Here is a 281,126-nt window from a genome sequence, read left to right on the forward strand (position 1 = left end):
TGGATGGCCCCTCCCCCACTCCAGTACTGAGGGCTCCTGAGACTGTTCAAACTGGTAAATTTGGCCGCTGGGCTTGTTTCCTCTGAAAAGCTCAAAATTCAGGGTGTGGCATACAGGGCTCCTGAAGGTGGGGCGTCTGTATCATCTGGGGCGGGGTTTTTTTCTCTTTACCTGCCCTCTGGCTGCTGGGAGTGGCTAGCTCCTCTCAGGAAAAATGGCTGTTTTGGTTTGGGGGCCTATGGGCAAATGTTCTTGGCTACTGTTTTTCCAAATCTCCTCGCAATGCTTCCCAACCCAGCCTCTCCTTAGGCATCTTGGATCCGAATCTCCTCCCACCCCTAAGCCTTGGGTGAGTAGCTGCAAATGAAAACTCCTTTGCTGTGAGTTAAAAAAACAAAACAAAAAAAATGAACTGAAACTGCTGTTTCTCTCTGACAGGCTCCAGACTCCGCTGCAGCCAGCAGCCCTGTCCTGACTGGATGTTACCTGGGCTATGGGTCTCAGCTCCAGTCTGCTGCAGCCAGCAGCCCTGCAGCCTTTGACTGTTGGATGTTTCAAGGGCTGAGGATCTTGGCTCTGGGCTGGGGCGCCCAGCCTGGATTCCAGGCCTCTACCTTCTGAGGGAACAGACCTTCTCATAGCCCAGCATGCCTTCTTCTTTTGACATGCCAGCCTGCCGACCCTGGGAACTGGGTAAGCTCCTCTCTCAACCTCACCCTTCCTACTGGTCTCCAGGTATTTTCTGTACTTCCTTGATATGTCTCTCCCGCAGCTGGACCACAGTTGGTAATTCCAGGTGAATGGTCTCCAATTTAGTTGTATTTCAAGTTTGGCCCTGGGATGAAGTGCATGACAAATCTGCCAATTTGGCCACCATTTTTTTCCAAGGATCAGTATCATTGATTTCTGATCTTAAATTTGTTTCCTTCCCCTGTTTACTTTAGATTTCATTCTTTTTCTTGTTTCTTAAGCTTGAAGCTTGGATCATTGATTTGATACCTAGCTTTTTCTTCTTCTAATTTAATTTTTTCCATCACCTTTTTATCCCCTCTATCATCTCCACCCATCTCCCTCCACCTCAACAATCACCACACTGTTGTCCATGTCTTTGAGTTCTCTCTCTCTCTCTCTCTTTTTTTTTTTTTTTTTGCTCAATCCCTCCACCTCCTCATCCCTACCCCCATTCTCTGCCCCGATCTGTCTACCTGCTCTCTATTAATGACCCTATCTCTATTTTGCTTGGTAGTTCAGTTTGTTCATTAAATTTCACATATAAGTGAAATTATTTGGTACTTATCTTTCTCTGATTGGCTTATTTCACTTAGCATAATGTTCTTCAGGTTTATCCCTGCTTTCACAAAGGATAATTTTTTCCCTTTTTACAGCAGAATAGTATTCCATTGTGTAAATGTACCACAGTTTTTTTATCTACTCATCTACTGATGGAAACTCACCACTCTTCTTCAACGTAGTAATGGAAGTCCTAACCAAAGCAATCAGGAAAGAAAAAGAATTAAAAGGCATCCAAATTGGAAAGAATTAAACTGTCACTGTTTGCAGATTACATGATACTGTGTATAGAGAACTCTAATTATTCCACATAAAAAAACAACTAGAACTGATAAATGAAAAATAAATATTCAGAAATCAATTGTATTTTTATACACAAATAATGAGATATCAGAAAGGGAAACTAAAAAGAAAATCCCACTCATAATTGCTTCAAACAATATCAAATACCTAGCATGTAAAAATATCAAATGTTAACCAAGGATGTAAAAGACCTATACCCAGAAAATTATAAGACACTGAAGAAAGAACTTGAGCAATATACAAATAAATAGAAGCATATAATGTGTTTATAGGTAGCAAGAATTAACATCATTAAAATATCCATACCACCCAAAGCAATCTGCAGTTTCAATGCAATTCCTAGCAAGATACCAGTGGAGTATTTCACAGAACTAGAATAAATGTTTCAAAAAATTCATGGAACCACAAAAGACCCTGAATAGCAACAGCAATCTTGAGAAAGAAGAACAACGTTGGAGGAATCACCCTACCTGATATCAATCTATACTACAAGGCCATAGTAATAAAAATAACATGTTACTGGCATAAAAACAGACATAGATCAATGGAAAAGAATAGAGAGCCCAGAAATAAATCTAAGCCTTTATTGTCAATATTTGACAAATCAGGCAAAAACACACAATGAAGTAAAGATCGTCTATTCAATAAAGAGTTGGGAAAATTGGACAGATAAGTGCAAAAATAAAAAAAATGAAACTAGACCACTTACACCGCACACAAGAATAAACTCAAAATGGATTAAAATTCTAGAAAATGGCATAGGCAGCAAAATCTCAGACATTTCTCATAGCAATATTTTTTCTGATATATCTTCTTGAGCAAGAGAAACAAAAGAAAAAATAAACAAATGCCACTATACCATACTAGAGAGTTTTTGTACAACAAAGGAAACTATTAGCAAAATGAAAAGAGAACCAACTGAATGGGAGAACATTTTTGCCAATAACACATCTGATAAGGGGTTAATATCCAAAATTTATAAAGAACTTATAAACTCAACACCAAAAAGAAAAATAACAAATTAAATGTACAAAAGATCTGAATAGACACTTTTCCAAAAAGGACATATAGATGGCCAATAGACAATATAAAAAGACTAGATCCCTGGTGCATGAAATTCGTGCATGGGGGAGGGGTCCCCTCAGCCCATCCTGCACCCTCTCCAATACGGGACCCCTTAGGGGATGTCTGACTGCCAGTCGGACATCCCTCTCACAATCCAGGACCGCTGGCTCCTAACTACTCACCTGCCTGCCTACCTGATAACCCTTAACCACCTCTTCCTGCCAGCCTGATCACCCCTAACTGCCCGCCCCCTCAGCTGGCCTGGTCGCCCATCACTGCCCCCCTGCCGGCCTGATTGCCCACTCAGCCTGCTGTTCAGTCCTTTGGTCGTCCCTCACTAACCCCCCTGCCAGCCTGTCACCCCAGGCAGCCTGTTGGTCGTTACTGTTACTGTGACAGTGTCCTGGATAATTTGCATATGCCTCTATTATTAGTATAGATGTTCAACACCACTTATCATCAGAGAAATGCAAATTAAAATGACCATGAGACATCACCTCACACCTGTCAGAATGGCTGTCATCAATAAATCAACAAACAACAGTGTTTGTGAGGATGTGGAGAAAAGGGAACCCTCTTGCAGTGTTGGTGGGAATGCAGATTGGTGCAGCCACTGTGGAAAGGTATGGAGTTACCTCAAAAAATTAAAAACGAAACTGCCTTATGACTCTGTGATTCCTCTTCTGGGAATTATCCAAAGAAACCTGAAACATTAATTAGAAAGAATATATGTGCCCCTATGTTCATTGCAACATTACTTACAATACCCGCAGGAATGTTGAAATGTAGTTTTGGTAGGTATATTAAGGTGTTTTCTCTTGCTACTTTAAATATGTTTAATAAATAATCACACCTTACAAAACATTAGATGGTATGATAAACTATGTAATTCAACAGCACATGACAGCTTGCATGTAACCTTTGTTAAATGAATAGTCAAACAGAAGCTTGGATTTTTGCCCTCTCCACTTGAATAATGCCATTGTCCTGGAAGTACGCGAGCAGGGAGAAACTGAATTGGTTCTATCACTGAAAAGATAACTCTCCATATTGCTTATTCCAAGTGCTGGGAATTCCTTCTGTCCTCTTCTTACTGTGAACCTCATCTGAGGAATTCTTTGTTTTTGTTAAACCGTCAAGTAAACTTATATATAGTGTTAAGAACATGACTGGCACCTAGTGAGTGCTTTGTGTTAGTTATTATTACAAAGTCATATTCTTAAGTTTAACCCGCTTACTGAAATAGCCTTGGGAATCATGCACAGTTTTTTAAAAATTGATTCTTCAACAAATGGAAAAACTAAAAAATAATCTCATTCTCAGAAGTGCTCATTCTGTTCTTCATTTATTCAAGGGAAAAACCATGACTTGATTGACTCTTAACACTAACTTTAGTGAGCAACTGGAAGCACTAATGTTTGTCACTTACATGTCTTAGACTAAATGCTTCCTGTTATTGTGAATTGGTGTTGAATTTCCTGGCTATGTGCATATGACAGGATAAGATCTAGAGTTCTTTTAAAGGGACTAACCTGGATGAGGAAGAAAAGTTTTACTTTTGATGAGGAATGCCCCTGGTCTTAATAAGAAGTATTTCATAACACTGAACAAAAGAGAACTTCTGGTCACCTTCTAAAGGAAAATAAGCTTATAGCTTGGGGAACAGAGAATACAAGAAAGGGAGCTTCAGGATTAAAGGAAAATGAAATTCTTCTGATTAAGCAAAGAGTGATGAAGCTTCAGCCTTAAGATGTATGTGACGACCTCCTCACTTATTTTCCATACCATCTCCTCCTGCTCCTCTAGGCTTCTGTGCATGTTTATTCCAGTTTTACCTTTCTAAAATGTCATGTGAGGATGCTACTTCCTTGTTCAAAACCCCATACTCATTTTCTTTTGCCAACGCAGTGGGAGAGGGACTCCTTACTCTGCCATCTGTGATTTCTGAACTACATGGTCCCCATCTAATTTTGTATGTTCACTTCCTCCACTAGTTTTCACATGGCAGCCAAATGGTGCTCTTCCTAAATATGCCTCTGTCTGCTCCTGTCTGTCCCATTCATCATTGACTGTCAATGGCTCCTTGTCTTTTAAGATCCATCTTCAATGACACCGCCTCTTGAAGATATTCTAATTCTTAACTGGAAATGATCTTCAGTGCCATTGAATCTCATAGTTCTTTGCATTTCTAGAAAGGCCTTCATCTTATTCTATCATCTTTAATAGGTAATTTTTTATTTTTTTTTTCTGCTGACAATAGGCTCATTGAGAGCAGGGACTGAGTCTTATCCTCAGAGAGTTGATAGTGTCTTGCAGCTGGCAGAGCCTGTCAGATATTCAGAAGGGCCAAGGTCATTTGCATGATTGAGGTCCTTAGTATATTAAAAACTGAAGAAATGCCAGGGTTACAAAATTGTGGTATATTTCAAATGTCACATTAGATGTAAAAATGTTATGAATGGATGTGATTAAAACACATACATGCACACAATAATCCCCAAAGTAATTGTGCTGTTTGTAAGATAATCATAGGATTTCTAAAACATTTAACTCATAGTACACTTCAATTGTTGTGGTCTGGCAACTGGTCTGGTAATGCTGTATAGTGACTGTCTTCTTGTAGTCTTATCAGTGTATCTCTCGGCCTGTGCATCATCTGAGGTCTGAGCCATAGGACCTCTGACTTTCTGTGTGAAGGGCCCTGACACATGGTGGACACCTGATAAAATAGTCACTAAAGTCAAATTTAATTATATGCCCAAAAGTGCTATCCTATCTAATAAAAGGCTAATATGCAAATTGACCTAATGGCAGAAAGACCAAGCTATGACGCTGTGACATGCACTGACCACCAGGGGGCAAATGCTCAATACAGGAGCTGCCCTCTGGTGGTCAGTGGGCTCCCACAGGGGGAGCAGCTCAGTCAGAAGCCGGGCTCACAGCTGGCGAGTGCAGGAGCAGTGGCAGTGGCAGGAGCCTGCCTTTGCAGCAAAGCTAAGGATGTCCAACTGCCCACAGGGAGCCCCAGGCTGTGAGAGGGTGCAGGCCCGGATGAGGGATTCCAACCCCCCCCCCTCCAGTGCACAAGTTTTGTGCATTGGGCCTCTAGTATATAAATATAATGCATTAATTCCTTTTTTATTTTGTCAGAGTATTCTTCAGAAATAAGATTGAACGTTAATATTAACTTTGAATTTAATGCCTATAGTTTAACTTTTACTTATTTTACACTTGTCAGATCAAAGACCTAGACACTGGGGAGGAGAAAAAGTGCTCATTCTTACTGACTGACTAATGTCATGTGTACTCAGACATACATAAAGCAGAGAATTGTGCACAACTCTGTGACTCCTGATTTAGTAATGAGGATGAACATTGATGTCACTTAGCAAGATTTATTTCTTGAAACTAGGCTAGAAACAAAACATAATGAAGATTCCAAAATTATTTGGAATTCATTGCCATATGGGTTAAAGTTGATATCAATACTAAATCATTCTCTATTAGACATTATAACTTAAAATTTGCCCAGTTAGAGATATCACCACTCTGAGGGGCATAAATACATACGCTGTTTATCTATGTGATTCTCTTTTTAATATAGTGGCATAGAAACCAGGCACACTTAGAATCATAAACTTATGATTAGAATTACCATTGTTTATTTTTTGACATGTATGTATTGAGGTATTTCTTTTGAAAATTATTTAATATTAAAAAGAAAAAGAAAAAATGAAGAGGACTCTTATTACTAAACTAGAGGCCCAGTGCACTCGGGGGAAGGGGTCCCCCAGCCTGACTTTTGCCCTCTCACAATGCTGGAGCCCTGCGATTGATTGCCCCAAAGAGGTAGGCCCCGCCCACCCATCCAGGGCTCCTTAATGGATTGCTCCAAAGAGGTAGGCCAGAGCATGTCCTGCCTCCTTGGCGCATGCATGGGGCCACAGGAAGCCGCACAGAGCAGCCACTGGGGCTCCGCCCCTGCGGCACGCGTTTGGTGCTGTGGGAAGCCCTCCTCTGCTGTGCGAGCAGCCATCTTGTGACAGCGTGAGGCCATCATGGGTGAGGGCGTGATGACTACTTAGCCTTTTATTAGTAAGGATCATAATCTGTATAAACAAAAGCCTAAGTGACTGTTACAACCTGATGACTGGCCAGTAGCTGTGATGCGCACTGACCACCAGGGGGCAGACACTCAACACAGGAGCTGCCCTCTGGTGGTCAGTGCGCTCCCACAGCCAACCTCCCGCGGCCCCTTCCCCTGGCTGCCAGGCCCTGACCGGGACTGGGCAAGATGGCTCCAATCGGCCCTGATTGCTGGCCAGGCTGATGGACGTATTTGTTTAGTAATAAGAAATAAAATGTGGTTATATAAACATTAGCTATCAACCTTTTCTCCTAATCCCATACATCTGAGGGATTTGATATATTCTTATAAATATCAATAGTTCAAGTAGAAGTGGTGGAGATGGATTGGAAACACAGGAATGGTGAAGTTACAGTTAATTAAATTATACTAAATGCAGGTCATTCTGAAATGTCTTCCATAAGAATCATTTTTAAAAGACAGATAATTATATGAAAACTTAAAAGACAACACTGTCAAATATATTGATTGATTTTAAATATATTAATTTACACTTATTTTTTAAATTTTTATTGTTGAAAAAATTACATATATCTCTTTTTCTCTCATTGAACCCTTATAGTCCATCCCTGCCCCCCAATGTTTTATTATACATTAAAAGCATTTAAAAATCTATAATAGCAATAAAGGTTTTTAAGACTGGAAATAAGTTGTAATGTAATGTACCCATATGTCTTCCATAATCTCATTTTTTACTTATAAGTTTTGTAATATATCAAATGTTAAAAAAGTATTTTGTGAACATACAATTTATTTTTAAGTGTTGCACATGAAAACATTTAAATAAATCCTGATATAACTTATATTTAGGAAAACTAAGCATTAATATGCAAATGTTATCAATGTAAGATTTATGGAAAAGAGTGAAGATAGTTTTATAAAACCTAAGGACAGAGGGAAATATACTGGCAGATTAGGTGGAAGCTATACTGACCTTCTCCCAGGACCAAACTGGAATTACATCTAAAATATAGAAAAATCAACTTGAATAACAACTAAAGACCAGCTGGAGAGAAGCCTTATAACCAAGGACTTAATGATGAGGCCACATCGAGACTGGGGAGAAGTGTGGAGACTCAGGAGGGTTGGCTGGGCTCCCACAGGCAGCAGCCGAATGTCCAAAGGAATATGCCAGCTGCGGCGGGTTCCCCTGAGAAGTCTGGGGTCTAAACCACAAATCAAGCTCCCAGCCCAGAGCAGCAGAACTGGGGAAGGTACCCACATACCATCGGGCTGTGAAAAGCAGGGGGTTTCTGTCCTTTGGTACAACATGAAGTGTAACCACATCTGCATGATAGGGGTACCAGCGGGAGAATAGAGAGCAAGGGATCAAGAACCTATTTGAAGACATAATGTCTGAAAAATTTCCTAACCAGATGAAGGAAAAAAACAAGTCCAGGATGTACAGAGAGTCCCCAAACAAGATGGACCCAAGAGGCCCCCACCAAGATACATCATAATTAAAATGCCCAAAGTTAAAGAGACTCTTAAAAGTTTCAAGAGAAAGGCAGTTACCTACAAGGGAGCTCCCATGAGACAGCTGATTTCTCAACAAACATTTCAGGCCAGAAGGGATTGGGATGAAATATTCAAAGTGATGAAAGCAAGGACCTACAAATAAGGCTACTTTACCTAGCAAGGTTATCATTTAAAATTGAAGGATAAATAGCTTCCCAGAAAAGAAAATGCTAAAGGAATTTGTTACTACTAAACCAGCATTATAAGAGATGTTAAAGGGCTTGCTTTACGAAGTAGAAGAAGCCCCTAGACAGTTTGGCTCAGTACCAACTGAGCATCATCCTCTGGGCATCATTGTATGCACAGAGAGGTCACTAGTTCATTTTCCAGTCAGAGAACACACCTGGGTTGCAGGCTCAATCCCCAGTAGGGGACATGCAAGAGACAGACGATCCATGTTTCTCTCTCCCCCTCTCCCTTCATCTATCTACAATCAATAAAAATATATTTTAGAAAAGAAGCAGCAGAAGAAAAAGAACAGAAGAACAGTTTGAAAATAAAATGGCAATAAGTATATACCTAACAATAATCACTTTAAATGTGAATGGCTTAAATGCTCCAATCCAAACACCTTAAGTAGCTGAATGGATAAGAAAATAAGACCCATGTATATGCTGCCTTCAAGAGACCCATCTCAGAATGAAAGTTACACATGGAATAAAAATAAATAGATATTTCATGCAAATGAAAAGAAAAAAAAAAAGGCTGGGGTAGCAATACTTTAAAATAGACTTTAAAACCAAGGATATAGTAAGAGACAAAGAAGGACACTACATAATGATAAAGGCATCAGTTCAACAAGAGGATATAAACCTTGTAAGCATTTTTGCACCCAACAGGAGCACCTAAATATGTTAAGCAAATCTTGATGGACATAAAGGGAGAGATTGATAGTAATACAATTATAGTAGGGGATTTTGACACTGCATTCACATCAATGGATAGATCTTCTAGATAGAAAACCAATAAGGACATGGCAGTTTGCTGGGGTCCAACCCCAGCAGGTCCAGGGGTCCCCAAAGGTGTGGACGGAGTCGGCGAAGAAGGAATGACACGGAGACAGCTTTCAGTTGATCAGCAGCCTAGCCAGGATCTCTAGCCAAGTTCTGGTCAGGATCTCCAGCGAAGTTCTGGTTAGGATCTCCGGCCAGGTTCTGTCTGAGATCTCCAGCCAGGTTCGGTCACCAGGTTCTAGTCAGGCTCTCTTGCCAACCTCTGCAGTCAGGTTCAGTCCAGGATCCCTTGCCATGTTCTCTCCAGCGAAGCTCCTCCATCTCCAGGTTCCGCGTAGGTTCTGTCTTCTGAATTCTGTCTGTTGTTGTCTTGTTGCATCTGTATTTATACCAGTTGATTCCAATCCTATCAATCTCTATTCCAAAGGTTAGGGCGTTTCTTATCTCCATTCCAGGGAGTAAAGATTATGTAGCTTAAGCATGATTGTTCATAGTTAAAGTGATTAATTACCCGCCTGGCACTTAGTTGAGGGGTTTTATTCCCTCCCTAACTTCAGGGGAAAATCCCTACCTGGGGATTCAACCTTTCTCGGAGAGGTGACCTTGGTTAAAACACAGTGCCAAGAAGGTGAGCAAACATATTAAGAACCGTATGCCATATATGCCAGGTCCCTTGAAACAGCAAGGATGGATCGGCTCCCGGCAGCAGTTTTAAATGACACACTAGATCAAGTGGATTTAATTGATGTCTACAAAGCATTCCACCCCAAGGCAACAGAATATACATTCTTCTTAAAGCCACATGAAATGTTTTCTAGAATAGCCCACATGTTAGATCACAAAACAAATCTCAGTAAATTTAAGAAGATTGAAATCATATCAGGCATCTTCTCTGACCATATGATATGAAACTTGAAATCAACCACAGAAGAAAACTGAAAAATACACAAAGACATTGACAGTACAAAACCTAAGGACAAATGTAAAGAGGACACTCTACACATATAAAAATATATGAAAAGATAGTTCTCATAAAAACCTAATGACAGAAAAGTCTGGAAGATGGTGGCATAGGTAAGTGCTCCCACAACCACATCAAAATTACAACTAAAATACAGAATAACCATCATCCAGAACCACCTGAAAGATGATTGAATGGAAGTCCTAGAAAAGTAAAGAAGAAACACACTGACACCTGTAGGAGGAGCAGAGGCACAGAACGGGCTGGACCAGCACCTATGTGTGCCATTATTTTAATCAGGAGGGCCCCAGCACTACACCAGACCCTCAGCCCAGGATCCCATAGCTGGGGAGAGAAGTCCCCATAACTACAGTCTATAAAAACCAGTGGGGATTGGGGCTCAGTGACACAGAGGTGTTCCTCTTAAAGGGCTGGCACACAAACTTAACTTACAAGGTCCTACTTCCTCTGAACTCCAGAACCAGGGCAAGGCTCTGGGGGACCCAGACACATAGAGGAGGATCTGGACTGTCTGGCATTGGGGCAGGGACTTGGGGGCGGCTTTCTTCCAAATGGAAGTGCTCACAGGGGGTATTGTTCCTGAGCTGGGACCTCCCTAGTCACAGGGTTGACTGGCAGCCATTTCTGTTTGCTCCATCCTGGTGATTCCCTGAGACCCTGCCCCTTCCAGTTTATAGCCCTACCAAACCTGTGTGCACTGGCTTTTGCATACTAATGGCCTGTCCTTGCTCAGACTTCAGATTTTGCTAAAATATCTCAGACAAGCTTCAGCTGAGTCAGGGAGCCCCAAACCTATCAGTAAAAGGCCTCAAACCCAATGCTAGCATCAGCCTTGTTTCACAGCTTGGCCTTGCCTGGGCACTTCCAAACCCGATGCAAATAGGAGGAATCTGCAGATCTCTCTGTAGCTCCTGCCAGGTGGCCCCAGGCAATGGCTGATTTTGCACCTCCCTGGAGACACAAGAGCCAGTGCACCTGGTGGTCAGCATCAGACCATACTAGATTACAACTCTACACATCCTAAGTGACACACTCAAGGGGCAGACCCAGTGAGCACCAAAGTTCCACTGAAGCAAGTCATGCTCTGTAGTGTTTCCTACCCAGCAGGTCTCCCACTGTAGTCACAGATGGTCCTCACAGCCAATTGGCCTGAAGGTCAGTTCTTCCCAGTGACACCAATGGCAATCAAGTCTCAACTACAAGACTGTGCACACAGCCCACAAAGAGGCACACCCAGAGTGCTCAGCTCAGGTGACTGGGGAGGCTAAACCACTGGGCCCTATAGGACACCTACTATACAAGGCCACTCTACCATTCCAGGAGACATGGCAGCTCTACCTAATACATATAAACAAACAGAGGGAAGCAGCCAAAATGCAGAGATGAAGAAACATGTCACAAATGAAAGATATGGAAGAAAGCAAATGACTAGATACAGAGTTCAAAACCATGGTTGTAAGGTTACTCAAGAATGTTCATGAGACCTTCAAGGGACTTAGTGAGACTTTCAGGGATTTTAGTGAGAATACCAAAGACATGGAAAAGGACCAGTCAGAAATTAAGCATACACTGACTGAAATAAAGAATAATATATAGGGATTCAACAGTAGAGTCGATGATTCTGAGAATCAAATCAACAACTTGAAATGTGAGGAAGCAAAACACATCCAATCAGAAGAGCAAAAATAAAAAAGAATCCAAAAATATGAAGCTAGTGTAAGGAGCCTCTGGGACAACTTCAAGTATACCAACAGTCACATTATGGGGTGCCAGAAGGAAATGAGAGAGAGCAAGATATTGAAAACCTATCTGAAGAAATATTGACAGAAAACTTCCCCTAACTGGTAAAAGAAATAGACTCTTAGGAAGCACAGAGTTCCAACAAGAGGAACCCAAAGAGGACTACACCAAGACACATGATAATTAAAATGCCAAGGGCTAAAGACAAAGAGAGAATTTTAAAAGCAGCAAGAGAAAAGCAGTTAGTTACCTACAAGGGAGCATTCATATGACTGTCAGCTGATTTCTCAACAGAAATTATGCAGGCCAGAAGGGAGTGGCAAGAAATATTCAAAGTGATGAATAGCAAGGACCTACAAATAGCAAGATTACCCAGCAAAGCTATAATTTAGAATTGAGCATCAAATAAAGAGCATCACAAACAAGAAAAAACTCACGGAGTTCTTCATCACCACCAAACCAGTATTCCATGAAATGTTGAAGGGTATTTTTTAAGGACAGGAAGAAGAAGAAAATAAAAAGATAAAAAATAAAAAGGCAGTAAATACATATCTATATATATAAAAGCCTAAGCAACCGAGGAACCATTTGATTGTCTGACTGGTAGCCATGACGCGCACTGACCACTAGGGGGCAGATGCTCAACACAGGAGCTGCCGAGCTGCAGTGACTTGGCAACTGTGGTTCTCAGGTGACACACCCAGAACCAGAGAAGAGGGTGCCTGATTCTGGGGTGCATCACCTGAGAACCGCCCTCTCCCAATCCGGGACTCCTTGGGGGATGTTGGAGAGCCAGTTTCAGCCCGAGCTCCGCAGGCCAGGCCGAGGGACCCTACCTGTGCACAAATCTGTACATTGGGCCTCTAGTCTATAAATAATTGAATCTAAAAATTAAATGAATAAGAAATCTAATGAACAGAATAAACTGGTGAAAAAAATAGAATCAGAGGCATGGAAATGGAACAGACTCATGAATCTCAGAGGGAAGGGGGTCGGGGGCAGGAACAGAATAAATAAAGATCTTGTATGCATATATGCATTACCTGTGGACACAGACAATAGGGTGGTGAAGTCCTGGGGCAGGGTGGGAACTGGGTGGAGGTGGGCAATGGAGGGAAAAAAGAGAGACATCTGTAATACTCTCAACAATAAAGATTAAAAAAAGAGAGAGAAAATTCCAAGTAAGAGAAAAAAGACCTAATGACAAGCACTTTCCAGTTGAGTAGGCATATGTATAGCCAACAGGCATATGAACATACACATTTACTTGTGCACAAAAGTTTTAATTATGTAGTTGTGAAACATGCCATGTAGTCCCAAACATTTCAAAGGTCCTAAAAAGAATTTAAAATTTCTCTTAGTTTTTAAAAACTCCAAGTTTAAGTATTTCTGTATAATGTTACAAAACTGGGTATGTGCCCTTATTGACGGATAACCACAGGGAATTCCATTTTGGTGCAAGAAAATTTCTGTTACTCTTCAAACCCCAAATTGAACCTTTACGTTTTCTGCCCATGGACATGGGTTTGAACTCTGGCCTGAATTTTTGGATCAAAGGTGCCCCAACAACGGGGCTTCTTCTGCATATAGGAAGGGTAAGAAGAGGGTAGTTCTCTTTAATTTTCTCTTTTTTTACCCTTTGCTCTGTAGCATGGACCTCTTGGGACTCAAAGGAACAACTACACACAGTCTCCTTTGCTAAATGCCAAAAATCTGTGTGACTTTAAGAAGCTATTTGAATTTTCCAGTTCAAATTATTTCACTGGTATTAACAGTAAAAACATTTTTTCTCAGTTTAATGTTTCTTGTTAGAAATATAAAGAAAATTAATTCTACAATTTTCTATTCTCAATGATTTCAGTTTACTGAGTGATACTTTACCCCACACCAATGTAGTGAAAGAACAGTTTTGGAATCAGATCTAATCCAGTATCACCTGTATTAGATGTAAGGCTAAAGTAAGTATTTAAAGATTCTATTGAATCCTATTTTCTTAAAGAGTAAAATGGCGTAATAATAATTATCTCATAAGGATACTGAGATAATTAAATGGTGGAAAATACATAAAAGTCTTAGCATATTAGGAATTTAGTACTAATTAATTTCCTGCATTTTGTTTATCCTGGATACACAATGGGTGTGACTCAAATTGAAAAACAAAACAAGATCAAGTGAGGGGAAAAAATGCATGTTTTATGCTTCAATGTCTTAAAATATTAGTTGGTCCACAAAAAATATTTTCAAAACATGTTTAACTATACATTTTCCAATAAAGATGTAAAAACCTATGGCTGGGTAACTTCAATTATTTCCAAAATACATTTTTTTTTTTTAGTGAAATGTGAGAGCTATTTTTTAGTTCATAGCTATCTTACATAAAATTTAAAGCTGAAAATCAGTGTTGTTAAATATATAAGAATGAGAGAACAGAGTGAGTAGAGAAGTGGAAAAGGAATCACATAGATAGATTTTAATTATTTAAGTAAAATATATTTCTAGAGAAAATAAACACCACCTTAAAGTTAAATCTGTTTTAATCTAATATTTTTCTAGAATTCAAGTTTTTTACAAAATAAAATGGGAATAAAAATTTTTCACCACTCTGTGGTCAAATTCATTTTCATTTTTAAGTCATACAACTTTCATAGTGAGTACTTAATATTACCTTGAAACATTAGCATGGTTGATGAATTCCTTATGTTAGTAACAGTACAGATTATTGAAAAGCGTCAGCCCAGTTTAATGGTCCTGAGGTGGCAAAGGAACATGAAGATTTTATTTTTCTTGTGAGTTTTCTTGAGATCAAGATATTTAGCAATTTTACTTTGTTTTGATATATTTAAAGAAATATTCATTGACTATTGCTTCGTACATGACTTATTTCCCACAGGGGATAGAAAGTTTTTAAGGTCATAGAATCACCCAATTTGAAGCCAGTTTTCCAGACTTATGAAGTTCATGCCCTAAGCCCTAGATCCTATGGTCACCCTTGCAAGAGAAATCATTAATTGATAAAAATAACTACTAAGAGTAATAATTTTGAAAATGCTAGACAGAAGATAAAAGGATCTGATTGGGCATGAGATGTTACTATTAAATATTTCAGATCATTAAAGTTTTAAATTGTTAGTAATTTGTTGTTGCATGGAAAATGTGCCAAAGATCAGTAAGATAAAATTTTATTTTAAAATAATTTTAGATTTACAGGAAAATTCTGTAGACACTACTGAGACATCCTATATACCCCAAACTTAATTTCCCCTATTATTAATGTCCTACATTAGTATGGGACATTTGTCACAATTAATGAATCAATGTTGATACATTATTATTGACTGAAGTTCATACTTTATTCAAATTCCCCCCATTTCTACCTAATGATCTTTTTCAGTTCCAAGATTTTTACCTAAGAGAGCACATTATATTTAATCCTATCTGTTTAGGCTTCTCTTGGCTGTGATAAGCTTCTAAGATTTTACTTATTTTTGATGACCTCAACCATTTTGATGAGTACTGTTCAGGTCTTTTATAGAATTCCTGTTAACTGGGATTTACCTGATTGTTTTGAAGAGGAGGGTACACTAGGGTTATGGGTTTTAGGGAGAAAGATTACAGAGATAAAGTGCCATTTTCATCACACAATATCAAAGGTAAATACTAACAAATGAGCTATTACTTTTGATTTTTATCTTGATCATCTGGCTGAGATAGTGTTTTGTCAGTTTCCTCCTCTATGAAGGTACTCTTTTCTCCCCTCAGTACTGTACTCTTTAGAAGGAAGTCATTGTGCACAGCCCACACTTAAGAAGTGGGGAGTCGAGCTATACCTTTTTGAGAATGAAGTATTTACACAAATTATTTGGAATTCTTCTGTACAGGAAATTTGTCTCTCCTCCCATTAATTTATTCAGTCGTTTTTCTATGTCAGTATAGACTGATGGATATTTATTTGATGCTTGGGTTATAATTTAACTGGGTTATGTTTTATGCTGAAAATATTCCAACTTTGGCCATTGTAGGGCTCTTTCACTTTACTTTTGTGTTCCTTTGAAATACTCCATCATGGTGGTATGTATGTATCTATGTATATATTTTAGCACTTCCTTACTTTCTGGCACTACAAAATACTACATGATCATCTTATATATTTTTTGTATTTCCTGCCCCAGTCCTAAAAGGAACGCTGAGTCCTTTTATTGAAGAACTAGAGGCCTGGTGCATGAAATTCGTGCACTCAAGGCAGGGGGTTCCCCTTAGCCCAGCCTGTGCCCTCTCACAATCCGGGAGCCCTTGGGGAATGTCCAACTGACAGGCCCATGGGGAGCGGGCCTAAGCCAGCAGTCGGACATCCCTAGCGCTGCAGCGGAGGTGGGAGAGGCTCCTGCCACTGCCACTGCACTCACCGGCCATGAGCCCAGCTTCCAGCTGAGCAGCGCTCCCCCTGTGCTTCTGCATTGTGTCTGCCCCGTGGTGGTCAGTGTGCATCATTGCAACCAGTCGTTCCTCTGTTTGGTCGATTTGCATAGTAGCCTTTTATTACACAGGTTGGTGTTAGAAACCAAGATCTTAGTTCTAGGGTGTGTTGGTTGCTATTAAGATGTCATTGCTTTTAGGCCCTCTCAGCTGACAGAGCAAGAATATATATGTATGGATAATAACATATATACACATGTCTATAAATACCTCTATATGAAACTACCTATACCTTTGTTAAGCTAAACATGAGTTCATATGGTGTCTCTAATCTAAATCATGACCACATAGATCATTCTAACCTCTTCTCCGTGCTTATTTGTAACTTCCCAACCCAACAGTGAGAAATTTGTCTCCTGATTTCCACCATCCATAATTTTTAATTTTTCTAGTCATACATATATAGTGGTCACAGAATTATTAATCTGTACCCCTATGGGGTACAAATTTATCAATGAGAGGAGTGCTTATATCTTTAGTTTTACAGACTCTACTCATTCCCTAAGTTACTTGGTACAGAACCTTCCGCAACCCACACCCACACTCACTCCTTTCAGTGACATTGTTTCAGACATTATAATACTGTTAGATTCTCTTGTCACATTCTGCATTCCATCTTGGAGTCCCCTCCACCCTCCATGATCTTTCTTAAAAATTCACATATTTTAAGGTTCATTCTTTGTGCTGTAAAGTTCTAGGGGTTTTGACAGATGCATAGTGTCATGTATCATATTGAATAGTTTCACTAACCTAAAAATATTCCTTGTGCTTCACCTATTTCACCCTTCTCCTTATCCCAAACTCCTGGCAACTACTGATCTGTTTATCATCTCTGTATAGTTACATATAATTGAAATCATACAGTATATATATTTTTCATATTGGCATCTTTCACTAGCATTGGGAATTTAAGATTTATCAGCATCTTTTGTGACTTGATACTTCATTTCTTTTTATTGCTGAATGGTATTCCATCACATAGATGTACCACAGTTTGCTTATTCATTCACTTATTGAAGTATATCTTATTTACTTGCAAGTTTAGGCAATTATGAATAAAACAACATAAACATTTGCATGCGGATTTTTGTGTGGATATGTTTTCAAATCAGTTGGGTAAATACCTAGAAGTATGATTATTAGATTGTACAGTAAGACTATATTTAGCTTGTGAGAAACTGTTAGTGTATTCCAAAGTGACTGTACTATTTTGCCTGTCTAACCAGCAATCCTCAGTAGTGATCGGTATTATCAGAGTTTTAGATTTTAGTCATTCTAAAGAGTGAGCAGTGGTATTTCATTGTTGTTTTCATTTGTAATTCCCTAATGACTAGTCATGATGAGCATCTTTTCATATGCTTATTTGCCATCTGTATATCTTCTGTAGTGTATCTTCACTTTCTTAAAGCAAGCAAAATATAATATCAGAATCAAATAGGCTGTTTTTCCTATTCTGTTTTGAACCAGAAAAATAATTTTTAGGAGTCATTAGCTTTATTCATACGTTTGACTTTTTAAAGAAATTTGTTGTTTGTTCTCTTATTGTTGAGTTTTACTTTCCCTTACTTTTGAAGGAAGTGAACAAAAATAAAAGTGGTTGAGAAGATGTGCATTTAAAAAATAATAAAAGATTATTCCATACATATTTCATTCCTTATTGTAAAAAATATCTTGGAAGAACCAGTTCAGCATTCAGTGAACCACTAATATGAGGTTGTGAAATGTGAAGCATGCACAGCCACGCACCCACACCATTTATTGAACATTTATCCTACGTCAAATAATTTGGTAATTTTTTTACTTATATCAACTCATTTAATTCTCACAATAACCCTATGTAATAGAAAATTCTTACCTCCTTCATTTTACAAATGAGGAAACCTCAGTTCCCAGTAGGGGAACTCTAATTCCCTATGCCATGCTGTCTAATAGACAATAAATTTTAAAATGAGGTGATCTAAGTCTGTTTTCCTACACAGCCAAATATTTTTTCCTTGAATTATTCAGATTATTATAAGCCTCGAATGTGTAAGAACACATTCAGGTGATTGAATAGAGGTCTACATTTTTTCCCCTCAGATATTTAAATCTAAATTTATTTTGCACCATTAAAAAAAAATCTTCACTTCCTTAAAGCAAGCAAAATATAAGAACATATTCTGTTTGGGACCAGACAAATAATTTTCAGGAGTCACTAGCTTTATTATTTGATAGTTATTAACAAAAAGAATTCCTAAAGACAATTAGAATCATGACCATATTGAGACTTGAAAAACACAGCAGTACTATCACAGCTGGTGGCGGGCTCTGAACTTGGCGAATGAGCCTGAAGCATGGGACTGGGTGTTCCACTCTGCCTGGCTCTTCTCCAGGGAACTGTCTGTTGCTGGGTTCCCACCAGTGTCAAGCACTAAGCTCGTGCAAAAAGGCTCATGGTTTCTGTTGAGGGCATGCAGGTAATCTGTCAAGAAACAAGACCAGTACCCAGAGTACCCAGTTGGCCCTGAGGGGCGTGAGGAGTAGAGAGCTCCTGCTCTGTTTTGGGGAGGGCTTTGGCTGGGGTGGAGGGCTGTGACAATTTGCTCCTGGTCCTCACATGCCTAGGCCTGGCCTCTAAGGTTAGTGGGGAGTTGGTGAGGTCCCCTGGAGAAATAGAGGACTAGAAGACTGAGATACTTCCAGTTTGGAGGCTTCTAATTTTTTTTTAAGAAAAAAATTGCCAAAAAAGAATTTGAAAAATTGTGTTTTATTTTACATTTGAAAAATGAATGATTTTGCCCTAGCCGGTTTGGCTCAGTGGATAGAGCGTAGACCCACAGACTGAAGGGTTCCGGGTTCTATTCTGGTCAAGGGCATGTACCTTGGTTGCAGTTTCCCCGGCCCTGGTTGGGGTGCGTGCAGGAGGCAACCAATCGATGTGTCTCTCTCACATTGATGTGTTCTTACACAAACCTCTCTGTCTTTCCCTCTCCTTTCCACTCTATCTAAAAATCATTGGAAAAATATCCTCAAGTAAGGATTAACAACGACAACAAAAAGAATGAATGCTATCGCTTCTTGGCCTTTTGGCTAAGATCAAGTGTAGTAAAAAGAATGAATGCTTTTAATACACCAAAACAAAATGCAGTGTAATAACTGTGGCACTTATATGAGATACATAAAACACACAGGGTTTATAAGGGCATTAACTTCTAAAGAACTAGTGCTAGAGGACCTGGTGATAGGTCAGATGATTAAAGTTTCCTGCTGGAAGTATTTTTTTTTAAAATATATTTTATTGATTTTTTACAGAGAGGAAGGGAGAGAGAGAGTTAGAAACATCGATGAGAGAGAAACATCGATCAGCTGCCTCCTGCACTGAGGATGTGCCCGCAACCCAGGTACATGCCCTTGACCGGAATCGAACCTGGGACCTTTCAGTCCGCAAGCCGACGCTCTATCCACTGAGCCAAACCGGTTTCGGCTGCTGGAAGTATTTTTCTTCTACTTCCAGCAGGGCATTTTTGTGACTATTTATAATTATCTCCTGAGAAGGTTTTGTTTTCAGTCATGAAACTAGGAATGCAGGCTTGAGGTGGGGTGAAAAAAAAAAAAAAGGAGCTAAATAAGACTGAGGTAGTGACTGTGGATTTTGCAGGGCCACTGAGAATCCAGAATAAATGAGACATAGATGCTGGTAATTTCCTTTGGGCTGCGATTTGTCAGTTTTAGTAACAATCTAAGAAGCCCCTTTAAAGTTGTAGCAGAATTCTGTCTTGTTTACTTTTCCCCTTAGAACACTACAGGCCTTCCTAAAGCATTTGTGGAATACAGTCAAAGTCACTTTACTTCACAGGATGCATTTTTTGGTTTCTTTTGATTTGGGGGAAAAAAGATTATTTAACATGTTTAGAAATGAATAGCATGATTATGACATCTCCTTCTAGGTGTTTTTCAATGCTTATGTAAACCTACATATGTTTGCAACCTGTATTGTCTCCTTTCACTTACTTCTTGGGATACAAATAAGGTCACATCTCTTTTTAACTTTTAAGTGTTAAAGTTAGCAAGAAGTCCAGAAATTTTTTCTTAAGTTCTTCCTTCACCTCTGAACTATCCAAGAATCCCAGGGTTTTCATTGCCCAAAGGGGTCTTGGACACACCAGAGAGATGGAGAATATGGAGCGTTTGACCTGTCTGCTTGCCACATGTCCCAACCCATTTTCTGCCGCAGGAGTCTCTGTCACCACAACATGATGTCGCTGATGCATCCTGGCCCACCACTGCGATTATTGCCCTGTTGGGACCTAACTCTGCACCAGTCATAGGAGTTCCCAGGGGAAGATGAAGCTCATTCCCCGAGTCTTAGCCTCAGCCAGTAGAACATTACAGTTGGACTTCCAAAGCCTTTCCAGCAGTTTCCAAAGCCTGCCCAGCATCCATGATGGGTAGGTAAAAGCAAGCTTCCAGTTTTAGCTGCAAAGTGGCCCATCTCCCACCAAGCAGTAGGCATTGGTGTGACAGGATAGGAGAGGGGCTCATCTCGTCTCCCAGTTGCTTGTGGAAGTGGGGTTCTTTGGGTACCACTGGAATAAGAATTTCCAGAGCCACCACAGGAGAATGAGATGGCAGAAAACTTTATATCCAGGGAATTAAATCCCTGAGTTTCCAAAGTCCCATTTCCCTTAGTCCAGTCATAGAAGAAGCATAGCTGGGGCTTCAGTAGAACTAAAATCAGAGCCAGTGTCCAGAGTTTCGTTTCCATGTTGGAGCTAGGTCCAGTCTGGCATCAGGCCAGCTTAGCTTGTGTTTCCCCACTGCAGTCCATGTCCATTGTGTGTGAGATCCACATAGCCATGGGCCATAAGGCAAATGCAAGAGAGTGGTGAAGAGTCAGAAGAATGATGAGCCAAGTGCGCCAAGAGCAACAAGAAAGAGAATGCTTTTGCTTAGGGGATTATGTATTCCTAAATTTTTGTGCATGTGCAGTGGTCACCCCCATTTTGGCCACCATTTCTATCACCAGGTGTGATTAATAGGCAAGTACCTTCCCTATGTCACTCCAACTTTATTGGGCATGCATCTATCTTTTCTTTGTTGCATTCCTTCTCCAAGTGTTCTGTAGCAAATAGGCCGGTGCCCCCTAGGGAGTGTGAAATTACAGCTTCTTGGTGAAGCTGCCCAAATGACATGCCTATAATATCTGGCTTTCCCCCTTTGCTCATTTCCTATCTGTATATATAAAAGCCAAGCTTCCAGAACACTGGAATGACCAGAATGACCAGTTGCTTTGACATGCACTGAGGCCCTGATAGGCACCCCCACTCCAATCAGGGGCAGGCTGGTGGCCAACCTCCCATGGCCCCTCCCCCCAGCCGGCCCGGCCTCGATCGTCCCCAATCAGGGCGGGCTGGCCAGACCCCATCTGTGCATGAATTCATGCACCGGGCCTCTAGTTATTAATAACTAGCTAATTACAATGGTATTATTTGCATTAAAGCTTTCTTCGCATATTGTGTCACATTCTCCTTGGGAGCCATTTGTGTCCATATTTGAGAATTTTAATTAGGGCTTCCTAAGTTCATCAGATTCTAACTATCTTGAATCTAGAAAAAAAAAAAAAAGGAAGGGGGGGAGGAGGAGGAGAAGAAAAGGTCTAGTTCTTGGAGAAGGAGGAGGAGGAGAAAAGGTCTAGTTCTAGGAGGCGGAGGGGGAGGAGGAAGAGATGGAAGGGGAAGGGGAGGAGGAGAAAAGGTCTGGTTCTCTCCTTCCCTCCCCATCTATTTTACATTCCTGTAATGAAGAGTCCATTCAGTGAATTTTGAAGAAATGAGTAAAAAGAAGAGAAAAAATTTCTTTTGTGGTAAGTCCATTTTCACCTGAACAGAGAAGCAAGTGTACAAATTGTAAAAGATTAGTTTATAAACAATACAATTCTATATGGTTCAGTTACACAAAGAGTATTATGATTAAGTGTTCAGCTTTAGAGCCAAACCATTGGGTTCATTCAAATTCTGGCTCTATTTCTTTTTTCCCAAATATATGTTTTTATTGATTTTAGAGAAAGGGAGAGATTGAAACATCAATGATAAGAGACAATCAATGATCAACTGCCTCCTGCACACACCCTACTGGGGATTGAGCCTGCTTCAGTAAGAAAATAAAAAGATATAGATAGTAAAACGCATGAATAGCAGTTTTAGAAAATCCCAGATTTAGTCACTTTTATATTCATGATAAAGTTGTATTATGAATACTGTTTGTAATTATTCCAGTTTATTAGTAGCATTAATAAGCATCAATTTTGTATAGATGGAGAATCTTTAAGATTTCCTTTATGAAGACATACCTTTAAGTTACAGAAGACTCTTAGGGCACCAAATTCCACCTGGGTACAGATGTTAAGAATGTACCACTGGTGGTGATGAGCTAAAAATTAGGGAAACCAAAAAACAGACCTTTCAAATGCCATTTAAACGTCAAAGGAGTAAGGATGTTTTCACCATTTAAAAATCTAGTTCTGCCCCTAAATCAAAATTATGTTATAATTGGTACCTGAATTTCCCCTTTTTCATCTAGTCCAAATACAAACAAATAATTTCAGAGGAAATGAGAGCATTTAATGTTCCTGAGAATTCTGATAGCCTTCCATTTTGCTATATCACACTGATTTATGATTTATTACCAATAATACATAATAATAACTCCTAAAATTTATTGAGTACTCATTAGGTTCTAAGCCCTTATGTCTGTTCTATGCATTACACTTAATTAATTTTACCCACGATTCTCAACCAGGGGCAATTTTGCCACCAGAAGATGTTTGGAAATCTCTGGAAACCCAGTTTTGGTTGTCACTATCTGGGGTGGGGTGGGGTTAGTTCTACTGGCATCCAATATGTAGAAGCTAGAGATTCTGCTATCTATCTTACAATGCACAGGACAGATCCCCACATCAAAGAATTGTCGAGCCCCAATTGTCAATAGTACTGAGGTAGAACGAACCTGACAATGCATTCAACAACCTATGAGGTGAGTATTATTATTTTATTAAAATATATTTTACATGTAACACTGTAAATTTAAGGTGTACAACATGTTAATTAGATACATTCCTATATTGTAATCTGATTGCCATTACAGTAATAATTAGCATTTTTATTACTTTACATAATTATACTTTCTTTTTCGGAGTTGGAATAATTAGATGCTAGTCTCTTAGCAAGTTTGATGATTATAATACATACAATGTCTTTTCTTTATTTACTGTACTGTGCATGGAGTGGTTATCATTAACTGTATTTTTAGACAAGGGAACTGAGACACAGAAAAATTAACTTAGCCAAGACCACATAACTAAGTCAGTGGTGATGCCAGGATTGAAAACCCAACTCTTTGTTGCCTTAAAGCCCAAGCTTTTTCCACTATGATACCATCTTTAGAGAATTTTGATGGCCATTTGTAGATGCTGAGCTTTGAGGGTCAGAGGTCCTGCTTTATTCTGTATACCTGCCATAACACTGAGCTTGCTAAAAGATTAATGGTAATAACAATTCATCTCTTAAACATCTTCAGATTTCTCCTTTAGGGTGGCATTTTAACTATTAGGGCAGTGACCGCAGGAGATAACTGTTTGATTTATATACTATGTTACTAAAAAACAGAAAAGTGTAAGGAAAACAGAACACATCATTCCTGTTTCCAAGGAGGTTGAGGAAGAAGGGTTATGTATGTATATAAACAGAAGTATGTGTGCATGCGTGTTTATAAACAGAATTGTCAGCCCAAACATAATGCTGGAAGAAGTAAAAGTAAACAATAACCTGGCCTAATCATGTATCAGGACTCCTCCCTGTGGGTCTGAAACAACTCTGTAAGATTATAATGTATACGTGCATCTCTGGCCATCAGTGGCTGCTGTTACCCTTCTAGCTTAGGTAAATTTATAAGCAGAACCAGCCTATTGATGTGAAGCTGACAAAAGTTTGCACTTCTCTCTCTCTCTATTTTTTTGTTTGTTAATCCTCACTGGAGGATATTTGTTCCATTGATTTTTTAGAGAGATTGGAAGGGAGGGAAGGGGGGCGGGGAGAAAGAGAGGGAGAGAGAGAGAGGGAGAGAGAGACATCAATATGAGAGAGAGTCATCAATTGGTTGCCTCCTACACTTGGCCGGACTGAGGCTGGGGCCCAGGATCTGCCTACAACTCTTCTGTGTGTGGGCAGAAACTCTAACCACTCGCTTTCTTTTTTAAATCCTCACCCGAGGATATGTCCTTTTATTGATTTTTGAGAGAGAGAAACATCGGTTGGTTGCCTCTCATAGGACCCTGACTGTATCAAACCCACAATCTAGGTGCCCTGACTGGGAATTGAATTTGCAGCCTTTTGGTGCATGGGATGATGTTCCAAGCATCTGAGCCACCTGGCCAGGGCACACTTCTCTTTTTTGATGATTTGTTCTTTCCTATGGGGTTGACTTTTACCTAAAACCAATTTAAGATGGTAAAATTTATGTTATGTGTATTTTATCACAATTTAAAATGCCATACAAATGGGCACCTAATCCTATATAATAAAACCCTAATATGCAAATCAACCAAACAGCAGAATGACCGTTTGCTATGATGCGCACTGACCACCAAGGGGTAGATGCTCAATGCAGGAGCTGCCCCCTGGTGGTCAGTGCACTCCCACAGGGGAAGGCCACTCAGCCAAACTGGACTCACGGATGGCAAGGGCAGTGGCGGTAGCAGGAGTCTCTCCCACCTCTGAAGACAGCACTAAGGAGCAGTGAGCAGGTGGGCAGTAAGGAGTGAAGGGTCTCGGACTGTGAGAAGGATCCCGAACTGTGACAAGGATGTCCGCCTGCCAGGGATCGGGCCTAAGTCAGCAGGCGGACATCTCCTGAGGGGTCACAGACTGCAAGAGGGTGCAGGCTGGGCTGAGGGAACCCCCTCACAGTGCATGTATTTCGTGTACTGGGCCTCTAGTATTCTATATTTAAGGTCAGCTCTGCTTAAAACATTAGGAAATTCTGTAGTGAAGTATGTATAGTGGTTAAATGCTTGGGCTCAGGCAATTTGAGATTTGCTTAGGTCCAAGTCTCAGTTTTCTCTGTTAATTACTCTGCAACTTGTTAGGGAAAATTACTAAACTTTTTGTACCTTAGTTTCTTTACCTGCAATATATAGATAATGAAGAAGATACTTGACCCATGAAAGGTGTTATAAGGATTAAAAAGGCAAAGCATGCTGTGTTTTGGCATGGCACCAGGCATATATGGTAAGTGCTCAACAAAAATAAGCTATTATCTACACTAATAAAAGAGAAAAATGGTAATTGGCGTACGAGCTACCCTTATCATTGGCTAATCAGGGCTATATGCAAATTAACTGCCAACTAAGATTGGCAGGTAACTGCCAACAAGATGGCGGTTAATTTGCATATGTAGGCACAATGCAGGGAGGCAAAAGGGAAAGCAGGAAGAAGCCCCCTGCCACTGACAGTGATTGGAAACCCAGCGGGGAGCTAAGAGCTGGGGGGCAGGGCAAAGGTGGCCCTGGGGCCGCCTTTGCCCTGCCCCCCAGCCATGATCAGAGAATTAGGTGCCTTTTTCGCCTTGGCCAGTGATAGCAGGAAGTAGGGGTGGAGCCAGCGATGGGAGCTGGGCACCGTCGAAGCTGGCAGTCCCGGGAGCTAGGGGTCCCTTGCCTGGGCCTAAAGCGAAGCCCACGATCGTGGGGCCGCTGCAGCTGCGAGACCCCGCTGCCCTGGCCGGACACCTCAGCCAGAGGCATCCTGCAGGGGCAGGGGCAGAGCCCGCGCGATCGCGGCGCCCCCTGCTGCCACTGCGGGTCCCCGCTGCCCGGGCCCGGATGCCTAGGCCAGAGGCGTTAGGCCTGGGCACGGGCGGAGCCTGCAACCGAAGGGAGCTGGGGGTCCCCTGCCCAGGCCTGACACCTCTGCCGGAGGCCTCAGGCCTGGTCAAGGGGCCAATCCGGTGATTGGTGATCGGAGGGTGATGAGGGCCAACTCCTCTGGCCGAGGCATCAGGCCTGGGTGGGGGGCAGAGCCGGAGATTGGGGGGATATGATGGTCCCCTTGCCCAGGCCTGAAGCCTGGGTCAGAGGCGTCAGGCTTGGGCGGGGGGTGGAGCAAGCATCAGAGGGAGATGGGGGTCCCCTGCCCAGGCATGATTCCTGGGCCAGAGGCCTCAGGCCTGGGCGGGGGCCAGAGCCAGTGATCGGGGGGAGATGGGGGTCCCCTGTCCAAGCCTGACACCTCTGGCAGAGGCGTCAGGCCTGGGCAAGGGGCCGATCAGGCGATCGGAGGGTGATGGGGGTCTACGCCTCTGGCCGAGGCATCAGGCCTGGGCAAGGGGCAGAGCCAGCAATCGGAGGGTCTGGGGGTCCCCTGCCCAGGCCTGATGCCTGGGCCAGAGGCATCAGGCCTGGGCTGGGGGCAGAACCAGTGATGCAGGGAAATGAGGGTCCCCTGCCCAGGCCTGACACCTCTGTCAGAGGCGTCAGGCCTGGGCAAGGGGACGATCCTGCGATTGGAGGGTGATGGGGGTCAACACCTCAGGGCTCCCAGTATGTGAGAGGGGGCAGGCTGGGCTGAGGGACACTCCCCCCCGCCACCGCACCCAGTGCACGAATTTCGTGCACCGGGCCCCTAGTAATATTATAATAAAATATTATGAGCAGCTTGGAGAGAAGAGCCTCACTGTTTCTTACTACCACCTTCTACTCTCATCTGGCCCATTGATCTCTTTCATGTTCCTGACATCTCTAAGCTACATTTAGGATTTCAGCCATGCCCTTCAGCCATATTTGAACATTTTGCATAAGTCTAATTCTTGCATGTGGTATGTACCTAGATACAAATCTTGAATATCATGTCTCAGTTAATTTGTTTATGTCTACTCAAAATGTTAACATTCTGAATAATGGCTAAGTCTTATGATGCTAAGAACAAACTTGATATGTAATCTTTTATGATATAAATCTAAGGTTTCCTATGTGCATGTGTATACACGCATTGAAAATGGAATATTATAGTTAAATGTTATTTATTAAAAAAAATCCAGTAGCTACTTAGTTTATAAGTTTCTATTGTCTTGTCTCATTCTAGAACAGATCTATCAGATATGATTTCATTAAACTAATGTGAGGAGAAAGACTGAGTTAGCATGTAAATAATAGCCTATAAGTACACAAGGGATGGTTTGATTAGAAGCAATACTGCACATTGATAGAAGTGATGGTTTGGAATTAGACCTGAATTTGAATCTTAGCTCTACCATTATAAGCATTTAGTTAACTTTTCTTGTCTATTTCTTCAACTGGAAATTGGGGAGAATAATACCTCTTCACATAGTTATTGTAAGGCCTACATGAGATGATAATTAGCAAATAGTAGGACTCAAAAAAATACACACTATTTCTTTTATTCTTTCCAGAGGAAGGAGGTGATTGACAAATATTGGGGGATCTCTTGGAACCATTATCATTTGGTCAGCTTCTATGATCTTATATTTGGAATTAATGCTTAATCCCTTTATTGCTTTGTGGTAACAAAGAGGAACTGATTACCAATTTATTTCAAAATGAATTATATTTGATGGGTTACACTAGCAGTTATAAAGCAAACAATATACTGGGGTGGTAAAGTTCAATCACAAACCTGGGAAAAGTCAATAATGAAGACGGGGCGCCAATTTATATGTCAGACTGGAGAGGAAAACATGCAAGATTTTAAGGAAGGATCATGATCTAGATTCTAGAAATACTTAAGTTCTTTCCTGGTATCTGACTTTCTGCAGTTTGGTTCATCTCTTTGATCTTATTTTCTCTTCTATTAATATTTAGGATTACAAGACTTAAAAATTTATAAAAACCCATTTAAAATAAAAAAGGGTGACATTGAAATGCAAATTGGAGCTATAAAAACCTGCTGAATGCATTCCATTTATATACATGGGCTTGTCTTTCTATTATTATGAAATGCATAGTTATACTGTATTAGGGTGACCACAAATCAACAAAAAGGTAATTCACAAGCAAACACTCTTGCCTTAGATGTAGAGGCAATAAAGTAATCAGACCAAACTTTTTACTTTCATTTGAGTTTTTCAGTTTAAAATCAATGTGCTCTTTTACACAGTAGGATTCAGGAATTAAAGGCTTGGCTCTGAAAACCACAGAGGGGCACACAATCTAAGCAGCAAGACTGGGGAAGCGAGGCGCCCACATCTGGGAAAGAAAGCTTAGATGCCCTTGCAGAGTTGAAGACGGCCTTTCTGAGTCAGGTCAGAGTTAATAGGCTACCTTTGCTTCAAAGGCTGTTTGCATTCCTTTCAGCATATTAGTCAAGATGTTTTGCTGACGGAGACTAGGAAATCTATAGGAGGGCGGGTTAGTTTGCAGACTGTCCACATGTCATGTAGTGGTTAATACACACAAAAGCTTTTCATAAGAACACAAGTGGGGACCTTGATGGGTAACTCAGATGGTTAGAGCATCGACACATATGCCAAGATTGCGGGTTGATCCCCAGTCATGGCACATACAAGAAACAACCAATGAAGGCATAAATAAGTGGGAAACAAATCAACGTTTCTCTCTCTCTCCCTCTAGAATAAAAAAATAAACATTAAAAAAAAATGCAACCCGGTCTGGAAAACGTAGGACAATGAACAGATCCTGGGCGAGTAATGGACAAAGGGACAACTCCTCTTACCTCGTGTAGGATGTCTCCCTTCCTGTCCCTTAATAACCAGTCACCTAGGGGTCCAAGATACACATGGAACTCACGCACCTAAGCCTGAAACTGACAAAGCTTCCTCCTTCCTGACACTCAGAGGAAGCGCCAAGGGGAACACATCAGGCACTGCGGGGACCTTCCGGCTCTCTGGGGCTGCATTTTAATACGGCAGAGACACATTTCTGTTCCCCCTTCAAGATGAACCTTGCGAAGGTAACGAGCCGGGCTGGGATCTCAGAAAACGGGAGCAAAGGGAATGAATGCGCGGGGAAGTTGGCGGCCGCACGCCGAGGTCCCGCGGAAGCCAGAGCCGAGGAGGGTCCGGAGGGGTGGGAGGCGGGGGAGGGGGAGGGCTGGTTCTGCTCGGGCCGGGGCTCCTCCATCTCGGAGCGCGTGGGTGGCGGGACCTGGAGAGCGCCCCGACTGTCCTCACCTGCAGGCTGGGCGGGCGCTGCGCGGTAAGGACGCGGACTGGAAGGAGTGCGCGCAAGGGAGTCAGGTTGGGAGTTGGAATCCGGAGAGAGAGAGGCGCGGGGCAGAGAGCGAGGGAAGGAGGCGAGGAGGAAGGAGCGGTCGGGGTGCGGTCTGGGGGTGGGGGGTGCGGGGTGCGGAGGGGGAGGGAAAAGTCGCTCGAGCAAAAGTAGGGCCGGACCAGGCAGCGCCTGGCTTTTAACCTGGGCTGTAGAGGCGGGGAAAGGAGCGCGAGGAAAGAGGAGGCTTGTGGGGTGAGGGGTGGGGGGAGTTGGAAGCAAATGACATCACAGCAGGTCTGAGAAAAAGGGGCGAGAGGCAGGCAACCCGAAGCGTGGGGCGTTGTGCATTAGGAGCTGGAGCCCAGCTGCCCTGGCAAGGACCTCGGCGTCCCCAGAGACCATGCAGAGGTCGCCTCTGGAAAAGGCCAGCGCCATCTCCAAACTTTTTTTCAGGTGAGAGGGTGTCCAGCCGAGCTTTGGAAACACACGTGCCCACGACAGAGGAGGGCCAGTGTCTGGGCTGGTTTTGGGGAAAGAGGAATCGCTTTTTTTTTTTTTTTTAAAGATGCGCAATCATTTGTGGAATAAAATCGAATACATTCAGAAGTGATAAAAGAATAAACTGAAGCCAATTGTTTGGATGGACAGCCTTAGTTTAACATTGAAGTTTTAACTAGCAGCTGAAAGTCGTGCTCTCAAGACCCAAACGTGCTATTGTGCAATTGTTTTCTTGGGCTTTTCTAATACGTTTATGAATTATAAACTTGTTAGTGAAGGTGCTTAAGTTTAGTCCTTTGTGTTTTCTCCCCTTCCTGCCTTAGGAACTTAGATGCTTTATTGGCTCACATGCTACTAGAGCTATTCCCGCGTGCGGTAGGTACTCAGAAAACACTTGTTGACTGAATTTTGAACTTTTTTAGGGGAGATGGGTGACGTGGGTACTATGTTCTTAAATTAAGTTTTTATTTTTATAATACTGAGTAAGTCTAAACAATATTTCCCACAATTCTATTATTCTTTCTTTACAGAATGAAAACAAGTCCCTCCTCACCCCCCCCCTTTTTTTAAAAAAGCCAATTCCACAAGCTATACATTTTAAAAGGGTCAGAATTATCATGGAAATATGAAGCCATGGGAATAGATACTGCAGTTATATCCAAATGATATTTAATAAGTTGTACTTATACTACTTTGTATGCGATGATCCATAAAAATGTGCGTGCTTCATCTAATGAGATTTTTAAAAATATTGTCTAAATTCCAAGTCTTAGGCAAAGTGTAATTTAGATGTAGCATTTCATATTTGAAATGTCTTTGGACACTGTGTCTTCTTTTCCTGTTATACTTGTATGAATGAATGAGTAGGTACAACTCTCTCATGGGATATTACTTAAGTCATAATTATCCAATGAATCAGCATACTGAGGTATCAGAAAAGCCAAATGTAAATATACCCATATGTACCTGTGGGAGGAAGGGACTCAGCTTTCACATCTATGTTTTATTCTCTGCATGTGCAATAAGCCTGGAACTCAGTGCTAAGGAGAGAGCATTGGCCAAAGAAGCTCCTCCCTGTGAATGGGAGAGAAGGACTTGACTCATTGTGTGTTGATGTGCTTTCAGCACCTTTTGCTACACCGGCTATAAAAAACTGGATTATCTGTTGATCTATGTTCCTACTGCTTATAAAATCAGAATGCTCATTGGCATACATTGTAGACTTTTTTTGTAGAGCACTTTGAGGAACCTACATGCCAATCAGTCTAAAAATAAAGTTTTCAGAAGAACAAATACCTCATGGCTACTTCTAAGCACTTAAAGGATTTTAAATTAGCTCATTGTTGATTTAAATGAGATTATTGTTGATTTTCCAAAGTTTTTTCCCTCCAACACATCAGCTTATAAATGTTAGTATAGTTTAAAAGGGCTCTCAGGTTGGTTTGTTAAAAAAAAAAAAAAAAAAAAAAAAAAAAAGTATTATAATGACTACTAAGTTTGTTAAGAGCATACTCATTCCTGTTTCAAAACTATTTCATAATAAGTTGTTATAAGAATAGGTGTATTTTTAAAAAGTTAAGTTCCTGCTATTTATAGAAACTATCACCTAAGTGCCTGTGATTATAAATTTCTTTCTGGGTTATACTTCTGAAAGGGTCAAAAACTTCTGCATTGATTAGACAGTGTGTTTAGTGGTCAAGAGCATTAGGCTTTGATTCAGATTGTTTTGATTCAAATCTTGGATCTTCCACTGAGTAGCTGTGTGACCTGAGGCAAGTCACTTAACATCTCTGTGTTTGTGTGAATTGATCTTTAAAACTTGGAGACTAGTAGGTCCTACATAATAGGGGTTAGTCCATTGAAAAAGTGCATGTAAAGTGGTTAGCCCACAAATGTTAGCATTATTATATCATCATCAATTACCATATTTTTATATTCTCTACAATATTGTTTACCTTATTTATATAATATATTCAATTCATCTTTGTTGAATTTAATTTTGTGACTATCAGGCTGTATATGCAATGAATGGGCCTGGATGAGAGTTTAAATTAGGTAAAATCTCCTCTGACATGGCCTATCAGACATATAAGGAAAAAGTCATGTGTTTATATCGTATGTTGTTAAACGACTTAGAATTTAACTGTCTGAATATGGTCCCTTCAGTTTCAGTGTCATAAAAGTGTAAAGCTCTTATGGTCTGGGTTAGAGGTTATATTAAATATCTTTCATTGTTTACGGTTTGTTGTTGGAAAAGCTAATAAAGTTTGGGGAAAAATTAAGTACTTAATTTTGCATGGGTTTCATATCAAGTACAAATTTGAGGGACATCGCAAGTATCATAATGCTAATATATGTACATATATGTGTGTATATAAATATGCTTATAAACAATCTAAAAGAAAATTTCATGCAAAAATTAAAATAGCTTATGAATATCATGGAAAACAAGTATATTAACTTAAAGCTTTTATAAAGGATGAAGATGTTTTTAAACTAGAAATTATATGTTGGCATAGATTCGTATACCAATGGAATTGATTTGCAAATGTGTACCAACAGAGCAATTTTGAACAATTTTCCAAAACTACATTTTCTGATATCTTTTAAGATGTTTATTCTCTGTCTTTCCCCTCATGCCCTGAATTTCTCATATCCTGTTCAGTTGAGAGATTGTGTATCAGACCATGTGTCAGATGATACAGCTTGAATTTTGGTCATGGTGTCCATACCGGCTTATAAATGTTAGCAGTATACCTGAGGAATTGTTAGAGCCTCACAAAATCCAAGTATACAATGCAACCGATCTCTTACATGATTGGATATAAGGGATTCCAATAAACTCCACAGATAAGTCTCAAGTAAGACCAAAGAGTAAATGTTAGGATCTAAGATAGAATTCAGTAAAGAAATGCATATTGTCTCAGGTTAATATTAAGAAAACTTAAGATACTTTTGTAATTATTAGACACAAAGCAATGAGAGATTTTAAAACAAATATGCTAGAATTTATACACCAGAATGGGTGTGGTGGGTCAAAATAGCTACCGATAGAAACCAAACTTTTATTCTAAACATTCTGCCCTTGATCAAAGTGTTTTTAAATTTTTGTTATGGCATTACCTTTAAAAACAGTATGCAAATTTCTTTTCCTTAAAAGTCAGATTACCCAAGACTGGTCACTTGGACTTGCTTCTAAAATGACTTTTGACCCTATCTCAAAATTAAATGCACTCTGAAAGTATAAAGATTTTTCATCATAATTTGCTTTGTTAACAGCCAAGTGCTACTTAAGTTTAGGTGTTGTCATTCAAAAACCACATTACAAATTTTATTTTATTTTTAAATTTTATTTTTCAATTACAGTTGACATTTAATATTAATATTATTGCAGACTTTAAAGACATTTCCTAATGAAGAGAAACTTAAGTGCTTTGAGCAATAGAAGCATAATTACAATCTCTCTATATAAAAGCGTAAGCGACTGTTACCACCGAACCATCGAATGACTGGAACCACCAGTCGACCAGTTGCTATGATGCGCACTGACCTCCAGCTCAACACAGGAGCTGCCTTCTGGTGGTCAGTGCGCTCCCACAGCCAACCTCCCTTGGCCCCTCACCACGCTGGCCAGCTTCTCATGGTCCCTTCCCCCTGCTGGCCGCCCCCCCCTCAGTAAGCCCTGATCAGGGGGGCCAGCCAGCCAACCTCCTGGGGTCCCACCCCCCAGCCAGCCAGTCCCCAGTAGGCCTCAATTGCCGGCCAGGCTAAGGGACCCTACCCGTGCACGAATTTGTGCACTGGGCCTCTAGTAAGTATATAATGAAATACTCATAAAGATGACAAATTTGAAGAGGACCACACTAATTTGGTTATATAAATTATGGCATTTTGTAAAAAAAAAAAAATCACGATTTTATATTTACATTTTATTTACATGTTTGCAAGGCATGCAGAAATCTAAAATTATGGCACTCATAGATATTTTGAAGTTTGTTGGGGGTATTCATAGACATCTTGCCAAGGGAGACCAGTTGACCAATCAAAGATCTACTCGTATCCCAGTCAATGCAAAGGTTTGTCTTTCAGACAAAGTTTAGAGTATCCAAATTAAAAGAAATAGTTGCATAAAACAAAAGGCCAATATGAGATGCTCAATTCACAGTGAGATGTACAGCTGTCAAGGGTGCCTGAACATCATGAGTCCATTTAGTCAGTCAATGAGAAAATGCCATGAGACAGTCCTGGGTTTTCATGTACTTGCTTGGCTTTGTCTCCTGTAGGAATAGGAGACCACTTTGGGGTCAGGGGTCCCTCTATCCTGGACAGTGTTGCCTGAACACTGACAAATGTTGCTTCCTGTACCAGCCCCTTAATATTTCTTTGCATCCACCTGCCTTTTGCTGGTCTAGATTTGTTATGATACAGTTCAGATTTTTCAATTTCGGATATGTGTCAATTTTGATTTTAACTCAGAGTTCTAGAAGTACTTCCTTTGAATTATGTGACTAATGTTGTTATTGCACATTTTAAAATATTAAATATATGTATATATAATTAATATTCTTTTAGTTAATTTTGCTAGTTTAAAAAATTCCTCCTTGGTTTTGAAGTGTCTTCCAATAGCTTTTATCTGCTAGTTCAATTTATTACTTGACTCTCTAGGAGTATTTCTATATAGTTAAAACAAATAGCATATGGTACATAGCTTTAAAATTCATACTTTGCTAAAGAGAGACGTGGAATATCTTTTTCTTAACTGCTTCATCAATAATTTATGTTTGATGTGACAATCAAAGTATTCCTCAGGGACAACACTAGGGAAACGATGGTTTTTCATTTATGTTTTAAGGGAGGAAATAAGACTAGTGTGGTAATGTTCAATGCATAAATGTTGAAACTTGTTTAAAAAGTTCTTAAATGCACCACTCTAAAATTTATTATTATTGTTAGTGGCATTTCACCCGAACCTGTAATTTCCCTGTGATAGAGCTACACTGTAAGTATGGGATTGCAAAACCACCACGGAAGGGTGTTAACCATTTAGCATGCAGCTATCTGTTGTTTGTCAAAATTTAAAAACACCTCTGACTCAGCAGCAATTTTGGTAATTTTGATTCCACTGATTCCTGACGCATCTGTGTAGGTCACTTCCCTGGCACAAATCCCGGCAATGCCAGGAGATCAAAAGGGGAAAACAGATTATGAGAGAGATCTGGTTGTTTGGGGATCCTGCCTGAAGCTTGCCTTTAAATACATTAGGTGCATTATCACAGAGCAAAACATTCCTCTTTCAGATGCTTGTCATCAGCTCTTAAGAATTTACCTTAAAGTAGTAAGCATGAGATTAGCATACAAAGTGGCTTTACTGTGGAGCTTCCTGTCAGCAAAGAGCTTAGGCTTCTTTTAGCAAAAAATCTGTAAAAATTCAATTAGCTTGGTTGATGCAGAGTGAATGCATTCTTACAGAGCTCTGGAAGATCTGTATCCAGGTCTCAAGGCTTGGCAAGTTAGCTGTTCTCTGTGCTTATTACTGTCTTTTAGCATCAATGACTGTTTCAAATTATAAAGCCCCGGATGTCAGGGCCTTCTATGACTTGTTTACTAAAGCATTCAGACCATTTCGAGGCTCCTGCATAGAAAGTTTGATGCACATTTCTTTGTAATGATGACAACCCCAGAGGCTGATGGATATTGCAGATTGATGGCTTTCAAGGGTCTTGCAGCATCCTTCCGATACAGAGGTATCTAAGTGAGAGGAGCCTGGACAGATTTTATTCCATCAGATTTTCCTTGGGTTCCTTTATGGCTAGGCCTTAGCGTCAGTGGGAAAGCCTGCCTGCTAATTCCTTACTCATGGGCTAAAATTATGGTTTGACGATTTCTGCTAAGTCCTTATTGTTAGGATTCTCAGCCCTGAAACTGGGCTTTACTCTGCTACAAGAAGGGATTTCTCCCAGAGGTTGTTTCCAGGAGCTGAGTCAGAGCAGCACTTCCTTCTAGGCCATGATTTAGGGCAGCGTGGAGGATGCCCTAATTCATTTATTCACCGCCTTTTGTATTCCATGTGAGGCATTAAGAAGGTTGAGGTGCTCCAGAAAAAACTGGTGCTGCCTGCGTGAAAAACATTCTCTGAACCCCAGAGTCTCAAGGCTTATGGAAACACCCCAAGGGCCATCTCATCCAGGCTGAGGCTGGTTAAGTAAGGCTTGCTGGAGGAGTGACTCTTGTGTTGACACGGAAAGAAGACTATCCAGACAAAGGGTGGGGATGGTTAGGACAAATTTAAATACAGAAGCAGCAACCTGAGTATAGGACTGGCAGTAAGAGTGAACCTGGCACCTTTGAAGGTTTCAGGGAAGTTCCCCATGACTGGAGCATAAGATGCGTGAGCGAGATTTGGGGGTAATTTGGTCTGAAACTCGAGCAATGGCCAGATCATAGGGGTTTGTGAGCTCTGGGCTTTATCATATTGGAAGTGAAAAGGCATGGATTTCAAGCAGGGGAGTGACATGGCAAGTGCAGAGCTGTGGCAGCTTTGCAAAAGAAGTGAACTGAAAGAGCATCGGTGGGAGTAAAGAGAGAGAGAGAGAGGAGGTAAAATTAACAGATTTGGTTATTACTTAGGTAAGGCAGACAAAGGAGAGGGAAGAATCAAAGACAGTGTACAGATTTGCTGGCTTGGGTGTGTCTGGTAGTGAAGCTTGGTGAGTGAGGAGATTCAGTTAGAGAAGATTTTGGGAAGGGGTGGGGCCTATGCAGACCCTCTGCCCTAACTGATTTGGCTCAGTGGATAGAGCATCAGCCTGTGGAATGAAGGGTCCCAGGTTCGATTCCGGTCAAGGGCATGTACCTTGGTTTCGGGCACATCCCCAGTAGGGAGTGTGCAGGAGGCAGCTGATCGATGTTTCTCTCTCATCTATGTTTCTAACTCTCTATCCCTCTCCCTTCCTCTCTGTAAAAAAAAAAAAAAAAATCAATAAAATATATTTAAAATCTTTTTCTCTTTAAAATAAAAAAGGAAATGATGTCCATGGCTCAAAGGCAGGGAACATGACCATTTGAAAATATATTAAAGTGACCTAGAGCTTGGTCTTAGGTGAGGGGTGTCACAATGTCTGAGGCAACAGAAGGCTTCCCTCACACCATTCAGTCAAGTCCAGAGTGGCCTCCAGGGAAGAAGTTAAAGTGCCCACTTGCTTGCCTGAGCCGTGGTACAGAGTCCCCTGGGAGCGTGTTGTGGAACAAGCTACTGTATTTTATGGACAGAACCGGTTAGATTCTACTTAGAAATTCTACTCAGGACCCTCCAACTGACCAACTGATATGTGTAGCCCGTCCCCCCACCCCAATCCCCCCAACCACCACTATAACTTAAACATTTTAAACTGATTTCTATGATCATAGACATTCAAGTAGTAGGTTTGAAAACTTGCTGGAGCTTCAGGTTTTGTTTTTCTGCAGTGAGTTATTTTTGTGTTGAAAAAAGATTCTTATTACGCTTGAAAAGATTATGTATCCTTGTTTCATTTTAAAACGTTGAGTCTGTGCAGAGCTTTCTTTCTTAGCACTGCCTACAGAGGTGCACCCACCTTTTACCCAACTTCACACCTACCCCCAAGTGCCTAGTGAAGTTCTTACCTTCAAAAAGGGATCCAAGAATTTCATCTGGTACCAGGAGGATCAGTATTTGAAAATTAAGCTTGGTAGGCAGAATCTTAGAGGTGCCAACAGCTGGGTTTAGAGGTGATTCAAGGGCCAGTTATGTGAGCAACAAGAAAATGCAGCCTCTGCTGGCTGGGATGAGCTACCCCAGTTCTAGAGGCACCAACCGGAGAAACTATCTAGGAAGCTCTTTTTTGGCACATTTTGTTTATTTTAAACACCTCTATGAACCCTGGAAAATGAAGCAACACAACAAAGCTTCACTGTTTCAACCAAAATCCTTTCCTATACTTTAGATCAGGGATTGGCAAACTTTTATAAAGGGCTCGAAAGTGAATATTTCCAATATTACGGGCAACATGGTCTCCGACAGAGTGGGAAAGCAGCCATAAACAATGTGCAAACAAATGGGCATGGCTTTGTTCCAATAAAACTTTCTTTATTGGTACTGAAATAGGAATTTCATCTAATTTTCACATGTCACAAAGTATTCCTTTTGTATTGTATTGCAAAAAGCTTTAAACTTAGCAAAATTATTTAGTTTAAAATAAAAATTTAGAAAAACTTTTCAAGGCTCATATATAATTAATGTTATTGTACTCAGTAACTAATTCATAAAGGAAATGAAACACTGCTACATTCAATATAAATTTTTCAGAAGAGGAAAATACTGTAGTAGCTTAACAGCTATTAGATAACTTTTCCAATAGTTTTTGACTTATACGAAATCTATTGATCATTTATTCTTTTTTTTTTTTTTTTTTTTTTTTTTTGCTTAAAACAACAGACATTTATTCTCTCACAGTTCTGGAGACCAAAAGTCTGAAATGAAGGCAGGCCTGTGTGCCTTCTGAAGATCTAGGGAAGGACACTTCCTGACTCTTCCAGGTCCTGTTGACTCCGGCATCCCTGGGCTTGTGGCCACATCACTCCCATCTCTGCCTTTGTCTTTGTCTTCACATGGCCTTCTCTTCTATCACCATTTATCCTTTACTTATTTTTTGCATGTGAATATTTTAATGCATCTATCCTTCAAGGCACAGGCTCTATCTTATCCATCTTTTGGTATCTAGTGTCTGGTGCATAGTAGGCCCTTAAAATATACTTGTTGAATGAGATAAAACTTGACTAATTCAGCTTATATCTATGCTTCTAAAATTTGATATTTGAGGGAAATGAAAAAATTTACTTATAAATTTGGAATTTAAAAAGCTTTTAATTTGGAATCTGAAGATAAAATGCCTAATTTAGAATTAAAATGTTAGTTGGCTTATCATGTGTTCTAAAGTATAACATGAAATAGGAAAAGCTGCTCTTTCTATTTTCTTATATGGTTCACAGAACTTTCTAGGAAAATTCCAGCTTAAGATAGTTCAAAAGACCAATGACAGCTAAATTTACCATAGTAGGCTTTTGTCCCTGAAATATTTTTCTTTTCAAGTCTCATGTGAATATTCAGGTTGCCTGGTAAGTTTAATTTTAAGCCAGATTATTAAAATGATTGTTTCCAAATTTTTTTCCTAAATGTATGTCATAATTTAGTGTTTAAAATTTTTTAAATTTATTTTAGTCTTGGGCCCCTGAATACATTTTTTTTTTGTTTTATTGCTTAAAGTATTACAAAGGGTATTACATGTGTGTCCTTTTTTTCCCCCCGCCCTTGACATTTTAAAAAATAAAGTAATAAGTAGGCTGACCAAATTCTTATTACCAAAAGAACAACTACTTTCAACTCAAAGATAGGTTTGGCTTCCAAAAATTCACATTAACCTCTTTTATACTCACTTTTACCTAGAACTTCCTCACACTAATACTCTCTTTTATCCTTAAACATCAATGTGTAGCTTGTATATATGCCTTGTGAATGAACGCGCACAAAGCAAATAAATCCCTGATGGATTAATTTGATTATGGAGCGTACTTGGACCAGATCATTATTACAGTTAGACACTAGGTATTTACATAATTTAGTTAATTCAGAGACTACACTATCTAACTACAATGAAATCCAACATTTTATTCATTGTATTAAGAGTTTATGAAACTGGTGAAATCAAACCAAAGAGGTAGCTATCCCAGGAACAGTAGAGCTAAGTTTTTATGCAATAAAATTTCATTAGCTAGAAAGACAATCACTATAAAATAAGCTCATTATGTAAAAGTAATAACATTGAAACACAAATGTGATTGTTATTTATTTATTTATGCATGCATTTACTTACCATAAATATTGAGTTTCTGATATATTATAGTAGTTTGAAGACTTAGCACATATATCAAAACTTATTATAGCCCTGGCTGTGTGGCTGAGTTGGCTGGAGCGTCATCCTGTACACCTAAAGGTTGCTGGTTCGACTCACTCAGGGCGCATGAGCTGCAACCCATCAATTTTTCTTTCTTTCCCTTCCTCTCTCTAAGCATGTTTTTGGGTGAGGATTAAAAAAAGATTATTATGCATTCTAATTATTTTTCTTTATTGTAAATTTCACGTTAATATTTTTAATGATGCAATTTTTCTCAGAGTGCAAATGTGCTCTAAAATCTATATAATTTTTTTCCTCTTACTCTACTTAATAAAGGAGTCCACAATTTTTATTGATTTTGTGGGGGTAGAAACATAATTTTCCTTCCACTATTAGAAATTCTTCTGGTTGGACTAATCAAATTAACATGACAGATTAACAGGAGAAAATGACCAAATTTAATATTTATGTACATATGGGAGTTCTGTAGGAATGTCAGGCCCTAGGACACATCAGGCAATGGAAGCTTATAGGTATGTCATCATTAACAAAGGGAAAGGAGACAGTTGTGGTCTGGGACTTAAAAACTCAGGAAGGCAATTCACATGGAGATGGGAAAGCAAACGTTTTGGTAAACAAATGTTTGCTGGGTCATCTTTTTTTTTTTTTTTTTTTTTTTTTTGCTCGATCATCTTTAAAAGTGGGACACAGGGAACTTTGATCCAGTGGGCCTTGCTAGGAATCTCCCTATCATACACAGGTTTATATTAAACCATAGTTATCTATGATAGCAGCTTCCTTCCTGGATCAGGTCCTCTAGTTCCTTTAGGCAGTAAGGGGAAGGTCAGAGGGTTCTCCTGAGTCTTGTTTCTGTAAATTAACCAGCTTTAATTAATCAATGTCCCAAAGAGGCATATTTTGGGGTGACACACTTTGCTTCCCCTCAGTTTATAACACCGAGTGAATAAGTCACCTCACATAATAAAATAAACTTTTCTTTCTTTTTTTAAAGTATCTTATTTGTTTTTTACAGAGAGGAAGGGAGAGGGACAGAGAGCCAGAAACATCGATGGGAGAAACATCGATCAGCTGCCTCCTGCACACTCCCCACTGGGTATGTGCCCGCAACCAAGGTACATGCCCTTGACCGGAATCGAACCTGGGACCCTTGAGTCCCCAGACCGAAGCTCTATCCACTGAGCCAAACCGGTTAGGGCTAAAATAAGCTTTTCTAAACTCAAAAATACAATTCCTTGATAGCAAAAATTATTTAATGTATTTTTTTAAAAGGAAAATATGTCCTATGAAATGTAAATACAATAAGATCATTACATTTAGTACTAAAAATTGGATTCAGTTCTTGAACACAGTCCTTAGATTGTGGCAGCCTTTTTGAATTCATACAAGTTTTTGCTGATTCAGTGGTTTCTGCTGCTGCCAGAACAATTCTTGTGTTTCCTGGGTCACACTCTGTCACTCCAGTCACCGTTAATGCAGAGTAGAGTCAGATTTTGGCATGAGTAGACACAAATAACTTATTTTTAAAAATGATTCACCAAATCTGCTGTTAATGAAAATTTGATCAAAGCTTATTCTGTTGAAAGGGAAATCAGCTAGAAATAGGATACATTTTTTAGATAAATGTTTATGCTTTTAAAATTAGGAGCTCTTCATAGTTAGCAATATTCTAAGCTTTAGAGATGTGCACTTCAAATTGTAGTCTGCCAATCACCTGCTCTAAAAATATATTCAAGTATATGCATCTTAATTATTAAATTAATACCTTCATTTAGTAATAATTATATATCACATTAAATATGCAGATTCCTAGACCCGCTGTATGCCTACTAAATCAGAATCTCTGGAAGAGAGCAAACACATCTTATTATTTATTTTATTTTTGTTTTTTGCATTTCAGATAATTTATTTCACCTTATTAAAACCTGAGAACCACTAGGTCAGTCTTAAGAAAATGGTTTAAGTTGTCCAAATACTACTTCTCAATCTTAATTAAAGATTGGAAAACTACAGATTTGAAAAACTAAAACAGGATTCTACCAAATAATCACAAAATGTAGGATATGGAGGTGATTTCATCTTCTTCCATCTCTATTAAACTTTTTTCTCCTAACATTCTTCTTTAAATCTCTGGGTTCATGGAAGAGAATTTTGAAATTTCACTACTTTTCAGTAAATTAACAATAGAAACATAGATATAGTTCAGTTGCCACAAAATTCAAAATTTCTTCTTAAATAGTGCCTGAAGTCAGCAGTCTTGCCTCCCACTATCTTTTAACAGTTACCAAGCACTTTCCATGTGCCAGGGTTTATACATATTATCTCAGTGAATTTTTCAAACAATTCTAGATTTATTCCCCATATAAGGCACAGGAGATTTAGAAAGACTAAAGTGTTCATACAAGGTCATCCAGCTAATTACCCTGAAGTCAGGATGTGAACTTAGATTAATCTAAATCTAAAACACTATTCTTAACCAGTACTTCACAATATCAATAAAGCTAGAATGGACTTGGTGAATTATATAATTTTACTTCATTTTGTACATAGATTTTAATATGTTTTCTCTCCAAAATTTATTATATTTTGATACAAGCATTATAAATAATATCATTTAAGTAAGCATTAAACTCAGTCCTTAAAAGTGTCAGAAACATGCCCTCCCATTATTAATTTTCTTAAGTCCCTGTGGCAAACTACTTCTTGGCTCTGGGTGAGGTAGGGGGAAGCATTGTTATAGGTCAGGGGTGGGCAACCCCTGGCACGTGTGCCAAAAATGGCATACCAGTAACTTGCTGGCACGTGAAACCCTCTCTCTCTCTCTCTCTCTCTCTTTTTTATTGCTTAAAGTATTACAAAGGGTATTACATATGTCTCCTTTTTCCCCCACCCTTGACAATCCCCTGGCCTCCCCTACCCACCAGTGTCTTATGTCCATTGGTTATGCTTATACGCATGCATACAAGTCCTTCAGTTGATCTCTTACCCCCGCTTCTGCGCCCCTACCCTCCCCGGCCTTCCTGCTGCAGTTTGACAATCTGTTTGAGGCAGTTCTGCCTCTGTATCTATTTTTGTTCTTAAGTTTATAATGGTCTTTATTACCCATGAATGAGTGAGATCATGTGGTATTTTTCCTTCATTGACTGGCTTATTTCACTTAGCATAATGCTCTCCAGTTCCATCCATGCTGTTGCAAATGGTAAGAGTTCCTTCTTTTTTATAGCAGCATAGTATTCCATCGTGTAGATGTACCACAGTTTTCTAATCCATTCATCTACTGATGGGCACTTAGGCTGTTTCCAGATCTTAGCTATGGTGAATTATGCTGCTATGAACATAGGGGTGCATATATCCTTTCTGATTGGTGTTTCCGGTTTCCTGGGATATATTCCTAGAAGTGAGATCACAGGGTCAAATGGGAGTTCCATTTTTAGTTTTTTGAGGAAACTCCATACTGTCTCCAATAGTGCTGCACCAGTCTGCATTCCCACCAGCAGTGCACAAGTGTTCCTTTTTCTCCACATCCTCTCCAGCACTTGTCGTTTGTTGATTTGTTGATGATAGCCATTCTGACAGGTGTGAGATGGTACCTCATTGTTGTTTTGATTTGCATCTCTCGGATGATTAGTGACTTTGAGCATGTTTTCATATGTCTCTTGGCTTTCTGAATATCCTCTTTTGAAAGGTGTCTATTTAGGTCCTTTGTCCATTTTTTGATTGGATTGTTTATCTTCCTTTTGCTAAGTTGTATGAGTTCTCTATAAATTTCGGAGATTAGGCCCTTATCAGATATGACATTGGCAAATATGTTTTCCCACGCAGTGGGCTTTCTTTTTGTTTTGTTGATGGTTTCTTTTGCTGTGCAGAAGCTTTTTATTTTGATGTAGTCCCATTTGTTCATTTTCTGTTTAGTTTCATGTGCCCTAGGAGCTGTATCAATGAAGAAATTGCTTCAGCATATGTCTGAGATTTTGTTGCCTTTGGATTCTACTAGAATTTTTATGGTTTCTCGTCATACATTTAAGTCCTTTATCCATTTTGAGTTTATTTTTGTGTATGGTGTAAGTTGGTGTGAAACCCTCTCTTATAATCTTCCATTTACAATTTTTTCTTAATATCGACTTTTTTATTTTTCAGATAAATTCAGTGTAGGTGCATCTTAGATAAATAAATAATTTTACATAACATGTATACATTAAAAAATAAATGTATTTTTCATCATCATATACTGTGTTTTTGTCGCTCGAATGAATTTTATTATTTCTTCAAGGTTCTTCACATACGTACACCTTAAGAGATATCAAGTAGGCGTAACATGTTCTCAAAAAATTAGGGTTGGCACGCAGAAGAATTTTGAGTCAGAGATTTTTGCTGGTTTTGGCACGCACTCACAAAAAGGTTGTCCACCCCTGTTATAGGTTAATGAGGTCTTTAAAATTCTAAGTGTCTAGCTGAAGAGTAAAAGATGTGGTCAGCCAAAAGTATACCAGTAGCCAAACATTGTCAGTTGCACAAAATTTGACCCCCACTGTATTTCTTATCCTGATTTGTTCCATCAGGTAGTAGCCATCATCCTCATTGTTTCCTCCAACCTACTACAGACCCAGGCTTTCTGTTGTGTTTTTCCATCTACTCTTCTTACCTTACTAACTCATGCCTTCAGCTGCATTCCAGGTTCAGTCAGTTTAGAGTTCCTCTCACTATCAGCCACACCCTTCTTGATGTCCATCTGTGATCACCAATCCCTAGTTCATCATTCGGGTCATCTGTTTCTCTATGTTTAGTCTTATTCTCTTTCTTGGGGCTGAAGGAAGAGTGAGAACACCTGGCAGATGGTTCTTCAAGTTCATGTTTGACACTTTGTGTATATAATTCTTGGATTTTCCTAGTGCAGTGTTTGTCACATTTAAAAAACAAACAAACACTTTTATTAGTGAATCCTAATTTCCAAGTGAAATCTTCCATAGAATTGTGATATATATAAATAAAAGTAACAATAAAACAAGATCCCTGCCAAAATGGTTTGGCTCAGTGGATGGAGCGTCGGCCTGCGGACTGAGAGGTCTCAGGTTCAATTCCGGTCAGGGGCATGTGCCTTGGTTGCGGGCACATCCCCAGTAGGAGGTGTGTAGGAGGCAGCTGGTCGATGTTTCTCTTTCGTCGATGTTTCTGGCTCTCTGTCCCTCTCCCTTCCTCTCTGTAAAAAATAAGTAAAATATATTTTAAAAAAAAACACACCAGATCCCTTCCATAACTACAAAGCTATGGTAAGCCTCCTGACCCCACATAAGGGCTAAAGTGAATATACAACATATATGTATATTGTGTTCTTGTTCCTACATGCTTGCATTTTTCACAGTGTTATGGTTCTGAAATTGAGATGCCTCTTATAATTGACGTTAAAAGAAATTTGTCAGGGAGTAAGTTCTAGTTGCTAAATGGGATGTTGTCCTATTCAGGAATTGCTTAATTAAAGCCAATTGGAGCTTCAAAGAAAGAAACTTGTCAGCTTAGGCTCAGGAATAAATTGTAGTTTGGGATTTAGCAATGCATAGAAAGCATATAGTTCTGTGACCTCTACTGAATTATTTGCATTGGATGCACTTCACAATTTCATTCTTTTTTTCAAAAATATATTTTTATTGATTTCAGAGAGGAAGGGAGAGGGAGAGAGAGATTGAAACATCAATGATGAGAGATCATCATTGATCAGCTGCCTCCTGCACACCCCCTACTGGGGATCAAGCCTGCAACCTGGGCATGTGCCCTTGACCGGAATTGAACCCGGGACCCTTCAGTCCTCAGGCTGATGCTCTATCCACTGAGCCAAACCAGCTAGGGCTCCACAATTGCTTGAGAAAGATTACTCTGTGATCTAGTTTTGGAAGAAGTGGTTAATATTTACTCTGAAGTTTGTCTGGGATTCCAAGTGCTGTAATTCAAGTAGAAGTTGCCCAAGCTCAGCACTTCACTGTGCTTTGAAATTATACTGCCTATCCTACAGTTGAAGGTGTTAAGACTGAAGCTTGTCACTGTAACGCTACTTGTAGCTGTGATTAGTCAAGAGTGATTCAAAAGAATATTTTTACCTCAGTGTGAAGAAGGCTTAGAACAAAACTTTAATTATGATTCTGAAGTAGAAACTGGCAGATAATTGTATGAATAGGAATATAATACTGAAAATTTCATTAAAAAACTATGTATATTTAATGTAACATTTCTTTTTGGAAAGGCTATTATTAAATTGATGATCAGTCTTATAATCAATGTCACCTTATTGTTAAGCAAGCATGGTAAAGTACTATAAAACCATGATAATATCACAAATGGCTTGTTATTTTCTGGGGATTATACAACTCTCTGTTATACTGGGATGAAACCTTGTATGAGCAGGCATACCAGAGATATTAACTGAGCTTGGCCCACGTGTGCCTGTAGTGACACACGTATGTAGTGTGGAAATAATAATGACAGATTGCAATATGCTTAAATGTGTGCAGAGAGACGTCGGGAAGTTCTCTACATAGTGGACACTGAATGATTTAGCCTGGCAGTCCAGGCTAATGTTTGGATGAATCCATTGTGCTAAAATTTTCATATTTGAGAATGTATGATTTTTTTAACTCATGTTTTTTAAATTGTAAGACATACTTAAAAATATTAACATTTCAAATAAAAAGTTGGTGAACTTCTTGAGGTATTTTTGGGAAACACTATGTGCTGGAGCCCACAGTGTGAAAACCACTGAATTAGTTTCCCCATATTGATTGTTCTTGATCTTCCCTGGAGTTCCTCATGTCATCCATTTTATACCCTAAGAAAATAATCCCACATTCTACTGTATCTCTGTCCTCAGTGTCAACTCTTGGGTAGCAATACATAGTGGAAGAAATACGTACTTTGGGATCAGACAGACCTGGCTGGAATCCTCACTCTGTGTCTTATTAATAACAATGTGATCGCCATAACCGGTTTGGCTCGGTGGATGGAGCGTCGGCCTGTGGACTGAAGGGTCCCAGGTTCGATTCCGGTCAAGGGCATGTACCTTGGTTGCGGGCACATCCCCAGTGGGGGGTTTGCAGGAGGCAGCTGATCGATGTTTCTCTCTCATTAATATTTCTAACTCTCTGTCCCTCTAACTTCCTCTCTGTAAAAAATCAATAAAATATATTAAAAAAAATAACAATGTGATCTTAGACAATTTACTTAACCTTTTGATAATGTTGTATTTGTCACTATAATGAGTTATCCTCATCTTAACACAGCTCAGCATTATTATGGTATCTAACATTCATTGAGTATTTAATATGGTTATTTGTCAGGGTTCTCCACAGCAACAAAACCAACAGGAAAAGTCTATGTCTATGTCTATGTCTATGTCTATGTCTATGTCTATGTCTATGTCTATGTCTATGTCTATGTCTATGTCTATGTCTATCTATATCTAATCATCTATATCTATACCTATGTCTTTATCTCTATTTCTAGAATCTATATCTATATTTATCAATTTAGCTATCGATATTCCTATTTATCATAAGGAATTGGCTCACGTGATTGGGTAGGCTGGTAGGTCCACATTTTCAGGGTAGACTGGTATGATGGAGACTCAGGAGAGCTGATGTTCCAGTATGACTCTGAAGGCAGTCTACGAGAGAATTCTCTCTTGTTTGAGGAGGTCAGTCCTTTGTTCTATGAAGGCCATCAACTGATTGGATGAGGCCCACCCACATTATGGAGACCAGTCTGCTAAGTTGACATATAAAATTGACCATCATTCTCTGTAAGCACTTTCCATACACTAAGTGTTAGCTAATAATGCCAGACATAGGATGCTTTTTTAATAAATGGTAAACACTGTCATCAACATGATCATTATAATTAGTACTTTTTTATCTTTACCTCAGACTCCAAGAATGTAATTTTTTCCCTCTAAATTTAAGCCTCCTCTTCTGTGAGCTGGACCCAGTGCCTTCTCTGAATTATGCCCCCGCCCAATTCCCCATCTGAAACCTTTGTTTTGTTGGTGGTTTTCATCAAAAGAGCATCACCTCTGTTCATTTTGTTGCTCTATGTGCATTGTCCAAATACAGGATTTCCTACTTCTTAGGATCTTTGTGTCAGTTTTCCAGGGCTGCTGTAACAAAGTACGAACAACTGGGTGACTTAAACAATGGAAATGTATTGTTTCACAGTTCTGAAGGCTAGCAGTCTGAGGCCGAGACCAAGGTATCCACATATTTGGTTTCTTCGGAGTCTGTGAGGGAGAATTTGTTCCATGCCTCTTCCCAGCTTCTGGTGAGATGCTGGCACTCTGATGGTCCTTGATTTGAAAAGGCTTCATTTTGAACTCTGCCTTTATTTTCACATGGCATTCTCCCTCTGTGTCTGTCTCTGTGTCTAAATTTCCCCCCTTTTTTTTTTTTTTTTTTTAATAAGCACACCAGTCATATTGGGTTAGGACCCACTCTAATGTACTCATTTTAACGTAGTCACCTCTCTAATGATCCTGTTACCAAATAAAGTTACATGCTGAGGTACTGAGAGTTAGGATTCATATATATATTTTTCAGGGGGGCACAATTGAACCCATAATAGTAAGAGTCTTCAGTAGCAGAATAGGATACGGAAGCATTTGAAACAATGAAATATAATAGATGTAGGGGGTTACTCTAATTTATGACACCTTTTAATAGCTATGTGTACCTCATCTGTAATGGTACATACATGACATGGAGACAATGGGCAGTACAGCAAGTGACATGTCAAGGAGGGTCAAAATAAAGAGACTGTTTGCTCTTGAATAGACTGAAGAATGACTCTCCATTTATGAAATGTTGGTCATCCCCACTATGAATAAATAGAATGAAGGCCAGGCATTAGGAAGGATGTTCGCTAGTGAAGATTTTATTGAGAATGAAATAATCTTGACTGGAAGCTTTAGGATTATCAGCTTTAAGTTATGACTCAGAAAAGGGACATAAATGTTATTAAAGAATGGTCTCTGAGCAGTATACACACCCTCTCATTTGCCTTGCATTTAGCGTAGACTTGAAAAATGTTTTGACTTTTTTGTGTGTGTGGCTTTTAATACATTTGACCAGACGTAATGACTGAGCAGCACATTTACAATCATATCAGTGTCCTCACATGGGCTGTAAACATATATGCTTGAGTAATTAATTAGCAAATTAATTTATTCAGTTTTTATGCTGTTCCATGCACTGCACAGGACAATGGAGATACAAAGATCTGTGTTACACTTATATCATCCTCAAGAAATTAGTCTTATGAGGGGAATACACTAGCAAACAAAGTGTAATGTGGTAACATTAATTTAACAATTTAAGAAATAATGGGAGTGACAATTATGTGCTATGCTCTGTGGTAGGTGCTGGGGATAAAGCAGTTAAAAAAATCTGTAAGGCGTTTGCCCTGGGGGAACTTACAGTCTAGTGTGTTTGGAGACAGGAGGGATTGACAGACAAGTAAACTGACAAGTCATAGTCGCAGCTCAGGTGGATGAAGTACAGGAGAGAATGGAGCACCTGGGAGGAAAATTAAGCCAAGATTGTAGAGACTCACATACATAATTTATGTGAATCTATTTTAATGCATTTGAGGTTGCTTAGAAACAGAGTTCAGGTTTTATCTTGAAGAAGTTATTAATTTTTCTTCAATGTGACCTGGCACCTGGTTGGTATTGGTACAAAACCAAAAATTTTGCTGCCAGATCATGATAATAGGAGAATTCTTTGAAAAGTTAAGAGCCACCACATTATCACACATTTCATCCAGTGAGAGCTCCTGCAGAGTTCAAAAGGAAGAGAATCTGGCTCAATGTTTTCTTTGAAGTTTATTTCCCTAAAGTGCCCATGGAAGCAAGAGATCATGACATTCTGCGGTCACAATAATTCTTAAATGTCTATAAAAATGATTTTCACGAAATTATGATTTGTGTTATAATTTCTGTTTTTTCCCCAAACATATTTCTTTATTGATTTCAGAGAGGAAGGGAGAGGGAGAGAGAGATAGGAACATTAATGATGAGAGAGAATCATTGATCGGCTGCCTCCTGCACGCCCCCCACTGGGGATCGAGCCCACAACCCGGGCATGTGCTCCTGGCTGGAATCGAACCTGGGACCCTTCAGTCCGCAGGCTGATGCTCCATCCACTGAACCAAACCGGCTAGGGCTATAATTTCTGTTTAATGGACCTCCTTGCAAGGCTGACCATTTTGAACTTGTAAATTGCTTATTAGGATCAGTTAAGGATTCAATCATTAATGTGTGTTTTGTTGCATTGGATTGGTTGGGGCGGCGGGGGGTGAGGGTAGGGAGCACACACAATTGGGTATTTTGTGGACCTTTATTTACCTATATGTTGCTTATATGAAAAAAAGTAAAGATTGCCCCTAGCAGCTAGGGCAGTTGCCCTAGCAGTGGTAGGCAAACTCATTAGTCAACAGAGCCAAGTATCAACAGTACAATGATTGAAATTTCTTTTGAGAGCCAGATTTTTTAAACTTAATCTATATAGGTAGGTACATTCTTATTAACTTAATTAGGGTACTCCTAAGGCTTAGGAAGAGCCACACTCAAGGGGCCAAAGAGCCACATGTGGCTTGTGAGCCGCAGTTTGCCAGCCACGGCCCTAGCTGGTTTGGCTCAGTGGATAAAGCGTTGGCCTGTGAACTGAAGGGTCCCGGTTCGATTCTGGCCAAGGGCACATGACCGGGTTGCAGGCTCTATGCCCAGTGTGGGGCGTGCAGGGGGCAGCCAATCAATGATTCTCTCTCATCATTGATGTTTCTATTTCTCTCTCCCTCTCCCTTCCTCTCTGAAATCAATAAAGATATATATAAAGATTCTTGCAGTATTGTCTTATTTCCTTGGTAAACCTTGAGCCATTAGCAATCTCCATTCCCTCCCTGCCTGTGTCATGCTCCTTTTTTTTCTGGGATTCACAGTGGAGATGAGTGAGGGTTAAGGTACTGCTCTCCTCCTTGGTACTTTTTAGGGGTTTTACTGTTAGTGTCTCTCAGTAATATCAAGGCTCCAACAAAAGGAAAAAATAGCATTAAGGTTGCTCCACAACTTCAGGAACAGGATCAGAAACTTAAATCTTGAGTCATACAATGTGTCTACATACATGCGCTTCCCCTCACCAAAGGGGGAAGAAATAAAGATGTAAATTTAACTTTTAATGCTATAATTTGTGATTTGTTTTTCTAGAGAGTGAAATAATAACAGGAGAAGATAAAAATGATTAAAATGTAACCAATAACCAAATTCCATATAGAGGTAGAAGATGGGAAATTGGCTGGGCTGGGAGGTCTGAGCAGAGCCTCTGACTCCCCTGAGAAGTAACCCTGAGTAACACTACGTGGAGCAGTATAACAGAGCAGGGAGCACACACAAACCAGTGAGGAGAAGGCTGAGAGAGGTGAGAAAAGCTCTGGATTTGACTGTTAATCTGGTTAGGTGATGCCAAGAGGAAGCCAAGAAACTGACTTTATCATGACCGAGTTTACAGAATCATCAGCTTTGTCTTTCTGAGGCAGCATGTGCCAGTGTCACCCTGGAGCTATTTAATCATCTTCATCTGAAAACATCTCCAAGGCCACCTCCAGCCCCCATTATCATTCCACCTCTACAGCAAAATAAACACATACATAAACATCTTCAAGTAACCGATGCTGGGAGAAAGTATACCTCATACTTTTTTGACTTGGGGAAAAGTTGCCTCAAGGCCGTTACTGGAAAGCAGTTGTCAGGATTTAATAAGTAGTGAGACTTTTTGCACACGCAGTGAGGCAAGTATAAGTCATTTGGATGTTGAAGGTCATGAGAGTCTAGCATGTGCTTTGCCTATGGTGGCTCATACCAAACAGGTCCCTGACTCCAAGCCGAGAGCTTCTCAGAAAATTTCTGTCCCCATCAGAGCAGTGTCATCTTCACATTGCCAGAAACTCTCTCCACTGGGGAAAAAAAAAAAAATCAGGTAGCTTTGATTCCACATGTGGAATTAATTCCAGAATGAAAACCATGGCTCAGAAAGGATGTGGTTATTTTATTGCCAAAGAATAGAGAAGCCCATAAGAGAGTGTTTACTTTGGGTTCTAGTGGTGGTGGTAGAATAAACCAGGTGTACAAAGAGCTTCAATAAGGGATTCCAAGTTCTGGAAAAAGGAAGGGAATACCAAATAAGTGGGGTAATTATAAAACAAATACCAGCAAAGTTAAATCAATATATTATGTGGGAGATATCCTTGTATCACTCATGTGAAGTATGTTTTGTTCCTGTCTGAGAGAGAAGAGGCCCAACTTGTTTTCCTTCTCTCCCTCTCAGCTACCACTGGCCATGCTTCAAACTGCTCTGTTCTCTAGTGTGCGATTGTCTGCAGTAACAGTAATAGTGATGAGGGCTGACAATCACACAAGTTTCTCTCTGTGAGCTTTTACAAATGCCAGCCAGTAACCCAGTGGCATATCTACTGTAAAATCTTAAGGCCAGTCCATTTCCCCTCTTCCTTATTTTCTTGGTTTCAAATATATTTCCTATTGCCAATGGAAATAAAAATCAGAAATCTGAGAGCGACGGTATCGCTTGTCTTTCTGGTTTGTAGAGAGCCTCTAAAAATTAACTCATACGAGATTCAACAATTTTATAGGGAAGTTGATTCTATTTTTCTAGTCATTTGTTTCAGCTACAATTATTTTTGTTCCTTTTATTACTGGCGTCATGCCTAGATAGAATGAAAGTCAAACTGAAACCATGGAACAACACTGAGGCTCCTTTTCTATAGTACATGGGCATGGGCTATCTATCACCAGGCTTTGTTTCTTCTCTGGTATCTGTCAAGATGGGTAGGATATTTTGTAGCATTGCTTGTTGTCTCTAATTTGGTTGAGTTCCTGAAATCCAAGTCATGTGAATGAATTAGGTCTGCCTGTTAGAAGTGGCCATTCCATGCCAGTGCCAGTTTCTTTACAATGCTATCACCATTACCACTTTTTCTGTGTTCATAGTGGCTCCAGAAATTGTATTGCTTCTGGGAACAGGAAGTAAACAATTTACACAACTTTCTGTTGCATGTCATCAATCCATGGGCTATTCAATCTTAATCACTTCCAGTAGCCGCCCAGGCACCAACATATCTGAAAGGGCTTAGAGCAGTGGTTTTCAACCTTGGCTGCACATTAGAATCACCTGGGAATCTTTTTAAAATCCTGATTTCTGGGTCTCATCCTCCGGAAATTCTGTTTCTTTGTTATAGGGTGGGGCCACAACATTAGTAACAAACAGAATTTCCAGAGGATGAGGCCCAGAAATCAGGATTTTAAAAAGATTCTCAGGTGATTCTAATGTGCAGCCAAGGTTGAGAACCACTGGCTTAGAGTGTCAAAGCCAGCAGAATAAGAATTAACATTTTATCTGTTCTAAGAGTAAAAAAATCAACATTTGGGAAAATTTTCCAAACTGATGTTGACAGTTGTTTTCTGTGTGTTGGCTCCCTTCCTCCCTCCCTTCCTTCCTTCCTTCCTTCCTTCCTTCCTTCCTTCCTTCCTTCCTTCCTTCCTTCCTTCCTTCCTCCCTCCCTCCCTCCCTCCCTCCCTCCCTCCCTCCCTCCCTTTCTTTTTTTTTCTTTTAAAAATATATTTTTATTGATTTCAGAGAGGAAGGGAGAGGGAGAATCATTGATTGGCTGCCTCCTGAACCCCCCCCCCCCCCACACACACACACACCGGGGATGGAGCCCACAATCCAGGCATGTGCCCTAGACTGGAATCGAACCTGGGACCCTTCCCAGGCTGATGCACTATCCACTGAGCCAAACCAGCTACAGCTCTTGACTTTCCCCATAAAGACCAGAGAGGCTATTTATGGTGCATATAGTTTGTTTGCTAAATCCCAGGATATTAAATCCAGGGGATACTTTTGGAGCATCCAGTTTCATACTTTCTGATCTTAGGACCACTTTCCCATATTAAAACTTACTGAGAACTCCAAAGAGCTTTTGTTTTGTGTTATATCTGGTGATATTTACCATATTAGAAATTAAAACAGAAAATGTGAATATATTTATGAATTTATTTTAAAATAATATGAATCCATTGCATGTTAGTATTTTTTATGAAAAATTTCCAAAATAAAACCAAATGATTTCAGCAAGTTTTTAAAATGTCTGGCCTAATCTCTCTCTTTTTTTTTAAATTTAATCGTTATTGTTCAGATTATTACAGTTGTTCCTCTTTTTTCCCCCCATAGCTCCCCTCTCTCCCTTTCTTACTTCTATCCTTCCTTTCTTCCTTTTTTGAGAGGTAACAAATATTTATTTGGGATCAAAGAATTGAAATTTGGGAATACAGATTCAGGCAGAAACCCAAATAGTGTCCTAATTACAAGATGGAAGCAAGGGTTTTTATGGGAAAAGGAAAGGAATAATTACATGAAAAGATGAAAGAATTCATATTAGTGCTAACAAGCTGAGCTATTCTTGGGTCTGTATGGTGGGTTACTGGGTCTCTATTCTGATAGAGTCCATGATTAGTCCTTTGGTTAGGATGTCTGCTTTCCTGCCGAATTTATAAACAAGTAGTGATCCAGTGCATGGATTCATGCACATTGAAAGGAAATTAATTAGAAGGTGGCTGGTGGAGCAGGACTGGGTGAGACAGGCTGGGCATGCCCTGGAGCCAACCTCCCGCGGTTACTCCCCGGCATCTGCAGAGTGAGCGGGGTTCCTCCGGCAGGTGGGGTCCGGTGCACAAAAATTTGTGCACTCGGGGAGGAGGAGGGGGTCCCTCAGCCCGGCCTGTGCCCTCTTGCAGTCTGGGACCCCTCGGGAGATAACGACCTGCTGGCTTAGGCCTGCTCCCGGGTGGCAGAGGGCAGGCCCAATCCCTAGGTGCAGCCCCTGGTCGGACTCAGAGCAGGGCCAATTGGGGAGTTGGGGCGCCGGCCCCTGTCATGCACAGAGCAGGGCCAATCAGGAGGTTGCGATGCCACTCTCAGTCACACTCAGGGTAGGGCCGACTGGGGGGTTGGGGCACCGCCCCCTGTCACACTTAAGGCAGGGTCGATGGGGAGGTTGTGGAGCCACCCCCTGTCATGCACAGAGCAGGGCCAATCAGGGGTTTGGGGTGCTGCCCCCTGTCACACACAGAGCAGTGCCCATCAGGGGGTTGGGGAGCTTCCCCCTGTCACGCACAGAGCAGGGCCCATCAGGGGGTTGGGGAGCTCCCCCCTGTCACGCACAGAGCAGGGCCCATCAGGGTTTGGGGAGCTCCCCCCTGTCACACACAGAGCAGGGCCCATCAGGGGGTTGGGGAGCTCCGACCTGTCATGCACAGAGCAGGGCCCATCAGGGGGTTGAGGAGCTTCCCCCTGTCACTCACAGAGTAGGGCTGATAGGGGAGTTGGGGCACCGCCCCCTGTCACACACAGAGCAGGGCGGATCAGGGGGTTAGGGCGCTGCCCTCTATCACCCACAGAGCAGGACCGATCAGGGGGTTGGGGCGCCGCCACTGTCACACTCAGGGCAGGGCCGATGGGGAGGTTATGGCTCTACCCCGTCAGACACAGAGCAGGACCCGTGGTGGGGGAGGGGATGGGGCGCTGCACCCTGTCACACACAGAGCCGCAGGGCAATTGGGGGGTTGGGGAGCTCACCACTATCAGGCACAGAGCAGGGCTAATCAGGGGGTTGGGGTGCCTTCCCCTGTCATGAACAGAGCAGGGCCGATAGGGAGGTTGTGGCCCCGCCCCTGTCACACACAGAGCCGCAGGGCGATTAGGGGGTTTGGGCGCTGCCCCCTGTCACGCTGATCCCACTGCCGGGAGGCATATTACCCTTTTACTATATAGGATAGAGGCCTGGTGCATGGGTAGGGGACGGCTGGTTTGCCCTGAAGGGTGTCCTGGATCAGGGTGGGGGTCCCCACTGGGGTTCCCGGCCAGCCTGGATGAGGGGATGATGGCTGTTTGCTGCTGGTCACACCCCCTTCAGGGTGGGGTCCCCACTGGGTTGCCTGGCCAGTCTGGGTGAGAGGCTGAGGGCTGTTTTCAGGCTGGCGGGTGACTGAAGCTCCCAACCGCTCCTTTTTTTCTTTTTTTTTTATTCTGGGCCAGCTTTAGCACTGAGGCTCCAGCTCTTAGGCCTCCGCTGCTGAAAGCAGGTTTCTGGCCTTTGTTTACCTTCTGTATTTGAAACAATGTTGCGATCCTGCTGGCTGAAGCCCGGCGACTAAAGCAGGTTTCTGGGGTTTTGTTTAGCTTCTATATTTGTAACATAGTTGCTTAGAGTTGCAGCTCAGAGGCTGGCAGCGGCAGTCGGGAAACATTAGCTTCCTCCGTCACTGAAGCAAGCAAGCCTCATGTTCGCTTCCAGTTGCCTGACTGCCAGCCGCCATCTTGGCTGGCAGTTAATTTGCATATCGCCCTGATTAGCCAATGGGAAGGGTAGCGGTCGTGCGCTAATTACTATGTTTCTCTTTCATTATATAGGATACATTTTATATATATAGATTATTTGTAAAATAATGTTTTTTAGCCCAGTCCAAAGTCTTGCCCAGTCAAAAGACTCAAGAAACAAGACATATAAGATGTTTATGTCACTTGTCATAAATATGACTATGTTATTTCATGAAACATTGTCACAGTTCATTTTAACTCACAATTCCCACCTTCACATCTCCCATGTTTATACTTCCTCTGTTTGGTTTCATGTAATTTGAGTAGTGTCAGCTCTGGAATTGGCTAACTAGCTACCTCTTTCCTGTATAAACTCCAGTTTCTCTTTCTCTAAAATGGGCAACAATGTTCAAAAATAATAATGATGGAAAAGTTCTCTGACAAATTAAAGCACTATAGAAACATGGTGGGTTATTCTAGATATCCATACCTTTGCTGTTATTGAAAATGTAAGTAAAACTAGGAAAACTATTTTTAATGTATGATAACTATGTATTTATTGCCATTTTATTATTCATATATTTGATCTTTATTTATTCTACTTAAAGAAGAACCTTTAACATTTCATGTAACATGGGGTTAATGATGATGAACTCCTTTACCTTTTATTTGTCTGGTAAACTCTTTATCTCTCCTTAGATTCTAAATGAAAGCTTTGCCAGGTAGAGTAATCTTGGTTGTAGGTCCTTGCATTTAATTACTTTATTTCATGCAATCCCTTCTGGCCTGCGAAGTTTCTGTTGAGAAATCAGCTGACAGTGTTATGGGATCTCCTTATAGGTGTAAGTAATTGCTTTTCTCTTTGTCTTTAACCTTTGGCATTTTTATTATGATGGGTGTTGGTGTGGGTCTCTTTGGGTTCATCATGTTTGAGACTCTGTGCTTCCTGGACTTGACTTATATGTTTATTTCCCTCATCAGGTTGGGGAAGTTTTCAGTCATTATTTTTTCAAATAGGGTTTCAATGTTTTGTTCTCTCTCTTTTCTTCTTCCCACATCCCTGTGATGTGAATGTTGGTATGTTTGAAGTTGTCCCAAAGGCTCCTTATACTAGCATCACTTTTTTATATTATTTTTTCTTTTTGCTTTTCTGTTTGAATGTTTTCTGCTTCTTTATCTTCCACATTGCTGGTTTGACCCTCTGCTTCATGTACTTTATTGTTGATTTCCTGTAATGTACTCTTCATTTCAGTGACTGTATTCTTTCTTTCTGGTTGTTTTTTTTTAATGTTTTCTGTCTCCATTTTAATGTTTGCTATCTCTTTGTTGAAGTTCTCCTTAAGTTCATCTACTCTTCCCCTAAGTTCACTAAGCATCCTTATAACCATTGTTTTGAACTCTGCATCTGGTGGATTGCTTGTCTCCATTTTATTTAGTTCTTTATCTGGAGTTTCGTTCTTTCATTTGAGACATGTTTCTTTGCCTCCTCATATTGGCTGCCTTCCTGGGCATGTTTCTATATATTATGTAAAGTTGCTATGTCTCCTAGTCGTGGTAGAGTAGCCTTATGCAGTAAGTGTCCTGTAGGGCCCGGTGGTACAAGTGTCCAGAGTCACCCGAGCTGGGTGTTCCAGGTGCATCTCCTGGTGAATTGTGTGGACCCTCCGATTGTGGTTGAGCCTTGATTGCTATTGGCACCTCAATGGGAGAGATTTACCCTCAGGCCGATTAACTGCATGGACTGGCAACCACAGCAGAGAATCTGCTGTGCAGGGGCCAACCCCATGGAGCAAGACTTACTTCAGTGGAGCTTTGGTGCCTGCTGGGTCTGCCTCTTGAGTGTGTCAATTGTGGAGGTAGTTGGATAGTGCTTCAGCATGGTCTGAAAGCTGTCCACAGGGTGTGCTGGCTTGAGGGCCTCCCAGGAGGTTCAGGCCAAGGTCAACTACTTCCCGATACCTGCCCAGGGCTACTTGACATGAGCTACGACGAAGCAGTATGCTGATGACTGATGCTTGTGCTGGGCTTGGAGGTGCCCAGGAGAAGTCAAGCTGCAAACTAATGCTGGCTGCCACTATGCAAGAGATATGGAGCATGCTGAGGCCAGCTGCTGCTTGCTTGGGATTTGTGAACCTTTGAGAGATTTTAGGAAAGTGAGTAGCATGAGCCAGGACAGGTCATTTGTATGGAAGAGCCGCTGGAAATGGCTTGGGTAGACCTGAAAGTTGGTGGGGCAGGGTCACAGGGAATCAACAGGACAGGGCAAACAGTGTGAGCCAGGTTGATGGATACTCAGATGTGGTGCCTACCTGCCAGCTCTGTGGAGGGAGGGCTCAGCAAAGGAACAATGGCTTCTACCAGCACTTCCACCTGAGAGAAAGTTGCCCCTCTAGCCTGACAATGTAATTCTTTCAAGTTGCTGCCCCTGTGCCGGAGCCCAGAATGAGTAAGTCTGTGTGCTGGCCCTTTAAGAGGAATGCCTGAGAACCAGGAGCCGTCTGTCTCACTCAGCCACAATCCCTGCTGGTGTTTGCAGCCAGAAGTTATGGGGACTTCTCATCCCAGCACTAGAACCCTGGGCTGGGGGGTCTGGTGTGGGGCTGGGCACCTCTTGCTTCTCACGGGAGACGTCTGCAGTGGAGCTATCGCTCCTGATTTTTAAATGTCACACATGTGTGCGGAACCAGCTGTTCTGTGCCTAAGCCCCTCCCACAAGTGCTGATGTGGCTTCTTTATATCCTGTTGTTAGACTTCTGTTCAGCTAGATTTCAGGTGGTTCTGAATGATGGTGGTTCTGTAGTTTAGTGGTAATACTGATGTGGATGTGGGAGAATGCAATTACCACATTTCCCTACGCTACATCTTGACCACAAGCCTTTTTATTGTTTTTGCTGAGGTATAACTCACATACCAAAAAATTCACCCACTTAAAGTATACAATTAAATGGTTTTTAATATATTCATAGAGATGTGTAACTGTCTCTGCAATCAATTTTAGAACACTTTATCACCCCAAAAAGAAACTCCATGCTTATACCCAATCATTCCCCATTCCCTCTCCTTCCCCTGTCCTGGGAAAATACTAATCTACTTTCTGTCTCTATAGATTAGCCTATTCTGAATATTTCATATAAATGGAACAGCATAGTCTTTTGTGACTTGCTTCTTTCATGTTTTCAAGATTAATCTGTGTTATGGGATGAACTTGTACATCATTCCTTCTTATCACTGAACTAGAGGCCTGGTGCATGAAATTTGTACACTGGTGTGGTCCCTAGGCCTGGCTGGCAATCAGGGCCTATCAGGTTCCCTGCATTCCTGTCTTCCCCTCTCCTTCCCTTGCCGCCCACATCCAGTGCCACCCATCCCCAGTTCCCTGTCCCAGCCTGGGGCCTGGCCGGGGGGAGGAACTGGGAGTTTGTCCAGTAGGCCCCAATCGGGCTATTGGGGCCTGCCGGCCAGGGGAAAAGGTGTAGGGACCAGGGGGTTTCCCACTGGCACCAAGCAGGGAGCTGGCCCTTGGCCCTCCTAGGAAAGGGGCCACCTCTGCCTCCACCCACCCCCAGTTCCCCATCCTAGCCCGGAAGCCCAATCCCGGTCAGGTGATCAGCGCCTGCGGGCTGGGGGCAGCTCCTGTGTTGAGCGTCTGCCGCCGGGTAGTCAGTGTGCATCATAGCGACCAGTTGTTCCATTGTAACGTTGTAACGGTTGTAGAGGCATATATATATATATATATATATATATATATATATATATATACACACACATACATATATATATATATATATATATATGGTATATATATAATATTCTGTAGGAATATACATGTATCCATTCAGTAGTTGTAGATACTTGAGTTTTTTCTACTTTTTTTACTATTATAAAAAATGCTGCTATGAATATTTATATACAAGTTTTTGTGTGGGCATACATTTTCTTTTTTTTAATTTTTTTAATTTTTTATTTATGTATTTTTTTTATTGCTTAAAGTATTACAAAAAGTATTACATATGTCTCCTTTTTTTTTCCCCCGCCCTTGACAATCCCCTGGCCTACCCTACCCCCCAGTGTCTTATGTCCATTGGTTATGCTTATATGCATGCATACAAGTCCTTTGGTTGATCTCTTACCCACCCCCCTCCTGCCCTCCCACCCTCCCCAGCCTTCCTGCTGTAGTTTGACAGTCTGTTCGAGGCAGCTCTGCCTCTGTATCTATTTTGGTTCATAAGTTTATAATGGTCTTTATTATCCAGAAATGAGTGACATCATGTGGTATTTTTCCTTCATTGACTGGCTTATTTCACTTAGCATAATGCTCTCCAGTTCCATCCATGCTGTTGCAAATGGTAAGAGTTCCTTCTTTTTTATAGCAGCATAGTATTCCATCGTGTAGATGTACCACAGTTTTCTAATCCATTCATCTACAGATGGGCACTTAGGCTGTTTCCAGATCTTAGCTATGGTGAATTGTGCTGCTATGAACATAGGGGTGCATATATCCTTTCTGATTGGTGTTTCTGGTTTCCTGGGATATATTCTTAGAAGTGGGATCACAGGGTCAAATGGGAGTTCCATTTTTAGTTTTTTGAGGAAACTCCATACTGTCTTCCATAGTGGCTGCACCAGTCTGCATTCCCACCAGCAGTGCACAAGTGTTCCTTTTTCTCCACATCCTCTCCAGCACTTGTCGTTTGTTGATTTGTTGATGATAGCCAGTCTGACAGGTGTGAGATGGTACCTCATTGTTGTTTTGATTTGCATCTCTTGGATGATTAGTGACTTTGAGCATGTTTTCATATGTCTCTTGGCTTTCTGAATGTCCTCTTTTGAAAGGTGTCTATTTAGATCCTTTGCCCATTTGGGCATACATTTTTATTTTGAGCATATGCCGAGGAGTAGAATTACAGGGTCTTATGGTAACTTTATGTTTAAATTTTGAGGAACTTTCAGACTGTTTTCCAAAATGGCTGTACACTTTACATTTCTACCAGCAGGGATGAGGGTTCCAATGTTTCCATACATTATTATCTAACTTTTTTATTATAGCCACCCTAGTAGGTGTGAAGTGGTATTTAACTGTGGTTTTGATTTGCATTTTCCTGATGGCTAATGGTGTTTTAGCATCCTTCCATGTTCTTATTAGGTGTTTGTTTACCTTCTTCTTTGGAGAAGTGTATATTCAGACTCTACCTATTTTTAAATTGGGTTATTTGTCTTTTTGTTAATGGATTATGAGTCTCTTATACAAGGTGCAAACTTTGAATAATTATTAATTCCAATGGGTTAAACCTGAAAAGAAAGAAACATTGGGCTTAATAATTATTCAAAGTATGTATATATTTTTGTGGATACCCTATATATTCTAGATACAAGTTATCAGATGTATTATTTTCAAAAATTTCTCCCATTCTTTTAGTTATTTTTTCCACTTTCTTCGTGTCCTTTGAAGCTTAAAAGTTTTACATACTTAAGAATTTTTCAGGGCTGTGGTAATTAATACTCTAGTATTAGCTATTATTGTTGTTATAATCCCAATAATAGCAAACTCTAGTGCTCTGAAAGTTAAACTGAAACCAAGTAGTTTATGTGAAGATGTTTGCAATGATGTACAGTTGTAATGATTTATAGACAACATTGAATTTGGCCTCCATGAAAACCCAGGTACAGTAGTCATGATAGTTATTACCAGTAAGAGCTGCAGCTGAGAGGTCTTTTTTTCCATTTTAATGTATATTTTGTTATTATTGATAATATTACAGATATCACCCATTCCCCCCCCTTCCTCCCATCTTCCCAGCCCCTACCCACCCCCACCCCACCCCAGGTCTTCACTAATCTATTGCCTGTGTCCATGGACTATTCATGTAAGTATATAGATTATTTGGTTTATCTCTTCTCATCCCCCCAACCCTCTATTCAGGTCTTCTGTCCAGTTTTTAATTGGATTGTTTGTCTTTTGTTGAGTTGTATGAGTACTTTATATATTTTGGATATTAACATCTTATCAGATGTAGCATTGGTGAATATGTTCTTCCATTCAGTGGGTTCCCTTCTCAATTTCATGGTGGTTTTGCTGTGCAGAAGCTTTTTATTTTGATGTAGTCCCATTTGTTTATTTTCTTCTTAGTTTCCTTTGCCCTAGGAGATATATCCGTAAACATATTGCTACGTGAGATGTCTGAGATTTTACTGCCTGTGTTTTCTTCTAAGATTCTTATGGTTTTATGTCTTACATTTTAGTCTTTTATCCACCTTGAGTTTATTCTTGTGCATGGTGTAAGTTGGTGGTCTAATTTCATCTTTTTGCATGTGTCTGTCCAGTTTTCCCAGCACTATTTATTGAAGAGACTATCTTTATTCCATTGTATGTTCTTGCCTCCTTTGTCAAATATTAATTGACCATAATGGTGTGGGTCAATTTTGGGGGTCTCTGTTCTGATCCATTGGTCTATATGCCTGTTCTTGCGCCAGTACTAGGCTGTTTTGGTTATAATAGCTTTGTAGTATAGTTTGATATCTGGTATAGTGATCCCTCCTACTTCATTCTTCTTTCTCAAGATTGCTGCAGTTATTTGGGATCCTTTATGGTTCTATATAAGTTTTTGGAGTATTTGTTCTAGCTCTGTGAAGTATGCTATTGGTATTTTATTTGGGATTGCATTGAATCTGTAGATTGCTTTGGGTAGTATAGACATTTCAATTATATTAATTCTTCCAATCCATGAACATGGTATATGCTTCTATTTGTTTGTGTCTTCCTTTTTGTACTATCGTTTTTACAGGTCTTTTGCCTCCTTGGTTAAGCTTATTCCTAGGCATCTTATTTTTGGTGTTGTTGCAATGGTAAATGTTGTTAGTTTCTCTGAGAGATCTTAAGAAGAGTGTTTTTCAAGGTCACATGGCTGGGAAATGAAAGAGATAGGATTAAAAACTCAGGTTGTCTTTTTTTCTTAAAATCACTAGTTTTTCCACACTTGCCCGTGTTGTTCAGAGTTAGAGTGTAGGCCCATGCACTGAAAGGTCGTGGTTTCAATTCCCAGTCAAGGGCACTTACCTGGGTTGCAGATTTGATCCCTGGCGCTGGTTGGGGCATGTGTGGGAGGCAGCCAATCAATGTGTCTCTTCTCTCTCTCTTTCTCTTTCTCTCTTTCTCTCCCTCCCTACCTCCTTTTCACCTTCTCTAAAAATCAATGGAAAAAATATCCTCGGGTGAGGATTCACAACAACAGAAATTACTAGTTTTTTCAGTAACTGGTTTGTAGTAGGACTCACGTGACTGGGACTTTGTGGTCTTTAAGATGAAGTATTACCTCAGGCAATCATATTGAGAAAGAAAAAAAGGGATATTATGGGAAATTATTATTGGTACTGAGCATTAATGAGAAAAATGGAATTAGGACAAATTTGAACACAAGGTTTAGGTTCATGGATAGCTTTAGCAGGTAATGAATTATAATTAGATGTACCTTGTTCTTTAAGAACTTCCCCCTTGTTTCCAAAGTTATACATGCTCATTGTTAAAATATTAGAAAATATAGATAAGCATAAAAGAAAATATCTTTCCGGAAATTTGCTTAATATGTTTACATTCTTAATACATTTATAGTTAGAAGCATTTCATCAAGTAGGCAGATAGATTTTCTATTTAATGTTTGGATTCATTAAGCATGAAGTTAAATTGATTTACATTAGGATGCCTGTATGATTTAAGGTTTTTCAGAATTGCTTTGTGGTCTTTTGCTGAGGAGCAAATAATTATTTCCAGGTCTTCTGCAATTTATTGACTACATTTACTTTACTGTTTACTCATTCAGAGAGAAAAAAACAAGCTATGATTCTCTTGGTACATTAGAGTCTCATAAGTAATTAACTCTCAAACAAACAAATAAACAAACAAAAAAGGACCATCCTTAGCAAGCATGTACTCCTAAAGGTGATCGAGCACACTGAAGTGGCTATTGCTTATAAACTCACCATTTTATGGATAAACGGCAAACACTGTGTAAATACCTTGTGGAAACAGAGAACAGGAACTCACCAGCCTGACCCTGACTCCAATGATGTGACTTCCAGGTGCATTCTTGAAACCTACAAGGTTTTATTTTCACTAAAATTCATTGAGAAAAACACTGACTGTAAGGTAACATCGAATCTAAGTTGATAAAACAACTGTGACATTTGAAGTGTTGTTCGTGAGATTTTTAAAAGTCTTTATAGAAATGAGATGACTTCTGGTCAAGCTAATTTCCCCATCATAGCCACTTATCTACATAACTAAAGCAAATTGGGAGAGCTATGCTGCAGGGGTAGGATTTATTACCAGATTTTGTTCTAATGCTTCTCCTCCTTTCCTCTGCCTGAACTTCAACATTTGCTTTAGTTAAGATTATCCAGATTTTTTTTTTTTTTGGCTACTTAAATCTCATGGTAAATATCTCGGGTGACGAGAAAACCTCTGGCGTTTTCAATTTGTCTACCCAAATGAGTGTAGGGTAATTTCTGCTTAGTTCCTCAAGTATTTATTATTTCATGCAAAGAGGAAAAAGACTGTTATCTTTGAGTGTGTGAATTTGTTAGTATTTGTAAGTGTCATGCAATCAGTGGTTTGAATTTGCTATTTTATTTTATTTTTTGGCTAGTTAAATAACAAGGAATGTTAAATACTGTAGAAACCTGATTGTTTTATACAAACAAAATTATTTTGAACCAAACGTGTCTGATGCCTGACCTTCATCTTAAATTCTACAGATGAAAATGTCAGATGCCTCTGTTGGATTAATGAAAACTAAATGTCAAATGGAAAAATGATTATAAGCTTTACTTATGTAGTTTTAAGGGGATAGATTCTGTGAAAACAAAGGCTTTAATAATGGCTATAAATGGAAATTTCTTTTATTATAAAGAATTACCAATCACTCTATATAAAAATTGGAAGTTTTGTCCTAAGAAATGAAACTAATTAAATATAGTTGCCTCTCTCTCTCTCTCTCTCTCTCTCTCTCTCTCTCTCTCTCTCTCTCTTTTAAAAATGAAATGATAACATTTTTCTTCAACAAAACCTGAAGCTTCTCAGTTAAGTAAACAGAATAGTATGCCTGGGGCACTAGACTTTTTTTAAAAGTCAGTTTGAAACTGATAAATTATAAAACACTGTATATCTTAGGGATCTCTGATTACTACCTCATAATTAATGATTAGCTAGTTTCTGTTAGAAATAGAACTTTAGAAACTGGCCGTTTCTAAGTAGATCAGTATATAAGTTCATTATCAATATATAATCACTGCTTATGAATGAAGGAGGATGACAAGATCAATTTGAAGTGAGAGGAAGAGATGGTGGAACAAATTTGAGGAGGAGGAGGAGGAGGAGGAGGAATAATATTTATTGCTTTTGGTTATTCCAGGTGTACTTGCTTTGCTTCATGAAACACCTGGACTTAAAAAAATTTTTTTAATTTATTTTTATTTTTAAATTGACTTTTAGAGGGAGGAGATGGGGGAGAGAGAGAGGGAGGGAGGGGGAGAGAGAGAGAGAGAAAGAGAGAGAGAGAGAGAGAGAAACATCAATTTGCTGTTCCATTTATTTATGCATTTATTGGTTGTTTCATGTATGTGTCCTGACTGGGGATCGAACCCACAACCTTGGCATATCAAGATGACACTCTAACCAACTGAGCTACCCAACCAAGGCATGCATTCATTTCTAATGGAAGAAATACTGAGATAGAAATCCTGACTGGACATTCCTAAATTCTATCCAAGTATGTGTAACCTACTCAGGATTATTCAAGAGAAGTGGTAGCTGGAGTTTTATAGTAGCTAATCCTATCTAATAAAAGAGAAACATGGTAATTAGCATACGACCGCTACCCTTCCCATTGGCTAATCAGGGCCATATGCAAATTAACTGCCAGCCAGGATGGCGGCCGTCAGCCAGGCAGCTTAAAGTGAACATGAGGCTTGCTTACTTCAGTGATGGAGGACTCCAACGTTCCCCGCCTGCCGCTGCTGGCCTCTGAGCTGCAACTCTAAGCAACTATGTTACAAATATAGAAGCTAAACAAAACCCCAGAAACCTGCTTTAGTCTGCCGGGCTTCAGCCAGCAGGATCGCAACATTGTTTCAAATACAGAAGGTAAACAAAGGCCAGAAACCTGCTTTCAGCAGCGGAGGCCTAAGGGCTGGAGCCAAGCCTCAGAGCTAAAGCTGGCCCAGAATAAAAAAGTAAAAGAAAAAAAGGAGTGATTGGGAGCTTCAGTCACCCGCCAGCCTGAAAACAGCCCTCAGCCTCTCACCCAGACTGGCCAGGCAACCCAGTGGGGACCCCACCCTGAAGGGTGTGTGATCAGCTGCAAACAGCCATCAGCACCTCACCCAGGCTGGCCAGGCACCCCAGTGGGGACCCCCACCCTGATCCGGGACACCCTTCAGGGCAAACCAGCCGGCCCCCACCCGTGCACCAGGCCTCTATCCTATATATTAAAAGGGTAATATGCCTCCCAGCACTGGGATCAGCGGAGCCGTGAGGCCTCCTGGCACCGGGATCAGCGTGACAGGGGACAGCGCCCAAACCCCCTGATCGTCCTGCGGCTCTGTGTGTGACAGGGGCGGGGCCACAACCTCCCTATCGGCCCTGCTCTGTTCGTGACAGGGGAAGGCGCCCCAACCGCCTGATTAGCCCTGCTCTGTGCCTGATAAGGGGGAGCTCCCCAACCCCCTGATTGCTCTGCGGCTCTGTGTGTGACAGGCTGCGGCGGCCCAACCCCCTGATCGGCCCTGCTCTGTGTGTGACAGGGTGCGGCGCCCCAACCCCCTGATCGGCCCTGCACTGTGGGTGATAGAGGGCGGCACTCCAACCGCCCCCCATGGGCCCTGTTCTGTTTGTGACGGGGTAGAGCCATGACCTCCCAATCGGCCCTGCCCTGAGTGTGACAGTGGCACGCCCCAACCCCCTGATCCGCCCTGCTCTGTGTGTGACAGGGGGCGGTGCTCCAACTCCCCTATCGGCCCTACTCTGTAAGTGACAGGGGTGAGCTCCCCAACCCCCTGATCGACCCTGCTCTGTGCATGACAGGGGGAGCTCCCCAACCCCCTGATGGGCCCTGCTCTGTGCGTGACAGGGAGGAGCTCCCCAACCCCCTGATCGACCCTGCTCTGTGTGTGACGGGGTATGGAGCCCCAACCCCCCTGATGGGCCCTGCTCTGTGCGTGACAGGGGGCAGTGCCCCAACCCCCTGATTGGCCCTGCTCTGTGCATGACAGGGGGTGGTGCCGCAACCCCCCAATGGGCCCTACTCTGAGCGTGACTGAGGGTGGCATTGCAACCTCCTGTTCCGCCCTGCTCTGTGCATGACAGGGGCGGCGCCCCAACTCCCCAATCAGCCCTGCTCTGAGCCCAACCAGGGGCTGCACCTAGGGATTGGGCCTGCCCTCTGCCACCCAGGAGCAGGCCTAAGCCAGCAGGTCGTTATCTCCAGAGGGGTCCCAGACTGTGAGAGGGCACAGGTCGGGCTGAGGGAACTCCCCTTCCCCCCGAGTGCACAAATTTTTGTGCACCGGGCCTCTAGTATTTTATAAAATACCTAATTGTAGATATCTGGGAATTTTTGTTTTTGTTTTTATATTTCTAAGACTGGCTTGAGGTAGGCATGGGAAACTTCTTGATTTGGCAGAAATTTTATTCAATTGTACTGGCTTAACTGCACAGAATAAATTCTTTTGCTAAGGTAACTGGAAATTGCCAAAGTTATTTTATTTCTTGTAATTTCAGTTGACTGAAGTTTCTATTTCAGAATACAAATACAGGTTTACTATGGTGAACCTGTCATGAAATAAAATTATATTAATGATTATAAATGGCTAATTTGAGTTTCAATTACTATTGAATATGTTTGTTTTGATGATGCTGGGATATGGAACTCTTGTATAACAATATTAAAATGGGCACAGATAACACAGGAAGTTTTTTTTTATAAAAGTGGCCCACAGCCGAAACCGGTTTGGCTCAGTGGATAGAGCGTCAGCCTGCAGACTTTAAGGTCCCGGGTTCGATTCCAGTCAAGGGCATGTACCTGGGTTGTGGGCACATCCCCAGTGGGAGATGTGCAGGAGGCAGCCGATCGATGTTTCTCTCTCATCTATGTTTCTAACTCTCTATTTCTCTCCCTTCCTCTCTGTAAAAAATCAAAATATATTAAAAAAAAAGTGGCCCACATATTGTTCTACTCTAAAATGAGATGGAAACTCACTTATGGGAATTGTCATCAGGACCAAAGATATGGACCAAAGTTGTATGTTCATGTAGTTTTAAAGAGTTGAAAGTTTTATTTTTAAATTTCCTGAAAATGTATTTTTGTATTGTATTTGCAGATAGTGAAATTCTATTTGTAATTTTAATGTGAAATTTTAATAATTTCAAACAATGAAATGCAAGGTTTATAAGAGATGGGATATATTTTCCCTTTTACTAAATCTTCTATAGTACCTTTGCTTTCTGTCCTCAATGCCATCACCTTGCTCCAAGTCTTTCAACAATCTGGCAACAGTAATGTGCTATAGTGAGCTGTTTCTTATTGTTAAATTTTTAGGAAATTTGTAAGCTGGTTGTTAAGCACAACTGGTATTAAAAATTAAATAATCTAAACTTATCGTTAAATAAATTATATTGAAACAAAGGTAATAACTACTTGAAAGTTGTCATTACCTAATTATTTTACATCTTACTATTTCCTATGCTATTGAAGTTATTTATGGTCATTGTAGCTGAACGGTAAACATTCTATATTATGATATGCGATTGTGTATCTCTTCCTAACTATGTGTTCAATGACTTCACATTTGGTAGCTTGTAATTGGTCACATGGGAGTATTTATGTACACCAGAGAAACTGGCAAATGACATGCCATATTTTTCCCTTTGCTTTTGTTTTTCCTGGAGAAGGAATGGTTAAAGTTTTGCCATTGCCCACAGTCTGTCAGCTTTTGGTCTTCCTGCTTCTAGGCTCACCTTCCAGCTGTTTGTCTCATACAACTCACCATGCTTAATTTTCTTAAATAGGGAAAGCTGCACATGATAAAGGGAGAAATGAAGTCAGGAGAATGTGCTAAAAATCTATAGTTTTTGTCTTTACTAACAGACAAGTTTAGCATCTCTGAGCTTCCACTATTTTATCCTTAAACTAGGAGCATTATTTCCAACTTGTTCTATCTAAAAAGATTTTTTTAAATTGACTTCAGAGAGGAAGGGAGAGGGAGAGAAAGATAGAAACATCAATGCTGAGAGAGAATCATTGATCGGCTTCCTCTTGCACACCCTCTCCTGGGGATCGAGCCCGCAATCTGGGCATGTGCCCTGACCAGGAATCGAACTATGACCTCCTGGTTCATAGGTCAACACTCAACCACTGAGTAACACTGGCCAGGCTACATACCAAGATTTTAAAATTAAAATCAAAATGTGGTAATGTTTGTGAAAGTTCCTTGGAAAGTGCTATACACACACACACACACACACACACACACACACACACACACACTTGCTTCACTTTTTCAATTTTTGGTTTAAGTTTAGAAAGACTCATAATCAACATGATGGAGTTTATATCCTAAATTGCTGTCGCAAATTTTTCACAGCCTAACTGTCACCTATATTTCCAAGGTTATTTCCAGTGCAATGTTTGATACCAAGATGGCACCAGGTGGGTGTGACATCACTTTCTAGATCATGCCCACTGCAAATATTGCATTGTCATGGCGCTACTTTAATTGCAATATTCAGATGGTTCCCAATTATTTTTATTGTTGTTCTCCAGGAATAATTAGCAATATATCAGACTGGGCAATAAAGACAAAAAACTAATTATCATCCTTTTTGCTAAGGCTCTTGTTAAGAATGCAAATATTGCAAGTTAGTGGAAAAAAGTAACATAATAAACCATTGTCATTCATTGATATATTAGCAAGAAATGGTTGATGAAATTACTTAGCCTTCACACTGGGCCCTAATTCAGTTACCTTTAAAGGAAGGACAAGTTGTAAAAATATCAGGAACTTAGGCAGGGGCCAATTAAAGAAGCTGGAGACCAAGGAATTGTAAGCAAAAAACTGGACCTGTTTGATTTTGGGGGCTAACATGCATTTTGATACATTACCAAGTCTCAATGACACAAAGTTTTAGACATCTCTGAAGGGAAAAAAGATGCTAAAGGAAAGAGCATGTTTGGGGATCACTACTTGGAAGTTCATTTCCTTTCTTCAGTAAATGAAATTTCATTCAAGTAAAGTCTCAATGCTCAAATTTCATTTAGGAATTTCTCTTTGTACATGATTTCTTTGTTTTATATTTTTCTTCCTCCCTCTCCCTCCTTTTCCTTCTTCTTTTTATATTTTCTTATCTCTGTGAAGATTATTCTGCCTTATCCATAATAGTTAGAGACAATGTACTTGAAAATAACGGGGTATCCTGCCTAATTATTTACCATACCAGCTTCACTAGTTTCTGTCATAAATTGTTATTTATGATGCAGGGTAAGGAGATAAAATACAAGAAAGTTATGATCCCCACCCTTAGGTAATAATTCAGACATGATAATTAAACAATTTGATATAGACTACTCATTAACCCTCTAGCTATATATAGTCAATTCATTAAACAAATAGCTCATTGCTGAGTTTCATGTGCTGTGGTAACACATGTGTAAGGTTTAAAGGGTGTTGATTGAAAGTCTACTTTCTTATCATTCACAGATCATTTTATATTTGAAGTGGTAGAGACTGGACTTTAGCAATTTTAGCAATTATAAACTCCAAATATCTGGTTATTTGGGGGCTGTGTGTGTGTGTTTTAAGAATACTTCTAATACAAAATGTTTATTAGTGTTTTTTTTCCTCTAGGAAGGATTCTACCATCATTTTTGATCCTTTTCTTACATAGCAACAGTCACATTATTTCATAGGTACTGGGTATTTTATACAGATGTGTCCCATAAGATATGAAGCCCTGGTATTTATGTATATGTTGACTTATGTTATTCATATTTACAGTTTGTGTCCACCCTTCTCCACATGCTAGAAGATTTGAACTGATATCAGATTCCATGTCTGTATTAGAGACCAAATCAAGTAAATGTTTCTATCTGTCTTTCTTTTATTTTTAGTTGGAATGGACCAATTTTGTGGAAAGGGTACAAACAGCGCCTGGAGTTGTCAGACATATACCAAATCTCTTCAGCTGATTCTGCTGACAATCTCTCTGAAATATTAGAAAGGTATGTTCATGTACATTGCTTATTAATTGGAGAGAGTAATTAATATTGATTATTTACAGAGCTGACATATTAGAGGGCTAAATGTGTAAAATAGCATATTTAAAATAGGAGCATCTTATTTTCTTTCTGAAGTTTGGATCAATTAGGAATGAAACAGTGAAATGATGGAAGAAAACATTTTCATGAGAAATTATTTCTTTTTCTGAAAAATACATATTCCACATATTAGAAATATGAAAAGTTATCTGTCTTTAAAGAACACTAGATGGATATTTTTAAAGACTTAAATAACATCTATATAAAGGAAAGTATGTATATTTACCTCCAAAATCTTAAATTTTGAGTATAAATGAAATCTTAAGGTAATGGCTATTGGATAGCAAAGAAACATAAAAATTTCGTGATTTTGAGTATGTACTGGCCATCACCCATAGTATCTCTCTCAGCCACTGTGGGAGGAAAGCATTATCATCTCCATCTTACAGAAGAGCAAACTGAGGCTCAGAGTGTTGATGTAATTAATTTGCCAGTTAATGATTGACGGAGCCAGGATTGTAAAACCAATGTCTGCACTCCCAGCCCCCCCAGGAACAGTTTCTCCCGTTACAAGAAGTCCCTTTTCCTAAGAGCACTGGTTAGAACCCTTTGATTGCTAGTGAGAGGAAACCCAACTAACTAGCATAAGCAGATACAACGAAGGACTTTATTGGCTCCTGTGGTCTGTCTGACGGCCCAGGTGGAGAACTAACCTTAGGCACTGAGTGAAACAGGGACTGAAATACCAGCTGATGGTATAATGCCTTCTGTTGGTTTTATGTTCTCAGAGGAGCTTCCTCCATGCAGTGAGTCCTCAGAATTCTTATATCTTCTAATATCTTTATAAACCACAGGGAACAGAGCCCTTTCTCCTAGGCCAAATGTGAAAAATTTCAGAGACTCTTGAGTCGCATGCTCACTCCTTGGACCAACCACAACCCATGAATGAGCTAGATGGGGTCTTGTGCCAGCAGCACGGGGTCTGAGACCAAATGAAAGGGAGAGGGAGTTGGCAATAAAATAAAAGAAAAATCATAAAAATGAAAATTTGCTACTAACTACTGTACTAAAATAAAGTTGAGTAGACTTGCAATTTGATTATTGTCATTAAAGTCATTTCATTTATTTTTTACATTTTTAAGGCAAAGTAAGATATTCAACCTTATTTTTCTTTATTTTAATCAAAGAGTTAGGCCAATAGGAGTAGAAAATTCACATTTTTAAGATAAAGGACCAATTCCTAAATCTGCTAACTTCTCTTGGGCTACAAATTATTCAAGTCCTACCCATTCAGAAAAAGTTCCCAACCTTGCCCTCAGGTCACTGCCCCCATTCTTTTTCTTCTTCTTTCGTAGCTAATACTTCTCTGCTCTCCTGGTATTTTCACTTCTTCACCTTTTATTTACAACTCAGCTCCCTAAAATATGATTCCCATGTTTACCATGTTCCTAAAACCACACTGATCGGGGTTACCAGAGGCCTCTTAATTATCAAATATAATGACATTTTCTACATGACTTTAGTATTAAATATTTCTTCCCACCTTGAAACCATTTCTTTGGCTTTTTCATCTGACTCTTCCTTTGGAGGAAAGCTGTGTCTGCCTTCATATTCACCTTGTTGTGAGTCACTGAATGATATGGATAGGAGGCAAGCTCCATGTGTGTGAGGAAGAGGTAGAGAAATAGAGAGATAAAATATGGTAATTAGGCAGTATAGATAGTAGGCTTCTGGGGAAAGCCATCGTGCATGTACAGAAACTACCAAGCTTGCCTACAAATCTCAGTCGTGTGTTCTTTCTTTGGAGTAACTTAGAACCACTTGTAATAGTAGTAGATTGATAGTTACATGAATAGCTGTTGGTCAAATGCAAAGCTTTTATCTAGTTCATGCCTGTTGTTCATGAAACTTTTCATCTCTACAGTTTAAAAATGAAGGTGAAGGTAATATTTAGAGATACCATATTTTACCCTCTTAGGAAGAGAAAGAGGGGCTTTTACTAATAGAAAGTAGTGGCATAACTTAAAATAATTATAGTCAGCTGATGAACCTATAGCACTTAAAAGAAAACAAAAACATTTATGTATCAATAATTTTCAGACTATTTAACTTATCTTCCTACTAGAAAATATGGAATTTGATTCTGTCCTGATCTTACAAAGTCTTACTTTAGAATGACTTAGGTAGTTGACAATTAAGTTTGATGATACTTGTGTCATGTCCCTACATTTAAAAAACAGACTAACAAGTTTTTCTAATGTTAAACCACAGAAAAATACATTTGACTTTCTTATCTTGTTTTTATTTGATGGTTAAATTATATAAAATGTACTACAATTCTAAATGGGTAAAAATCAAGAGGTGAAGGAGAAAAAACCAAATACTTGTTTATCTTTTTCCTTGTTCCAATCATAGCAATGTCTATTCACAAGTCATACTTTATTATCTACATTTTGTGTTGCTTTTAAGAAGCCCAGAACCTTTCTTTAACAAATAAAATTGATACAGGGTAGAGCATTGAATTCTGCCAAATATCTGACTGAGCATTGTTGTTTGAAGTTCTCCAAAATTTTTATCTCTTTAATCACTTGGTTAATCTTCTTGGATGTCCTTGTGAGTAAAGCTATATTAAGGAAAATAAAACAACTCAAATATTTGTACAATCACCTTATTGGTCCCAATTTTATTCCTTTGCAGAGAATGGGACAGAGAGCTGGCATCAAAGAAAAATCCCAAACTCATTAATGCCCTCCGGCGATGCTTTTTCTGGAAATTTATGTTCTATGGAATCTTATTATATTTAGGGGTAAGGATGGCATTTCTACGCTTATTATGGATAAAATAATTGTTAGGTCTAATTCAGCCAGTGACATATATGACTGTTTGTAATTTTTTGACATCATATCTTCATGCTAAATTGTTTCAACAAAAAATAACAAAATGTAAAAATTTGGCAGTGAAGTATTCTTGTTTTCCTAGTCTCCTACACTGTTATCAATGTGAAGAGAGCACTGTGCCTAAAACTGCCAGGCTTTGAGCCATCTGGGACGTTCCTGAGCTGCTGTCATATGTGACTTTGATCACTAGAGCCTCATTTTTTATCCTCATCTGAGGATATATTCATTGGTTTTTTAGAGAGAGAGAGGGGAAGGGGGTGAGAGAGAGAGAGCGAGCTATTATTTGCCTCCTGTGGGTGCCCCAACTGAGGAGAGAGAGAGAGAGAGAGAGAGAGAGAGAGAGAGAGAGAGAGAGACTTATTAGTTGCCTCCTGTGGGTGCCCAGACTGGGGATCAAACATGCAACCTCGGTATGTGGAAAACCACAACCTTTTGTGTGTGTGTGTGTGTGTGTGTGTGTGTGTGTGTGTGTGTGTGTGATGCTCCAACCAATGAGCCACCCAGCCAGGGCATCTGAGCCTCATTTTGAATCCTCGATTATAACCCATACAAGGCAATGGCAAATTGAAAACTTATTTAGTCTTGAAGGGAAAGTTATGCACAAATTTGCTTTGGGATGTGAACTACCATCTGGGTGCACTTGTGTTCATATTGGCGTTATGCTTTGCAGAATTAGCAGTCTCCCAAAGAGATGCCATACCAATTGCATTGTTTTAAGAATCTGTAGTGCCATCACACCAGATTGAAAAATACATTGAAAAACTTATCTTGACAGAGATGACCAAATTAATGTTGAGAAGGTTTTGTGCTACTCTAAATAATCTGTTGGAAAAGTTTTTCTGCCTTTTGAAATTTATCTATCTGCCTATCTACCTACCTAACCACCTACCTATCTGTCTATCTACCTACCTAACGATCTATGTATTCCTATACAAACCATCCACAGTTTGGAGATGAAAATAATTTGTTCAGAAATGTGTATAAGATAACTGAAGAATTCATTATCTTTTAAGATATCTTTGAGGTAATTTTTCTCAATAAGAGCACTCATAGCTTTGGGAAACAATTTTATACATAGCGCCTGGTTCTATTGACTTAATTTTTAAAAATTATTTTGTTAAAACATTTATGTATTGATAATTTTCAGACTATTTAATTTATATTCCTACTAGAAAATGGAGAATTTGATTGCTTCAATGACTATATTCTATATATTTGAATTAGTTTATAAAAGTATAATTCACTCTGGTCTTAACATATAAGAATATAACTTTCTCAATAAATCATTATTGGATTGAAATAAAAAAAAATACTTCAAACAAGTGTTACATTATAACTAAGATTGTGGTGAAATTAAACATTTTTTCTAGTCATGTTCTCTATCACATGCTACTCCTAGTAATTAACCTAAGCATATATGAATAGAAACCGGGAGAAAGGCCTATTTATCAAGCTCCTTTTATTCTCTGGCTTGTGAAATAATTTATCCACCAGCCTAATGTTCCTTGTGAACAAAAGCACTTACCTAAGTATGAAAGAATAGATGCTACACAAACATCTTTATTGACATTATTGTTTGGCCTTGTGTACACAGACCCCAGAATGAACATGCTATGGTTTAATATTTATTGCACCTAATCTGTTCCAGGTTCAGCATGAAGCCCTTTATGCAGATTATTTCACTTGATTCTCTTAATAAATCTAATATACAGAAAAGGAAATTGAGAATCAGGGAAATTACATGACTTTCTTAAAGTCATGCATATGGTAAATTTGAATGATAACCCCAAAACGTGTGATACTTCTACTACCTAGATTACACTTGCTGCATAACTCTATCTGTAATGGTTGTATTTAGGTTCTCAATAGAACGGTGACTCTAGTAACTGGTCTTGAGTCTGCTGAGTTTCTTTGCACCTTCTCAGGAGACACAGGTTATCAGAAGCTTTAAGGTTGATGAATCTTCCTAGGCCACCTCAGGGGCAAATCTGAAGAGAGTTCACAGCAGAAAGCACGAGAACCAACTAGAATCTTCTCACTTACTTACACTTAGGGAAAGCACTATATGGAATCCACCCAAGAGCCAGGAGCGCCAAGGATCAAACTTACAAACAAAATTAAGGAGTAGTAGAATGGAGTGGGTGTGGAGGACTGACTTATTCTTAAACTTCTCAAGTTTAAAAATATCTCAGCAAAAGGAATCCTAAATCCTTTCCTGGGTGAGAGTGAGGGGAGAGGTGCTCCCAAGCTAACCTGAGCCCTGGCCTAGAGGTCTGCAACCGGCAGCACATTTGAAGGGCAAAGTTTATTTGCGAAAGCAACAGAGTATTGACGAGGAAAAGAATCAATGGCATAGCAGCTGAAATGTATATGATGAAAAGGCATGGAGAGGAAAATTAACATTGGCAGCGGCTCACCCTTGTCACAGAGAAAACGCCGCCTCACTGAAGCCATTCAGTTTTAAGTAAAGTGTTGAAAACTGTAAGTCTTAGAGAATTTACATAACTACTGAGGTGGTTAAAATGAGTGTAGCTTTTCAGGGCATCTGATCGCAGAACTCTATTTGGTGTTGCTGCTTACAGGGAGAAAAGAAGGGGTGAAAATGTAGACATTATAATAAGACCTCTATTCTTTTAAAAAAATTATCCCAATGCCTCACTACTTACAGTGTGGGTTTTTTTTCTGGGCATTCCTTATTTCCTTTGTGTGTGACATCTTAGTAATTTTTAAGTTTTATGAAATGAACAGGGATTCTTGAAGTTGCTATAACACTATTCTTGGTAAAGGGTAGACTTACTTTCAAAATGGCCTATATATCCCTCTAAATCAGGATAGCTGTGGTATAATGTTTGATTGGTTTCAGTACTGATTGAAACTGTACTGTACCATTTGCTGTTGACCATGAAAGCTTAAGCAAAAAGGAAATGTCATCATGAGGAGCTAGTCTCGCTGCAATGTTTTTTTTTTTTTAATATATTTTATTGATTTTTTACAGAGAGGAAGAGAGAGAGATAGAGAGTTAGAAACATCGATGAGAGAGAAACATCTATCAGCTGCCTCTTGCACATCCCCCACTGGGGAAGTGCCCGCAACCCAGGTACATTCCCTTGACCGGAATTGAACCCAGGACCTTTCAGTCCGCAGGCCCACGCTCTATCCACTGAGCCAAACCGGTTTCGGCTGCAATGTTGATGTAATTTTAAATCATATTAGCTACGGCCTCTCATCATTAACTGTGTACTTGTTTTTCTCCATTTGGCTTAGCAGCCAGATTCAACATTGTCTTTAATATCTAAGGCTCCCAGCATAGAAAACAAACTGGCTGTTGAAACTGGCTCTGTGAGACTCAATTAAGGGTAAACAGAGGAAGCCAATGTGACAGAATTGTGTAAGCAGATTACTGAGAGAATATGGTTATCACAACATATTTATTATGATAAGAAATTCACCGGCATTCACTCAAAAATATTCTCGATTCCTAGGCAGCTCTGGACATATTTCCATCATCAAATTGTGATACATGTCAGTGCAACTTGGGTGAAATTACTTTTATGCATTAAATCTAATTTCATTTGGTCAAGATGGTAAATGTGGTATTTGCATCCTCTGACAACCACATCAAAATTGCAACTAAACTACAGAACAACCATCATTCATAACCACCTGAAATCTTGCTGAACCAAAGTCCTATAACTAAGAATATACAGAAGCCATGTTGTGACTGGTAGGAGTGGAAGAGAAGCAAAATGGGCTGGTCCCACATTCATGGTTGGTGATTAAAAACCAGGAGGGATATCTTGGCTGTTGGTCCCAGCCCCAGGGTTTCAGTGCCAGGAAGAGACATCCCCATAACTTCTGATTGCATAAACCAGCAGGGATTGTGGCTAAGTGAGATGGAACACTTCTATAGTCTCGGGCATGCCTCTCAAATGACCCATGTACTCGGGCTCACTCTGAGCTTTAGCCATTGGGCAGCAGCCCAAAAGGCAGCAGGTATGTAGGAGGAGGAACTGAATTGTCTGGCTTCAGGTTGAAGGCTGGAAGGCCAGCTTTCTCCTACAGAAGTACTGTCAGAGACCATTGTTTCTTAGGTGAGCATTCCCTCCACAGAGCCTGCAGGCTGGCACCATATCTGAGTCTCCATTAGCCTAACACCATTTTCCCTGAGCAGGTGATTCCCTGATATCTTGCCCCACCCAACTTTAGGGCTCATTCAAGCTATTTCCAGTGGTTTTCTCATACAAACAGCCTGTCTTGGCTCATGCTGTAGACTTTCCTGAAATCTCTCAAAGGTCCATGAACCCCAAACAAGCAGCATTTGGTCTCCAGGTGCCCTGTGCTTCTAAGTAACCCCATGCCAGACACTAGTGGCAGCCAGCCTTAATTCACAGCTTGGCCTCTCCTGGCCACCTCCAAGCCAGCAAAAATAGGAGCCATCTGCAGATTGCTCTGTAGCTAAGCTGGGCAGGACACAGGTGGCAGCTAACTTTGGCCTGCAATATCTGGGTAGCCCTAGAGCTAGCACACCTGGTGGACTGCTTCAGGCTGAAGCGCACCACCCAAGCACCTTCATGAATGACACACTCAAGAGAGACTTATTTGGCACCAGATCCCTGCTAAAAAGCAAGTTCTGCTCCATTGAATCAGTCTCTGCACGGCAGCTCCTCTGTTGCAGTCTTAACGAGTTCGTGCAGCTGATCAGCCTCGGGGTATATCCCTCTTATTGAGGTGCCAACAGCAGTCAAGGTCAACTACAACAGGAGTGTGTACACAGCTTGCACAGGATGCGTACTTGAAGCACCCAACTCAGGTGACTGAGGAGGCTGTGCCACTGGGCCCTGTAGGACACCTACTATGTGAGGTCTCTCTACTAAGACTGGAAGACATAGCAGCTCTACCTAATACATAGAAATATATACAGCAAGGTAGCCAAAATGAGGAGACAGATACATGTCCCAAATGAAAACAGAACAAAATTCCAGAAAAAACAGCACAGCAACACCTAAATAAAATGGAGACAAGCAATCTGCTAGATGCAGAGTTGAAAACATTGGTTATAAAGATACTCTATGAACTTTCTGAAAACATTGACAAAGAGATAGGAAACATAAAAATAGAAGTAGAGCCCTAACTGGTTTGGCTCAGTGGATAGAGCATCAACCTGCCAATTGAAGAGTCCCAGGTTCAATTCTGGTCAAGGGCATGTACCTTGCTTACAGGCATATCCCCAGTAGGGGGTGTGCAGGAGGGAGCTGATCGATGTTTCTCTCTCATCAATGTTTCTAGCTCTCCATCCCTCTCCCTTCCTCTCTGTAAAAAAAAAAAATCAATAAAACATATTTAAAAAAATAAAAAACTTAAAAAAATAGAAGTAGAAAACATAAATGACCCATCAGAAATTAAGAATACATTACAAGAAATCAACAGTAGAGTAGATGAAGCAGAGGACCAAATCAGTGATTTGTAAGATAAGGAAGGGAAAAACACCCAATCAGAACAGCAAAAATAAATAGATAGATAAATAAATATTTAAAAATGAGGATAGTTTAAGGAGTCTCTGGGAAAATTACAGTCATATCAATGTTTGCACCATGAGGGTGCTGGAAGGAGAAGAGAAAGGACAAGGAATTAAAAACTTATTTTAGAGCCCTGGCTGGTTTGGCTCAGTGGATGGTGTCAGCCTACAGACTGAAAGGTCTGAGGTTCAATTCCTATCAAGGACATATGCCTGGGTTGTGGGCTTGGTCCCCAGTAGAGGGCGTTCAGGCAGTGACCGATGATTTTTCTTTCATCATTGATGTTTCTATCTCTCCCTCTCCCTTCCTCTCTGAAATCAATAAAAATATATTAAAAACAAAACAAAACAACTTGTTTTAGAAAGTTAAGGTGGGAAACTTCCCTAACCTGGTGAAGGAAATAGACATACAAGTCCAAGAGGCACAGAGAATCTTAAACAAGATGAAACCGAAGAGGCCCACACCAACACACGTCATAATTAAAATGCCAAAGATTAACAACAAAGAGAAAGTCCTAAAAGTAGTAAGAAAAAAAGCAATTACCTGTGAGGCGATCACATAAGACTGTCAGCTGATTTTTCAAGAGGAACTTTTCAGGCCATATTAAAAATGATGAAAACCAGGTACCTACCACCAAGATTACTCTACCCAGCAGCACTATTATTTAGAATCCAAGGAGACATGAAGAGCTTCCCAGACAAGATAATGCTAAAGGAGTTTATCACCACCAAACCAGTTCAACAAGAAATGTTAAAGAAGAAGAAAAAAAGATAAAAACATATGAATCATGAAATAATAAATACATATCTATTAACCAAATGCATTAAAATAAAATGCATTAATTTCTCCAATCAAAAGACATATGGTGCCAAAACGGACAACAAAACAAGAACCTTATGCTCTCTACAAGACTTATTTTAGATCAAAAGACACACAGAGACTGAAAGTAAACAGATGGAAAAAGATATTTCATGAAAATGTAAGCAACAACAAATAGACTTTAAAACAAGGTATATAACAAGAGACAAAGAAAGACACACCAATCCCACTTCTGAGTATTTATCTGAAGAAACCCAAAACACTAAATTAAAAAGACATATACATCCATAGGTCATTGCAACATTTTTTACAATAGCCACAATATGGAAGCAACCTAAGTGTCCATGTATAGGTAAATTGATAAAAAAGAAGTGGTGTGTATATACAATGAAACATGACTCAGCTATAAAAAAGAATAAAAATATTGCCTTTTGCAACAACATGAATGGACCTATAGGGTTTAGTGTTGAGTGAAAGAAGTCAGACAAAGACAAATACCATATGATTTCACTTATATGTGGAACCTAAAAAACAAATGAACAAGCAGAACAGAAACAGACTCATAGATACAGAGAACATTTTGATGGTTGCCAGATGGGAGGGGATTTGGGGGCATGAGGGAAAAAGGGTTAAGGGATTAAGAAGCACAGATTGGTAGTTACAGAATTGTCATGGTGATGTAAAGTACAGCATAGGCAATAGAGTCAGTAATGTAATAACTATGTATGCTGTCAGATGGGTACTAGATTTATAACTTCATAAATTACATAAATATCTAATCACTGAGTTGTACACCTGAAAGTAATATAATATTGTACATTAACTGGAATTTACAAATAATTATTTAAAATAAATCTAATCACTGAATTAAAATGCCATATTTTATTCCATATTAATTATTAAGTGTACTTGAACCAGTTTTGGGACTTTTCAAATGAATTAATCTATTTCTTTCTCATGCCATATGTTATTATAGTTGTATAATATGATTTGATATTTATAATGTTAGCCCTCTCACACATTATTCTTATTCCTCAAATGTTTATTAGTCTCTCATGAAAAAAAAGAAAATTAGAATAATTTTTTTTAACATTCTTTATTTTTATGTTTTTTAAATACATTTTATTGATTTTTTTTACAGAGAGGAAGGGAGAGGGATAGAGAGTTAGAAACATCGATGAGAGAGAAACATCAATCAGCTGCCTCCTGCGCACCTACTGGGGATGTGCCCACAACCAAGATACATGCCCTTGACCGGAATCGAACCTGGGACCTTTCAGTCCGCAGGCCAACAGTCTATCCACTGAGCCAAACTGGTTAGGGCATTAGAATCATTTTATCCATTTATTCTACAAATACACGCTCAGTGAATATTCTGTGCTAGGTACTATGCATGGTGTTGAGATTGGTAAGAACTAAGATAGAGCACCTATGCTCTTATGGTGTAAAAGTTCTCTTCCAAAAACTACTTGGAATTCTGATGAAGACTGCCTAATCTTATAAAATAACTTGAAGGAGTTTGTAATCTTTGCAACAGTTTTTCTTTTTAGAAAGCTTTAAAATTTTTATTTATTTGAGATTTAAAAAATATATCTTAGTAATGTATTATAAAATATATTTCTAGATATATATTTATTAATTATTGATATCTACAATGCATTTTTGTTATATTATTGCTATAAATGGGATACTTATTTAATTGATCATTATGCTTGACATGTAGGAATCTATTTTCTTAGTATAAATATTTTTTAAATCTCTACCTTTTAAACTCTTGATTCACTAAAATTTGTTCTATGGACAATCACATACTATGCTGATACTGATACTTTTACTACCCCTTTCCAATATTCATACCTCAGTTGTTTTTCTTTTTGAATTATATTAGCAAAAAGTTCCAGAAATAATGTTACTGTACTATTAGCCGGTATTGCTATTGTTTGCATTGATTTGACTCTAAAGCTAAGATTCAAAGTTTTATTAACAACAGTTGATTGTTGTTTTGAAGGAGAATTTCTTCTCAGTTTAATGAAATCTGTAATAATAAAAGTGTAATATGCTAATTAGGCCAGATGTCTGAATAGTGGAACGACCTTCTGGACGAAGCCAGGGCTGTGAGGGCTGAGCCCCTTGCACGAATTTCGTGCATAGGGCCTCTAGTCCTATATAATAAAAAGCTAATATGCAAATCAATTGAACGACCAGTTGCTATGATGTGCACTGACCACTAGGGGGCAGACGCTCAACGCAGGAGCTGCCACCTCATGGTCAGTGTGCTCCCACATGGGGAGCACCTCTCAACCAGAAGTTGGGCTCACGGCTCGCGAGCATAGCGGTGGTGGCGGGAGCCTCTCTCGCCTCTGCAGCAGTGCTAAGGATGTCTGACTGACAACTTAGTCCTAATCCCCAGAGGGTCCTGGACTGTGAGAGGGCACAGGACGGACTGAGGGACCCTCCCTCCAGTGCACGAATTTCATGCACTGGGCCTCTATTATCTTAATATTTGAGTTTATTCAGAACACTAGTGGCCCTGTGCACAGATTTGTGCACATTGAAAGGGAATTAATTAGAAGAAAGATTTGTGTGGTAATTACATTACTGCAAAAAATTACATGTGAAAATAGTACATATAATATAGTATCATAAAATTAAAACATGCATGTGATTGGAGCCAGCAAGAGTTTTATATGTATCGTGCATGAGTCAACGTTTATTTTTAAATTGCCAGTGCGCGTCATATGTACTGGCCAGTCGGACACTTAGCCTTGTATATACAATGAGTGGCCAGATTATTATGACCACCCCATCAGTACTTCGTTTGGCCACTTTTTGCCTTCAATACTGCGGTGATGCTTCTTGGCATTGATTCCACGAGATGTTGAAAGGTGACACGAGGAATCTGACACTATGCCTGATGAATAGCATTGTTCAGTTCTGTGAGATTTGATGGTTGTGGAACCAGCTGCCTGATTGCTTTTAACTTTGTCCCACAAATGCTCAATTGGATTGCGATCTGGTGATTGTGGGGGCCACCTAAGCAAGGTAAAGTCTCCCTCATGTTCTTGACACCACTCCTGCACAATACGAGCACCATGGCATGGTGCATTGTCTTGTCGGAAGAAGCCATCTCCATTGGGATACGCCATAAACATGATAGGATGAACTTGATCAGCAACGATACTTAGGTATGTTGTGCTATTCAGACGTTGTTCCACACGAATTAAAGGGCCCAAATCATGCCAGGAAAACATGCCCCAAACCAGCCCCCACCAGCTTGAAGGGTTGTACTCATGAGTGTGGGGTGCATGCTTTCATGCTGTTTCCACCAAATTCTCACTCTGCTAACTGCATGATTAACTGGAAACGTGATTCATCAGACCACATGACTTTTTCCCAATGCTCGACTGTCCAATCCTTGTGTTCCTGTGCTTGGATAACTGTTGTGGTAAACAACCTGCCTCCCTATTTATAATGGTCTGGCCCTCTAGCAACTTCAGCGTGAAATTATAGCTAATTTGCCTACGAACGTCAGGTGGTCATAACAATCTGGCCACTCAGTGTATATAGATTATCAGAAACAGATACTGAAATTTATCAGATTCCTTTATAGTTGTTATTGAGATAACCATAGTTTCTTCTGTAGACTTTTGGTATGCTATTAATTTATTTCTCAATATTAAAAAAATCTTAACTTCTCAATACTTCTCACATAATGTCCTAGTATTCCTGGGATTAATACATAAAGTATATTTAAAGTAAGTTGAGATGATGATGATTTTACTGACTACATACAATAGAAAATAATATAAATTTCTAAGTTTTTCAATTAATCATTCTATTTGTGTTAGAAACAGTGTGCTTTGCATTTGGAATTACAATTTTCAAGGTAAAGTTATCTTGGTGTTATTTCATTTAAGGTATTTGCAAGCCTGAATCAAGTTTTCTATTTTCATCAAACTTTCTTTCATGGTCTGAATATCCAGCAGACTTTCTATCTAGAAACATCTGGCCCTGTCCTGGGTATGCAGGCAGAACAGAATTGCTAAAGGATTTAGATTCACAGTGACTTTAAGCTTTGGTCTGGAGGATCCCATGAGAGACCAGATATATCTCCAAGGAGTTATTTTCAGGCTTCTTAATTTTTCTCCGGGAGACTCAGCTAAACTGAGACTGAAGAGAATTCCCACCAGGAATGCAATTACTTGTGCTGTTCTCTAGGCACTTGGTCTTCTGACCTCAACATTGTTCAGACTTGTATCCCCCTGAGTAGAAAACACCTCTATGGTGGCAGGATGTGGGCCAGGCCAATTGCCCAAGAAATCCTCAGCCTGTGCCATGAAACACCCCTGACTCAGGCCATAAAATCAGAGATGTTCGCACTGAAGGGACCTGCAAGACCAGCTTGCTCCACCACTCAGTTTATCGGTGAGGAAACCATCCGGAGAAGGGAAGTGACTAGGCTAAGTTGGCAAAGAGTGTAGGTAACATGCAGGGATAAGCATGTGAGTTTCGTGACTCTGAATTCAGTATTCATTTCACTGTCATGCTGTTTTAAACATTTGTATCTGTCTTCTTCTGTTATTCTAGTAAACCATTAAGCAAATTCCATTTTGATTTGTGTCTGATAAAAAGTAATGAAATATTTGATCAAATGTTCAGGTAAATTTATATTCCTTCTTATTACATTCAAGCCTCAGCCTGCTTGCACTATTCTATATGGTGCCTTATTGGGACATTTCTTGCGTCTCTGAAAGTAATCTGACCAATAGTGTACACACAGCCTTCACATGCCAAGAATGTAGGATGATGTTTCTCCCAGTCATTACAGGGATGATTTTTGTAAAGGACTGTACTTCAAAGACTCAGCTAGGTATCAGTTACCATTGTTTTCCCTTCCAAATAAAAAAATCAGGTGATATCTGTTAATGGTTCCATTGTAAATATTAGAGAACATGCTGCTCAAAACAGAGTAGGAAAAACTAAAGGGCGGGGGCTGGAATGCTGATTTTACCCTTGAATATTAGCAGTTCCATGTTGTGAGATTTGTGTTGGTTTGATGTTGGCAGATGGTCCTATTACAGGAATTTTCTCTACCGAAAATAAACTGCATTTTTTTCTATGACCATGCACCCTCCCAGAGTAATATTACCAGTGTTTTTGTGGAATAGCTATTGTTGTTCAAGGGATGAGTGTGCCTTCTTTTGGCCAGATGACAACTAACTAATTCACTAATGACAATATGTAGAATAGATGTCTAAATCAGAGTAACACACCTTTCATTTATTTTATTATAAATTGCAACTGAAGAACAATTCAGCAAATGGATCTATTGTGATAGAGGTGACAGGTTATGGAAAAATGTAATGGTGACACAATGACACGGAGTTTAAGTATAAAGATATTAAAAGCAATAGCAAGAATTTCACATATGTCCTAGCTGGTTTAGCTCAGTGGATAGAGCGCTATCCTGAAGACCAAACGGTCTTGGGTTCAATTCCAGTCAAGGGCACATGGGTTGTGCAGGCGGCAATCAATCGATACTTCTGTCTTTCGTTTTCTCTACCACATATGACATGGTTCTTTGTGTAGCAATTTTAAGTTCTCCTCTAAAGATAAAAACTTCCTGTGTTGAAATTGTGAGGATATTTTTTGAAAGGGGAATAAAATTTCATTTCTCTGTTTGTTCTCTTCTGCAGGAGGTCACCAAAGCAGTCCAGCCTCTCTTACTGGGAAGAATCATAGCTTCCTATGATCCAGATAATAAGACGGAACGCTCCATTGCGATTTACCTGGGCATAGGATTATGCCTTCTTTTTATCCTGAGGATGCTGCTCTTGCACCCAGCCATTTTTGGCCTTCATCACATTGGAATGCAAATGAGGATAGCTTTGTTTAGTTTGATTTATAAGAAGGTAATATTTCCTTGCATAGTCTCCAGGCTACATGGAGTAGCATCATGGTTTAAATGCCATGTGGGTACAAATTTAGGGATACATGCTGAAATCAATTTCATAAGTCTATGAAATAAGTGGCAGCAATAATTAATGTTTCAAATTCCCTTTGATAATTTAATTCACTTTAATAATTATTGAACACCTTCTATGAACTGCCTATAGTATAGTTTCATTCTTGTTTTTTTCACTAGTCATGTCATCATTTTTTAGAATCGATGGCTCCCCATTAAAATGATTCTTACCATCTGCATAAGTTACAGTGGGGCCTTGACTTACGAGCGTCCCGACTAACGAGTTTTTTGAGATACCAGCTGTCTCTTGGCCGATTTTTTGCATTAAGTTGATAGAGTAATTTGAGTTAACGAGCTCCTTAACGAGCTCGGTCTCGGAAGGAATTAAGCTCGTAAGTCAAGGCCCCATTGTTGACAAAATACTGTTTTATGCAAAATGCCATGCATGCTTGTGTTCAATAAGAATATATTGCCCGGCTGGTGTTTCCCAGTGGTTAAGCATCAACCTATCAGAAGGGTATGGTTAAATTCCAGGTCAGGGCACATGCTTGGATTGCAGGCTCCATCCCCAGTGGGGGAGAGGGGAGCATGCAAGAGGCAAGCAATCAATGATTCTCTTTCATCATTGATGTTTCTAGCTCTCTCTTCCTCTCCCTTCCTCTCTGAAATTAATAAAAATATATTTAAAACAACACAATAAGAATATAGTATGTAATTGTTAATGATAATCTAAGCACTGAAAGTTTTCATCTTAACTAGTTATGACACAGTGGTGTATTCACCTACCCACTGCCTTATTTTGAGTTAGATTTTTGTCATTCTGTGAGTTCTGCAAATCAAAATATTTTAGAACAGCACTTGGATGGCAATCATAAGAACCTTCTCTGGTTGTGTGTACTGTCCAGACAAGAATCCAAGTTGCTGAAGGATGGTTTAGGTAAGATCAGATTAAGATTTAGCTACCTTGCAAACCCAGTTTAAGATAATTTCAATAACATGTGTTTTCAACAACATGATTCAAGACCATAGTGACTGATCATATCTACCAAGTCATTAGGTTGAATCATTTGGATACTGCCTTACCCTTATTCTCTGTTTTATTCTCTCAATGTAAAACCTTTATTTAAGTGGCTTATAAGGGTCATGGATCTGAAATTACCTCTAGCAAATAACCCATAACACTTCTAGAATATACGTGCAAAGTCAGTTGTGTTGTAAAACCTTGATAGCCATACTTTATTGTTCAAGGAAGCCTTTTATGGAGGCACAAGAAAAAAAAATGGAGTCCACATTTTACTTAAACCACCTCAGCTGCAGTCTATCAGTTCACAAGTACCAGGAAAGCATGGGTGATAAATCAACAGCAATTTTATTAAATTTTATTTTGATCCAGAAATTTTACTTGTGGAGAAATTATTAGATACTAGAGGCCCGATGCACAAAATTTGTGCAAGAGTAGGCCTTCCTTCCCCCAGCTGCCGGCACCAGCTTCCCACTGCAGGACCCGGGCTTTGGTCACAGCCCCGGCTTTGTCCTGAATGTCATCCAGTGTAATTAGCATATTATGCTTTTATTATTATAGATTATTTAGAAAGTAGAATCTACACAGCAAGCATGTTAAAGAAAGTTGAATCCAGTTCTAAAAGTATTTATAAAAGTTCTTATTGTCATAATATGTAATAGCTAATGACGTGCATGACAAGCTTCTAAGTGATTTAGGTATACTATCTCATTTGAGCCTCTCCCAAACTTTCTATGGTAGGAGCTATTACCCCTCTTCTATGGATAAAGGATTTTAAGAAACTAAGACCTAAAAAGAAGAGAACATTGTGCAAAACCTGTTTAAATTTTCTAGAATGGATAAATCATAATCCTTGAAGTGAGCAGTTTTCCAAGTATTAAGGAAAATAGCACTGAAATCATGTAGCAAGAGAAACCATGTTATACGGGAAGAGAAAATCATGAAATGGTTTGGGCTAAAGGGGAGGAGAGATCAAAAAAGGAGCAGGTTAGTTTGTAAATAAGTCCCCACATATAACATTTAGCACAAATACAGTAATACATATATGTGCTTTCAGATCCAGAATGTGTTCATGAAAAGTTAGAAGCTGTCGTCTCCTCCTTTCTCATGGTTGAATATCTGTTCTTACCCAGTTTGCTTTACTTATCTAGCCACATTCATTAGCCTTTGATATAATCGCCAAAGAATGCAATTGCATCTCCAGGTGGCTGTGGTTTGGTCCCTAAGGTAAACCGGTACCTTTGGGTGACCATTTTCATCCATGTGGCAGGCCACCACCAATTCTTTCTGCAGTATTCCAAATTTTGTAATAGGGCAACATTTTGCTTTGTTTACAAATCTGCAACTGTGACATGTTCAAATTATATTTCAAATAATGAATCTAAGTACAAACTAAATTTAGCTTTGCCTGTGATTTTCAATAAAATAAAGAAAACTAAAGTGAAACATATTCACTGAGTGTTTGTTGTGCTTAACATGGAGCCCCGTGGAGAGAGCACTCAGTCACCTGAGGCTGGGTCTGTTACTAAGTTATGTGTGATCCAGCTCAGTGGGTTCCTCCCCTACCCTCATGTTGCTCTAATAGTGTTTTGGAATTAATTGCCTTGATTCCTTCTTCACCTGGGCTTATCTATATGCTATTCATTATTCAGCACCCATCTTAAATTCTACCCCTTTAATAAAATTTTCCCACACTTTGTAACCGGATGTGTGAACTTTCTCTTAACCACTCTATTATATTCTACTCCCTTTAACTCATTTATCTTTATCGTATTTAGATAAGTCTGTACTAGGTTGCCTTGAGGCAAGAATTATGTTTTTTTAAATCTTAATAATAATCTTTGAAGCCTTAAATATAGTGATTTGCATCTATTAAGTGCTCAACACATATATGAGAAATTTAGTTAAAACAAATATTAGATGGATACTTTCATATAAATGGAAAATCAATTCTTATTAAATTTTGCAGGCAAAGTATGATTGTAATTTTTTATAATCATAATCCATTTATCTACTAAACAATTCTTTTTTTAAACAATTTAATATATATATATATATATATATATATATATATATATATATATATATTCTATTGATTTTCCACAGAGAGGAAGGGAGAGAGACAGAGAGCCAGAAACATTGATGAGAGAGAAACATCGATCAGCCGCCTCCTGCACACCTCCCACTGGGGATGTTCCCGCAACCAATGCACATGCCCCCGTCCGGAATCGAACCTGGAACCCCTCAGTCCGCAGGCTGACGCTCCATCCACCGAGCCAAACCGGCCATGGCCTAAACAGTTCTTTTTTTGTGTATCTGGATGTATATTTCTTGATAAAATTTAAAGATTTTATATTAGTGGTATAATCTTTCACAAAATTATTAATGATTCAGTTATTCATGAGGTACTTTAATAGACTTGGACATTAATTTTATTCAGTAGAGTTACAATAGGACTGCAAGCAAAATTTAAGGCCAAGGTTTTTTTAAAAGATTTTTTAAATGGATGTTTAGAGGGAGAAGGGAGGGAGAGAGAAATGCTGATGTGAGAGGGAAACATTGATTGCCTGCTTTCTGCATGACTCCCATTGGGGATCAAACCCACAACCAGGCATGTGCCCTGAGTAGGAATTGAACAGGAAATCCTTCAGTGCAGAGGACAATGCCAAACCCATTGAGCCACACCGACCAAGGCAAGGCCAAAGTTTTAATTAAAAATTCCACTGCCTTTGGTTCCATGTTTGTAACAATAAAACAAACCCTTCACACTGTATAAATAAGTATTTAGGAGGAGCATTTCCATTTTGGAGGAGCAAAAAATACTTATTACTGCCTAGATGCTGGAAAATAAAATAACGAGGGGCATGCCAGTCTAATATTTGTTGTGAAGAGCAATGTTAATATATCTGAGAAGATAAAAAGCCAAGTGAACATAAAATAATTTTCATTATCTTTACTTAAAAATACACACATAGTAAACTAATACCTCAGCTGTGTTATAATGTTATTTATGGATATATTTGTCTTCGGTTATTCAACATCATCTAACTTCCTATTTTTCCTTTTAGACTTTAAAGCTGTCAAGCCGTGTTCTAGATAAAATCAGTATTGGACAACTTGTTAGCCTCCTTTCCAATAACCTGAACAAATTTGATGAAGTATGTACCTACTGATATAATCTTTTATGCATTATCGTTAAAAATCGTACAACCCTGAAGGTTTTCCTGGATCAGATAACAGTAATAAGTGGTTAAGTAGAACACATCTCTCTATCTTCCCTGTTTTTGGAAACTGAGAAAGGTAAGTTGTGCAGTAAGGTGCCTTCCTGGGGTCTTGTGGAACCACCCAACTCAGAGGCACCTCAGCTTCCTGGGTATTTGGTGAGGTTTTTCAAAATTCAATCCTTATCAGATATTGTTTTCTTTTAATACTTTAAATCACTTATTTACTTTGGTTGAATATGATATTCTGAGCAATTTTTGGTGAGTGCCATCTTGTGTCACAAATAAATGCTAGGTCCTCGAGAACAGATAATGTGTTCTATTGATCTTTGCCTTTTCAGTATTTAATTTTAACACAGTATTGAGCCCCAAACAGGCGCTAGGTGAATTACTGTTGCTTTGAGTGTGCATTTATTCTGAACATATTGTCAGCGTTGCGCCTTGGTGGAGACTGGGCTTCTGAACAGCCTTGTTCCCTCATGGCTCTTGCTTTTTCCAAATAGAAGCAAGTTATTTAAAAGAAATTCTTGACATGACACTTCAGAGATCCAATGTCAAGTCCCCTGAATTAAAGAAACAAAACCCATACATAAAAATGCAGTAACTTGAAATGTGTTCCTTGGGAAATCCTAGTCTGTGTGTAGAAGGTTTACACATATTGCTATGTGTTTTATGCTCTGTGTTTTATTTACATTAAATAAATTTTATGTAACGAGTACCTAGATTTTAGTGCGCTGAGAATCATAAAGTGTTTGATTGTATAAGATCATTCATCTGTGCTTGTCTATTTTTTGGGGGGTGGGGTGAGGGATAAAATATCACCGGTTTTCACTGTGATTTTATTTTCCAGGGACTGGCCCTGGCACATTTCGTGTGGATCGCGCCTTTACAAGTGACGCTGCTGATGGGGCTGCTTTGGGAACTCTTACAGGCCTCCGCCTTCTGTGGCCTTGCTTTCCTCATAGTCCTCTCCATTCTTCAAGCTGGCCTAGGGAGAATGATGATGAAGTACAGGTAGCCCTCTATTTCCATACCTTGAAAGGGTTTTAAATTAGATTTTCAATAAACCCAGGACTGCTCTGTGTATTACTTACTGGGTGTCCCTAAAAAGGAGTTATTTTATTTTATTTTTTTACCACATGATTTCACTTATATATGAAATCAAATAAACAAAATAAACAAACAAACAAAATGGAAACTAGATTCAGAGAACAGACTGACAGCTGTCAGGGGGCGGGGTTTGGGGGGCGGGATGAAAAGGTGAAGGGATTAAGGGAAAAAGCAACCTCATAGACAACTGTATAGTGATTACCAGAAGGAAAGGAGGGTGAGGGTAAGTAAAAGAGTGTAAAGGGGGGATAAATGGTGACTGAAGGAGACTTGACTTTGGGCGGTGAGCACACCATCAAGGAATTATTTTAATGGTGCAAATAATACTTCCTATATCAATGGGACATTTTTTACTTGTCAATTTGTAGAATTTCTTTATAAATATGTCACCAGCCAGTTCATTTTTTGTAGATCATGAGATTTGAGTATAATGGATAAAACATTAATTGAGTGGGAAGGAACACATAGATTTTGGGTAGTTTATAAGCTTTTACTACCTGGTTCATGGATTATCACATCAAAGCCTTAGTTACTTTATATTACAGAATGACTCAGTGATACCAGTCATTGCTTAGATAGAGGAGTTTGTCGGCTAGAACATGATAGAAAATGTACAAATTTTGGAGTCAGTTAGCTCTTGGCTGGAATCCCAGAGTGCACCTTTACTAGTTATGTGATCTAGGTAAGCCACTTCACTCCACTGAGTTTCTGGTTTTTCATCTTTAAAATAAAGATAGCCACCACTCCTAGACTGTCAGTAAGGATCAGGAATAGTGTTTGGAATGCATCTTCTACAACGTCTGATACATAGGGGTCATTTATTAAGTGGTAGCTATTATTTTTTCATCTATTTGATAATAAAATGCTGTTTAATCAAAGAAATATGACTTTTTAAAAGCTTGAGCTGTTCTTAGTGCATAATGTGACTTGTTTTTACTAATTATTAAATTGAATGATTGATTGCCTTACAGAGATCAGAGAGCTGGGAAAATCAATGAAAGACTTGTGATCACCTCAGAAATTATTGAAAATATCCAATCTGTTAAGGCATACTGCTGGGAGGAAGCAATGGAAAAAATGATTGAAAACCTAAGGCAGTAAGTCACTTAGATAGTTTCAATATCATTAGTCAGTGAATGTTTAATATTTCAAAAATGACTTTCAGTGGACTTCTAGCTCATATTTGAAGTTTCTGACAAACAATTGTACTAAGTTATCTCAAATATTAATGTGTTAGTGGCATAAAGTCATTTTCATGGGCTGTAGATTTACATAGTTTGTCAGGTGTGTTTTCACTAGAAAGGTATTTATACCTCACAAAAGAATCTCTTATATGTGTTTATAGGTGCTTAATACACTTATTTGACTAAAGTAACACTCCTGGTGCTGGAGTCTGATTGCAACCTTAAGTGGAACTGCTAGAGTAAGAAGTACACAATTCTGAACCAAATAAATGATTGGCTATTGTTATATTTTCCTTAATCTATGCGTTATGGCTTATGAAAAATGAAGAAACAACACCTGCTTCCTTCAGTTAAAATGTTTGTTCTTCCTTAACTTAAAAATAATAACACAGGGTAATATCATTGTGTTTCTATAAACCTTGGGAAGTCAGTTCAAGTCACGAAAACCACGTCTTGAGGTAGTCAGTACTCGACACCTATCTCTAGTCTTGTTTCACCTCAGATAACCTTTTTTTCACTGATTAGTAAAGATTATATCCAGCAAAAAAAGTATAGCACAGACTGAGATAAGATTACTGAAATGATTTTTGGCAAAATATAAACTAAGGTAGCCAGGAGACCATTTTTCTTTAGTCAAGTTCATATTCTACAAACTGCATTCAAATAAATGCTCTAGGAGATTCAGTGGGAATAGATATACTGTTAGAAGACAAATAATTTCAGGACGGATAATATGGGAGTTTCACAGGGAAAAATACACTAAAAAGAAGAGCAGTGCCCTTTTGGATGGTGTGCCTGTGGGTTGTCAGCAATTAAGGCTGCTGATTCCAGTAGACAGTGATGGCAACTGAGCTGCAGGTGTGTGATTGGAACAACAAAAGAAACGCTGAAATGTTAAGTCCTTTGCCATGTAAATAGAAAGAGTAAAAGGGTATTTATTTCCTAAACAGTATTGCTCACCTGTTTTTATTATGCCTTTCAAGATAAATCCAGGAAAGGAATTATATTTTCTTTCCAGAAACATCATCATTAAAGATCTTGGGAAATTGTTTTGTTGAAAGTATTTTTTCTCAATAGCAAGTGTTTTCCATCACACTTATCTCCTTGGTCATTCCTGTGCCTACAAACACAGGCATAGGAAGAGTGAAGAGGAGTTTTCTCCGGTGTCACGTTAAACTCTTGGTCAGGTCTTTCTGCTTGCTGACTTTCCTTGACTTTTCCCCCCGCTCTGTTCCTCAAATAATGATATCTATCCTTCCTGCTCTGTGTTTCTGTTTGACCAGTTCTAATAGGAAATGCTTGGTTGTAACTCGTATAATCCAGTTCCTTAATCTGGCATGAAATTATTACCCGAAAAGGCTGGGAAGTGCTGACGTAAAATGGGAAAGCAAGAATTGCTTCTATTCAGAAGAGCAAATATAATGTTCTGGAAGAGATTGGTAGGATGTACTTCAAAGGGGAAGTTACCTCAGCTTGGGCCACTGTTGAACTGGGCAAAAGGCTGTGCAAATGTTAGCATAAGTAAAACTTACCTGAGAAACTTTTTAAAATACAGATAATCTACTCCTTTATTGCTTTCTGGTAATAAAGTCACTTTCAATTTTTTATAAGAAACTGATAAAATACTTTTATGACTTATAAAGTGTGAATGATTGTATTATGGAGAGCACTGATTTCTTGGTGATTCCTATAAATTTTCCTGAATCCATTATTCTTTTCCTATAGTACACTGGTTCCATTTTCCTCAACTGTTTTGAATACATTTCAATAACAATTTTGACAGATTTATTAACATTTTTGTTAACAGTGTTTTCTAGCATTTTATTAATATCAGCACAACCAATATTAGTCTTTCCTGAATGAAGATTAAAGACAACATAGTAAGTTCCAAGTGCCAGGCCCTCAGATGTAAAGTCCTTTATCTTGACCACAACTCCACTGGGAAGCTGTATGTTTCCCTTCTATGGACGTGGATTCTGAAGGATCCGAGGGAAGAACAACTTGCTTAAGATTGCATCGCTTTTCCTGTCACAGCCAGGAGTCAAACCCCAGTGAGATGCCCAAATCATAATCTGTCTTTAATGCCAAATAATCGATACAAGTAAGCATTAGACTATAAATCACAGTCTAGGTTGGGCACATTGAACTCTATTTTCTTCATCAGAGTGCTCAAGATTACATTTTTTAAACTTAAAAAAAAAAGATTCCCTCTGAATTCTAACACTTAAGAATGTGTGAAAGTAGCACCCAAATGCCAGGCACACCTATTGCTCCCTCCCACCAGGACCCTCTACTGTCTGGGTCCCCACTGCTCTTTCCCTTATAAGAGCTGAACAGGAGAATCACATGACTCGATTTTATGGTCCTGTAAGAATGGGACGAAGTTGAAGGCAGTATTGTCCTCTGCCCTCACTGGCCTCTGCACTTCTGTCTTCTGGTTGGAGCACTTAAATCTTTTCTGTGTGTTTTTTAAAAAAAGGTTCAGATTGCGGTTTAGACTAGACGATCAGAAGAGGATACAGGATTTGCAGTCATAATTTTCAAGAACCACCTGCAACAGAATCACTTGGGTTCTCTTCTCTTCTCTTCTCTTCTCTTCTCTTCTCTTCTCTTCTCTTCTCTTCTCTTCTCTTGTCTTCTCTTCTCTTCTCTTCTCTTCTCTTCTCTCTTCCTTCCTTCCTTCCTTCCTTCCTTCCTTCCTTCCTTCCTTCCTTCCTTCCTTCCTTCCTTTCTTCTTTCCTTCCTTCCTTTCTTTTTTTTTTTGCCTTCTGCAGTCTCACTCACTTAGTGTCTCTGAAACCTAGGCCTGAGACTGTATTTTAAAAAGTTTCTCAGGAAATTTTTACTTATGCTAACACTTGAGAAACACTCTTTTTTTTTTTTTTTGCCTTCATAAGCTATTTTATTTTATTTTTTTTTAAATTAAATCTTTATTGTTCAGATTATTACATTTGTTCCTCTTTCCCCCCCCCCCCATAACTCCCCTCCACCCAGTTTCCACCCCACCCTCCACCCTCACTCCCCACCCACTGTCCTCATCCATAGGTGCACGATTTTTGTCCAGTCTCTTCCCGCATCCCCCACACCCCTTTCCCCCCAATAATAGTCAGTCCACTACCTTTCTATGCCCCTGATTCTATTATAATCACCAGTTCATTCTGTTCATCAGATTATTCACCTGAGTTTTAGATTCACTTGTTGATAGATGTGTATTTGTTGTTCATAATTTGTATCTTTACCTTTTTCTTCTTCTTCCTCTTCTTAAAGGATACCTTTCGGCATTTCATATAATGCTGGTTTGGTGGTGATGAACTCTTTTAGCTTTTTCTTATCTGTGAAGCTTGTTATCTGACCTTCAATTCTGAATGATAGCTTTGCTGGTAAAGTATTCTTGGTTGTAGGTTCTTGGCATTCATCACTTTGAACATTTCTTGCCACTCCCTTCTGGCCTGCAAAGTTTCTGTTGAGAAATCAGCTGACAGTCGTATGGGTAGTCCCTTGTAGGTAATTAACTTTCTTTCTCTTGCTGCTTTTAAGATTCTCTCTTTGTCTTTTGCTCTTGGCATTTTAATTATGATGTGTCTTGGTGTGATCCTCTTTGGATTCCTTTAGTTTGGGGTTCTCTGCGCTTCCTGGACTTGTAAGTCTATTTCTTTCACCAGGTAGGGGAAGTTTTCTGTCATTATTTCTTCAAATAGGTTTTCAATATCTTGCTCTCTCTCTTCTTCTGGCACCCCTATAATTCGGATGTTGGTATGCTGGAAGCTGTCCCAGAGGCTCCTTACACTATCTTCATAATTTTAGATTCTTTTTTTGTTTTGCTTTTCCGGTTGGGTGTTTTTTGCTTCTTCGTATTTCAAATTGTTGACTTGATTCTTGCGATCCTCTAGTCTGCTGTTGGGAGTCTGTATAATAACCTTCATTTCAGTCAGTGTATGCTTAATTTCCAGTTGGTCCTTTATCATAACATCCAGGGTCTGACTAGATTTCTTGAGGATCTCATTACATTTATCGGCGGTCTCACCTGTCTTTTCAAGGATCTTACTAAATTTATCAGCGGCTTCTGGGCAGTTCTTGAAAAAACCTTAAAAGTGTGGTTTTGAACTCTATATCCAATTGTTTGCTTTCCTCCATTTCTGTCATTTGTGTCCTATTTCTTTGTCTCTGCAATTTTTTGTGCTTCCTTGTGTTGATGGAGTGGCTTTCTGTGCTAGGTGTCTTATAGGGCCCAGTGGCTCAGCCTCCCCCATTACCTGAGGTGGACTCTCTTAGTGCACCCCCTTGTGGGCTGTGTGCACAGTCTTGTTGCAGTTAAACCTTGATTGTTGTAGGTATCACTGGGAGGAATTGACCAATTGGCTGTGAGAATCAGCTGTGTCTGTGGTGGGAGAACTTCTGTGCTGGAGACACCCATCCGGGGCAAGACTTGCTTCAGTGGGGCTTTGGTGCTCACTGAGTCACTCTGACCACCGGGTATACTGGTTCCTGGATCTTTCAGGAGGTGCTAATCTAGCCTTTGCCTGAGGCTACTCAGCTGGAGCTCAGCTGTGAAGGAGTGCAAGTTGCCCTGGGGCCTTGGGCCAGCTGCAAGTTTGTTAGGTAATTTTCAGATTGCAAAAGCCTCCGTGGTGCACAGCTTGGGCGGGGCAGGATCCCAGGGAATCAATAGGGTGGAGCAAACAGCTATGGCTGATCGTCAGTACTTCCCTAAGAGGCCCCAAGTCTCATTGTCCGGGTAATCGCTGCAAGCACCTCTGAGAGAAAGCCGCCCTCGAGATGCGAACGATGCCAGACAGTAGCCTCTCCCAGTATCAGTCAGGGTCCCCAGAGACTAGCCTGGAGCTGGAGTTCAGAGCAGTAGGGAGTTTGAGACTCCCTCCCAATTGAAAAAGCCAACCGTGTCCTCAGCCGCCAGCCCTTTCCACATCCACCTCCATACCTGTGCACTTAACTTCTGCACCGTAGCTCCTCTGAGTCTCGGCATGCTTTTCTCTTTCCTTCTAGTTGTAGTATTTCCACTCAGCCAGCCTTCCTGTGGTTCTGTATGATGCCCGTTCTGTCTTTTAATTATATTCTTGAAGTGGTTGTGCGAGGCAGCAATCTCTGGTGTTTACCTATGCCGCCATCTTGGTTTCTTCGAAACACTCTTATATATATGCTATTTTTAGTGTTCCCCAAAGCCAAGCTAGAATTTCTAAAGTGCTAAGAACCTATTAGGGAACCACAGAATTGTCTTTTTCTTTATAAATCTTATAACATTGTCCTCGTTATTATACCTAATCACTTAAAACACCAACCAAAAAACAAAAAGTTATCAAAGTCTCACTAATCTTACTAATTATAATGAAGTGATAAAGGTGTGAAAGTAATTTAATAATAATTGAGCTTAGTAGTTATAGTTTAGAAATATTTACAGGTATTATGGACAAAACACTGATGCATTTATTTCTATTCCTCTTTCAGATAAGGTAACTGAGGCTCAGATAAGTTAAATAACTTGCCGCGGGGCACAAAGCCTTGTGAGCCTGTGTTCAGATTGCAAGATGCAAAGTAAATAAGCATCCCAAATCTTACTATTTTGTTTTATAGAACAGAACTGAAACTGACCCGGAAGGCAGCCTACGTGAGATACTTCAATAGCTCAGCCTTCTTCTTCTCAGGGTTCTTTGTGGTGCTTTTGTCTGTGCTTCCCTATGCATTTATCAAAGGAGTCATCCTTCGAAAAATATTCACGACCATCTCATTCTGCATCGTTCTGCGCATGGCAGTCACTCGGCAATTTCCCTGGGCTGTACAGACATGGTATGACTCTCTTGGAGCAATAAACAAAATACAGGTAACGTACCAAGAGTGGGCATTTTATTGTATACAATGATTTGAAAGTAGCTTAGAACTTTAATAGTGGGCAGACTGTCTTGGGCCTGTTTGATGCTCAGAATTTTCTCTCTTGACGTCTATATGTGGTCTAACAAGCCCTAGTAATGGAAGTTTATTGAAATAAAATAAAAGCCTGTGAGATCCTCTCAAGTCAAAGCAATTGCAGAAAATATTGTTTCTGTATTCTGAGGAATTTATTCAAGTCATCAAGCAATAGGTTATTCTCATGCACTTGACAAATGTGCACAAAGATGGTGGCAGGTTTACCAGGAAGTTAAAGAACTTTCCAGCTAACTCTAGGAATATTCACTTCAAACTTTTCCAAGTATTTCCTTGGGCAATATGGTGGATGCGAACGGCATTTTATATCACATGAATTACCTTAAAATCCCAGCAATGCTGATGTAGCTGGGAGCCCTGAAGAAAAGTTCTCAAATCCTCAAGTGATGAGACTCAAGTTTATACAAAGCTAATTTAATCACTACTATGAACTTGCATGTGGTTATAATGTTTATAATTAATATGCAGGTGAAAATGTTTTATTATACTTTTAAAATACTATTTAAATATTTAACCCAGAAAAATAAATCACTGTGACATACATAAAGGTGGTGATGAAAGGTGAGCCACTTTTAAATGGTCCTGCCATTATTTAATCTAGGCCAGAGTTTGCAAATTGTGGCCCATGGACCTACTTTTGGCCCCTAGACCTGTTTTATTTGACCTTCACATTAAAAAGAAGAAAAAAATTAGAATTATTTGCCAGCATTTAAAAATGAGGAGATGTCACATATGCAACAAATTGTATCTTCAGCCTGCCTTTGAAGGGTTGGAATATATAGTAAAGGGGTCCTCTTCCTCCTAATTTTATCATGTTTCAAAAGTGTGTTTGAGATTTGCAATTTAGGCAAATTGATGAGTATAGCTCAAAACCATAGCAGGTCTTGGACTAATCTTATTTCTTCTCTTAAACCACCACAGGTGAGAGAGAGAGAGAGAGAGAGAGAGAGAGAGAGAGAGAGAGAGAGAGAACAGATATATAGACCAGAAATGAGAAAATGAGAGTGTCAGAGACAGAGAGGTCCCACTGAACAGGAACACAGATCTTGAAAAAAAAATTAGAGAAAAAGAGAGAAACCAAAATTGAAGTAGCAAGAGAGAGAAAAGTAGAGAAGAAAAGGGGAAAGCGAGGAGGCAAGGACCAGGCTGGTTTCATTACCTCTGGTGGTGAAGACTTCAGGATGCCTGGGCTTAATTCTTCCTTGTGCTCCCACCTGCCCACAGAACACTGTGAATGGGAGTCTCTAATAGGACCCTTTTAGAATCAAGATTTGATGCCTTAAAATCAGTTATATCAGGACTTCACATCTTTACTTAACCTAGAGAAGTGATGCTAATGATGCTTCTAAAAAAGGGGTGGGGTTGACATAAAGATAAAGATACTGGTTTTCTCTTTGTCCCAATTGAGGCGAATTCGCTAGTGCAGGGCGCTTTATAAGGTCTATAAAACATTAGAATATAACTTAACAATGTTTTTGCTCTGTCTTTATTAATAGGATTTCTTACAAAAGCAAGAGTACAAGACATTGGAATATAACTTAACAACTACAGAAGTAGTGATGGAGAATGTAACAGCTTTCTGGGAAGAGGTAAGAATTAAAAAAATTTACTTAAATACTTAAGCATTTTTTCGTGTGAATGTCATTTTCATATTAATGGACAATGAGAATGATGTTAGAACTGGAAGGCGAACCACTCTACTTATTTTATAGATTAAGAAATAGAGGCTCAGGAATGTTAAATAGAGTATTGAAACCTCTTTACATTTTTTTGAGTCTTATAACTTGTTTCACATAACATGTCAGGAAGTAATACAAAGTTCATTGATTTTGGATCTGGGTAGGGCTGAATTTGAATCCTGGTTCTGCTGTTTGTTCTCTGTGTAATCTAAATAGAGTTATAGAACTCTGTGAAGCCTTTGATTCTCCATCTGTAAAATGGGAATATTAATATTCACCTGGCAGACTTATGTAAAGTGTTCAGCTGAATACCATGTACATAATAATTCCTCAATAAATGCTACCTTATCTGATCTCAAGTTCCAGTCCAAGTGCTTTACAGACTCCAGTCAACATAAAGATGTATGAGATCTCTACCAATGTATGGTTTTCTATGATTTGTGCTCATTTTAATTTATTATTAAAAAATCCTTATATTTCGCAAAGTCAGAAAATATATTTATCAATGATTTTCAGCCTCTAATGAAGCAATATCTGATATCTGATTATTGAGAAGCCCTGTTGAGTTCCTATTTCTTATCACTGATATCTTTGTAAAGATAGGAGTTATGAAACTAATGTCTTATTTTTATATACTATACAATATCTTAAATTTGTTTTATAAGCAACATGATCACCAGAACTTCACTTTACTTCATGTTTTAAGGTATAGGTAAGAGATAATTCTTTTTTTTTTTTTCATTTTACCTAAAACTATCTTTTATTAGGATTCTGGTCAAGAGAATAATTCTTTATCTGACTAGCAAAGTTGTTTGTGGAAAAGTGTGTGGGTCAGATTGATATTACTTTTTTGCTTTTAGAAATTTCAAATGCCCTTCTAGGTATGAAGGAAAAATAAATTTGACATTTTCCACAACTATTTTCAAACAATTGCTTTCCTACTCTTGGACAAAAGTCCTCAGTTTCACTCTCCTAAAAGTAAGTATGTGTTGTCTCCTTTAATTATCAAAATAGTCCTATGAGCTAGTAATATTAACATTTTCATTTCAATGATAAGGAAATGGAGGCTTAGAAAGGTGAAGTTACCTGGCTTAGCTCACACAACTGTCAAGAGCTGAAGCCAGATTTTGGACCCAAATGTCACCACCTACAACCCTTTCACTGAACCATTGACTCGTGTCTGTCTGTATCCTCACTTTCCACATTACTGTGTCCTCAGACTGTGACTTCTAGTCATCCCTGCTTGCCATTTCAGTAGTGATGGGCCACTGAGTCTCCACCTAAGTCTCCTAGCATTTCATGCTCTCTGTGGGTGACCTCACCCAGGCTCACCCTTGAGGACAAGGAGTTAATGACTCTCAAATGCAAATCTCTGGCCCCACTCTCCTGAACTTCATGTATGTATTCCAAATTTTCTATATGCTCCTCAAGCCCTTCACATTTATCACTCCCCCAGTTTCTAGTGTATTCTTTTTCTCCTTTGATGATGTCACCATCAACCCAGTTATCCAGGAGTTAAGTCCCTGATGAGTTATATATGACTCTTTCCTCACTCCAAACCTATGAGTAAGTAGAATTTCTATTTATGTGTTGGAAGCTGAGACTTATAAAGTTTAAGTTACTAGAAGGAGGTTATACAACTAGATAGGGTGGAGCTAGAAGATTAGCTTAGGTTTCTCTGACTGCAGAGCCCTTTTCCACTCATCATTACTGCCTCTGATTTTTTTAAAGAGTGACTATTGCTTTACTGTATACAAAACAACTTTATATATATTACCTCAATAACTCAGGAGACTGAAGCTCAGAATGTTTTGACTTGTCAACCATGACTCAGCTAGTTGAAAAGATGAAACAAAAAGTGAGATTAATACAAATACTATCAAAACCATTCCACTCATAGCTATATAGGATTCATAAATATGGTGAATGTTCAGTCTTACTAGGGAGCAAATAAATAAGGCTAAGATCTGATAGTGAGATTCCATTTTCACCTAGAAAACTATAAAAGAGGACAAAACAAATAACAAAAGCAACAGTGTTGATAAGGGTCCTTGAAAAAGGACTATCATATATTGATGGAGGAAAATTTTGAACTACTCTCCAAAGGACTTGGAATTTTATAACCTGTTCTCTTTGGAAAGTTCACTTGCCAAAATTTATACTAAAAAAAAAAAAAAGAATGTACTCCACTTTTGTAGCAAAGTACATATATATAGTTTATATATACTCTTGGATACTATCCTGCAACCAAAATATATTTAGAAGAATGCTTAATGGTATATGAAAATTTTTATCATTTTTTTAAAGTCAGAAAAGCAGGTCACAAACTTTATATACAATTTTTATTAATGTAAAAATTATATATGGTTTTATATATTATATACATTCATATTATGTGTAAAAGTGGAGGGATATCAGTTGAAATGTTAAATAAGGTTTTTTTCTCAGTAGTAGTGCTATAGGTAATTTCTTCTTTCTGCTTTTCTACATTTTCCAAATTTCCTGAAATTAGTATTTTACTTCTATAATTAGAAATGAAAGTTACTATGAACAATAACCTGCCATTGGTCCGAGTCTGTCTTACTGGATAAAAGTCCTTCTAAGCATGCCACACAATCTCCTTAACAGCCTGTACTGCCCACTTACCAAGCACAGCCTTTGTCATCTTGTCATATGTATCTGACCCAGCCACTCATCATGCCTGACACATAGTTTGTTCTTTTAAGCCTAAATCATTGTGCATGCAGATCCATCTTCCTAGAATACGTATACTATTTCTTGGTCTTGTGAAATCCCACTTACATCCTTTATAGCCTAGTGTGTAGACCATTTACTTGGTTAAGCTCCAGGCTGAGTCGGCTGCTCCTTCTAATGTACTCCCATAGGACTTGGTATAATTTTCAGTTGTAGCACTAAGCACATTGCAATATTAATATTTATTCATGTTATTCTCCCATGTGGGATTCTTTGAAGTTATCTTTAATACAGAGGTGATACTCAATAAGTTTAATCTATTTGATAAATAAATGAATAAGGGAATAACAAATAGCTTTGTCTCATTTTTTAACACTTTTTTTTAAAAAGTTGATTTTTAGAGAAAGAGGAAGGAAGAGGGAGGGAGAGAGAGAAACATCGATGCGAGAGCAAAATATCAGTCGGCTGCTTCCTGCATGCCTCCTACCAGGGAACAAGCCTGCAACCCAGGCACATGCGCTGACCGAGAATCAAACTGGCAACCTTATGGTGCACAGGAGGATGCCCAACCAACTGAATCAAACCATCCAGGGCTCTCTCTCTCTCTCTCTCTCTCTCTCTCTCTCTCTCTCTCTCAAACATACATTATTGTTGAATTCAGAGAGGAAGGGAGAGGGAGAGAGAGAGAGAGAAATATCACTGATGAGAGAGAATCATTAATCAGCAGCCTCCTGCATGCCCCCTATTGGGGATTGAGCCCACAACCTGGGCTTGTGCCCTTGACCAAAATCGAACCCCAGACTTTCAGTCTGCAGGTGGACACTCTATACACTGAGCCAAACTGGCTAGGGCTAGGACTCATTTTTTAACACCTTAATTGATTATTTCTTAAAAGCTTTGCATTTAGTTGTCTGATGACTGAGGGACCATTAGCCATCTATAACATAAGGATTCAAAGCAGCAGTCTTCAAATGTAAAAGGATTTTGAAAAACTATGAACTCTGACACATGTTTAAGTTGACTTATAAACTTTTCAACATAAGTTTAAGTGGTGGCAAAAGATGTAATTCCTGTTTATTGTATGTAAAATGGATTTTTGTCAAAACTTGGGAGCTGCACTTTCAGTGTATTCAATTTATGGAAGATAAATAAATTTATGTAGTCAGTGATCATTGTCAAGCCAATCAGTTAACTTTATCTCAGAAAAAGTATAACTTTACTTAAAATGGGTGGGTGCAGGCTAGAAGGGGTCAATCGGGGAGAAGGGAGGACATATGTAATACTTTCAATGATAAAGATTTTATAAAATGAAGATAGTTAATGTATATTAATTTATTAAATTATTAAAAAATAAGCAATCAAATAAATAGTTAACTAAAATCCCTTATCCTCCAATTCATTTCTGAAATCTATTCTAAGCTAGGTAAGACACAATTGCCTTCTTGTGTAAATGGAATTCATTCAAATAATCTGGCAATATTGTCACGTTTATCATTTTTGTTGTTGTTTGCTTTTTGTTAATCATCACCTGAGGATATTTTATTTATTGATTTTTAGAGGGAGGGGAAGGAAGGCAGGGGGAGAGGACAGAGAAAGAGAGAGATTGAAAAATCGATGTGAGAGAGACACGTGGATTGGTTGCCTCCTGCACTTGCCCCCGCTGGGGCTGGGATCGAACCTACAACCCAGATATGTGCCCTAGACCAGGAATCGCACTTGCCACCCTTCCATGCACAAGCCAATGCTCTAACCATGAGGCAACACTTGCCAGGGCATGTTTATGTTTAATAATAACTACTTAAATAAATAATTTGAGCTTTTCAGAGGAATGTACCACTAACATGATAGAGTAGAAGTCAGATTTGGGCTGTAATTCCACTGTAGCCTACTAGTTATGTGACTTTTGCTATTTAACTTCTCTGAATCACAGTCTGCAGCTTTGAAAGAAAGGAATTGTCAAATCTTGCCACATATATTATTATTATGCTGAGGATTAAATGATAATATTTATGTACCCAACCTACAGGAGGTGTATATATAAACACTTATATAGATAAATAGGTATATTTAATTTAATTTGATGTTTAGCAATAATCTAAGACATTAAAATGGTTATTATTAAATGCCATAATTATCATTTCAACTGTTTTGGATCATGTGCTCTAGAAATCATGGGTTATATAATTATGTGCTATAATATATGGATCATGGACCATGTGCTTTTCAAATTCATCATACATAAATAGCTATTGAAAATATATGGGAAGCTGACTTTTTAAATTTTCTGTTTTTTTCTTAACAGGGATTTGGGGAATTATTTGAGAATGCAAAACAAAACAATAATACTAGAAACATCCGCAATGGCGATAACAGCATCATCTTCAGTAACATCGCACTTCTTGGTACTCCTGTCCTGAAAGATATCAATTTCAAGATAGAAAGGGGACAGTTGTTGGCAGTTGCTGGATCTACTGGAGCAGGCAAGGTAGTTTATGTTATTCTTTATCATTAAGTTTTTAACTTGGCATGCATTTCTTCTTTCTTTTTCTAGTTTGTAGTGTAAAAAGGTATTTTGAAGAAATGTTTACATTGGTATTAGGATAATGCTTAGATATAGTGTATCTTATAATATAAATTATTCCACTGATAACATCTTCTAGCCTTTATTTCTTCATATTATTACCAGTGGCTCTCTCTACACCTTTCAGTTTTGTAAAGCTCTCAGTGCAGTGTGTTGTACAAGGTGGGCATTCAGTAACTTTATTGAACAAATGAACCATCAATTTTTTAAAATTGTTTTATTGTTTAAAGTATTACAAAGAGTATTACGTATGTCTCCTTCTTTCTCCCTCTGACCCTCCCCTAGCCTCCCATGCCCCCCAGTGTCTTGTGTCCATTGGTTATGCTTATATGCATGCATACAAGTCCTTCGGTTGATCTCTTACCCACCCCCTCAACCCTCCCCGGCTTTCCCGCTGTAGTTTGACATTCTGTTCGATGTTGCTCAGCCTCGGTATCTATTTTTGTTCATCAGTTTATAATGGTCTTAAATATGCATAAATGACTGAGATCATGTGGAATTTTTCTTTCATTGACTTTTTTCACTTGGCATAATGCTCTCCAGTTCCATCCATGCTGTTGCAAATGCTAAGAATTCCTTCTTTTTTATAATAGCATAGTATTTGAACCATCAATTTTTACCAGTCTGTGGCACACACATTTTTTCAGAACTTGTCCAGGAAAATCATACAGGCATTTTTTGACATTATAATTTTGAAACAAATACAATAAAGTTGCAGGATACAAAATCAATGTGCAAAAATTCACTGTCTTCCTATATACCAGTGATGGCAAACCTTTTGTGCTCGGCGTGTCAGCATTTTGAAAAGCCCTAACTTAACTCTGGTGCCGTGTCACATATAGAAATTTTTTGATATTTGCAACCATAGTAAAACAAAGACATATTTTTGATATTTATTTTATATATTTAAATGCCATTTAACAAAGAAAAAACAACCAAAAAAATGAGTTCGCATGTCACCTCTGACACGGGTGTCATAGGTTCGCCATCACTGCTATATACTAACAATGAAACTTCAGAAAGGGAAATGAAAAAAGAAAACAAAAACCAATTCTTTTTGCAAGTGCAACCAAAAGAATAAAATACCTAGTAATAAACTTAACAAAGGGTATGAAGGACCTACATACTGAAAACTACAAAGCATAATGAAATGGAAAGATATTCTGTGACCATGGGTTAGAAGAATCAACATAGTTAATATAGCCTTATTACCCAAAGCAATATACAGATTTATTGCAACACCCATCAAAATCTCAATGGCATATTTTAAAGAAATCGGGGAAAAAAAATTCCAGATTTGTATGGGACCACAAAAGTCCCCGAATAGCCAAAGCAATCCTGAGAAAAAAGAACGAAGCCAGAAGTATCACACTACCTGACTTCAAATTATACTACAGAGCTACAATAATCAAAACAGCATGGTATTGGCAGAAAAACAGACACACAGACCAATGAAACACAATTGACAACCCAGAAATAAAACCACATGTATATGGGCAAATAATTTTTGACAGAGGATCCAAAAAACACAATGGAGAAAAGAAAGTTTTTTCAATAAATGGTTCTGGGAAAATTGGAAAGTCACATGCAAATGAATGAAACTAGATTGCAGTTTGTCTCCATGTAAAAAAATAATTAAAAATTGATCAAAGACCTAAATGTAAGATTTTAAACAATAAATTATATAGAAAAAAAATAGGTACTAAACTTATGGACCTTGGTCAGAGAGAGCATTTTATGAATTTGACCCCCAAGGCAAGGGACGTAAAAGCAAAAATAAATGACTGGGACTATATCAAACTAAAAAGCTTCTGCATAGCAAAAGAAATGATCAATAAAACAGAAGGCAATCAACTGAATGGGAGATGATATTTGCAAACAACAGCTCCAACAAGGGGTTAATATCCAAACTATATAAAGAATTCATACAACTCAACACCAAACAATCCAATTAATAAATGGGCAGAGGACCTGAACAGAAGCCTCTCTGAGAAGACATACAGATCATCAACAGAAATATTCAACTTCACTAGCTATTAGGGAAATGCAAATAAAAGCTACAATGAGATACCAGCTATCACCTGTTAGAATAGCTCAGGGGTCCTCAAACTACGGCCTGCAGGCCACATGCAAATATAAATATTGTATTTGTTCCCGTTTTGTTTTTTACTTCAAAATAAGATATGTGCAGTGTGCATAAGAATTTGTTCATAGTTTTTTTTAAAACTATAGTCCGGCCCTCCAACGGTCTGAGGGACAGTGAACTGGCCTGCTGTTTAAAAAGTTTGAGGACCCCTGGAATAGCTATTCTTAACAAGTAATAACAAGTGTTGGAGAGGCTATGGAAAAAAAGGAATCCTCATTCACTGCAGGTGGGAGTGTAAACTGGTACAACCACTATGGAAAGCAGTGTGGCAGTTCCTCAGAAAATTAAGAATAGAGTCACCATATGACCCAATAATCTCTTTTTTGGGAACCTACCAGAAAAACTCTAAAACATTTATTAGCAAAGATATATGCACTCCTATGTTCATTGCAACGTTATTCACAGTGGCCAAGACATGGAGACAACCAAAGTGTTCTTCAATAGAGGATTGGATAAAGAAGAAAAGATGAAATACTGCCATTTGGGACAACATGGGTGGACCTTGAGAATATTATGCTAAATAAAATAAGTCAGTCTGAAAAAGCTATGAACCGTATGATTTCACCCATATGTGGGATATAAATCTGAAACTCATAGACAACAGTATGGAGGTTACCAGAGGGAAGGAGGTGGGGCTATAATAAAGGGTAAAGGGAGGCAAATATATGGTGACAGAAGATGATTTGACTGGGTGGTAGGCACACAATTAGGTATACAAATCATGTATCATAGAAGTGTTCACTTGAAACCTATGTGACTTATAAATCAATGTCATCCCAATAAGTTTAATTAAAAAAGAATTTTGGAGAATGGACTCAGATTTACTTATGATTTACTATGAGGGAAAATTATTAAGTGGAATAGTTTTTTGAAGAAAATACATAAGAAGGTTAAGTTATTCAGTGCTGGTCAGCCTCCCGCCCTCCCCACCCCCGCAACTTGCTTTTGTTGTAGGTTAAAAAGCAAAAATAGGTAAATGTTCAAACCTCATTGTCAGGAGAAGAGAAGGCTTTATAGTGATCTTTAAGAATATGAGCTATCATTCAGATAATGATGAAACACTTGTTCTCTTTATGAAATTTAAAGGGCATGAAGTAATCAAATCAGAGATGTAAATCAGAACTACACATTTAATTAAACATCTTTGAGAAAATGGTATGTTTTTTTGTTCTAATCTACATCCTTGAATTATTTTAATTAAGTGTAACTGGTATAAGAATCTGCACCACTGGGTACCCTTGACTGAAGGCTGGCTTACCACATCTCCCACAGGGTGTGGGGATTTTCAGTTCTCTTATTGTCTCTACCACAATTGAAACAGCTTTGTGGCCTTGCTGATAACCCATGACACCACATAGTCTCCATCCTTTTTCCTGGCCATGCTCTGACACTAAGCTTTAGCTGGGTCATAAACACTGAGCATTAGATGTGTAGAATAAGCTATTAGCTCCAGCTTTTGCTTATGTTTTAAATAAAATACAGTATCTTCAAAGATTTATTAATATTTTTGTATTTTTATACATTTATATATATTTAATGATGTTTTCATTTTACTTCATATCTCTCAAAATACCAAAATATTACTATGTATAAATATATAAATTAAATTTTTACTTATATATGTACATCCTATATAATAAAAGCCTAGGCAGTTGGGTGTGACCAGGATGGCAGGGGAGGCCATTTGGGGGCTATCAGGCTGGCAGGGGAGGGCAAATGGGGGCAATCAGGCCAGCAGGAAAGAGCAGTTGGGGGTGATTGGGCAGGTAGGCAGGCGAATGGTTAGGAGCCAGCAGTCCCAGATTGTGAGAGGGATGTCCAATAGCCTTTCGGGCCTGATCCCACAGGGATCGTGTCTAAATAGGCTTTCAGATATCCCCAAGGGGTCCCAGATTAGAGAGGGTGCAGACCAGGCTGAGGAATACCTCCCCCCCCCACCCTCCATGCACGAATTTCATCCACCAGGCCTCTTGTCTAATCTAATAAAAGAGAAACATGCAAATTGACCGCACCCCCGCTATGCCCCAAGCCACGCCCACCAGCCAGTCGAGGCAACTATATGCTAATTAACCCAACCAAGATGGTGGCTGGCAGCCACGGAGCTGGAGCAAGTAGGAGGCTTGGTTGCCCCAGCGATGGAGGAAGCCAAGCTTCCTGCCTGCCCTGGCCAGCTGTGGCCTCCGCTCAAGGCAACAAAGTTTCAATTATAGAAGATAAATAAATCTTAGATACCTGCTTCCAGCCAGCCTCCACTGGGAGCTTGGGTGGCTGGGGGCTATGGCCAGCCTGCAAACAGCCATCACCCACTCACCCAGGCTTGCCAGGCACCCTAGTGGGACCCCACCCTGATCAGGGACACCCTTCAGGGCAAACCAGCCAGCCCCCTCCCATGCACCAGGGCTCTATCCTATATAATAAAAGGGTAATATGCAAATTGACCATAACAACAGAAAGACTGGGAATGACTGGTCACTATGACACACACTGACCACCAGGGGGCAGACGCTCAATGCAGGAGCTGCCCCCTGGTGGTCAGGGCGCTCCCACATGGGGGAGCTCTGCTCAGCCACAAGCCAGGCTGATGGCTGCCAGTACAGCGGTGGTTGTGGGAGCCTCTCCCGCCTCCTCAGCAGCGCTAAGGATGTACAACCGCAGCTTAAGCCTGCTCCCCGCTGTGGACATCCCCCAAGGGCTCCTGGGCTGCCAGAGGGATGTCTGACTGCCAGCTTAGGCCCGATCCCCCGGGGAGTGGGCCTAAGCCAGCAGGTGGACATCCCCAGAGGGGTCCTAGAATGAGAGAGAGCACAGGCTGGGCTGAGGGACCCACCCGGGTGCACAAATTTTTGTGCACTGGGCCTCTAGTAAATATATAAGCACATATGTCTATATATATTTGTATGTTTAACCTGGAAATGATATAATTTAATGATATTGATATTTTATTAAATTATAGTGGTCCAAGTTGAATTACTGGTACATAAATAAACAGATGAACCAGTGAAGTAAAATTTAAGCTACAAAAGTAGATCCAAATGCATAAGGGAATTAGTATTTGACAGTGAAGAAAGATGGGCTATTCAAAAAATGGTGTTGGACAACTGCACAGCCACCTGGAGAGCAAACAAAAAATTGTATCCATATCTCACATCATACACCTGATAAATTTGAAATAGATCAAAGAACAAGTACAAATATAAGACTATAAAATGCTTAAAGTAAACAGTGGAGGATGCATAAAGGAAAAGAAAAAAATACCATGGAGAAAGAAAGCCTTTCTATAACTCAAGGTCCAGAAGCCATAAAATAAAAGCTATTAGTCACTTAATAAACAACAACACACCAACAAAACGAATCACTTGTACATGGAAAACAGAAGTAAAAAATGTCACACTAAATTAAATATATGCAATTTATATCACACAAAGGAATAATCGCTCTCTAAATAAAGTGATCTTAAAATCAAAAGGTAACATACAGACATCCCATTAGGAAAAATGTGTCACATGATCTTACACATATGTGGAATATAATGAACAAAATAAACAGATGAACAAAATAGTTCTAAGGCATAGAAATATGGAATAATCTGTTGAATTTTAGAGGAAAGGCATGGGTTAGTGGGTGTGGGAGAGAAAGGGGCCAAAGGTGTGAGGCTAAGGGCATCCCAAGTTAGGTGTGTTTTTTTCTAGTGGTTATATTTATAACTAGAGGCCCAATGCATGAAATTCATGCAAGGGTAGGCCTTCGCAGCCCTGGCTGCTGGGGCCATGATGGCCCCAGCTGCCTCACGGCCCTACCCCCAGCCTGCATCTGCCTTAGCCTGGCGCTGCCCACGTCCACTGCCACACACCCCGGTTCCCCGGTTCCGTGGAGCCCCCCAGTCGGTTGCCCCACAGAGGGTGGCCTGGGCCTCTCTCTTTGGGACAATCACGGAGCCCCCCAATTGATCGCCCCAGTGGCCTGGGCGATCATGGGGTGATGGTGGGCCCCCCAACTAATCACATCGCACCCACCTTGGCTGGCCTGGTGCCAGTACGTGTCATAGCATGGTCGTCCAGATGGTTGTCTGGACAGTTGTCTGGATGGTTGTTCTGCTGTTCAGTCGTTTGGCTGATTTGCATATTAAGCTTTTATTATTATAGATAATAACTTTTTGTTTCATCTTTGGTCTTCTGTTTTTTTAGTTCACTTCCCCAATAGGAAGTGCTTAATAAATTTTGAATTGAATGAATAATTATAATCTTTTAAAATTGGAATCTTTTAAAATTAGAATAGATAGCTCTACTTAGAATGACAGTTTGTGGCAAGAGCATCTTGAGAGTGATTTGATCAAATGATTTAACTTAATAATGGTTTCATTTCTAGACCTCACTTCTGATGATGATTATGGGAGAACTGGAGCCTTCTGAGGGTAAAATTAAGCACAGTGGAAGAATTTCATTCTGCTCTCAGTTTTCATGGATCATGCCTGGCACCATTAAAGAAAACATTATCTTTGGTGTTTCTTACGATGAGTATAGATATAAGAGTGTCATCAAAGCATGCCAACTAGAAGAGGTAAGTAATTATGTGAAAAATTTCTGACCTTTAAACTACCTAAATGACATATTTAGCTCCCTATTTGATCAGTTGGTCTATATATGTTCATCAAGTTATCACTATAGGTAAAGAACTTTGAGTAAGTCAATTAAGAAAACATGTGAACCTTATTTTTTTAATATGTTTTTATTGATTTTTAGAGAGAGGGGAAGGGAGAGAGATAGAGAGATAGAAAGATCAATGAGAGAGAGAAACATCATCAATTGGCTGCCTTCTGCACTCCCTTTACTGGGGATCGAGCCCACAAACCCAGGCAAGCACCCTGACCAGAATTGAATCATGACCTCTTGGTTCATGGGTCAGCGCTCAACCACTGAGACACACAGGCTGGACTGAACCTTGTTTTAAGAAACTTAGAAAAACATAGAGAAGATATACTTTATTTTTAAAATGGTGGACTTGCTTAGTTAGACAAAAACTCTTTATGAAATGATGAGAATTTTGTTCACTTGTTAATGAGAAAATGTCTTCAATTGCATGCTTTTTAAAAAGATATTTCAAAATTATGTAAGAGGATTTTAATAATTTTAATTACATCATAGTCTAATGGAATGAGCATTGTCCTGCCTGTAGAGAATTAGAGATAAAATTGTGATTTTATCTTTTGTTTAGCCTTCAACATAATCTCTAGCTAAATGAAGATGATGCTATTGACTCATTTCATAACAATATTGGGGAATGGGCTAAATCTGCATTGAAAGCATTTCAAGTGAAATAAGTATGTGGATCTTGTGCTGTTTGGTACACAAATTGTATGATGGAAGCTTCAATAATTATTGATGTAAATGATTAGAGAGAATATATATATCATTATGAGGTTTTCAGAATGATAGATGGCATTCGACACTAGTTGATTACTTTGTAGCCATTAATGGAAAAAATTGCAGTGTGAATAAAATAAAACAAAATACAGTGCATGGAAAATAGAACATGGCTAATTGCAGAATAGCTAGAACTGCAATTTTTATAATAGAGGTCTACTTGTTTGTATAAATGGCTCTCTATGTATATAATGATTCACTCAACAGTTTTTAAAAGTCCCATCTCTTATTTTTCATACACTCTGAAAGCATAATGAAAATTAAAGCTCTCCTGAAAAAGTATTGGATTTACTTTGAAGAAGATATTCTTCATTCCTCAAAAGTCCTTCTTCCAGGAGTTGTATTTCACAACCTAGAGGTTGGAACACTCAGTAGATTTATTATAAAAAGTCTGCGTGTTTCTAGGTAACACACATATTTATCTAGGAGGGGACTGGGATGTAGGAGTGGTAGTGCCTTGCAATATAAATGATGGGACTTTTTTATTTATTAGTAGAAAGGTGTTGGAAGTTTCTGGCAGGCTTATATTTTGCACTGGGCCACTAATATCTCCATAAAATTGTTAAAATAATTAAAGAAAGAGGGTAAGAGGAAGATCATGTTATTGATTTTTTTTCTGATTCCATGGCCAGCCTTAAAATTATTTTTAAAGTGTATAATTCAGTTTTTTACTATATTCACATGGCTTTACAGCCATCACCACATTTTCTTTTATTTCTTCAGATGGTTGACAGTATTACAGATGTCCAATTCCTGCCCCCCCCCTTTACCCTCCTCTTCCCAGCCCCTGCCCCACCCTAGGCCTTCACCATACTGTTGTCTTTGACAATTTGTTATACATATGGGTATATAAGTCTTTGGTTAATCTCTTCCTGTCTCCCCGCTCACCCCCACACTCCCTGAGATATGTCAATCTATTCCATGCCTTGAGACCTATTTTGCTTGTCAGTTTATTATGTTCATTAGGTTCCACTTATAAATAGAATCATGGGATATTTGCCTGTCTCTGACTGGCTTATTTCATTCAGCATAATATTTTCCAGGTCCATCCCTGCTGTTGCAAAGGGTAAGAAACCCATGTTTACAGCTGCATACGTACCATTGTATAAACGTACCACAGCTTTTTCATCCACTCATCTACTGTTGGGCACTTGGGCTGTTTCCAGATATTAGCTATTATAAATAGTGCTGCTATGAACGTAGGGGTGCATATATTCTTTCTGATTGGTGTTTAGAGCTTCTTAGGATATATTCCTAGAAGTGGGATCACTGGGTCAAACAGTAGTCCCATTGTACATTTTTTTGAGTAAATTCCATATTGTTTTCCATAGTGGCTGCACCAACATCATCATATTTTTCAAACCCTTTAAAAGAAACCGTTTGCAATAAATTTTTATTTCTTCTTACCTCCTCCACCCAGCCTTAAGCAATATTCAGTCTCTAAAATTTTTCTATATTGGATACTTTACATAAATAGAATCATACACTATAAAGGTCTTTTGTGCTTGGATAAACTTTTAAACTTCAAGAAGATAATATCTTTATTTTGAAAGCATTTACTGAGTCTTGCTGTGTTTTATGAAACTGTAAATAAAACTAGATCCATATACTTCAGAGGTTAATGGGCTAGTAGAGAAAGAGACGTGTCAATAAAGAATGTAATCTAATAGAAAAAGAAAGAGGCATTTCTTTAGGTGCAAAGGAGGAAGTGTGGGAATCATGTCTGCCTAATGTAAAAAGTGACCTCCAGGGGAAGCTCAAGACTAACGCCTTCCAATGGAATGATTCATTCTGGAATCCCAGTGGTGACAAGGGTGAAAATTATGGCCTCGTAGTCATTGTTTTTATTAGAGATTCCGTTAGAGAGAAGGTTAAGTTGATGGGAAGAATTGGGAGAATGATGAGTAAAATGGTCACTGGATTATTGAGAAAAGAAAATGAAATACATATAAGGTGCCTAATAGAGTATCTAGTGCAAATTAGCCATTCAGTGACTAGTAGCTCATTTCTACCATCTTTTTTTCTCCGAGTATTTTTTATTTTAAAATTTTTATTTCTCAATTCTAGTTTACATTCAGTCTTATTTTATATTAGTTTCATGTGTACAACATAGTGATTAGACAATCATATACTTTACAGTGTTTCCCTGATATTTCCAGTACCTATCTGGGACTATGCTTGGTTATTACATTATTGACTATATTCCCTATGCTGTACTTTACATCTCTGTGACTATTTTGTAACTGCTACTTATACTTCTTAATCCCTTCACCTTTTTTACCCAGTCCCGTAACCCCCCTCTCCTCTGACAACCATCAGTCTGTTCTGTCTTTTGAGGTGGAGCATACTGCTAGAGAGCATTACATATGTTAATGTGTCTGAGAGTTAGTTCTTGTTATTGACTGACTACAGTGGAAACAAGGTAGAGGATGGTGTAATTAAGAAGGAGAACCATGAAGCCAAAAAGCCACGAAAAGTCGTCAGCCTGAGTTTTGAAGTTGACAAAAGTAGTTATAAGAGGAAATTATAAAAGTGGTCGTCTATAAATATGGTAGCTGGTCTCATGACCCAATCAACAAAAGCTGGAGTATTCTGTGGAAGAAAACAGGTGGCCGAAGATCCTGAGGGTTTGGAATGTAGGCTTTGGTTCCAAGCTCTAGAACGTGGCAATGGGACAAGGTGATTCCATTTTCCATGTTCCTTTCAGACGCCAAAGCAGTACTTAGTGGTTACCTTCTGCCAGACACTGTCCACTGGTGGGAGCAAGGGGGTACAAGGTGAAAACTTTGCTATCCCTTTCCTCAAAGAACTAATAGGCTGGCTGGAGGAGACCATACATAAAGAGACTATCCTATCTAATAAAGAGGTAATATGCAAATTGACCATCACCCCAACACACAAGATGGCCGCCCCCATGTGTTCACAAGATGGCCACCACAATATGGCCAGCAGGAGAGGGAAGTTTTGGGCAATCAGACCAGCAGCGGAGGGCAGTTGGGAGGGATCAGGCCTGAAAGGGAGGGCAGTTGGGGGCAATTAGGCTTGCAGGGGAGGGCAGTTAGGGGTGACCAGGCCTGCACGGGAGAACAGTTGGGGGGAACCAGTCCTGCAGGGGAGGGCAGTTGGGGGTGACCAGGCCAGCAGGGGAGAGCAGTTAGGGGTGACCGGGCCGGCAGGGGAGGGCAGTTAGGGGTGACCAGGCCAGCAGGGGAGAGCAGTTAGGGGTAACCGGGCCAGCAGGGGAGGGCAGTTAGGGGTGACCAGGCCAGCAGGGGAGAGCAGTTAGGGGTAACCGGGCCAGCAGGGGAGGGCAGTTAGGGGTGACCAGGCCAGCAGGGGAGGGCAGTTAGGGGTGACTGGGCCAGCAGGGGAGGGCAATTAGGGACAATCGGGCCAGCAGGGAAGCAGTTAGGTGTCGATCAGGCTGGCAGGGGAGTGGTTAGGGAGTGATCAGGCTGGCAGGGGAGTGGTTTGGGGGCAATCAGGCTGGCAGGCAGAAGCAGTTAGGGGCAATCAGGCAGGCAGGCATACGAGCAGTTGGGTGCCAGCAGTCCTGGATTGTGAGAGGGAAGTCTGACTGCCTGTTTAGGCCTGATTCCAGTGGGTTTGGGCCTAAACGGGTAGTTGGACATCCCTCGAGGGGTCTCAGATTGGAGAGGGTGCAGGCTGGGCTGAGGGACACCCCCCCCCCCCAAACAATTTCATGCACCGGGCCTCTAGTTTCAATATAATATAGAAAGTGTTGGGATAGAGGTACTCTCAGGGCAGTATGAAAGCCCAGTTGAGGGCTTTACACATGTCTGGACCATTCAGGGAAGCTTTCTTGCAAAAGTGGACAAGCTGAAGGATGAATAAAGATGGAAAAGGAATTCTGGACAGATGAAATGTGTGAGCGGGAAAACAGAACATAAAGCCGTTTGTTCAGTACAGGGAACCACAAGCCTCTTGACCGAGCCAGAGTGTAACTGGGGACAGTGGTGGGGAAGAAAGAAGCTGGAGGGCCATGTCTTGGGAGCCTTGTACATTGGTCTCAAGAATTTGGTCTTGGAGAGCTTTAATTAGGGGGAATGATGCAATCAGCTTAGCATGTGAGCTATATCACTTTGGGTGTGGCATGAGGTGCAGAATTAAGGTGGACATAATTTGAAGCTTTGTGGGATAGCAGAAAGAACATAGATTTTGAAATCTGACAGAACTGGGTTACTAAAGAAAGTTACTTACCTTTGCTGAATACTGAGTTTTGTCCTCTGCAGTATAGGGATAATATTACCCACTTTGTAGGGTTTTCTGTATGATTCCAGCACATAGAAGGTAGTAGTAGTAGTAGTAGTAGTAGTAGTAGTAGTAGTAGTATTTGCTACTCTGGCTAGAAGGAGGGACATTGTAGAAAGCTATAGAAAACATATCAGATGAACAAAATAGATCCAAGACATAGAAGTAATCCAGATCATGATTATGATGGACACGAGGAGAAAAGTTAAGAATACAGTGGGGCCTTGACTTACAAGTGTCCCGACTAACGAGTTTTTTGAGATACCAGCTGTCTCTCCGCCGATTTTTTGCATTGAGTTGATAGAGCAATTTGAGTTAATGAGCTCGGTCTCGGAACGAATTAAACTAGTAAGTCAAGGCTCCACTGTATTGGGAAAGTCATGTTCATATACTCAATATTTGCATTTATAGGAAAGACCATCAGGAAAAATGGGCCTTCAGAGAAGAGTGAGTTTGTTTCCTCAAGAGATTAGAAGAGAAGAGAAATGGGTTTAACATTAAGGATTCCTTGCATAACAGACATTGGAAAGAGGGGCAGGTAGGAATGTTGTGGGTTTGGGAAAGGAGCACGTGGAGCTGAGCCACAGAGAACTGAGCTATCTCATTAAGGCAGAAGGAGCACAGGTCTCACTAGCCAAGTGTCCGTGGAGACCACCACTAATGGGCTCAAAAAAAATTATTAATAATGATGATGACCTCCATTTTTTAAGATATCAAGTAAAACACTTAGCTTTTCATTTCTAGCTACCCCTGAGCTCCTGCTGTTATCTGTCCTGCTGACTTTTGCAGCTGATTTAAACCTTTTAAGCATCTCATTATAGGCAAAAATACTCAGCAGTTCCTAAAATTCCTGTACTTTAAACTGTCAACTGTAGTGAATATAATGAGTACATTACTATATGCTGTTCTCTTCTCTTTCCTGAATGTCTCATATGTTGTTATATACCAAACTACATGGTGAATTCCTTGAGAACAATCATGCTAAAACATTTATTTTGGCATACTTCACCTAGCACAGTGATGTGCAGAAGGGTAAATTCTTATCCAATAACTATTTCAGAATTATTTGGAAGTAGGCATTTCAGTTGCAAGAATTTTACTCAGAAAATGTTCTTTTCTGAGCCTCACCGTCTAAAAGTTTGAGGAGACAATTAAATGACAGCATATTATTGCTGGGAGTGACAAATAAAAGTAATCAGAAGTGCTCGACTAAGTTCACAGTCAGAATCAAGCTGCTTCTATTTTCAGTGACTTTGGAATTTCCAATTTTTGTATTTTTGTTGTGATTATTGTTAAGCGAGTGTTCACATCTTTGAAAAAGGCCAGTGAGAACCACCCCAGATGAAAGCTTTATCTTTTTAAGTGTGGCAGAGTTCTGAGCATAGAAACATGAAGTACCTACAGCTGTTGCCAGCAAAAGAATCCTTCACATTCTGTATGTGGCCCCTATCACCAAATACAAATATTCCTGATGCAATGTTTTCATTTTGACTGCCAAAGTTGATCTGTTTCTTCATGTACTACACCTAGACTTGGAACTGGAGATGAGAATGGAGTATTTTCTTCCTAGTTTTTGTGTTTTTGTTCAGCTCTCATATCTACAAAGCACTTGTGTATGTAACGATGCCTGGTGTCATAGGAGTAGGCAGGTAGATGTACATGTGCTTGGAGAGGAAGAAGCACTCACAACATATTTCACATAGTTTTCTGATTTCAGTTTGTTGAAAACTATTCACTCAGTGGGACAGCTCCAAGACGTTATCACAGGGAAGGGCATGGAGAGAGTTCCGTGCTGCCAGAATAACTTGTGATGTGCAAACTTGAGTGAGCAAGTCATGCTCAGTTTCTTCCCCTTCAGTCCTCTTCTTTTAGGAACATCTCCATGTCCTGCTTATATATCCTACTTTGGATCTAGATGACAATAGAATGGATTCCTAGGCAAATTGATCATTATTTTTTAAATACCATTTTATAGCCCTGTGCCTATTAACTTATCCTCCCTTTTTTTTCTTTCTTTCCACATACCCAGACTATCCTTAGGATCCTAAATCTTTGTAACTTTTATAACTAGCATTGGAGACTTTGCTAGCTTAAGAAGAGAAATCAATATAATTAGGCCCTTGTTAACTTACTTATCTCTTTAGGGGATTATAACCATATTTTCTTATTGAAAGAGTGATGGACTTCACTGTTCTCTTGCCTTTTTTATTCCCAGAATACTACCTCTTTTGCACTTTACTGATTCCTCATCCTACCACACAACCCCACAGCTGTCAGCAAGAAAATTCTAGGCAGGCCAGTGTTTGAATAACAGGTATTTGGACTGCTTTTATTCAGCCCGTCAGTCTCTTATGAAAGTACCTGGGTTTGGAGAAGTAATTAGCTTTTATAATAGTGCATGATGAGAGGTGGGGGTTTGAGAAGAGGTCAGGGGCTTAGGATATGTATTTGATTTCCACAAAGTTGTTGAGATCCTTTTTGTAACCACAAAATGGGCACATTATTTGTCACGGCAGTCATTACATAGGCATTTTAATAAAAGCATTTACTGTGTAAGTGGAAGAACTGAAATCTGTTTGTGTTGTTTATTTCACCTCTGCTTGGCAGGTTTCATATTTAAGACAGTAGGAGAAAAAATTGGGAGGGAAGTTGGCAAGAAGTTACTAAAAGAAAAAAAAAACTTAGGAGGGATATTGGCAAGAAGTATGAAAAACTTGGGAGGGAAGCAAGAAAAGAAATAAGTTGATGCCTGTTCTGGAAAATAAATTCCATCATACAGATACTACAAGATGAATTAATTTAATTTAAATTTTGACCTCTGGATTTCCAGATCTGGCTAAAATAACCTGCATTGAATGGAGGTTTAACCTTTAGATAAGTGGTTCTCAACCTGTGGGTCGCGACCCCTTTGGGGGTCGAATGACCTTTTCACAGGGGTCGCCTAAGACCATTGGAAAACACATATATAATTACATATTGTTTGTGATTAATCACTATGCTTTAATTATGTTCAATTTGTAACAATGAAATTGGGGGTCACCACAACATGAGGAACTGTATTAAAGGGTCGCGGCATTAGGAAGGTTGAGAACCAGTGCTTTAGATGACCAGTCTACCATTGCAGGGAAATTCAGGACTGTTCAGTTGGGAGATCTGTAAATAAAAAGGTGCCATAGGAATTAACATTTGCATTCAATAGTAGCCAAGACAATGGACATCTAATACAAATATTTGAAACTCATTGAACTATGTCCCCTAAACCAGAATAAACCACACTAAGTGACTGTACCTGAACCACCTGTAATTTGCTACTGGTAGGTAATTAAGTTTGAAAGGATTACCACCCATTTACTGTAATATGAAGCAAGTGCATTTATTTTATGAGACTATTGAACTGGAACTCAATAGAAATAACATGGTGTTTCCTGAACAAAACTGTTATTTCACTTAATTTGAACCTTGGAACTTAAAAAAAATAAATAGTAGTTAATGTTGATTGAGCAAGCACATCAGCAAGGCTGTGCTAAGCACTTTGAATTTTCACTTTCTAGTTATCTAGTGACAACTTTGCCTAGAGTTTGCAGTCAAAAGGAATGTGTGCTAAATTCTAAAAGTATGAAATAGGTTTCAGGAATTAAAATTACAATTCTGGAACTAATTATTAACAAATGAGAGCTCTTACATTTCTAAAACCAAAATAGCCCTCAGATTGTCTCTTAGTAAGTTTGGGCAAGTCAACAGAACAGTAGCATAAAAAATTTAATTATAACTGGATCCAGCTAGTTCATGAATAGATAATGAAATTAAGGTATTTAATCCATACCTTTATATATAAAAAAGAAACAACAAAAAATTCATTGTTTTCCGAAGGTAAAAGGCATGCTGTATCATTACATACATGCCTGGTGTTTCATCCCTCTGGAAGAACTGAGATTCTGGACCCTGCATTCTTGGAGTTTCCCATCTTGTTTTGTGATGGCTAAATAAACAAGATCAAGAGAAGGTTTTACACTTATATTTTAATAGAACCTTAGAACTTGGTATTGTTCATAATAACCTTTCCAGGAAGGGAAACTTTTTTTTCTTTTCTAAAAACTATGAGTGTACAGTAAGTGCTCTCTAAACAAAATAGTCTTTGAAATGACCATTGTATTATCATTAATATGTTGCAAAGCCAAAACTACAATACCTAATTTTTATTTAGAAGGTTTAGTTACCCTTGATTCAAATTTTATAAATTAAAAAAAATGATTTCAACAAATATTTGTGAAGTTTCTACCATGGACGCGGTACTGTGTTGGGCACTCTGTATGCTGTCTGCAAGTATAACAAGGGTGCTTATCTGCAATGAACTTTTGACTTACAGATAATTTGGTGTAAAAGACATTTAAATATATTTATTTAATATATATTTGTGAGTGCAAACATTGAACTAGGGACTTTGCCATATTCTTGGAATTATTAATAAATAAGACAAAAATCCCTGTCCTCGAAGAGTTTTTATTCTATTGGAGATGAACAAATGAGAACCAGTGCAGTTTGATACATTCTATGATATTGGTCAATTCAAGATCCTTATATGAGAGTACAGAGTAGTGACACTTAATCTGGATTTAGAAGGTCAGACAAGGTATTCCTGGAGGAAGTGACATCTAAGGTAAGAGATGGGAAATGAGTAAGACTCATTTGAGTGAAGACTACAGAGAGAGAACATTCCAGAAAGAGAACAGAATATATAAGGCCTGGAGCCCAGAGAGAACATTGTATATTCAAGGATCTACAGTCAGTGCATATGGCTGACATGGAGAATAAAATGGGCCCAGAGCCAAGAGACAACATGTTACATTTGTGGGAGCTCGAGGTAATGCAGCAAAACTGGAAGGGGTACAGGGTGAGAGCTGGACTGCCAGGGGACAGTCAGATCATGGTAGCCAAAGGATGCGGAAAGACAGAAGTGCTCTACTTGACTTTCACGTTTCATAGAACTGGTATAATCCAGTTTCCTACAGCACGTGGGCTGCAGAGGGGTCTGGGAGCATGATGCTGAGTGGGAGCAGAAAAGTATCCTGGGGGGAGAGCAAATGGGTCCACGGTAGCTTTTCTTTATTGGGAAAGTGCCTTAATCAAAACTGTGTCTTAGGTAGCTTCATCTAGCACAGCGGTTCTCAACCTGTGGGGCACGACCCCTTTGGGGGTCGAATGACCCTTTCACAGGGGTCGCCTAAGGCCATCGGAAAACACATATATAATTACATGTTGTTTTTGTGATTCATCATTATGCTTTAATTATGTTCAATTTGTAACAGTGAAAATACATCCTGCATATCAGATATTTACATTACGATTCATAACAATAGCAAAATTACAGTTATGAAGTAGCAACGAAAATAATTTTATGGTTGGGAGTCACCACAACATGAGGAACTGTATTAAAGGGTCGCGGCATTAGGAAGGTTGAGAACCACTGAACTAGCACAATACGCAAACTGGAGGGGGGTAACAAAGATGTTGTGTTTAGAGGTTTATGAAATTCTTCACATCTTAAAGAATAAGATATGAAAATTGAAGAAACTTAAGATCTTCAAAATTGACAGCATCAGCAATAGAATCCAAATCTTCTGGCTCCTTATTTTATTAGTGATATACTAATAGAGATGTTGCCTATTAGAAAAGCAACTCTATCGTAGACTCTAATGACTTATCCATTGAACATTGCTCACTTTAAGTTAATCTCACTATTATTGTAATAGTATTATTAAGCCATCAAAGTTATAAATTGGCTATTTGTAGAAGAGAAGATAATGATAACAAAGATTTGTGAGCTAGTAGCATTGAGAATTCCATGGTTTAGTTTTAAAAAGTATTTTCAGGATATTTATATATGTAAATGATATATTAAGCTACCACAATTCCAAATAAGTGTATCTTAGGGAAGCCATCTATGCTTATACACTTAAAATTTAAATAAGTTGGGAAATTCCTTCCCAGATCTTCTCCCAAATTATCTTTCCCTTTTCCTCTCTCCTTCAGGCCTCATAACCTCAAATGTAAAATATGAAGTCTTAGAGGGTGGGCAGTCAGCACAGGCGAGGAATCCTGCTCAGGACAAGTTGAGCCATTGGTGGTGAGAAAATAAGGACCAGGGTAGGATTACTTCAGAGATACTGGGTGAGTGAAAATTGAAGCCCATCGCCTACGGATCTGAATTACGAAGCAGAAGGCTACTTACTAAGAACTGGGAGGTATGTTAGGAACTCCAGAGCAGGATCAACTGCAAGATAACACTGTATGTGCCAATCAAGTACTGAGAACAGAGTGCTTTTTCACGGATTGGATTTCTCCCAGCATCTTGGGTGGGTAGACCTAGAAGAGATAGTTAAGGAATTAGTAGCTTCTTAAATGCCAATTCTTAGACCAACTGAATCAAAATCATCTAGTGAGCTTTCAAAAACTAAATTTATTTCATAGAATTTGAAATCTGGAGTCCAGAAATTTATAGTTGAATAGGTTTAATGTAGAACCAGAATAAGACAAAGAAAAGTCTTTATTTGTTTCAAGTTTCTTTTTTGCCTTTACTTCCTTGGGAACATTTATCCCAAGACATCTTAAATCACTGAATTTTACAGTTCTTTCTTTAAAAATGCTCATTATTAGTTTTCAAATACAATTACAGACCTGTACACATATAAAAATAAACACTAAAAGTCAAAGGGTATTAATGGAATTACATATATTTTCACAAGTTCGTACATAAAACTATGTATGTGTGTATATGTATGAATATTCAATAATACTTTAATATTGGTGTCAAAAACTGTAATACTCATTATAATAGTGTTTTTTGTACTTTTGTTGAGACTAGTAAAATGATATTGGAATTTAAGTTTTCTGCTGTAATTTGGTCAGTGCCAAAGCTCAGTGAAGGAAGAGCTTTTGTTTTCTAAGTTGACAATAAGGTCTCCTTATGCTTCTAGCAAGGATTAATCTTTAGCCAATATTTAATATATATTTCCATATCTAGCTCTTTGTAATCATGTGTGACTTAGGTCAACAAATTATCTTTCCTAATAAAAGAGAACTCCAATTTTTAATTGATGAATTCATTCATGTATCTTTCCTGCTGTAGAAATTAACCTCTGTGAATATATATCACACAGAGGTACACAGGTCTTTTAAGATAACACATCCACATTTACAACAGCTATGTGCAAAAATGGTTAATTTATTCTTTCTCTCTCTTTCCAGTACTCTCCTGGCTTTCTCACATTCTCTCCTTTCCTTCCCTCTGTCCCCCACAACACTCTCTCCCTCCTTCTCGCCCATTTCCTTATACATAAAGCACAGTACAGTGTTTAGTAATTATTAAACATTAATAACAATGGCATTAACTCTCTAATGATTGACTGTGAAAGACATGCTTTATTGAATGGCACAACCTCTAAAGTTCATGTTGCCCCAACCCAGCTTTTCTCCCTCCTCTCTTTACCACAAATAGCTGTATTGTCAAGGTTATTCTAAAGAGTGATAAGGCAGCCATAAAACAAGGTTTATGGCATTTGCCTATCTACAAAGTCACAGGGAGTTCAAATGCACTCACCAAATATTGCAAAATCACACAGGACCATTAAATGTAATACTCCACCCTTTCTTTGATATCGCTCTCTCCCCCCCCCCCCTTCCCTCCTTCCCTCCCCTCCCCCTTCCCTCAATATACTAGATCCCTGTATCACTCCTCTGCTGTATATTCAGGTCTGAGTTAATGACCTTTAAATTGACAATTTTTCTTTAACAACTCCTGGTTTGTCTGGCTTACTTGAATAATATTAGAGTGATGAAGTTAGGTGCAGTTAAAAGAGTAAAATGATAAGCATTTGTGTAAAAAGTGCATATATCTTAAAGGTATATTATACACTTCTTACTAATAAAATAAGTTAATCTTTATTGCATAGTTATTATAACATTACTTTGACCCTCCCTGGTACTCTTTATCTAAGTATTTTCAAGTGCTTTACAATCTAAAAGAGACCTAATGTAAGCACAGAATCCTTTGAAGTTATTTGCCTCTCTGACCAGCAAATTATAAAGGAAATTAGTCAAAGAACAAGTCTCTATATGAGTAGGCATAATAATCACATGTTAAAATGCAGATTCCTGGGCTCTGTCCTAATTTTTCTGAATAAGATTAGGTGCAGCATTTTTAAAACAAGCTCCCAGGTGATTTTGAAATAATTGCTCCAGGGACTACACTTTGAGAACCAATGATCAGATACTTGATTTTATCTGTAGGTAAACTGTGCTGAGAAAATCATTAAAAATTGAAATGGCAGCGTAAGGTGGTTTTAGACAAAGGTTTTACAGGGTCTTCTTCGACAAGAAAGTTAATTGATCATGAGTTTTATAAGTTTACTAGAGGCCTGGTACACAAAATTCGTGCACAGGTACGGTGCCTCGGCCTGGCTGGCAATCAAAGCGTGAGCGTCTGGTGTGGAAGGGCAGGTCCCAGTTGAACTCTGGGCCGTGGGCAGCAGCTAGGTCCATGGACCCCAGCACACCCCCTCTCTGCATGAGTCATCGGGCCCCCGCCTAGTTCCCTCAGTGCCTGGGAGCCGGGTGGTGGCCCTGCCCCCTGCCACTGCCGCTGGTTGCCATCTGTGGGGTGATCAGCAGAGCGATCAGGCCCCACTAGCACCCGGCTTGGCCTGGTGCTGCCCACTCACCTGCTCCATCCTCCCGCTGTGGTCCCGCTCTTGCCAGGGCCCATCAGGGCCGACAGCACCTCCACTGCTGCCTGCTGTCAGTATTGCCAACACCCCGCCATGTTCCGTGCTTCCCCCTGGTGGTCAGCGCACATCATAGCGAGTGGCAGAAACTCCTGGTCGAGGGGACAATTGGCATATTAAGCTTTTATTATATAGGATATTTGATTTATTTTAAGACAGTTTTTTTTATTGAGGTATAATTGACAACATGATCATGCCAGGGGCACAACACAGTCATTTGATATTCATTATATACTGCAAAATGATCGCCACAATAAAACTTAGTTTTAAAAAAATCTCAGTTAATTTTTATATAAGAAATCAACTTACACCCATTATCTTAGTTCCATGTAATGATTTCTTCCAACAATTTTTATGAATAGCTCCAAGGGAACACAAGAGACGTTTCAGCGTGAGGGAAGAGAAGTGGCATTTATCTCTCTATGCAAGGCTCTAGCAGCTTTCGCTTTAGGCTGCTTTTAAATGCATGGCAGCAAGTGGTATCTTTTTTTTTAGATCATACTTTTCATAGAAGCAAAAATCTGCTGTGAAGGCTGAAAACCAACACTGTAATGTAAATATATTACCAGATTTGAGTGCTCTTAGTAATCAGCAAAGACAAATGTTTAACAGTGTATACACAACAAAGTGTTTTATGTTAAATCAAATAGAAAAGAACAAACACTAATAAAGAAATCTACAAATGTATAATAAACTAGGTGATCAGAACAAGTGCTCACATTAGCAGTAGGATATTGATGTTACACATCTGATGTTAAGATAATGGACTTATCACAATTCTCTTCATTCTACATCCATTATTTTGTTTCATTTCAATCTCAGTAGCTTCCTATTAATTACAATACCTGAGAGACTTGTTAAATTATCTAAGTTTAAACATTTCTTTTCATAAGTGGTTTTAGTCCAAAAAGGAGGCCAAAAACATTGGCTTAGAATATCAGATCTTTTTGAATGCAGGAATCTTTTATTTTCATGCTTTTAAAAAGTAATCTGTCTCACTAGTGTCTATTTTAGATAGAAAACATCCATATGACAACATCCCTGCTTTCTTTTTTTTAATTATAATTATAGAAAATTAATGTGAATTTTTTCTTTTTTTGACATTTCATATATATTTTTTCTTTATTGATTAAGATATTACATATGTGTCCTTATTCCCCCTATTGCTCCCCCCACCTCACTCATGCCCTCAGCCCCCTGGTGTCTGTGTCCATTGGTTAGGTTTAAATGCATGCATACAATCCTTTGGTTGATCTCTCCCCCTTCCCCCACCCTCCCCTACCTTCCCTCTGAGGTTTGACGGTCTGATCGATGCTTCTCTGCCTCTAGATCTGTTTTTGTTCATCAGTTTATGTTGCTCATTATATTCCACAAATGAGTGAGATCATGTGATATTTATCTTTCTGTGACTGGCTTATTTCACTTAGCATAATGCTCTCCCGTTCCATCCATGCTGTTGCAAATGCCTGCTTTCTTATTGCATTGTCAGGGGCCTAGACAAACCCTTCTCACCATCATTCTTCCACAAAACCCCAAGTTTCAAACAGTCACTATTATGTATGTGATATATACTTTTCCAATTCATTTCAAATAAATTATATCTATATATACACACACTTATCCACAAACAATATTTAATAGTTTTGTTTGCATGGCTTTAAAATTTATAAAAATGGTATCCTTTGTACATATCATTCTTAAGCTTACTTTCTTTGCTCCTGTTATCTCTTTGAGGTCTAGCTATGCTAGTCATATATAGAAATTTATTTCATTTTTTTAAACTGCGGTATGTGCTCAGATGTTACCTTTTCTTTTCTCGTTCTGCTACTGATGAACATTTAGATTGTTCCAAGATTTTACGGTAATAAAAATCTTTATTTTTTCTTGTAAATACTCAAGAATTTCTCTCGTGTGGAAATCTACCTGTTGAATTATGGTATATGAGGGTATATATATTTCCAATTTTACTAGATATTGCCATATCGCACCTTAAAGTAATCGTGCCAATTTACACTACCACTGACTCACATTTTTATAAGCTCTTGTTTTAGACAGATTTTAATTTTTGCCATTCTAATTTGTAAAAAGCCATGTCTCTCTATTTTTCTAATTTGCAGTTTCTTATTGCTGCTGAGAGTATACATCTTTCCATGTTTGGTAGCCATTCTGACTTCATATCCCTTGCCAGTTTTGGGGGGTAAGGTGTTGTGGTGGCAGTGAGATGTGCCTTACAGGCATTGTTGTAGGGAGTATAATCGACCAAGGGCCCCAGTAGCTATGGAAATCTTTCACTCACTGAGTTTGTCTTGAGACTGCTCCTCCCACAGGCTGTTTTTCATGAGTGACTGAGGGTGGAAGGGATACAGATTTGTGTTTGAAAAACATGGAACCTACTTATTAATTAATTTGGCTTCAAGGACTCCCACATAGGTTTCGAAAACTTGCTTGTTAGGCTTCAACTACACAGTGATTTAATGTTCTCCCACCCAAGCCTTCACTCAGACTTGGACTTGCATTGAGGTCTGACAACCCTCCAAGCTTTCCCTGTCTCCTTCCCTATTTCCTTTTACACACATATTTTCTCTACATTTCACATTTAATACTATCTTAGCATAGGAGGAGAGGTCTTCAAAATTCCTTGAAAAAGTTCTAAACTGATAGAAAATTGAAGATGTTTTAAGCATTAGACAAGACTTCATCTTTTAGCAATGCTTTCCTTAATCATATTTTAATGGTGTGTAAAATACCATATTCTTCTATAGCAGTGGTTTTCAACCTGTGGGTCGCGACCCCTTTGGGGTTGAACGACCCTTTCACAGGGGTTGCCTAAGACCATCGGAAAACACATATATAATTACATATTGTTTTTGTGATTCATCACTATGCTTTAATTATGTTCAATTTGTAACAATGAAAATACATCCTGCATATCAGATATTTACATTATGATTCATAACAGTAGCAAAATTACAGTTATGAAGTAGCAACGAAAGTAATGTTATGGTTGGGGGTCACCACAACATGAGGAACTGTATTAAAGGGTCGCGGCATTAGGAAGGTTGAGAACCACTGTTCTATAGGTATAGTAATGATCACAACTGCTATCCAAACTTAAAAACCTAAAAAAGGAACACCCACAAACAAACCTAGAGGAATTGATAATTTACTAGCAAATTTTATTATTTGATTAAATACAAATAATCAAAATTGAAGAAAGAAGCTTGAAGAAGGTTGAGTAGACACTACTATTGTGAAGGTGATTCAATGTCTACTAAAAGAGGCACTATCACTAGATGATTTGGTAACTCTGAACTGTATCTAACTTTTAAATAACATTCATTTCCCATATTATTTAAACTACTAGAGGCCCAGTACATGAAATTCATGCATGGGTGGGGCCCCTAGGCCTGGCCTGCGATCAGGGCTGATCGAGGCCAGGTCGATCAGGGCCAGGCCAGACAGGAGGCGACAGTCTCTGGGCCGAGTGCAGAAGGAACGGACGCTGGACGCTGATGCTGCTATTGTCAGCGCTCTGCCACTGTGCGGTTCCACGCCTCCCCCCCTCCTCCTTCTATCACCGCCGAACCACCCCTGGGTGGGAATGTGGAGGGCCAATCGGGGCCTACCAGCCAGGGGGACGGATGGGGCACAGGAGGTTGGCTGCCAGCCCCAACCCTCAGCCCCCCTGGAAATGGGGCTGCATCATTGCCACCCACCCTGGTTCCCCATTCCAGCTCAGGTCCTGGCCCTGATCAGGCAGTCAGGGCCTGCTGGCCAGGGGGAGAAACCATGGGAGGTTTGCCGTGGGAGCACACTGACCACCAGGAAACAGCTCCTGCATTGAGCGTCTGCCCCCTGGTGTTCAGTGCACATCGTAGCAACCGGCCATTCTGATCACTTAGGCTTTTATATATATAGATACCAAACCATAGAAACAGATGGCAAGCTCTTCAGTTCATTTTCAAAATAGTCTTAGTACTCGAAAAAACTATGAAAAAGAAAACATAATCATATTTATGGCGTAGATATTTAAAAAAATGTTATAAATAAAATATTAATACATAGCATACAGAATGATATAAAAATAATAAAATATGACCAAGCAAAATTTATGATAAGAATGTAAGGGTGCATCAATTTAAAGAAATATATAAATAAAATATAATTTGTTATATTGACAAAGAGGAAAACCAAATAAAAGGTCAGTAAATCTTAAAATAGTCTTATCCAGCCGTCATTTCTTTTTTTTAATTAATTAAAAAAAATTTTTTTTCAGCAGTCATTTCTAATAAAAAATCATAGTACAAATAGAAGGAAACTTCATAGATACAGTATTTTTTAGGTAACATTCTAAAGTAAACATTTTAAATGGCAAGAAGTTAATGCCATCCTATCTAACAAAAGAGAAACATGGTAATTGGCGTATGACCGCTACCCTTCCCATTGGCTAATCAGGGCAATATGCAAATTAACTGTCAGCCAAGATGGCGACCGGCAGCCAGGCAGCTTGAAACTAACATGAGGCTTACTTGCTTCAGTGACGGAGGACTCCAATGTTCCCCACCTGCCGCTGCAGGCCTCTGAGCTGCAAGCAACTATGTAACAAACATAGAAGCTAAACAAAACCCCAGAAACCTGCCGGGCTTCCGCCAGCAGGATTGCAACATTGTAAGCAAAGGCCAGAAACCTACTTTCAGCAGCGGAGGCCTAAGAGCTGGAGCTAAGCCTCAAAGCTAAAGCTGGCCCAGAATAAAAAAAAGAAAAAAGAAAAAAAGGAGCGGTTGGGAGCTTCAGTCACCCCCAGCCTGAAAACAGCCCTCAGCTCCTCACCCAGACTGGCCAGGCACCCCAGTGGGGACCCCCACCCTGAAGGGTGTGTGACCAGCTGCAAACAGCCATCATCCTCTCACCCAGGCTGGCCAGGCACCCCAGTGGGGACCCCCACCCTGAAGGATGTGTGACCAGCTGTAAACAGCCATCATCCCCTCACCCAGGCTGTTCAGGCACCCCAGTGGGGACCCCCACCCTGATCCAGGACACCCTTCAGGGCAAACCAGCCGGCACCCACCCGTGCGCCAGGCCTCTACCCTATATAGTAAAAGGGTAATATGCCTCCCAGCACCGGGATCAGCGGAGCCGCGAGGCCTCCCAGCACCGGGATCAGCGTGACAGGGGGCAGCGCCCCAACCCCCTGATGGGCCCTGCTCTGTGCTTGATAGGGTACAGAGCCCCAACCCCCCTGATGGGCCCTGCTCTGTGAGTGACAGGGGGAAATGCCCCAACCCCCTGATTGGCCCTGCTCTGTGCATTACAGGGGGTGGCGCTGCAACCTCCCCATCGACCCTGCCTTGAGTGTGACAGGGGATGTTGCCCCAACCCCCCAATCGGCCCTACCCTGAGCATGACTGAGGGTGGCATCACAACCTCCAGATCGCCCTGCTCTGTGTATGACAGGGGGCGGCGCCCCAACTCCCCAATTGGCCCTGCTCTGAGCCCGACCAGGGGCTGCACCTAGGGATTGGGCCTGCCCTCTGCCACCCAGGAGCAGGCCTAAGCCAGCAGGTCGTTATTTCCCGAGGGGTCCCAGACTGCGAGAGGGCACAGGCCCGGCTGAGGGGTCCCCCTCCCCGCCGAGTGCACAAATTTTTGTGCACCGGGCCTCTAGTTTATCTATAAGTATGAACAATATTAAATATTCATGAAAATATTGTTCACCTAAAAAAAAACAACCCAAGGGATTCTAGCAAAAAGAAAAGAGATAAACAGAAAACAAAAGTCTGCTAGAAGTAATGAGGGAATATAAGATGTATGGATCATAATTAAGCATACAAAAATAATTACCTTTTCTCTAGACTAGCAGCAACTGTCTCGAAATGGAAATAGAAAGTTATTTAATTCACAATAGTAGAAAATCATAAAATACTAAGGATATTCGTGGGAATGTAAATTGGTACAGCCACTGTGGAAAATACCATGGAAATTCCTCAAAAATTACAAACAGAACTACCATATGACCCAGCAATTTCACTTCTGGGTATTTATTTGAAGGAAATGAAATCACTATCTCAAAAAGATACCTGCACCCCCAGATTCATTGCAGCATTATTTATAATAGCCAAGACATGGAAACAACCTAAGTATCCATCAACAGATGAGTGGATAAAGAAAATGTGGTATATATACACATATATACAAATATTATTCAGCCATAAAAAAACAACAACAAAAAACAAGAAGGAAATCCTGCCATTTGCAAAACCATGGATGGACCTTGAGGGCATTGTGATAAATGAAGTAAGTCAGACAGATATATTCTGTATGATCTCACTTATGTATAGAATCTAAAAAAAAAAAAACCTGAACTCATAGATATGAAGAAAAGATTGATGGTTGCCAGAGTAAGGTGTGGGGGTTATCCTACTGCATCGCCTCCAACATGACCTCATTTTCAACATCACCCCAGCTCAGGATTATTGACAATAAGAGTTCCTTGGAGGCAGTGGTTAGAATGGCTTCAACGTACTGGAGCTGCGAAATAGTTTTTAAAATAAATGATCACTGTTAGTTTGCCTCCTTTGTGAGTTTAAAGTTTTGTAGTAAGCATTTGACAATTTAAATATAAAAAATGTTGGCAACTCAAAGGAGATTGTGGATTGCTTCTGGATTGTCAAAGGGAAAGGGGGAATAGGATAGAAGTGTATTTTTGTAAAGGGAGAGAGAAGAAGGTAATAGCAAAAGAAAAGAGCAGATATTTGAAAATGGAAAGGGAAAAGGGAGAGAACTTTTTTGAATTAAAGAGAGAGTAGTACCTATTTGACTCTTCTCATCCTTCAAATCTCAGGCTGAGCCCCATCTCTTTCAGAAAGTCTTCTAGTATTTTCTGTCTATTATATAGATACTTCTGTCACCTGTGCAACTAATTGGTAGGTTAATTGTGTACTATTTTATGACCTATATTAAAATGGTTAATGAAAACTTTTGGATGTTATTTAGTATCCTTCAGGAGTCAGACTATTTCTGATAAATCCTAAACTTCTTTTACCATGCCTAGCATGGTTGTTGCCACAGAAAGTTTATTACCTGGGAGAAAGGATGACACAATCCATGTGGAAGGAGGGTGACAGGAGAGGCAGAGTGGGTGGAGAGTCACAGGAATGAGATGTTGGGTGGGTGAGTCGGTGAGAGAAGTTTGGAAAGGAGTTGCCTTGTACCCAGGACTACCCACTAAATATGTTTAGATACAGCAGTGGTGGGGGTGGGGAGGTAGGGGTATGTAAGTAATATTCATTTAGTTTCTCTTATTGAGAGTTTTATTCAGTTTTGGAGATTCCATTATAACAGTGTATTTAAATCGGAGGGAAGTGCACTTGAGCACATTAATAGCATTTAGGTTTATATAATGGCCCATGGATGATATACACACATATTTACATACCCATAAATATACATAGGCTTTACTTTTTTATATTTTCCAATTATTATTATTTTTAAATACCATTTTAAAAATTAAACAAAAATTTATTTATCAAAATCAGCAATGTTTTGACCAATTGAAGTGGATTTAAAATAATCAAGATGCAGTGTTCAAAATTCAATTGTAGCTAAAGCAATAGAGTGATATATGATTACCTTTGAAGGATAAAGGACCTTTCGAATTCAGATCCAGCATACTAACAATTCCATTCTTACTTTCTATTTTTGATAATAGGACATCTCCAAGTTTGCAGAGAAAGACAATATAGTTCTTGGAGAAGGTGGAATCACACTGAGTGGAGGGCAGCGAGCAAGAATCTCCTTGGCAAGGTGAATATCCGATTATTGGTCCAGTAAGCATTTGCTGTAAATATCATGCATGTAGAAATTATAGATACTTCTCTATTTTTATATTCTGTTTTGGAATTGAAAAGTGCTTGGGATCTTATGACTAGCTGGTTAAGAATCATCTGTAAGAACTATTGATCATGATATAGTATTCATATCTGATAAAAATGCATGCAGTTATTTTGGTGTGTGTATATTTGATTACCTTATGGTATGTTTTACTACAAAGGAAAACTCTGTGATTCTGCATAGCACAAGGAGAGATATGATGGAAACTTTTTGTGAAGTCCATCACACAGTTCCCTGACCACCTCCATCCCACAATGAACACACCTGCTCTAGGCTTCTGTTCATGCTTCTTAGTTTAGATAAATGTATGTTTTCAAAATTTGCAACATAATTCTCATAACAAGAATAGCAAGGCAAATGATATCACTTGGTTTAAAGTCTGTAATTTTTAAAGACAAATAAGACAAGCACATCGAACACTGTGGTGGGTAGTTCCATTAGTAGAGACATTATTGGTCTAACTAACTAGTGGTTCTCAACCTTCTGGCCCTTTAAATACAGTTCCTCATGTTGTGACCCAACCATAAAATTATTTTCGTTGCTACTTCATAACTGTAATGTTGCTACTGTTATGAATCGTAATGTAAATATTTGATATGCAGGATGGTCTTAGGCGACCCCTGTGAAAGGGTCGTTCAACTGCCAAAGGGGTCGCGACCCACAGTTTGAGAGCCGCTGGTCTAAGCATTTTGAGCTGTCAAAGGGAGAACTACGTACAGTTAATTTCTGTCAAGTTGAAAGTGTTGTGGTTAAACCGTCATGTTGAATTTAAAAAATTATTGGTGATATGGAATGTCAAACATTCCTCCAGTTATATTAGAACAAAATTCTTCTTACTGTGTTGCCGGAGTTGTTAATAAATCATTGATTTACTGATATTTTGGCTCCTTTCCCTTACTTGTTTTTCTTGCTTTTAAATGCTGAGACAGAAAACTAACTCACTGAACACCTGCAAATGCCTAGTAATGTTCTAAGTGGTGTGTGTGTGTGTGTGTGTGTGTGTGTGTGTGTGTGTGTGTGTGTGATTTTACTTAATACCTATATCACCTTGGAAAGATAGGATTGTTCTTCCATTTTATGAAAGAAATAATGAGATAATTGAAGCTGTTATATATTAACCTGCTAAAAGCCATATAGGGAAATGGTGGAGTTACAATTTGAACTAGGTCCTCTTGATTCTACATAAGTGCTAGGAAGGCCTGGGGCGGGTGTGGGAGTGGGGTTGAGTGGGGTCAATGGGGAAAAGTGGGGGCATCTGTAATACTTCCAACAATAAAGATAAATTTTTAAAAATTATGCCTTGATCTTGGGATTACAATTAAAAAAATAAGTTAATAGGCATGAAAAATACACAGAAAAGATAAGAGCCTCTAAATAAAATGGGATTTGATTAACTAACCTGTGGACCCAAGTAAGACTTATCCCAAACATTCCATTTTATCCTTAGATAAGACATGCTATGGGGCTTCTAGACATTCAACATAGAATGGACTTTGTATTTACCAGTTTAAGATTTGGTTTTATTGTAAGGTATACACAGTTTGAAGTACTACAGAAATAATTATTTTTATTTTTATTGGAATGTGTCCTGTGTTGTCCAGTTTTAGATGATGAATACATCATTAATATATTAATAATATATGTCATAGGTGTAAAGGAGAGAGAGAAGTATGAAGTGGGGAAAGGAAGACCTGGAGGGTATATTTTGATGGAGGTCTTTTAGCTAGTTCTCTTGCATTTTGTCTTCAAAAATAACTTACACTACAATGGTTGTTTTAGATTTTACTTTGACTTTGGGCAATTTCTGTGTTTTGTCTTAGAAATCTGCTGATTGAATACAATTTTCTTTTCACAGAAAATACCCAGAACTATACATGATTTCTATGTGGTTGGGGTGGGGGTAAGGTTACTAACAACCACACCTGAAAATTTTAAGTGTTATGAAGAAATTATCTCATTCCCATTAACATGGGACTATATCTCCATTTTATTACTGTGCTATGATCAACTTAATGAAGAATTTACTTGCTCATAATATTTTATTTTTTAACTTAGAAAGTAAAAAAATGGATATACATTTTGACTGTGAATTATTCATTCTTTTCTTGTTTGGAATTTTTATGAATATGGTACAGAGGCTGAGACTATAAGGAGGAAAAAGTGTACCAATTATATAGCCACAGTAGTACTGCTACCAATTTGCTGTAGCAGTCAACACCAAAAAAACATTAAAAAGAAATAGTTTCACATAAGTGCTGCAATTTAGTTGCTGTCTCTGATATTTTAGAGGATTGAGACAGTCCATTTTATTCTTTTTCCCCCACCACAATGCAAAATCTTTTATGGCAGGAACTGTGTAATTTTTATCATTGTATTCCCAGCATATAACACTGTGCTTTGCTCTAGTTACATTCTATTGTTAGAAGGCATTCTTTTTTTTTTTCTATTTAAGGTAATGTTTTAAATTGTATGGTATGGTGTGATTTAGTTTGTAACTTTTGCTGGTTAATGCCATTTACTTTAGCAAAACCATGTTAGCAATTCTTGGAGAGTTGTGAAAAGCCATAAAAATCATATATAATTTATTTTTCTTCATTTAAAATCGTCTACACTAAGTGACATGGGACATACAGAGGAAATCTAAATTAGTTTTCATTTTCTTTTTAGAGCAGTATACAAAGATGCTGATTTGTACCTATTAGACTCTCCTTTCGGCTACCTAGATGTTTTAACAGAAAAAGAAATCTTTGAAAGGTATGTTCTTTGAATAACATATAATGCTCATGCTAAAAGACGAAGAAAGGTGACTCTACTCTCATGGACTGCTTATTATTCCTTGAGAAATGTGTCCACCATTGTGACCCTATGAAAGAATGCAACATAGCGTTTACTCAAATCTCATTTTCTCTTTGCAGCCCATATTCAATATCATTTCCATGAAAACCTCTAACCACCTCATGCTAAACCAGTTTCTTCCTTGCTATTACTAGAATAGTCGCTGTCTATGTCGTTTTTACAGTATTATTGTAACATTATTTTAATTGGTTATTATACTGAATGTTTTTACTTGCTTTTTTGTGTTAGTATTTTATTCTATCTCCCCCTTGGATAGTAAACTTGTTAGGGAAGAAAACAAGCTGAATTTTTTAATGTTAATGTAAGTGAATGCTCAGACTATACATCCACCTCAGTGTCTCCTTCAGAACCTTGTCCTCAGTCACACAGGCTTGGGATTTACATTTCATTGTAGCTCCTAGTAGGGCTCAGAGTGTGCAAAGTTCCAAAGAAAAACAGTTATCTGACTTGATTTCTAAGCTTCAAACTGATTTCATAGACTATGAAGTATTTTATTTATGAGAATTATCATGATACTCTTCTAGAAATAAAGATTTTAAGCAAAAAGGATATAGATGTATGTGTGTATAAAATGGCAGCATTATTCCTGGAAGCACCTTTCCTAGAATTTAGTTGAATTTAATACCTAACATACTATTTTTACAATACTATGACTATGATAAATAACTTCTTATCCATATAAACTTTGCTAGCCATGTAGTATATATACTCTAGTATATTAGAGTACCCTCTAGAATTTTGTCTCTTTCTATACAATATGAAATGTTTTAATGCCTAAAAGGAGTTTGTCTCCCTTAGATGATTCTGTTCTGGATTTAGTTCTAGGTTAGAGGGAAATTTTATTAGAGGAGGATCAATTCATTATTTAACTCTTAGGTTTGTCGTTGTTGTTGATTTAACAATTAAGATTAGTCTTAATATAAACTTTTGAGAACTAAATTGGTGGTCAACTTAAAACGTAAAAGGAAATTAATAAAAAATGTAAAGAACAGGAAAGCTCTGAAATGTCAGAAGATACATAGAAATATACACCTCCCCCTCAGGAATCTTAAAGGTCATCTAACAATTCTGTCAGTTTCTAGATGAATGAATCATGACCCAGAGGTTAACCAATTTGCTCAAATATTTATTTATATATATATTTAATTTCATTTTAGGTCTCTTAACACTCAACTTTACAATATAGCATACTATAATAATTCAGTAATACAGTATTTCATGCTATAGTAACTCAAAAGGCACCAAATTAATTAGTATTGGGTATTTACTTTTAGAATTATTTTAAGTATAATAACATTGTATTATAGAAGTTTTATATAAGAATACCTTAATAAAATCTTTAAATGAAATATATATTGTATTGTAATAAAGAGTTCATAAAATTGACATCTTACTTATATTTTTTTATATTCTTAAAGCTGTGTCTGTAAGTTGATGGCTAACAAAACTAGGATTTTGGTCACTTCTAAAATGGAACATTTAAAGAAAGCTGACAAAATATTAATTCTTCATGAAGGTAGCAGCTATTTTTATGGGACATTTTCTGAATTACAAAGTCTACGGCCTGACTTCAGTTCAAAGCTCATGGGATACGATTATTTTGATCAGTTTAGTGCAGAGAGAAGAAATTCAATCCTAACAGAGACTTTACGGCGTTTCTCACTAGAAGGAGATGCTGCCATCCCCAGGAATGAAACCAAAAAACAGTCTTTTAAACAGACTGGAGAGTTTGGTGAAAATAGGAAGAACTCTATTCTCAATCCAATCAGCTCCTTAAGAAAGTTTTCCATTGTACAGAAGACTCCATTACAAATTAATGGCATCGAAGAAGATTCAGAAGAGCCTTCAGAGAGAAGGCTGTCCTTAGTTCCAGACTCCGAGCAGGGGGAGGCCATCCTGCCTCGCAGCAATGTGATGAACACTGGTCCCACCTTTCAGCGGCGCAGGAGGCAGTCCGTGCTGAACCTGATGACACGCTCCTCAGTGAACCAAGGCCAAGTCATTCACCGAACCCCAGCAGCATCCACACGAAAGATGTCCCTGGCCCCTCAGGGGAACTTAACTGAAATGGATATATATTCAAGACGTTTATCTCAAGATAGCGGCTTGGAAATAAGTGAAGAAATTAATGAAGAAGATTTAAAGGTGTGTATAAATTATTAGTGTTTTGTTGTTGTTTATTTATTTATTTATTTTTTTGCCACAGAGTACAACTGAATACATATTAGTATGTCACAAAACTTACTCAAATTATGGCTTTAGCATGAAGTTTACCTTAAGACTCTGGAAGTGCAAAGTTCATAATTATATAAGCAAAAGAATCAACTTAAAAGTGTAAAGAATCAACTATTTCCTTTTGCAATGGACATGTCTTTTCTAATAAAACATATTATCAAAGCAAGGGCTAGTATTGGGTTTACTAGGCCAGTAGTAATCATTATTATAAATTAGAATAATCATAAATTATTAAAAATTATTATAAAACTGCTTTATTACTACCTTAAAACCTCAGTGGGAAGAGATGGAGTATAAACAAATATATAATCAGATAATAGCAGTAGTTTAGAGAGGAAGGAATATTTTTGTATGTAAGGTATATATACTTATAATCTCTTAACAGAACTACTTATATTGTCATTTATATATCAATCATACCTGAATTAGTTAGTGTGAGCTTTTCTATCTGTTAATATATTTTTATTGATTTCAGAGAGGAATGGAGAGGAAGAGAGAGATAGAAACATCAATGATCAGAGAGAATCATTGATTGGCTGACTCCTGCACACTCCCTACTGGGGATTGAGCCCACAAACCAGACAGGTGCCCTTGACTGGAATTGAACCTGGAACCCTTCAGTTCGCAGGCCAGTGCTCTATCCACTGAGCCAAAATGGCTAGGGTCTTTTTTATCTTTTAAATTGGATTTCTAGACAGGTTTCTTTAAAAAAAAAAAAAAAAAAAAAGGTGTGTGAAACTTAATGTATACTAGCACCAACCTTTAGACAAAAAGTCTAAAGGTTGGTGCTAGTATCCTTTAAGTATTTTATCCTTTAAGTTTTAAAGGATAAAATACTTTTATTTTAAAAACTAGAGGCCTGGTGCATGACATTTATGCACTGGGGCGGGGGAGGGGGGAGAGGTTCCTTCAGCCTGGCCTGTGCCCTCTCGCAATCCGCGACACCTCAGGGGATGTCCGCCTGCCGGCTTAGGCCTGTTCCCCCGAGGGGAGCGCGAGGCGTGGGCCTAAGCTAGCAGTTGGACATCCCCCGAGGTGTCCTTAGTGCTGCCGTGGAGTAAGAAGAGGCTCCCACCACTGCTGCTGCTCTCGCCAGCCATGAGCTCAGCGTCTGGCTTAGCGGCGCTCCCCCTGTAGGAGCGCACTGACCACCAGGGGGCAACTCCTGCATTGAACATCTGCCCCTTGGTGGTCAGTGCGCACCATAGCGACTGGTTGTTCTGCCGTTCAGTCGACTTGCATATTAGGGTTTTATTATATAGGATAGGAAGCAATATAAGTGGAGGGGTTTTGTTTAATATTTACTAAAAAAATTTCTTAAGTGCCTTGGATGAAACAGGCAGCATTGTGATGAGTTGATATGTTTACTAGCACAGATCATTTAAGGCTAGTATGACCATGGGCAATCACAAATCATTTCACATTTCTGGGCCAAGGTTTTCTTCTTTGTGAAATTAAAGAACACAATAGATTATCTCGAAGATACATACTTTCAGTATTTCTATAATTTTTATAAAAGGTTTCCTAAAGGATAATTTATCTATATGGTTTTAATATCAGTTTGAATGAATTTCTCAAACCTGAGCCCATAAATTTAGTTGTAAAGAATGATTTCTTTGATTAATACCTAGTTATTACTTATTGATTGCTCTTAGTAATGGGGACTAAGCATATACTCGGTCCCCATTACTGCCCTAGAACATACCTATCATTATCCTCATTTTCAAAGAAGGAAAGTGAACTTTAGAAATGTTCAACTGCCCAAATTCAAGCAGCATCTAGGAAGTCAGTGTGGAGTCCAGATTCAAAGCCAGGTTTATTTGATTCCAAAAATCTTCATACCTAACAGTGGGCTATGTTTCAATTTCATTGGAACCCCTTCTTTGAAGTATTAGTGCTTTTCCTGTGAATTTTGTTGACTTCATGAGAACCAAAAGTATCCTTTTCCTTTGGACTATCTACAATCACTCTTTTTCAAATTTTTGAAATGCATCTACATAGAACAAATCAAAACTTCCAGGGGAGTACACTGAGGAGTAGAATTATGTAATTTAAGTCATAGCTGGAAGGAGAGATAATACTAGTCTACTGGGAAATATTAGAAACATCAGTTGCCCTTAGGTCGATGTCCACAGCTAGTCAAATTTCAAAGTGTATTTGTCCATGGACCCACTTAAGAAATAAATTAAGGAGAGCTCTGGGAAGCTTCAGCTTGATGGTACTGTTCATTTGGTTAAAGGTGTGACACTGGAAGCATTAAAATGGTGAAATTACCCAAAAATAATAGTTACATAATCAGTGGTATGCTTTCAGAATTTTGAAGAATCACATTGTTTCTCATTTTTCAAAAAGCTGTGTTGTTCCAATGGGCATTATACTGGCTGTGGAGTGATTTGTATTTGTTGAAATACACTTAGCTTCAAATAGTAATATTTTCTTATTTTTACAGATTCAAAATAAAACCACAAAAGACCCATGTCATAGGTGATATGAAACTGTATAGTCTCATTGTAATGACCATGATTCTTTTCTTCAGGAGTGCTTTTTTGATGATGTGGAGGGCATACCAGCAGTGACTACATGGAACACATACCTTAGATATATTACTGTCCACAAGAGCTTAGTTTTTGTGCTAATTTGGTGCTTCGTTATTTTTCTGGCTGAGGTAAGAATTTTCTGCTGTAAAATGTTACTGTGATTTAAAGTTAAAATAAGAATAGTTTGGAAGGATACATGCATATTTATATGTACACATGTATAAATGTATATACATAATGCAAGTACATATGTATATGTGTAACTTTATACTATACCAGAGGCCCAATACATGAATTCATACATGGTGGGGTCCCTCTGGGTGGCCTGCAGGGATCGGGCCACAACCCGCAGTCCAATGCCACCTGCAGCTCCAACCTGCCTCTCCCACTTATCCTGGCCCCACTGTGCCTGCTGTGGACTCGCACCCAATCAGTCCCCATCACGCTGCCACAGCAGCACTCACCAGCCATGAGCCCTGTGTCTGGTGCCCTCCCAAGGGGAGTGGCCTGCGGGATTGGGCTGAAACTGGCTCTCCAACATCCCCTGAGGGATCCCAGATTGCGAGAGGGCTCAGGCCAGGCTGAGGGACCCCATCGGTGCACGATCAGGCCGGGGAGGGGCAGGGGAGGACTCCAGGCTGTGTCCAGCCCATTTAACTCAGTCCTGATGGGCCGGACCCCAGCAGCAAGCTAACCTACTGGTCAGAGCATCTGCCCCCTGGAGGTCAGTGCACATCATAGCGACTATACACCACTTGACTGTCTGCCCCCTGGTGGTCAGTGCATGTCATAGCAAGCAGTTGAGCAGCCTTAGTATATCATTAGCATATTACGCTTTGATTGGTTGTTTGGCCATTCAGCCTATTTGCATATCACCCTTTTATTATATAGGATAATGGCAAATATAGTTTCATATAGATATTTTATTATTTCATATATACCATATAAAATAGACAGACACATATCTTCTATATAAAGAGTTTTTATTAGAGAGGTTCAGAAATTCAAAGTAGAATGCCCTTATATCGGTTGAAATGAAACACTGAAAAAGTCATTCTGTACTAAATTTTAAATTCATTTGACTCCAGATATTGCATTATTGAATATGCAAGTGATGAATCACCACCTTTAAATGACTTTCTTAAAAAATGAAATAAAAATATATTAGTGACCTAGTAATCTTTGTAAACAATCCTTTCAGAGATTTGGATTACTCACTTACACAGTATTTTTGTGTTCAGCGTCACCATCGCAGTGTTTTGCCATGCCCCTGCTGTTCTTCATATCAGTAGGTTTTAGAAAAGGGGAAGTGCGAATGACATAGGAGGCCACAAAACCAGTTTCACATCAGCATAAGAGGTTTCTAAGCTGATTGATGGGTGAGGCTTTCCTCTAGATCAAGGGCAGCCACCTAAATGGCAAAAAAGGCCTGGCAGGTGGAGGCAGTGGTTTTGAGGCTGAATGAAGAACATTGGAACTCTAATTGTCTCAAGGGGGCAACTGGAACTCAGCACCAGCCAAGAACTTGCCGTCAGGGAATTTGGAATCTGTTTTGCTGTCTTCTTATTTATCAAGATAAAATGGAAACCCAGATTTTTCTATAAAATGTTACCCTTTTTGCCCTAGCCAGTTTGGCTCGGTGGATAGAGCATCAGCCTGCAGATGGAAGGATCTCAAGTTCAATTCCAGTCAGGGGCACATGCCTGGGTTGCAGGCTTCATCCCCAGTGTGGGGTGTGCAGGAGGCAGCCAATCAATGATTTTTCTCTCATCATTGATGTTTTGGTCTTTCTTTCCCTTTACCTTCCTCCCTGAAATCAATAAAAATATATTATAAAAAAGGTTACCATTTTTATTTTTAATATTTTTTTTAATGTTACTGTTTTTAAATGTGGGTAGTCAATGAAATAAAAACAAATAAACACTACCTGGCCACAACAAAACACACCTATGGATTGGATTCAGCCTGTGAAGGACTACTTACTGTAGATATTTATTCCAGAGGACAAACATCTGGGTGTGTCCTGATACACAATCTAAATCTAAGAGGAAGGCCCGGGCTGCTCTCAGGGAAGAAATGAGCAGAAGAACTGACTCTCCCGAGGCTACGTAAATGGATACATAATTGAAACCAAAATAGCATCACTCCTCTGTGACCGTGTGAGATAGTGTTAAATATCTAAAGGTGTGTCACAAAAAGTTGTCCACGCTATTTCACCTCTAAACTATTGGTTTCCAATTGAATTTGGGTTCTGAGGATAGCTCTCTTGCCATACTACTATTTTGAATTAACCAACCAAATGAAGGCTTGCTATGAGACACTGAATAGCATAGTGCCAACTCTGGAATCAGACTGAACTGGCTGTGAATTCTAACTCTGTCTTATTAAAACTATGACACTCATCCAGTTTGTTGACCTCCTTGAGCTCAGTTTCCTTATCCAGAAAATGGAGGTGGTAATAGTACCAACTTCATAGGCCATTTTTGTGGGTTAAGAGATATCTTGATTATAAAGCACTTTATGTAGGGCTTGGCACATATTGAGCAATGCTTGTTCTCATTAATATCCTTAAGGTTATGTTATCATTATAAAGCTCAAGATAGTTTAAGGTGAACAAGTCCATAACACAGACATAATGAAAATTTCAGTAATTCCTTTTATACTTTAACAAAAAATATGAGTTGGGTAATTTGACACTCTTACATGAGTAATAAAAATTGCATTGGAATATATTTTAAATTTACCTCATAATCTCTGCCAGTCTTGCCAAATGACCAACATTAAAGTGCATAAAACTGTGCTACATTTACTCTCAAACCAGCTCTTTGTAATTGGTAATGTTTTGAACCTTTGCATTGACAGATCACATTTCTTGATTGTTTTTAATTTATAGTGTTATGTAAGAAAAAATGGTCCTATCTGAAGTGGTGGTGACTTACATTAATTTACAGGACCTTTGTCCCATGTAACTCAATAGAGTTGAATATACACATCTTCCAAAATGGTATAAAATTTATTAATTAGTTATTGAGCATTGAGCTGCTGCACATGTGTACAATATTATTAGCTCAGTTAATCAAGAAGGTAGTGGTCCTTTGTCTTTGTGTTAGAAACTAAATAATAACAGAAGATGCAAATGCTGTATAACTACCCATTATTAGTTGAGCTCTCAAAATTATTGTAAAAAATGTCTTTTTAATTGGCAAAGCAGTTGATAATGCCATTTTGTAAGCAAGAAACAATATAGTAAATGATAAGCCTCTGTGGCCAATATCTTGGAGGCATTGCCAATTAACTGGCTGTCATAATTTTTTAAAATATGTTTTTATTGATTTCAGAGAAGAAGGGAGAGGGAGAGAGAGAGAGAGAAACATCAATGATGAGAGAAAATCACTGATTGGCTGCCTCCTACAAGCCCCATATTAGGGATCTAGCCCTTAACCCGGGCAGGGAATTAACCATGACCTCCTGTTTCATAGGTCAATGTTCAACCCCTGAACCACACCAGCAGGGCTGGCACTCATAATTTTGAATGAGAAAAACATGGTGATAGTAGACAAATAGTAATTGTTTTAATTATGCACACAATTATGCAGCTAAACCAGCCGTGGGCAAACTACGGCCCACGGGCGGATCCGGCCCGTTTGAAAATGAATAAAACTAAAAAAAAAAAAAAAAGACCGTACCCTTTTATGTAATGATGTTTATTTGAATTTATATTAGTTCACAAAAACACTCCATCCATGCTTTTGTTCCAGCCCTCCAGTCCAGTTTAAGAATCCATTGTGGCCCTCGAGTCAAAAAGTTTGCCCACCCCTGACTAATCAAATAATTTTCACTCATGTTCACAATTCTGGTACCTTATTTGAATCAAAACTTACATAGTTTAAAAATTTTTTTTTATTTAGCTCCTTTTTTTTAAATTAAATCTTTATTGTTCAGATTATTACAGTTGTTCCTCTTTTTCCCCCCATAGCTCCCCTCCACCTGGTTCCCACCCCACCCTCCACCCCCCCCCCCACTGTCCTCTTCCATAGGTGCACAATTTTTGTTCAGTCTCTTCCCGCATCCTCCACACCCCTTTCCTCCCCCCACCCCCCAAAGAATAGTCAGTCCACTCCCATTCTATGCCCCTGATTCTATTAAAATCACCAGTTTATTCTGTTCATCAGATTATTTATTCACTTGATTTTTAGATTCCCTTGTTGATAGATGTGTATTTGTTGTTCATAATTTGTATCTTTACCTTTTTCTTCTTCTTCCTCTTCTTAAAGGATACCTTTCAGCATTTCATATAATACTGGTTTGGTGGTGATGAACTCCTTTAGCTTTTCCTTATCTGTGAAGCTCGTTATCTGACCTTCAATTCTGAATGATAGCTTTGGTGGATAAAGTAATCTTGGTTGTAGGTTCTTGGTATTCATCACTTTGAATATTTCTTGCCACTCCCTTCTGGCCTGCAAAGTTTCTGTTGAGAAATCAGCTGACAGTCGTATGGGTAGTCCCTTGTAGGTAACTGAGTTTCTTTCTCTTGCTGCTTTTAAGATTCTCTCTTTGTCTTTTGCTCTTGGCATTTTAATTATGATGTGTCTTGGTGTGATCCTCTTTGGATTCCTTTAGTTTGGGGTTCTCTGCACTTCCTGGACTTGTAAGTCTATTTCTTTCACCAGGTAGGGGAAGTTTTCTGTCATTATTTCTTCAAATAGGTTTTCAATATCTTGCTCTCTCTCTTCTTCTGGCACCCCTATAATTCGGATGTTGGTATGCTGGAAGCTGTCCCAGAGGCTCCTTACACTATCTTCGTATTTTTGGATTCTTTTTTCATTTTGCTTTTATGGTTGGGTGTTACTTGCTTCTTCGTGTTTCAAATCTTTGACTTGATTCTTGTGATCCTCTAGTCTGCTGTTGGGAGTCTGTATAATATTCTTTATTTCAGTCAGTGTATGCTTAATTTCTAATTGGTCCTTTATCACAGCCTCGAGGGTCTCACTAGATTTCTTGAGGGTCTCATTAAGTTTATCGGCGATTTCTAGAAAATTCTTGAAAAACCTTAAAAGTGTGGTTTTGAATTCTATATCCAGTAGTTTGCTTTCCTCCATTTCTGTCATTTGTGTCCTGTTTCTTTGTCTCCGCATTTTTTTATGCTTCGCTGTGTTGATAGGGTGGCTTTGTGTGCTAGGTGTCCTATAGGGCCCAGTGGCTCAGCCTCCCCAATTACCTGAGGTGCAGTTTGTTAGGTAATTATCAGATTGCAAAGGGCCAGGCCTTTCATATGCAAAAACCTCCGTGCACGGCTTGGCCTGGGCGGGGTCCCAGGGGATCAACAGGGCAGAGTGAGCAGTTGTGGCTGCTCTCAGTCCTGCCCTCAGAGTCCCCACTTCTCAGTGTCCTAGCAATCACTGCAATCACCTCCGAGAGAAAGCTGCCCTCGAGTTCCAACCGATGCCAGACAGTCCAGTTTCTCCCGTATGAGTCTGGGTCCCCAGAGACTCGCCCGGAACTGAAGCTCAGAGCTTGAGACTCCCTACTGATTGAAAAAGACAACCGTGTCCTCAGCCGCCAGCCCTCCCTGCATGCGCATCCGTACCTTACTTCCGCACCGCACCTCCTCTGAGTCTCGGTATGCTTTTCCTTCCAGTTGTAGAATTTCAACTCAGCCAGCCTTCCTGTGGTTCTGGATGATGTCCGTTCCGTCTTTTAGTTGTATTTTTGAAGTGGTTGTGCGAGGTAGCAATCTCCGGTGTTTACCTATGTCGCCATCTTGGTTTTTTCTAAGCTCCTTTCTTGATAGCAGTGTTCCTCTTTCTCATTACCTTTGAAATATCTCATCAGTGCTTTGGAAGATAGTTTAGTTCTTTTAAACATTGTTTAGAGCCTCATGCTTATCATGATCAGAGAACTTAAATAAAGGTTAAAATATATTTCTTGGTGAAAGTGATTTAGTTTTAGTTCTCATAGGGGCTGTACTTTAATTTAGATTTTATTATATACAGTCGGTTCAATAAGCTTATCTTTTACAGTACTGAATACCTAGACTTTTAAAAATTTTCAAAGTGATACACTGAAAATATTAGTTTGGTCTGTTCAGTTTATTGCCCCTTATCAGTAGCATATCATTTTGATAAGGGTCAGTCTACCATTATACTTTCGTACCATTTTTCAGACTATAGAATAATATCTTCTGTAAGTTCTGAGATATTAGCACCAAGGATGTAGGCTATAAAATTTTTATGTTGGTGTTTCTAGTGTTCCTGCTTGGCATCATTGACTAGATAGAGAGAAAAATGCAAATAATAGATTAGGAGGCAATTTCCTGATTCCTTTTATACCAGTAGTTATTGTTGGTTGGAGTATCCAAAAAAGTCCTGTGTAGTGCTTTCATTCTGTGATTTTTAAGAAATGTGTCAGAGAACTGCTATATCTTATTCTTTTATGATTTCCCTTCTGTCTGTTAATCAGGAATCCCTGGGTAGCTTGGACATGTAATATGCTCCCATAATACCACTGCTGCTATTGATCGACAGTCATCCTTTTAAGGCAGCTTTACTTAAATTGGGTCTCAGTTTTAGGACATGATTTGACCTATGAAGCATTAAAATCATGTGTTAAGTCATGACAAGGTGTCACTTTACTATCGTTTCCTGTCATTCACTCAACCTTTAACTCATTCAACACATACTTTTGTAGTTCCCTCAATGTGCCAGACACCATGTTTTGTACTATGCATATAGTGAAGAACTAAACAAAGCATACAGATGGAGCACATGAATGTACTTAGGTTTATAATGTTAAAAGAACATACATAATGCTGTGTTCCTTTGGTAAAACTCAAAATGTGAATAGTGTTTTCATAGGTATTCATTTAACACAGATCTCATTTCGTGACTTGGGAGGTCATTCTGAATTCTGTACATGTACAAAGCTTGTGGGATAAATTGGATTTTGGTTCTTTATCTTTTTAAAAAATATATATATATTATTGATTTTTTACAGAGGGGAAGGGAAAGGGATAGAGAGTTAGAAACATTGATGAGAGAGAAACATCGATCAGCTGCCTCCTGCACACCCCCTACTGGGGATGTGCCCGCAACCAAGGTACATGCCCTTGAGCCTAATCGAACCTGGGATCCCTCAGTCTGCAGGCCGACACTCTATCCACTGAGGCAAACCCATTAAGGCTTGGTTCTTTATCTTTACATAACATGTCACCTTCTTTTTTTAATGTGTTTTCTATATGATCATTGTATACTTTCTCTCTGTTGACATCTGTAAGTATATTTTAAATTATTCTCTTATCCATTACTTTATTTACAGATTTACCAAATACCGACTGTTTACTAAGTATTGTGTTAGGCACTGAGGATACAATGTGAAAGAGGGCAATTGACTTCTCTCTGCTCTTATAAAGTACTTTCTGAGGGAGGAGAGAGATACTAAATACAGTTTGATGGAAATAATTACAGAACATGATAAGCACTAGGAGGAAATAGATTGCTTTAACATAAAGGTGGGAAAAGGTGGGTGAGCAGGGCGGCCTTTCTGAGGGAATGACACTCACTGACACCCAAATGATAAGAAGATTCAGACATACAAACACCGGGGTAAATGCAAAGGTCTTTGAAGAGTTTGGTAAATCATGGAAACTGAGAGGAGGCTAGTGTAATTGGGGGGTGGGAGAGAGAAGCAAGCAGTATGTGGTGATGTAGAAAAGTAGGCCAGAACTGGACTCCCGGGACCCCTGACTATCTTAAAAAGCTTACATTTTATTTTAAATTCAATAGGAAGCCTTTAAAGGCTTCAGGAAGGATGTGATGTGGTCCTTTATGTTTTAAAAAACTCATTCTTGCCTTGGCCAGTGTGGCTCAGTTGGTTGAGCATCAAACTGTGCACTGCGAGGTTACAGGTTCTATTTCCAGTCAGGGCACATGCCCAGGTTGCAGGTTTGGTCCCTGCTTGGGGTGCATACGGTAGGCATCTGATCAATGTTTCTCTCTCACATTGATGTTTCTCTCCCTCTCCCTTCCTCTCTCTCAAAATAAATAAAAAGTTTACAAATTAAAAATAAAATAAAAGCTCACTCAGTCTGCTATATGCAAAATGGATTGGATGTGGGCATGAGGACAGGCAAAGACATCTGTTATGACTGGAAGGGATTACTGTTATCAACTAGGCTTAACATCTGGAGCATTGCGAACCTTCAGTCATATTTAAAGACCTCTGCAGATTTTCACAGTGAAATATCTAGTTATGTCTTCTCTGCAGTCAATTAAAGCTCTTCATGATAGAATGTTGGACTATTATACCTAATTTGCTTGTATTCACTTTTCTGAGCCTTTTATAAACCAGGTCTTATCACATTTGCCCTTGGCAGTTTTCTTTTCTTTCAAACCTATTTTCTTTAGTTGTCAATATCAGAATTGTGTCTCACCAGGGTTCCTCATAGGTCCTGGATATATTCTTGCCCTAGTCCTACATTACATTTTCTTTTTGAAACCATAATATAAGGATTGACTACATGCTTGATCAACTTTCATCTATCACTTCTCCTAAGATATTTAGTAATTCATTTAGCAAATAAGTCTTTCAAAGGTAGGTACATGACTTCTCTTTCCATATGTATGTACTATGATATTCTATACTCATATCCATTTTATTTTAATCATGTAGACAAATTACCTTCATAATTTTAATTCTAGCTTTTTAAATATTGGTTTTACTTTTCATCTTGGTTCCATTTGCAAAGTTCATTAATCATTATCTTGGCCATTCATGGATATATCCTTAGAGAATGCCATCATCAGATCCCGATGCCTAACATGGATATATAACAAATAATCTGTCTGCACACCTACATAACTAATAGTTATTATAATCTATGCATGAATTATCCAATACAGTAGCCACCAGCCATGCATGATCATATAGCTTAAATAAAATTAATTTTAAAAAATTTAAAATTTGGTTCCTCATTCACATACACTAACCACATTTCAAGTGATTAAGTGCCATATGTGATCACTGGCAACAGTATTGAACAAGGCACATATATAACATTTCTATTATTTAGATTTCTATTAGACAGTGCTGGCCTACACTGTACGGTTTCCTATTACATGGGATGATGTTTAAAACTCTGCAAATAAAGACTTTTTTACTTTAACCATACAGGATAGCCACTCTGTCCTAAACTGTGTGAACTTTTATAATCTGAAATCATTCTGGAAATGAAATGATAGAACTTGCTTACTCAATTGTTTCTATATAGTCCAAGTATATTTGCTAAAGTCATTATGTCAAGTGTTTGGAAAGGTATTTGTTTCAGTCAATAAAAAGAGTTTGGGTTGCAGGTTCCATGTCTCTATCCACAAGAGCCAGGAAATAACTTTATATTATACTCATTAGATAAGTTCTTTGGAAAATTGCTTTGGTTATTGCTCCATAGTAAATGCTATAAAATATTTAGTCTGGGATTTACTCACATCCAGAGAATGTTGGCAATACCAGCATTGTTGACACTCCTTTAATTGGAACAAAGTGGGACTATAATAACCAAAGAGTGACTCAGAAATATATCCTTATCTAAATCCTTGAGCGTCTTCATTAGTCTTAGGAAATAGAAAAACATTTGTACTGGAACAAAGACTTTTGACATAGATTATTGTTGAGTTTCTTGTCATCTTGAGTTTCAAAAAAATAAGGGTAGCTTTTCTCTTTATAAATACAGTGCATAAAGGCGATGTATACAATGAAGAAAAGTAGGAAAGCGAGATTGATGCCATTAGATTTTTCATCATTATACTCCTATCTGATATGTGAATTTAACTAACACAGATACACCTGTTTCAAGTATAGGACTTCATAATGTAATTTCTTTTTTTAATTTAATTTTATTGTTTAAAATATTACAAATAGTACAGATGTCTCCTTTCCCATTGACCTTCCCCCTATAATGTAATTTCTTAACTAATGCTAAATGTTCTTCATAAATTTTTATATAGTACTATTACATACTTAAGATACATTTGAGTATGAAATAAGACATAGATTTCTCATACCAAGACTGTTTGTTTCTTCCTTGCTTATTTCTATGCTGTGTTCCTTTCCAAATTATTTTACTCACATTTCTTTTTTTTTTAAATATATTTTTATTGATTTTTTACAGAGAGGAAGGGAGAGAGATAGAGAGTCAGAAACACCGATGAGAGAGAAACATCGATCAGCCGCCTCCTGCACATCCCCCACCGGGGATGTGCCCGCAACCCAGGCACATGCCCTTGACCGGAATCGAACCTGGGACCCTTCAGTCTGCAGGCCGACGCTCTATCCACTGAGCCAAACCAGTTTCGGCCACATTTCTTGTGGGATTTTTTTTTCTATTTGAATTTTTGGTTTAGTTATTATTGAGCAAATTGTATCATTTCAGTCATTTCTAGTATTACAGTTGTGGGGGCATCAACTGAAGATTGTTTCTCCACAAGTTGAAGAGACTACAAAGTCAAATTGATATAGAACAGATCATTTACATATCAAAGGAAGTAAAAAACAACAACACATAGTTGTTAAAATTTTGTTTTGTTTAGTTATGGCAGAAAACATTTGTCCATCAGCCAAAAGTTTCCACCTGAGAAAGCCCAAATAGTACAGATAGTGTATGTTTTATCTAGTGATGTATGTTTTATCTAGTTTTATTTAGTGAATGCACCTTATCTTTATTCATAAACTGTGAGTTTTTATACTGTTGAGACTTTTAACTGATTTTCATAAATAATAATCTCATCTCTTCCAATAATTAATTGGTCTCATAGAGATTAGCTCCTCATAATCATTGCATGACAAATGAAATTATTTACCTGATTATAAATAACCAGATAAATTATCCGCAAGCAGGCTGAGATTAGTCTCTTTATAAGAAACAAAGTTTATTTAAAACATTAAGTTATGATCTTATCTCTCCTATGAGGTGATGAATACTTCCTGTTGAATGAAGAAAAAAATGACAAAGCATTTAATTCAGTGAAATTTAAACCCCATTAACTTACTACAAATAATGCAAAGAAAGTAAAAATGTAATTGTGTGTGTTTTGATGTTGGTCATGGTGGAATTAGAGGTGGGTTTTGGGAAGAACAGGTAAAGATGGTGGGGAAAAAAAATCAACTGTGTATTGATTGTTCCATTGCAGGTGGCTGTTTATTTGGCTGTGTTGTGGATAGTTCAAGAGTGAGTATTCCGTGTCCTATTGTGGATTGTATTTTGTTACTATTGATTATTTGGGACTTATTAAGTATTGTAATATCCACTGTGCTTCATTTCCCTACAATATCACAGAAGTGAAAAATGGAATTATTTTTTTAAAATTGTGAGCATGTGCAGATCCTGCAGCTTTTCACCAATTTCTGAAGAATTCAGTTGTGTTCAGTTTCCATGAAACACAAGGAAAATATTTAAAACATTATATATAAGAATTTTCTCTGAGTACTTAATAAGAATCCATTTTATCTATTTCAATGGTGAAAAAGTTTAATCTACTTTCTTGCAATAGTAAATTCTTGAGATTAAAGTCATAAACTCTGCTAATGAATATTCATGTTTCTTTCTACTCAACTTCTGTTTCCTTTGCACATAGTATTGGAAATTCAATGAGAGGTTTTGTTGCTGAGTAACAATTTCCCTTTTCTTTACAGCACACCCCCTCCAGACAAAGGGAATAGTTCTGCAAGTACAAATAACAGCTACCTTCCAGTGATCTTCACCAGAACCAGCGCATTTTATATTTTTTACATTTATGTGGGAGTAGCCGACAGTTTGCTTGCTCTGGGATTCTTCCGAGGTTTACCACTAGTGCACTCTCTAATCACAGTGTCGAAAATTTTACACCACAAAATGTTACATTCTGTTCTTCATGCGCCTATGTCAACCCTCAACACGTTGAAAGCAGGTACCTGAGTAGGTTTACAAACTGAAGCTGCTGGTCCACCGTCAAAAGGGCCTGTGATTTAGTTGGTTTTCTAGCGGTAGTGTTGGCTTTGCACAGAGCCATCTGAACTTTGTCGAGCTTCCTTACGACAGGCACGTACATTTCCCAGATACTATATGTAGACTGTCAGGTATTGTTGCTCTTCACATTTCTGTATCAGTTCATTGGAGTAGCTCAGTTTGTTAAAAATTGATGTTGATGGCATTGCAATAGAACAGCAGGTCTTTCGGCGTCCGTTGTTCTTTATTCAGATGTTTGGCCTAACCCTTTCAAGGCATCTTGCTGCCAGTGTTCAGTATTGTTGAAGAGAGTAGAAGATTTGAAGCAATCAAGGAAAACATAGAATTCTTTTACAGATAAAATTTTTTGGTGGAATAAAATAATCTAGTTTCCTGTAGCTGTTCAAAGTTGATCACAAATTTGTTTCAGGTGTGTTTTTTTGTCCTTCTTTTTTTGGGGGGTGGGGGTGGGGGGGTGGCTGGGTAAGGTTGGTGGTGGTTGAAATCCTAAATGTATTTTTTTTAATGGAACACTTCACTAATTTGCGTGTCATCTTTGCCAAGGGGCCATGCTAATCTTCTCTGTATTGTTCCAATTTTAGTATATGTGCTGCCAAAGTGAGCACACCAAATGTATTTTTTAAATATTTTTTTATACCATCATAGAGGTTGGTAAAAGGTTAGAAGCTTTCAGTTATAAGTAAGGCCTGAGAATTTAATGTATAATATGTGACTATAATTGCTAACACCATATTATACAATTGAAATTTGCTAAGAGAGTGAAACTTAAATGTTCTCACCAAAAGAAAGAAAGAAAGGGAGGGAGGGAGGGAGGGAGGGAGGGAGGGAGGGAGGAAGGAAGGAAGGAAGGAAGGAAGGAAGGAAGGAAGGAAGGAAGGAAGGAAGGAAGGAAGGGAGGGAGGGAGGGAGGGAGGGAGGGAGGGAGGGAGGGAGGGAGGGAGGGAGGGAGAGAGACAGACAGGTATTGAGCAAAAACAAAAAAAAATGTGAGAGAGAACTCATGGACATGAGCAACAGTGTGGTGATTGTGGAAGGGGAGGAGGTGGAGGTGGAAAGGGGCATAGAAGACATAAATGGTAATGGGAAAAAGAAAATAAATTTTAAAAAATGTAGATATGAGAGGTGATGGGTATGTTAACTCAATGGGAGGAATCCTTTTACAACGTGTACATGTATCAGATCATCACGTTGCACACTTTAAATACCTTATAATTTTATTTGTCAATTGTACCTTAATAAAAATAAAATCACAAAAAGTAAGAGCAGTGAAATAAAGGGACCAAAGATTTTTAAAAAACCCAGAAACTAAGTGCAATAAGGTATGTTGAAAGTAATCAATTCCATTAATTCTCATTTAGCCAAATTGCCATTTAGAGTTTAATAAGGACTTCCCCAAGTTTTATCCTTACAGCAGTCTGCTGAGTACTTACTTTGTGTGGCACTGAGCCAGGGGTTGGTAGGAAAAGATCAATGGGGCACAGTACCTGCCCTGGAAGAATTCACAGACAAAGGGAGAGGAGGTAGACACAGAAGCATTTGATTATAAAGGAAAGAATAACTTCCAGGATTGAAGATTTTAGAGTGATTTGTATCTATGAATCTCAAGATAAGAAATATCAATCTATTTTTTACTGGTTAACAAAATTCCAGTGTTAGTGTGCAGGAAGATCTTTATATTTATTCTGAAGTCCTTGTGCGTCACTAAAGCCTTGCCTCATTTGGATATACTCATCACCACCACATGTTTTATTTATTTATCTATTTTTAACTCTTTATTGTTTGAAGTATTACATATAGTATTACATATATCTCCTTCCCCCCCCCCCATTGACCTCTCCCTGGCCACCCCCACCCCCCAGCACTTGCCCTCACCCCCTAGTGTCTTTGTCCATTGGTTATGCTTATATGCATGAATACAAGTCCTTTTGTTGATCTCTTACCCAATCCCCCACATTCCCTCTGAAGTTTGATGGTCTGTTTGATGCTTCTATGTCTCTGGCTCTATTTTTGTTCATCAGTTTATGTTATTCATTAAATTGCACAAATGAGTGAGATCATGCCTTACTTTGCTTGGCATAATGCTCTAATGCTCTCCATGTCCATCCATGCTGTTGCAAATGATAAGGGTTCTTTCTTTTTTACAGCAGCATAGTATTCCATTGTGTAGATGTACTACGGTTTTTTAATCCCCTCATCTGCAGATGGGCACTTAGGCTGTTTCTAAATTTTAGCTATTATAAATTGTGCTGCTATGAACATAGGGGTACCTATATCCTTTCTGGTTCGTATTTCTGTTTTCTTGGGATATATTCCTAGAAGTGGGATTACTGGGTCAAATGGGAGTTCCATTTTTAATTTTTTGAAGAAACTTCATACCAGTCTGCATTCCCACCAGCAATGTACAAGGGTTCCTTTTTCTCCACATCCTCACCAGCACTTGTCATTTGTTGATGTGTTGATGATAGCCATTCTGACAGGTGTTAGATGGTACATTATTGTTTTGATTTGCATCTCTTAGATGATTAGTGACTTTGAGCATGTTTTCATGTGTCTTTTGGCTTTCTGTATGTCCACTTTGGAAAAGTGTCTATTTATGTCCTTTGCCAATTTTTTGATTGGATTGTTTAACTTCCTTTTGTTAAGATGTATGAGTTCCCTATAAATTTTGGAGATTAGGCCCTTATCGGATATAATATTGGCAAGTATGTTCTCCCATGAAGTGGGCATTCTTGTTGTTTTGTTGATGGTTTCTTTTGCTTTGCAGAAACTTTTTATTTTAATGTAGTCCCATTTGTTTATTTTTTCCTTAGGTTTCATTGCCCTAGGAGCTGTGTCTGTAAAGATATTGCTACGACATATGTCTGATATTTTGCTGCCTATGGATTTTTCTAAGATTTTTATGGTTTCCCAACTTATGTTTAAGTCCTTTATCCATTTTGAGTCTATTTTTTGTTGATGGTGTAAGTTGGTGGCCTAGTTTCATTTTTTGCATGTATCTGTCCAATTTTTCCAACACCATTTATTGAAGAGACTGTCTTGACTCCATTGTATGCTCTTGCCTCCTTTGTTAAATATTAATTGAGCATAATAGCTTGGGTCGATTTCTGGGTTCTCTGTTCTGTTCCATTGGTCTATATGTCTGTTCTTGTGACAGTACCAGACAGTTTTGAGAACCGTGACTTGGTAATATAGCTTGATATCTGGTATTGTGATCTCTCCAACTTTGTTTTTCTTTCTCAAGATTGCTGTGGCTATTCAGGGTCTTTTTTTAATCCATATGAATTTTTGGAGAGTTTGTTCTAGGTCTGTGAAATATGCTGTTGGTATTTTAATGGGGATTGCATTAAATCTATAGATTGCTTTGATGTTTATTCTACCAATCCATGAATATGGTATATTCTTCCATTTGTTTATGTCTTCCTCTAGCTCTTTTTTCAATGTCCTATAGTTTTCTGAGTACAGGTCATTTAACCTCCTTAATTGAGTTTATCCCTAGGTATCTTAGGTTTTTTTTGTGTGTGCAATGGTAAATGGGATTGTTTTTGTTGTTTTCCTTTCTGTGAGTTCATTAATGGTGTATAAAAAAGCCATCAATTTCTGGGTGTTAATTTTGCATCCTGCTACATTGCCTAATTCATTTATTAAATCTTATAGTTTTTTTATGGAGTCTTTAGGGTTTTCTATGCACAATATCATGTCATCTGCGAAGAATGACAGTTTTCTTCTTCTTTTCCAATTTGGATGCCTTTTATTTATTTTTCTTGTCTGATCACTATGGCTAACACTTCCAGTACTATGTCAAACAGGAGTGGTGAGAGTGGGCATCCTTGTCTTATTCCTGTTCTTAGGGGAAATGATTTTAGTTTTTGCCCATTGAGTATAATGTTGGCTGTAGGGTTGTCATATAAGGCTTTTATTATGTTGAGATATGATCCCTCCATTCCCATGTTTTAGAGCTAAGAAATTTTATACCTAAAAGGAATGTTAGATTCCCTTGATTTAACGATTTTATTTTTTATGGAAAAACTGAGACCCAGAGAAGATAGAGGATTTGTCCAAGTTGCCAACAGCTATAAACAGGCAATGAGAGGTACTGGAAAGAACATGGGAATTGTTTGAGTCCTAGATTGTCACCATAAGAGTGATGATTATAGGCAAGTTACTCTTCTGAGCCTGAGCCTTGCTTTTGCATCTGTAAATGGGGACCTCAGAGGATCCTTGTGAGAATAAAACAGGCAATCTTCTTGCCTGTTACATAGCCAACATGCAATAAAGGTCAGTTCCCTGTTCGTTCTGAGGGGCCCTATTCCCACAGGGGGTGCACTTTCCATTCCCCTCGTTATGTTTCAGAGCTCCTCATTCCCTTAAACACTACACATAGTGGTTAAGAACCTTCTTTCTTTCATATTTAAATGGTTACCATCCTTTTCATTTTCTCATTCATCTTATTTTCCAAACTTTAATCTGCTAGTAAAATAATTCTGAATCATCTCTGTTTTTGCATTTTTCCTTATGCTCATGAGAACTGAAATAGTAAGAATCTTCTCTCTTTCATAATTAAATCATTACTATTCATTTCATTTAATCATTCATTCATCTTATTTTCCAAAGTTTAATCTGCTTTGTAGAATGATTCTGAAAAATCTGTTTTTTGCATTTTCCCCTTATGCTCATGAGAACTGAAATAGCAAGAAGACCTTAACATCTAGATGTTCTTTACCCACCCCTACCCACACCCCAAATTTCAGTATGAAAGGATGATGCTTTATTTTTTAAAAACATTGCTGTTACTGAGTTTCTCAGTATGTTACCTACATATTTTCTGCTATAATCAGCAGCAAACAATACTTCCTTGCCTTTATCAATAATATTTAAATCAATAAATATGCATTAAATAATTCCTACATATAAGGCTTTTGGATGAGGGTTATGCATAATGAAAAATAAATGTGGCGAGGTCCCATTGACCTTTAGCAATTTACAGTCTAGAAACAGAGATAAGACATTTAATACAAGCAACTATGATATAAGACATGGGTGTCGTATATAATAAAATGCTAATATGTAAATTGATCAAAAAGTGGAGCGACCCGTAGCTGTGACATGCACTGACCACCAGGGCAGACACTCAACATAGGAGCTGCCCCCAGAGATCAGTGCACTCCCACAGGATGAGCACCACTCAGGCAGGAGCTCGGCTCATGGCTGGCAAGTGCAGTGGCAGTGGCGGGAGCCTCTCCGCCTCTGAGGCAGTGCTAAGGAACAGCAAGCACAGTGGTAAGGAGCAAGGGCTCCCAGACTGTGGGAGGGATGTCCAACTGCCGGCTTAGGCCCGCTCTCTGCAGAGTGGGGTTAAGCCGGCAGGCGGACATCCTCTGAGGGGTCCCGGAATGTGAGAAGGCACAGGCCATGCTGAGGGACTCCTCTGAGTGCACGAATTTCGTGCACTGGGCTTCTAGTAGTCATTATAACAGAGGTGCTGACAAGATATAGTAAAGGTATTAAGTGTGTCCAGAGGAGGTGCTGGTGCAAACATTGATGTTTCTTTGTAAGAGAGGCATTGAATTGGCCCAGGAGGGATAGGAGACATAGATTTGACGAAGATAAGAGGAAATGGTTTTCAGGCAGAAGGAACCTCATAGCAAAGTCAGGGAGGTAAGAGAGTGTTGAGTGTATTTAAAGAATAAACCAAGCCCTAGTCGGTTTGGCTCAGTGGACACATCATCAGTCTGGGGAATGAAGGGTCCTGGGTTTGATTCTGGTCAGGGTTACATGCCCAGGTTGTGGGCCAGATCCCCAGTCAGGGGCATGCAGGAGGCAGCCGGTCAATGATTCTCTCTCATCATTGATGTTTTTATCTCTCTCTCCCTCTCCCTTCCTCTCTGAAATCAATAAAAATATATTTTTTTTAAAAAAGAAGAAACCAAGAAAGGGATTTAGTTATAAAATTAGTCACGAGAGAATAAAGTACAGCATAGAGAATAAAGTCAATAATATTGTAATAACTATGATGCCAGGTGGGTACTAGACTTATTAGGGTGATCACTTTGTAAGATATATAAATATCTAGTCACTCTTTTGTACCTGAAACATATATTCTATGCCAACTATAATTAAAACATAAAGTTTGAAAAAGAATCAAACAATTTGGCTGAAACAGAATGTTTGAGTAGAGAAGGCTTGTATTAACTAAGGGGTTTAAGGCCAAATCATAGACAGCATTAAATATTAAACTACGAATTTTGGACTTTATCCTGCAGTTGGTGGGGATGGTGGTGAATGATAAGATTCACTATCACTTTGTTTGTACAACATTATGTTATGAATTTCACTAAGCCTAGACAATGAATTCCTCAAGGACACGGAACACAGCTTTTTCACCTGTGTCACCTCAGTGCCTTGCATTGTGTCTGATGCATAGTAGACGCCTCATATATAATTCTTTTCTACTTAAGGAAGAAATTACCAGACTTATATATATGAGTCTGGACTTTAGAAAACAGGCTGAAGCTTAGAATGCCAGTGAAGAGGGTAAAAGGGAGAACATGGCTGAGGACGTACATGTGGTGTAGGTTCTGGAGAAGCCACGGGTTCTTCAGAGGTGAGTCAAAAAGTGGAGGAAGATAGAGAAGGAGAGCGACAGGGTGTGACTACAGGTGTAAGTGAATGATGAGAACATAGCCAGGCTGGCAAGTGTGAGATTGTAATAGGATGAGTACCCATTCCTGTCATAATTTGTGGTAAGGGCTCTATTAAAGACATTAATTTTGGCCTGAACCTTATAGCAATCTGTATTTTATAAAGGTTTAAAAGTGGGAGACAATAACTTGAACACAGTTACTTAGAACCTTTGTAGAACACTAAATTTTTCTACGTCCCTATTTGATTACATAAGTCTTATTTGAGTTCTGAATGCTTCCGCTATGATCCAGATTTATAAAATATTAATGTATTTTTAAGATTACTGGTTTTTGAGGAATTTATCTTCTTTTATATTACAGGTGGAATTCTTAATAGATTTTCCAAAGATATAGCAATTTTGGATGATCTTCTGCCTCTTACCATATTTGACTTCATCCAGGTTTGTCTTTGTAAAATAAGTATGATTGTCTTTGCATTTGTCATGCTTTTAAAAATAATTATAAAAAAGAAGTAAATGAGATTTTGCTTATTTTTCATTGGCTTGAGAGTTGAAGTCCTATCTATTGTATGAATTTTATCAATATCAAAAGTCTTCAAAGTAAGCATAATTTTAGTAGATTCAGTGACAACTTAGAACTCTTTACCTACCCAAACCCAAAGCAATTCCACATTAAGATTTAATAACCAACTACTTGGGAGTGATTTGAGAGTTATAATAAACCACCTTCCCCCCAAATTACTGTCCATGAAGTATGACATTTTTTACATCAGCATCACTATTTGATGGAAGTCACCTATCTCCAAAGGGCACATGTTAAATGAAAAACAGTTCTTTGGTGGGCTACAGTTTCAACCATGAATACCACCCAGCTCATAGTAAGGACCATAATGCAGGGACAGAATTGTAAGTAAATGTTCAAGAAGGTGAGAGGGGAAAGAAAAATGCAGGACTAGTGAGGACTATCCTTGGGTGATGTAGATCTGAAGAGGCCTCCAGTGCAGCCTGGCTTTGAGCATGTGTCTCTGGGGTGTGGTGATCGACTGGTGGTGAGAATAAAGAAGAAGGGGATGAAGATAGGGGTAAGCGATGGAATACTGCATTAGGATTCCATAAGTGACAGGACTTAAGGTGTGTTGTGAATTAATAACCTTGGCTGTTGGACCAGGTTTAAAAACAGCTCCTGCCTGACTTCAGTCAAGTCCCAGAGAGCAAATGCCACAGTCTCCATGATCTCCTTGGTGAGACAGTTGGAACAAGATGCAGCCCATCTCGCCATGGGTCATTCTCTCCTCCCACCCACTTTCACGCTCCCCTACCCCTCAATAATAATTCGTTATTTGAGAGAACCCATACAACAAAATAAGGGCTACCACATTTGTGTGTATACACAACCAACATTGGCAAGTGCGGGAAAACCAGATTTCCAGTTTGCCTCATCTAGTTTTTTTTTCCTACTTTTGCAGTCTACTGAGTATTTTCTGAATCAATATAAGGCTCACTTCATAAGTCCTTCTGGGAGATTAATTTTTAAATATTCATTTTATAAATTAACAATTTTGACCCAGGGATGACTCTCAAATACTTTCTCTTTGGCAATTTGAATAGTTTCTGCTTAATTTCTGATGTTGGGATTCTTTAGTTCTTGTTTCCAAGGATTTGGGCAGGGCTCTTTTAATTTCCCTATTTTATTTATAGAGAGGTCTACAATAAGGAAGCATAATATATGACAATCAAATATAGTAAAAATATGATTAATTTCAATTTTATTAAAAAAAATTTCACAGGGGCTCCTTTAAATTGTGAGCTTCTTTGGATATATATATATATATATATATATATATATATATATACTTTTATTGATTTTACAGACAAAGGGAGAAGGAGAGAGATAGAAACATCAATGATGAGTGAGAATCATTGATCAGCTTCCTCCTGCATGCCCCCTACTGGGATCGAGCCTGCGATCCAGGCATGTGCCCTTGACCCGAATTGAACCAGGGACCCTTCAGTCTACAAGCTGATGCTCTATCTACTGAGCCAAACCCGCTAGGGCTCCTCTGGTTATATTTAACTATGTTCTGATTAATTTAATTCTAGTCACATTTCAGGAACAAATTTTTGTACAAAGAAATCATACCTATAAATTTCCTTTTAAAAATTAATTTCTCTTTACTCTATTTTCTAACATTTAATAATGTTCTGGCAGTTTTGCTTTCTGGATTGTAATATCATATAACAAAAATGAAGCTCCAGATTCTAGTCTGAAGATACGACTATTTATTTTACCTTAACAAGATACTTAATCTCTGAGGGTCTGAGCTTTCTAACCTGTAAAAGGAGGAATGTAAACCTGATGATGGTAACTTTCACTACTAAAGTTATCTGCTTCACATTGGCACAACAGAAGTGGACCATAGATGGCAACTTGAAGCCAAACAGAGATAAACTATATTCTAGCTCCTACTTATCTATCTGTTTGGGTGAATGATTTTTTTTTTTTAATGAAACAGAAGCCCACTCATTTTTAATTACCAAAATCTTCTCTTCTCAGCCTCAAAACCTTTAGATCTTTTTAAATTTCTTCTCTATTATATACAACTAGAGGCCCAGTGCACAAATTCATATACCAGTGGAGTCCCTTGGCCTGGCCTACAGGATTGGGCCAAAACCAGCTCTCCAACATCCCCCGAGGGGTCCCAGATTACAAGAGGGCACAGACCAGGCCTAGGGACCCCCACCGGTGCACGATTGGAGCTGGAGAGGGACGCGAGAGATTGGCTAGCCAGGGAGGGACCATGGGAGGGCTCCAGGGCATGTCTGGCCTGTCTCGCTCAGTCCTGATTGGCCAGACCCCAGCAGCAAGCTAACCTACTAGTCGGAGCATCTGCCCCTGATGGTCAGTGCACGTCATAGCGAGCGGTTGAGCAGCCTTAGCATATCATTAGCATATTACACTTCGATTAGTTGAACGGCTGACTGATCGACTGGATACTTAGCATATTAGGCTTTTATTACATAAGCTTACCCACTGAGTCCTGCTTCTTTGATCTCTACTGTGTCTTTCACATTTTTTCCCCCTATTCATTCTATTAATTCCATTAAATCCTTACTGAAAATTCTCAAGGACCATCATTTATAAATTCCAAATCTGGTGTTCACGCATGGTTTTAAATTAATAGGTATTCATTTATTTACCTATTAATTAATTAATTAATTACTGATTTCAAAGTGACCCTTTATCCTTATCAGCTCCAGTTTCAGGCAGTGCTGTGTAATTGTCAGTGTCAGGGATGCTTACGAGATGCTTTGGGCAGTTAAAAATGTGCTGCCCAATTCCTAAGAGCATGAATGAATGGTGCCTTGCAGGTTTTATAATCTGTTGAATTTTTCTTCTGACAAAGTGTAGGATTTGGGTAAGAATGAATGGGATTTAGAAGTCTGTGCTCAAATTCTTCTCCATTCTTCTCTAACCCAATGTGATATCTTGGTTAGTTGACTACCCAGATATGTGGGAAATATGTCAGAAGTCAAATGGACACAGTACATTTATAGTTGTCAACAGCAATCAAAAGATCCTGATTCTGATGGAGTAGCTGCATGTTTCCATGCTACCAATATAGCAGCATTTGTCCTTCAGACACACTGCTATTTAATGATTGCCCATTTAAATGGTCATATTAACTAGTTAATCATGCTTAGATCAGAATTTTTCTCTTTTCTCCCCCAAAGATCCTATTTCTGAGGAAAATAATCCTTTATTATAAAACGATGGTTTCCCATTGATAAAGTCTTGTCATGTAGTAATAGGGCATCAGAGGCTTTCTCACTGTACTGGTGGCACTTGTTGGGGGCAGAATGGAACAGGGAAGACTTTCCTGAGATTACTGAGTCATCATATGTCCTTAGTTCAGTGTCCGGCAGTAAAGATTTTTCTGGATATTTGTTGAATGAGTGGAGGGCTGGTATTGCGGAATTTGATGCCTCGAGGTGTGCAGGCATTTTCCCTAGAAAAGTGTCATGGAGATATGATTATAAGTTTTAGATGAAAATAACCTACTCAAAGAAGATTTATGCAGATTTTAGCTACACCCACACCTGTTCACATCTACCAGAATGTTCTGTATTCCACTTTATTATCTGGGTAATGCACGTGTCAGCCATGGAAATTGGTGGAGAACTGGCTCATTGATTATCATATGGATATTATCATAAGTTTATTTTTTAACCCTTGTTATGACAGTTTATACTTTATTCAAAAGGGTTATTGTGTAATAAATGTTAGCAGACTTGTGTTTTTGTTGTTTTTAAAATGTGTAGATTTGTCATGTGGAAATATAGAATTTGAGCCTTTAATTGATCCTGAAGAACACCAATGTGGTTAGATTATTTCTGATACTGCCAACAGGGCTCCAGATTTTTGGTGAATAATGTGAAGCTGTAGCTTTAGTGGAATGACTTTACTGAAACACAAAATTATTTTGACAATATATGAGATAGAAAAAATTATCCAATTTCAAATTAAATTAGCCATACCCCCAAAATCTTTTTTTTTGGTGGGGGGGGGGTTACCTCTAGGTCATCTCCAATTGTTTGAAGGAACAGAAACAGGATTTTGGATAAAGGGAGTAACATTTAGTTATTAAGTATAATATTTTTTCAATCTTAAACATGAGAAAACTAGGTTCAGAAAAGTTAAGTAGCTTGCCTAAATGCCAAGCATACATTTCAACTAGATCTTTCTGACTCAGGCTGCAAGATGAATGCCCATTTCTCGTAAATTGTCTAAGCAAAATAAATACTAAAATTTCACATTCATATGGAAATTATCCTATTAATTAAAGTTTATTTTAAAAGAGGGTTAGTCTAGAAAAAAAAGTCACCCTTCCCAATGTATTGTGTACGGGAAGTTAGCACATTAAGAGATCCACCATGTTTTCTGAAGTTCAAAATGTTATTATGAGGAACCTAAACAATTTTTGAATATTCAAAGAAAACTTATGAGAAAGTACTTTGAGATGACAGCCGTCCTAGTAGGAAAATGCCTGTCTTTTATTGAGAATGGAACAGAGTGTGAAGAGCTATTTAGAAATATACCTCTGACATATATACCTTGTCTACTTTGCAACATGAAAATATTTACACACCAACGTGTTTTCTTTGATCCTACAGCTGGTATTAATTGTGATTGGAGCTGTAGCAGTGGTCTCAGTTTTAAGGCCCTTCATCCTCTTAGCAACAGTGCCAGTGATTGCTGCTTTTATTTTATTGCGATCCTACTTTCTCCATACCTCCCAGCAACTCAAGCAACTGGAATCTGAAGGTATGACACCAAGTGTGCAACGCTTTCCTCAGAAAATATGCACAAGAGCTACTCATGATTCTCTATAGTTAATCTATGTTTCCAAAATTTTTTTTCCTGCTTGTAAACTTTTGCATTATATAACAATGACTTTTAAAAATCATATGGCTAGTGTCCTGGCTGGGTGGCTCAGTTGGTTGGAGCATTGTCCTGTACTCCAAAAACTTGTGAGTTCGATTCCCAGTCAGGGCACATACCTAGGTTGCAGGTTTGATCCCCAGTCAGGGCATGTACAGGAGGCAGCGGATCAATGTTTCTCTCTCACATCGATGTTGTTGTTCTCTCTCTCTCTCTCTCTCTCTCTCTCTCTCTCTCTCTCTCTCTCTCATAAAAAAAAAACCAACAAAATGAAACATATCCGTGGGTGAGGATTAAAAGTATATGAATATAAAAGGAAACAGTAAATTACAAAGTACACATAGATTGATTTTGTTGATTAAGAGTGTGTGAATTCATTTTGATTTTTTAAATACTTTTAAAAAATATTTTTATTGATTTCAGAGAGGAAGGGAGAGGGAGAGAGAGAGAGCTAGAAATATCAATGATGAAATAGAATCATTAATCAGCTGCCTCCTGCATGTCCCTTACTAGGGATGGAGCCAGAAACCCGGGCATGTGCCCTGACCAGGAATTGAAACATGATCCCCTGGTTCAAAGATCAATGCTCAACCACTTAGCCACACCAGCCAGGCTCATGTATAGAGTCTTACTATATAGGATATTCATTCATAATTTACTTATATAAATTAAATTTAAAAATGATAGTGCTACTATTACTAAAAGTTTGTCTGAGTTCCCAAACAATATTGCACAAAATTCTTCCTTCTGGCTTCTTTTCAGACACGCTTCCTTTCTCTCTTCAGGTCTGCCTTTTTGTGCTTGAGCTGTTTGGGAAGCACATTTTCGGTAACAGCCTTGGTGCAGGTGCATTTTCAGGGGCTAAATTTCAAGTGCATTTCTGCATTGAAGGTTATTTGTTAAATTAAATCTTTTAAAACATTCTTAATCAAGGCTTTGAGTAAATTGTTTTAAAAGAAAACTATTTTCACTCAATAGTGATTGAGGATTAGCCAGAAAACCTGACCAGAAGTAGCCAAGGAACATGAATAAATAATAGCAGTGGTTTTATATTATGTTCCCATCCATGGTAGCCAACTATAAAAGAAGGGTAACATTAAAAATGTATAAATTTCATCTATTCCAAGTATGACACCAGTATGAAAACCATTCTAACTAATGACGTTTGCTGTCTTCTAAGCTAATCCTTATCAGGTACGTGGTAGTAAGCATTTGCATTGTGCATTTACATGATTTGCATTGTTTTCTATGGGAATATTTCACAGGCAGGAGTCCAATTTTCACTCATCTGGTTACGAGCCTTAAAGGACTATGGACACTTCGTGCCTTTGGACGTCAGCCTTACTTTGAAACGCTGTTCCACAAAGCTCTGAATTTACATACTGCCAACTGGTTCTTGTACCTGTCAACCCTGCGCTGGTTCCAGATGAGAATAGAAATGATTTTTGTTTTCTTCTTCATTGCTGTTACCTTCATTTCCATTTTAACAACAGGTACTATGAAGTTGTTTAGTAGTTCGCTAAACATTTAATTTAAAATTTTGTCAACCAAAAAAATGCTACGTTTTTTAGCTTAAAAATTTTAGATATCTTTAAACCAATTTGGGGAGCATTTGTTAATCAAAACATTTATTAGCCTATTGTGTTGAACAAATTATTGTTTTGAATTTCTATTGTTTTATTGTTGAACAATGATGGCTTTGAATTAGAACTGTCTATAGTATTATCCCAACTTTGTGGTCTAATAAACTGAGACAAAGAGCATGTCAGATAACAAATCTGTGATTGTTAAAAACAACAACACATCACTGGACTCTCATATTGGTAAAGGATCCTATATAATAAAAACATAGTATGCAAATTGTCCCCTGGATCAGGAGTTCATCCGGGAGTTTGACCAGGGGCAGGGCTGGCCGGGGGAGGCCCTGACCAGCAGCAGCGGCAGGTGGCCGGGGGGAAGGATAGGGGTACCTGGCCAGCAGCTGGGTCTCCTACCAGTGCACGAATTTTGTCTACTAGGCCTCTAGTTAAAAATAATAGAGCTCTCCAATAAAGAGCTCTCTGAATACGAGAATAGAATCATCAGTATTTACACACACCCATACAAAAGCCTCATCCCTGGTAAGTTTTGTTCTTTTAACCACCAGTTGGTAAAATTTATCCTAATGAGAATTTTGCATGACAAAAACTGCCACAGATGTGAAATGTTAGGTAAAAGTGCCATATTTTTCAAATATAAATGTGCTGAATTTTAAGATCTTGAGTACATACAAAATATTTCATCATAAGAAAAGTAAAAATCTATTTAGATAAGTGAGTTCTTCTAATTTTAAGAAGTTGAATACGGAGCTATATAAAATATTGAAATATGTATGTGACAATGGACAAAGGCTCAGAGCAAAGGTCAAACGTCAAAGGATTGTTTGGTTGTAAGAGCAGAATCCTGCTCAAATAAAAATGAGGTCACCTGTTGGAGAGTTACAAGAGTGGCCTGCGGAGCCCTAAAGCAGGAGGCACATAATCACAGTATCTATCCAATAGATTTGTTGTATTCAATGTGATAATTTGTGCATAACACTTAGTACAGTGCCTGGCCCGTAATAAATACCCATAAATCTGGAAGTATACTCAGCTAGTGAGACAGTTTGCAGCCGGGAAGGGCAGAGTTCCCCTGGAAAGGTAAATACCAGGGATCTGGGCAGGAAAGTTTGCAAGACCTCTGAGCCCAGAGGGTCAGAGGGAGACCACGCGGCACACAGCCGTGTCTCTTGGGACAGGCACATCCCCTGACTATGGAAAAGATATCCGCGGGACTGTTGGCGCCGGGGGATTTGAGATCTGGGTTCCGTAATTACGGAGGACTGAGCCTAAAAGGTAAGAGAAGAGCTTACAGAGACTCAGCCTTTCCTGTTTCTGCGGCCGGCGTTTGTTTGTTTGTTTTCACTGAACCCTGTTCATAGGACATTTCGGATACAGACACTCACCTGTGCTGAAGAGCGGTAGAAGGTGCGGACGAGTGGAATCTGGGGAGAGGCTGGGGAGAGAAGGGGGGCCAGGAGAAGTGGCAGCAAATTGAGTGCTGAGTCACCCCTGAACCCAGGACCTGGGCATCCATTTTGTCCTAAAGTTATAACCCCACTTCTCCCTCCAGCCCACAGGCAAGGACTACAGCCACACCCAGATTCCACCCTGAATGAGATGAAGGATTAAAATGATCTGATTAGTCCCTGGGAGTTAACAGGGTCTGGCCTATAGAGGGGCTTTCAGTTCCAGCAACAACAACAACTACAACAACAACAACAACAAAATCACAGACATTCCAGAAAACTGGGATCTTAAGCCAGCCAAAGGAATGATATTTCAATTTTTCATTTTTATTTTTTTATTATTATTCTGTTAGCTTTTTTCTTTTTTTGCTTTTTTCTTTGTTCTCCTTTTTTTTTGGTTCCTTTATTTCCTACTTCTTTTCACATTATTTTTTCAACCACGTGAGCAGCAGACACGTGAGCGGCGTGCTCTTGTCCAGGGAGCATCAGACCCGTGAGCAGTCTGCCTCAAGTCTAAGAGCAGCAGCCTCATGTGCCCTGCCCCTGTCCAAGGAGCAGCAGCTGTGTGAGCAGCCCGCTTCCCCCTCCAAGGAGCAGCAGCTGCACAAGCAGTCTTCCTACGTCTGAGGAGCAGCAGCCCTGCGCAGCCTGCCCCCATCCAAGGAGCAGTAGCTGCACACACCCTGCACTAATCCAAGGAGCAGCAGCTGCACAAGCATCTTGCCCTCGTCCAAGCAGCAGCAGCTACACGAGCAGCCTACCCAATCTGAGGAACAGCAGTTCCGCAAGCGGCCAGGCCCCATTCGAGAGCAGCAGCAGCCCACTCTGGTCTGAGGAGCAGCAGCCACACAAGCAGACTGCCCACATCCGAGGAGCGGCAGCCCTGCACAGCACGTACCAGTCTGAGGAGCAGAGCCACAAGAGCCTTCACCTGTCCGACAAGCAGCAGCTGGGTGAATGGCACATCCCCGTCTGAGGAGGAGCAGCCACACGTGCAGCTCACTCCTGTCCAAAGAACAGCAGCCTCGCAAGCAGCTCACCCCTGTCCAAGGAGCAGCAGACTTGCAATCACCCTATCCAAGTCCTAGGAGCAGTAGCCCCACAAGCAGCCCACCACATCAGAGGAACAACAGCAGCGTGCAGCCAGCCCCCATCCAAGGATCAGCAGCAGCCACGTGAGCAGTTTGCCCCAGTTCAAGGAGTAGCAGCTGCATGTGTAGCCCACCCCCATCCAAGGAACAGCAGCTTCGTGATCAGCACACCCTCTGTCTGAGAAACAGCAGCTGTGTGTGAAGCCTCCCCCCACCAGCCAGAGGAGCCACCACAGCTGTGAACAGCACCCACCAGAGGAGCTGCTGCCAACTGAGGAGCAGCTGCTACCACAACCGCCCAAGGAGCAACCACAGCCCGAGAAGCCACTGCCACCCAAGGAGCAGCCCCTGAATGACTCAACATCTAGATATGGCGGTGAGATCAAACGTGGGTAGACAAAGAAACCCCCAAAGGAAAGAAAAGGAGGACTCACCAGAAAAGCAGCTAAGTGAAACAGAGGCATTCAGCATGACAGAAAAAGAACTCAGATTAAGGGTCCTAGAATGCATAAACCCGATGGAGGAAAAAAATCAACAACTTATGCAAAAGCAAGAAGAAACTAATGAAAAAATCAACAACTTATGTAAGAATCAAAAAGAAACGGATGAAAAAATCAATAAATTATGTAAGAACCAAGAAGAAATGAAGAGTGATATAGCTGCAATAAAAAACACCATTGAAAGTTTCAACAGTAGACTAGGAGAAGCGGAGGACCGAATTAGAAGAGACAGGGAAGCAAAACACACCCAAACTGAACTACAATTGGGGGAAAAAATTAAAAGACAGGAGAAGAGCCTAAGGGAGCTATGGGACAACATGAAACGAAACAACATATGAATAATAGGGGTGCCAGAACAACAGAAAGAGGAACATGGGTTAGAAAACGAATTGGAAGAAATAATATCAGAAAAATTCCCTGAGGTGGGAAAGAAAAAAGTCACACAAGCACAGAGAGTCCCAAACAAGGATGTTGAAAAAAGAGATAGAGGAAGACATAAACAGATGGAAGAACATACCATGTTCTTGGATTGGTAGAATCAACATCAAAATGTCCATACTACCCAAAGCAATCTATAAATTCAATGCACTTCCCATTAAAATACCAACGGCATATTTCACAGACCTAGAATAAACTCTCCAAAAATTTATCTGGAATAAAAAAAAGACCCCAAATAGCTGCAGTGATCCTGAGAAAGAACAAAGTAGGTGGGATCTCAATACCAGATATTAAGCTGTATTACAAAGCCACTGTTCTCAAAACTGCCTGGTACTGGCACAAGAACAGACATATAGATCAATGGAATAGAATAGAGAGCCCAGAAATTGACCCGAACCAATAAGCTCAATTAATATTTGACAAAGGAGGCAAGAACATACAATGGAGTCAAGATAGTCTCTTCAATAAACGGTGTTGGGAAAATTGGACAGATACATGCAAAAAAATTAAACTAGGCCACCAACTTACACCATACACAAAAATAAACTCAAAATGAATAAAGGACTTAAATATACAATGGAAACCATACAAATACTAGGAGAATCCAAAGGCAACAAAATCTCAGACATATGCCAAAGCAATTTCTTCACCGATACAGCTCCTTGGGCATTGTAAACTAAAGAGAAAATAAACAAATGGGACTACATCAAAATTAAAAACTTCTGCACAGCAAAAGAAACCATCAACAAAACAAGAAAACCCACTGCATGGGAGAACATATTTGCCAATGTTATCACCGATAAGGGTTTAATCTCCAACATTTATAGGGAACTCATACAACTCAACAAAAGGAAGATAAACAGTCGAATCAAAAAATGGGCAAAGGACCTAAATAGACACTTTTCAAAAGAGGACATTCAGAAAGCCAAGAGACATATGAAAACATGCTCAAAGTCACTAATCATCCGAGAAATGCAAATCGAAACAACGAGGTACCATCTCACACCTGTCAGAATGGCTATCATCAACAAATCAACAAACGACAAGTGCTGGAGAGGATGTGTAGAAAAAGGAACACTCGTGCACTGCTGGTGGGAATGCAGACTGGTGCAGCCACTATGGAAGACAGTATGGAGTTTCCTCAAAAAACTAAAAATGGAACTCCCATTTGACCCCATGATCCCACTTCTAGGAATATATCCCAAGAAAACAGAAACACCAATCAGAAAGAATATATGCACCCATATGTTCATAGCAGCACAATTCACCATAGCTAAGATCTGGAAACAGCTTAAGTGTCCATCAGTAGATGAATGGATTAGAAAACTGTGGTACATCTACATGATGGAATACTATGCTGCTGTAAAAAAGAAGGAACTCTTACCATTTGCAACAGCATGGATGGAACTGGAGAGCATTATGCTGAGTGAAATAAGCCAGTCAATGAAGGAAAAATACCACATGATCTCACTCATTTATGGATAATAAAGACTATTATAAACTTATGAACCAAAATAGATACAGAAGCAGAGCAGCCTCCAACAGACTGTCAAACTACAGTGGGAAGGCTGGGGAGGGTTGGGGGCAGGAGGGGAGGGTAAGAGATCAACTGAAGGACTTGTATGCATGCATATAAGCATAACCAATGGACATAAGACACTGGAGGGTAGGGGAGGCCAGGGATTGTCAAGGGCAAGAAAAAAAGGAGACATATGTAATACTCTTTGTAATACTTCAAGCAAAGTGTGTGTGTGTGTATATATATATATATATATATATATATATATATATATATATCCGTAAATATTACATTGCTTATTATTATTATTGCTATTAAATTTTATCTTACTCTCATCTTAATCTTCAGAATGGCTAATATGTTGAAATTCTAAATAAATCTGACCTATTTAAAATAAATGGTTTAGTACTAAGAAGACATACCTGCTGTCTTTGGTTTGTCTTCTATTAGAGGAATTATGGAAGCAAAATTTTCAATTAATAATGATAGGATGAATTACTAGTATTTTTTCAGTTTTTTAGAACACTATGACAAGTTTATCATGCATAATAGACACAATGACTTACTTTTAATTGTGATTTGATAACATAAAGTTATAATAATTTAAGAACATTTGTATTGGAAAATTTTTATGGTCATAAATACTGAATATTTATGAATTTTAATTAGTGGTCCTCTCCAGCCCTGCAAATCTATTTACTCTATAAACACTTAAGTTTTGCTTTTCCTGGGTGAACTAGTTGTTTTTTATAACATAAATGGCAGTCTTCTCTTTCCAAATGCCAGACCTGTGGGATTCCCTGTGAAACTGTAAGCCCACTTTCTTCCCAACAGCATCTGAATTCTTTGTAGAAGAGCTCATTGAGACACAGGGCTTTTTTCCCATTGTCCATTGTAGTCTTTGAATGTATTGTTACTCAGAGTAATAGTATAAAAGTTAAACATGGTATATGCCCAGTACCAACGGCCCCTTCAATATCTTAAGTATTGAAAAAATGGCAACTCTTTCCTAATCTTCAATCATTCTTTGATTTAAAACACTGACTGAATACTTACTATATGCAGGGCATTATTACTAGTGATAGATGGTGAACTTAGATGAAAGTTGATGAAAACTGGCACAAAATTGAAATGTAACTTTAAATGATGTATAAATAAAGGGGTTCATGAGAGGAATAACATAATGTTTGTTTCTATCTTTGTTACCTCATAGGTGATGGAGAAGGAACAATAGGTATCATTCTAACATTAGCCATGAATATCATGGGTACGCTGCAGTGGGCTGTAAACTCCAGCATAGATGTGGATAGTTTGGTAAGTAATTCTTATTTTTTAAATATTTTTTATGACAAATTCAGACAAACCAACAATTGTAGGAAATAACATAAGGGACAACTAGGTACCCAACCCCCACATTAAGGCTTAAAACATTACAGATAAATTGAAGGCCATTATGTGTCTCTTACTAAACCCATAGCTCTTCTTTCCTCCATATAGATAACCACAATCGAGATCTAGTGCCACAGTGAGCATTCTTACAGTCTCCTTGTCCAGGCTCTTTCTAGGGTAGATAATTGTATCACTGGGTCATAGAATTAAACCACATTCAACTTTACTAGTTGATGCTAAATTGTTCTCAAATCTGTTGTACCAGTTTATGTTCCCATCATTCAAGTATAATGATTCTCATAGATCCATCCCTAGGATATACAACACTTGATATTTTCAGACTTTTTACTTTTTGGCAATCAGATGTGAAATGATTATTAAGGAGATAGGGCAGCTTAATACATATTGATTGGCCATTTGAGTTTTTGCTTCTGTTCCTGATTTGTTCATATTGATTTCCTATTTTTCAAATAGACTGGGCTTTTTTCTTAATTGATTTGTAGGAGCTTATGAGTTCTGGATCAGTTATCAGTTCTATACATTTTAAACATGGTCCCCCAGTCAGTGGCTGGTCTTTTAGTGTCTTTTGATCAAAAGAAGTTTTTAATTTATTAGCCTTTCCTTTTATGTTTTGTATGTTTGGTATTGTGTTTAAGAAATTCTTACCTGTCTTAGGTTTTCAAATTTATCAGCATTACCTTTTTTAAACTATATTCTTTTCTTAGTATTAAAATTCCCAGTGTGTAGTCATAGCTCCTTTCTCATCTTTAAGTGTTTATCATTGCCTTCTCTCTTTTTACTTGATCTGTATTACCACACATTTGTATCCTTGACTGGTGTATACAAAAATCATATTTTGGTTTGGTTGTTTCTCCTGTCTTATTTCCCTAGAATGCAGAGCCTGCAGTAGGTTTATGAGCTACACAGTGTCAGGAGCACAATCCCGTTGCTGCAAGAATGAGAGATGAAGGAAGCAAGGCAGATTTCCCATTTTTATTTAAAAACACACACAAATACATAATTTTCAATCAGACAGTGTAGTTTGTCTGGATAGCTTAATCATCAACTTTTCTTAGTCTATTGGAGTACTCTACTTAAAACCAGTCATCCATTACTGCATTGGTGGAGGGTCTAGAAACCCATGTTGAGAATTACTTTTATTGCAGTCCAAGTTCCTTTTCCCATTCTTGAGGCAGTTCACTTGTTCTCAAACCACACACATTCATTCAGCTGTGACATTTGTATATTCAATTCCTGCCAGAATAAATATCATTATAAAAAATCTCTAAGGAAAAAAAACCAAACCTCCTAATGTCTTTTTTTTTTTTTTTGCCTATGTATCTTTTTTACATTTTTTTAATTTTTATTTTTTCCTTTATTGATTAAGATATTACAAACGTGTCCTTATCCCCCTATTGTCCTCCACACCCCGCCCCCCCTCATGCCCTCATCCCCGGGTGTCTGTATCCATTGGTTATGCTTATATGCATACATACAAGTCCTTTGGTTGATCTCTCCCCCTTAACCCCACCCTCCCCTGCCTTCCCGCTGAGGTTTGAGCATCTGATCGATACTTCTCTGTCACTTCTCTTTCTCTAGATCTATTTTTGTGCATCAGTTTATGCTGTTCATTATAATCCACAAATGAGTGAGATCATGTGATATTTATCTCTGACTGACTTATTTCACTTAGCATAGTCTTAATGTTTTATTTAACCAAAGAATTTTTATAATTCATTAAAATGTAATTTAACCTTAACATGATTTATAGTAGGGTTTATCTCTTTTCCTTTAACATTATTTTTTTTTTCGTTTGGCCAGCTCTTTTTAGCTACCCATTCATCTCCTCACTTAGCTTTCATGCTTTTAGGGCTGGGTCTCATAAATGTACTTTAAAATGTTTCTGTTGAAAAATAGCAGGAGAAGAGTAAATAAATATTGTGCTTGCATTTATTTAATTCTTTGTTCCAAGTTGCTACAACTTTGACTTTATAATTAAAATTTTCATTATGTCACCTCTTTTTCTAAAATATCTCTTCAACCTGTATATTCACAATTCCTTTCTCTTTGCCATATTAATTGTCTTGGTTTAGGTATCAACTTCCACACATTGATGCCAAAACCTTTGTTCTTGCAGTTCTATTCTGTTTGTCCAATCTCCATTAAGGTATCTTTAAGGTATTTTTACTGCTCTAGGTTTTCACATCGCATCCTGGGCTTTGTGACCCATGTTTTGACATTGTGTCTTTCATCTCCTAATTTAAAAGGAATTTTGCAAAGAACTATTATGTCCTAATACAGACTATAAAAGGTGTCAGTACTTGGCCCCTGCCAGAATTTCTCAGTGGTTAAGCGTTGGCCCGTGCACTGAAGGGTCTTAGGTTCCATCCCCAGCTTTAGGGCCATGCTGTGGGCAACCAATCGATGTGTCTCTCACATCCTTTTTCCTCTCTCTGTCTCTGTCTCTGTCTCTTTCTCTCCCTCTCCCCCCCCCCCCCTCTCCCTCCCTTCCACTTTCTCAAAAAAACAATCAAAACAATATCCTTAGGTGAATATTAACCAAAAAAGTGTCAATATGCCCTAGCCGGTTTGGCTCAGTGGATAGAGCGCCGGCCTGTCCAGGTTTGACTCCGGCGGGCATGTACCTTGGTTGCAGGCACATCCCCGGTAGGGAGTGTGCAGGAGGCAGCTGATCAATGTTTCTCTCTCATCGATGTTTCTAACTCTCTATCCCTCTCCCTTCCTCTCTGTAAAAAATCAATAAAATATATATTTTTTAAAAGTGTCAATATTTGCATTTTATCTCATTTTTTAAAAAGTCATGTTCTTTAGTTTGATTATCAAAGTGATTGTGTTAGTTTTCATTTCCTGGTCACATCACACAGTGGTCTTTTCAGAGCCTCAGTGGGCATTTATTTAGGTATTAATTCCCATCATACTGCTTTCACCCATGCAATTGCTAAAGTTGTACATTAATATTTTTTAATTTTCACCTGGCATATGTTCAGAGTACAAGGGGAGATATCTATGTCCTCAAGTTTCACATTTGAATGATCTTAACAATAAAGGACTTTGTGACCTCTGAAGTAAAAACTCAATATGTTCTCACTTTTATCTTACTGATTTGTTAACTGAATTCAGATCTCCGTTTAAAATGCAGTAAACAAAGTGTTTTGTTTGATGCATGCTTTTAGTTTTCTGCTGGGCAACTGAGAAAAAAACTCTTTAGATTTGTAAAGAATATTTTATTTCCCCATTTGACATGGACACAGAGTCAAATGCCAACAGAACTACGAAGTTATTAAAATGGCAATATGACTTTTCTTTTATAGCTTATCCATTGCTTATAACCCGGGGCCTAACTTTCAACCAGTAATGGTAATTGGATGATAATACTTCCTCATCACTACTTCTAGCCACTTTGTATTTATGATGGGCTATACATCTCAAATATCAGCACTCAAAACTGGCCAAGAACCCTTTCATTACTCTTTCCTAATTAATTACCTGTTTTTCTTTTTCATTGAATTTATTGGGGTAACATTAGTTATTAAATTACATAGGTTTCAGGTATACGATTCTATAATCTGTATATTGTTTTGTATGTTCACCACCCCAAGTCAAGTCTCCTTCCATCACCATTTATCCCCCCTATACCTTCCACTTCCCCCCATACCCCTTTCATTCTGGTAATTGCCATACTGTTGTCTGTTTGTATGAGGGTTTTCTTTTTCTTAATCCCTTCACCTTTTCACCCAGCTCTGCCACCCCCCTCACCTCTGACAGCTGTCAGTCTGTTCTCTATCTATTAGTATTTTTCTATTTTGCTAATTCATTTTGTTCATTAGATTCCATATATAAGCAAAAGCATATGGCACTTGTCTTTTTATGACTGGCTTATTTCACTTAGTATAATGTTCTCCAGGTCCATCCATGCTGTTGCAAAGCATAAGATTTCTTTCTTTTTTTATAGCCAAGTAGTATTCCATTGTATCCACTCATGTACTGATGGACACATGGGCTGCTTCCAAATCCTGGCTATTGTAAATAATGCTTCACAGGAACATAGGGATGCATATATTCTTTTGAATTAGTGTTTCAAGTTTCTTTGAATATATTCCCAGAAGTGGAATCACTGGGTCATAAGGCAGTTCCATTTTTAATTTTTTTAAATATATATTTAAAAAGAGAAGCGAGAGAGATAGAAGCATTAATGATGAGAGAGAATCATTGATTGGCTGCCTCCTGCATGTCCCCTACTGGGGGGATTGAGCCTGCAACCCAGGCATGTGCCCTTGGCCGGAATTGAACCTGGGACCCTTTAGTCCACAGGCTGATGCTCTCTCTATCCACTGAAACAAACCAGCTAGGGCTCCATTTTGAATTTTTTGAGGTAACCTCATACTCCTTTCCACAGTGGGTGCACCAATCTGTATTTGCACTGATGAGGGTACCCTTTTGTCCACATCCTCACCAACACTTGTTGGTGGATTTATTGATGATAGCCATTTTAACAGATGCGAGGTGATAACTCATTGCAGTTTTAATTTCTTTAATGATTAGTGACATTGAGTATCTTTTCATATGTCTATTGGCCATTTGTATGTCTTCTTTGGAGAAGTGTCTATTCAGGTCCTTTGCCAATTTTTTAATGGGATTGTTTCTTTATTTTGGTGTTGAATTTTATGTTCTTTATAAATTTTGGATATTAACCCCTTATCATTGGGGGATATGTTCTCCCATTCAGTAGTCTCTCTTTTTATTCTGTTGATGGTTTTCTTTGCTGTGCAAAAAATGTTTTAATTTGATGTAGTCCCATTTGTTTATTTTTTATTTTGTTTCTCTCGCCTGAGGAGATACATCAGAAATAATATTGCTAAGAGGAATGCCCAGGATTTTACTGCCTAAGTTTTCTTCTAGGATTTTTATGGTTTCAAGTCTAACATTTAAGTCTGTAATCCATTTTGAGTTTATTCTTGTGTATCGTGTCAGTTGGTGGTCTAGTTTCATTTTTTTTTTTTTGCATGTGTCTGTTCAATTTTCCCAGCACCATTGATTAAATAGACTATCTTTAGTCCATTGTGTGTTTTTGTCTCCATGTCAAATATTAATTGACCATGAGGCCATGGGTTCATTTCTGGGCTCAATATTCTGTTCCATTTATATATATATATATGGTTTTATGCCAGTATCATGCCGGTTTGATTACTATGGTTTTTGTAGCATAGTTTGATTACAGCTAGTGTGATTCCTTCTACTTTGTTTTTCTTTCTCAAGATTGCTGTGGCTATTTGGGGTCTTTTGTGGTTTCATATATATTTTTATAATGTTTGTTCTAGTTCTGTGAAAGACAACATTGATAAATTGATATTAATTGCATTGAATATACAGATTGCTCTGGGTCGTATGGACATTTTAGTTATGTTAATTCTTCCTATCCATGAACCTGTTATATTCTTCCACTTATTTGTATTTTCTTCAATTTCTTTCTTCTGTGTATTTGAGTCTCTCCCCAGAGCCACATACCCCAGATTTTTCTCTTGGGACTCTAGTTGGCTTAGCCCCCTCTCTACGAGTCCAGGGTAAGTGACTGTGAATGGAATTCTGTGTTTTGGCCCAATAAGAATGCACCTGTGTCTCTAGAAAACTCCTGTCTCTCCGTGGCAGATAGAACCCCCACTGATTTTTACAGCCAGATGTTATGTGGCGCCTCTTCCTGGCTCTGGTGCTCTGAGCTAGGGAGCCCAGCTTGTGGTTGAGACCCCAGGCTTTTTAGGGGGAACCCCTGCAGCTGAGATATCCCTCCAGACTGTTAGCCACCACTTGTGGGAATGGGGCCAGCCTTTTGTGCATCTCTGCCCTTCCTACTAGTCTCGTGTCTTCTTCTGTAAAACCTTGGTTCTAAGACTTGTCTTCAGGCTAGTCTTCAGTTGGTTATTCAGGATGATTGTTCTAATTTAGCTGTAATTTCACTTTGGTCCTGGGAGGAGGTTAGTGTAGCATTCTACTTATTCCACCACCATCTTGGATCTCCCTAATTAATTCTTTATTTTATCCCCTAAGATAATTCCTTCCTACCTTTTTGCCTCTTCTCGGGTGCTTTAATAATTCTACTTTCTTCACTCTCAGCCAATGACCTTGCTACATACTTTATAGAAAGAAAAAACAAGATGCAACCAGAAAGAAGCACCTCATTTCTCTTCACCAGTTGCACTCCCCTGTTGAAACTCTATTCATGTGCTCCACCTTCCTTCTGTGTCTTTGCTCTTATATAAAGGCCAGTAATACGCAATTAACCTTTCTTGTTTGGATCTTTCTCTCTAGCTTACAACTACCTTCCCTTGACCTCCAGCTTACACCCATTTCATTGACCTATTTACAGCCAAACTTCTTGAAAAGACTTCCTGTCTCCATTTCCTTTTCCCCATTCTTTCTATAGCCTATTTCAGTTCATTTCTGTCACCCCCGTGACTCATGACCAATATCTTGCCAGAGCCAATGCTATTGTCTCCCTCAACTTCTCAGCAGTATTTATGCCATGGAAAAATCCTTCTCGTGATATTTTCCTCTCTTATTTCCATGATACCACTTTCACCTTGTGTTCTTGCTACCTCTCTGATTCTACCTTTCTCCTCTTTGCTGGTCCTTGGGTGGGGGGGGGGTGTTGTTGTTGGTTTTTTGCACATTTCTTAAACCTCAGCTATATTCTAGCCCTCTTCTATCTACTCTCTCTCTAGCTGTTGTTATCTACCTCCATAATTCAAAACCCATCTTTTACGCTGCGGTAAAAAAGAGGAATTCTTACCTTTTACAACAGCATGGATGAAACTGGAGAGCATTATGCTAAGTGAAATAAGCCAGTCAGAGAGAGATAAATATCACATGATCTCACTCATTTAGGGAAAATAATGAACAACATAAACTGATGAACAAAAACAGATCCAGAGATAGAGAAGCATGGATCAGACCATCAAACCTCAGAGGGAAGGAAGGGGAGGGTGGGGGTAAGGGGGAGAGATCAACCAAAGGACTTGTATGCATGCATATAAGCCTAACCAATGGACACAGACACCAGAGGGGTGAGGGCATGAGTGGGGGGTGGGGTGGGGCGGGGCAATGGGGCAATAAGGACACATATGCAATACCTTAATCAATAAAGAAAAAAAAAATTTTAAAAAGAGAGCAAATCCTGAGTTCTCCTTACAAGGAAAAAAACCCATCTCTTAAAGGATCACACATTCATATCTGTAGTTTAGACTACTACCCTGCTCTCTAAACATACATCCAAGTACTGATTTGATACCTCCAAGTGTTCATAAAGCACGGTGATAGGTATCTCCCAGAGGACTTGACATTTTAGGCCATAAGTTCTTGGCCAGAAGCTCTTCAAAATACACATAGAATATCTAGAGATGATTGAGAAAGAACGAGTGTCTATTCTATCTACTAATTTGTCTCGGTTTATTTAGCAGGTTGGAAAAAACTATGCGAACCTTGGCACCTTATGAATAATATACAGCAGGTTCTCAAATAACATTGTTTCATTCAATGTCATTTAGTTATAGCATTAATGAGATGCTGTAGGAACCTTAATTCTTACTTATATCAATTAACTTATAGTAAAATTGGTTTCATTATACATCCATTTGCTTAAAGTCACAATTGACAATGTTAAGTGAGGACTTACTATAGTATAATAGATTGTGAATCACCCTATAAATTAAAAAATATTGTAATTTATCAGAGTTTAATTTAATAATTTCCACTATAAACTCCCATGTTAGGGGATTTCCAATTATTCAATTGATAACATTGTTTTAAAAACTGTTACTTCAGTTCATTCTTCATTTTAGCACAAATTGTGTATAGTTCTCTCTATTCATATCAATTACATATCTCATACCATTCTGTAGATGGGATGAAAAGAGAAGTGTTTATTTGTTTTAACTCCATACATCAAATGTTATATAGATTGTAGTTGTTATTGCTAATGCTATTTTATTAAATTTGTTGCATTCTTAATTAACAAAGTCAAGTACTGATTTATTCCCTATGGATTTACAAGATGCCTGTCAGTTTTAGTGCCATAAAGCTCTCTTTCTCCTATTCTTAGCTAGATAAGCATTATGTATCTTAAATAGGCAATACATATCTAGATTTCTGCTTCCATGAGTGAATGAAAGAAAAATAAATGAATGAATAAATAAATAAGACCTAAAGGTTACAAAGGTGATGCATCAAGCCATCTGGTGACTGACAACTTGCCTACAATCATAGTCTTTGTTTGAATGAGGCAGTTGGCAGTTTATGTCTTTTTAGGGCTATCTGTTATATAGTGAGCATAACTACTACTATTTGTGATACTTTAAACAATAAAATTAAATTAAAAAACAGAACAAAAGATCTGAGCATTTTATCCTGCTTCCTTAATTCTCTAACGACATCAGCAGATAAACCATCGCTGTTGTGTTGTGTGTTCCTTATAACACAAGAGGAAGGAAACAATGAACAGAGAAGATTGTGCATCTGTAGGGCTCACATTTAGATTCCAGTTAATGGGGCAACAAAGTTTTTGCAAGATTGATGCAATCTGAAGAGAGTTTTCTGTCAATAGAAACTTATGTTTGTTTCTCCTTTGTCCTTTTATTGCCCACGTTTATTTTGGGTTTAGTAAAGATCAAATGACTAAGAAACCTGCTGGGAAGAGAAAAGGAGAACCTGACTTTTCTTCATTGCTTCTGATGCCTAATTATCTGGTATTGAAAATAGTTTCTCTCCAGGCTGGGTGACTCAGTTGGTTTGAGTTTCGTCCCATACACTGAACCTTTGTGAGTTTGATCCCCGGTCTGGGTGTGGGAGGCAACCAATTGATGTTTCTCTCTCACATTGATATATCTCTCTCTCCCTCCCTCTCTCTCTCTGAAATCAATAGACACATCCTCTGGTGAGGATTGAAATGAAAGAAAGCCCTAACCAGTTTGGCTCAGTGGATAGAGTGTCCCAGGTTTGATTCCGGTCAAGGGCATGTACCTGGGTTGCGGGCACATCCCCAGTAGGAGGTGTGCAGGAGGCATCTGATCGATGTTTCTCTCATCGATGTTTCTAACTCTCTATTCCTCTCCCTTCCTCTCTGTAAAAAATCAATAAAATATATATTTTTAAAAACGAAAGAAAATAGTTTCTGCTATAAGAATCTGAGAGGAGGGTTCATTTATCTTGTGTGTGTGTGTGTGTGTGTGTGTGTGCCTCCTTTTAATGGCCTCTTGATCATATCTTTGTTTTTCCGTTCTCACGAGCCATTGTGGTATATTTTCTTCTCATGACCTCTATCCCAAGATTTCTTTCCATCTAACCATTCTCGTTCCATCCTGCAGAGTGGTTTTCTACTCTGCATTTCATTCTGGCCTTACACCCAAAACTTGAGAACTTAGACACGTCATTAACACCCTTGAGAGATTCACTTTTCTCATTTGTAAGATGAAACAGTTTGGTTAGGAATTTTCTAAGATTCCTATCAGCTCTGATCTTTTCTCTCTTCTGAACTCTTTTCATATGAAAGATTCCAACCATTGATTGGCACGTCCCAGGCATTATACTAGATGCTCACAGGAAGCACACATGTCTGCCACTCTCCCTAAGTGCAGAAGTCTGATGATTCGGGTGTTCACCTCTGCCATAGTCAGAGCTGATTAAAGAACTGGGGGCCAGTTGATGTTCTCTGGTCCCGAGTTAGTCGGAGAAGCTTATGAGGACCCTAAGGGATTGCTGGAGTGCTGAAAAGTTTGAAAACTTGTTGAGCTTTGTGCCTGTCACTTTAACTTCCTGTGTTTAGATTTTATCATTTCTAGCCAGAAGGAAGGGATTAGATCAGAGGTTCTCAACCTGGCAGCACATAAGGAATTATAAAATTTTAGATTACTCAAGGTCCTATAAGACCAAGTAAATCAGTTTTATTCATTGGGGGCAGGTGTCTATATTTTTTTTAAATTGTTTCAGGTGATTCTAATGTGTATCTGGACTTGTGAATCACTAGATTAGATGGCCTTTAATATTCATTTTAGTTCCGATTTTCTGAGTCATGGCAAAGGGTCAGCAAACATATTCCTGCTAAGGGTCAAAGATAGTAACTATTTTCAGCTCTGTCAGTTTTATGGTCTCTAGTTAACTTCCCAACTCTGCCTTTGTAGGGCAAAGCAAATGTGAACAAATGGTTATAGCTTATTTGGCCATTGAGCCACAGTTTTGCTGACTTCTGATCTATGGCATAGAATTTACTTTAGAATTGATGGACCATCAGCAAATCATTTTTATCCTAGATATTGACTAGTGATAGATAGATAGATATAAATTATCTACAAGACAAATAAAGGATGATGTTTAATTGCTTAATGACAGAGTTTGGGGAAGCCACAATATTTCAAAATTAAGCTTTTTTTCTAAAAAAGCCTGTTATTTATTGAAATAGTGAAAACCGTGACAAAATATTTTTTAATATATTTTATTGATTTTTCACAGAGAGGAAGGGAGAGGAATAGAGTTAGAAACATGGATGAGAGAGAAACAGCAATCAACTGCCTCCTGCACACCCCCTACTGGGGATGTGCCCGCAACCAAGGTACATGCCCTTGACCAGAATCGAACCTGGGGCCCTTCAGTCCTCAGGCTGACGCTCTATCCACTGAACCAAACCGGTTAGGGTGACAAAATATTTTGATATGTCATTTTACACTTGCTTCTTGAGCTTTCCTTTGAAATATTTTTAGTGGATAGCACAGACATCCAATTGCATTCACCAAGCACTTGCTGATGGCTTTTCATGTGCTTAAAAAAAAACAAAACGAAACACAAGATAGAGTGTAAGTAATCTCCAATTTGAATAATAGATTTAATGAATGATGTCAGACAAAAGGGTAAATCTGAGTCTTCCTTTGCCTGTTGGCACACTTACCATGATTTAGTACCATGATTACTAAGGCTCTTAATTAATGAAAATAAGCATCAGCATATTTTTGATACCTTGATGTTTACTTAGAACAAGTATTTTGTCATTAGTTGTAATGGATTTTCTTTCTCTTATGTCAAACTTCTTGCAATCAGAGAAAGTGACACTAACTTGCCCTGTGTTTTGCCACAGGTTAGAGTATATAAATCATTTGTGAGATAGCAAGTGGTAATAATTTACTAAGGGTTAGTTTATAGTATACTATAAGTAACTCACTTATGCTGTTAATGTTAATAATTCATAGGAATATGGTACTGACTTTTTACTGTAGGAGCACAAGTGATAGACACAGAAAACTAGACCAGAGTCTCATGAATATATTTTGTGCAGAGCCTTTTTTCATGATACGCATTATCTCTTAAGTCCGTGTGCATAGCCTAAAGATTATACCAATGACTCTAATAGGGCGTTGGGTTTCAGGTGTGTTATGAGTGCTGAAAAGCAGTTAGTTTGGGCCTACCCAGAGAAGCTGTGATTTAAAATATTTTAATACCTACTTTTATGTACTTCACATTCTAAAAATTTCTCTTGTAAAATGTGTGGTGTTTTTCACATAATGTAAGTTTTCAGGATGTTTCTCTTCACATTTACTTCTGGGCAATCTTCCTATAATAACCAGTTATGAAATCTCTTTGCAGTATTGCCAGCCAGACATGAGGATTATAAAATAAATTTTCTATTGTCATGGCTTTTGGATGCCTGGGTTTCTAAACAACCAAAGGATAACAGGAACTAGAATATTTTTGTGAGGGAGAGAAATGTGGCTTCATGACTTATTCTAGAAAAGGTCTTTAAACCTTCTCGCCCCTCTTTGTCAACAAAAAGTGAAAAGGAAAACGAGGAATTATTTTCTTTTTCCACTTTGACATGTTCCTTATAAAGCAAGTTTGAGGTGAGGCTATGGAGCTACTTTTTTGTTAAAACTATCACACTCCCCATAGACTGTTCTCCTGTGCTGAGATTAGTAACTTTAAGTGTTACTATAAAGGTAATGAGACTCAGTTTTAAAGATTGATCTAGGATACTTTTTGGAGCATAGTAAATCCGAATAATGAAACCAAAAATTTTAAGCAGATGATTCTCAAGCAAAAGTCCCACCTTGTTTTGGCTAAACTCCAATTTTATAAAAATCTGTACAGATTATGTCAAGTTTTCCTTTTCACAAGAAGAAAAGATTCAATGCTCGAGGCTCATTTTTGCTTCATCATTTACTTTTCATAATCTAAATGCTCCCATGTAAACTGGGGTGGCTGCAATGTGACTGCTGACAACGGGCCAGACAGAGCTGCCCCTCATTCCTCCTCTGGCAACGCTTTTCTACGCACAGGAAGCAGCATCTTAAGGTTGGGAGTTTGCCAGTTATCAGTCACTCTCGATAACTGCCAAATCTGAATTTCCACCTAACTCCGTCTGGACAATGGCACAGCCGTTTTCACATGTCACCTGAAAATGTTAGTAGACATTCTAAATTAGAAAAAGGATTAAGTTAGGTTTAAAAGCTCAGTGGAAACAAATAGATGAAACTAAAAATAGTTTGGTATGTTGCAACTTCCTTCTAATCCAAATAGCAAAGTATATTTTCAGGTTGAGGAGCTCAGAGGTACAATTGCAGCCTGGATTACCTACTTAACTACTCACCACACTGCCATTCTCCCTACACAGACTGCTTTGGGCATGTGAGGTGGAACAATGGATTCATTTACCGTTAATAAAGCTTTCTTAAGCTATGCATTAAATGGGGAAAATACAAGGAATGCTTTGAATAAAATTATTGTCATAGGCACAGTAGGTTTAACATGAAGCCCCTGAAATATGAGCTACAGGCCCTATCATTTCAAAAGCCCTATACTTAATTATATATGCATAACTTTGATTCTGTTAAAAAGAAGAGCCCCTCAAATTACCTAAGTTTCAGGTTCCACAAAAACTAATTAAATACTAACTAATACCTTGTACTTCAAGTAGAATGTGTACATTGGCGAGCAGGTGAAGTGCAGGCATTAGTTAGTAATTAATAATAATATCTGGCCACATTATCTAATTAGTAGTGGCATTTGCAAAGCTGACCATAATGCAGATGTCCGCCTTTGTCACCTTTCCTTCCCGTGAGAACATGTGCTAACCCGTGAATGAACGTCTGCTCCTATGCTGTGGATGAGTGCCCATCGTTAAGATGAACTTGTTCTTTTTCAGGTCAGGGTAACCAGGTCATGTTGCAGGCAACTATAAGAGTCTGTCCTGGGGTCACTGTCAGCACCCAGACTGTATGAAAGATGAGAATTTGAAATTTTCATTTTCTAAATTTGATAGGGGTGTCCTACCTGCCACATTAGGCATTAATAGTTTTGGGTCCACCCTCAAGGTGAGCCTCACTAATGGAGAATGTAATTTGTTGTGCACAAACACAGATCCCTATGCAAAAAATTACATACTTAATTCAGTGCTACCAAAATAGTGATTTGGGGTGTCAGTTTTAAATAACACTGCACATAATTTTTAGTAGTTTAGATAGCAAGCCTTAAATGTTTTATTGATTGTTTGGAAGTATTAAAATGAAGGATTTTTGTTATATAGTGTTTTTCTTGGACATTCTAAAGCACTTAACAAAGACAAGTTTGGAATTCTTCATAGCACTGATATGTAGAAATGGCAACAGTTTCAACTATATTTTATAAAATTAAGCTAGATTTCTGCATTTCTCTCAATTTCTCATTTCAAGAGAGTGATGTTATTCTTATGTAGAATTAATAAGATATTTGAAATGTATTTGAACTATTTTTCCTGCAGTTCCATTTCAGTAGTAGTTACAATTATAATTTATCTTTCAGACTTTAAATAGACTAGCAGCTTTCTGTGAAAACTAATGAGAGTGAAATGCAAGAGTATATTTTAATTCACAGTTAATAAAAAATAACAGGATCAGGATTTAACAGCCCCTGAAAGTCACCCATAATTTGAAATTTTAAAATATTACATGTGGGAGCAATAGTGATTATATGCTTTTGACATCCCCTTGAGTTATTTATGATGGATGTGGGCTTTGAATACATTTCACATCCATTAACAGTGGGTTTGGCTTAAAAGGATTCTCTTCTTGAATCTTAAACAATTGTTGAAGGTAATTCCAAAATGAAAGAAACTGAAGCACAGATTTACTAGATAAAAGAAAGAACTTCATAAACAGCAGGCTTGATCAATGGCATGTGGAAACAGGCAGACCATTAGGTGTGCTAAACTGGACCTTTGCATGTTCCATTGAGGATTAGTATCTAAATTCCTCAGCTTCATCTACCAGTCATCCCATACTAAAGATAATTTTTCCCAGTTAATTTTAACGATGAAAAATAGAAGTACTAGAAGCACATGCTACAAATGCATTTCTTCCCACCTATTTTTTTTTTTTGGCAAAAACATCATTTCTAATAAGCTAAGCCTTAACTATAAATAAAATAATACATTAACATTGTAAAGGAGAAGGATAAATTCTTGATGGAGTAAAGCCAGAATCAACAATTAGTTTTAAGGCAAGAAAAGCAATAAATTTCTGCTTGTAAGCTAATAAGACCTGGGAAGGGTCGAGTCACATTATTTTATGTACTATTGTTATATTCCATATTGTTATTTTCATTTCATATGCGATGTGTATTTTAAAAATTATATTCCTGCCCTAGCTGGTTTGGCTCAGTGGATAGAGCATTAGACTGCAGACTGAAAGGTTCTGGGTTCAGTTCCAGTCAAGGGCACATGCTCAGGTTGCAGGCTTGATCCCAGGAGGCAGCCAATCAATGATACTCTCTCATCATTGATGTTTCTATCTCTCTCTTCCTCGCCCTCTCTGAAATCAATAAAAATATATTTTAAAAAATTATACTCCAAATTCCAATAAATCATAATTACTCATAGTTGAACTTTTATTTCTATGTACATTAAATATATACATTATTAAATGTTATATGAATGAGTTTATAAAGCAGACGCATATTCAGTTTCAAATACAACCATTACACACAGCCATATTTTGCTCAGCAATGGAAATTAATCTTTAAAATGATTAAAATATAATTATTTAACTACAGATGTATGCCAATGACTTAAATTTTTTTAAGCCTTTTGTGAGGTTATTCAATATTTACTAAGCATCAAGAGTTCACTTACTACCCAACTGACATATAGAATTGTGGGGAGTTATTAAGACACTTCAAGAGAAAAGCAAGAATCGTCTGTGCTAGTTTTGAGGTGTGGAACATTTTATTATAATGTACCAGTTGTACAACATTGTGCAGTGCTGCTCATAGTAGAAAATAGTTTTCTCCTTGACATTATCTGTTCTCTTGAATATAGTTTGGCTATTTATGTGTGACTTGCATACCTAAGAATTAAGTGATCAGGAAAATAAACAGGTCTAGCCAAAGCCCATTTGTATAGGTCCTAGTTAAATCTCTTTGACTAAGCTTTTAATTCTACTCAATTATTTCCTGTGAGTTCATGGTAAAACCTTCTGACAAATAACCACAAGTTGACTAGCTAGTGTTACATCCTACAAGTTATTTTTTAGGAAACATCAAACTAGTTATGACATTGCCTGCAGCTCTAAAACAAATAAAAATAAAATATTGTAATTTTCATTTCAGATGCGATCTGTGAGCCGCGTCTTTAAGTTTATAGACATGCAAACAGAAGAAAGTATGTCCACCAAATCAAGAAAACCATCCAAGGATGGACAGCTCTCGGAAGTTATGATTATTGAGAATCAGCATGCGAAGAAAGATGACATCTGGCCCTCAGGGGGCCAAATGATCGTCAAAGACCTCACGGCAAAATACATAGACAGCGAGAATGCCATATTAGAGAACATTTCCTTCTCCATAAGTCCTGGCCAGAGGGTGAGATTTCAACATTGCTTCCTTTTTTAGACCTGGATTCAGTAAGTTAATCTCAGTAGCCTAGAATGATGTGTTCGTAGAATGCGTTTGTAGCACCATTATTGTAGACTAGGATCCATACTGAACACATATATTTCAAGTTGTTGTTATATGGAGCCATTATTTTTTCCATATGAAATTTCGTTTGCAGAGTCCTGCATCTACATAATAGATTAATTTAAATATGATTCCACTTACAGAATATCTATTTGATTAGTAGGTTACTCATTAAAGAAGTCATTAAATAGAACAAAATTATAACATTTTAGATTTTGTACCCTGTGACTATCTTCCATTTTCTGTAAGAGAAATATCTTGTTGATCTCATCTTAAATTTTACCTAATTTACACTCTGTCAAAGAAGTGGTACTTTTGTGCTATGCTTTTCCCCGTTTGTTTAGTTGGAGTTTTCGTCAAGGTATAGATCAATGTTCCCCCAGTAATCTACTAAGCAAATTTTATTACTTAATGAGCAAAAATAACCATGCATTATTTTGAAACATTCCTTATGGATCCCAACACTGGGCTGAGCACATAGAAAGTACTCAAATATTCTGATTCTGGAACTGATCCTTGGAGAAAGAGATGGTCATTCTTTCTACATTTCATGTTCTATAAATGTGGTTTAATATTGTCTTCAAATCTCATATTCTGGGCCACTCCATAAATCTATACAGGAGTATTATATTGTTTTGATTGTTATCTTTTTTTTAAAAGACTGAGATAGAATACAAGAAAGCCATGTCTTATGAAAACTGAATTTAAAAACTTCATGTCTTTGTGGATTAATTTCAAATAGAAATTTTTAAAAAAATTATTGAGAGAATGGTCAGGAAAGTTTATTAGGCCTCCTTCACTATCACTAGCTAGGAAGAGATTGTTATCACTTGCTTTTTTCCATAGGTTTAGGAATATTTGATAATTTAATGCACTGGATGAAGTTTAGTTTAAAAAGAATATAGAATGAGCAAAAAGTCCCTGCATACCATTTTAAATGGCTTAAAATAGCACACTGGAAATTTTGACTCATCTTATTAAACTTATAGTTAAGATAAATAAATTCACATACTACTAAAATTAGCCTATTGTATTTCTTTTTTCAAGAAAATATGTTTTTATTGATTTCAGAGAGAGGAAGGGAGATGGTGGGAGAGAAAGAACATCAGTGATGAGAGAGAATCATCAATTGGCTGCACGCCCCCTGACTGAGAATCAAATTGTGACCTCCTGGTTCATGCTGGTCGATGCTCAGCCACTGAACCACACTGGCTGGGCTATTATGTTTCTTTATATTATAAATAATGAGTTTCTTCTTTTTTGATAGAAAACAATTTTAAATGGACATAAATGGGAAGACTTTAGTTTTTTGGTTTAATTTACCCCTGATTTTAGGATGAGGTTATTTATGGCTATGTGTTTTATATTACAGCCTTCATAAAATCTCTGAGATTTTTGACATTTTTGCTTCATTGTTGAACTCCAAGAAATGTTTAAGTTATGCTTTGGAACTATGTAAAAGTAACTATTCCTTTTCGCTCTTCCCTCGCATTGAGAAAAGTATAATTATTTACTTACTTTGGCTTTATACATCAGGGAATGAAATCTGCAGCTCAGTGTCCCTGGAGTCACCAGGATGGATGCCCAAAGTACTGTCATCAAGTTATAAACAAGAGCAACAAATAGTTTTATATAAACCAGGGTGGAGAGCTGTGGTAAATGATTTGCTCTCCTTCCTCTTGACACCCTCCCTTCCCTTAGCTTTACCAGCGCTCACTTGCCCACTCAATTAAATTCAGCCAAGTGCTAGTAGTGACAGGATCTGCAGCATTCTCACTTCCGTACAGTTTCCCTGATGTGAGAGTAGTAATCAGAGATGCTGTAAAATGAGGAAGAAACAATATGCATAGGCATTTTGTTTCCCCTGAACATATATATATATATACACACATACACACAGGCTATGTGTGTTCCATAACTATTCTTTGCAAGACGTTGTCTAAATGCTATGGGGGAATTAAAAAGTTCTCACATGAGGCTATGGATCTTGCCATCCAAAGAGGGAAACTAATGTTTATTGGGTGCTTATCATGCCCTAATCACTGTTTAACGACCTTTATTTGCTATCACATTTGACCTTATTATAACTCAAAAGGTAGATATTATTGCCCTTTTTGTGCACAGTGGGAGAAACTGAAGTTCAAAGAAGTAACTAAGGTAGCAGGGATCTAAAACCCAGGTCTATCTGACTGGAAAGATTTTTGTGGGTTTTTTTCCACAACTTGCCACTGCTTCTCTTAAAAGAAGGAGTAGAATAAGGGGATGGGGGGAGGAGAGAGAGAGAGAGAGAGAGAGAGAGAGAGAGAGAGAAGTTTGTCCCCAAAAATGACAATCTAAAAGAAGTCCAACATCCAGTAAAGGCTGAGGCAGATTTATTGTGAAGCTAACAAAGCTTAAGTTTTAAATTTCAAAGAGCTTCACTTGCCTGACTCAGTTACTCTGAAAAGAAGGCACTGAGACTGTTCTATTCATGGTACAATGTACTTACAACTAGCACCAAACCTAACACTGTTTAACTCTCCACGTAATAGTTTGATTTATCTTGATCCAAAATCCTCAGAGAGGAGGTGCATTGAAGTTACTAGAAAACACTGACTGGATATTAGGATAGATCTTAAAAGCTTGTTTGTGGGAAGTACTCTGGCTTATTCAACAGGTCACTGAGAAAGCCTGACAAAACAAATCCCGGAAAAGAATTAGTGAGTGCCAATTACATAAACAACAAGAAGACTTTGTTAGGTACAAACCAGTAAGATTCCTTGGTGTTGAATGAAAAACATGTCAAACATGCTACAATACAAGCTGTTCAATAATATAAGGAAACCAGAGCAAAAGCTAAAAATTTTAAAGCCAAACAAAAGATTAATAAATGGCCTATGATTCTAGTCTCATCCCAACATAAAAACTGAGTTCTCTAAAAATCAGTATTTGCATTTTAAGGAAAGGGAACATGTCATTTATCCTAGTCATTAAAACCCTGACCAATGATTTGGAGCCTGGACCTCAAGGCATTTTTTATCAAAAATTTTTGATATGATCTTAGAGAAAATTACTTCCTTTTATTGAATTTTCCTTCTCTCTATACCTCACCTATACAAGGCATATTTAGATTGCTTATACAAAGCTTTACTGTTGTGCTCAAGTAATCCTGACATATGGTGAATAGGTTTGTACAACATGGGCTGATTCAAATATGGAAGTTACATTATGGAATTTCACAAGATTTTTAAATTGAGCATTGATCTAGAAATTGACCAAATTAACAAAATCCATTTGTTTGTTAGATCGACTAAGTAAGTTTATGCATTCATCTGCCTTTCCCTTCCTCTCTCCCTCCCTCCATCTCTACTTCACTTCCTTCCACCCTTCTTTACATACATGCATACATACATACATACATACATACATTCATCCTTCTATCTGCCTGCCCCTCAGTCAATCCAAATAAGTATTTATTGAGCACTTTATATGGGCCAAGGTGCTGAGAATTCAAGGGGATACAAGATAGACTGCTCTGCCCTTTAAGAATTAATATTCTTGGAGTTAACACAAGCAATAATTAAAAAAAGAATAAAATAATAAATAAAATAATTACTGATTGTGATTAGTTGTATAAAGAAACTCAAAGGACTGTTGTGTATAGCATTTGGTTTATCTGGTTTTCTCAGTTATCTCAGAGGACATACGTTTTTTTCAACTGCAGTTGACATGAAATATTATATTAGTTTCAGGTGTACAACCCAGTGATTACACATTATATAACTTACTAAGTGATCTCCCTGGTAAATCTAGTACCCATCTGATACCATACATATTTATTACAATACTAGAGCCCTGGTGCATGACATTCATACACTGGGGGGGAGGGTCCCCTCAGCCCTGTCAGTGCCCTTTTGCAGTCCAGAAGCCCTTGGGGGATGTCCAACTGACAGCTTAGGCCTGCTCCCCGTGGGGCAGAGAGTAGGCCTAAGCCAGCAGTCGGACATCCTTAGCGCTGCTGTAGAGACAGGCTGCTGTGCTCACCAGCCATCAGCCTGCCTTGTGGCTGAGCAGCACTCCTGTGGGAGCACATTGACCACCAGGCGGCGGCTCCTGCATTGAGCGTCTACCCCTGGTGGTCAGTGCGCATCATAGTGACTGGTCGTTCTGTTGTTCGGTCGATTTACATATTACCTTTTTATTACATAAGATTATTGACTACATTCCCTATGCTGTACTTTATATCATTCTGTAACTACCAATTTGTACTTCTTAATCCATTCACCTTTTTTTACCCCTCCCCCAACTTCCCTTTCATCAAAATGGAAAACATACATTTTTTAAGGTCTCATTATAGAGCTCTTATGAAAAAAAGACAATTGTGTCATTATTGTTTATTTACCAGTTTATCCCAAAGGCCTAGTTTATTTCCAGGTTCCTAATAAGTGATTAATAAGTTATTATTAAAGATTATTATATGTGCTAAAGCATTTATTGTGTCTGTGAACTGATTCTGGTTTGCAAACTATTACTAGTCTGTGATAAATATGGAAAGTAAGACTAAGCATTTGGAAATTCATTTTTATTATCCAATTTTTAAAGTACTGATGTGCAGTACGTTAGAAACTAAAAACACAAAACAATATGTGACTGTCCTTTACCACAGATGATGTGAAAATCACTATTCTGAAGGACCATTTATTTGCTCAGTTCTACTGTAAAAATGGCTGAATGATAAAAAAAAAAAAAGGAATAATGTTAAGAGGAAGGAAATGAACATCTATTCAGTGCCACTAAACGTTGGGCAGTTTATTCATTAAGAAGTGCAGGAATGTTTGAGCTCACTCAAAGCACCTTCCCCCGAGTGCTGGGTCTGAGTTAACATCAGAGCACAGGGCTGGGCTAAGTTCCTGCAGCGCCTGCTCGCCCCTTGCTCTGCATGCTACGCTCTCATGGTCTTCAGTAACAAGAATGGTTTTTACTTTCCTTTAGTATATTTTTTGTTTCCCAGAATGCCCTTCTTGTCAAACAGGATGGATGTAAGAATTTGATTTGACAGCTGTCCAAGTGCTTATTCATGAGGAGTAGCAAGGCCCAACCTGCCTTCTCTGGGATTGTGTAGCTCACTGAACTTAGTCTTGTTTATTGTCAGGCCTGAACTTGATGCTTGCTTATTTATAAAGGACAGTATCTAAGTATTAGGACTGTTTCAGACTCATTCATTTTCAAGCTTGTGTTTATGTTTGTAACTAGATCAAACTATAGGTCTCTGCTGCTGGCTTAAGCCCACCCATAGAAATGATGTGCATTCAGACACTGTATCTTTGCTTTTCATTGATGGAAAATGGGCATTTTCAACCTTTTTGCCATTACCAAAGTCAGGGATAAAGGAAGCCAGCATCAGGGATCCAATTCCTTATGGACAGTTTCTGTATTTACTTTCAGATAAATATTGGTCATAAGTGGGAGTACTAAAAAAGGTTTGAGTAAATAAGTGAAAATCTTTCTCTGGTGATTATTTAAAAATAAACAGTTCCTATGGTTTTTTATTGAAGTATATTACCAGATTACATTTATGATAGGGTATCTGTATGCCACAAAAGTAATGCCATCACTCTTATATTCTAGGTGGGCCTCTTGGGAAGAACTGGGTCAGGGAAGAGTACTTTGTTATCGGCTTTTTTGAGACTGCTGAACACCGAAGGAGAAATCCAAATAGATGGTGTGTCTTGGGATTCAATAACTTTGCAAGAGTGGAGAAAAGCCTTTGGAGTTATGCCACAGGTAAGCTGGAAAAAAATAGGGAAAAAAGTAACTAAATATAATTTTACCATTATTTGATGTTTGCAATCAAGAAATTCACATTTCCCTGCAAAATGTATTTGTTATATATTTCTGCCCATTTTGTGCAGTGTAAACTTTTCATTAGGAGAAGAACTATCTCTAAAAGTTCAGAATTCTCTGCTATCCAGTTATTGAAATATTAATATTTTTGATGGCCTGTCCCAGAAGACATAATCTGTAGTAAGGAGGCTGGGGCTTTTGTCCCGCTTCAGTGGTCTGAGTTTCAAGTCAGCGACCACAGCAGGTTGAGAAATGCTTTGCGAGATATGAAAGACGCTGCTGAAATCACCAACACTTGGAAGCATGAGGTAGTGGAATTGAAAGTAAAAATGTAATGATTGTACTTTTGTTCTTTGGATAAGAATAACCATGTCAGATTAACCTGTAGCTATTTTTTAAAGAAAGTTATATATATTTTTTTTTCTGAGAGAAAGGGGAGGAGGGTGAGAAGACAATAATGGGATGGATATGGGTAGAAACCACTCTAAGAGAAGTTGAGATTTAGGAACTAAGCTTTTTGCCTGGTTCTGGCTCTGCCTACATGAGCCTCTGGGTTGCAAGTTGTTTTTTTTTGTTTTTAATTGAATGTATTGGGGTGACATTGGTTCATAAAACCATAAAGGTTTCAGTGTACAACTCAATGAAACATCATCTGCACACTGCATCATCTCAAGCAAAGTCTTTGTCCATCCCCTTTCCCCCCTCCCCTGCCCACCTTTACTTACCCTCCCCCTCCCCCCTTCCCTCTGGCTATCACCACACTGCTGTCACTGTCCATGTGTTATGTGTATATTTTTTTTTTTGCTAATCCCTTCCCCTTCTTTTTTTCAATGTCACTCTTTGATCTGGGTCACACACAGTATCTCTAGCCTCACTGGCTTAGTATCACTGTTTTATTGCAAAAGGACTTCTTACATATGAGAAAAATAGCAACAGTTCCATTCTAAAATGATTCAAATGGAAACCAATGAATATCTTTAATGTGAGCAAATCTGAGAGGCATGTGCTGCATATCTACTAGTATTTGCTCTCATCTCTATGGATATAGTCACTGTTTCAATGATCACTTTGCCCCCTTTGTATTAATGGACACTGAATCCACTCCACTACCATGGTGCTCACAATTACCTACTTTTATTACAAAATTAAAATGCTAGGGACATCTCCCCGGAGATTGACTATAAATCCACCTTGAGAAAAAAGCTTGTATTTTTTAGATACTTTTGTGTAACATTTGCTCCTCTCAACTAATGAGGCACTAAATATTGTAACTGCTAAAAAGATGCTTTTCATTCATTTGTCTAGACTTTGCCTTGTTGCCAGAAGCTTAATCCTGGTTGAACTTTAAAAAACAATATTGTTTCTTCAGAAATAAAAAAAGGGATTATCAAGTGGTCTAAAGATAAACAGTGGGGAGACAAGTATCCCGAGGTGATAGCATGAGGCAGATGGCAATGTGGAAGAACACAGAATAGAATTTGGTTGTCTGAGAAGAGTTGCTGTTCAGTTGACGTTAATTATTCTGATTCCATTTTTAACTACAATAATGAAGGTTTGTTTCCTTGTTGTTCTTATTCACAAAAACATGCCCATTAGAATAAGCAACGTTCTAAAAAATAATTTCAGTTTGACTGGGAATCCTTTTGTTTATCTGCCATGTGATAGAGAGGTTTTTGTTTTATTGTCTGTTCTATTTAGGAACCTAGATATGCAGGAACCTGAACATGCAAGACCTGCAGAAAAATAGAGTGGGCCAGAGTTGTAAAAATTCTTTATCTTATCTTTCCACCAAAGTGAATCTTCCAAGCACCTTTATTTCATTTTCTCTCTCCTATGCCTGTAAGCTTTTTATAAACGAAACAAAAAATACTTTGAGATATGCCTTTAAAAATGTGTGATTGTGCTCACAGAAATGCTTCTCATTGTACATGTTTATGACCCTGGTTTCTGGGACTGTTTCTGAGTGTCACAGCATGTCTATAGACAGAATGTACTATTTCCTCTACATTGACACCTTTAGAACATTTAGTGACTATCCAAGAAATAGAGAAAAGGGGCAAACTCTTCACACCTTTTTAACATCCAAACCAAGAGATGCTTTTACTGGAAGTTCAAATCACATAATTTTGTCCCTTTCCTGGAGTTTGACCTTAAAAAAGAAAAAGAAGGAAGAAAAAGGAATTTAAAATCCTGCAAAAACTTTTTCTTTTCTTTTCTATCTTTTCCTTCCTTTCATCTTTCTGATCTGGCAAGGGCGTAGATCTCTGACATTGAGGTATCAGAGATCTCTCGGTCAGTTAGTCACTTGTTTTCATACACATGAAACTGGAATTTTGAACAAGAAACGTTCCCTTTCCTTCAGTGATCCTGAATCCTATGCAATCACAAGATGCCGTTAGTTTGGGCAAGTTCATGCAATTGTGTTTTGGCTTTTTCTGTTCTTCCCTCCTGTAGCTAGAAAATATGCAAGAAAGTAATCTTGGAGAATGCAGCTGGCCAGGAATTAGGGGATTGTGTACTTTGCAAGGTGGAGCCTTCTTTAATTTGTTCTATTTTGCCTGTGAGCTCTGAGAGCATGGATAGTAAGACCTAGAGTCAGAGCCCAGTGGGCTTAGGCAATTTGAACACTGAGACTTGTTCATTAATCTTAAGCCTTAGTTAAGCCCTTAATTCATGAAAAACAGAGAAATAACTTTAAAATGTATTTTCAAAGCTTCAGTTACAAGATTGAAAGGCTGCAAAGCTATTCCGAGGGAATGACAGGCCTCTTCTTGCAATGAGACTTTGATCTGAAACTAGTCCACGCCCACACATGACTGCCACTAGAGAGCTGGAACATCTTTTGCTGTGAGAGACATTACTTAAGCCCATAATATGTATCTATCGATCTGAACAATGAAGTTGGGAGCACAGCAGTTCTCATTCAGTTTAACAATAATTCACAATTTAATAATTTGTTATTGAACTCTTTCTTTATGCTTAAATTATAATAATCATTATAGATTCTATAGTTATATTAGTGGTATTGAGCTCCCCATTCAACCTGTGAGCTTCCATTGAGAGACTCAAAAGTACACTCATTGCCATAAGTCAGGGATCAAAGGAAAAAAACAAAAATGATAAATTAAACATATATAGTCATGGGTCCAGGCACAGACTAGTCAGGGAGTGCAGTGGGCAAGTAGGAGAGAGAATCCAGCCCCACCACATTACTGTATTCTTAAGGTGATAATTAAAGTGGGCCGTAAAGTGTGTAGGTTTTAGAAAGGGTCCGAGCAGGGAGTTATGGAGAGCATATTCCAGGATCCCAGGCAGGGATATTATGAACAAGGACAGAGAGGGGAATTAGAAAAAGTTGGGGGAGCAAAGGGCAGAGGAGGCTATATGTTAGAGAGTATTTGGAGAGAGGGAAAGACTTGGCAAGTGAGGAATAGGTTGACCCTTGAGCCAGAAGAGGTGGTGAAAGGGTGTTCGTAGGGCGGGCTGCTGCCCGCAGCACGTGGACCATGGACTTTAGGGAGCAGAATCAGGGGCAGGGCAATGGGCTGAGAAACTCGCCAGCTGTACTGTAAGAAGATAATGAGGACAATGAGAGTGGAGTCCCAGATTCAAGAAAAAAGAGAAAATAAATGGTATGGTCATTAGTGCAATACAATCTTAGTATTTCTGAGCCAAAAACTTTATGTCTTTGATAATTTGGTCCGATCTAGGAAACATTTTTATGCTATCTCTGAAAAAGTATATCCTAAAAAATTGGCTCTAAACGCTTTTAATGCATTAAATGACTTTATAGGAAGCGATAATTTGAACACCTTAAATGTAACCATTTACATACAAATAAATGGTATATACATTAACCTTATAAAATTATCTATTTGTTATAAGCCTTAAACATTTTTTTTTAATCCTCAAATGAGGATATTTTTCCATTGATTTTTAGAGAGAGTGGAAGAGACAGGGAAAGACAGAGAGAAATATCCATGTGAGAGAAACACATCGACTGGTTGCCTACTGCACACGCCCTGACCAGGGCCTGGGCCAGGGAGGAGCCCACAACCAAGGTACATGCCCTTGACAGGACCCTTCGGTCCGCAGGGCGATGCTCTATTCACTGAGCCAAACCGGCTATGGCAACCTTAAACATTTTTGACTGTTCTTGTTAATAGATGTTCGTAAAAGCAAGGCAACACTTATTTTTAAACATTCTATAATTCAATCTCACATTCTTGATTTGTTTAAATTGCTTGGATTTTTATTTTACAGATTAAACTTAGAATAAAATTTTGCAGACATTGCCAAAAGACAAGAATAAACTATGTTTTGCATATTTACAACTGTAAACCTACTTTTTCCCAACCCTGTATATATTCTGAGCCAAAACAAAAAAGCACTATATCCTTGCCCTGGCCAGTATGGCTCAGTTGTTTGGTCTATGTCCCATGCACTGAAAAGTTGCTGGTTCAATCCTGGTTAGGGCACATGCCCAGGTTGTGGGCTTTATCCATGGTAGGGGACATGCAGGAGGCAATCAAAGTTTCACACTCACATCAATCAATCAATCTCTCTCTCTCTCTCTCTCTCTCTCTCTCTCTCTCTCCTCCCCCTCCCTTCCTCTCTCTCTAAAAATCAATGAAAAAAAAATTTTTTTTTAAATAAAGCACCATATCTTCAAGGATAGGAGTCATTTCTCTGACTCATTTAATTTATTCTACATTCAGTTATCACAGAATCCAAATTGCTTTTTTGTTTTTCACTTGATATCCAAGGCTGAAGCATCTATTACAGTGAAATACTAGTACTAACAACTCCGAGCACTCCACGTAGGCTTGGCTGTCTCCACTGCGCTGAGGAGTCAGCTTCAGGAAAGAGATTAGTTAGGCAATGAACATCGGTGCTCTCCTTATTTTTTCCTTGAGCCCCAAGAATTACTCTTTATACCTTATGTACAGGACATTGAATAAATATCAAATATTTGTACATCTTCATTTTCCTATGCTGAGTAGTTTCCTAAAAGAGAGATAGAGGATCATTGTGACTTATAGCTTCAGGGATATATTTCCTTGTTCAATAAGCCTGACAGTGTCACCTTGGCCAAGCCACATGACTTCTCAGGGTCTTCGCTATTTCATGTGTAAGTCAGGGAAAAGGATGTAGGTGACCGCTCAGCTTTAGAGATGAGTTTGTGGAAACTTCACACAGTTTAGAAAACAGAACTAAACACCTACTGCCACCCTGGAAGCAAGAGAGTGCCAGACACTATTTGTAACACAGGAATGAAATGTTTGAATAATTGTATGAAATTGAATTTTAACTGAACTAGTTCATTCAGTTAATTTTTCTTTAAAATTAAAGTATTACCTTAATGCTAGACAATAAACTGTAAGCAAAAGACTTACAGAATTTCTGAATGGTACTAAATCCACTACATCTAAAACTTTTGGATGTCTAATTTTAATAAACAGCTTTCTTCATAATTTTTAATATATACCTATTTGAAATAAATTATTAGATATTGCTATACATTTGATAAATATTATATATAAATTATTAGGCCATTAGAAAAAGCTAGGCATACTATTTCCCAAGTAATTATATAGAGATATTAAAGTTTTAATGGGTTGTTAGTATTATTTCTTTAAAGACTATGGGTTTTAGTACTTATTCTTACCAAAAGAATAAAAATAATATGTGCTGAACTCTGACCATCCTATTTAATAATAGACAAACATGGTAATTAACCGTACCTCTGACACGCTTCCCATTGGCTAATCAGGGTGATATGAAAATTAACTGCCAACCAAGATGGCGGCCGGCAGCCAGTCAGCTGAAGTGAACAGGAGGCTTGCTTGCTCCAGTGATGGAGGAAGCCAACATTCCCCGCCTGCCGCCGCCCAGCTCTGAGCTGCACTCTAAGCAACTATGTTGCAATTATAGAAGCTAAACAATCCCCAGAAACCTGCTTTCAGCCAGCCGGGCCTCAGAGCTGGAGCTGCAACAGTGTTTCAATTATAGAAGCTAAACAAAGCCCAGATACCTGCTTTCAGCAGCCGAGGTCTCAGAGCTGGAGCCAAACCTCAGAGCTAAAGCCGGCTCTCGGCTCCAGTGACAGCCATAGAAGGTAAATAAATCCCAGAATTAAAAAAAAAGAAAAAAAGGAGAGGTTGGGAGCTTCAGTCACCTGCCAGCCTGAAAACGGCCCTCAGCCCCTCACCCAGACTGGCCAGGCACCCCAGTAGGGACCCCCACCCTGAAGGGGGTGTGACCAGCTGTAAACAGCCATCATCCCCTCATCCAGGCTGGCCAGGCACCCCAGTGGGGACCCCAACCCTGAAGCAAAACGATGGCGGCTAATTTGCATACTGAAGGCGGGCGGCAGCGGGCAAGGCTGTCCGTGGTCTTGGACCCGGATCCATGACCTGGCGGGCAGGGCGGCAGCACTTGAGGCTGTCTGCGGTCTGGGACCCGGATCTGTGACCCTGCTGGGCGGGGGGCAGCGCTTGAGGCTGTCGGCGGTCTTGGACCCAGATCCATGACCTGCTGGGTGGGGGGCAGTGCTTGAGGCTGTCCGCGGGACCAAGTCACGGATCTGTGACCCTGCTTGGGGGGGTGGGGGGGCAGAGCTTGAGGCTGTCCACGGTCCCGGGACCCGGATCCGTGACCCTTCCCGGTGGGGCAGCAGCTTGCACAGGGGCGGATCGGCTGGGGTTGGGCAGGGCAAGACGCCTGGCTTCCGCCTAGCCCCAGTCATTCTGGGCAGGTGAGCAGCGCAGAGAGCCTCTGGACAGGGGAGGCAGGCTGGCAGAGAGCAGCCTGTACTCCCCACATGGCGGTGGTGACAGCTGTGAGCGCGCCAAGCGGAGCCTGCAGGCTGAGCTGAAGTAGCGCCTGCAGGCCATCAGCACCCAGGAGTGGCTGTGCAAGTCCCGCCTCCTGGCCCAGAAGGTGCAGGATCGCTGGGAGAACCACCATGGCGGGCCAGACTGACGTCCTCCTGGCAGCACCAGGGGTGTTTGCAGATTTGCACATCCCCCCCTGGCGTGCACATCCCCCAGCACACTGTCACCCTCCCGCGCCTGCAACAGTTGCAAACCAAGGCGTGCACAAGTTCCTCCCACCTCTCCACCGCACTTCCATCAACCTGGCATGCCAAACACCCCCACAGGATGTGCACACATCCCCTCTGATGCGCTCACGTCCTTTGGAGAGTTCCTGGGTGTTCTGGGTGCTGAGGGTGGGCGCCTATGAGATGACAGTGAGAGGGCGGAGTGGTGATGCCCTGTTCCCACGAAAGCCAGTGCAGCTACAAGATCACCTCTAGGGGGTTAATGCAGGTGCTGAGGCGGGAGCAGATGCAGACAAACACACCTGGTGGGCATGGGCGGCCCTCTCTGAGGTGCCTTCGGTCAGCATTCAAGATCAAGAACCCAGAGGCGGGGAGGAATTCCGTCCTCTCAGTGAAACAATGGGATAGTCAGGGCGACTGTAGAGGAGGAATGCGCACTTTGGGTGCCAGCACCCATGAGCGAAGGCTGCCCTGACTGAGCCTCGCTTGCTTGGGGCCTAGCGCACTCCTGCCAGGCAGCGGGTGACAGGACGTGCTTTTCCGAATTAATGAGAGAAAATGTTGATTCTCCTGCTGCCCACGAAGGTGGAAAGTGAAGTGGGGAGACATGTGGGGAGTGAGCGAGGTTCCCTGTCTGGGGGTTCCAAATCTGCTGTTGGTTTCTTTCACCGCTGACTAGAGATATACAGAGTGTCCCCCCAAAATGTATACACATTTTGAATACCTACTAATTCCAATGGTTATAAGCATAAGAAAAAAACAACAATGGAGCTGTTATCTGTTAAAAGTGTGGGCACAAACAGGTAGTTGGACATTCCCTGAGGGGTCTCAGATTGGAGAGGGTGAAGGCCAGACTGAGGGGCCCCTTCCCCCACACACACACCCCAGTGCACAAATTTCGTGCACCGGGCTACTAGTCTACATATATAAAAGGCTAATATACAAAGTGTCCCCTTGGGAGTCCAACTGGGAGACCGGGAATTTGATCACTCGCTATGACATACTCTGACCACCAGGGGCGGTACTGAGCAAAGGAAGGCCCTGGCCAGAGGCCGGAAGGCCCTGATCGCCAGGCCTAAGGACCTGTGCAGGTCCTATAGTATTTTTATATTTTTACTTTTTATCTTGAAATCAGCCCATTTATTTATTCAGGAAACATTTATTGAACATATACTATATACAACGCCTTTGAGTTAATGACAGGGTATACAGTAAAGTTATAGTGTGGAAGAGATGAACATTACAAAAATCACAAATGCATGTATAATTTTAATGCTCACTGAGTATGTGGCTGGAGTGAAAAGGGGCAGTGTGGGGAGAAGATCACTAAATGGCCAGAAGAAGTAGAAGGGACTAAATTTGGTAGTGTCTGTTGACCATCTTAAAGATTTTACATTTTCCCTGAGTGCAATAGAAAACCACTGAAAGCTTTTCAAAAAGTGGAAGACATAATCCAATTTATACCGTAGCAACTGCTTTGGTCATTAAATGAGAGTGAATTGGGAAGGGAGGCAAGATTGAAAGGAAAGAGACCAATTAGGAGGTTCTTGACATCTTCCAGAGAGAGATGTCTTGATGGCTTGAACTATGCAATAGCAGTAGAGATTTTAAAAAAATAAATAGATTTGAGATATATTTTTGAGAAACCAATTCACAGGTCTGATGATTGATTCCATTCAGGAAGATTAGGGAGAAAGTTAAGTCTTTGATGATTCCCAAGTTTCTGCATTGAGGAAATGAAGGTGCTATGAATTGAAATGGAAAACCTAGAGGTAGAGTAGATTTGAGAAGAAAGATGGCATTATCCATTTTACAATGAGAACACTGAGGCTCAAAGTACTTGGGTTCTTATTTATAGACTAAAGGCCTAATACATGGAATTCATGCAAGAGTAGGCCTTCACAGCCACAGTGGCTGCCTCAATCCCTCCCTCACAGTTGCAGGTGGCTGCCTAGATCCCTCCCTCTCAGCTGCTGGTGGCTGCCTGGATCCCTCGGCTGCAGCCCCAGCTTCATTCCGGAAGGACGTCTGGAAGGATGTCCTGTCTAATTAGCATGTTATGCTTTTATTATTATAGATATATCCACCAGGTCAGAGCTATATTATATACCATCTTTGCAAACTACATTACCTTTAATAACTTCTGTGTTTGGGTTGATGTTATGATACCTTTGGCCTCTACCCATGGTTGTCCAGAGCACTGGCACTATTCCATTTGTCTGCAGTAAAAAGTTCTATTGTCTTGTTCCATTGGATATGTAAGTCCTCTTGAAACTTACAAGGACCCTGTAGCCCATATAAACCCTTCGACTCAGACCCTGCATAGGAAGAGGAAGCTAACCTCTCCACTGACAGTGCAGGACCTGAGCTGTGGCCAGGGGCATGGATGGCAGTGCTGTGATCGAGACTATCCTCCTGAGTGCTGTTGGGATCCTGCCCAATCTTTAATCTTTTCCTGGAAAAAAAATTGGTCCCCATAAGACTTGAGGTATTTTGCTATGGTGGTGAAGAGCTCAGGTTTGAAGACAAATACCCTTGGGTCCTGTTAGCTAAGTGACCTTGGAAAAGTCACTTCCATTTTCCCTGCTGTGATTTCTTCATGTGCAATAATAGGATCTGTTATTAGGCTGATATGAAGAAAAAGAGATGCCACATGTAAAGAGCCTTACCTGGCACCCGGTAAGCCTGCCATAAGCCAGGCTTCTGTTTTCCAGCCACTTAGTTCCCAGTGGAGATGACTTTTCTGAAGCACATAATTGTCTGATGCTTGGTAACCCCCCATGGTTGTTATTTCCCATAGAAAAATGTAAAAAATAGTAAATGGCAAAATTCCATTGGCAAGTCTTTGAACTTTAGATACTAACTAAACCCAATTTCTTAAATAATGAATTGACTCAAGTTCTCAGAGTCACTTCCTCTTTATTTCTCCTTAGTTTATCAGAATTATCTTTGTCTGCTCTCTTTGGCTTATTTGGATATTGCATTCATTTACTTGGCAGCTTGGAAGAGATTGCACAGATATACTTCTTACACATCTTATCATCTGATGAGTCATCTAGCCAACTCTTATATCCACTTCTGTAATGCAAGGTACACATCCCTAGGAAGTTAAGTAATAGCAGACAAGGCTTTGAGGAGGGGCGGGGGGGGGGAGGTGCTCTAGAGGGTTCCTGAGATATTTAGCAACACCTTTGTTTTTTAAGCCATAAATTATGCCCTGGGGAATAAGGTCTCTAATATATCTCCCCTTGACTTTGGCTGCCATGGTGAGGATATTCGAATTCTGCCTGAAAGGCACAGATAGCATCAATCTGTAGGCATCTTACCTTGTGCATTTCCTTACACATCAGGTTGTCACTAAGCATTCTCTCCCAGTCTAAAGCAATTTGTGAAAATTAAGCCTTTAAAAAATTCAGTTCTTAATTATCCTTTCTGGATGTTACTAACCAAAGGCAAAACCAAAAAGGCAAAGCAAAAAATTATTCTGAACATTAGTATAAAAAATATTTTTCAGTTCACCCATAGGCACAAAGAGAGGACTAAATATTTTTATTGTATCAGCACTCCCCAATGAGATAGCGAATTTATTTTAAAACATTTTTTAATCATATAGGTTGACCTTAGTAGACAGTGACATGACGTGGCAAGTAGAGTGTCTAGGGTGACACTGAGCAGTGCTCCATGCAGGGAATGAGATTGCCATTGTGTTACTTCAGCAGGATCAACCTCAGCCTGCCTCCCTTCCCTCTGTAAAGTGCATTCAGTTAAACAAATATTTGATTTCTGCGCTTCCACTGATTTCTAAGTGAATTCCCCTGTGCCTGACTGGTTTTGGAAGTAGAGGTGTGCCTTGTTTTTATAGACCAGATTAACATGGATGTTTAAATAAGTATCTGTAATTTAATTTCAAAATCCCATAGGAAGCTATGTTTATAATAGAAATTCAAGGAAAATACATTAATATAAAATAGAAATTTGTTCAAACCATTGTGACTCATAATCTTATAATCTTTAACTATTAATTTAATATTATACTTGCTTATAAGAAATATTGCTGGGAATAAAACATTTAATTTTCCACAGTTTACAGTGATCTTAATTTCTTTATCTTGTGGACATTGGGATAAGAAACATGTTCATAAGGGGCTTCAAATGTAGCTATATTTTATTTCTTAAAAACTTACAAAGCAAATACAAAATTTTAAAAACTGAAGAAAACTAGATGGTAATTACATGGGTGGGTGTTACATTATTTTAAAATATGTTTTTTGCTTGAAATATTTTACAATAAAATGTGCAAAAAAATAAAAATATGTTTAGGTTATTCATGTTTTCCTCTTTGTTTTCTTATTGCTATAGAAAGTATTTATCTTCTCTGGAACATTTAGAAAAAACTTGGATCCCTATGAACAGTGGAATGATCAAGAAATATGGAAAGTTGCCGATCAGGTAAGGATGCTAACAAATATTTTGAAAAAGGTAGTTCATACCCACAACAAGAGTGGCTGTCATAGCTGAGATAATTTTACACACGTGTGTGTGTGTGTGTGTGTGTGTGTGTGTGTGTGTGTGTGTGAAATCAAAGAACTCTAACATACTAGAGCACCCAGTACTTGAATTAGACCTCCTCCTATCCTCAGTGTTTAGTCTTCATCTATCAGGCCCCAGAGATAACATTTCTGTGGCCTTCGTCCCTACCAATGTGCATCAGTGAGACATGAACCGGGAGACCTACAGCACCCACAGCACACCAGGATTATTCCTGATACAAAAAGTCATCTCTCTACACCTTGCAGCTACTCCCTCTCTGGGTTTTGAAGCTTCCCCAGTAGAAGGAGAAGACTTTGCTTTGACATGATGTATTTTTCTGGGAAGCATGGTTTTAACATATAAAGATGGTGATCATTCTAGGACAACTGCAGACGACTACAGTCCTCTCTGGAAGCCACCAGGAGTCAACTGCCTTTAGAGAGTGTGCTGGCTATGAGTGCTTCTAGGCACAATGCCACATGACCTAGATACAGCATTCTCCATTCTTCATAGTCATTAAGGCACCACATAGGACACACACAAATTAAAACAGAATCAAAATTCCTAAATAAGACCCTGTATTTACCCAATAGGTGGCTTATTACAATTGAAGGTATTATACACAGGAATTTGGGGTGAGAGAGAGAGCTAGAGTGAAATGCTTGGTTCCATTAAAAAAAATATTAACTGTAAACTGACAATTTTTGAAATATAGGCATTATATTAAAGTAAGAGGCAACATAAATTGCTCTATTTCATTAAACTTGAGGTTTAAGTTCCAAGCCCTGGATGATGACACACTACAACTATGAGACCTAAGTAAGAACTTTGAGATACAAGGGTCTTTTTAGGGAACAATATCATTCCATTATTTCCTGTATTGTTGGTCCCTGTAGCACAATTCCCACATGTTCTTTCCTTTTCTGCCTTCATTCAGAATGGATCTTGTCAGGAGCTTTGAAATATCTGTTAGTGTGAAACACTTCCCCACTGAGTGCCCGACCTTAACATGCCCCTAATAAAATGCACTTAGATTAACTGTTTTCAGTATCAAAGTTTCCTATTACCCAACAAATGGGAGATTTTAAAGGAAACATTAACTAAATTGGAAGTGACACATATTAAGGAAGATCTTTGATGTGACTTCCAGAATGAACTATAGGGACACAATATTGTGGGAGAGAAACTTGGAAAGGAAGGCATCAGACTGTATAAAATCTGCAAATATTGCCAAGTCAAAATAAAACTTACAGGAAATCAGCAACATAAAAATATCTAAAATTTTAGAAGACATGGTGAAGATTTTAAATACCAATAGGATGCAAAAGTGTTTTTTTATTTGATCAAATTGTATTGAGGTCTATCTTTTTTCTGATCATCTTTTTAATAATTTGCAAACAGAGATGTTAATGCTATTCCTACATGATTGACTTCATGTGCTTTGAGCGGTGGTGATAAGTTTTTGCTGCAGAGGCCCTGAAAATAGCATAAGAACAAATAAGCAACAGCCCAGAGAAGTAGAAAAGGCATTGGTTTAAAAGAGGGCCTGGGCTTTCGTCCTAAATGGTTGATCATATAACATATCCAAACAGGAATATTTAGGGGCATGTCAGTTTCTAAACTGGACAGGATACTGGGAAAATGGTGTAAACCAGGATGATCTGGGGACGAACCAGGATGTATGTCATTTCATCGAGTCCTCTCTGTGACCTTGGTATGACTCAGGTCTCTAAAGGGAAATAAACTGAATAATGGCAGGTAGCCAAACTCCTGAATCATATCCCAACAGCACTTGGAAAAAATTCCCCTTTTCCCAAGTGAAAATCACAAGCACATGACAACAGTAGCCCAAGAAACACTTTATTCCTAAGCTTGGATCTGGAGGGAAACTCTATTGTGAAGCCTTACCATTGCTGACCTACACTAGATTGTGTGAAGCCATGAGGATCATGCCTAATGAGTAACTCTTAAGGCTTGGAGGCAAAGCGGCCCCAAACAGCTCCCTGTCCCTTTGTGTCATAGGCCCACCCCTTCACCTTGGCACTCTGTGAATTGAAACGGTCTAATTTCCACATCCCAAAACAAATCAGAGACAGATAGCTTCTCCCCAGAATCACTGACTTTACCAGGTGTATGGACAAAGAGAATTTCATAACAGACTGAATCCCAAATTGGGGAGTCAGGGGATCCCCCCCCAATCTGGGATTGGCGGGGGGGAGGGCAGCAAGGCCCCTGGCTTTGTGGCCCAGTAAATTGATAGCATTGTTATAATAGTTTTTTATTTTTCAATTATAGTTGACATATAATATTATATTAGTTTCAGATGTATAACATAGTGATTAGACATGTAGTTATCTTCTAACATGATCATCCCAATAAATCTAGTACCCATCTGACACCATATATAGTTATTACAATATTATTGACTATATTCCCTATGTTGTACTTTATAGCCTCATGACTATTGGGTAAATACCAGTCTGTACTTCTCAATCCCTTCCCCTTTTTCATCCACCCCTCCAACTCCCCTCCCATTTTTCAAAATGTTCTCTGTACCTCAGAGTTTGTTTCTGTTTTGTTTGTTTGTTTATTTTGTCTTTTAGATTCTACACATAAGTGAAATCATATGGCATTTGTTTTTCTCTGTCTGACTTATTTCACTCAGCATGATACCTTCTAAGTCCATCCATGTTGTTTCAGATGGCAAGATTTCATTCTTTTATGATGGAGTCATATTCCATTGTACATATGCACCATTTCTTTATCCATTCAAGGTTTTTTGGGGTTTTTTTGTTTCCATTTTCATGAAATATTTTTCCATCCCTTTCATTCTGTGTGTCCTTCAATCTGAAATGAGTCTCTTATAGATAGCATATGTAAGGGTCTTGTTTTTTTTTATTATTCATTCAGGTAATTTTTTTATTTCTTTTCAGAGAGAGTGTGGAGGGAGAGAGAAAAACATCAATGTGAGAGAGATACATCGATTGGTTGCCTCCCACAGTGCCCTGCCTGGGGGAGGGGAGCAAACTGCAGCCCAGGTATATGCCCTTGACTGGGAATTGGACCCAAGACCCTTAGGTGCAGGGGCCGACACGCTAGCCCTTGGGAAACATTGGCCAGGACCACCGTATGTCTTTTGATTGGAGCATTTAATCAATTTACATTTAAAGTAACTGTTGATAGATATGTAGTTATTGCCATTTTCTTATTCATATTTTTAATATGTTTTATTGATTTTTTACAGAGAGGAAGGGAGAGGGATAGAGAGTTAGAAACATCTATGAGAGCGAAACATCAATCAGCTGCCTCCTGCACACTCCCCACTGGGGATGTGCCTGCAACCAAGGTACACGCCCTTGACTGGAATCGAACCCGGGACCCCTCACTCTGCAGGCCAATGCTCTATCCACTGAGCCAAACTGGTTAGGGCAATATTTTTAAATCTTCTTTTTCTTAATGAAGTGCATTCAACATTTCTTGTAATACTCATTTGGTAGTGATGAACTCCTTTAGCTTTTTCTTGTCTGAGAAGTTAGTTCTTTATCTCTCCTTCAATTTTAAATGATATTCTTGCTGGACAGAGTGATCTTGGTTGTAGATCCATGTTTTTCATGACTTTGGATATTTCATGCCAATCCCTCTGGCCTACAAAATTTCTATTGCGAAATAAGCTGACAGCCCTATGGGAGCTCCCTTGTAGATAACTAACTGCTTTTCTCTTGCTGCTTTTAAGATTCTCTCTTTGTCCTTAACCTTTGGCATTTTAATTATGATGTGTGTTGGTGTGGGCTTTTTGGGTTAATCTTGTTTGGGACTCTGCACTTTCTGGGCTTGTATGTCTATTTCCTTCATCATGTTAGGGAAGTTTTCCATCATTATTTCTTCAGAAGGTTTTCAATTCCTTGCTCTTTATCTTCTCCTTCTGGTTCCCTTATGATGCAAATATTGGTATGCTTGATGTTGTCCCAGAGGCCTTTAAACTATTCTCACTAAGTGGCCCTCTTAGCGCAGTAGGCAGCGCGTCAGTCTCATAAACTATTCTCACTTTTTTGGATTCTTTTTTCTTTTTGTTGTTCTGGGTGTTTTCTTCTACCTTTTCTACCAAATCACTGATTCGATCCTCTGCTTCATCTAATCTACTGTTGATTTCATCTAATGTATTCTTCATTTCAGTTATTTTATTCTTCATTCTGACTGGTTCTTGTTTATGTTTCCTATCTCTTTGTTGAAGTTCTCACTAAGTTCATCTACTCTTTCCCTAAGTTCACTGAGCATCCTTATAACCAGTGTTTTGAACTCTGCATCTGATAAATTGCTTGTCTCCATTTTGTTTAGTTCTTTTTCTGAAGTTTTGTTCTGTTCTTTCATTTGGGACATGTTTCACTTTCTCCTCATTCTGGTTGCCGCCCTGTGTTTGTTTCTTTTTTAAAAAAATATGTTTTAATTAATTTTTAGAGAGAGAGAAACATCAATGTGAGAGAGAAACATAGATTGGCTTCCTCCTTCATGCACCTGACCAGGGATTGAGCACACAAGCTGGGCATGTACCCTCACTAGGAATTGAACTGGTGACCTTTTGGTACATGGGATAGCCCTCACCCAACTGAGCCACACCTGTCAGGGCATGTTTCTGTGTATTAGAGCTGCTATGTCTCCTGGTCTTGGTAGAGTGGCCTTCTACAGTAGGTGTCCTGTGTGGCACAGTAGTGTAGTCTCTCTGGGCACCTGAATCAGGTGCACCAGGTGTATCTTTTGTGTGTGCTCTGTGTGCTTTCCTATTGTGATTGAGTCTTGACTACTGTTGGTATGTCAGTGGGAGGGATAGAACCTCAGACTGATTTGTTGTGAGGTCTGCTTATGATTGCAGTGGATGAGCTTTTGTGCAGGGGCTGAACCTATGGAGCAGGATCCCCTTTAGGGGATCTCTAGTGCCTGCCGATCTGTCCCTTGGGTGTATCGTTTGTGGAGGTGGCTGGGTGTGATCTGGTGTGATCTGATGCTGGCCACTGAGTGTGTTGGTTCTGGGGCCTCTTGGGAGTTTCCGGCCACAGTCAGTCGCTCCTATGCCCTGCCCTGGGCCACCTGGTGTGAGCTACAAAGTGATCCACAGATGGTGCCACCTGAGCTGAGCTTGAAAGTGCCTGGGAGAGGCCAAGCTGTGAACTGAGACCTGCTGCTGCTCGGCCTAGGCTTAGGGATTCTTAGCAAGTGGTACAGGGCTTGCTGAGGCCATGTGATGCTTGTTTGGGGTTTGTGAACCTTTGAGAGATTTTAGGAAAGTCTAAAGCATGAGCCAAGCTAGGCTATTTGAATGGAAACGTCACTGGAAGCTGCTTGGCTAAGCCTACAGTTTGGGTGGGGCGGGGTCTCAGGGAATCACAGGGCAGGGCAAACAGTGTTAGTCAGGTTGATGGAGACTCAGATATGGCGCTGCCTTCACATGCAGGGGAAGGGCTCAGCAAAGGAACAGTGGCCTCTGGGAGAAAGCTGCTTCTCTAGTCCTCACCCTGAATGCAGACAATTCAGTTCCTCCCTGTATGTTTCTGGCTCCTTTTGAACTGCTACCCCCATGCTGGATCTTAGAACGAGTGAATCCATGTGTGGGTCCTTTAAGAGGAACAACTGAGACTCCAGCAGCTCACTGTCTCACTCAGCCACAACCTCTGCTGATTTTCACAACCAGACGTTATGGGGACTTCTCTTCCCCACACTAGAACCCTGGGCTGAGGAGCCTAGTGTGTGGTTGGGACCACTTGTTCCTCAGTGGGGACAGCCACAGACAAGATATCCCTCCCAATTTTTAACCACTATATGTGGGTGAGGGACCAGCCTGTTCTATGCCCTGCCCCCACCCCCACCCCCAACCCACCCCCCACCCCCCTACCCCCGCCCACAAGTCTCTATGTGGCTTCTTCTGTATGTCCTTAGTTATAGGACTTCTGTTCAGCTAGACTTCAGAGGGTTCTCAATGATGGTTGTTCTGTAGTTTGGTTGTAATTTTGATGTGGTCCTGGGAGGAGGTGAGTACACTGATTCACATCTCAGCATGGACAATCACCTTATGTCCATATAAGTGAGTTCTTATGTTCACCACCCCAACTGTCCTGTGTTCCTAATCTTAGTGAATGGCTTCACCATCCTCCAGTTGCTCAGAGGCAAGACCTGGGACTCATTCTTGATTTCTTGTCTCTTGGTTTCTCCATGTCAAACCCCCTTAAGGCTGTTTCCTGCAAGTGTCTAGAGAATGTATTCACCTTTTTTCTTCCCCACCTGACACCACTATAACTCTCATGGGGACTTTTGAAAGAAGCTCCTGCCTGATTTCCCTTTTCTGCAGTTCATTTGGCTCTTTGCAGCTCTGGTAATCTTCCTAAACCCTGCATCTGACCCCTTGTTTCTCCCCTTCCTATGGCTCCTATTTCCCTTTGGACCAAGTTTGCACTACTTAAGGTGGCTTAAAAGGTCCTTTGCTATGTGGTCTCTGCCTGCCTTACTAAATCATTCTCCAACCTCCCCTGCCTACTGTGATCCATCTATACCAGTGGTTCTCAACCTTCTGGTCCTTTAAATACAGTTCCTCATGTTGTGACCCAACCATAAAATTATTTTCGTTGCTACTTCATAACTGTAATGTTGTTACTGTTATGACTCATAATGTAAATATCTGATATGCAGGATGGTCTTAGGCGACCCCTGTGAAAGGGTCGTTCGACCGCCAAAGGGGTCGCGACCCACAGGTTGAGAACCGCTGATCTATACTGAATTTCTTTCATTTCTCTAAAGCATCTTATGCTCTCTGTTCTCCTGAAGCTTCTTCACATGCTGTTCTCTGTACGCGGAAAACCCTGCTAGCCCTTCAGTGCCTGCTCCTAACTCATCTTTGAGGCATCTCCTTACACATTGCTTCTTTCCAGGAACCTGCCCAGATGCTGCAGGTCAGAGGGAGGAGCCCCTTCTGGGTGTATGCTATTCATCTACCCCTTTCATCACATTCTTCGCATGAGATAGAGATTTACTTCTTAACTTTTCCATGTATCCCACCAGATTGTGGGGTCCTTAAGGGCAGGAATGATGTCTATTCACTGAGGTATTTCCAGTGCATGGAGTAATGTTGGCCACATGGATGGTGTTAAGTAAATATTCATTGAATGAATGATTTAACTTATTTACTTAACTAAGGGGCTGGGTTCATACGACTGATGGATGCAGGAACAACAGTACCCTTTGCTGGTTCGCAGGCTTACACCACTGCAAGCTGTGTCAGTATAATTCATAGTCTAAACAGCAGTTCTGTTGGTTATAGAATGAAGGCTTTTTTGGTGATTGTTTGCTTATTAGATTATTTATAAAATAGTTTCCTTTCTTACACATTGATAGCGAGGTAAGTTACTTTTAGAGAGTAAGCTAAATAGCAGAAATAGTGGCTTTTTAAGTTACAAATTTGCCCTCGAAAACCTGCAGAGTAGCAAAAGGAGTGTCTTAAGGAGTTGAGAGGTTCTATTTTTATAACTGCCTACTAGTGGACTATTTAGTCGGCACAGTTCACTTTTTCTGATTTTTTTTCATGCTTCCTTGTCACAAAGCAAACTCTTGCTCCACAATAACATTCCACAGTGCAGCAAGAGCAAAAGTCAACATTTTAAAAGAAATATCTGGTCCTGTCAGGCTGTTAAATATTTTTTAGTTTGATGTGTCATAAAACAAAATTTCTCCTTTCTAAGTAGAAATTTGGGAAGTATATGTGATTTATTACTCAACAGCGTAAAGCTAGCAGATTCTTTTGTCCTAAGTTCTTTTATCCACATTTGTTGATGCCTTTATTTCTTTTTAATGCTTAGTTAGAATGAAAAACATTAGACATGTTTAGATTCCAGTAATTTTTAATTCACCTTAATTTGGACAGTTTGTCTTTCTTTCTCTCTCTCTCTTTCTCTCTCTCTCTCTCTCTTTCTTTCTTTCTCTCTTTCTCTCTTTCTTCTTTCAACTTTATTTTTCATTAATCTTATTTCCATTCTGTTTAAGAGTTTGTGAAAGAACAGCTTAAGACCACTCAGTGGTTGTCCCTACCCATTCAGTGGCCTGTGCAGTGGGTGCTGCAGTGATAGGCTATATTTATTTTTAATCTATTGAAAATAGATTATGACACTATTAAAAATAATAATTATTATTAATAATAATTAATAATTATTATTATATTGGGAATATGTATATATTTTTATTTAAAGGATTGTGCTGCTACAGATAATTAAATTTAATTACCTCTATAGCAATTCACGTTTCATTTTTCCCCCCATAGCACTTACTTCTTTGAACAGTAATTTCTCAGTTACTATTTTTGTATTTGTCTGGATCATGAGTTCCTTCAAGGTAGGGTCTAGTGTTATTCATCCTTGAATCCCTAGATCTGCCATAGTAACTAGAATTTCATAAACTCTCATTGAGCCTAGTAAGAAATACATGACTAAGCAGTCATTTACATCCAATCCATCAGCAGGCTATTAAACCATTCTTATCACCACATTGAGTTGGTAACAATAATTTTGTATCTTTTTAAAAACAATTGCTAGTCTAGCTTGCTTCCTATTTTCTCTACAAAACCTCTCACAATATATGGCATAAATTAGGTAATTAATAAATTTGTTAAATGTTCACTGACTTCAAAAGTTAAAGTTTGACTGACGTATGTTGACCTTTCTCTAGTGAATGTGATTTTACAAGATTTTTATCATACTTCACAGTGAGTAAAATAGTGAGATAGAAATGCTGCAGAATACATTCTCTATTGGTCTGTCTCGCTGTCATTCATTTTTTAAAAAAATTTGTTCTGTAAACACTGGCAGTAATATATATTTAGACATATAATTATTTACTTGTAGTAAAGAAATAGTTTCATTTGGGAAAAACAAATACTTTGCTCAGCTCTTTATCACAGAGAAGTGCAAAAGTATCACACAGTGAAGTGGCTTTCCTACTAGGGCCCTAGGAATCAGTGTGTGATTGGTGTGAGATCTACAGGAACAATACATGCTACTACCTGAACAATACATTCATACAACCCTGTTACTAGGGGCTTGACGTAAATGAATGGTATTGTAGTATTTCCTGCTAACTTGGTCTCTAGTCAACTTGTGAAGGGTAGTGTTTCCGTGATCAGCCCCATGTCCTTGGGATTTCCAAGCTCCAACAATACTATTAGTCACCATGGATTAAGTGTTTACCATGTGCTATACTCTGTGGCAACTTCTTTCCGCAATTATCTTATCTAATCCTCATTACAGACTTTTGAAATCTATACAAGCTTTTCCTCATTTTCTCCAAGTGAAGTAAATGAGACTTAAATAACACACTTGACATCATCAGCAAATCAGTGGTAGAGTGCAGATTCAAAGCCACCTCCCTGTGATTTCAAAGCTCTAGCCTTTTAAAAAAAAATTCAGTTTAATTGGGACGACATTGATTAATATGATCATATAGATTTCAGGTGTGGATTTCTATGTTACAAGATCTCTATATTATACTGTGTGCCCACCGCCAAAGACAAATCACCCTCCGTCACCATACACTAGGCCCCCTTCACCCCCCACTCCCCATCTTTTCACTCCCCACCCCCTTCCCTCTGGCAACCACCACACTGCTGATTGTGTTCATGAGTATCAGTTTTATATCCCACATTTGAGTGAAATCATATGATTCTTAGCTTTTTCTGCCTGACTTGTTTCACTTATAATAATCTTAAGTTCCATCCATGTTATTGCAAATGGCACTATTTCATCCTTTCTTATGGCTGAGTACTATTCCATTGTGTATACGGACCACATCTTCTTTATCCAGTTCTCTATCATAGGACACTTTGGTTGCCATCATTACTTGGCCACCTTGAATAATGCTTCAGTGAATATAGGGGTGCATATATCTTTGCAAATACATGTGTTTGAGTTTTTCTGGTATGTACCCAAGAGAGGGATTGCTGGGCCATATGGCAGCTCCATTCTTAATTTTTTGATGAATTTCCACACTGTTTTCCATAGTGGCTGTACCAGTCTACATTCCCACCAGCTGTGAATGAGGGTTGCCTTTTCTCCACAATATCTCCAACACCTGTTAATACTTGTCTTGCTGGCAGTAGCCATTTTAACAGGTGTGAGGTGGTATCTCATTGTAGTTTTGATTTGTATTTCCCTAACTGCCAGTGAGGTTGAGCATCTTTTCATATATCTAATGGCTGCTGTATATCTTCTTGGGAGGGGTATCTGTTCAGGTCCCCTGCTCATTTTTTAATTGGGTGGTTTGTTTGTTTGTTTTGTGTTGAGTTTTATGAGTTCTTTTTATATTTTGGATATTAAACTTTTGTCAGAGCTATTGTTTGCATATATCATCTCCCATTTGGTTGGCTGCCTCTTTGTTTTGTTGTTGGTTTTTTTTGCTGTGCAAAAGCTTTTTAGTTTGATATAGTCTCATTCATTTATTTTTGCCTTTACTTCCCTTGCCTTTGGGGTCAAGTTGATAAAATGTTCTCTATGATCAGTAAGTTTAGTACCTATGCTTTCCTCTATGTAATTTATTGTTTTTGATCTTATATTTAGATCTTTGATCCATTTTGAACTAATTTTTGAACATGGGATAAAATTGTAATCCACTGTCATTCTTTTGCGTGTGGCTTTCCAGTTTCCCCAGCACCATTTATTAAAGAGGCTTTCTTTACTCCATAGTGTTTCTGGCTACTTTGTCAAAAATTATCTGCCCGTATACATGGGGTTTTTTATCTGGGCTCTCAGTTCCATTGACCTGTGTGTCTGTTTTTCTGCCAATGTCATGCTGTTTTATCACTGCTCTGTAGTATAATTTGAAGTCAGGTAGTGTGATATTTCCAGCTTCATTCTTTTTTTCTGAGGAATGCTTTGGCTATTCAGACTCTTTTGTGGTTCTATACATAATTGATAGTTTTTTATTCTATTTCTTTAAAAATGACATTGGGATTTTAATGATGATTGCATTAAATGTGTATATTGCTTTGGGTAATGTGGCCATTTTAACTATGTTGATTCTTCCAATCCATGAACATGGGATATTTTTCCATTTTGTTATATCTTTTTCGATCTCTTAATAATGCTTTGTAATTTTCAGTATATAGGTCTTTCACATTCTTTATTAAGTTCATTCCTAGGTATTTTATTCTATTGGTTGCAATTGCAAAATAAATGCTTTTTATTTCTCTTTCTGAAGTTTTGTTTTTAGTACACAGGAAGGCAGAGGATTTTTGTACATTGATTTTGTATCCTGCAACTTTACTGTGTTTGTTTCTAACAGTTTTTTGATGGTATCTTTAGGGTTTTCTATGTACAAATATTGTCATCTGAAAAAAATTGATACTTTTACTTCTTACTTTCCAATTTGGATGACTTTAATTTCTTTCTCTTACCTTATTGCTCTGTCTAGGACTTTCAGAATAAGAGTGATGAGATTGGGCATCCTTGTCTTGTTTCTGATTTTAGAGGAAAAGATTTCAGTCTTTCACCATTGAGTATAATATTGCCTGAAAGTTTATCATATATGGCCTTTATTATGTTAGGTACTTTTCTTCTATCTCTTTTGTGTTTAGTGGTTTAATCATAAATGGATATTGTATTTTAAGTGCTTTTTCTGCATCTATTGATAAACTCATATGATTTTTATCCTTTCTTTAGTTAATGTGGTATATTACATTGATTTGCATATGTTGAACCATCCTTATGCCCCTGGAATGAACCACACTTGATTGTGATGTATATATAAAGATTAATAAAATTGACAAACCCCTGGCTAGACTCACTAAGGAAACAAGGGAAAAGAACCCATATAAATAAAACCAGAAGTGAAAGAGAAATCACCACAGACATCATACTAGAATACTATGAAGGACTATGCCACCAAATTCAATAACCTAGAAGAAATGGATAAGTTTCTAGAAATATATAACCTTCCTAGACTGAATCATGAAGAATTGGAAAATCTAAATAGACAGGTCAACAGTGAGGAAGTTGAAACAACCATAAAAACCTCCCCAAAAATAAAAGTCCAGGACCAGATGGCTTCACCAGTGCATTCTACCAGATGTTCAAAGATTTAAAACCTGTCCTTCTCAAACTCTTCAAGAAAAAATTGAAGGAGAGGCAATATTTCCTAGCACATTTTATGAGGTCACTATATAACCCTGATACCAAAACCTGGCAAGAATAACACAAAAAGGAAAACTACAGACCAATATCTCTGATGAATACAGATGCAAAAATCCTAAACAAAATACTAGGAAATCGAGATCTAGTTTTTAATTAGTACAATATTTTGCTTTTTAATTGATATATAATTGACATACATACTAATTAATCATTATATTAGTTTCAGGAGTACAACTTTAAATTTAGTAATTGTATATGTTGCAAAATGACTACCACAAAAGTCTAGTTAACATCCATCTAAGTTGTTCTTTTCATAATAGTTAATTTGACTTAAAAATATCCTTAAATACTGCTAATTGATCTAAGATAAAATACTGATACCACAAAACATGCTTATCAGTGTTAGGAACTTATAATGTTATCATTTGATCTTTAAAAGGTTTTATAGAGTCTTAAAGATGAGAAAACAGGCAAAGTTACTTATCTCAATTCACATGCTATATTGGCAAAGCTAATGCCAGTATCATTCATTTATTGTTGTCATTCTTCCTTAAGTTGGGATTCATTTATCATTCATCTAAACCATGCTTATTTTGTTTGGTCAGCGCTCCAACTTAGTACATATTTGTTGAACAAATGAGTTGATGTTGACAATGTGTCCAGCATTGGTACTGGGAACACAGAGTTAAAAAGCACATCTTTACCCTGAAGAAGCTGATAGCATCAGGGGAAGCTTGTATAAATGGCACCCTGGTTAGATGCCTGACCGCCCTGAAGGATGATCAGAGATATTCAGAAGGGTATGTCAGGTGTATAGGGACCTACAAGCTGTTTGGTGCTGCTGGAAGTAAGAGTGGAGGGGACACAATTCTAGATACCTTAAATGCCACCTCAGAGAGCTCAGTTTTATTCTGTTAGGAAGCTATTTAAAACAGAGAAATAAGATGGTCAAGCCTGTATTTTTAGAAGGTTCCCTGGAGTGTTTGTGTGGTGAATTGACAAATCCACAACTTGGGATTTACAGTATGATGTTTAAGAGATTAAGATGGCCTACCCTCCTGTCCCTATAATAGGATCAGTGAGGAGGAGAAGGATTTAAGAAGTATTTGGAAGATGTCTGGGGCTATAGATAAGGATTTGAGAAATCATTAGCTTATCTGAGGTAATCGATGCCCTAAGAATGACCGAGATCTCAGGAGAGTTTGGAGAGTTGAGGGTTAGGAAGATGAATATTCAAGGGACAGGAAGAGGAAGAGTTGCCCACACATGATAATAGGAAATGGTCAAAGATTGTGTGGTTTCTCATACGCTAAGTAATAGCTGTTTGAAGAAGGAAGCATGTTCTGTGGTATGAGGAAGTGGAGACAATCGATACATACCAATTTTTTGAGATTTCTAGATGACAGGGTAGATATTACATAAGAGCTAAAGGAGAACATGAATGCATGTGAGGGGTTTTATTTCTGTTTTAAGATGGGAGAGACTGTAGCAGGTTCATAGACAGAAGACAGAGAGAACACAGCTCCTCTAACTCCCCACCCAGTGACCTTTATTCACATTCTCAGCTACTTGGATCCAAAAGTAGTTTTCTGTTTGAGTCTTCTGGGATACATCAGAGTAGTCCCCTTATCTAATCAATATGTTTACATTCTCTGCCATCTCAGACACCTTTCAGAATTCATGAATTCTCATAGTGAGACTGCTTTAATGAGAACCAAACCAAGGAAAAGAGTATCGTCTGCAATACATATTACAGGCACACAGTTAATATTTGCTGAACAAACATCACTGGACTCATGAGTTTTTCTTAAAGCCATTATCTCATCTGCCTACATTACAGTTAGGATTGCATGCTACGTCCCCGTACTAAACCTCAGATTTCCCGAGGGCAGGAGACAATCATCTGCACATCTTCTGAGCCCTCAAACATTCAGCAATCCTTGGCAAAACAATAAACATTAATGCACATTTACCTGAATAAGTGATCAGAACCAAGACTTCTGTCATTTTTGTCTTATTTTGAAAGAATGGGTTTCTGTATCTTTTGACATTTTTTCAACCTATTTTTTCTACCTACCTTATAAAACCAAGCCATTGAACCCAACACAAATATCATATTCCACCTCAATATATTCCCTTAAAATCTCCTAGTCTTGACTTCGTGGTTTTTTGGGGTTTTTTTTTTTTTACTCCATAGTTTCATCAATTTCTTAAAATCAGTTTTTATTTATTGAAGAGATGAGTAGCAAGTGGCCATATGTAGTTGTAAAAAACTCTCAGTTGAATTGTTTATGCCACTTTTCATGCTCTATTATGACAGAATAGAGAATGGAAGGGAGTGTAAAAGAATCTGTCATGATATACTAAACAACTCCATTCTCTAGCATGTATTCCATTGTGTTGTAACTGTTTGTGTAAGTCTTCATAAACCCTGATCCTTGCAGGGGCCATGTGCCCTTGATCGTTTCTTCAATCCCTATTGGAATACCTGACATATAATAGGCATTCATTGAAAATGCCCTGAATGATGAAGTACAGAAATGAAACAAGTCATAGATTGGTCCTTTAGAGCTGTCAAGATTATACAGCTTAGACTTTTGTTTAATCCAGCCTGCATAGCAGGAGTGGCAGGGGCTGACATGAAATTCAAACTTTTAGAACTCCCATGAGTGTCTTTAACCTTGTGGTATCTGAACTGCCCTTTCTAAGCACAGTGTTTTCCCTCTTTCTTTTCTGCAGGTTGGACTCAGATCTGTGATAGAGCAATTTCCTGGGAAGCTTGATTTTGTCCTTTTGGATGGGGGTTTTGTCCTAAGCCATGGCCACAAGCAGTTGATGTGCTTGGCCAGGTCTGTTCTCAGTAAGGCGAAGATCTTGCTGCTGGATGAACCCAGTGCTCATCTGGATCCAATGTGAGTTTCAGAATTCCTGCTATTGGATAATACAGCGGCAGAGGCCTGCTGCATATTGACACAAATTCCCATGGCCTAGTGGAGAAGTCACCATTGGATATGCATACAAGTGCTTATTTCCTGGTATAAGAGCCTGTGTTCTCTTCTCACTGTGATTTTGGAATTCTCCCCCTTGTCAACACATGAAATATTTAGTTACACAGGCAAATTCTGATTCTTATGATTTTTCTTTCTATTCCATTTATATGGTAGCACAAAAGAACTACTAGTGATTCTACTTAATGAAAAAAATGTACTTTTGTGAAATTTCCTTCAAAATATTTGTCCTATTTATTGATGGAAACTTAAAATCTACCCTTTGGTTGCAAAGCTGATTGTGGCTGACTATATCACAATTATGTTAAAAGTATTTAAGGAAAGATAACTTAAAGGACTCAGTTGCTAGGACAATAGGTATGTTATCAAGAATAAAGGCAGATTATTGATGTTCTGTGTGGTATTTTCTTTCTTTTCTAGAACATATCAAATCATTCGAAGAACCCTAAAACAAGCATTTGCTAATTGCACAGTGATCCTCTGTGAACACAGGATAGAAGCAATGTTGGAATGTCAGCGATTTTTGGTGAGTGTTTATAATTTACTTACGATATCATGTCTCCTTTAATTCTTGATAACAATCTCTTAAGTGATAGTTTCTGCAAATCCCAGGTATGTACAAGTTCAACCTTAAAACATGTGTCATACAGCCATTTAGCTTGACTCAAAATAGCTGCACAAGTTTCTCGCTTTGATCTGAGTTATGAGGTAAGGTTGGAATGCAGTAAGTCTAAAAGAGCAGCATATTACTAAGTGACATTAATGAACTGGAACATCTACACTTTTGAGTCCTTTATTTGAGGAAGAAGTCAGGAGAAAGACTTAGGTCCTGATGCTTTTAATCACTAAATCTTCCTTGGGCAGGTAGGGTCCAGGACAGGCCTGGATTCTCTTGCATCTCATGTAGAGTTTCAGTATGATAGTTGAAAGGCTCACTTAATTTTTGAAATCATTATTTGGGACTCAGGTGAATGTCTCTCCCAATCACCTTCTCATTGTGCTTTCAAAGCTGTCACAGATTCTTTCAAGTGACGTTTACAAATTCCCTCAGGTTTAGTCACAAGGAAGTTCTCAGGATGATGGACCACATTATTTTATTCAGACTTTGGGGTTCCTGGAGGTAAATGCTTTCCTTACTGAAGGATTGTTATTATCATTTATTATTACTAAGCTCCAGGTAACAAATTAGGGGCTGACTCACAACCTCTTGCCCTGCCATGGTCAGGCTCAGGAGGCTGGATAAAGCCTTCCTATTCTCTGACCTTGGGTTTGCTCAACTTGAACATGTGAAGGAGGTATATTAAACTCAGGCACATTCTGACCAATATGGAATTTTTAACCTTCAAACCCACTGTTGATGAGGTTCAACTACAATGCTGTGGATTCTCACTCATTTTTAAGGTCCTATAGTGTGCCACGCCAGCACAGCCAAGGGTGAACCTGAGTGGGGGCAGCTGAAAGGCTTAAAAAAGACACAAGAGAATGAAAGCTGGGTCTCGGTGGGACACTGCTTCTCTGAGAGACAGCGACGATGCCCACAAGCCGTGTCTTTATTTTATAGCAGATGCCACGAGGCAGAGTAAGGGCATGGTCAAGATGTTTACAACATTCTTGTGAGTTTTGATCCTACTCAATTACATGCACCTGAACTCTATCAAGCCCACATCACTCAGACACGTGGGGCCACGTGTTCGGACCATAGGTTCAAGCTTACAACTATAGCTGTTGGCTGTAATTGTGCTGGGAAGGCTCTGCCCTCCAAGCTGGGGCTTGCACATGGCAATGAGTGGACTGTGCCCTCTCATCAGTCTAGGGCTTGAACCTGTCGAAACACTGTAGCCGCTCCCCACACTATAGAAGGGATCTAACAAAAATCATTCTGGTTTTGAAAGCACCCTTAATTCCTCTAAAGTTCTTTGAAGAGGTAATTGCTCAGTACAATCCTAATTTTAAAAAAAATCTTCCAGTTGCTAAATAGAAAGTTACAGAGAGTTTCACAGATGGAGAAGCTCCATAAAGCAAGAGGGTGAAGGACTTGGCAGTGAAATGAGATCTCCCTGACGGTTCAGACTGCCAGCCTCTGGACACTGTTTTCCATTGGGCTTTTATCTTCCTCTGAGCCTATGACAGCTTCTGTCCTTGCTCTGGCCTGCCCTGCCTTCTGTCCAGTATCTCACTAACAGCCACTTCCCCAGGTCATAGAGGAGAACCAAGTGCGGCAGTACGACTCCATCCAAAGACTGCTGAGCGAGAAGAGCCTCTTCCATCAGGCCATAAGCCCCTCGGACCGCCTGAAGCTCCTGCCCCATCGGAACTCCAGCAAGCACAAGCCCAGATCCAAAATCACTGCTCTGCAGGAGGAGACCGAAGAAGAGGTGCAAGAAACCAGGCTGTAGAAAGGAGTACCAGTGTTTGCATGGAGCGCTCACACGTGGACTTGTAGGAGAAAACAGTTTATGCCTCAGAAAACAAGGATGAGTAATGCTATTTTTTAAAAGGAGACGTTTCAGTAAGAGGAATTAAGGACGTTCACTTAGGTCTGGATAAGTGGCTTCCCGGCAATGGTCAAATTGTGTGACAGGTACTTCACATCCTTGAGGATTGACCACTTACGTGTGCAGCCAGATTTCCTGAAAACCTTTTCCTTTCTTTAGTCATTGGAAAGGTGGCTGTACATGTCAGCCAGCTTAATTGTTCCACTTACTGTTTAGTGAAATTTGTTGATTTGTATTATTGGAGAACTGTAATCATACTATTTAAATGCAGTGGTTCTCAACCTTCTGGCCCTTTAAATACAGTTCCTCATGTTGTGACCCAACCATATAATTATTTTCGTTGCTACTTCATAACTGTAATGTTGCTACTGTTATGAATCATAATGTAAATATCTGATATGCAGGATGGTCTTAGGCAACCCCTGTGAAAGGGTCGTTTGACCGCCAAAGGGGTTGCGACCCACAGGTTGAGAACCGCTGATAGAGAGATGATTAACTTAAAACTTTAGTGGCTTATATTTCTTTTTCTCTAATATCTCCAAGATGTTTAAAAACACAACTATATGTCTGATCAGTATTCAGACTGTCCCATTTCTAAGCGAGTATTAGAATACTGTGAGAGTCACAAGACAGCCTGTCAACATATGTACTGTGCAGTACCTAGGTATCTGTCAGGAGAGAGAACTTCTGGAATCCTTTAAATCAGGGTCAGTACTATTCTACCAAACATTCAAACAATCCAGATAATAAGAATGCATCCCTTACCTGGGAAAAGGCTATTAGCTCTCTTCATGTGGAAGTTGACATGCCTTTCCACAGCTCTCAGAAAGTAACAAGCCAGTAAGACCTCTGAACTGAAGGATGGCTGGAAAAAGGTTTTAATATAAATTGGTGAGAAAAACACAGGCAGCTAAGCCATGGAGGCTGCAGGTATATGTACCAGAAATCTGAAAATCTGGGTATACATGGGGTGATGTCATGTGTTTTCAGACTACTCTATGCACATCATATTGTATATACTGAGTGGGAGAGATAGTGGGAGACACACTAAAGAAGAATCAATCATGAATTAGTTCTATATGCTTCTGTTTTATAATTTTGTGATGCAAAAGAAATTTTCTCTAGGAAATAGTATTTATTTTAATAATGTTTCAAACTCATATATAAATGACTATATTTTAAGAATGATTATATTATGAATTACATTTGTATAAAAATTATATTTGAAAATTTGACTTGTAATGGCACTAGCTATTTTTATGATATATTATGTTAAACCTGGGGGGAGGGGGAAGGTAATGTTGACCAGGGGCTATAAATTACCTTGAAGGTGTGGAGAGAAGCATCAGGGCTCACACAGATGTTGCACACACCTGGGTAATTTCCAGACAACATTCAGGTTTCCTCTTAGGTGCAGCTCTAAAAAAAATAGTACCATGAAATCTGACTACTCCTATCAAGGACACACTACTTCCAACTCCAAACTAAAGATTGCATTCTATTTTTTACTGTAAGAATATATCATTTGTCAATAAAATTCACATATTTGTGCGAAACTTAGCTGTTTTCAGAATGTTCATTGATTGCGTGTCATTGATCTCTGACTTCAGTCTCTAAGGATCCTGGAACACAAACCATGAAACTTCCTTTAGATATAGCTTCTGATAAATTTCTTATCGCCATTTCATTTATCTCTTCTTCTGGATAATTCTCTTGTTCTTTCATTTGGAGCTTGTTTCTTTGTCTCCCCATTTTGGCGGCCTGTTTGTGTTTGTGTATTAGGTAGATCTGCTAAGACTCCCAATCGCTAGTGCCGGATAATGTCAGACGCTGTTTGTGACTGGCCCTGGGTACCTGTTGGGAGCTAGCAGCAATGCACAGCTTGTGGCTCCCGCTGCTGGGGCTGGGTGCCTTTGGAAAGGACCAAGATGTGCACCAGGGTCTGCTTTTCCTAGCTCCAAGCCCAGAAGGAGATCAGGCAAAACTCAAAGCCTCTAGAGATCCGCCTCTGCCCAATATTGTTTGGGCACCTTTCTCAATTCTGGTGCTCTGGGCTTGGGAGCCCAACTTGGGGATTAGACCCCAGAGTTCTCAGTGGGAACCCCCACAGCCGAGGAACTTCTTTGAAAGTCCTTTCAGAACTTCAGCTGCTGTCTATGGGAGCCTGGCCAGCCCTTTCTCACCTCCACACTTCCTACCAGTCTCTATGTGGTCTCAACTTTCCATCCTTGGTTATTAGGGTTCTCTCCCACCCTTTTTAGTTGATTTTTCAGGGTGATTTCGTCTGTATTGTAACTGCATTTCTAATTTGGTCCTGGGAGAGTGTCCGTGTAGCTTCCACTTACTCTGCCACCATTTTGGAAATCCTCCCCTACTTTTACTTTTGATATTTATGTGTTTTTATATCTAAAGTAAGTTTCTTATAGACAACATATAGTTAGGTCTTAGTCTTTGATCCATTCTGACAATCTGTCTTTTAATTGTGTTTAGATCATTGACATTTAAAATAATTATTGATATAGTTTGATTAATACAAAATCTATCATATTTGTTACTGTTTTCTTTTTGTTGCTATTTTGACTGCCACATTTTTGTGTGGCTTTAATTTTTTATGATTCTATTTTCTCTTCTTTTAGCATATTATATACCTTTTTTTTTTTTTTTACTTTTTAACGTTTTTTAGTGGTTGCTCTAGAGTTTGCAATATACATTAAAACTAATCAAATTCCCTTTAAATAGCACTACATACTGTATGGCTATACCTTATAACAACAACATAATAAGTACCTTATAATAACAAAATATTTCTAATTCTTCCCTCTTATCCCTTGTATCATTGATGTCATTCATTTTATTTATACACTAGTAGCCCTGCACACGAATCCATGCACCAGTAGATCTCTGCGGGGCCTGGCCGCTCCGCACCTGCAGCCCAGAGGCCCTCTGCGGCCGGGGTGGAATGCCGCGGTGACGAAGCAAGCCAAGCTGCTCACGCTACCCCCTCTCAGTGCCACCGCCCCCCGGGATTGGGGGTCTCTGGCGGGGCTGAGAGGACTTGGCGCAGCCTTCTTGTGACTATGGGCATCTCCATCTTTGTGACGGAGTGACAGTTAATTTGCATATTACCCTTTTATTCAATAGGAAAAGCATATATATATATATATGCATATATATATATCCACATATAAGGATATATATAAGATATATATATATAACAATCAAACAACAAATAACAATCAAACACATTGTTGTTATTCTTGAATGAGCTGTAACCTATTCGACTAAGTAAGTAAAAAAATAAAAGTTTTAATTTACTTTTATGTATTCATTCTTGATGCTCTTCCTTTCTTTATATAGAGCTTTCCAACCTATATCATTTTCCTTCTCTCAGAAGACCTTCTTTTAACATTTCTTGCTAGGTAGATCTTCTGGCAGCAAATTCCCTCCATTATCTGTTTGCCTGAGACTGTCTTTATTTCCCCCTCACTTTTGTAGGATAATTTTCACAAGGTACTAAGTTCCAGGTTGGTGGGGTGTTGTTTTCTCCTAGCACTCTAAATATTTCACTCCATTCTCATTGCCTACATGGTTTTTGAAGATTAGTTAGATGTAATTCTTATTTTTCTTCCTTGGTAGGTAAGGTGATTTTTCTCCTTTGACTTATTTCTTCATCTCCCCCCCCCCGCCCCACCCCCATTTTATTTGATTTTTTGCAGTTCGAATATGATATGCCTAAGTATAGTTTTTTTATTGTTTTTTTGTTGTTTGTTTTTGTTTTTGCATTTAACTTGCTTAGTGTTTTCTGAGCTTCCTGGTTTAGTGTCTGACATTAATTTGGGAAAATCCTCAGTCACTATTGCTTCAAATATTTTTGTGTTTTTTTCCCCTCTCTTTCTTTTCCTGGGTATTTCCATTATAGGTCTATTACACCTCCTGTGGATGTCCCACAGTTTTTGGATATTTAGTGGTATTTTTTGTCTTTTTTTCTCTTTGCTTTTCAGTTTTGGAGGTTTCTATTATCATATCCTCAAGCTTAGATTTCTTTCCTCAGCTATGTCTTGTCTACTAATGAGGTCATCAAACATAGTCTTCATTTCTGTTACAGTGGTTTGTTTTTTGGGTTTGTTTTTTTTTTAATGTGGCAGAGAGCACTATCAACTGCAGTCATAGAGGCAAGCTCTGCTGGTGTCAGCGAAAGTCCTGCCATTAATGTAGCACACTTCCGACACTACAGTGTTATTTTTTTATCCCTAGCATTTCTTTTTGAGCCTTCATTAGAATTTCTATCTCTCTGCTTATATTATCCATCTGTTTTTGTATCTTGTCTACTTCTTCCAATAGAGTCATTAACATATTAATTATCGTTGTTATGCGTTCCTGCTCTGGTAATTCCAACACCCCTGGCATATTTGAGTCTGCTTCTGATGTTTGTTTAGTTTCTTCAAACTGTGTTTTTTGCTTTTTCTGTATGTCTTATAATTTCCTGTTAATGGACTGGGAAAAAGGCCTTTGGTTACATAACAGTAATGAGAGAGAGAGAGAGAGAGAGAGAGAGAGAGAGAGAGGTGGAGGTGGTAACAAGCTTCTACAGTTCTGTGTTAGGTCTCAGTCTGTTGGTGAGCCTGTGTTTCTGTGAATTCACCAGTGCTTCTCAGCTTCTCCCTTCCTCTTAGGTGGGACAGGACAGCTCGAGGTGGCTGGGGCTGGGTATTTCCCGTTCCTCAGTTACACGAGGCTCGGGTAAAATAGTCTCTCCTGAGGATGGGCCTTGGTGCCCTGAGGCATCGATCAGAATGATAGGTTTCCCCTCCTCCTGCTGGAGCCCTGAGGATGGTTTCACTGATCTTTACTGTGTGCACCTGTTACAGCTCCTGAGGGTAAAAGTACGGGTCTCCCTCCCCTGATGACTTGTTACCTTGGAGCTTTCCTCTCTCAGGCTTGTCGACACGGAGCCTCTAGCAATTCATTACAGTTCAGGTTTTCCCAACCCGGCACTGGCTCCCAAGGAGATTCTTGCTTGGTAGTTTCTACTCAGGTAAGTTGTGATTCTCTGTATCTGCCTGCCTGTCTGTCTCTTCAGTTTGAGGGGTACCAGTTTGCCCTGTGACCCTATTTCTCTGACAGATCAAAGAAGAGTTGCTGATTTTTTTTCCCCAAGTTTGCTCATTGTTCAACTGGAATGGAGACGTCTAAGCTCCTTACATGCCAGATAAGAAACCGGCAGTCTTTCAAGTTCATTTTGAGTAAAAAAAGAAGGTGGAAGGAGTCAAATGCAAACAAAATGTGACAAAAGAACCCCTAGTTCCAAAAGCCCACTTTAAAAAGAAAAACACGGAAACAAGGAGGGAAAGTCAGTGTTGGTCACCCAAGCTGTATTGCTAACACTTAGCTTTTCTTCACATCAACTCTTCCCTCTTCTTTTCCAATTTAAAAAATAAGCTGTTTTCCTAAAGACTTCCTGTTTTTGTCTATTTGGTTTTTTATATGCAAGTCATAAGTTTCAGGGGTTACTTGTCTCAGTCTATGCCCACTCCCACCCAACACAGTTCTTCATTGATTTCTCAGACCTTTCACCTTGTTCTTCCTTATTATAAGAAAAAAAAGCTAAAGCTTAAAATAAGTACATTTCCTTCCAGTAAGCAGGGACCTTCCAGGATTGGGAAATTGCTGTGAGTTAGAGTGAACAGCTAATAAAACCCCCAGTGTAAATATTTTAGCAGTTTGCCAAAGAAAGAACCTCAAATACTAGCGGAAAAACAATTTAGAATGAGGTTTAAATTGCTCAATATAAAAACCTGTTTGACCTGTTAAAACAGGTGTGGAGAATCACAATTCCCTATTAAAAGATAGAATGAGAAAAACCTATAAATTCAAGACAAATACATTGAAGCATGAGAACTCCCAATCAGTAGGTTGGGAATTATAAACTGCTCCCAGTGTGGGGGAGAATTCTTGGCAGAAGTTTAGGGTTATTGCTTAATTTATTAAAGTAGGAACCCTCACTTGCTTTTTAATATTTTCTCTAGTTGCAAAATGATGTAGTGCATTTGTTTAAATGAATATGCTAATGCTAGTCTTTAATTTCCTGTAGCAAAATGAATTAATGAAATAATGGTAAATTGTTATTTGGATAACAAATTCAGACAATTTACAATATATCTTTCATTCATTGAAGTACAAATATATACAGAAAATACAAATTGACCTTCCAGAACTCCCTTTCTGGAGATTGTTTTATTAAGATAACTACTTTTCCGAAAGAACACATATGCCAACCACAGAAATGAATACAGAAACTCACACACCAACTTAAATGAATTGCCAATACATGTTCTCCTTCAGCCATTGTGAATATTGGAAAAGTAAATGCGAATAGTTTGGGGCTATAAACACCTCATTGCCTATGTTCTTTCCCATTCACCTTTGATACTGACAGAATAGAAGAAATGATCTTTAATTGTTAGCAACGACAAGTGTACTGACAAATGGAACTACTAGTAAAACTGAATTGTATTTTTTAAAAAATATATCTTATTGATTTTTTACAGAGAGGAAGGGAGAGGGATAGTTAGAAACATCAATGAGAGAGAAACATCGATCAGCTGCCTCCTGCACACCCCCTACTGGAGATATGCCCACAACCAAGGTACATGCCCTTGACCGGAATCGAACCCGGGACCCCTCAGTCCACAGGCCCACGCTCTATCCACTGAGCCAAACCAGTTAGGGCTGAATTATATTTTGATTGACCAACACAAAGGCTTAAAAAATACTGAAATCTACATTGTAATGAACACCTATGAAATTAATGTTGTAATTTATCAAAGATTGTAATATAAAGAAATAAGCTCTCTCTATTTTATTAAAAAGAAAAAGATCATTACTGAGAGTGGAATGGTGGTTACCAGGGACTTGGGACTAGGGAAAATGGGAAGGTATCAGTCAAAGGGCACAGACTTCCAGTTGTAAGGGAATACGTTTTGGGGGTCTAATGTAGTGCAGTGATTATAGTCAGTGCTGTGTTATTATATACCTGAAAGTCATGAAGAGGGTGACTGTTATGTTCTCACCACACAAAACCCCATGATTGTAATTATGTGATGTGACGGAGGTGAGGTGTTAGTTAATGCTACAGTGGGAGTCATTTTGCAATAAATAAGTGCATTTAATCAACATGTTATACAGCTTGAACTTACACAGTGTTGTATGTCAATTATATCTCAACAAAGCTGAAGAGTAAATTAACACTAGATTGCCCAAGGAAGTCATTTTGACTGCTTTTTAATTTCAATTAGAAAAACAATTATGTATATAAGGACACAATGTCTTAGAATTTTGTGACTTTTTGTACAACATATAAATGCGTTTATTAATAATTGTAGTTACCTCCCCCCCTCCTTCATTTGCGGTATATATATATGTGTTATACCTATATTGCCCAAAAGCAGTCATTTTGACTGCTTGATAATCAAATGACTCTTATTATTGAATTGAGTAAATTTCTTATATGACCAGTTCGGCTCTGTATTAAAATAACAGTTTTCATTTTTTTTTTCAATTACCGTCACATGATAACATACAAGTACATGATAAATTGTCGATACTTGATAAGTTGCAGTTGCTCAATAAGCTAAACTAGTACTTGTTATTTGAATCTTTATGCAGTGATACTTGTTCTAATAAGTTGTTTATTTTATTTCTTTTGCACCCTAAATTCATGAAAGAAATGTCGAATAGAAGTGAGTTATTGGAAAAGCTAAGGAACATAAGTGAAGAGTGCTCTGATATTATTCTTTCACAATGCAGTCATTTTGACTGCTTTTGGGCAATATAGGTATATACTAAAGTTCAGTCTTTCTAGTGTTAAAGGGCAAAAAAAAAAGAGTAAATATATTTGGCCATAGTTGATTGCTTGACCATCATTTTTGGTCAGTGTTCTTTAACAAAAACCAGACTATTTGCGAATCAACAATCTCTCTTCCCCTTCTGCTCCTTCTCGGGTAGCAGATACCTGTGCCCCCAGGGAGATATTGTAGTTTTCGATGGTGAACTGGGAGAAGAGAGAACCCCACTTTTTTGGCCCCTGCGCCTTAGAGCCTCTGTCACACCGAGCAAGGGGAGGGAATAGGGAGTAGGTTGTGGCTAATGTGCTTTATAACCCCTTTAAAAGCTAAAGGACTTCTGCTGTTCTTACTAAGATGTACTATATATTCTAGAATGCATGTTTCTTCATTGCTCTATGCTATTAGGACAATTTCCAGAGAGTTTAAATGGTTGTTTGATCATTTTTACCGGTAATGGTTGTTTAACTGGGAGCAGGTCCACAGAGTGCCTTACTTTGCTGTCCTGGAAGCTGTCCTCCAGTTTAACACGAATTCCTGTGGTTTTCAGTTTTTCTGTTCTTTCACCTGCAGGGTGACTCACCTCCTGGGTGACACATTGAGTCAACTTTTTTTTTTTCCCCCCCACTGACTATGAGTCAGGTGATTTTTTTATATATAAATCTCATTTTGTTCCTTATACAATCCCTGTGAAGGAAGTTCTAAGAACCATGAGGCTCAGAGAAGTTACAGATCTTTTCAGAAATCACATCTGACTCCTGGATTTTGAGCCATTGACTCATTACCTGACAGTTTACCTCCGAGAGTGAGAACCACTTCCTCGCTGTGCTTTCCTTTTTAGAGAGCCAACCAGCCCTGCTCTACTCTCCCACAGTCTCAAACTGCAGAAAGTCTCCTGAGAAAAGCAGAATGCGTCAGGAAAGAGCTGATGCAGTGCCCAGATTCAGGGGTAGCCTTTGCTAATGTCCGAGTGATTCTGCCCAACACAGCCCAAAGCCTGGAAAGGTGTGATAATGAAAGGCTTGGGCTGACCTGGACCAGAAGTTTCTCGGTTTGTTTAGTGGGATGTCATAAACTACCACAGGACTTACCCGAGTCTTTAATGTGCCAAGGTGCATTTTTTGACCAAGAGTAGACTATCACATGCAATGTTTCTCAGATTATTGGGCCACACAATCCATCCTACATGCCCTTGTGCCACCTACATCCTGTCTTGCGGAAGGTTGGCCTAAAACATTTTATTCCACAAGGAAAGGCCATTGGAAATCCTTACCATTGGCTGGAAAACATTTGGATATCTACATCGTTTCCACCTGCCATCCGAGCAGCGGTTCTCAACCTTCCTAATGCCGCAACCCTTTAATACAGTTCCTCATGTTGTGGTGACCCCCAATTTCATTGTTAAAAATTGAACATAATTAAAAGCAAAACAATATGTAATTATATATGTGTTTTCCGATGGTCTTAGGCGACCCCTGTGAAAGGGTTGTTCGACCCCCCAAAGGGGTCGCGACTCACAGGTTGAGAACCGCTGCTTTAGGGTGTGCTTATGGAAAACAGTACCTACTGAGAGGATTTGGAGATTAAAAAAAAAAAAAAAAGGGCAGTTAGGTTAGGGTCTACGGGAAAGGAATGCCTACATGACTGACGGAGCCAGTTCCAAATCCCCAGGTTGTTTATTTCACAACCACATAAATAGCGGAAGGTTACAGGAAGGGGGGAGGAGGGGATTGGTGAGCTTTGAAACTTTAAAACTGATATTAAATAGATAAGAGAGAAACTGGCCAATTCAGAAGAAAACACACGAAGGGACAGGAAATGAGGAAGGGTCCAATTAGAAAGTAGTATGTGCAAGCAGAAGCTGCCAGCATTTATAAACCCACAAAGAGACTCACTGAAGTGGGTTTTCCCATTTTGGAGACCCCTCCCCAGGCGGGGGTTGTATGGGCCTGCAATAGACTTTCACACTTTTGCTTAAAGTGCTTTTGTCCACGAATTTTACTCTTCAAACTTCATAGGACAAGAACCTGCAATAAGAGTTCCAGCTTGTCATTTGGGTGTCCGATTTGCTGGCCATACAGGGAATTTGTATAATCTCCTATGTCAGTGCTGACTGGTACGTAGCAGACTCTATCGCGTCCTTCACTCTCCCCTTTAGAGTTCTGGAGACATTGCCGGCTGCCCACCAGCTGCTTAATTTGGCACCTGTCTCAAGCGGGCAGTTCTCTTTCACTTTCCTTCTCAGCTGTCACCCATGGATTTCTAGGTCGCCTGCTTTTGTCTTTATGGTATAAGGTCTGTCAAGTGGATTTAGAGCTGTTACAATGTCTCTTGCCTGCTTAAAAGTGTGCTTTGAAACTGTTTAAAATATGTTTATAAGGGTCGATCTAAGGCCGTGTTCAGCAAACTGTGGCTCTCGAGCCATATGCGGTTCTTTGGCCCCTTGAGTGTGGCTCTTCCACAAAATACCACGTGCGGGCGTGCACATACAGTGCGATTGAAACTTCGTGGCCCATGCGTAAAAATCAATATTTTGTGGAAGAGCCACACTGAAGGGGCCAAAGGGCCGCATGTGGCTCGCGAGCCACAGTTTGCCGAGCCGCAGTTTGCCGACCATTGATCTAAGGAATGCTGGCTGTTTGCTGTTCTTGGTTATTAGAAATTAAGGCTTCTAAGAGCTAAGCATTCTAGCTAATTGAAAAGAAATTACATGGCTTTGGTGTAATAGAAGGCATAAGGCATGGAGATGCATTTTGAAGGAAGTAGAACGTGATTTCTAAAGCTAGCTATTTGTGAAAGTTATGAAAAGTTTAAAAGTTGTAAAAAGGGTCATAAAGTTACAGGGAAGTTAAAGCAAAGGCCAAACCACGTGGACAATTTATAGCCAGCTTGTAACTAACAAGCCATTATCTTCCCCAGCCAAGAACACAGCGCAGATAGTAAATGCCTCCCTAATAAGGAATGCAGGGAAGGGAGGGAGGAGCAGGGAGGAAAAAAGGGGCCCTTTGACTTCCTAAGCTGGTGGGACCTTGGGAGTCAGTGATGGCTAAACCCCAGGTGGTGGTTGCTCCCATATGAATGTCCAAGCTGTCTGCGAGGACCCCTGGATTTTACACTTCAGGTTATTCTAATTATACAGAATCCTATGAGGAGGATGTTATGAGGATTATTCCACTTTATCAGAATATGTTCAGGATTTTTTTAAAATTGTTTTATTGCTTAAAGTATTACAAAGAGTATTACATATGTCTCCTTTTTCCCCCCCGCCCTTGACAATCCCCTGGCTTCCCCTACCCCCCAGTGTCTTATATCCATTGGTTATGCTTATATGCATGCATACAAGTCCTTTGGTTGATCCCTTACCCTCCCTGCCTGCCCCCCAACCCTCCCCTGCCTTCCCGCTGCAATTTGACAGTCTGTTCGAGGCTGCTCTGCCTCTAGATCTATTTTTGTTCATAAGTTTATAATGGTCTTTATTATCCATGAATGAGTGAGATCATGTGGTATTTTTCCTTCATTGGCTTATTTCACTCAGCATAATGCTCTCCAGTTCCATCCATGCTGTTGCAAATGGGAAGAATTCCTTCTTTTTTACAGCAGCATAGTATTCCATCGTGTAGATGTACCACAGTTTTCTAATCCATTCATCTGCTGATGGGCACTTAGGCTGTTTCCAGATCTTAGCTATGGTGAATTGTGCTTCTATGAACATAGGGGTGCATATATCCTTTCTGATTGGTGTTTCTGTTTTCTTGGGATATATTCCTAGAAGTGGGATCACAGGGTCAAATGGGAGTTCCATTTTTAGTTTTTTGAGGAAACTCCATACTGTCTTCCATAGTGGCTGCACCAGTCTGCATTCCCACCAGCAGTGCACGAGTGTTCCTTTTTCTACACATCCTCTCCAGCGCTTGTCGTTTGTGGATCTGTTGATGATAACCATTCTGACAGGTGTGTGAGATGGTACCTCATTGTTGTTTTGATTTGCATTTCTCGGATGATTAGTGACTTTGAGCATGTTTTCATATGTCTCTTGGCTTTCTGAATGTCCTCTTTTGAAAAGTGTCTATTTAGGTCCTTTGCCCATTTTTTGATTGGATTGTTTATCTTCCTTTTGTTAAGTTGTATGAGTTCCCTATAAATGTTGGAGATTAAACCCTTATCGGTAATAACATTGGCAATATGTTCTCCCACACAGTGGGTTTTCTCGTTGTTTTGTTGATGGTTTCTTTAGCTGTGCAGAAGCTGTTTATTTTTATGTAGTCCCATTTGTTTATTTTCTCTTTAGTTTCCAATGCCCTAGGAGCTGTATCAGTGAAGAAATTGCTTTGGCATATGTCTGAGATTTTGTTGCCTTTGGATTCTTCTAGTATTTTTATGGTTTCCCATCATACATTTAAGTCTTTTATCCATTTTGAGTTTATTTTTGTGTATGGTGTAATTTGGTGGCCTAGTTTAATTTTTTTGCATGTATCTGTCCAATTTTCCCAACACCATTTATTGAAGAGACTATCTTGACTCCATTGTATGTTCTTGCCTCCTTTGTCAAATATTAATTGAGCATATTGGTTTGGGTCGATTTCTGGGCTCTCTATTCTATTCCATTGATCTATATGTCTGTTCTTGTGCCAGTATCAGGCAGTTTTGAGAACAGTGGCTTTGTAATACAGCTTAATATCTGGTATTGAGATCCCACCTACTTTGTTCTTTGTGAGGATCACTGCAGCTATTCCGGGTCTTTTTTTTATTCCAGATAAATTTTTGGAGAGTTCGTTCTAGGTCTGTGAAATATGCCGTTGGTATTTTAATGGGGAGTGCGTTGAATTTATAGATTGCTTTGGCGCCCTAACCTGTTTGGCTCAGTGGATAGAGCGTCAGCCTGCGGACTGAAGGGTCCCAGGTTCGATTCCGGTCAAGGGCATGTACCTTGGTTGAGGGCACATCCCCAGTGGGGAGTGTGCAGGAGGCAGCTGGTCGATGTTTCTCTCTCATCGATGTTTCTAACTCTCTATCCCTCTCCCTTCCCTCTCCCTTCTTCTCTGTAAAATAATCAATAAAATATATATTATAGATTGCTTTGGGTAGTATGGACATTTTAATGATGTTGATTCTACCAATCCAAGAACATGGCATGTTCTTCCATCTGTTTATGTCTTCCTCTATCTCTTTTTTCAACGTCCTGTAGTTTTCACGTTCAGGATTTTTTGAATCATCTTACAGAGCAGCCTGGCAGTTTTGAAATTGTAATCGAACAGTTTGCAGAGACCCGAACGGCTGAGTTACAACAGCCGATGCTATGTAAGAATTTGTGGAACTAATCTATTCACAGGCCACGTCCATTCCAAATTTCTCCTACCTGGGAGCATGCCTGTGCCATCATCTGACAATTAGCTCGCAGGATGGCAACTTCTGCCATTGCTACTTCAAAGATGTAGTACTGATATGAAGTTAGAGATCAAGCCGTATCTTAACCTGGAGAGCAAAGGAACCAAAGGATAGAAACAAGAGCAGATGTTCTTCAGGTTGGTCTAACTTTGGAGGCCATGAAAAAGAGATGGGGACTGAAATGGTATAGGGAAGGGAATTCTGAGAGAATGGTGTTCAAATTAAGTTCAAAGGGTATCAAGAAGAAACACATTGTAACTTAGTCAAATGTTGTATGTCAATTAAGATGAGGAAGGAGAATTGGCCACTGGTTTAGCATTACAAATGCCATTGGTGGCTTCTATAAGAGCATTTTAGTGGGATTGAAGAAATTAGAATGAGAGAAATTACAGACAGGGAGTATAGACATTTATGAATTTTGCTTGAAGTAAAGGAGATAAATGGGTAGTAAGTGGATGGGAAAGTGAAGTTGTTTTTTTGTTTATTTTTGGGATGAGAGAAATAACATCCCATTGGTGTGTTGGATGTGGGGATAATTAACTAAGAAGAAGGGGGAGCTGGTGGAGCTGAGGGGGAGTTGAGAGTAGTCTCAAATACCTTGAACATGTGAGAGGGAAGGAATCTCTCTGGGGAACAAAAGAAGGGATCACATTTAGAAGAATGAACATTATTCATAGAAGAGGAGAGAAAGGTTAATAAATATGGGAGTGAGAAATGATAAACTTTTTTATGACTCAACTTTTATCAATTAAATAGGAAGAATGTTGTAAATTGAGCATGAGAATGGCAAAGGAAATATTGGGGATTTAAGGAGAAGTGTGAATTGTCTTAAAAGATAGTTTCCCCCAATTTTTTGAAGCCATGCCACATTAAAAAAGAATATTTGAGTGGCATGCTTGGATGGCATTTGGAGCCCTGGACAAATGTTTGTTTGCCACGAATGCTGCCTACATGCCCAGATAGCTAAAGAAAGTAATATCTTCTAGTATTCTAGTTCTATTTGGCAAATATGAGAATGAATGGGCAAAGAAAATTTAAAAATATAGCCAGGTAGCAGGAAAGGATCCATGTGCATTGGAGTTCATGAATTTGAGGAAAGACTAGTCAGAATAGTTGTGTGTTTTTAGCTATCTTCAGGTACACAGGTATAGCCTTATAGGTGACTACAGTAGGTGGAGAATTGGATTTAGCAAGCACAACAGAAGAGAGGGGGGATAGGGGGTTGAGGAGAGATACAAAGGAATGGCTGTAATTATGCACCAGATAATAGAAACTAGGTGATGAGAGAAATTAGGACACAGAATGGGTGAGGAATATTGAAAAGGTAGGTGGTTTAATGGACTATGAATATTGTGGGGTCTCAATGTTTTTGGAGTTGGAAAGAGATGATCAGACAACAGAATGCTTGAAATGGAGGTCATGATGGGAAGCAGGCATTATGGGTAAAGACAAAGCCAGGGTACTGCATGGGAATGGGTAGCTGAGGTAAGGTAGAGGAAAAGAGGTTGGTGAACTCAGAGGTCAAGGAATTATTTACATTGATATTAAAATCACCAAGAATGATACCAGAGGAGGGTAAGAGTGAATCTGAAGATAAAGTCTTCAATAAATGAGGGATAGTAATCCCAAAGAATATACATGACTAGAAGAAGAAGGGCTAGTGCAGTCAGGTGGCAGAGTATAATGTCAGGGCTAAAAAACGAACATTTGCGAGGGAGAGAGGAACAACATGTATATGGGGACAGTAAGAGTCAAGGCAAACATCTTCCTCCACCTCCAAGTCTGGTGGTATAAGATACGTGGGAAAGAAAGCAGACTACTTAGATGGCCCCAGGAAGACCAGTTATCTCAGAGGGAGCCATGTTTTCATTAGAATAATGTGGTGAAGAAAACAGTTGGCCAAGTGTTTAAAGATGCAGGAGATTCCACTGAGAGGGCATGATTCCAGAGGACATCCTAGGAGGATTTGAGGGAATGTGGGCGACCTGAGCGATGGGATCAGATTGGGGGAATATGTAGAATCCTGGGGGATGAGAGTTTAGGTGATGACCTAGGTTAAAAGCTATGAGCCTCTCATTACTCTTGCTGCTGCTTTAATGGTTACTGGTGAGCAAACAACTCCAGGTAGTTCAGAGTTTTGTGCCTAAGCAATTACATGTTATCTAATATCACTTTTCAGAGAACATTTTTTTTAAGACAGAAAATATGTTCTCTATAATTTAGCTGAGAAAACTGCTTGGCCTTCCCTTGGTCCTTACTTTAAAATGTCCTCAAAACTATGAATTCCAGAAATGAAAAATTAGAGATCTTGTCTAACCCCTTGCCTTCAGGAATTCATCCTAGAGAAATGATTATCCATTTTCTTTAAGATTCTCTTTTTAAAGCCTTTTTGTTGACTCTAATTTGATCATTGATCCAAATCATAAGCAGCCCTCATCTCATCTTATTCTTACATATCGGTATAAGCCAGCCGTGGACAAACTACGGCCCGTTTGAAATGAATAAAACTAAAAAAAAAAAGACCGTACCCTTTTATGTAATGATGTTTACTTTGAATTTATATTAGTTCACACAAACACTCCATCCATGCTTTTGTTCCGGCCCTCCGGTCCAGTTTAAGAACCCATTGTGGCCCTCGAGTCAAAAAGTTTGCCCACCCCTGGTATAAGCCTTTGCTGTGGATGTTATGGGGTGTGTGCTAGTGAATACGAACACCAGTGTGTGTGCTGGATGGTGAGAGTCGTGGTGTCCTTGATGCTCTTTAGACCTGACCTTTATGGATCTCATGGTATTTCTATTTCCTGTGACCTATGACTTTGGTTCTAACTCATCTTGTGTTTTTCTTTCAAAAAAACACTGCATTGGAGGACAGGTAGAAATTCTTAGAGTCTGTCCAAGTTCTAATTGAGATGCAATCCCCCATCCTCACAGCCTTTTATTGAGCAATTTTTGTTGGCACTTGTTTTCCAAATTTCCAGATAACTCATTTCAGAGTTCAACTACCCAGGAACTACCTACTTCCATACCAACAGTAAGAGGCAAAAAGAGGTGTCTGCAGTAAAGACAATCAGTATCTAGGCTGAGAGCTGGCATGTGGGTGGTGCCACCTTTGTTGTGAAGCTACAGGAAGAGAAAGGCATGTGAATAATATCCTACCTCACATCTAGGCAGTTGTACTGCTAGGGCTTTTCAAAGTCGCAAGAAGGAGTTCTATGCACATTACATTCAGTGATGGAATTTTATTGCCAGAACATGTGGGAACTTGGGGTAGGAGGGAGAATTTCCTCATCAGCTGCATAATTCTCCCTGGTCCCAGGGCTTCCGCGCTGAAATGATCAATATCAGCAAAATTACTGAATAATCAAAGCACAGAGAAGTCCTGTGCCTTCCAAAGGGAAGTGTTTGGGTCAACTTTTGGCTTCTCTCTGTGGGGCTCCCCAACTAGAAATGGTTCCCAGCAATTCACCTCTTTCCTGGACATCTTCTCTAGCATCAGGGATTTTTAACCTGAGGCTTTGGGGACTCCTGGACCGCCTAGAAATTATTTGCCTGAATTAGCTGCCTGTGCAGCTCCTTGCTGACCATAATGGCATTTTCTGACCCATGTCTCTGTGTAGAGAGAAAGTTTTAACTATCCCCAAGAGGGTTTTTAGTATTTCTAGTGTTGACTCAGACCCAATAGACAGCAGTATGAAAGCAAAGGGACAGCAAATCAAAGAAAGCATCCAAATGCAATTATTCAATCACAAAGATGAGAGGGGTGACATGAACTTGTGTTGCTTTTTGAATCAGTTATGTTAAGTCAAATCCCCTTACCTATTAACGCAATCATTCACTTTCATAGCCAGGGGTCTGCCTGGTCAGTGAGTTAGAGAAAATGGAAGGGAGATGTGGGTGCTGGTGGCTTTGGAGCAATGTCATATGTGCCCCACATATGCAACCCGATGTCATTCATTCTGCATGTGTATTAGCAGCAGCTACTGAGGGTAACTGAAGTCAGAAAACACAGTTTATGTCATCAGTCTTTCAGTGCAGTGGCAGTGAAGGGTTTTAGAGAGTTGATACATGAACATATCTAAGGGCCTTACTATTTTTTTAAGACAAATTTGCTGGGAACAGGGATGATCACTGTTCTAGTCAACTCCATTGCTATCAAGGATCATTTCTACTTTTTGTCAACCTTTCTAGTGAATATTAATGTAATTTGTAAGAAAAACTCTTTTCTTTTTTTGCTGGAGAACTTGGTTAATCAGGTTATTTATTGGCAAAGGAGAAGAGGGCACAGGTGAGATGCCTCTGGAAGCATTTGAAACTAGGCGTGCCAGAGCTTCTGCCCAACACATTAGCAATCCTGTGTCCATGTGCCCAGCTCCTGTGGGAAGCCCTAGGTCAGGAAGCAGAGAGCTGCTTGTCCGAGCCAGGTCCCCGACTCTAACAGTCCCCACGCACGACCAGCTGAGAAAGGTCAAAGCATGTGGCTAGCGCGTTTTAAAGGAATCCTAGCAGTTCCAATGTCATGTAAGGTGGGCAGAGCCCATGTGTGGAGTCTCAAACATCCCAGAAATATCAGAGAGAACTGCATAGTTATACAAAGAAAATGAAAGAGCCAGCAAGAAAGAGAAATGTTTGTGATGCGCTGTAAACATCCAATTTTCAACATGACCCGGAATTTCAGCCCCAGAAGCCGGGTGGACAGGCCTCCCGCCTGACCTCCATCCCCGGCGAGACACAGGCACTGACGGGTGTCAGCTCCTCCAAGACCCCATGGGTGGGAGGAACAAGACAAAATTTCTACCTCCCTTTCAAGGACTTAACAGATCAACCCAAAATGCAGCAACACTTTTAGGCATTTCTAAAAGGTTGGGAAGTCTATCCACACTGGGAAATAGATGCAAAGGGCTCTCGCCTGGAAAATACAAATGAAGAAGACTTGACTGTTCCAGGTCAGGTGAGGTCAGGAGAGGTCAGCTGAGGCCATTAGAGCCCAGGTGAGGCCAGAAGAGGTCAGGCCAGGCCAGGGGAGCTCGGCCGGGAAGGAGACCCAGCCTTGGGGTGGGCGTCCAGGAAGTAGTAAACATAGGGAGGCCACCTCTGTCAAAGGCTGCCCAAGGCTGTGAGAAGCCACCAGCCAGTCACACCTTGCATGACTCTCTGACCCAAGAACCAGGGCCCAGTGCTGTGTGGGTGACCAGCAGACACCCAGAGCTGGGGCCACAGCACAGCGACCACTTCCTACCAGCGAGGCCCAGGCTCCATTAAGACTGTTTATGTAGCACCAAGAACGCTGTCCTCTAAATGATCTTCAGTGCATAAAGGGTCGGCCAGGAGCATCCTGCCTCGGGCCTGTGTGGCACTTGGAAAACCCGAGCCATAGGGACTCCCACCTGGCCAGCACGCCTCCTCCTAGTGGGGGATGCCCGGCCTGGACAGCTGGTCCGGCTCGCACCCCCCACCCGAGAGGCAAAAAAAGGATTCACTCCCAGATCTCTCTAGAAAATTGTCAAAAGCAGGTTTCTTCTCACGGCCACGCTTCCTCGCTGTGGTGGTGCGTTTCCTCCTGGGAAAAGTAAGATGTTTTGTCAGCTGTCAACACTGTGCCCCTCACATCCTTGAGCCCCGTACTTGCAACATCTTGGCTTTCTCGCTCCTTGGAGACCACACAGAGGAGCTCGGCCTGGCCTTTGCTCCCATCGTTGTAGGAGGAGCCAGTGCTGACCAGCAGCTCAAACTTCCAGCATCGGACATGGTGGACACCATCTGCGGGGGCTCCCCCTCCTGACCCTGAGTCCACGGGAAGCTTCCCCGGCACCTGTGAGGTTTTGCTGTCTCGTTCTCTAATTTCGTCCTTTATGAGTTTTATTAGTGAGGCCAGATTGGAAAATCCCGCTTCCTCCAATACGCCTGCTCTGCAAGGGCTTTGTTAATGATCAGCTTTCCATGTCTCGGGTCATCAGCACGGGCCCGAACAGGTGGGATCGCTGTCGATTAAATAGGCACCTGTTTCATCTTTCGTCCAGGTTGGGGTCAGCCTGGCACGAAGGTACAGGAAAGGCTGCGGATCCCGGCACAGCGTCTGCCGGGTGGGGAGAAAGTACGTGCTGCCAAAGTTGAGAAGGACCTGCTTGGATAAGAGCGGCCCCCCCAAACCCTCCCCAAACCATCTGGGGCGGCTGTGGAAGCTGGCAGTGATTCTCCGCCGTCATCCCAGCGAGCCAGCCACTGTGAGAACTACTCTTAATTTTCATCCTTTGAGAAAGCTGAACTCTTCTTTTTTTTTAAGGGAGTGAAAATTCATCTTACTCAAAAGTGCATTTAGGACTTTCATTTGTATTTTCTGCACTTGTTTTAGGGGATTGTTTTTATGTTTATCACTATCAGGTCTTTTATAAAATATTCTGTCCTTTAAGGTTGAAAAAGCCAATATTTCAATAACATGCTCTATATAATCTTAAGTAAAGTTTCTATATAAATAATACATTCTAGCCCTGGCTGGTGTGGCTCACCGGTTAGACTTAGAGCATCGGTGGTCACACCAAAGGGTCTCAGATTCGATTCCTGGTCAAGGGCATGCACCTGGGTTGTAGGTTAAGTCCCTAGCCCAGTCAGGGAATGAGCAGGAGGCAAACAATCGATGTGTCTCTATCACATAGATGTTTCTCTCGCTCTCCCCTCCCTCCCTCTCTTCCCCTCTCTCTAAAAATCAATGGGAAAAATATCCTCGGGTGAGGATTAACAAACAAGAATGTAATAGCCCTAACTGGTTTGGCTCAGTGGATAGAGCATCGGCCTGTGGACTGAAGGGTCCCAGTTTCGAATCCGGTCAAGGGCATGTACCTTGGTTGTGGGCACATCCCCAGTAGGGACTGTGCAGGAGGCAGCTGATCGATGTTTCTCTCTCATCAATGTTTCTAACTCACTATCCCTCTCTCTTCCTCTCTGTAAAAAATATCAATAAAGTATATATTTTTTTAAAAAAGAATGTAATAGATTGTAGGAAAGGCATGTAAAGCATGATGATTGCATTTTACTTTGCTCTTTGGAATTGGGCAGGGTGGTGACAATGCTTTAATTGAAACAAGAAAACCCTGTGAAGAAAGACAAGTCAACACAACTAGCTGGCATTATGTTTAACTTCTCAGGCTTTAAAAAATAATGGTTTTGGCTCTGCTTCTGGCCTTTTATATTGTTGTTCATTTGGTTCTCAGAAGGTTTGGTTCTTTTTGTTTTATTTGCATACACAACCTCTGTTTGAAGAACTTTCATTAAATTATCTTGTCAGGTCTACCAGATTGCTTTACACAGCTCCTGCTGCCTAGGCTGCCAGACCCATGGCAAACCAAGAGGCCCGGAAGGAATGTGTGCTGGACTTTTTTGAAACATGCTTCCCCTGGACCTAGTGAGTGTTAGGGTCACCAAAAGAGGAATGCACAAGGCCAAAGTGGTCAGGGGTTCCAAATGTATTAGGTCACGTGGAGACCAGATGGGCTGAGCCCCAAAATGGTGCCAGCACCCAAAGATGGGGAGTCAGAGATTTTTAAAGGACACTAGGGGGGCTTTTTCTGGGTGGAGAATTCTCTGTGCAGGTCCAGATTCTGGGAAACACCGGAGGGGAGAGAGAATGGTCTTAGCAAGTGGAATGTTCATTGTGAAGTGGCCTCAAGGTCATTTCCCAGGGGACGAGGTATCGATTCAATTATTTGATCAGACCTAACAGTAAGATCTGTGCCTCCAGGAAAGCAGCAGGGAGAAGGCAGATTGGCTAAAAAGAGTCACTTACAGTGGATTTTTCATTGGAGCAGCCATATAAGGTAGTGTTGCCTCAGGGACTGATACCAAGCTGAGGGGCCAAGGGAATGCTATTCATACATGTGAAATATGCAGGTACTTCTTGGATGATATTTATCCCTCTGATTTCCATCTGGCGCTGTTGAGTACATCCTTGCAGAGCCTAGGAAGTCACTTCCTTTCAAACTTTTTGCTATGAAGACAAAAAAATAAAATAAAAACAGTGATGCCAAGCACACCTTATTACTGTGACCAGTTTTACTTCCTCTAATGGACACTTAGGGCCAGTGTGGCTGTGACTCACGCATTCGTCAGGGTGGCTAACAGAATGTCTGAGGCGATCGGCTCTCACTAGGCGGGCTCTGTGTCTTTGGCATGCAGTCCTGGGTGGATGGTGACAGGTCTTTAGGCTCACTCTAGTTGAAGAGCTTGGAGAGAACATAGCATCTATTTCCTTGTGTTTTTAAAATGGTGACAGGGTCATCTTCATTGAAGTAATACAGTAAACTGATCATTGATACTTAAAACAAAGTGATACACAAGAGAAAAATATAAAGAAATGTGGAGAGCGGCTACAGTGTTTGGACAGGTTCAAGCCTCAGACTGATGAGAGGGCACAGTCCTCTCATGGCCACATGCAAGTCCCAGCTTGGAGGGCAGAGCCCTCCCAGCACAATTATAGCCAACAGCTGTAGTTGTAAGCTTGAACCTATGGTCCGAACACATGGCCCCACATGCCTGAGTGACGTGGGCTTGATAGAGTTCAGGTGCATGTAATTGAGCAGGATCGAAACCCATGAGAATGTTGTAAACATCTTGACCACGCCCTTACTTTGCCTCATGGAATCTGGCTATAAAATAAAGACGTGGCTTGGGCTTGTAGTCCATGGCACTGTCTTTCCATCAGAGAGGGCAGCGTCCCACCCAGCCTCAGCTTTATTCTCTTATCTGTTTTTTCTAATCCTTCTCTGCGCCCACTCTGGTTCACCCTTGGCCGTGCTGGCATGGCACAAAGAAATGCCAACTTCTAGCTTTGACTTAAACATTCTCCTTCCCCAAATTAAATATTATGGAGCTCTGGTGGTGTGACATGGAAAGGTAAGAGTTAAACCCCCAGGCTCTGCAGCAGAGGCCTTGTTTGTGTTATGCACAAGGGGAAAACCTCAGTTTGGACCCAGGGTGGAAGTTACCCCTCCTTTCACCATCAGGAGCAGAGAAGGAAGCTACGTCTCCGAAAAAAATACAGGCAGAACGCACTAGGTTGAACCATATGAAATCCCTGATATTGACTATTGTTTCCTGACAAAAAAGAATAATTTCAAAACGTGCGATAGATTCAACAATTCCTTCTATAAAGGGGGCTGGGGCCTTTTCCACTTTTTCCTTTCTCCCACGCTGGAGCAGACGTTTCCAGGAGGGAGTAAAACTTGCTCTGCCCTTGGAACAGACCAGGAAATCTCTTCTTTCTCCCATCCCTCTGCACATCACAGAATATTTGTGAGTGTCCCATGAGACTTCAACAGCAGGCCTGCTGCCTTCTGGGATCCAGCCTTCTCCATCCCGACTGGCCTCAACATTCCTGTGTTTACTCGGGCAGAGGGAGTGGGGAGCAGATGAGAGAGTGTTTTTTTCTACGTGTATAAAGTTATTTTTCTATAGGGCAGGTTTAGTTTTCTCAATTCCTGTTTTCTGATGTCTCACATTGGGGAAAAAAACTACTCCCTCAAGTATTGTTACTCATATATATTTATAACCGCAACTGACTAGGATTATGTTACCCTGAGAGTGTAGGCCAGTTAGTGTCATTCTTACATAGTGCTGCAGTTTAATGAGTATTAGACCTGTCTAGGTGTGTTATGTGTTATACTTACATTCATGTTGGCTTTCCTGGGGGCAGTCTCAGATATTTAGATGACTCACTGCTTCTGTTCTTAGCTTTCTGTAAGTGAAGGGGAGAGCAATGTGTGCTTGCTCACTGTACCTGCTCGTAAACTGAGCACTTACTCACTGGCATGAGGAAATAGCTCCTAATTTCTTCAGGCAAATGTCCAGCAGGTCCGGGCCAGTTCACAATTAGTTCCTCACCTAGAATAATCTTGTCTTTTGTAGAATCTCCAACATCCAAAATGAAGGAGCTTCCATACTCTTGTCTGTGTATGATTTGTTGTTATTTTTGCTTTAACCCTTCACCTTTGTCACCCAGCCCCTCAACCCCCCTCCCCTCTGACAGCTGTCGGTCTGTTCTCTGTATCTATGAGTCTGTCTCTATTTTGTCTGTTAGTTTACTTTGTTCATTAAATTCCACATATAAGTGAAATTGAATGGTATTTGTCTTTCTCTGACGGGCTTATTTCACTTAGCATAATACTCTCCAGGTCCATCCATACTATCACAAAGGGTAAGATTTCCTTCTTTTTATGGCTGAGTAATATTCCCATTGTGTAAATGTACCACTGCTTTGTTATCTATTCTTCTAGAGCACTTGGATTGCTTCCATAGTTTAGCTGCTGTAAATAACACTGCAGTGAACATAGGGGTGCATATATTCTTTCAAATTAGTGTTTTGGCTTCTTCAGATGTATTCCCAGAAGTGGACTCGCTGGGTCATAAAGCAGTTCTATTTTTTTTAATTTTTTGAGGTGACTCCATAGTGTTCTCCATAGTGGCTGCACCAATCTGCAATCCCACCAACAATGCACAAGGGTTCCCTTTTGTCCACATCCTCACCAACATTTGTTGATTTACTGATGGTAGCCATTCTGACAGGTGTGAGGTAATAGCTCATTGAGGTTTTAATTTGCATTTCTCTGATGATTAGTGACATTGAGTACCTTTTCATATGTTTATTGCCCATCTTTGGAGAAGTGTCTATTCAGGTCCTTTGTCAATTTTTTAATTGGAATGTTTGTGTGTTTTTTAGTGTTGCGTTTTATAAGTTCTTTATAAATTTTTGAAAATTAATCCTTTATCAGATATACCATTGGTGAATATGTTCTCCCATTTAGTAGATTCTCTTTTCATCTTGTTTTCAACATCTTTTTTATATTGACACCATTATATCTCTTGATGAATAGTATTTTTTTAAAGAAAACCGGTGTATTATAAGTTTCCTGATCATTCTGTAGCAAAGTACCACAAACTGGATGGATCCAAACAACAGCAAGTTATTCTCTCGCAGGCCTGGAAGTTCTAGAAGTTCCAGATGTCCAAAATCAAGGTGTTGGCAGGGCCATGTTCTCTCTGAAGTCTCTAGATCAGTGGTTCTCAACCTTTCTAATGCTGTGACCCTTTAATACAGTTCCTTACGTTGTGGTGACCCCCAACCATAAAATTATTTTCATTGCTACTTCATAATTGTAATTTTGCTACTGTTGTGAATCATAATGTAAATATCTGATACGCAGAATGTATTTTCATTGTTACAAATTGAACATAATGCATAGTGATTAATCATAAAAACAATATGTAATTATATATGTGTTTTCCGATGATCTTAGTTGACCCCTGTGAAAGGGTCGTTTGACCCCCAAAGGGGTCACGACCCACAGGTTGAGAACCGCTGCTCTAGAGGATTCCCTCTTGCTTCTTCCTAGCTTCTGATGGTTGCCAGCAATCCTTGGCATTCCTTGGCTTGTAAATATGTCACTCCAATATCTCCCCCTGAGTTTTCTGTGCGTTGGAATTTCTCTCTTCTTATAAGGACACCAGCCATTGGATTAAGACTCACCTTCATCCTTAACTTATTCTGATGACACCTGAAAAGACCGTCTTTCCAAATAAGGTTACATTCACAAGTTCAAATGGACATGAATTTTGAGGAGACATTATTCAACTCAGTACAGCTTGTCTTAAAGATATTCTAAATCCCTTTAAACAAAAATAAATATGATTCAAACAAATACCTGTATATAAATAAATAATCACCATCATGTCCCAAGAAGCTCCATCAGTGGCGTGTTTCTGGCCAGTTAACACAGTCATTGAGAGGTTCTCATGTGGCCAAGAACAGTGCTGGGCACCAGGGACACAGGAATTGGTCAGAGAGACCAGGTCCTTGTTTGCAAGGAGCTTCCATTCTAGTTGGAAAAAAATATACAAATATAATTTTATTTGTGCTCTCAAACAGTATTTCTTGAGACTTGTCCATGAGGTCACTGAGGATAAAGAAAGGGGAGAAAGAGCAAAGTCCAGGCTCTCACAGAACTTATATTCAATTGATAAAGGGGTAATACATGAATAAGTAAACAAATAAAATAAGTGCTATGGGAAGAATAAAAGTCAGGGCAAAGTGGTAGAGGGGAAGGAGGTTATGATGTATGTGTGAAGGAAGCCCAGTCCTGTGAATGTCTAGGTTTGTTGTTCTAGTGGGAAGAAATGAGGCACAAAGACCCTGAGGGCCCAGAAGTATATTTAGGAATAGCAGGAGGCCAGTGTGGCCTCTGGTACTGAACCAGGAAAGAATAGAAGGAAAGGAATTGAGCAGTAGTTTCGAACTGGAACAGAGCCTAGTAAACCACATAAGAGCTAATACTCTAATTAAAGCAGTCTGAGGGTTTGAGCAGGAGAATAACTTGAGTTTATTTAGATTTATAGGGGACTTCCTCACCCCATAACCACCACCACCACCACCCCCAGCTATTGCATAAGTAATGGACAATAGAGATCAATGGATGGAAAAGGGGTCAGGGTTGGGGGCATTGAATATAGTGCCAGCAGGATTAAGACAGTGAAAAGTGCTGGGAGGTAAACATAGCATGATGGAGAGGATTAGTATGAAGGAAGGGTAGATAGTAGCCCTGAAAGGTGACCCTGAGGTGAAATTTTAGCTAATGCATGAATAACCAGACATAGCCAGCCTTGTAAAGGTCCTGGGGAAGATATTTCCAAGCAGAGAAAATAGAAATGGGAAAGCCCTATGTCTGGTATGTTGGAAGTAAGAAAGAAGGACAACTGGTGTAACCACACAGAAACTCCATTTCTTTAACATGACCCTTTCTCCTTTCTCCCTTCCTTAATCATTAAATCCTTAGGACATCAGATTCTAGTCATCATCAAACTGTATGCACCCCTATGTTCATAGCAGTACAATTTATAATAGCTAAGATCTGGAATCAGCCCAAGTGCCCAGCAGTAGATGAAGGGATAAAAAGCTGTGATGCATCTACACAGTGGAATACTGTGCAGCTGGAAAAAGAAGGAACTCTTACCCTTTGAGACAGCATGGAGGGACCTGCAGACTATTACACTAAGTGAAATAAGCCAGTCGGAGAAAGACAAATACCACATGATCTCACTTATTTTTGGAATCTTATGAACAAAATGAATTGACCAACAAAATAAGACCCAAGGCATGGAAGCATGGAACCGACCGGCTGACATATCTCTAGGGGCTGGGGGGAGGGAGAGAGAAGGGGATGAGAAGAGATAAACCAAAGAACTTATATACTCATGCATAGCTCATGGATACAGACAATAGTGTGGTGAAGGCCTGGGAAGTTAGAGGCTAGGTGGAGGGGGTGAAAAGGGGAAGGGGGAATGAGGAACATCTGTAATACTGTCAATAATAATAATATGTGTGTGTGTGTATATATATATATATATATATATATATATATATATATATATATATATATAAAGAACAAAGCCTCAGGCCTATTGACCACACAAACAGAGCTTTGTTCAAGCTAAAGATAATATCTTTCCTTCAGTTGGGTTTCAGCACCAGGCCCATGAAAATGGACAGCCCTATGGACCACATCCTCATGAAAAGAGGCATAACAACTCCATGGCTGACATTAGGACCTGATATAATGATCAACTACTCCCCACCCATGACCCCAGCTTCTTTAGCCACCATAATTTTTTTTCTGAAACATTTATTGATTTACAGCTTGGCAATAGCATTTATTGTGTTTCTCTCATTAAGGAATCTGATCATCCCCTTTGAAATACCTACTACCTTGCCTGCTGTTGCTTTATTTTATGTAGTCATTCTGATTAAACAACTGAATTGCTTTCTTTTTTAATTTTTATTTTTCAATTACAGTTACTGTCAATATTATTTTGTACTGGTTTCAGTTGCACAGCGCAGTGGCTATACAATTATGTACTTCACAACCTGCTGAGTATTTCCAGTCCCCCAAACTCCATGTCCTCTGGCAACCACTAGTCTGCTCTCTGTTCTACGAGTCTGTTTCAGTTTTGTTTATTGATTTTGTTCTTTAGATTCCATATATAAGTAAAATCACATGGTATTTGTTTTTCTCTGACTGACTTCACTGAGCATAATACCTTTTCGGTCTATCCATGCTGTTGCACATGGTAAGATTTCATTATTTTTATTGCCAGTGTAATATTCGGTTGTATATATGTACCACAGCCTTTTTATCCACTTGTCTGAAGATGGGTACTTGGGTTGCTTCCATATCCGGCTATTGTAAATACTACTGTAATGAACATAGACATGTATATATTCTTTCAAAATTAATGTTTTGGGTTTCTTTGGATAAATCCCCTGAAGTGAAAAGTGAAATTGCTGGGTCATAATAGTCACCATGATTAGAGATTTTTCTCCTACATAACCCATCCCCTGGAAGCCACTGGGGAGCCAGGTTTGTGTGTGTGTGTATGTGTGTATGTGTTTTTTATTTAAGAGGGGAAGGGAGAGGGAGAGAGAGATAGAAACATCAACGATGAGAGAGAATCACTGATTGGCTGCCTCCTGCATGTCCCTCACTGGGGATCGAACCAGACATGTGCCCTTGACCGGAATTGAACCCCAGACCCTTCAGTCCGCAGTCCAATGCTCTAGCCACTGAGCCAAACTAGTCAGGATGAGCCAGGTCTTTGAGTACTTGCTTACCTGTGACTCCAGGCTTGGTGCCATTTCCTCAACTTATAAACCTTTGTTTTCCTGGCTACTGTAAACTCCTGTTCACCTTTGATTGGGCTTTGATGTGCGCAGGCAAATAAACACCTTTGGCCCAGTAACACTGAAACCTGGAAGATTTCAACCTAGGAAGCCAGAGATGTACTATAGAGAATGAGGGGAAAGAGGCAGGCAGGGAAGCGCCAGGTAGACCCCTGTAGGCCCTGTCTTAGTTCTCCTCACTTCCTCGGAGTAACAGAAGGAACAAAGGATCTGTGGTTGCCCACAAGGAGCAGAAAGCTCTACCTGTGCCCCTGGAGTGCCCATTCCTGGGATCCCTTTGCTTTGTAAGGTACAATATTCAGTAATGTAAGAGGAGGAAGTGACCACTTTTTGAGATACATTCATTTTGTTCAAAAAAACAAAATTTGAAGATCGATGTAAAACAAGAATCTTTCATGGCCAAAAGCTCTTCTGAATGAAAGGGTTTATTGAGCCTAATGCTAGCCAGACAATGACCAGGTGCTGGGGCATGCTTGCAGTATGAACCACCAGCAATAGTGCTAGGTGGGAAAGACAAACATATACATGCTCATTGTGAGAAACACGCTCACTTGCCCAAACTCAAATAATGGCCTCAGAGACAGGAAGTACAGTGAAAGCGAAACTTTTAATGGAGGTCTTGCAAGATGAGGTGTCTTCTAAGCAGACACACCCACGGCGGTTACAACAAGCAATTTATCCCTAGTGTGTGAGTCCCTCCCCTGGTTCCTCACTGGCTGATTACTATGGGGTGCACATTCTTTCCTGGTTAGGGCATGTGCATGAGGCAATCAATTGATGTCTCTCTCTCACATCAATGTTTTTCTCAGTCTGTCACTCCCCTTCCTTCCATTCTCTCTAAAATTCAATAGAAAAATATCCTCAGGTGAGGATTAACAATAATAACAAAAAGAATGTGCATTAGCTGTCTTGACTAGTTTGGCTCAGTGGATAGAGTGTCGGCCTGCGGACTGAGGGGTCCCGGGTTAGAATCCAGTCAAGGGCATGTACCTTTGTTGTGGGCATATCCCCAGTGGGAGGTGTGCAGGAGGCAGCTGATCAATGTTCCTCTCTCATGGATGTTTCTAGCTCTCTGTCCCTCTCCCTTCCTAGCTGTAAAAAAATCAATAAAAAATATATTTTTTAAAAAGAATGTGCATTAGCTACAAATAAAAGGGGTGAGAGTAGGTTAATTGGGAATAATTCTGGGATAAGTACAGAGTCCAAAAGGATTAAGTGTTTGTTCCTTTGGATTGGTTGTGGATAAGTCTGAAAAGTTCATGCATGAGCAAGAAGCAGAAGTGCTTCAGAGTTGCTGGCACCTGGCTATTCTCTCTTGAAAATCATGGAAATAGTCACCTGGAAGTTAATTCAAAGTTTCAACACAGATTTAGGAATGTAAGCTATCTTTTGTTGATTTGCCCTGCAGTTGCTGGAAGAGGAGGAAGACCTCTTATTTCTTTTTCCACAGTCTGGCCTGATGTAATTTAATTCAGTTCATCTCAGAATTTTCTCCTTATTATCTAGTTGGCTTTATTAAATAACTAGAGGCCAGGTGCATGGATTTGTGCACTGGTGGGGTCCCTCGGCCTGGCCTGCACCCTCTCACAATCCGGGACCTGTCAGGGGATGTTGGAGAGCTGGTTTTGGATGATCCCCACAGGCCAGGCTGAGAAATCCATTCACTGGCCTCTAGTATGTATATAAGATCTTTGGTTAATCTCTTCCCACTCTCCCTCCTGCCCCCTTTCCTCTAAGATTCATCACTCTGTTCCATGTTTCCATGCCTATGGTTTCCCTCCTGCATTGAGCATCTGCTTCCTGGTGGTCAGTGCGGATCATAGCTACAAGTTGGCCGGTTGGCTGGTTGCTTAGACTTTTATATATATACTAGAGGCCCAGTGCACAAAATTCGTGCAAGAGTAGGCCTTCCCCCTGCTGCAGGCACCGGTTTTCCTCTGGGACCTGGGCTTCCCTCACAGCCCAGGCTTTGTCCAGAAGGTCATCTGGAAGGATGTCCAGCCGAATTAGCATATTATGCTTTTATTATTATAGATAGATTCCTGAATCAGGCAGCAAATACTCTCAGAGGTCTTACAAAATGGAAGCTCTTTATAGACAGAAAGATGGGGCAAGCTAGCAGTTAACAAAAGAAAAGGAGGGATTACTTTAGACCAGGTCCTGGAGAAAGGGAGCAGCAGGGGTCTTTATCATGTAGATTGCCTCTTCTACCCATGAATGGGGGAGAGGGAGGGAGAGGGCCCATAAGACATTACCTCCTCTGAGCTTACCAGAAAATTCCATGCTGGTAATTAACTTCTGGGAAGGGTTAAAAATGCAGTTAGGTTAGATATTAAATTTAGGTTTGGTATCTTGGGCTTTAGCACAACTGATGCCTTTTAGGACTTGTGATTTTCTCTTGCATAAGTTAGAGAATGTTCCAATGTAAGGTAGTACACCTCATAATTTAAAAAATGCCTTTGCCTTTTCACACAGCAAAACCATCTCTAGAAATCTCTCCACAGAAACAAAATTACCAATACTAAAATGTAGAATATAAAGATTTTACCATGGCATTGATTTTAATACCAAAAACAATGTTAAGAAATGGAAACAATCTGAATAAAGCCCACCAATAGGAAAATGGATAAATAAAATATGGTACAGTGGGGCCTTGACTTAAGAGTTTAATTCGTTCCGAGACCGAGCTCGTTAAGGAGCTCGTTAACTCAAATTACTCTATCAACTCAATGCAAAAAATTGGCGGAGAGACAGCTGGTATCTCAAAAAACTCGTTAGTCGGGACACTTGTAAGTCAAGGCCCCACTGTACCTATATGAAATGGGTTTTTAAAAATGTCTTAGATTTCTACTTGTTGTCAGTTTAGGGCAGTGGTCAGCAAACTGCGGCTCGTGAGCCACATGCGGCTCTTTGGCCCCTTGAGTGTGGCTCTTCCACAAAATACCGACTTCTGCGCATGGGCCATGAAGTTTCAATCACACTGTACATGCACGCCCACAGGTGGTATTTTGTGGAAGAGCCACACTCAAGGGGCCAAAGAGCCACATGTGGCTCAAGAGCCGCAGTTTGCCGACCACTGGTTTAGGGCATCCAGAACTTCCTCCACCATGATTTTCTTGCAGCCAATGAGATTGCTCTTGTGAAATATATTTACAGATGTTCATGGATTTTAGGAGAATGACTCATGCTGATGGCCTCTCACACTTGGTAGTAATGGAGTGGGTTATCATCCAGGAAAATAATACTGATTTCTTTTTTTAAAAAATATATATTTTTATTGATTTCAGAGAGGAAGGGAGAGGGGGAGAGAGAGAGAGAAACAGAAACATCAATGAGAATCACTGATTGGCTGCCTCCTGCACGTCCACCACTGGGGATTGAGCCCGCAACCCTGGGCATGTGTCCTTGACCGGAATCGAACATGGGACCCTGTGGTCCCCAGGTTGACCCTCTATCTACTGAGCCAAACTAGCTAGAGCAATACTGATTTCTTTCAGGTGATAGCAGAGGAGATTAAATTGCCCTTTAATCTGTTTATACAGATTCGGCCTGATGGTGTTTGAGATTCTCTGAGCCCTGTACTCAGAGATGAGTGGAGTAAGGAGAGTGGAGCTTTCTCTGAAAGATGTCTCTGTGTCCTGTTGAAACCGAAATGTGGGTTTTTGAGTCTGAGTTCATTGTCTCACGAAATTGAAGAATGAAGTCCCGGACAAAAATAGTTAGTGGAACCGAAGTGTATTGAGAGAAGCCAGTCCTGGAAAAGGTGCAGCTGGGGTTGCAGGAGCAGCCCAGTGTCCAGACCTTCCTTTCCAAGTTACTGCCGGGAGCAGTTCAGCACCCAAGCTAGTTAAAGTCTGTTAATCCCTGTGTGGAGGCCCACATGGCCATAAGCCACGTGGGCGATGGGGGATGTGCTCCCCCACAACAGGAACACCAGGTATCCATCAGGAACATCAGGTATCCATTGTGCGCTGCACGGGGAGTGGGCGTAGAGAAGAGGAAGTGTGCCCACTTTTTTATGTTAGTTCCTGATTGGTCCTTTCAAAGAATTTTGCTTTAGCAACATCCTTGGGATTGGTTTATACGTCTTACTGCCTTGTGATTGGTTACCTGCACACTGTCTGTCTTAGCAATACCACACATTTAAAAGTTCATGCCTTGTGTGCCCACCCTTCCTTCCCCACCCAGTTGGGAGTGTCTCAGTAACTCTGCCTAGTTGGGTTCTTGTGTTTTACTTTCCCTTCCCATGGTCCTGCCCCTTTCTACCTACCTTCTGTCTCACCATTTTGTGGTCTTGCCGGTAGAAAGCATGCTCTTTCATGGGATCTCAAGGAAACCATTCAGGGACTCTTACGGGAGATTGTGGCATGGCAAGATAGCTTTGTGGCACCAGATGCAAAACAAAAGCAGTGGAAATAGAAGGCTGCCCCCGAGGAGAGCCGCTTGGTTCCCAATGCCTCATCTCCATCTGTCCCCGCCCCACCCCCGCCCCCATGGGAAAAGTTCAGCCTTATCTTCATTAAGCCCAAAACAATGGTCAAGGCCCTAAGATCTGTGCCATCGATTCTAAAGCCTTTAGCACCACCCGGCTAGCTTGTTTCTTTGGCTGTGCCTTAGCTGGGGCCCATGTTAGGAGGCTGCGGTGGCCACTGGGCCGCAGGTGACTGCTAGTCCCACATGGCTGCTATGGAGAGAAGGCACTAATGAATGAATGAACAACGGCGTGAGCCTGTGTTACCCTGCAGGTGAAAGAGTTCTTTGTTAGCTGGGATTATATTATCTTTGGTTTGGGAAGAACCAGGTGCTTTTTCAAAAAAAAACCCAGTCAATTTTCAAGCTTTTGCAGGCGACTGATGGGTCCACGCCCCAACCAATCCATTCTTTCCACAGGCTAGACCGACAGACCTCTGTAGTCCCATTTGGTTCCTACTATGCATGTGCATATCTCCCCCTTCATTGTTCCTTCCCTTCCCGCGGGGATCTGTGGGGAACTGACTGGTGGTTCCCTTGGGAGTGTGTGCAGCTGTCACTTCCTGATGAAGCCAGCAGGCTTCTGTTCCCTAGTTTATTATGCTTAGTCATGTCTGTGTTCCTTTTCTCTCTTCCTTTATTAATATCTAACTACCTACGCTAACAGTGGGATAGCCTCTGCTGGAAGACATGACCTTCCTTACATTTATTCTCTGCCACCCATCAGCCATCATCTTTTATCTCAAGGTGCATTGCACTAATAAACCAGCATCCTGAGTCTCAGTTTCCCTTTGACAACAGACATGATAGGTAGCCTTGAGTTAATCACTCTGGGGCTAAGCTATGCATCTGTAAATTGAGGATAAGGATACTATTTTCATATCTGTCTAAAGGCAAAGAAGTGAACAGGTAGTCCTTCCAATTTTAAGTTTTAATATGCCCAACTTTATTTTTCTGCTTTTCTCTTGTCATCTTTCTGGTGTTCCTATCTTTTATATACAGAGCGTTCTAGGTGTCCCATTATTACCTGAAATTGAGATGTACAGAACTAAGCTCAGTAGTGCATGCTAGAAACCATTATCCATGAAGTTTCTAACTAGAGAGAAGAAATAAGGGCGACTTGCATATTTTATGTCTCTATGTTCCTGACAACTAAGATAAGGACCCAACGATAAGATCTCATAAAGGTAAAAGAAAAGGAACACGTTCAGGTGTGCACATGTCAACTTCAAGGCAATCACCTGATATCCATTTCACAGTCAATTCCATCTAAGTATTTACAACCTACCATACAGATATGAGTTTTGGATAAACATCATCAGAGAGGTGGTTAAAACCGTGGGAGCAGATGAGCTTCTTTAGGGAGAGTGTGGTGAGTAGAAGAGCAAGTGCAAAGGTGATTGTGCTTGGACTTTAAAGGTGAACAGATACAGTGAAGGAGCCTGAGAAGCAACCGCCAGGGAGGAGATAGAAGACTGAAAGAGCTTGGTGTCCCCGGGCCAGGAAAGGAGAAAGGCTACGTGGTGGTGGTGGGTGGGAGGGGAGGCTTGGCCAATAGGCCAAATCCAGCATGGAAATACAGCAATTGAAGCTTAAAAAACACCCACTGGTTCTGGAATTAGAAGGTCACTGGTGATTTTAGGAATAGCAGTTTCACTATAGAGTACAGAGCACATTTTAGTTGGTTAAAAAGTAAAGGAGGGGAGAAAAAGGCTGGATTAGAAGACATGAACAGAGATGTCAGTTGCTTCAAAGGGGTCCTTTTTATTTTTTAATGGGGACTTTTTGGACTTACCTGCTGGCTTAAAGGGAAGAACTACAACAAGGGAAGATAAAGTGGATCAAGTAGGTTTCGAAGGAGTGAGGTCCTGGGGGTCATGGTGTAGGTCAGTTGTCGGCAAACTCATTAGTCAACAGAGCCAAATATCAACAGTACAATGATTGAAATTTCTTTTGAGAGCCAAATTTTTTAAACTTAAACTATATAGGTAGGTACATTGTTATTAACTTAATTAGGGTACTCCTAAGGCTTAGGAAGAGCCACACTCGGGGGGCCAAAGAGCCCCATGTGGCTCGCGAGCCTCAGTTTGCCGACCACTGGTGTAGGTGAAAGCGAAAATTTTTTCTCTTGTGGTAAAATGTGTCTTAGTTTGTGTTAAGAAGCAGACACCAAGATGTAATTGATCTGTAAGAGATTTATTGGGGAAAATATTTTTGAAGGATAAGGAGGGGGCAAGAGAAAATGAGGAGACTCTTTACAACACAATGGAGCTCTGACACCTGTGAAGAAAGGGGGATCAGGCAGGAAGCATTTCAGCAGTAGCACAGTTCCAAGGAAGTTTTGGGCAGGCCTATGAGGGCCAGGTCTCTAGGTAAAGAGTCCCATGTCCCACAGGAATGGGCCTGCTACTATCCCCTCAGCGCTCTGTCACAGGCTGGGCGGCATGTGGGAAACCTGGACTCAAAACAAATGCAGGCCTGGGCCTCTAGGGGCAGCAGCTGTAGTCCTCGGAGATGATGCCGTTGCACCAGGAAATCTGGACTGCGTTTTCATGGTAAAACACTGATGCATGTGGCTCTATTTGGATGTCAAGAAATGAGGAGAACCAGAAAATAAGGGAATTTCTAGCTGGTGCCTTCTATCTTTTAAGTAAGAAACATTATGGCCTCTTTGGTGGCTAGAATGAGAGAAGAGAATTGGGGAAAGGACTTTTGTGATGAACGTTGGGAAGAGCAGAAATGGGAAGAAGAGAAATGATTATGTGCCACACAAGGTCTTACAGAGAATGGAACGGTGATGGACTGTGTGTGCAGTGGCACTAATGAGGCATATATGTGTTTTTCTCCATAAGGATGTAGTAAGAGTAGAGGAATTAGATTTTATCCAATCCCAGGGATTCCTTCACCCCCTACTCCCACCCCCTCTCACTTTGCTTTCTCCCACCGCCCTACTCTATCACCAATGAATTTCTTGTAACCCCCTTAACCACCTCCTTTGATTGTAATGGATAAAATAAGGTGCAAAACTGCCATTCTCTGGAGCATTTTCCTAACCTGTTGAGATTTTGCTTCCCAGCCATTGTTGTCAGTTTGGCTCACATAAATGCCTAAAAATTCTCTACAGGTTTAAATGTTTCTTTGCTGGAAGCCAATCCCAGCATGTCATACTTGCAAGAGTTTCATCAAAAGGTTGATGGAACTTGGAGACTCAACAAGGGGTGAGTCACTTATGTTGTCACCTGTTGGGAATGGCTGATGGCATTTCCCCAAACCTGAAGAGGGATGATTGTTTGCTGCCAGACAGCTCAGGGCATCTTAATCTACATGTTATTGCCTCCTACTGGCCAAACACCTGAACAGCCATAGGCGATTCCCCCAAATCTGACAATGGATATATGAAACCTGACCCTTTGTAGTGTATATCTCTGCCTCGCCTCAGGACAATTTGTGTTAATAAAAAGCATGGGGTCCTGAAACAAGGAGATCTTAGCTCCTTTTAGCTAAGCTCCTCTGACCCCCAAATACCTTTCAAAATTATACTTCGTCTCTGGACTCTTCAAGTTACACACGGCCCCTTCTCCAGATTTCCTGAACCCTTCTAGATGCTGGAACAAGAGACCTGGCATTTCTTATGTCGACATAGCTTAATAATAGCAATATCTATGATGCAAGGGAGACTGTGATGTGGGTATAAGAGAGGATGGGAGCTGGGGCTGTATCCATTGAGAAAGCCTGTGCGGATGTGGCTTTGGGTTGGGACTCCTAGAGCGAGGATAATTGTGACAGGTTTATCTTCAATGTCTAATATGCATCAGGCACCATCCCTTCTCCCCTTCTTAAATCTTCCTCTTCAGGGCCATGATCTCGGCTGACTGGTGACCACCTCATGCCTACATTGCTAATAAACTGCTCACTCTTTAGATCTACTATCTCATATGTCCAAATCAAACACAGTTGGGTAAAGTATGTTGTTCATATATTCCAGAAGCTTTAGGGGACCTCTTCCCTATATCCAAAGCATAACCGGTGCTACTGCATTTTGAATTGTTTTGCACATTTGCATAATGCCTTATTGCTCCAAAGCATTTTTCTCCACTAGATGCGGATAACTTTGTAGGCAGAAAATTGCACATACCTAGTAGTGTCAGTGCGCTGTCTTAGCTACTCACTTCGTTTTCTTACCTGCCAGTGAGTCTGTAAATCACAGCCAAGGTCTGGGTTTGGAGTGGGAGGGAGTTAGCCCTGCTATGTGATCTTATCTACCTTGATCCTGAATGTTGATTCTTGTCTTTGTCTGTTCAGGTACCATAACAAAAATAACATGTAGTGGGAGGTTTATAAGCAGTAGAAATCCATTTCTTACACTTCTGAAGGCTGGGAAGTCCAAGATCAAGGCATGGGCAGACAGTGTCAGGTGAGGGCCTGCTTCCTGGCTCATAGATGGCTGCATTTCCCGTGTCCTCATGTGGCAGCGGGGCCTGGGGGCTCTCTGGGTCTCATTTATAAGGGCACTAATCTCATTCAGGAGGGTCCTATCTTCTGTCCAGCTCCTCCCAAAAGCACCACCTCTGTGAGGCAGGAGAGATAGATGCTAAGGCAGAGAGCAGGTTATTATCATACCCAGGCAGTCCCGAGACCGGTCAAGGCGAGATTATCAATAGTTAAACCTCAATGACAGGGCGGAGCTTGAAACCCTGTATGCTAATCCCAATACCAGGGGAGGGGGACTTGGAAGCTTGCAACAAGAAGATATATAATCCTTAAACCCCAGTGAGCAGGGCACTCGGACTGGCTGAGTTGCTCACTTGAGTTTTATGTCAAGTGCATTAATAAATTCACTTACTTTGCTTCGATACCCCTGTCTGTCACTCTTCTGAAATATTTCTCCCTGCTGACAAGACCCAAGGAGGGGAGAGCTGAGCCTCCTACGTCACAGGCTCTGGTAACACCTCCTAATACCATCAAGTTGGGGATGAGGTTTTAATATAGAAATTTTGAAGAGACACAAATATTCAGTCTATAGCATTTCTTCACTTGGATCCTAATGTTGGTTTCCAAAGGGTTGAGACTACAACTGTTTATAATATGTGGGGTTATTTGAATGTTGTTTTCACTCCTTAATAATAAACCTAAGGAGTTCCTCTTCTGCCTTTCAAGTAACCTGAGATAAAAACGATTTGAAGATACAAGAAGTGTAACAGTGTATAGTCAAGGCCTCCATCTTTTAAAGTAAAAATGGTTGTCCACTTTTTCTGGGAAATGTACTAATTGAACAGTATGGAGGTTATTTAATGCTATTGCCAAGTTCTTCAGATGGAGCAAAACACAATCCACCAATGAGCTATAACTAATCTCATTTGGTTCATTGTTAATGCTGCACAGTAGATTCCAGTCAAGAAAACATGTTTAAGACCCTTCACACTTGACTGATTCACTCCAGGCTTTTTAATGTCATATAGAGATGTCAGTATATAGCTGTGAATGAAATTAATGTCCCTGGACCCTTGTGTACCATAATAAGCCCTTCCAAGATATTTTTCTGATGAAGTTTGCTCATGGTGAGATATTTCAAAATTAGTGATTTTGCATCCTTTCTGAAGTAAACTTAAAGGTAAACTCTGGGGACAGATTTCAGCTCCAATCTCTACCTGTTCTGTAGAAACCATTGGCCAGTCAAGGTCCCATTTCTTCAGAAGATAAGACAGCTTCTTTTAGGAAACTTTATTAAGGTCAACAGAACTGGGAGTGGAATTGTTTTAATAATCCTTTTGTTTTGGTTTTAATTCACGTTTCTCTGATGATTAGTGACATTCAGCATCTTTTCATATGTCTGTTGGCCATTTGAATGTCCTCTTTGGAGAAGTGTCTATTCAGATCCTTTGCCCATTTTTAAATTGGATTGTTTGTTTGTTTTTTGGTGTTGAGTCTTATAAGTTCTTTATAAATTTTGGATATTAATCCCTTATCAGATGTATCATTGGTGAATATGCTTTTTTCATTCAGTGGGTGTCTCTTCATCTCTTCATTTTGTTGATGGTTTCCTTTGCTGTGCAAAAAAACATTTTAGTTTGATATAGTCCTGTTTATTTTTTTGTTTTGTTTCCCTTACCTGAGGAGATATATCAGAAAAAATATTGCTATTGAGAAATTCCAGTATTTCACTGCCTATGTTTTCTCCTACAAGTTTTATGGTTTGAGTCTAACATTTAAATCTTTAATCCATTTTGAGTTTATTCTTGTGTATGGTGTAAGAAGGTGGTTTAGTTTTTTGTTCTTTTTTTTTTTTTTTTGCATGTATCTGTCCAGTTTTCCCAACAGTATTTATTGAATAGACTATCTTTATCCCATTGTTGTTCTTGCATCCTTTGTCAAATATTAATTGGCCATAAAGGCATGGGTTTATTTCTGGGGTCTCTATTCTGTTCTATTGATCTATATCTCTGTTTTAATGCTACTACCATGCTGGGTTTTTTTCTTTCTCTCTCTCTCTTTTAAATCTTTATTGTTGAGATTATTATAGATGTCCCTCTTTTTTTCCCCCCATAGCTCCCCTCCACCCGGTTCCCACCCCACCCCAGGCCCTTGCCACCCTATTGTCTGTGTCCATAGATACTGCATACATGCATATAAGATCTTTGTCTAATCTCTTCCCACACCCCCACACCCCCTTCCCTCTGAGAATTGTCAGTCTGTTCTATTTCGATGCCCCTGATTCTATTCCATTCACCAGTTTATTCTGTTCATCAGATTTTTTAAAATATATTTTATTGATTTTTTTACAGAGAGAAAGGGAGAGGGATAGAGAGTGAGAAACATCGATGAGAGAGAAACATCAATCAGCTGCCTTCTGCACAGCCCCCACTGGGGATGTGCCTGCAACTAAGGTTACATGCCCTTGACTGGAATCGAACCTAGGACCTTTCAGTCCGCAGGCCGACGCTCTATCCACTGAGCCAAACCTGTCAGGGCTGTTCATCAGATTTTTTATTCATTTGATTTTTAGATTCACTTGTTGATAGATATGTATTTGTTGTCACTTTGTTCAAAATTTTTTATCTTTACTCTTTTCTTCTTCTTCCTCTTCTTAAAGAATATCCTTTAGTATTTCATATAATACTGGTTTGGTGGTGATGAACTCCTTTAGCTTTTTCTTGTCTGTGAAGCTCTTTATCTGACCTTCAATTCTAAATGATAGCTTTGCTGGGTAGAGGAATCTTGTTTGGGGTTCTCTGCACTTCCTGGACTTGTAAGTCTATTTCTTTCACCAGATAGGGGAAGTTTTCTGTCATTATTTATTCAAATAGGTTTTCAATATCTTGCTCTCTCTCTTCTTCTGGCACCCCCATAATTCAGAGCTTGGTACACTTGAAGTTGTCCCAAAGGCTCCTTACACTATCTTCATGCTTTTTGATTCTTTTTTCTTTTTGCTCTTCTGGTTGGGTGTTTTTTGCTTCCTCATAATTCAAATCATTGACTTGGTTCTTGGGATCCTCTAGTCTACTGTTGAGTCCCTGTATATTATTCTTTATTTTAGTCAGTGAATGCTTAATTGCTCACTGTCCTTTTCCATTTTTTTTGGCATTCTCACAAAGATCCTTGAAGGTCTCACTATGTTCCTCAGAGGTTTCTAGAAGATTCTTGAGTAACCTTATAACTGTGGTTTTGAACTCTATATCCAGTAGTTTGCTTTCTTCCATTTCTTTCTTTTGTGATATGTTTCTTTGTGTCCACATTTTGGCTGCTTCCTTGTGTCTACAATGGAAAGTCAGCCACTGCCTGGACTCACCCAGCAGGAGTTACAGAGAGATCTGCAGATTCCTCCACTTTGTATCAGATTTGGAAGTGCTCAGATGAGGCCCAGCTGTGAAGCAAGGCAGGCTGGTGCTTATGCCAGCCTTGTGCCTTTTATTGATAGGTTTGGGGCTCCCTGACCCAGCTGCAGCTTGTTTGATAGGTTTTAGGCTGAGAATGGACAGGCCATTCATATGTAAAAGCTGCTGCACACAGCTTGGGTGGGTTTGTAAATTGGGTGGGGCGGGGTCTCAGGGAATCTCCAGGGTGGAGCGAACAGAAACGGCTGCCAGTCAGCCCTGCACCGGGGAGGTCCCAGCACAGGAACAGTGACCACTGTGTGCATCTCCGTCTGGAAGAAAGCCACCCCTGTGTTCCTGTCCTGATGCCAGACAGTCCAGTTTCTCCTTGTATCTGTCTGGTCCCCCAGTGCCTTGTCCAGCATTGGAGCTCAGAGAAAGCAGGAGCTTGTAAATTCAGTTCATGGTGCTGCACTTTTAAGAGTATCAGCTGCGTCTCTAGCTGTCTGTGTGTCACTCAGCCCAATCCACACTTGTTTTTACAGTCCATAGCTCTTATTGTAGTTCTTCCTGCCCATCTTTCCCCAGCTCTGGAACCCTGGGCTGGGGGTCTGGTGTGGGGCTGGGATTCCTTGCTGTTATAATAATAAGTTTAGTTAGTATAAGATAGTATAATCAAATTTCATTTTTTTATTAGAGTGAATTTTAAGCTTTACTTAGAAGAGGAGCTTAATTTGTGTGTGTGTGTGTGTGTGTGTGTGTGTGTGTGTGTGAGACCCTGATAAGTAACTTGTAACGCCCTGCATGTTAACTCCTGACAAACAACTCCCTATGTGTGCACTCCTGATAAGTACCTTGTAACCCCCGCGTGTGTATCCTGATAAGCCCAGAAGGCCACCGGAGCACACTGATATGAGACACTGAAGAAGCCCACCCATGGGGCATAAAAGAAGGACTCTCACAGCAGCAGTCAGACGTCTGCCTGACCTCCACAGACAAGCAGTTCTCCTTCCCCCTGGAAACTGCCAAACTGCCGTTCCTGCTCTGTCTCTGAGCCCAGACTGTTAAGAGGCCTCTCTTCGAGTCAAGAGACCGAGCTCCTTGCCGTGGCGTATTCTGACGACCTTTGTGTGTCTCTGTCAGCGAGTGTCTCCAGGTGGCCTGCCAAGGACTGAAACCCATCAGCTCTCTAGTAAATAAACCTGTGTGATTTCTTGCATTGTTTATCTCCTGTGTCTTCTCTCTTCTTAGTTTTTGGTTAAGCTCGGCCATATTAATTAATAGTAAGTACACTTTGACGTCTGTATTGGTATATCCAAATGAGGCACTCTGGGTCACCTGTGCATACGATCCCATAGATAATTGGAACACTTGCTCCTTCAGGCCACCTCCACAGAGGTGATCTCCCTCCTGATTAAAAAAGCGCCTCCTACCAGTCTCAATGCACTTTCTTCTTTACCTCTCTAATTGTAGTACTTCCACTCAGCCAGCTTTCCCATGGTTCTGGATGATAGTTGTTCTGTATTTTAGTTGTAATTTTGATGTGGTTGTGGGAGACAGCAAGTACAGGCATTTACCTATGCCGCCATCTTTGTTCAGCTCCCACCATGATGTTTTGATTACTATGGCTTTGTAATTTAGTTTGATATCAGGTAGCATGACTCCTCCAACTTTGTTCTTTTTAAGATTGCTAAGACTATTTAAGGCCTTTTGTGGTTCTATGAGCATTTTTGAATATTCCAGTTCTGTGAAATATGCCTTTGGTATCTTGATAGGAATTATATTGAGTCTATAAATTACTTTTCATAGTATGGACATTTAATGATGTTAATTCTTGCTATCCATGAACATGGTACATGCCTCCACTTATCTGTATCTTCAATTTCTTTCTTCAGTGTCTTATAATTTTCTGAGTACGGGTCTTTTACCTCCTTGGTTAAATTTATTCCTAGGTATTTTTTTATGATACAATTCTAAATAGTATTGTTTCATCAGTTTCCTTTTTTGATAGTTCATTATTGGTGTATAAAAATGCAACTGATTTCTGGATATTTGTTTTGTATCCTGCTACTTTAATGAATCCATCTATCAGTTTTAGTAGTTTTTGGTGGAATCTTTAGGGTTCTCTATATACAGTTTCATGTCTTCTGCAAATAATGACAGTTTTACTTCTTCCTTTCCAATTTGGATGCCTTTAATTTCTCCTTGTTGTCTGATTGCTATGACTAGGACTTCAAGTACTATGTTGAATAAGAGTGGTATTGATCCTGATCTTAAGGGAAGTGCTTTTAGTGTTTCCCTGTTGAGTATGATTTTGGCTGTGGGTTTGCCATATATGGCCTTCATTATGACAAGGTATGTTCGTTCCCTCTTTCCCCACTTTGTTGAGTGTTTTTATCATAGATTAGGACAGCCACTGTAGAAAACATATGGAGTTTCCTCCAAAAATGTAAAATGGGACTGCCTTATGACTTAGCGATTCCACTTTTGGGAATATACACAAAGATATCTTAAACTAATTAAAATGACTATATGCATCCCTATGTTTATTGAAGCTTATTTATTTATAATAGTCAATATTTGAAAGCAGCCCAAGTGCCTATCAGTATGTGAGTTGATAAAAAGCAGTGACACATTTACACAGTGGAATTCTACTTGGCCATAAAAAAAGAATGAAACCTTACCTTTTGCGACAGCATGGATGGACCTGGAGAGTATTATGCTAAGTGAAATAAGCCAGTCAGAGAAAGACAAATACTGTATCATTTCACTTATCTGTGGAATCTAATAAACAAACAAATTAGAAACAGACTCATGTATACAAAAAAATTGTCAGAGGGGAGGGCATTCACAGAGCTGGGTGAAAAGGTGAAGGAATTAAGCAAAAAACAAAACAAACAAACAAAAAACCCCTCATAGACTCAGACAATAGTGTGGTGATTACCAGAGGGGAAGGGAGAGGGGGGCTAAATGGTGACAGAGACTTAACTTTGAATTGTGAGCACCCAATACAATATACAGATGATGGATTATAGATTTGTAACTTGATACATATATAATTTTATTAACCAATGTCACCCAGTAAATTCAATAAAAATTAAAACATGCATACACACACACAAAAGAAATGAGTAGGAAGAACAAAACAAAAATAATTCTTTTGTATTAATAGTATTTACTTTTCAGATTATTAAGATGTATTTTTCCTCCCAAGCAGTAAGCTGGGCTTTTGCCACTTGGAGAGAAAAAAAGTGGAATGTGTTGGTGCCAGAGGAGAGGCTGGAAACTTAATGTCATAAAGAAAAGGGTATAAGTAGACAGTAACTTAGAGCAGCTAATGAAAGGGCTCTGAGGGAGGTTTGCTCTTCTCTCTCAGATGTGGTACAAGCTGTCAGGTGAGAGCCTTTTCTAACCCATATGAAAACTCTTTCTGCCCCCACTTTGATTTAAAATTCTTGCTTTTTTAGTTTACAAATTGCAGCGTCTGGATGTCTGGGTTTGCACACAGAGGCCATTCAGAGATCCAATTACAAAAAAAGAATCACTTACGGAAATCAGTATGGAGTTCCCTCAAAAAATTAACTATGGACCTGCCATTTGACCCAGTGATCCCACTTCTAGAAATATATCCTAAGAAACCCAAAATACCAATCAGAAAGAATGTGTGCACCCCTATGTTCATAGCAGCACAATGTACAATAGCTAAGATCTAGAAAGAACCCAAGTGCCCATCAGTAGATGAGTGGATAAAAAAGCTGTGGTACATTTACACCATGGAATACTATGCAGCAGTTAAAAAGAAGGATCTCTTATCCTTTGAGGCAACATAGAGGGACCTGGAGAGTATCATGTTAAGTGAAATAAGCCAGTCAGAGAAAGACAAGTGTCACATGATCTCACTCATATGATGAATCTAATGAACAAAATAAACTGATGAACAAAATAGACCCAGAGACATAGAAGCATGGAACAATCCCTGAAATCTCAGAGGGAAGGTGGGGGAGGATGGGTGGGTGGGAGAGGATGGGTGGGTGGGAAGAGATCAACCAAAGAACTTGTATGCATAACTGCATAACCCATGGGCACGGACAATAGGGTGGTGAAGGCCTAGGGTGGGGGAATAGGTCAAGCTAGAAGAGGTCACTGGGGGGGAAAGGGGACATGTGTAATACTTTCAACAATGAAGATTAAATAAATAAGTAAATAAGTAAGTAAATAAATAAATAAAAACCAAATTAAAAACAAACAAAAAAGCAATCACATCATTAACCCAATAATCTTTGAGAACCAGGACTTGCAATCCTTATCAAAATCCTTTCCAAATAGTGCTTACAACCATCTTTTCATTAGGAAAGTTCCAGGTGGATAAACATGGCTAAAAACTTCCCATGCTGCCATAGTAATAAAGTATGTAAGATGTGGATAATTGATTGATCTATGGTTGTAGGAAGTTCACATTATATTCAAACACCTCTCAAGATTGCTTATGACTGCCAGGTTGATTGTGAGATTGGGCTGACATTCTACCTGTAGGCTTCCTTGTTCTCACCAATAAAATGGTGATAAAAGGATTATTTGATTATTGTCTCAAATGACCAATTTACAGACCACTGAAGCACATTGGCCGATCATGTCCAAGTTCAGCATTGAACTTCCTCATAGCACAAGCAATAATAGCTGGATCCTCTTTCTCTTCCCTTCCCTCTGACTCACTCTTAGAGACTTTGGTAATTAATTTAGATAAATAACCGATTCTCAGGCCTAGGATTAGGAACCTGTCAAAGAAATTTACTATGACACTAAAAAAAGCTTAAGTTCATGGACGTTCACTTGTATTGACCTATTCCAAACCTCCAAACATTCTCCCCAGCAGTGGTAGGAGGGTATAGTAGCCATAGCACGTGTGAGGGAAATAGGGCACTTCCCCAGAAGCCTGAATGGTCCCAGGCCAGCCCTAACTGTACACCTTTAAACCTTGATCCTGATAGACTTTCCATTCTAAGGCAGGATTGCTCTTTGAGATGGCAAGGTGGCTGCCAGAGAGAATCTGAGTGAGTCACTAATTTGCTCTCTGATCCAGATCACTATGACTTAACCTACAAGGCCACCTCACCCACCTTGCCCACAGCCAGAAGCACCACACTAGCAAGAAATATGGCATTACAAATGAAGCTAATTTTTTTTTTGTCTACGTTATTGATAATCAAAATAAATTCTGAGCAACTCCGCTAGAGTCAAGACTGAATTGTCTTTCTATTTTTTTCTATAGGAAGTTGTGTAATACCATTGCCATATGAAAAGGAAAACAATTTATGTACAGTCCATGAAAGAGTACAGTCCTTAGATTGTAACTTTTTTGTTATTGTTTTGGTAACCTCTTTACTGAAATATAATCCACATATTGACAGGATGTCATACAACTCTTCCATTTAAAATAATTACAACTCTTTGAGATCTTGCTTCCCGGCATATGTTGTCAGTTTGGTGCAAATAAACTCAATAAAAATTCTCTAAAATAAATAAATAAATAAATAAATAAATAAATAAATAAATAAATAAATAAATAAATAAAAATAAAAAATAAACTACAGCTCAATGGTTTTAGTATATTCACAGAGTTGTACAACCATTGCTATAATCAATTTGAGACATTTTATCACTTCAAAATGAAACCCCACACCCTTTAGCTATAACCTCCCTCAGCCCCTCTATTTCACCCAGTCCTAACTAACCACTAATTTACTTTCTGTCTCTACATGGTAGCTGGTTTTTAAAAAGAAATTTAGCGTATTCAGTGGGAAGATTTTGAAAAATGATTTCTTAATATATTCTCTGCCTGGGATTTTCCTGTGTCCATCAGTTGGTGTGGATAAACAGATACTAGGATCTGTTTTCTGCACTCCAATTGGTATAGCACCCATAACTAAACACACTATTTACTTCAAAATTAAAGCAGAACAAAGTAGGATTTTATAAAGTAAGACTTTATATCATTATATCAGGGCAGACCATTGGAAAGGAAAAGATAGCATTATGATTAGAGAATGTCTTAGGTTTTAGATTGGCTTTCCTTCCTTTTTACAAAATTTGATCATACATGGCATGGTATAGTAGAAAGTTATATTACTCAGGGCTTCCAATAACAAGAGACCGAAGTCTGACTCATACTGGCTCAAAAGCAAAAAGGGAAATTTATTGGCTCATGTGATCCCAAGGTTCCTTGGGCAATGCCAAACACTGTTGTCAAGTTTCAGTCTTGTTCTCTCTGCTTTTCTTCGTGTTGACACCCTTCTAAGGCAGGCTTGCTCTTTGAGGTGGCAAGGTGGCTGCCAGCAGCTCCAGACTTAACACCTGTCCTCTCAACAACCTCTGAGTAGGGAGAAAGCCTCTGCTTGAACCAGGAACACAGTCCTAGAATTGAGTGTCTTCCACGCTGTTTGGTCTGGAGTGTGTCACGTGCTACCTCTTGAAGGTGGGGAGGGAATCAACTCTGCCTGGTTCACTAGTCAGAGACGGGAAGGAACTGTTTCCCAAGGAAATGCAGGTGTGGTTAAGGGGATGGATTGGGGACAGGTACAAATGCAATATCATGATGAAAGAGTATAGTAGCATGAGTCATAAAATCTGGGCTTTAGTGTAATTTTGTTATCTGAAGCAAATCACTTAATCTCTGTAAGCCTAGTGTCTCATTTAATTAAAATCACAGACTTGTATAAAAACTCATCAAAGATCTCTGTTAGTTTAATATTCTAATTCATGATGAATTGCCTAGATATTTTGGTATCAAAAACGCATGACTAAATCTGATTTTCTTTGATAAAGACATAACAATATATCCTACAGCAAATGTAGCTAACTCTGTCTGGAGTTATGAGGTTGTGTGCTGTCTTTGATACTGAGTGTTCACTAGAAGAGTGAAAGGTTTCTAATTAATTTTTTAACTCTCCAGTCTGTTCAGAGAAGTTTAACTCTTATTTTTTAGAAGAAGCCACACTGGATGTAAGGTTGCTTCCAGTACTTTCTATATGTTTATTGTCTACCCTTTGGTGTTACTTAGAGAATCAATGATTCTTTGAAGTAGCAGGGATCAACTAGTAAAACTGAGAGAGAATCAGGTTGCTAGCAAAATTGATGATTTCCATAGGCCACTAAAAAGAATCCTATCTAATAAAAGAGTAATATGCAAATTAATCATCACTCCACGACAAAGATGACGGCACCCATAGCAGCGGGGACAGGACGCTGGCAGTGTCACCCTGGCAACGTGAACCCAGCAGGCAAGCGAGGCCCGCAGACAGCACCCAGCAAGGCCTTTCCCATCGCCATGGTTGGAGCAGGCAGGCCCCACAGGGAGCAGAGAACCACGGGGAGCGGGCCCAAGCCATCAGTAGGACATCCCCTGAGGGCTTCCAGATTGGAGAGGGTGCAGGTCGGGCTGAGGGACCCATCCCCCCCCCCGTGCACAAATTTCATGCACCGGGTCTCTTGTAATAATAACAATAATAACAACAAGAGCCCTAGCTGGTTTGGCTCAGTGGACAGAGTGCTGGCCTGCAGACTAAAGGACCCCGGGTTCGATTCTGGTCAAGGGCACGTGCCTGGGTTGCAGGCTCCATCCCCAGTAGGGGGCGTGCAGGAGGCAGCCAATCAATGATTCTCTCTCATCATTCATGTTTCTCTCTCTCTCTCCCTCTCCCTTCCTGTCTGAAATCAATAAAAAAAAATATTTTTAAAAAAAGAACAAGAAAAAGGGAAAAGAAAGTAGCTATCATCACAAGTTAGGAACGACACAGTTGAGAAAAGAGTGCGCACCCCCAAAGAGGTTTTAAGGATTTGATTCGTGTCAACTTGGGCAGCTGGGCTAGCTCATGGTGTGCTTGAGAAGAGCTGGGAAAGACCTGTGTGGGGAAGGGTAACATGTTTGCGTGTGGCACAGGGATTTCCTCAACTAGAGCTAGTTGCTTTGGGCATTAAAAGCCTTTTCCTTTTACAAGTTTTCAATCAAAATACAAATACCAGAGTGTCCCACAGATTACTAAGACTTAAATATCAATTAAAAAATCAAGAATTATAGCTGTTTTAAAAGTTTCATTAAAACTTGTGTGCTCCATCTGTTTATGATATTGGCAAGGTATATCGTGGCTTTTGACTTTGGTATAGCTGCGGCACTCCTCTGGGGTTTCAAACTGCAATTACTCGGGGCAGGTCGACATTTTCCACTATGCAAGGGAGGCACCATTTACCTGGAATTCAAAATACATGCTGTCCCCTGAGGCATAAGTCTGTTGTCTCCTTAAAGACACTACACTGGCTAGACTCTACAGGTGGGCTATTTTCAAGAGGGAATGGGCCTAGATTTGAAATGAGAAAGTAGTCATTCAGTCTCAGATCTAGTCACAGAGTGCTGTGTGCTGCCATGAACCTGGGTCTCATTTTAAAATCTCTAAAGTGGTGATGAGGTAAACAAGTCAAAGAAGCATGAGAAAGAACAAAATAATGATCCATCTTGCCAATGCAAATGTTCCAATGAATAGGGAAGATGTGAGCTTAACAGGGTGTAGGCTTACACTGAAATAAACAAACACAAATAAATACCACAAGACTTCCATGGCTGACATGACTGCCCAACTGTAAACATTGTAGAAAGGATTAGTTGATACAGTAATTCTCTTCAAGTACATTGGGTAAATATTAGGTTTAAAGGTAAAGATACTTAATATATAAGTATTTATAGGATTAAGTAAGACATAAATTAACATTTAGCAACTGAAAGGAAGGAAAAGATGTTGTAGTCACCCTATGGCTACCCACACACACGCTCTGATTGGGTATTTTCTGCTACCTTTACTTCCAGTTTGCTGATTTGATCTCCTGCTTTATCTAATCTGCTGTTGATTTATGTAGATGTTGTTAACTTACATGTTGTCCAAAAGCTCCCTTAAACGCTCCTATTGCTCCCTCCCCCGCACACATGCACACACACAATTGCTGCTCTGAATTTTTTGTTGTTGTACCTTTTCTTCTAATTCACTGATTAGGTCCTTTGCTTCTTCTAGTCTACTGTTGATTCTTTTCAGTAGGATTTCTGGTTTTTCTGTTGTGCTTTATTTCCCCTGGGAACAAGAAAAATTCTCTAATATTTCTACTGAGGGTATTGAAGCCCAGAGATATTAAGTTAGCTTTGTGGTTAGAATTTGAGCTCATGAATCCTGATATTCAAGTGTCTTGACTATTTAAGACAGAATAGATATGGTCCTCCTTTTCCCTTCATTAACCTCTTCCAACCCACTCCCATCTGCCCTCTACTCCCCAGGCCCTCACTACCCCATTGTGTGTGTCCATGGGTTATGCCTGCATGCATATAAGTTTATTGGTTGATCTTTTCCCAACCACCCTCCCCTCCCTTCCCTCTGAGATTCAACAATCTGTTCATGCTTCTATGTCTCTGGGTCTATTTTTGATCATCAGTTTATTTGGTTCATTAGTTCCACATGAGTGAGATAATGTGATACGTATCTTCCTCTGACTGGCTTATTTCACTCAGCATAATATTCTCCAGGTCCATCCATGCTTTTGCAAATGGTAAGAGTTCTTCCTTTTTATTGCTGTGTAGTATTCCATTGTGTAAATTTACCATAAGGTTTTTATCCATTCATCTGCTGATGGGCACTTAGGCTGTTTCCAAATCTTAGCTACTGTAAATTGTGCTGCTATGAACATAGGGGTGCATATATCCTTTCTGATGAGTGTTTCAGGTTTCTTAGGATATATTCCTACAAGTAGGATCACTGGGTCAAATGGGAGTTCCATTTTTAATTTCTTGAGGAAACTCCATACTGTTTTCCACAATGGCTGCACCAGTCTGCATTCCCACCAGCAGTGTAGTAGGGTGTCCTTTTCTCCACAATGTTGCCAACACTTGTTTGTTGACTTGTTGATGACAGCCATTCTGACAGGTGTGAGGTGATGTCTTGTTGTTTTGATTTGCATCTCTCAGATGATTAGTGACTTTGAGCATTTTTTCATGTCTCCTGGCCATCTGTGTGTCCACTTTAGAGAAGTGTCTATTTAGGTCCTTTGACCATTTAAAAATTGGGTTGTCTTCCTTTTGTTAAGTTATATCTGTTCCCTATATATTTTGGAGATTAACCCCTTATCAGATGTATCATTGGCAAATATAGTCTCCATGTATTGGGATCTCCTGTTACTTTGTTGATGATTTGTTTTTCAGTGCTTTTTATTTTCACGTAATCCCACTTGTTTACTTTCTCCTTAGTTTCCATTGTCCTAGGAGAGGTATCATTAAACATGTTGCAATGAGAGATGTCTGAGATTGTGGTGCGTATGGTTTCTTCTAGGACTTTTATGGTTTCACATCTTACATTTAAGTCTTTTATGCATTTTGAGTTGATTCTTGTCTATGGTGTAAAAGTTGGTGGTCTAGTTCATTTTTTTGCATGCACCTGTCCAATTTTCCCAACACAATTTATTTTATTTTATTTTATTTTATTTTATTTTATTTTATTTTATTTATTGCTTAAAGTATTACAAAGGGTATTACATATGTGTCCATTTTTCCCCCCTGCCCTAGACAGTCCCCTAGCCTCCCCTATCCCCCGGTGTCTTATGTCCATTGGTTATGCTTATATGCATGCATACAAGTCCTTTGGTTGATCTTACCCCCCTACCTCCTGCACCCCCACCCTCCCCAGCCTTCCCGCTGCAGTTTGACAATCTGTTTGAGGCAGCTCTGCCTCTGTATCTATTATTGTTCAAAAGTTTATAATGGTCTCTATTATCCATGAATGAGTGAGATCATGTGGTATTTTTCCTTCATTGACTGGCTTATTTCACTTAGCATAATGCTCTCCAGTTCCATCCATGACGTTGCAAATGGTAAGAGTTCCTTCCTTTTTAGAGCAGCATAGTATTCCATCATGTAGATGTACCACAGTTTTCTAATCCATTCATCTACTTATGGGCACTTAGGCTGTTTCCAGATCTTAGCTATGGTGAATTGTGCTGCTATGAACATAGGGGTGCATATATCCTTTCTGATTGGTGTTTCTGGTTTCTTGGGATATATTCCTAGAAGTGGGATCACAGGGTCAAATGGGAGTTCCATTTTCAGTTTTTTGAGAAAACTCCATACTGTCTTCCATAGTGGCTGCACCAGTTGGCATTCCCACCAGCAGTGCACAAGTGTTCCTTTTTCTCCACATCCTCTCCAGCACTTGTCGTTTGTTGATTTGTTGATGATAGCCAGTCTGACAGGTGTGAGATGGTACCTCATTGTTGTTTTGATTTGCATCTCTCGGATGATTAGTGACTTTGAGCATGTTTTCATATGTCTCTTGGCTTTCTGAATGTCCTCTTTTGAAAGGTGTTTATTTAGGTCCTTTGCCCATTTTTTGATTGGATTGTTTATCTTCCTTTTGTTAAGTTGTATGAGTTCCCTATAAATTTTGGAGACTAGGCCCTTATCAGATATGTCATTGGCAAATATGTTTTCCCACACAGTGGGTTTTCTCGTTGTTTTGTTGATGGTTTCTTTTGCTGTGCAGAAGCTTTTTATTTTGATGTAGTCCCATTTGTTCATTTTCTCTTTCGTTTCAAGTGCCCTAGGAGTTGTATCAGTGAAGAAATTGCTTTGGCATATGTCTGAGATTTTGTTGCCTTTGGATTCTTCTAGAATTTTTATGGTTTCCTGTCGTACATTTAAGTCCTTTATCCATTTTGAGTTTATTTTTGTGTATGGTGTAAGTTGGTGGTCTAGTTTCATTTTCTTGCATATATCTGTCCAATTTTCCCAACACCATTTATTGAAGAGACTATCTTGGCTCCATTGTATGTTCTTGCCTCCTTTGTCAAATATTAATTGAGCATATTGGTTCGGGCCGATTTCTGGGCTCTCTATTCTATTCCATTGATCTGTATGCCTATTCTTGTGCCAGTACCAGGCAGTTTTGAGAACAGTGGCTTTGTAATACATCTTGATATCTGGTATTGAGATCCCACCTACTTTGTTCTTTTTCAGGATTGCTGCAGCTATTCGGGGTCTTTTTTTATTCCAGATGAATTTTTGGAAAGTTCGTTCTAGATCTCTGAAGTATGCCGTTGGTATTTTAATGGGAAGGGTGTTGAATTTATAGATTGCTTTGGGTAGTATGGACATTTTAATGATGTTGATTCTACCAATCCATGAACACGGTATGTTCTTCCATCTGTTTATGTCTTCCTCTATATCTTTTTTCAACGTCCTGTAGTTTTCTGAGTAGAGGTCTTTTACCTCTTTAGTTAAGTTTATTCCTAGGTAGCTTAATTTTTTTGGTGCGATGGTAAACGGGATTGTTTTTATAATCTCTCTTTCTGAAAGTTCACTATTGGTGTATAGAAATTCCTCAGATTTCTTGGGGTTAATTTTGTATCCTGCTACATTGCCAAATTCATGTATTAAGTCTAGTAGCTTTTTGATGGAGTCTCTAGGGTTTTGCATGTATAATATCATGTCGTCTGCAAATAAGGACAGTTTTACTTCCTCTTTTCCAATTTGGATGCCTTTTATTTCTTCTTCTTGCCTAATTGCAATGGCTAACACTTCCAGTACTATGTTGAACAGGAGTGGTGAGAGGGGGCATCCCTGTCTTGTTCCTGTTCTTAGGGGAAATGGTGTTAGTTTTTGTCCGTTGAGTAGGATGCTGGCTGTGGGCCTGTCATATATGGCTTTTATTATGTTGAGGTATGATCCTTCTACTCCCACCTTACTGAGAGTTTTTATCAAAAATGGGTGTTCAATTTTGTCAAATGCTTTCTCTGCATCAATTGATATGATCATGTGGTTTTTTTCTTTCAATTTGTTTATGTGATGTATCACGTTTATTGATTTGCGGATATTGTACCATCCTTGCATCCCTGGGATAAATCCAACTTGGTCATGGTGTATGATCTTTCTGATGTACTGCTGGATCGGATTTGCTAAGATTTTGTTGAGGATTTTGGCATCTATGTTCATGAGGGATATTGGCCTGTAATTCTCTTTCATTGCCAACACAATTTATTGAAGAGACTGTCTCTGCTCCAATGTATGCTCTTGCCCCCTTTGTCAAACATTCGAGCGTAGTGGCTTGTGTTGATTTCTGGGTTCTCTGTTCTGTTCCATTGGTCTATACGACTGTTCCTGTGCCCGTACCAGGCTGTTTTGAGCACAGTGGCTTGATAGTATAAATCAATATCTGCTATTATGATTCCTCCAACTTTGTTCTTTCTCAAGATTGCTGCAGCTAGTCAGGGTTTTTGGTTGCATAAACATTTTTTGTGTTTTTTCTAGGTCTGTGAATATGCTGTTGGTATTTTAATAGGGATTGCATTGAATCTGTAGATTGCTTTGGGTAATACGGACATTTTAATGATGTTGATGCTACCAATCCATGAACATGCTATTCTTCCACTTTTTTTATATCTCCCTCTATCTTTTTTTCCCAACGTCCTGTAGTTTTCAGAGTATAGATTTTTACCTTAGTTAGGTTTATTCCTAAGTATCTTAATTTTTTTTTATTGCAATGGTAAATGAGATTTTTCTTTAGTTTCTCTTTCTGAGAGTTTACTATTGGTGTATAAAAATGGTATGGATTTTTAGGTATCAATTTTTAATAGGAACTTTATCTTCAGAAAAGATGCTAATCTACACTAATAAAAGACAAACATGCAAATTGACCGTACCTTTGCTACACCTTAAGCCACGCCCACCAGCAAATCAGAGCAACTATATGCAAATTAACCTAACCAAGATGGCAGCCAGCAGCCACGGAGCTGGAGCAAGCAGGAGGCCTGGTTGCACCAATGATGGAGGAAGCCAAGCTTCCCACTTGCCGCTGCAGACTCTGAGCTCCACTCAAAGCAACAAAGTTTCAACTATAGAAGGTAAATAAACCCCAGATACCTGCTTTCAGCTGGCCGTGGCCACAGAGCTGGAGCGAGCAGGCGGTTTCCCTCCTGCCCGCCCTGTCTGGCTCTGAGCTCTTCTCAAGGCTACAAAGTTTCAATTATAGAAGGTAAATAAATGCCAGAATAAAAAAAGAAAAAAAGGAGAGGCTGGGAGCTTCCGTCGCTAGGGGGCTTGGCCAGCCTGAAAACGGCCCTCCAGTGGGGAGCCCCCACCCTAAAGGGGGTGTGGCCAGCCTGAAAACAGCCATCAGCCCCTCACCCAGGCTGACCAAACCTCCATGGGGTGAGGGTCCCCACTGGGGGGAGGGCTTGACCAGCCTGCAAACAGCCATCAGCCCCTCACCCAGGCTGGCCAGGCACCCCAGTGGGGACCCCCACCCTGAAGGGGGTGTGACCAGCTGCAAAGCCATCAACCCCTCACCCAGGCTGGTCAGGCACCCCAGCGGGACCCCCACCCTGATCCGGGACACCCTTCAGCTGGCCCCCACCCATGCACCAGGCCTCTATCCTATTTAATAAAAGGGTAATAATATACTCTGGTTTCTCTTCAGATCGCATAAATCTTTCGCCTTTTACTAATAAAAGGGTAATATGCAAACTGACCCAGGGGGCAGGTGCTCAATGCAGGAGCTTCCCCCTGGTGGTCAGTGCGCTCCCACAGGGGAAGCTATCCTCAGCCACAAGCCAGGCTGATGGCTGCCAGTACAGCGGTGGTGGTGGGAGCCTCTCCTGCCTCCTCAGCAGCACTAAGGATGTCCAACTGCAGCTTAGGCCTGCTCCCCGCTAGCAAGTGGACATCCCCCAAGGGCTGCCGGGCTGTAAGAGGGATGTCTGACTGCCAGCTTGGGCCCAATCTCCCAGGGAGTGGGCCTAAGCCAGCAGGTGGACATCCTCCGAGGGGTCCCAGACTGCAAGAGGGCATAGGCCGGGCTGAGGAACCACCCCCCCGAGTGCACAAATTTTTGTGCACCAGGCCTCTAGTATAAAACATAGTGCCTAATCATTAAGCTAAGACTATTTCCTTCCAGTCTCTTCTATCCACCCACCTTGTCCCTTGCTCTAGCCACCCCCCACCCCATCCATCTCACTGCCCACTTCTCTATACATGCAGTTCGAGCTATACACTCCAAGATTCTCCTTGCAGAGGTAATGCCCAGGCAAAATGCTGACATTGTTAGAATTCTTCCCTGATAGATTTTCTTCCACGTCACCCCTTATGTATGGCATAATCTTGACTACACATTTTGACTTT

At 39.5% G+C, this 281,126-nt stretch overlaps 1 protein-coding gene, 1 non-coding gene and 1 pseudogene across 10 annotated transcripts; 1 reads left to right on the forward strand and 2 right to left on the reverse strand.

Annotated features, from left to right (window-relative positions):
* The first annotated feature begins 29,893 nt into the window (after positions 1-29,893).
* Positions 29,894-227,258, forward strand: CFTR (CF transmembrane conductance regulator). Of its 9 annotated transcripts, XM_059711635.1 has the most exons (28): positions 29,895-30,143; positions 30,512-30,563; positions 71,688-71,798; positions 74,532-74,640; positions 86,763-86,978; positions 91,121-91,210; positions 92,124-92,287; positions 93,355-93,480; positions 99,157-99,403; positions 101,001-101,093; positions 106,180-106,362; positions 112,970-113,161; positions 134,785-134,879; positions 137,634-137,720; positions 139,241-139,967; positions 142,594-142,722; positions 153,775-153,812; positions 154,277-154,530; positions 161,591-161,670; positions 166,402-166,552; positions 167,935-168,162; positions 174,477-174,577; positions 190,286-190,537; positions 196,241-196,396; positions 207,879-207,968; positions 222,944-223,116; positions 223,633-223,738; positions 225,408-227,258. In XM_059711635.1, the coding sequence occupies exons 4-28, from the start codon at positions 74,611-74,613 to the stop codon at positions 225,606-225,608; spliced, it is 4,209 nt and encodes a 1,402-aa protein (XP_059567618.1). In that variant the 5' UTR covers positions 29,895-30,143; positions 30,512-30,563; positions 71,688-71,798; positions 74,532-74,610; the 3' UTR covers positions 225,609-227,258. The 9 variants fall into 9 exon arrangements, with proteins under 9 accessions (XP_059567613.1, XP_059567617.1, XP_059567615.1 ...); XM_059711630.1 differs by lacking the exon at positions 30,512-30,563 and having other exon boundaries at positions 29,894-30,143; XM_059711636.1 differs by lacking the exon at positions 74,532-74,640.
* On the reverse strand, positions 155,088-155,194 carry LOC132211557 (U6 spliceosomal RNA). The gene has a single exon (XR_009447473.1). It is a non-coding gene; the product is annotated as a U6 spliceosomal RNA (small nuclear RNA).
* Positions 227,259-244,451: 17,193 nt separating the features above from the next.
* LOC132211323 (BTB/POZ domain-containing protein KCTD5-like) lies at positions 244,452-250,451 on the reverse strand (annotated as a pseudogene).
* Between the last annotated feature and the right edge of the window lie 30,675 nt (positions 250,452-281,126).

Source organism: Myotis daubentonii, chromosome 10, assembly GCF_963259705.1.
Source record: "Myotis daubentonii chromosome 10, mMyoDau2.1, whole genome shotgun sequence".
Lineage (NCBI taxonomy): Eukaryota > Metazoa > Chordata > Mammalia > Chiroptera > Vespertilionidae > Myotis > Myotis daubentonii.

Coding starts and splice junctions, on each gene's coding strand:
- CFTR (XM_059711630.1), top strand. CDS start 30,091: ATGCAGAGGTCGCCTCTGGAAAAGGCCAGCGCCATCTCCAAACTTTTT. Junction 93,481..99,156: donor ATGATTGAAAACCTAAGGCA/GTAAGTCACTTA, acceptor TTTGTTTTATAG/AACAGAACTGAAACTGACCC. Junction 99,404..101,000: donor GAGCAATAAACAAAATACAG/GTAACGTACCAA, acceptor CTTTATTAATAG/GATTTCTTACAAAAGCAAGA.